Below are 268,265 nucleotides of genomic sequence, written 5' to 3'. Positions count from 1 at the left end.
GCCCTCTAGCTCAATTCTCACCCTGGGTGCTCAAACAAGGTGGGAAGAGTTGGCTTAGTGTCCTTGATCAGCGTTGCCCTCACCCGGAGGGGGGCACTCATTCAGTACAAAGCTACTCTCTGAGGCCAAAAAACTTTGCTTTCGGTAATGCCTTGATTAGGCAATCTACTCATCTGTCGATATGTGATGGAGTCTAACAGCTCCTCTTTGCACCATGTCTCGAATAAAGTGATATCGAATCTCAATGTGCTTGGACTTGTCATGAAACACGGGATTCTCTGCCAAACGGATCCCACTCTTGTTGTCGCAATATATCACTGTAGTGTCTAGGACCTGCTCAAATAGCTCTCCAAAGAGCTTCCTCAACCAAACTGCTTCGTAGCTAGCCATGCTAGTGGCAATGTATTATGCTTCGACGGTGCTCAATGCTACAAACTTTTGTTTCTGCTCATCCAGGATATCATGGCAGATCCAAGACTAAAACAACATCCAGATGTACTCTTCCTATTGATAACATTTCCTACCAGTCAGCATCAGTGTATCCATGAAGTCGAACATCTCCGGCAGAAATATCTCAAACCAAGTGTGATCGACCCATGCAAATATCTCAATATGTGTTTGGCAGCAATCAAATGTGCATGGAGGGCTCGGTCATGAATTGACTCAATGTGTTTACTACATAGCATATGTCTGGAGTCTGGACAAGTGTTCACAAGGAACATCAGACCCCAATCAATTATCTATACTCAAATGGATTGCCAAATAGGGTCTTGCACCTTCTCCAATAACTTCTTGAAGTTCATTTCCATCGATGTAGCCATGGATTTGCACTCAATCATTCCAAATCTTTCCAGCAGCTTCACAACGTATTTTCCTTGTGAAAGGAAAATCTCACCAGCCTTTGCCACACCTCAAGACCTAGAAAGTAGTACATGAGACCAAGGTCCTTCATCTTGAATTCAGAGCCTAGCTCCCTCTTACACTCAATCATCAGAGGCTCACTACCTGTTAAGAATAAATCGTCAACATATAAAACCAAAATCAATGGCATATCTGGGCTACCTTGAAGTAGAGGTTGGGATCGGCATTGCTTCTTGTGAATCCCAATTTCATTAAAAAATTGTCAATGCGTGCTACCAAGCTCGGGGAGCTTGCCTCAAACCATACAATACCTTCTTCAACCTGCAAACATGCGTTCTTCGATCTTCCACTTCAATCCGGTGGTTGGTTGTTCAACAAATACTTCTTCTTGTAACATGCCATGAAGGAATGTGGTCTTTACGTCTATCCGATGAAGAGTCCATCCTTGACTAGCAATAAGGGCAAATATTGAACGAATGTGTATATCGAGCCACGGGAGAAAATATGTCATCATAATCTTCTCCCTCTTTCTGAGAGAATCCTCGAGCAACGAACCTCACTTTGTATTTCTCAATGCTGCCATCAATTCCATGTTTGATCTTGAATAGCCACTTTGAAGTCACGACAGACTTCCCATTCGGTCTTGGCACAACATCCCATACATCATTTTTCACAATTGATTCATATTCCTCAGCCATAGCATCCTTCCAAACTTGATCCTTTACATCTTCTTCAAATGAGGAAGGTTCGGATTGAATCATAGTGCTCATGGATGCAACATATCCCTGATACCTGCATGGTTGCTTTCTTTCTCTAAATGATCTACGAATGGGAACATTTCTTTCATCATTCTCTAGAGTATTGCGAAGCCAAAGTGGTCTCTTCCTAGTAGGAGGATCACTTGGAGGAGGATCTAAAGGATCCATAGGCTCCATGGATCATTAACAATATCAGTCTCAGACTCAAGAACGGAAGGACCATCTAGAATATCCAGTCATCATTATCCTTCTTGGGAGGAAGAGGCGGAGGAAGGTCTCTTGCTTTTCCAAGAGCTGCATCTTCATCAAATGTTACGTCCCTGCTAATTTTGACCTTCCTTTGACTAGGAATATATATTCTATATGCTTTAGAATTTTCACAATAACCCACAAACGTACCTTTTCTTCCTATAGTTTCCAACTTGTTCCTTTTATCCTTCGGCACATGAAAATATACAAGGCATCCAAATACACAAAGATGGCTAATATCGGGTTTGACACCTGTGAATATTTCTTTGAGGGTCTTGTTTTCTAATGATTGATGAGGCACCCTATTTTGAACATATACAACAACATGTGTGGCTTTTCTCCAAAGGAATTTTGGCACCTTTTGATCATGGGGCATGGCACACGCAGCTTCTAATATAGACTTGTGCTTCCTTTTCACTAAACCATTATGTGCAGGAGTATATGGCACAATTGTTTCCCTCTTGATCCCTTCTTTCTTGCAAAATGCTATGAACTCGTTTGACATGTATTTCCCTCCATTGACAGACCTGAATACTTTGATTCTCTTCCCTGTTTGATTTTCGATCAAGGTTTTGAATTCCTTGAACATTTCAAAGGCTTCATCCTTGTGCCTTAAGTAGTATATCCATGTCTTTCTTGAGAAGTTGTTAATGAAGGTGATGTAGTAGAGATAAGCACCAATAGAATGCGCAGGCATTGGACCAGATATATCGAAACAAATGAGATGGAGGATGTCATTTGTCTTGTTCTCACTAGAGGGGAATGGTCCCCTTGTTTTCTTTCCACTTGCACAACCTGGACAAACTCCATCATGATGGGCTTGAACATCGGGAATACATGAGACCAATTTCTTATTATTATGAACCCAAGTCGACTTGTCCTTCCTTGCCACAAAGCACACCTCAATATCAACCCTAATGCATGAAGATAATGACTCTTTTAGGTTCAAGGAAGCAGCACAAGGGCACAATCAATCTCCAAAAGCCAAACCTAATGCTATGGATGGCAGTAAATTTATAGGAGAGGGATGGTAGCTTAGGATTTACCATAATGGGCTTGAGATCCACATATGATGAGAGGATGAGCTCATGGGATAAGAGGTGAAGTCTCGAAGGTAGGATCAAATAAGATTCAAGCTGTTATCCATGGTAAATAGTTAAAACAACCCTTAGAAGCTTTATAATTATTTTTAATTTTCCTGAATTTCTAGAATCAATGCACCTGTAGAAAGGAGCAACTAGCGCTGACTAGTGTTGGTGCAGAAGGGAGCAACCAATGCTGAACGCAGGTGGCTAAAGCGGCAAGGTGCGCAGGGGCTAAAAATATTGATTTTGAGCAATTAATCCCAGAAACTCAAACTTTTTAGAAAGTTCATGCTTAGGGCTTTGTGAGGGGATGATGACAACATGTTCATGAATGTTGATTGATCCAGTTTGTAGGCCTATTGACCAGATGTGACAAAATGGCCTATAACATCTCTTTTGATCAACAATTTTTCTAGTGCCTTCTAGCTGCCTTCCTTGTTCACCTTCACTCTGATACCATGTTAGAAAATGTAAAGCAATAGTTATTAGATCTTATTTTCCTTAACCTTGATAGTTATTTATCTTCTTTAATTCGATCTTTCATCAAACAATATCAAGAACAGTAACAGTAACAAAAGAGGACACAAATATAGGCTCTCATCCAGGGCAAAACCCCTCCAAGGGGAAAATCAAGAAACTCTTCTCTTCTTAGACTCTACTTCAAATGTGTTATTTTTATATAAAAATGGTATGTTCTATGCTTAGAGAAATTTTACTTCAATTTCTTTATTAACCCAATATCAATATCCAGTTTAGCAATCACATCATCATGACAGTAAAATGCAAATAGAACATAAACAATAACAATAAAAGACAAGCCAAGACAAGAGGACACAAGATATGTCACCAGCGAGGGACAAACCCCAATGTGGGGAAACCCTTGATCAATTCTACCTATAATTCTTCAAAAGCTCAGCATAGAGCGAGAGTACAATATACAATATTCACTTGCCCAATCACAGTGAAATCTGATCAATTAAACAGCAGAAACAGAAAGCCCTAACCAGAAAGTCAATGCTGGTCAACAGGGCAAATTTTGACCTCCAAAATAGCTCGGTCAAACTCAGTCAACTTGACCTCCAACAAGAAGTCAAATCAGCCCCCAAAAACAGTTCCAAATTATCCAGTCAAACCTAGTCGATGAAATCAACACAACAGCAAGCCCTAGCACAGTCAAAGTTGGTCTAACAGAGGTCAAACAACCTTGGATTTCGTGCCTAGCACTGCGCCTGCCCAAACAGAAATATCCCACACAAAATCACAGTCAAAGATGGTCAGCATTGGTCAAAACAACTTCTTGCAAACTTTCGGTCAATGCAGGGACAGCAAAAGAACAGTCCCTACTTCACACGTGTGGAGAGAGAGAAGCCTCAGAAAGATCCGTACCCAAACAATGAAGGAGAGATGTGTGAGTGAATGAAGTGCCAAAATGAGGAGGAGGCCCCTTGAATTTATATGTAACGTTGAGGTGCAAATTAGATGACTAGCACACCTTGACAATTTGTCCATAATCAAATAAATTCCTAATTCCATTTGTACATGTCAGAATGGGATGATCTTTAGATCAATCCTATACCTCTCAGAGAGAGGAATCAAATAAATTATCAACTGCCTCAGATGAGTTTTCCAAGGTGAAATTTGGCCCTAGCTACCAAATTTAACACTCCCTCTCAACTAGGGAGAACTTCGCCTGCCAAATTGTCGGACAATCTGTACCATCCCTGTCTCTGCTCTGCTGAACCATGAAGAAAGAAGAAATGATCAAGAATGTATCATACCATTCTCCACTGACCGAAATCAGTCTCCAATAATAGAGAGTGTGTCATACCACTCTTAACCGACCTGAAGTTAGTTTCCATTGTTCCCAGATCAATATCAACACCCTAGCATAGGGAGTAAGGTAGTACACGATGCGTCCATCGGTAGTACTACTATCCCTATCCACATTTCCATACTCAATGACTAGATGAGAGGTACTTCCCATGAGTCTCGAACTGCATGGGTAGGATGTGCCGGCAGGAGTAGGTGAACCACTCATCCTGCTCATATGTCATAGGAGAAGGTGAACCACTCAACCTATGCATATGTCACCATGGGGTATTACAGGCGAAGGTGAACCATTCACCCTGTACATCGTGCACCATTAGGGGAAGGTGAACCACTCAACCTATGGTTTCTCATCGCTCTAAGAAGCATCCCAAGCCCCCCGAAGCTCCCAAAGCTCAACATCCATCTCCTATGGGACCCTCATAAAGGGGTCTCTCCATGACTCCAAGTCATCCACAGAAGGGGCTTCATAAAAATATCGGCGACCTGATCATCAGTCCTAATGTGTTGGAGCCTTATTGCTCCTCGTTGTACCATATCCCGGATAAAGTGGAACCTGGTCAACGAAATTCAACATAGCAGCAAGCCCTAGCACAGTGAATGTTGGTCAAAGAGAGGTCTAACAGCCACGGATTTAATGCCCAAATTTGCGCCCTGCCCAAACAGAAATACCCCACACAAAACTGTAGTCAAAGATGGTCAATGTTGTTCAACGCTAGTCAAAATAGCTTCCTGCAACTTTTGGTCAACACAAGGACAGCAAAAGAACAATCCTTTCTTCGCACGTGTGGAGAGAGAGAAGCCTCAGAAGATCCGTACCCAAACAATGAAGGAGAGATGTGTGAGTGAAGTGACAAATTGAGGAGGAGGCCTCTTGAATTGACATGCAACGTTGAGGTGCAAATTAGATGACTGGCCGACCTTGACAATTTGTCCATAATCAAAATAAATTCATAACTCCATTTGTGCATGTCAAAATGGGATGATCTTTAGATTAATCCTACACCTCTCGAAGAGAGGAATCCAATAAAAATAGCAGTTGCCTCATATGAGCTGTCCAAGGTGAAGTTTGGCCCTAGTTGCCAAATTACAAAATGCGATACAACGACCAAATTCCTTCTCCTAGTACCAAGTCGGCTTTCTCAAGTCCTTTTCTTCTACACCAAAATGCTACACACAACAACTTCGGCCTGTTAGCTACAACATTACTACTCGATCTGCAATTTTGGCCCTACAATTTCAGTCTTGCATCTCTTGAAGAAACCTAGATTAGCCTCCTCAAGGATCCTTCCCATCTGTAGCTATTTCGAACTACAGCTCCAAATCAGTCCACCTCCCTCCTAGAGGTATCTCAGTTGTCATGGTGAACTTCTCCTCCTTGATCTTCGCAGGTGCAACCTTCGGATCATGCTTCTCATCTTTATCCTTCTTCCTAAGAAAACATTGTGTTGCGTAGTGACCCATTTCACCACACCTGAAGCATTTGATTTTCGAGACATCCTTCTTCTTCCTCCATTGCTCCTGCTGCCTTTTGGATGCAAGGGCTACATTCTCATCCTCCTCCTGGGCTTCGACCAATTGCTGCTACTTCCATCAAGCTTACAGTTGACTGTGTCTCTCTCAGCGCCTCTTGCTTAATAGTTGCCCACATCTCATCCCAATTTGGCAAAGTCGACTTGCCCAAGATACTCTAGACAAAGACTTGCCACTCATCTAAGACTGAATTCAGGGTTATTCTAACCAACTCGGACCCTTGAGGCATAGACCCCACAACTATTAACTCGTCCGGGTCTCCTGAAGCTTCGTGAGGAACGGATCTATGCACTCCCCCTTTTGCATTTATGCAGATCTCAGTTTTTGCTCTAAGTACATCTTTCGTTGCTCGGACGATCCTTGATATAGCATTGCCAAGGCATCCTACATCTTCTTAGCAGTCCCTCTGCTAGCGATGTGACAAACTACATGATCCTTTACTCCATCCAGGATCATCCTCTTGGCCTTCACCATTTCTGCTCGGTAATTCTTCAACGAATCCTGATCTGCAGGCACAGCCATCACACTTTTGACATAGGTCTTGAGAGAATGCTCTTCTAGAAGGAATGACATTCTTATCTTCCAGATGACGTAGTGGGATGCCCCATCCAACCTGTCCAGATCTCTCAGCCCACTGATTGCCATCTTTGCCACGAAAATGTTGAACTGCTCCTCTCTACTTCCTACTGTTGCTGCTCAACCAATAAGAAAACGGATTTCTTGGCAGGAAGTCTACTGAGGTCAAAATTCCTTACTGTGCTTCTCTTCTCTCTTCTGGCGTCTTTCTGCCCAGCAAAATAAGAATGCTGGTACATTGCCAACTCCAATCAACAATCAGCTCATGAAGGGTGAACATGTCACAAGTGGAAACTGAAACCGAGAGGGGAGGATAACAACTTTTCCTCTCTACCACTCAACCTAAACCTAGTTGACAAATATTATTTCTATTTATTGCTGAACTATTTACAATCTCTACATGCCATACAAGTTTATGAGCTCCAGAACCAAAAGCATATTGAGTATACATTGTTACACATGTGCAAGGGTTTAAAGATGAAGATAATAGAGTACTTATAATAACTATATGTAGATAGATCCAAATCAATAAATCAAATTAATTGTGTATATGCTTCAAAGAAATGCCAGCTGCAACAGATATATAAATCTGTCTACATTCTCAAAAAACAGTGAAACCAACTCGTAGTCATATTCCCTTCTTAAATTAGTAAATGTCAAGGATCTGAATGATAGATCGAATTGTGCCCTAATGCATCACGTTCTTCAATCAACCCAGCAGAAATTGGATATAGTCACAACATTAAGGAAATCTGAAACCAATATACACAGCAGGATGGGTTTGAGAGCAAGCAAATGCAACTTAAGTAGTAGTATCATCATTATTTTAATAACATCCAGTTTAATGGCTTTATTTTCACTGATGCAGTGGGGCATCTGCCAAATTCATGCTACCATCTATGTTACTGGTGCAATCTCAAATTTTAGGCATATTACATACTGTAAAAATGTTGGCAAATATAACATGTTGCTTTAGTATAACATTAGTGATCATGGCAACTCCACTATTAAAACAAATAAGGTTACTGTTTTCCAGTTAGCTCTTCACACTCAGATAGCTGACAATATGCAAAGTTTTGGATCACTGATGTTTATCCCAGATAGTTATCTAGCAGGGCAGTTATAGTTCCACTACGAAAGCTATATCTTTATTGAATATTCTTTCTCTATATAATGCGAGTGAAAACATTTTAAAAGGAAAAAAGAATACATTATTCATTAGAAAGAAGACCAGTTACCAGGAATGGACTCATATTCAGATTAGAAAACATTCTGCTATTAATGTTATATCTACCTGATAAGCCAGAGTGTGTTGGTTATAGAGTCCCCTTTCTTTCATCTCTTTCATAATCAAACCAACAGAGTCCTCCATATGTGACTTGTATGGATCCCCAGCCTTCTTAACATACGTGACTGGCACTCCATGTGCACTGAAAAATATCATCACCTACCATTCACTTTCACCAGTAAGTCGTCTCAAGTATAGAAAATGTAAAACTCAAAGACCTTTGAGTTTCAAACATTCTTCTTCTATGCGAAGAATTTTAAATTGATGTAAAATGTCAGATGCCTGTGGTACACCATTATCCCAATTCTGGCATTCAATCTCTCATATAGATATATATTTGTTTATTAGCTAACTAAACAGAATTAGCATGCAACCTTCCTACTAGTTTTCTCTTGTCATTGTTGCCTTTAAAATTACGACATGATTTATAGGAAACAATGTTGAAGTCTTAGCTTCACATGCTTGAAAATACATGTAAAAATCCCAACTTGGAGACAGAAAAATTAATCTCTAACAATAAGGGAGAAAACACATCGTATGACAATTTAAAATGCCTTGTACAATTAGAAAGAATAAATGTCTGTATACAGAAGTATTGAAGACTGCATTCCATAAAAAAGACCTACCTTATCTGGGCTTGCAAAGCTCTGCAGCTCTTTTTCTATTAGATTTGCCATAGCTTTAATACATCCTTGTCATTAATACCATGATGATATGATGGAATATGTCATCTTGGCAAGATACCCATCCTGACTAAAACAACAAAGAAAAAACCATAGTTTCATCCAAAGCATTTTCTAGTACTTCTATGGCATTAATTTTTTCATTTGCCTTATCAAAATAAAATCTATCAAACTTTAATGGAAACACTCCAAATTACCAAAATATGTTTTTCAGAAGAAGAATACTTGAATCGCTTGTGGAGATTGAAAATTGAGGATAGAGTGGCAGCACAACAAGCTTGGTGATTCTATCCTCTTTATCTGTACCAAATCAATCAGAAATTAGAAAGGCAAAGTTATATTTACAAAAAGAGATTGGAAAGTTGTTAATTTTCTTCCTGTAGAGAATGGTTTCAAAGTAAGCTAAATCCTTTCTTTACACCCACATTATTTCATTTTTCTATAATTCTTCTTTTTGTTTTGATAGAAGTATAAACTTTATAAATTATATCAAGTGGATTATGCAACTACTTTGTGCAACAATATACAGTTTCTAGTGAGTTAATCAGATATTTATTTGTATTCTTTTTCTTTTTTTATAGAAACAAAGATATTAATTAAGATGTACGAAGCTACAATGCCCTGGCTAAACCATGAGGCTATTTGGGAATCTTGTTTCTTTAGATGTCTAGAACTTTTAACCTTGAAGACTAAATATGGAAAAATTGTACTTACAATGTCTTATATTTACCTCTTCTTTACGCCTGTGTTTTCTTTTTCTCCTCCCTCTTGTTACCCCCTCAAGAACAACTACTTCCAGACCAACCTCTCAGGAATGCATTGATGCTACTCAGATGAGCTTTCTTGCTCATCTCTTCTGGTTCAGACTTGATCTTCTAGTTCTTCCAGCCTTACATTATCCATGACATCTTCAGATGACCCTACCATGGTATACCACCTCATGTTTTCACACACCAGATGATATGTGTTTGCACAGATGCTACTACATTATTATTTCAGTTGATGTGCTATGATTTCATGTGATGGTTTCTTATCTAGAAGTGGTGTGATAGTTTCTAACCTTGTCATGAAAGTGACAAACATTATAACACTTCCTAACAATAATAGTTTCTATTTCGCCTCATGGACCATGGGGGAAGATGTGTCATCACTTAGTACAATTAGTACCACTGATGATCTAGTTGAAGAGCATATAAACATCTTAACCATATCTAAACATTTTCCATCTATTCCCTTTCACTACCATCTTGTCCATACAAGTATATGATCCCCACTTTTGTCAAACTTATCAAAGGTCATGTAGCAAGGCCGAAGTGAAGGAATTTAAGAAAATTGCAAGCCAAAGTAAAAATTAAAGCCAAAAAAGCTAGAGGTGAACAGCATGTAACATTAAGAATGGAGAGAAATAATGAAGCCACCTCATTAAAAAGGCCCAGCCCTGAGGTCCAATTCTAAACATGCATATCTAAAGGAAAAGACTAAGAAAAATCAAAGGAAAAAGCAAAAGGGATAGTAAAATGGTTCCGAGGTGATAAATCTAAGTGGAAGCTCCCTCTTCAAAGGATTACAAGCACAAAAATGAAGATCCCTAGCTCAAAAAGGCTAGTTGGACCAACAAAAGACCTTAAAAATCATTTATAATGACTCTAACAATTGAAACATAAGGTTTCCCTTCCCTCTTCCATCAATAATTCATCAGATTTACATATATCTAACCAACTTATCTAGGAAATAAATCTTTTCTTAACAATTGACACATGTAATGAGAGAGTGAAAGTGTCCCACCATGGTAAACTTAGGCAATTTATAAAATTAACCTATGTTAAGTTGTTGTTAGAGGATATTACTTAATGTTTGTTGCCTAATGACTTGTTTTGAAGCTTGATGCATCATTCTATGTGGGGCACACGCATTGGAATTAGTGTACTTGCCTCGATATCCATATACCTACATTGGGATCCATGTATCTCTATTCAGCTATATCTACTTACCTTGGGTCCTGGGATCCATGCTACCTTTGCTGGGATCAATGTTAGTGCATTGGGATGTTTGTCAACACAATGGACGATGATGAGGATGCCACATCACCACTAAGATGTCCACATTAGCACATTGCACAGTTGTCAACATATGGAGCATTGTATGAGCCACATATGCATGTAATACTTGGCACATGTGGAAATTATTTTAAAGGGGTTAATCTTTGTCTAGGTAGCCAATCATTTCCAGAATTTTGGAGATCTTTTCACTACTAAGTTGTCTCGACACATCAACTGTCCAACTATAGCACAATTCCAGAAGGGCCGCAAAGTCGAGCAAGGTGAGACTAGTAGACGTCAAGTTGAAAGTAGAGTAAACAGGGCGAGGGCCATAGATGTCGACTCGACCAAGTACAAACATCATAGTTGTTGAGTTGAGGAAAGTAAGACGAGGTTCGTAGCCATCACGTTGAGAAAAGTAAGCAATGTATTGGAAATATTGAGGGAAATATCATCGAAGCTATAATCATCAAGTCACACAAAGTAAGGAAGCTTAATTGGTGATTCCAACTAAACATGCTCGAATGTTAGAACTCTCTTGAAACCATCAATACCCGATTGGAAAAATCGACGATAACCACCAAAATAGTAATCAATAACCAAGTCGAAGTGAGTGCAATCATCAACAAGAGCAACAATTTTGGGACAATCGTGGACATTTGCCAAAATGAGTAAGAGTGCAGTCGGTTGTCTAGGAGAGCAAGTCATCAAGGACCCTAGAGTCGTCGTACAATGGATCTTGGATTCATGGAGTGTAGTCATAGAGGGTTCTATAATGCAGTCGTCGAGGGTTTTGTAGTGCAACAATTGAGGGTTCTATAGCACATTCATTGAGGGTTCTATAATTGCTTATCCTGTTATCACTCAAACTAGCAGGGGTCATATGAGGGGATCCTATAGAGAAACTACTAGACCAAGTGGGAACAATGGAGCAATAGCCCATTGTCGCATCAATTAAAGCTCCATGCTCTTTATGGACTTTCTCTGATGGGAGGAGTCTCGATATGAGAAAAATCACTAGGAAAGATAGATCAATGATAGGATGTAAAGTGATTCCAAAGCTTATTCATAAGAGAAGCTCAAATAACAAGCTTACTTGCTTTAGAAGCAAGATGTATGGCTCTCTAAGAAGGGCTAAAAGGATACTTGGATTTGGGGTTGAGAGGTATTTCTTGATAGGAGATTCCCTAGACCAAATAATCCTAGAGTAATAGGGCTTCCAAGCAATCCTTGTGAAATTGGAGTTACAAGGTTGCAGGACCACAAAGAAGCCCTAGTGGACCCGGACAAGGTCAAGAGTTTTTAGGTTGAATGACAAACTAATGGAGTTGACCAAGTTAGGGAGGAGAAGAGGGTCAAAGGAATTAGGTTTCTCTTGAAATCTGAATGCAATGATTCTAATGCAGGCACTAACCAAAGGAACCTAGGGAGAAAAACAGTTTTTGAGCTAGGGCTTGCAATATCTTAATATTCCACGGTCAGATTGGCCTCAAATTTGGAGGACATCTCAAGAAGTCCCCAGCGCAGTCCTTGACCGATTTTCAAGGATTTTTGATGGCTAGAAACAATTTTGCGCAATGACCTAGGAAGCCTACTAGGGTTAGGCCTTGGAAAAGAAGAAGAGGTGAAAAAGAGTTTTCTTTATGATCACTTTGGACTAGACCAGTGCCTAGCCTATTGGGAGAATGGAGTCTAATGAGATCAATGTTTAGAGATGCTTATTCCCAACCAAGGAGTTCCCCAACAACTTCATATGGCCTTAGCAGCAACTAGGTCTTTTAGGGAAATTTATACTTTTTTATGCTGCAATTGATGACTTACCAAGGCAAATCATGAACAATCATGTGCCCCTAGGACCTAGGGAGAAAAACGGTTTTTGAGCTAGGGCTTGCAATATCTTGAGATTCCACCGTCAGATTGGCCTCAAATTTGGAGGACCTCTCAAGAAGACCCCAGCGCAGTTCTTGACCGATTTTCAAGGATTTTTGATGGCTAGAAACAATTTTGTGTGATGCCCTAGGAAGCCTACTAGGGTTAGGCCTTGGAAAAGAAGAAGAGGTGAAAAAGAGTTTTCTTTTATGATCACTTAGGACTAGACCAGTGCCTAGCCTATTGGGAGAATGGAGTCTAATGAGATCAATGTTTAGAGATGCTTATTCCCAACCAAGGAGTTCCCCAGCAACTTCGTATGGCCTTAGCAGCAACTAGGTCACTTAGGGAAATTTATACTTCTTTATGTTGCAATTGATGACTTATCAAGGCAAATCATGAACAATCATGTACCCCTAGGACAATAATTCACCATACTTCACAATAATCATATGAAAAATCCCTCACAAAGACAAGATTAGCAACTTCACATTAGCATTAGGGCAGCTACACCAGCTTCATGAACGAAAATATTTCATAGACCATTACATGAGACAAAGTACAAGATAAAACATGAAAAGAGTACTCACAAGTATAGCGAAATTATTCCAATCATCAAAGTGCAAGAAAATTGAAGCTCCAAGACAAGAATTAAGCTCTTCCAAACATGGAAATGCATTAAGAAACCAATTCGTCCATCAAAAGGCTTAGCGAAAATCCCAGAAGAAACAATGATCCAAATCCAAGTGATGATCAAATGAAATGATCATTACATCAATATATATCCTCCCTAGGGGGTTCGATTTGCCTAATTAGGCCTAATAATGCCCCAACTAATGAAATAATGTGCAAAAATAACATGACTTGGTGACAAGCCTACCAAGATAGCTCCACAATATAACAATAAAACTCTCAAGAGGGAAAAAATGATATACAAAATAGGTCAAAGGCCCATTGAAGAGGCCTAGTGGAATCCAATTTGTGCCAATGTGAATGAATGTGTTCCAAACATAGTGATCAAAGGTTTGGTCCCTTGATATCCAAGCAAACAACTTGTGGTGTCCCCAAGTGGGCTATGGGGGCACAAAATATCCTCATGGGTCTCCAATTGGATCGAACAAGCCTGTATCCCATTTGAAAGGGATAGAAGAAAGATGCAAGCCCTCCCATTGTCTCCCATGATGAGACACATCTTCATCTGGGCCCGCTACCCAGTGTGTGGTGCAAGAGTGGAGTCGGTTGAGCAAGGTGGTCCAGGTACATCATCATCATCTAATAGATGGAACACGAGCAGGTCATGAGTGAAGCTGAAGGATCCCATGGAGTGGCAATCTACTCTCTGCTATGATGGAGACTCGTGGCTCTCAACGCTCACCCTACAAATGCCAATATGACCCTTTAGAGAGTTTGGAACCCGTATAGGGAAACCAAACCCTAGATAAAAACCCACCTGCAATCTTGTATAAGATCCAATGTGTCCCCTCACCTTCTAGTACAACCAATCATTAGTGTAATTGAGTAAAAGAGCTTACAAATCATGGAACCAAGTGGACACTTCATAGTGGCATGCCCTTCCATCATGGGCTTTAAAACGTACAAGTGTCTCCAAGTTCAAAAGGAAGGTTAACCACGGACCTTATTAGGTGGTTTCAGCTTCTAAGGGGGTGACATGTCCATAGTACATCCATCAAGATTCAAATGGCAAGTGGCATGTGATATAATGGAGTGGAGTGGGGTATTAGGGTAAGTCTCCAAGTTACATGCAATAGTACAAGGGTAGTTATAATAAGGGAAGCCCACACTTGGGTATATGAATGTCGGAGGGAGAAATCATGGTACATGAGTCACCTCGACCTTTGCTTTTCCACCCTTCTTCATATGACTTTTTCCTTTTGTAGATTTTTCTTTTGTAACTACTCAGGGCTCCAAGGGATGAGAGCATGATGTGTAGGATATAGCAGTGAATACCCCTTTAAAGTGAGGCAGTTCATCGCCCATCGGGGGTTAGGACAATCATGGGTTCCTCAATGATGTAAGGGGCCAATGTGAGGAATCCTAGGAACCAGGGTGATGGCCATGATGAAAGAGGTAGAGCTCATGTTTGGCTTTTGCCCACGTGCTAAATTTGTATATCCTGACCATCTTTTGCATTTTATGGTACATTTCTTTGAAAGAGGCCAAATTATGCTTTTTATTTTTTTTTAGCTGCATCAACCTCCAGTACATCGTTCCAGGGTCAACCAAAGTGTGGACAAGGGGAAGGGGAGGCTAACTCCTTGTGGACCCAATGGACAAATGTGGACCTGGATGGGAAATATGGTGAATGGGGTTATAATGAGCGGAGGGGAGTGATGTATATGGTGTCGGGAAGCGGGACCACGCAACCAAAATCAGGGTTTCCCATGTAGTGCCCCCTAAAGCTAGTAGCCAATAAAGAAGATCCCACGAGACTAGGATACAAGGTTAACCATCAAATTGGACAGAGGAGACAATAGTACAAACCAAACCCACTCTTTTCGTCGAATCCCCCCACTAATCCATGCCCAAAAGTGTCCATGATAAGTAAACAAAAATACCCAACTACACAATGAAAAGTCATACCTTCGGGGTTGGAAGGTGGGCCTTCAAACATACAATCATAAAAATGGGCGAGGGCCACATGGCTGGCTCAAGTGGCGGAGATAGTGGCACATCAAGCTATCTGGTGGCTGTAAGGGGTTGTTGGTTGTCGGTTGAGGACCATCTAGGAGAAATTTTTTCTCCTATGGATACTACCCACAGGTGGTGGGTAACATCTGGCTCCAACTAGGACATGATCTCTCAAAAGAGTGCACAAACGTACTCGAATGGGGAGGTCATGAGAACACCAACAATCTCTTGGGACCACAGACCTATTACCTGCACATATCAAAGATCAAGCACACGGGGCAACATGTTTTGTGGTGTCTTATGATCACCCATGCTTAATATTAGGCCATAAAATCAACAAGAAATAAACTTCTACTTTAAATGCAATTTAATCTAAATGCAGTTATTCTAGCATGATAATATCATATGATGTTAGTTCTAATGAGAAAAATCAATATGCAATGCATCCTACTCTAATATGCATATTATATTATGCAAGTGCTAAGTGTAATCATAGATCCAATGCAACCAACATGTTAATTGATCAGTATGAGAACACATGCTTCTATGATTATTCACGCAACGGATCCAAAAACACAAATGGGAATAATATGAGGGATTATGAGGGCGGGAGGTGGGAAAATAAGAGACCCGTATGTCATAGAAAGGAGCCTTGGAAGAAGGGAAAGACACCAACTGGGAGGATTGAAATTGTTCTTCTAACCAAAAGATGGAAATGTCAATGATCAAGTACATGAACCTTTGATGAAGAACCATCTCAGGCCTATCATCCTCAGGGTAAGGAGTGAATGACTCAGACACATTTAGGATGATATTATCTTGGTGATTGGGAAAACAAGAGGGGGAACCATCATTGTACCTAGGGAAAAACCATGATTCTCCATTTTCCATAAGGGAAACTGGCTCTTCATCAAAACTAGGGGAATGAACCTCATCACAAACATCCATTTCAGGGTCAAGAACACAACAAGGGGAGGACTACTCAAACATGAAGAAAAACCCTTTATCAGTGGCATGGCTAAAGGAAGCATCTTTCTCAATCCCTTTCGCACAAAGGCTATTGGAATTATCCTCAATGGTGGAAAGATCTTCTTTGACCAAATTATCGTCATCTTGGAACATAAAGAAAAGACCTTTCCAATCATTAGGAAGGGCTTCACATGGACCAATATTGTTAATCAGAAGGGGTGAAGCATTTTCTTCTTCCTTGGGCTCGTTCCTTTGAGATGTTATGGGGTCTTCATTTTTGTAATCATACCCAATTCCCCAATCAATAGCCCAAAAATCACGTATAGATTCCCCATCCATTTGATGATCAGAATCTTCCTGAAAATCATCTCCTTGTTCACTATGTATTGGATGTTGACTAAGTTGCAGATCTATCTCTTACTTATTAGGCAGGGAGGACTCTTCCTCTTTCTTTTTCTTAAGAATATCACTCAAAGTATTTACTACATGATTATGCTAGTACACTTCCAAAAGAAGGTCATCTGTAGGGTTGTTATCATAATCACATCTCATATTATAGAGCCTCTCTGATGCTTCGTATAAGCGGGAGAAAATATCCTCAATGCGACATACTGCCATAAGTTGCTTGCAAGACTCATCGAATTCCATCATCCTTTCTTGCAACACCTGGAGACTTTCAAGATCAAACTCCCCATCTTCATCCCCAAAGGAGATGTTCTGAGGGTCATTATTGTTAGTTTCCAAATTTGCGATCAACAACTCCTCCACATCCTCCTCACTTTCTTGGCCATCTTGGTCATTCAAATCCTCATCGGGTAATGAGCCATATTTTTCATTGATCTTGTGACATAAGGAATTGAATGCACCAGTATAGTAGGCAAGCTCATAGAAGAGATATTTTGTAGGGCTTTCTTCATACTCTTGCTGTATGTTGTGGAGGTTTAACTTGCTTGTTATAGAAATTGAGTATGAAGTCTTCGTTCTCATGCTCTATCAAATGGTCACAAAGCTCAGCCCACAAATCCAATCTTTCCCACAAGCTTTGGATTCTTCGAGGCTAATTTCATAGATACTTTCCTTTTCACAATCAGCCATTTTTCATAACTAGAGATTCCAGGGTGAATCTAAGTGCCTTGATAGATGCTTACTTCACCCTACAAGCATTAACTTTTAAAGCTCAATGAAGAACTAGGGCTTCGTTCTTCCAATGGAGTTGCCAAGAATGATATGTCAATGATATCGTATAGGAACCAGACACACGTCTCGTGTCCCCGGCAACAGCACCAAAAATATTACCGCTCAAACTAGCAAGGGTCCTAGGAGGGGATCCTATAGAGCAACTACTAGATCAAGTGGCAATAATCAAGCAATAACCCACTGTCACCTCGTTTAAACCTCCCTGCTCTTTACACACCTTCACTTATGGGAGGAGTCCCCGTATGAGAAGATTCACTGGTAAAGATAGATCAATGATAGGATGTAAAGTGATTCCAAAGCATTTTCATAAGAGAGGCTCATATGACAAGCTTACATGCTTTAGAAGCAAGATGTATTTCTCTCTAAGGACTAAAAGAACACCTAGATCTGGGGTTGAGAGGTATTTCTTGATAGGAGGTAACCTGGACCAGAGAATCCTAGAGTAATAGGGCTTCCAAGCAATCCTTGTGAAATTGGAGTTACAAGGTTGTAGGACCATAAAGAAGCCCTAGTGGACTCAGACAGAGTCAAGGGTTTTTTCGGTTGAACAACAAACTAATGGACTTGACCAAGTTAGGGAGGAGAAGAGGATCAAAATAATTAGATTTCTCTTGAAATTTGAATGCAATGATCTTAATGAAGGCACTAATCCAAGTAAACCTAGGGAGAAAAACAATTTTTGGGCTAGGGCTTGCAATATCTTAAGATTCCACCGTCAAATTGGCCTCAAATTTAGAGGATCTCTCTAGAAGACCCCCGTGCAGTTCTTGATCGATTTTCAAGGATTTTTTATGGTTGGAAACAATTTCGTGAAGCCTACTAAGATTAGGCCTTGGAAAAGAAGAAGAGGTGAAAAAGAGTTCACTTGGGACTAGACCAGTGTCTAGCCTACTAGGAGCAGTGTTGAAAATACTCGTATCGGAAAAATACCGGTGAGGGTACTGAAAACATCTTATCGGCGAAAATATTGGAAAATATCGGCAAACATAAAAAATGAATTTTTCAATTTTTTAAACATATAAAGCAATAATGATATTTCGTCGATATTTTCAAAATATGGCGATATTTAGCCAATATTTTCAAAATATCGCGATATTTAGACGAAATTTTGAAAATATCGCGATATTTTCAAATCTGAAAATATCGTGATATTTACCTGCCGAAATATCGTTTGCCTAAAAATGTTGCGATATTTCGCGAAATATCGCTGATATTATCAACACTGATTGGGAGAATGGAGTCTAATGAGATCAATGTTTAGAGATGCTTATTCCCAACCAAGGAGTTCCCCAACAACTTCATATGGCCTTAGCAGCAACTAGGTCACTTAGGGAAATTTATACTTCTTTATGCTGCAATTGATGACTTATCAAGGAAAATCATGAACAATCATGTACCCCTAGGACAATAATTCACCATACTTCATAATAATCATATGAAAAATCCCTCACAAAGACAAGATTAGCAACTTCGCATTAACATTAGGGCAGCTACACCAGCTTCATGAATGAAAATATTTCATAGACCATTACATGAGACAAAGTACAAGATAAAACATGAAAAAGAGTACTCACAAGTATAGCGAAATTATTCCAATCATCAAAGTGCAAGAAAATTGAAGCTCCAAGACAAGAATTAAGCTCTTCCAAACATCGAAATGCATTAAGAAACCAATTCGTCCATCAAAAGGCTTAGCGAAAATCCCAAAAGAAACAATGATCCAAATCCAAGTGATGATCAAATGAAATGATCATCACATCAATATATATCCTCCCTAGGGGGTTCGATTTGCCTAATTAGGCCTAATAATGCCCCAACTAATAAAATAATGTGCAAAAATAACATGACTTGGTGACAAGCCCACCAAGATAGCTCCATAATACAACAATAAGCCTCTCAAGAGGGAAAAATGATATACAAAATAGGTCGAAGGCCCATTAAAAATGCCTAGTAGAATCCAATGTGTGCTAAGGTGAATGAAAGAGCTCCAAACATAGTGATCAAGGGCCCCTTGATATCCAAGCAAACAACTTGTGGTGTCCCCAAGTGACTATGGGGGGCACAAAATATCCTCATGGGTCTCCAAATGGATCGATCATCGAACAAGCCTATATCCCATTTCTAAGGATTAGAAGAAAGATGCAAGCCCTCCCATTGTCTCCCATGACGAGACACATCTTCATCTAGGCCCTGGATCAACTGCCAAGTATGTGATGCAAGAGTAGAGTCAGTTGGACGAGGTGGTCCAAGTGCATCATCATTGTCCAATAGGTGGAACACGAGCAGGTCATGAGTGAAGTTGAAGGATCCCATGGAGTGGCAATCTGCTTTGTGTTATGGTGGAGACCCATGGCTCTCAACGCTCACCCTACAAATGCCAATATGACCCTATGGAGGGCTTGGACCCCGTATAGGGAGACCAAACCCCAGATGAAGACCCACCTGCAATCTTGTATAAGATCCAATGCATCCCTTCACCTTCCAGTACAACCAATCATTAGTGCAATTGAGTAAATGAGCTTACAAATCATGGAACCAAGTGGACACTTCATAGTGGCATGCCCTTCCATAGTGGACTTTAGAACATACAAGTGTCTCCAAGTTCAAAAAGAAGGTTAACCAAGCACCCTATTAGGTGGTTTCATCCTCTATGGAGAAGACATGTCCATGGTGCATCCATCAAATGGAAGGTGGCATGTGATCTAATGATGGAATGGAGTGGGGTATCAGGGGAAAGTAACTACAGTACAAGGGTAGCTATAATAAGGGAAGCCCATGAATGTACGAGGGAACAATCATGGTACATGAGTCACCCCGGCCTTTTGTTTTTCCACCCTTCTTCATATGCATTTTGCCTTTCGTAGATTTTTCTTTTGCAATTGCTCAAGGCTCCAAGGAATGTGAGCATGATGTGTAGGATATAGCAATGAATACCCCTTTAAGGTGGGGCAGTTCATCGCCCACCAGGGGTTGGGACAATCATGGGTTCCTTAATGATGTAAGGGGCCAATATGAGGGGCCCTAGGAACCAGGGTGATGGCCATGATGAAATGGGTAGAGCTCATGTTTGGCTTTTGCCCACATGCTAAATTTGTATGTCTCGGCCATCTTTTGCATTTTATGGTACATTTCCTGTCGAGAGTTGACAAATTATGATTTTTCTTTTATGTTACCTGCATCAACCTTCAAGGCATTATTCTAGGCTTGACCCAAAGTGTGGATAAGGGGAAGGGGAGGCTAACTCCTTGTGGACCCAATGGACAAATGTGGACCCAAATGGGAAATATGATGAATGGGGTTATAATGAGCGGAGGGGAGTGATGTATATGGTGTTGGGAAGCAGGACCATGCAACCAAAATCGGGGTTTCCCATGTAGTGCCACCCCTAAATCTAGTAGCCAATAAAGGAGATCCCATAGGACTAGGATACAAGGTTAACCATCAAATTGGACAAAGGAGACAAGAGTACAAACCAAGCCCACTCTTTCCGCCGAATCCCCCCACTAATCCATGCCCAAAAGTGTCCATGATAAGTAAATAAAAGTACCCAACTACACAATGAAAAGTCATACCTTCGGGGTTGGAAGGCCCACCTTCAAACATACGATCATAACGATTGGCGAGGGAACATATGGTTGGCTCAGGTGGTGGAGATAGTGGCACATCGAGCTATCTGGTGGTTGCAAGGGGTTGCTGGCTGCCGACTGAGGACCATCTAGGAGAAAAATTTTCTCCTATGGATACTACCCACGAGTGGTTGGTAACATACCCAACTGCTAAAATGAGTGCAGAAATATCTTTGGTTTTGACCTAGGTTGGGTAGGAAATACAGGAACCCCCATCATTAGTTTATAGACCATTGCCATTTCCATGTAATAGGACTTTTCATACTGGACTTACTGGGTTCATAATTTGCTTCAAATGGTGAAATTTCTTGAAAACGAAAACAAACAGCTTCATGCAAGAAGTAACAAAACCCAAAGCAACTGGTTTCTGAAATGAAAACACAATAAAATTTACACTTACAGAATCTGAGGATTCCCCCATGCTCCAAAAAGAAATTAAAATTTTCAAAAAGAGATGAGATCACAGCAAGGTTTCAAATGCAAGGGTGCTTGACAAGATGAGTCCAATATCCTACAAGCCTCCAAAGGCTCCATCAATCCTCCTAAGCCATGTACTCCATTGGTTCCATTCCCCTGCATAAACATTGTCATGACCCAAGCGTCCCCGAAGCCAACTAAAAGCCTCCATACAAGAATCCAAGCTACCTTATGTTGTCTATGTTGAAATTTGCAACAAGAAATGTTAAAAATAGCATCTAGAAATTCTAATTTAATTTGTAATAGTTAATTAAGTTAAATTGACTTAATTGACATGGGAAATTCGAATTGGAAGTCTATCTAGAGTCATGTAAAGTTATCCCTAAATTTTAGGGGCCCAGGTTGAGTTCTTTTGAGTTGTAATTATATTACTCAGTCTAACTGAGATATAGTCAGTTAAACTAGTTCTAACTGTTGGAGGAACTAGCAAGAGTCTAGTCGTGGGGAAGTGCACCAATGCATCCTCAGTACCACACCAATTAACTGCAGATTCTCTCATAAATAACTCATGCATGTCAGTTCAGAAGAATACCCAGTTGAGATTAGAATTCAGGGACAATGTACTATCAGTCCAATAATTTTCCGAGTTGTACAGATGGTGCATGCAATCAGTTGAGGGCCTATGGATGGATTGCACAATTATGGAGAGTGGATTTCCCAATTAAATATGAGCTAATTCTCTCAGGAATTGCGCAAGGAAGTAGGGGCTTGGCAGGCAGCAGAATTGGCTAAGTGTTGGCTTGAGTTGGTTTGTGAAGCAAAGAGAGATTGTACTTGTGAAGTGATCGTTCAGTTTGAACAAGCATTGTGTTTTCTTCTCAGATCTTCTGGTTAATGCAATATAGATAGTCGGGGTTTGAGAAGTTGCTTTCCCCAGAGAAATATTTTGTTATGTGTGATTGAAATTCTTCCTTTTCTGTTTATTGTTTTCATCGATCAATTTTGGTTTCTGCTAAAGAGTAGAGTAGATTCTTGTCTTGTGTTTTAGCATATCACATAAGTTGTTGAATCTATAGTAAAAATCTACAGTCTAAGGCCTAATGTCCTCCTCCAAGTACGGCATCCTCCAAGCAAGCAACCAAACCCCTGTGGCCATTCATGAAGGACATCAATCAAATTGTAAAGAGATCTGAATACCTAGAAATAATGCCAAGCAAGCACCCAACTAAGGTCAAGCAGCCATTGAGTAAGCCATCTCCAATGAGTAAGTCCATCATGGCCCATTTCACATGTGCAAAGCCATCATGGACCATCCAAGGGCTGAACATACACCATGTACACCAAATCTAATGAAGCACCCCTAAGCATAGTGTAAACTCTTCCAGAGTAACCCAAAAGCTAACAAACTTTTGCAACTAGTATTGCACATAGCTACTTGTCGTGTATATACAATGCGTCTAGAATTGTCCCTATCATAGAATGCAACACCCTTATCCCTACGAGCCCCAATCTCTTGCCGCACACCATCATATAGGCTAAGGATTCGAGGATCATTGATCTACCAAGATCCTAATCACAAATGCTCTATAACTAAATGAAGAAATAGTTAGGACTCAAAAGTGGAAGTACCACAAATGTCTATAGAACATGAAACTAAAGGATGTAGACAAATTTTGAATTGTTATCTTCTCAAAATGACCCTCAAGAAGTGCAAGCTAATTGGTAACCGCCACCCTAATGTCTTCATATATCCTATAACACATGATAATGCATCATGCAAAAACCAAGCGTTTCAAAGAGAAAATAATAGTTAGATCCAAAAGATATAATCCATCATTCATCTTGAAATGTTTAAGAAATTTAAGGATGTATTGTATATGCATGCTAATCTAGGAATCTAGTGTTTGAGAATTATAGCCCTCCTTCATATAAAATGTCAAGGACTTGACTAAGTAGTTGTTAAAGAAGCAATTTGAATCAAATAGTTGTTTCATCCTCGTGCAGCTATTCCTTTATAGTGTAGCATAGAATTAATAATGCACATATATTCCAACAATATAGTAGATCCTGTTAATTGTTCACAGTGTTCTATGCTGATATAATCACTTAAATAAATTTTTCACTTTCATTCACCCCGGTAACAGATAAGCAACTATAGATAGAACAATAAACCAATGTTCCAACAAGGTTCCGGGACGAGGGGACAGGGAGCGAGGGGGCGCACAGGAGTGGCCTATGCAAAAGCTCCCCACCATTTTTTAGGAAACGTGGGGGAGCGTCAGGGTCTTAAAAACTTATAAATATAAAATATAATTTATTAATTGAGTCCACTATGACAATTTGGTTTGAATTGAAAAGCTGCAAAGCATGATCATTGATATGAATATTATTATCTAAATTTCTAATATCATATAAAATAATAAATTTAAAATTCTAATTTATAATCATACATCAATGATCATACAATATAACAAAATACAATACAGCAACACCACCATCTTCAACATTCTGATAATACACAGCAAACCTCAACAATGTCGTTGTAGAGATCACTGTAGATCTATTCTTCCTGCATCTCTATTATCAATAAAAGATCTTAATCTCAGAATCTTAACACTTCTGTCCTCTGCAACTTCAACAATATGTTATCAAGGCAACTTTGTTCAGTTCTAGGCCAAACTGCTATAATCATTGGTGAGTTTTGCCCATCTGTACATAGTATCAATTACAAGGATATACAAAACAACAGTGTTGTGTTATGCTCGTGTGAATTCTATTGTCAATTGTATCCTTGTTGAAGAGTGACTGTTGTGCAGACTCCTGATGGCATAACAAGATGCTAATGCCTCTGTCCACTGATGCACATTTGTGTCTAGAACATTACTCATACTTCTATCATAACTCCAAAAATCTGCAATCTAAACCTGTAGCTTCCATATCTGACAATTTGGCTATATGTATTACAGCGTCTGCTCCTTTACTTTGAAACTCTTGTTTAAATTCAAATTACAATGACCTCAAGGATTACTGTAACTTGATTATACAGATACTTGTAAGACAGCAGTTAGGGTTACTTAGAGAAATCAAAAATACTTCAACGTGATCGGTGTGTCTTTTAGAAAGCAAGCACTGCCACACAAAAGTTAAGTTAATTTGATGTTGAACTTCTTTGCCTTCTAATATTTCTTATCGTCACAAACTGAATTCTTCACAAGAGGGAGCCTCTGATGTTGATCATCCATAATGAATCTTGAAGAGCCGACCTTTGAGAGAAGCAGAGAAGCATTGATGAGTAACCACTTCAAGGATGATCTCCTCACAGAATGTGTAGGGTAATATTGAGCAGCAACCACAGATAAATGAATTTGTTTGGATCAAACTCAGAATTTGTCTAATCAGAGGGCCGATGGTTCATAGTGATAGAAATCCTCAAGATCTGTCTTCAATTCTGTCTAATATTTGCACTCCAGAATTCCTGAAAATAACCAAATCACATTACCAATGTGATAGCCATATCAAGGGTCCATTCTGCAATCTGCAATGTTCCAACAGATGCCATCGAGGTTCCATGCATGGGAGTGATCAGATCTAGTAATAACAACACACACAACGCGTGAAGGCTGTGTGTGTTGTTATGTGTTCACCCTACCATTTTTATAACATGAAACAGCTAAATTCCAAAAGCCTACGCTTAGTTTAACTGTTAATTAAAGATTAGTTTTAGGGTTAAGTTAATTAAAATCGTTTTTTTTTTGCATAAACGTGTGCCACGTCCCCCCACGCCCCCTCTCGTCCCCCCCCACGTCCCCCCACGTCCCCTTTTTCGGAAATGCCCCCTCAGGAAAGGGAAACGACTCCTTAGCACGTCCCCTGAGTTTCCTCATTTTTGGGGGCGTGGGGAAACGTCCCCTACTCGTCCCCAAGTCCTCGGAGCACTGGGGAGTGAGGAAACTAGACCCCTAGGGGGGGTGAGTCCCCGTGGAACACTGCAATAAATAGCAAATGCACAATAGAAGATAGCTAAGCACAATGAGACCCAAATATTTGGTCAAAGACTAGGGAAAATCCCCACAAGGGAGAAAACCCTTAATCAATTATTCTTCTTCTATTAGTCAATCAATGTTCAGCATGAGATACATCAGTCCAATAGTACATCCATAAACCAGTCAAAGTTAAGCCTTTGACTTTCCAAGTCAACCAATCCACAAACAATCAATGATGAAAGAAAGTCAAATTTGGTCTAGAATATCAGTCTGCAATTTTTTGGCCTATGTAGGTACAGTTAACAGCAGTCAACAATCAACATATTCCAGTCAAAGTCAATAGTCAAACTTCCCAGAAAAGTTCGATCAACCTAGCAATGAATTCAACTTTCCTTTCGTAGTCAATAGATCCAAAACTTTAGTCAAGATGCATGTGGTCAAACCCTAAACAAAACCTGTGGTCGACCTCAGTCAACGTCCCAGAAATTCAAAGGTCAAACAGAGTCAAATCATTCTGCAATTTTCGGCCTCCAACCACAGAGAAAATCTCGGCCGAAGAGAAGACGAACAACCCAAGTCGAGAAGAGTTAGCATTGGTCAACGCAATCCCAAAACAAATCATAAAGTCAACTTTAGTCAAACAAAAAAGTCTCCTGCCCCTTCGCACATGTGAACTCAACCTATTATTTCAAAGATGAATGTGTGATGTGATGTGATGCCAAAATGAGCTGCATCGATTGGCTATTTATATGAGGTCTAGGAGGGTCAATTTCCTTCTTGTGGCAAACTTGTCTTCTTTAGGTTGACTTGGTCAAGGGTCAAAAATGTGACCTTTCTTTATTGATTTGGTGATGAAATTTTGACCATAGCTACCCAATTTTCAACAGATCCATCACCATCGCCCTAAACATATATGAAAAGCATCCCATCACAAAATGGATTTCAACCCAACCACAAATTTGTTCCACATCAAAGCTCACATGTGAACCCATGTGATAATCCATATGTTCCACTAAGCCACTTGCATGTGCTTATGTTGTCATAAAAGGTTGACATGTACCAAATATTTTTAACAATGATGTCAAAAGGATGTCAAAATAGTATAAAGATTATACTATTACAAATAGCATATGCTTATGGATTACAAATATTAAACAAAAAAGGAAAAAATACATAAGCAACTTTAAATTATTGCATAGGCTTAATGGCCTTGTAATCGTACAAAGTTTTAAATGAAGGAATGGTCAATGGGGTCTTGCCTAGGAGGGGTGGTTAAAACATAATTTCATAATTTATCCTATTCCCACCCAAATTGTACCTACGTGATAAAAGCCCCATTACCCAATGCACAATCTAACAAGAACTTTTTAGGAAGGTCATCGATTGTCACCTTAACATCCCATCCCCTCACTGTAGGTCGGCTCTCCTCTGACTCAAGGGGGACTTCCCTACTTGGATCACTAAGGCTTAGTCAAAAGAGCACAAGGTGATGTCAAAAGTTGCCTCAATTAAATTTTTTTTAGCGAGATTTTTTATAGGTTTTTGAAAAAGGAAAAAGGTGGTGGAAGGATGTGAAGATTGTGTAAAAATTCCACGAAATTCTGATCTGCTAATATGAGCAATCTGAAATAAAATTTCTTCTCACATGAACACAAAATTTCTCTACTATATGCAGCAGAATAGGAATAGAAATAAATACAATTCACAATTCAAGAGACGGAATTTTTATAGGGTAACCAATTGGGAAAACCCTTTGCTTGTTTGAGAATTTTATTGATAGAGAAATTGCGCAGTTGATCTCTTACAAAATACAAGTGTTTCAATCTGAAATACACACTTGTCTTTCCTACTTGATCTAAGCTTGAAACCTTTGCAATATTGTTGATCTATGCTGACCTCTACCAACCTATGCATAAGCTTCTCTTGCACACTCTTCCTCTCACAAGCTCCATGCACAAACTCGTGCTTCCTATTGCTTGGTCTCACCAACTCATGCTCACCAAAACAATGATTAAACTTGTGCCTTCATTCCTCCTTTTAAAGGCAATTTGAATGGTTAAAATTAGTGAGTTTTCTAATTAAGGAATGATTTTGTGATTGATTGAGTTAGCATGACTTAATTGTTCATGCAACTCACCCTATTCCAAGTCAAATACTTCAAACTCAATCACTAGTGTTTTTCCTCAATCAACTCACACTAGAAAATCAATAACTCGACTTTCAATTTCAACACTTCAGTTAATTGCATCCTAGCTCGTCCCAATTTTTAGGGACTAATTCCTAAATTATAGGAACTTGTCCTAATTTGTAGGGAATCTCCTAATTTTTAGGAACTCAAGTCATGCACAAGAAGGAATTCATTCTGGTTCCTATGATTAAGGCACAAATCAAGGAACCCTTTTCTCGCAAATATTTTCAACAGATTGGTGCCAATATCCCACCAAGGCTATGGAGTCAAGAGGAATCAAGTGGCAAGATAAGATCAAGAAGAAAACCATCTCAGGTCGATTACCCAATGCTTATGGATTAGGGAAAAAGGTTAGAACCTGATAGCTAAATTGAACCCTCAACTAATGAAGAAAAATCAAGAAATCATGGCCCCACTAGAGGGAATTCCTTCGAGGGGAAAACCTTCAACCACAAGATCAACTATGGCATGAAATAGAATCAAAACCCTTACTAAGGAACTTTAGAGTATGGCCTAGCAAGGAGGATTAAACCTTACCCCAAACCAACAAAGGAGAGCATGTGAGAATGGCCTCTAGACATCCTCCCTCCAAGTGACAAAATTTCCCTTCAAATGGATTGACCTTAGTAGCCTTGTGGTAGTCTTGAGTAATCACAATAATGCCTTTAATGATGTAGAAGAAATAACCAAGAAAAAACAACTTCTTCTAAGTCAAAAATAATCACTACATAGATAAAGCCCTTAACACCAAAATTGCTCCAATAAATATATTTCCATTAAGCTCCAAGGAGAGGAGTGCTTTCACAATCCAACCATGAGTACAAATGAGGAAGCTCTCCTCTATTTATAGAGTGAGATCTAAATTTCTTTACAATAAAATATTCTTATTTGATTTAATTCCTTAGATCTAGCTTAAGCAAACTAAATCAAATTAACTCCTAAAATCAAGTAAACTAACACACCATTAAAATAAAGTCATCAAGCCACATGTGCAATGAATCATGAGTGAAACCCTCAAAGAGAGGAGTCGATCCTCCAAAGAAGAGAACAAATGGTCCAATCTGCCAACAACTAGCCTCCAAAGGCTCCTTGAATGGTGCAAGTGGTCAACGATCCACCAATGAAGATGGTGGTTCAATGGTGTCTTCAAGTCAAGTCTTCAACATCCTTCCTTATCTTGTGCAACAACCTCAATAAAAGCTAGTGAAGCAATCCTCAAAGAGGGCGGCACTATGAGAACAGCCCCATAGTATATGCAAAATAACGGTCCAAAACCTACAAATGATGGCCCAAAAGAGGGCCCATAGTTATGTCTTTCGTCAAGGGACTTCCATGAATCATGCAAGTGATTTTTTAAGTCAAAGAATGGGCCACAAAACCCCCAATCAGAAAAATGACGTCCAATAAGGGGGCAATCTCCTTCAAAACAACTCAATAAAGGCCTCTAATGATGCACCAATAACTCCACATAATGCCTCAAAAGAAAGCCCATGGTAATATCTTGGGTCAAGGCACTCCATGAAGCATGGAAGATGCCTCTACAAGCCAAAATTTGGGTGATTAAACCCCCATACAATCAAATCACATCAATATATAATGAAAGTAATCCTCATACCAACTCACTTATTTTTAACTCAAGGCTTCAAGGCAAGTCCATCTCATCAAGATAGTCTCATTGGATTGACAACTCATCATGAGCCACTCATCTACATTATCCAAGAACCCTTTCAAGTAGCCAATACACCCCCACAGCTACCATAGCCTTCATAAGTGTGAATCGACCCTCAAAAGATGACACAATGTTATAAATATAATTTATATAAAAATAAAATAAATAATAACAATCATAATAATAATTAATTATGTAATAATTAGTTATGAAGAAGGACGTCTCTAAGGACATGACCATTCATGAAGGGCACCTGCCTAGGTATATAAGTAGGCCCTCATATGTAATCACCATATCTCATATCAATTCTTATATACTTTTTTCAATATACATTCTTATCCTCAATGGATGTCTTTGTGTACCAAGTGTTTTGAAGATTATTGCATATATGAACTTTGTTTGATACATCGGTATCAAAGTTGTTTGGTCCTCTGGCCACTCAACCGCTACACAGAGCCAGTTTGATCTGGCCCTTGGCCATCAACCCTTCATCAACTTGTTGTCATCACAATTAAAGCGTTTCGCTACCCAGAGTTTGGAGCTTCTCCATTTTTCCATCAAACCTTTGGCCATTCATAAAAGATTAAAAAAAAACCTTCAGTAATTAAATTAATAAAAACAAAACAAAGAAAAAAAAATCAAATACAAAAAAATTAAAAAATTAAATATAGATATATATATATATATATATATATATATATATATATAAAACCGGTATACAAAAATAGTTAAATACCTTTGAAATGTAAAAGGGGTTCAAAAGGAGTATTTTAACTAGTATTTAAGAAACTTCTATAAAGCAAAAGAAAAAGATGTTTTGAAGTACAAACATATATTAAAAGGGTCAGATATCATTGACGTTAAAATATTGTTTGAAGTAAAATTATCGAAAATCAAAAATGGAGTCTAATTAGAAATGAATGAAGGAACAATGGATTCCATAGAAAATTCCACGTTTTGGACCAAATGTCCATTTTGTAGAACAGCATTTGGGTATTCGTCGATTTTTAAAAATCGCAACGCATTTTTTCCAACATGCCGGAAATTGTGTACTCTGGAAGAATACCAGGATAATACACAAACACAAATTAAAATATTAAAGGAAGAACTTGCAAAATATAAAGATCTTGAAGATCGGTTTTACAAGGAATCAACAAAAAGTAACAGAGAAATTTGGCGTCTAAGGGACCATAGTCCAAAATTACTTGCGAAGGTCAAGAAGGCCAAAGCTACAAAGCAAAAATTAGAACAAGAAGAGGAATGTCGCAAGAAGAAATTCAATGAGAATCTATCCGACAAGGAACAAGAAAAATTGTGCTTCAAAAACCTTAATCAGAGGTTATTAAAACAAATCAAAGGTTGAACATCAAAACATTGAAAATAAAGTTGGTGAATCAGATCTGAAGAACTCTTACGACTCAAAAATCATAATCAAAGTCTACTAACTCAAATTAAGAAACTTAAAATGATAAGAAATCATTAAAAAACAAACTAGAAGAACTTATCACGAAAGAAGTATCGAAGTCTTCAAACGTAACAGTCCAAGTTGAAGAAAAAGGAACAAATACCGATCCAGTCAATATCACAACTGAAAAAAAAAAAAAAAAGATAAAAAACTAGTGGTAGTAAAAACATATTCAGATGTTTCAATTCAAAAGACAAAGATTTCAAGTGAAGATCCAATGATTAACCAAGCAACTTATGTACTTGAAGGCTGATAAGAACCTTCAATGGCGCGATGGTGGAGCTCTGTAGGGTTTGAAGGCGGGACTGGGTTACTACGACTTCGTTGCAATGTAAGCTATGGTTACCGACCTTTAGGCTTCTTGCTGCCCGTTGACGGTCTATCTAAACTTGAGGAACTTGGTGGTGAGCTTCTATTTTTGTCTTATCTTCCCGAGGAAGTGGCCGACGGTTCTCTGTGCGGGGACCAGCAAACCCTCCTTAGTTTATTCATTAACTTGTCAGTTTCAAGAAGGGTTTCTTCCTTGTGGTTTTGTTTTGCAATGACGGGGGAAGCGTTTTTATGCTGTTGTCACGAGGGTTAAGCCGGGTGGTTACGGTCCCTGCGAGTTTTCCATCCTTTGTTTTTTCAATAATTTTGCAGTTTCAAGAAGGGCATCATCCTAGTTGTTTCATTTGCAACGGTGGGGGAAACGGTTTTTGGACCCGGAGGTTACGGGCTATTGATGTTGTCACGAGGGTTTAGCCGGGAGGTTACGGTCTCTACGGGTTTGTCTCTTGGCAGAAGGTTTTAATGAGTCGTGTTACCAGTGGTATTTCCCGGGAGGAACATTCCTCACCCTGGTCAACAGGGGTCCTCATTTTTCGTTTTTTCTTGGAACGGTGTCTGGTGTAACCTTGGCAGTTGGCGCTTGGATGGATGAGCAGCTATTAGATTATTCAACTGAATCTCTGAACGCATAAGACATCTGGGTCAACTTCACCCGTCCGGTTCCTGCTGTGACTAAGCCGGTGGCTGCCAGTTTACCAATCACGAGGGTGGAAGAGGTTACTATGCTAATGAACGACATGGACGTTACCATACAGGACTTGGACAACCCGCAACCACTAACGGCTGTGACGGAAGGTATTTTTAGCCCCGGAGAGGGCTCGGAGCCCCCTTTTCTCTCCATTCCTTCACCTTCAGAACTCCGAGTTTGGTCTCAGGCGTATCCGGCGGGCGCAAACCTACAAGGTGGTGTTGGTTCCTCGGCAGAAGGGGTTAGTGGGTTGTGGCCTCTTTCTCAAGGATTGACACCAGAACAGTTGGGGCTACTTGGGTCTGCTTTTACCCGACCTTCCAACCAGTGGGCACTGCCCCGCCCTCGAGCTTCTTCAATGGCATTGTTGGGCTAGAACAAGGCATGGAGGATATCAGATCCTCGGACTCAGAAGACAACAGCCAAGCGGAGGGCGAACAGGCTGCCCATACACCGCCCCGGTGAGCAAAAAAATCTAGGAACTCGAAAACCAAAGAAAGGGACAGGCGCTTGGTTTTTGGGGAGGGCATCACAATGGCCCAAGCTGCCCTAACAGAGAGCATTGTGCTCATTGGCAGGGTTCGGGGTAGGAATTACACGCCTATGAGATTGCGGAAGTGGACTGCTGAGATTTGGGGCAACCTTCTGATGCAGCTCCCTGGCATACTTTCTCTATCCCGTGGTTGGTTTGCCTTGATCTTTTCCCACCCTGATCAGGTAGATTGGGTTCTGACTCGATACTGGCACATCGAGATGACCCTTGTGCTACTAGAAAAGATGGTTGCCGATGTTTGACCCGGAAAAGGAGAATCTTGGCGCTGGTCCGATTTGGGTCCGCCTGCCTGCCCTCTCGTTGCAGTTTTGGGCTGATGAGATCTTCAAGGTGATTGGAGATGACTTAGGAGTTTATTTGGATCATGACAGGACTTATCAAGACATGGGTTGTTTGGCTATGGCTCGCATTCTAGTGTATCTAGACACCAAAGAGGGCCTGGTGGAGAGCTATCTACTCCAAATGGGCGACATTACTCGTCGGCAAATCCTGGACTACGAAGGCATTCCCTTTCGCTGCCGGAAATGTCATGAGGTGGGGCACCTTTACAAAGATTGTCCCAGATTGACCAGGCTGAGCCAAAATCCTCCCAAATCGCTGGTTTCAACTTATACTCAAACTTCGGAGTCAAATTTCCCTCCTCCGGCGGACACTCATGAGTCTTCTATGCCTATTCAGCAAGAGCTACAGCAGCGTGTATCTTTCTCTTATCATCTTTCTCTTTTCCCTGATGATGGATCCCATTTGGGATTCGAAACGTTGGTGTAAACATTCCAATACTGTGGATTCTCCGGTTAAAAATTCAAAAAGCACAAACCACAGATCTCTGAAATCCAATATCTTATCCCTGTACGGAGGGGATACTTGGAGTGAAATCCTTGCACTCGAAAGTATTAGAGTAAGGATAAAAAGAAGAGCTTCAGATTTCATCTGGCTCTTCTTTTTATCATCTTTCTCTTATCATCTTTCTCTTTTCCCTGATGATGGATCCCATTTGGGATTCGAAACGTTGGTGTATAAATTCTACAACTGTGGATTCTTTCAAAAAGCACAAACCACAGATCTCTGAAATCCAATATCTTATCCCTGTACGGAGGGGATACTTGGAGTGAAATCCTTGCACTCGAAAGTATTAGAGTAAGGATAAAAAGAAGAGCTTCAGATTTCATCTGGCTCTTCTTTTTATCATCTTTCTCTTTTCCCTGATGATGGATCCCATTTGGGATTCGAAACGTTGGTGTAAAAATTCCAATACTGTGGATTCTCCGGTTAAAAATTCAAAAAGCACAAACCACAGATCTCTGAAATCCAATATCTTATCCCTGTACGGAGGGGATACTTGGAGTGAAATCCTTGCACTCGAAAGTATTAGAGTAAGGATAAAAAGAAGAGCTTCAGATTTCATCTGGCTCTTCTTTTTATCATCTTTCTCTTATCATCTTTCTCTTTTCCCTGATGATGGATCCCATTTGGGATTCGAAACGTTGGTGTAAAAATTCCAATACTGTGGATTCTCCGGTTTAAAAATTCAAAAAGCGTGTCTCTCATCAGGACATGGTCTCGGAGGCTCCTCCAACCAACTCTCGTATAAGGGATTCGACCTTTGCGGGTGCTCCTCCTTCCTCTTCCACTTAGTTATCTCATGATGTTTTGGGTTCTATCAATTTTTCTTATTCTATGTGTATATCTAGGTAGTTTTCTGAGGTTAGCAAGTTGTGCTCCCCAGTTTGTCCTGTTCCTCCGGCCCCTCCTTCCCTCCCAGCCTCCATCCCCCATACCTCTGCTGAGCGGTCTGTCTCATTTCAGGGAGGCAGCCAGTATTCTAGCGGGTTGCATCGTTACTTCCTTCGTTCTCTCCCTGCTCCCTTCGACGGCCTTCGGTTTGGATAAAGACCCCCCCTCCCATAACCCATAAACCCACCGGGGCCGACAATCTAAAATCTCTAAAGCCATCAAAAGGGCAGGTGTTGAAGTGGCTTCAGGGGTACAATCCCCAATCGACTGGGTTCTTAGAGAAAAGGGAAACCCACACATTGTTCCCCCTTGATTTGTCTCTCTTTCAACTACAGGGGTTTAGCCAACCCAGACAAAAAATTGGCTCTCAAGAGACTTTGTCTTTCTGAAAGATTGGATGCTATTTTTTTGCAAGAAACGTTGGGCGAAGGAAGCCAGGTTAATCGGCTGTTATTAAGTTTTCTCCCAGATTGGGAATTTCACTTTCTGGATATTAGGGGTTGCTTTGGCGACTGTGCCTTGGGTTTCAATAAACGCTCCACTAAAATTCTCAATGTCTGGGGGGGAGGTTTTCTTGGTGCTGATATAGCCTCGATGGAGCTTAACAGGCCACTCAGGCTCATCAATATTTATGGTCCATGTCAGAACAGGGAATCATATTGGAACAGGCTTATGGGGGTTGATTTCATGCACTATGGGAACTTAATCATAGGTGGAGACCTAAATTTCTCCCTTGGGTTGGCTAAATCGTGGGGTTCCCGGGGTCAATGTGACCACCTCACAGCTTTCTTTGAAAATTTGTTGGACTCCCATGATTTACTGAATATTGATCCTGCCAAGATCAAGCCGACCTAGAGGAACCGAAGAACGGGGGCAGAGGCGCTGGCTAGAAGGCTGGACCTTTTTTGATCAAGGCTCCTCTCCTAGCAAGTTTGAATCTGTTTCGTCAATGGGTGGGCTCAGGCGGGATCTCGGATCACTCTCCCATCTTTTTGGAGTTCAGGGATAATAATTTTAAACCGTCGGCGCCCTTCAAATTCAACTCTTCATGGTTCCTGGATGTGAGCTTCCGGAAATTAGTTGCTGACTCTTGGATTCACTGTTCCCCAGATGATCCCTCCCCTCCTGCGGTGGTTTTTGCCAAAAATTTAGCTGGTTTAAAATCGAAAACAATTATCTGGGCTAAGGAGAAACAGAGGAAAGAGGAAGACCTACTTGGGATTTAATTGGCTCTCAAAGAATTTGAAGCCTTGGCACCCAGCAACATGGCATCGGCTGACTTAAGGGCTCAGCTAACTCTTCTTGAATCTGAAAGAATCAAGCTTCTACGTTCGCAAGAAGAGCACTGGAGGCTAAAGAGTAGAGCGCTCTGGTTACAAGCTGGAGATGAAAACTCAAAAAAATTTCAACAATATGCAAGGGGCTGGAAGTCAATCAATACAATCTGGGAACTTCAAGACCATGATGGCAGAAAAGCAAACTCCTTTGAGCAGCTGGCTAACATGGGGGTTAGACATTTCTCTAACATATACAAAGCCCCAACAGGTATAACATTGTCGAGCATCATCCGTACCGTTGAATCTTTGCCCAGGTTTGTAGAACCAAATGAGGTGGAAACTTTAAATTCCCCGGTCACTAGAGGTGAATTAGAAGCGGTGTTGAAGTGCTTTAAAAAGGATAAGAGCCCGGGCCCAGATGGGTGGCCGGCTGAATTCTACAGCTCCTTCTTTGAGCTTATTGGAGATGATCTTCTTCAGACTATAGAGGATTGTAGAAGAACAGGCAGAATGTATGATGCTTTTAATGTGACTTTCCTGGCTCTCATCCCCAAATCAGACAATCCTTCCTCTTTTGATGATTACCGGCCCATCTCCCTCTGTAATAGCATCTACAAAATCATCTCTAAAACTATTGCTCTTCGTATCAAACCTATCCTTTCTCGGATGATCTCCAAGGAACAATTTGCTTTCCTCAGTCAGCGCCAGATCCATGAAGCCATTGGGACAGCCCAGGAAGCCCTCCATTCGATCAAAAAGCTACATAAAAAGTCTATTATTCTTAAAATTGATCTTTCCAAAGCCTTTGATCGTGCTTGTTGGTCATATCTTCGTTTTACTCTCACTCATATCAGCTTTCCCCATGCCTTTATCTCTTGGATTATGTGATGTCTCTCTTCGGTCTCTTACAATATCCTCATCAATGGTGTTGCCTCTGGTTTTTTTCATGTGGAGCGCGGACTTAGACAAGGCTGCCCTCTTTCTCCGCTGCTCTTCCTTCTCATTATGGAAGGGTTTAGCAGGCTGATTAAAAAAGGAAGGGCGGAAGGTGTGTTGGGGGGTGTCCGGATCTCTGATATGTCAACACTAACCCATCTTTTATTTGTAGATGATGTTCTGATTTTTTTAAATGGATCCTTTCGTGACTCATATGCTTTCAAGACCATTCTATCTCTCTTTTGCAAAGCTACAGGAATGGAGCCTAATTTTGATAAGTCCACAATTATCATTGTGACCTGCCAGCTGCATGAATCAAGATTCGCTAGCCAACAATTTGCCTATGTGAGGCAAGATCTGGATGCTGGACTAAAATATTTGGGTTTCAGATTGAAACCAAATGGTTATCGTATAGCTGACTGGGCCTGGCTCATTGCAAAAATTGAAAGCAGAATCAACATCTGGCAGCAACGTTGGCTTTCTAGAGCAGGTCGGCTCACCCTGCTCAAATCGGTATTGGAAGCAATCCCAGTTTATTGGATGTCGTTGGCCTGGATCCCCAAAGGAATTCTAAAAAGGATTCAACAAATCTGTTGTCGTTTCCTCTGGAGAGGCCAGAACACAGGGCGAACATTTGCTTGGGTTCGTTGGGACCGAATTGGAAAACCTAAAAAATTGGGGGGATGGGGTATAAAAAACCTTCAGCTATTTGCAGAGGCACTTGCTGCAAAAATGGGTTGGCACCTCATAAATTCTAGAAGCCTATGGCAGGAGGTTATTTACTATAAATACATCCATCCACTTACTGTCATGGAATGGATCCGCAACCCCACCAATTTGTCAACTGGTGCCTCTATCATATGGAAAGCAATTACTCAGTCCCTCCCCCTCATTAAGAGAGGATTGGCATGGAAAATTAGGAAAGGGGATCAAGTGAGAATTGGCTTGGATGCTTGGAGCGGTTGTGGGAATGCTCATATTCTTCCACGACAACTCTGTAATCATCTCCATGGAACAGGCATTACCCATATTGCGCAGATTACAAACGCAGATCAAGACCGATGGCAGCAACAGCGTTGGTTGGACCACAGGGCGCTCAACATCCCAGCTCGATGGAGCGAGGACTGGCAACGCTTTATTGGGGCACTTGAGGAGGCCAATGTGAGGATCAATGATCAACAAGATGTCCTTATTTGGGCCCCCAACCCCCATGGCAGATACTCCCCAAAAGCCAGTTATGCGACCTCCATGGCTGCCAGGGAAAATGGCAATATATGTTGGTGGTGGCGCCACCTATGGAAATTAAAAGCCCCGCCAAAATCCAAATTATTTATGTGGTGTATTCTTATGGAGAAGGCCCCTACTGAACTTAATCTAATGCACAGGGCATTCCACAGTCCCTCCAGATGTTGCTTATGCAAACAACACGAGGAAGATACAAACCATTTATTTCTCACCTGCCCTGTGACGACTTTCTTCTGGTCAAGGATCACTACTTCCCTGAATTTGCAGACTGCCTGGTCTAGACTAATGTAGGCAAGGCTTGGCTCAGATGGTGGACAGAAGCTCAATCTCATAAAGACAGGAATTTGTTGTTGATCATTTCTTGGGGTATATGGATTAACAGGAACAAAACTATTTTTATGGATGCCACGATAAATTGGGACACCTCCTGTTCAATGTTGCTGGCTATTTTTAACTTGATCCCAGATGATCCTAACAGCAAGCCCCCCCGGGTCATCGTCCCGAAACTGATTGATTCTGCATATCAATAACCTAGTGTCCTACAGAATACAAGTTGGCCTGGGCAGGGGTACCAACAACTATGCTGAACTCAACAGTCTTAAACACCTCCTTCTATTTGCAAGAGAACTAAATTGCCAAAAGATTCAGATTTTTGGGGACTCACAGCTCACTATAAACTGGATAAACGATGTATATCACTGTCACTTGCACACACTCAGAGACACTCTGGCTGATATCATTACTCTAAAGTCTCAATTTGATTCTTTTGCATGCTCACACATATACAGGGAAAGGAATGAGATCGTTGATCATCTTTCCAAAGTGGTCGTGCAACTAAACAAAGGACAATGGCAGATTCAGGAATTCATGGAGGGCACTTTCTACTGTTTTTACCACCGACCGTTCATGGAGATGAACGGGCTCATCACTGAATGATCCCTTTGATCATTCCATTTTTGGATCTTTGGCTCTATGTATATAATTTTACTGTTATGACCTGTTGTTTTTACTTTATGGGACTGAACTCAGTTTTATCTTGTTTTTTGATGGATTATCTGGACTTCTTTGAAGTTTATTATCAGTAACATCATGGATGTATTTTTGTAAAAGTTTAACTATATTACTTGAACTGCTCCTCAGTGGTTGCATCTCATACATGCAGCATTATACAGCATGTAATTTTCTTATTTATTAATGAAAATTACGCCTTTTTCCATGGAAAAAAACTTATGTAACTGAAGGAAATCAAATATTTCAAGTAAATCAAGAAATCAACATAAACATGATACAAGCAAATCAGATCACAAGAACTCCTTATCGACACTCGAATCATAAAAGCAGACATCCCAGTCAGTCTGCAAATCGATATCACTCAGAACAGAAACAACAAACTTATGTTCCGAAGAATATTGATGTTTGCACCATCCAGTCTTACGATAACAATTTATGCCAAATATCAAATAATTGCCAAGTTACGCAGAAGATTGATTTGGGATGGTCGGATCCTTTCTCAATTTGACAATTTTGTTTATCACTCAGAGGATCCTATCATCTTGTATTAATGAAGATGACAACTCCAAGAATTCAAAAGGATGCAAACGGATTACAAGACAAAGAAACAGATGATACGCTTTCTCATCAATAAGTTTTGAGGACAAAGCTTCTCTAAAGGGGAAGGCAATGTCATGAATATAATTTATATAAAAATAAAATAAATAATAACAATCATAATAATAATTAATTATGTAATAATAAGTTATGAAGAAGCATGTCTCTAAGGACATGACCATTCATGAAGGGGCACCTGCCTAGGTATATAAGCAGACCCTCATTTGTAATCATCATATCTCATATCAATTCTTATATACATTATTCAATATATATTCTTATCCTCAATGGACGTCTTCGTGTACCAAGTGTTCTGAAGTTTACTGCATATGCAAACTTTGTTCATTACACACAATCAGCTCCTAAAATGATCAACAAAGACAGTGTTCAAGCAATTTCCACATGGCACATGTACAATGCATCCACATGTCTATAAATAGCTCCAATGCTCCATAATGCCTCGGAGAGTGTGACCAATGCCTTGGAATACATGAAGTGCCTTGCACAATGTGAACTGCCTTGGGAAACATGAAATTGACCAAAAATCAAAATGCAACCAGATCATAAAGGAAGGCTATGCCATGCCACAAACTGCTCTGCTGACCAAAACTTTTACTTTGGATACCCCTGCTAGAAGAAGGGTTAACACATCCCACCAATTCCAGCTTGAGACATGATTTCCGCTCATGCCCAATTTGCCTCCAGAAGGAACTGCCGCATGTAGATGGGGCCAGGTGCGATCCCTAGGTGAATTTGGCTAGATCCCCCTGCCATGGCTTATTAGCCAAGATTTGCTTTCACAAGTCCACAGCTGCAATTCCTGTTGTTGACTGGAAGCAGTTCAAGAAAATTGAAGGAAAGGAAGTTTGGTGGAGGACCCACTTTTCCGTTGAAATATTTATGCATCTCTGAAAAATGGAAGGCGGTGAATGCTTCTAGAATCTATAGAGTCTGAAACCAGCTCTGGACTCGTTTCTTTCAATAAAGGAAATAGTTTTTTTCTTCGTAAACTTGGTATTTGTGATATAATTGTGTATTTAGCCTCACTGTATTGAATCTTCTTTGCGCTTCTTTTAGCAGTGTGAGAGCATGAAGCGTTTTCTTCCCATCTTGCTACTTTTATGAAATCCATAAATTTGATTTCTGGTCTGACAGTGCTATTTACATCCTTCACAAGTTCCTTGTGAAGAAGCTAGATGCTTGACACTATTGTATATGGTTAAATGGTGAAAAAAAGGATGTACGTTACACAAGCAATCACGTAATATTCAGAAAGGACAACTATCAGAAAAGAAAACAATATTTTATATTTAATAAGCCTTCGATCAATCACAAAAATAGCCAATATTTTATATTTACAGTGCTATTTACATCCTTAGCTAGATGCTTGACACTATTGTATATGGTTAAATGGTGAAAAAAAGGATGTACATTACACAATCAGTCACATAATATTCAGAAAGGACAACTATAAGAAAAGAAAACAAATATTTTATATTTAATAAGCCTTTGATCAATCATAAAAATAGGCAATATTTTATATTTAAAAAGCCTTCAAAATATCATAAAAAGAGGAAGATACGTGAAGCATCTAAGTAGGAGATACTTGAGAAATATCATTAATATCTTCTCTCTGGGAAAGTTTGATGGCAATCAAACATTCTTGCCAGCGTGTGAACCTCTCAAAAATTTTAAACTTCTAGATTTCTCGACATATTCTCGAAGATAAAATAGACCAATAACTTATATATATGTATATTTTCCAAGTGTCATTCCAAAAAGAAAAATAGGTAGGCATACACTTTCAACATGGACAGACACATAACCATAAACGTCACTAATCAATAATTAAAGCAAAAGCAGGTATTCAACATCCATACTAAAAACATGTTGCATGAGTTTCCGGAAGTACACTTTGTTGGTGGAATAGTAAATACCTGCTCAATTGCTTCCTCTGTGAATGGATGCCAGTAACGCATTCCAACATAGACTTTTGCCAGGACATTTTTCATTTCCAGTGCCACCCTTAATGCATCAGCCTACATAGAATGTCACAAACTCGGTATTTTATCCCAATACCAAGAAATAAAAAAACAAATAAAAGATTGCAGATAATAAACACAGGTGGATAAACTAACTTTTGTATATCAGTAAATTTCATTAGTTATAAAATTTGGCAAACATCACCTTTCTAGAAGTGCGTTAGTACATACACTATCTACATTGATCAATTGATCTACAAATCAAATTTTAACACTGATTCCTATATCAGTAAATTTCATTAGTTATAAAATTTGGCAAACATCACCTTTCTAGAAGTGCGTTAGTACATACACTATCTACATTGATCAATTGATCTACAAATCAAATTTTAACACTGATTCCTATAATTTGGACTCTTGACAAACGTAATCATATTTTGTGGCTTTCACATCATTGTTATTTACAAGCTAGCCTTAAATGTCATTCTAAAGTGGTTATATTCTACTACACTTGGGAAAATATCATCGGAAGGTGTTTCAACTTCACAAACGAACATTTTTTGAGTTCCCCAATTTTACTCTGCATATGGGACCAAACCTAAAAGCTAATGGTTAGTTACTATTTCTGAACCATGCACCTGTATGAGAATTGTTGCTTGCAATGCATCCACAATTCTTATAATTTAGAAAGAAATTTCACTCCTTAATCTTACAGATGTTTGAAAATAAAGAACAATAACAAAACCTGCTCATAAGTAATTTTTCGCAGAGGCGAGCCACCTCCAATAGCAGCATATCCTTCCCTACTTTTGGGAGCTCTGAATACAGATATGAATTGGGCCAAAGGTCGCTGAAGAAACCGGAACAATCTAGGTAGGCGAATAATGTCCTGCATGTTTCAAAAAATCAGTTACTTATCCAAAAACTCCAAAGGGAATATTATCCAATTGCTTTCACTTCTATGCTACCAACATGTCCACAATAATTTTACACTTTTACTGCTCATACATGACTCACTGATCCAGAGGTCCATTAGTTCTCTAAATGCAACAGAAAATGAAGCTGGACCATTATTAATGAATGTTTAACACAATGCCTCAGGTGTCAATGACATTGTCAAATCTAGAATTGTCAATTTTTTGTATGGAATTCACGACCCCTGCCTGAAAAGAAAACTTTACATTGTGACACATATTAAAGAACACCACTGCTTTCCCTGAAAGAGAAATCAGGATATAACAAATGCAATTTTGGAGATCCTGATCAACCAAAACTATAGACAGGCAGAATCTGAAAAATTTTCATCTTAAAGAAAAAAAGTGACATTTGAATTGTAGCATCTGGAAATAAATGCACACCAAGGCTGCTTGGAAGAGGAAGCGGGAACAGGGAGCAACAATTTTCAGAAGCTTCCAGATCAGGAGCAAATTTTATATCATATATAATTTTATATATTTCGATGCATATATGTAAATTTTATCTCATATATAAAATTTTATCTCATATATAATTTTATATATTTTGATGCATATATGTCAAGAAAAGCATGTAGAATGATGTATTAGTTATAGAAAGCATAAAAACGTGGATGTTCAGCTTCAGGTATCATTTATACTTTATTTTGAAATTATTTTATTTTGTTATTACATAAATAGTTAAAATTGTCCCAAGTTTCTAAGAGAAAACAGTTGCCCAAGTTATCAGCACAGCAGTAGAAATAATTGGTATCTGAGTATTCAATAATACATAGTGTACTTCGACTTGGCTTGTGACTGGACATCTGACATACTACATAGTGGGTATACATGGCATGCTCAGCAATACAAAAAAAAACAGAAAAACAATCATTTTACTGCAGAAAAATTACTGATGAGTATGGTTCCTATTGACTCCAGATACTTGCCATACCCTGGAGTATGGAACTATTGACCAGTTAATACTCGGCAGAAAGGAGTCAAAAGAGTATTGAGCAGAGTAGTCGTCCCAGGGAAAAAATGTTGGTTACTACATTTACCAACAAGCTTTGTGCCTCCAAATCAAGCGATTACAGATAATTCACAGAAATTCAGCACTAACCAGCACTTATCTCTGTCCTAGCCTATTACAGTTATCCACTAATCACCTTAGCTCTCCATAGACTCAACAAGAACTTACCTATATCTTATATTTACGCCGTAAGGCGTTCCCCTCTGAAATCAACCTCCCCAATTGCCTTTCTGTCATAATCTTGACCATTAGATGCGTTGTTAGACGATTAAATGTTTTTCCACCGTTAGATGCTATCATGCAATTAAATCGATTCAGTGGCTCCACTGGGTTTCCAGCAAATTTGTCGCGGTAGTGGATCCAAGCATTTTTCATTGGTAAGATGGATGGATTTTGTGCTCTGTAGGTCGGCCGTCTCCGTCCATGGCTTTTAAAATGTTCAATCAAAGTTCTTCCTCTACGACAATATAATGTGGATTCATATTTGAAGAAGAGGATTTTCTCAATGGTTTATAGCTTTGCTGGAGATTGGCGAGAGGAGGATTCGAACCGGCGTCAAAGGATCCATTTATATCGGCCGCTGTCCAGGTATTTTTGAGAGATTCTGTAAAGTTTTTGAAAGTCAGGTGGCCTGATTTATGTTTTGGAGGAAAATTTAGCTCAAATCTTAGATCCGGCCATTCGATCTTCATTTTCGACATGGAAGCTGTACTCTTGTATTTATAGATGTGCGATGTATAGGAAAATTTTATCTTTTTTATTGGAGATCCGTGTTCTGCTTTTTGATAATGGATTTTGTTGCATTTTTAAAATCTTGCAGAGATTTTGTTTGCTTTAATTTCAAGCGAGGATATTGTCATCTTTCTCATATGTTTTGGATATCTTCTCTGATTTAGCTGTTTAGCTGTTATTTGGGTTAAGTAGGTTTGGATTTTTTTGAAATTTTGCAATTGATATACCTAATTGAGCTGAAACCCCAGCTGTGGAGGATATTCGCGGGTAATTTGTGGCCTTTGACGTCGGCTGCTTTTATAACAGGGTTTTATCCGTGTCTTTGAGGTCCCCGGCATCGCTTCTCGTGGAGAGATTTGGCTGGTGGTGTTCCAGGGCGGTGAAATCGGCAAGTTTGCCGTTAGCCATACATTTTGTCATTATTTGGGGAATTTAGACCGTGAAAAGTGCAGTAGGGAGATTAGGTCCCGTTGGTAGAAATTTGGTTTTTTCAGAGCTTGAATTGCCTTTTTTGAGATCAAACCTTTGTTAAGGTTAATTGTGTTTTTTGAGATTTGCAAATGGCTCCAAGTAAGGTAAGGAAAGCTCTCGGTGCTGTGAAGGACCAGACGAGTATTAGTATAGCAAAGGTTGCAAGCAACAATGCGCCGGATCTGGATGTTGCCATTGTAAAGGCAACAAGTCATGATGAAGTACCTATAGATGAAAAATGTGTATGAAATTTTGCACCTCACCTCTTATTCCAGGGGTTATGTTAGTGCTTGTGTCCACAGTCTGTCCAAGAGGATCAGCAAAACACACAATTGGATAGTGGCAATGAAGGCGCTGATGCTCATTCATAGGCTATTTCAGGACGGTGATCCAAGTTTTGAGCGGGAAGTTCTTCAGGGAATGAGGCGTGGTGCACGCCTGCTCAATCTGTCTGATTTTAGAGATGATTCACACTCAAATGCTTGGGACTATTCCGCATTTGTACGCACATATGCCCTGTATCTCGATGAAAGATCAGTTGATTTGTCAAAATGAACTCGTGTTGTTGCTCATTTCTACACCGCTGTAGTGAGTGCCATGGTTGCTATATGATGTGAACTTGCCGATTATGATAGACTTGCAACCATCTATGCTGCAAAAATGAAGTATATTCTTCATTTCTGAAAACATGTACAGCCTAGATAACTACCACCATGGTCTACATAGAAGGACAAGCTGCTTATTTGGAAGAAATCAACCCTTAATTATAGCAACGCCTTCAATCTGGATAAATTAGGTAGTGCACTTTCAAGAAATCATAAGTAGCATATTGAACACCTAAAACGCCAAGAACCTGGACTGGTGGTCTGCCGAGTAATCCAACTGCTTTATTGTTGGTAGACTTCTTGTATTAAATCACAAGGTGGAACTCCTACAAATAAGCTTTGCACTGCAGATGGACTTGCTGTTAAAGTTTGAACTGAGGGTTCAGGAGCTGGAAAAGTCTGTGATCTGTATGCAAGATTGTTTCGTTTCCAGCAAAATAGCATTGCAGAAGAGGAAGGGATTTGCGATTGAGATACACACCTGATAGCAGAATTGTGGGGTACCCACTCCAAATGATGATGATTACCCACTCTATGGTTGACCCATTTTTCTTGTTTCAGCACTGCAAATTTCTCATTCAGTCAGTCATATCTCAATCGTGAAAGAAATGGCAAAGATGAATAATGAAGGAAAAGGTCCTATATAAGATTCAAATTTAATTTGAGATGCATGGATTATGGGAAAACCCATGGACTTGGATTTTCATATCCTGGAGACTGTTGCTCTATTTGCCACTGTACTAATAACAGCATGTATCTTACAGGTTTGAACTTTGGACTCTGACCCCCTATTGCAATGTTATGATATCCAGAAACTTATTTCATTCATCATTTGTCGTAGGTGATAATAGACAAATCTAGACTCATTAGATTCATCATAACCCCCTGATTTGAAAAGAATCCAAAGGTTAAGATAGCTGTATGTTTATTTTTTGTTATAGCATTTAAATACATGTCCACTCTGCTTTTATTTGTATCATGTAATTGATTTTTGTACAGGATGGAACTTCAAACTACATGAAGCGTTTAGTGCTGCTGCTCTGTTACTTTGTCATTGGATCGTGCTTCTTTCTGTTGCAAACACCGCTCACAAAGGGTAGGGATTTGGTTTGAGGTATTATCAATATCTTAATCAAATGATTTGCAATATGGGTTTCTTCATTTCTAATGCATTTATTTAATACATTGTGTGCAGGACATCGTCATCACCATCATGCTGTAAACACTCCAATCCTGGATAAAAGAGTTGTGACAAAAACAAATCCCATGCCTGCTAAACAGGCAAGTTCTACCAATTAAAATATGTCCTTATCACTTCGAAACCCACTGCTCATTTAAATAAATAGATAATTGCCTAATATGAAATAGAAATCTCATTTCGTCTGTGACATTGAAATTTTTCGCTAATATTATGCAAATGTGCGTTTCACAGTTCTAGAAACGGATAAGGAGACAGGAAATTGGCGTATGGTTCTGGCAAATGGGCATAGTTTTCATACGTGTGGAATGAGAAATCCTCTCCTTCACACTGAGTATTTCAATAAAGCAATCCGAAGTATTCTTTTTATTAAAAAACCGCTGTTGCAAGATTTATAGTTTGTTCTTTGTACAGTCATGGCTCCACAGAACTTTGTAGTTTGTTCTTTGTACCGTCATGGCTCCGACAAACCCATGATGTTCACCTTTTTCGGGAAAAATAAAGATGCTGGCATATTGTTCGTTCTGTTGTTTCTGTTAGGGATCAAAACAACGCCTCATGTCTCAAAAGTGTTTGTCCGTTTGTCAATCAATTATATATATATAAATGAAAGAGGAAAGGCCTCAAAACTATTCAGGATGAGCCCCAACCATAACTTTTATAAATTTTGAAATGCAATTTATATACCGTACTTGAACTTATCCCCATTTCAAATTCCATGGATGGGAAAACTACCTGGTAACTAAACCTACCCATTGAAAATATACATTGGTGTTTAATGTCAATGATAACAATTAAACCCTTATTCGCAAACCAATGTTAATGTGAATAGTCCCACTCGGGTTTCGGTCCTCCCACCACACAATATTAGTGCTAACAGTCCAATTTTCATTACAAATTAACGTTATCAACGAATAAAAAATTGGAAAATCCTATTTCCACCACTATAGGATCATTAATGCGTTCTTACATGCGTGGGAGATAGACGTTTATAACTAGATAATAAAAATAAAAACGGCGCATTATCCCTGCGCGTGTTATAAAAGTCTATCTCCCGCGCATGTAAGAGCGCATTAATGATCCTATAGTGGTGGAAATAGGATTTTCCTAAAAAATTCATGGCGAGTATTAATGCTAACAGTCCAATTTTCATTCCAAATTAAAGTTATCAACGAATCAAAAGTTCATGGCCAGATTTATGGTAGATGGAAATTATAAATGCAATGAGGAAGCCGTATTTAATGATAATGATTATCAATAAATTAAATGCGATCGATATTTGTTTAAAAGTATTTAATTATTAATTTACATGTTTATTTTATTTTATAAGAATAATGTGATATTTTACCGGGAATTATGACAAATGTAGTGAACTATTATTGATTTATTGTATGGTGGTTATTATTTATTTATTTTTACGCCGTAAGGCGTTCCCCTCTGAAATCAACCTCCCCAATTGCCTTTCTGTCATAATCTTGACCATTAGATGCGTTGTTAGACGATTAAATGTTTTTCCACCGTTAGATGCTATCAAGGCAATTAAATCGGTTCAGTGGCTCCACTAGGTGCATCTAACCCTGAGACTGTTCATTACCTGTAACAACTCGATTCTCGGTTCGGTGGCTCCGCTGGGTGCATCTAACCCTAAGCCTTTTCATTAACAGAAATAACTCAGTTGTTCGATGCCAAGCTCTGTGAAAAAGCTCTGCAAAACCCTAACTCATCTAGGGTGTTCGATGCCATGCTCTGTGAAAACGCTCTGCAAAACCCTAACTCAGCTAGGGTTGCCTCTTGGGTGGCAGTTATTGCCTCTTGGCCACGACGTTGCAGTGAACCGGTCTATGTGTCTTGCCTATCCACTGCTACTGCCAACTACTGCTACCGAATACCATCCAGAATCCAGTTTCACAGGGTGCAAGTAAGCTTAATTTTTGTTGATGGGTTAGCCGTCTTGTAGCGATTTACACATTAGGTATCTGAACATTCTTTTGTTTTCTTGTTTTCTTTAATCTGGTAATTCTCTGTTTCTTTTCCTGCCTGCAGGTCCTGGGGTTGTTCTGCAATTCAAGGACTTCCAGCACCGAGGAAAGCACTTCCCATTTCTTCTTTTTCAAATACCTGTCTCTGGAACACCGCCGAGTTGGGTTGCAAACTCACAAGCCCTGCCAATGACAGGGCCTATGCAATCTGCCCATGCTTCAGGGGCATCTTCAAGTAGGAGCTCACCGTCAATCTCAGACTATGAAATAATGCAGAAGAGGATTCCAAAAATCATCAAATTTTATTTTGCATTCCAAAATCCATCAATTTCCAGCAAATTTGTCGCGGTAGTGGATCCAAGTATTTTTCATTGGTAAGATGGATGGATTTTGTGCTCTGTAGGTCGGCCGTCTCTGTCCATGGCTTTTAAAATGTTCAATCAAAGTTCTTCCTCTACGACAATATAATGTGGATTCATATTTGAAGAAGAGGATTTCCTCAATGGTTTATAGCTTTGCTGGAGATTGGCGAGAGGAGGATTCGAACCGGCGTCAAAGGATCCATTTATATCGGCCGTTGTCCAGGTATTTTTGAGAGATTCTGTAAAGTTTTTGAAAGTCAGGTGGCCTGATTTATGTTTTGGAGGAAAATTTTGCTCAAATCTTAGATCCGGCGATTCGATCTTCATTTCAAGATGGAAGCTGTACTCTTGTATTTATAGATGTGCGATGTATAGGATTATTTAGTGAAATTTTATCTTTTTTATTGGAGATCCGTGCTCTGCTTTTTGATAATGGATTTTGTTGCATTTTTAAAATCTTGCAGAGATTTTGTTTGCTTTAATTTCAAGCGAGGATATTGTCATCTTTCTCATATGTTTTGGATATCTTCTCTAATTTAGTTGTTATTTGGGTTACGTAGGTTTGGATTTTTTTGAAATTTTGCAATTGATATACCTAATTGAGCTGAAACCCGAGCTGTGGAGGATATTCGCCGGTAATTTGTGGCCTTTGACGTCGGCTACTTTTATAACAGGGTTTAATCCACGTCTTTGAGGTCCCCGACATCGCTTCTCGTGGAGAGATTTGGCTGGTGGTGTTCCAGGGCGGTGAAATCGGCAAGTTTGCCGTTAGCCATACATTTTGTCATTATTTGGGGAATTTAGACCGTGAAAAGTGCAGTAGGGAGATTAGGTCCCGTTGGTAGAAATTTGGTTTTTTCAGAGCTTGAATTGCCTTTTTTGAGATCAAACCTTTGTTAAGGTTAATTGTGCTTTTTGAGATTTGCGAATGGCTCCAAGTAAGCTAAGGAAAGCTCTCGGTGCTGTGAAGGACCAGACGAGTATTAGTATAGCAAAGGTTGCAAGCAACAATGCACCTGTTAGACCCCTATACTACTAGTGTAACCCCTTATTGTTATTAGTATAACCCACTTATTATATTGATGTACCCATGTAGTGCCCATATTGTTACTATTATGCCACATAGAAGCCCACCATTGTTACTGTTGTGCCCTACAATATTATTGTTATGTAGGCTTTGATTGTATTGGGACCACTTAGACTCCTATATATAGAAAGAAGGTATTTTCATTTGTATCATCCAAGAATTGTTCATTTATGTAATGTAAAGGAGGTTGCCCCCTCGAAGAGGCTGAATTCTAAGGCGTGGATTTCTCTTTTCTATCTTTTTGTGAGCTGGTTTCATAACATTTGGTATCAGAGCTTTGGATTCTAGGGTTTCGCTGCTCCAAACAGGTCATCGTGGAATTTTCGCTATAACTTTTTTTCTCTGACGTTTCAGAAGTCGCAAAAAAAACCCATTTGAGAAGAATTGGCGCTGAACCCTGGGTCTGAATTTCAGATCTTTTCGCCCGATATTTTCGGAGATATGATCTGCGGAAGTTGGTCTTTTTGCAGACTCCTGAATTACACTCAAAACAGGTGACCTGGGGAAAATCGTCATAACTTTCTTTCTGAGCATCGGATTGAAATTTCGTAAGAAGTTACAGAAAGAGGACGGATTGTAGTTTCCTTTTATATATTTTTCAGAGTCAAAGGTTGAAACAGTGACACGTGGCACTTCATACAAGTTCGCTCTACTGAACTAGTCTATAATCAGGTCACTGCGGGAGATTGTGCATAACTTTTTCTTGGAGAATCCAATTTGGATCAGACTTGTGGCATTAGAAAGAGGACACAGAGGGCTACTACAGGTCACAAGATCAGAACTTAAAAATCTGAAAGTACAGAGTTACAGTTGTTTCAAGGTAGAGCTCCTAAAATCAATAAAAAACAAGATGAGGAAGTTTGATGGCAAGGATCCGGTAAATTGGATACTTCAGATGGAGCAATATTTTGATATACATGGTGTGCAACTGTTACAAAAGGTATGTATTGCATCTTCATATTTAGAACCAGATCAATTTTTATGGTACAAAGGGCTTTGTTCTCGTAAAAAACTTGTTACGTGGTCAATTTTCACGGAGGAAATGATAGCACATTATGAGGATATAAAGATCAACACCTTCTTTAGAGCAACACCACAACAATTGGAAAGAGTAAAAGGGCTTTGTGACATAATGGAAAGCAAAATTGTGGAAACCAGGAAGCATACCCCTCACAACTATAAAGATGGAAGTGTTGTTTCTCCCAGCCTTCCACAACCTACAAGGGTTACACCACAACAATTGGAAGAAAAAAGAGAAAAAGGGCTTTGTTACAATTGTGATAGCAAATGCACTAAAGGTCATAGGTGTGCTGAGAAGAAATTATTTTACATAGAATATGAAGAGGAGGAAGAAAAGGATCAAGAAACATCAAAAGAAGAGGATATACGTCAGGACACCACCCCAGAGAAAGAAGAAATGAATCAGACCATATCTTGTAAAGCATTGGCAAGAATTACCACTCCTCAAACTCTTAAGATAGAAGGACATATCAAGAAGAAAAAGGTGCAAGAAGTGAAAGATCACATCGAGAAAGAAGAAATGAATCCAACCATATCTTGTAATTCAATGGATGAAATTACCACTCCTCAAACTATCAAGATAGAAGGACACATCAAGAAGAAAAATGTTCAAGAAGTGAAAGATCACATCGAGCATCAAGAAATGAATCCGACCATATCTTGTAAAGGACTGGAAGAAATTACCACTCCTCAAAAGATAGAAGGACATATCAAGAAGAAAAAGGTTCAAGTAGAGAAAGATCATATCGAGCATCAACAACAAGTTCTCCAACTTTTAAAGGATAACGCCACTTCGGTGCAAAATCAAATGAAACAACAGGTAGATCAACATCGTAGTGAAAAATGTTTTTATGTGAGTGATTGGGTATTTTTACTGCTACATCTCAAGCAAGCTATTTATGAGAAGGAAATGTTGGCAATACTACATGCACTTAAAAAATGGCGACCTTACCGAATGGGAAGACGCTTCAAGGATGAGGATGTGGAAGCATTGTTTTGTGCTATTTATATTATCCAACCAAATTGGATAAACAAAGCAACGGATGAATGGAAGAAGAACGAAGAAGTATGGCCACTTATTCAAAAGTTTCAAAAGATCCCAATTCAAGCAATATTTCCAGAAATTGAAGAGGAAGGAAAAATCATATTGGAACCTGGAGCAGCCACAGAAACAAGAACCCAACAGCTACGAAATCGATCAATTTCAGAGTATCTCATCAAGTGGAAGAACTTACCCGCTAAATATTCCACATGGGAGGACAAGAATTTTATATAGAAGCATCAAGAACTACTCAAGCGTTGAGGACAACGCTTTTTGAAGGAGAGGGGCATGTTAGGCCCCTATACTACTAGTGTAACCCCTTATTGTTATTAGTATAACCCACTTATTATATTGATGTACCCATGTAGTGCCCATATTGTTACTATTATGCCACATAGAAGCCCACCATTGTTACTGTTGTGCCCTACAATATTATTGTTATGTAGGCTTTGATTGTATTGGGACCACTTAGACTCCTATATATAGAAAGGAGGTATTTTCATTTGTATCATCCAAGAATTGTTCATTTATGTAATGTAAAAGAGGTTGCCCCCTCGAAGAGGCTGAATTCTAAGGCGTGGATTTCTCTTTTCTATCTTTTTGTGAGCTGGTTTCATAACAGCGCCGGATCTAGATGTTGCCATTGTAAAGGCAACAAGTCATGATGAAGTACCTATAGATGAAAAATATGTGTATGAAATTTTGCACCTCACCTCTTATTCCAGGGGTTATGTTAGTGCTTGTGTCCACAGTCTATCCAAGAGGATCAACAAAACACACAATTGGATAGTGGCAATGAAGGCACTGATGCTCATTCATAGGCTATTTCAGGACGGTGATCCAAGTTTTGAGCGGGAAGTTCTTCAGGGAATGAGGCGTGGTGCACGCCTGCTCAATCTGTCTGATTTTAGAGATGATTCACACTCAAATGCTTGGGACTATTCCGCATTTGTACGCACATATGCCCTATATCTCGATGAAAGATCAGTTGATTTGTCAAAATGAACTCGTGTTGTTGCTCATTTCTACACTGCTATAGTGAGTGCCATGGTTGCTATATGATGTGAACTTACCGATTATGATAGACTTGCAACCATCTATGCTGCAAAAATGAAGTATATTCTTCATTTATGAAAACATGTACAGCCTACATAACTACCACCATGGTCTACATAGAAGGACAAGCTGCTTATTTGGCAGAAATCAACCCTTAATTATAGCAACGCCTTCAATTTGGATAAATTAGGTAGTGCACTTTCAAGAAATCATAAGTAGCATATTGAACACCTAAAACGCCAAGAACCTGGACTGGTGGTCTGCCGAGAAATCCAACTGCTTTATTGTTGGTAGACTTCTTGTATTAAATCACAAGGTGGAACTCCTACAAATAAGCTTTGCACTGCAGATGGACTTGCTGTTAAAGTTTGAACTGAGGGTTCAGGAGCTGGAAAAGTCTGTGATCTGTATGCAAGATTGTTTCGTTTCTAACAAAATAGCATTGCAAAAGAGGAAGGGATTTGCGATTGAGATACACACCTGATAGCAGAATTGTGGGGTACCCACTCCAAATGATGATGATTACCAACTCTATGGTTGACCCATTTTTCTTGTTTCAGCACTGCAAATTTCTCATTCACTCAGTCATATCTCAATCGTGAAAGAAATGGCAAAGATGAATAATGAAGGAAAAGGTCCTATATAAGATTCAAATTTAATTTGAGATGCATGGAATCTGGTAATTCTCTGTTTCTTTTCCTACCTGCAGGTCCTGGGGTTGTTTTGCAATTCAAGGACTTCCAGCACCGAGGAAAGCGTTTCCTATTTCTTCTTTTTCAAATACCTGTCTCTGGAACACCGCTGAGTTGGGTTGCAAACTCACAAGCCCTGCCGATGACAGGGCCTATGCAATTTGCCCATGCTTCAGGGGCATCTTCAAGTAGGAGCTCACCGTCAATCTCAGACTATGAAATAATGCAGAAGAGGATTCCAAAAATCATCAAATTTTATTTTGCATTCCAAAATCCATCAAATTCCAGCAAATTTGTCGCGGTAGTAGATCCAAGCATTTTTCATTGGTAAGATGGATGGATTTTGTGCTCTGTAGGTCGGCCGTCTCCGTCCATGGCTTTTAAAATGTTCAATCAAAGTTCTTCTTCTACGACAATATAATGTGGATACATATTTGAAGAAGAGGATTTTCTCAATGGTTTAACTGAGGGTTCAGGAGCTGGAAAAGTCTGTGATCTGTATGCAAGATTGTTTCGTTTCCAGCAAAATAGCATTGCAGAAGAGGAAGGGATTTGCGATTGAGATACACACCTGATAGCAGAATTGTGGGGTACCCACTCCAAATGATGATGATTACCCACTCTATGGTTGACCCATTTTTCCTGTTTCAGCACTGCAAATTTCTCATTCACTCAGTCATATCTCAATCGTGAAAGAAATGGCAAAGATGAATAATGAAGGAAAAGGTCCTATATAAGATTCAAATTTAATTTGAGATGCATGGAATCTGGTAATTCTCTGTTTCTTTTCCTGCCTGCAGGTCCTGGGGTTGTTCTGCAATTCAAGGACTTCCAGCACCGAGGAAAGCACTTCCCATTTCTTCTTTTTCAAATACCTGTCTCTGGAACGCCGCCGAGTTGGGTTGCAAACTCACAAGCCCTGCCGATGACAGGGCCTATGCAATCTGCCCATGCTTCAAGGGCATCTTCAAGTAGGAGCTCACCGTCAATCTCAGACTATGAAATAATGCAGAAGAGGATTCCAAAAATCATCAAATTTTATTTTGCATTCCAAAATCCATCAAATTCCAGCAAATTTGTCGCGGTAGTGGATCCAAGCATTTTTCATTGGTAAGATGGATGGATTTTGTGCTCTGTAGGTCGGTCGTCTCCGTCCATGGCTTTTAAAATGTTCAATCAAAGTTCTTCCTCTACGACAATATAACATGGATTCATATTTGAAGAAGAGGATTTTCTCAATGGTTTATAGCTTTGCTGGAGATTGGCGAGAGGAGGATTCGAACCAGCGCCAAAGGATCCATTTATATCGGCCGCTGTCCAGGTATTTTTGAGAGATTCTGTAAAGTTTTTGAAAGACATGTGGCTTGATTTATGTTTTGGAGGAAAATTTTGCTCAAATCTTAGATCCGGCGATTCGATCTTCATTTTCGAGATGGAAGTTGTACTCTTGTATTTATAGATGTGCGATGTATAGGATTATTTAGTGAAATTTTATCTTTTTTATTGGAGATCCGTGTTCTGCTTTTTGATAATGGATTTTGTTTCATTTTTAAAATCTTGCAGAGATTTTGTTTGCTTTAATTTCAAGCGAGGATATTGTCATCTTTCTCATATGTTTTGGATATCTTCTCTAATTTAGTTGTTATTTGGGTTACGTAGGTTTGGATTTTTTTGAAATTTTGCAATTGATATACCTAATTGAGCTGAAACCCCAGCTGTGGAGGATATTCGCCGATAATCTGTGGCCTTTGACGTCGGCTGCTTTTATAACAGGGTTTAATCCGTGTCTTTGAGGTCCCCGACATCGCTTCTCGTGGAGAGATTTGGATGGTGGTGTTCCAGGGCGGTGAAATCGGCAAGTTTGCCGTTAGCCATACATTTTGTCATTATTTGGGGAATTTAGACCGTGAAAAGTGCAGTAGGGAGATTAGGTCCCGTTGGTAGAAATTTGGTTTTTTAAGAGCTTGAATTGCCTTTTTTGAGATCAAACCTTTGTTAAGGTTAATTGTGCTTTTTGAGATTTGCGAATGGCTCCAAGTAAGCTAAGGAAAGCTCTTGGTGCTGTGAAGGACCAGATGAGTATTAGTATAGCAAAGGTTGCAAGCAAAAATGCGCCGGATCTGGATGCTGCCATTGTAATGGCAACAAGTCATGATGAAGTACCTATAGATGAAAAATATGTGTATGAAATTTTTCACCTCACCTCTTTTTCCAGGGGTTATGTTAGTGCTTGTGTCCACAGTCTGTCCAAGAGGATCAACAAAACGCACAATTGGATAGTGGCAATGAAGGCGCTGATGCTCATTCATAGGCTATTTCAGGACGGCGATCCAAGTTTTGAGCGGGAAGTTCTTCAGGGAATGAGGTGTGGTGCACGCCTGCTCAATTTGTCTGATTTTAGAGATGATTCACACTCAAATGCTTGGGACTATTCCGCATTTGTACGCACATATGCCCTGTATCTCGATGAAAGATCAGTTGATTTGTCAAAATGAACTCGTGTTGTTGCTCATTTCTACACTGTTGTAGTGAGTGCCATGGTTGCTATATGATGTGAACTTACCGATTATGATAGAATTGCAACCATCTATGCTGCAAAAATGAAGTATATTCTTCATTTCTGAAAACATGTACAGCCTAGATAACTACCACCATGGTCTACATAGGAGGACAAGCTGCTTATTTGGCAGAAATCAACCCTTAATTATAGCAACGCCTTCAATCTGGATAAATTTAGTAGTGCACTTTCAAGAAATCATAAGTAGCATATTGAACACCTAAAACGCCAAGAACCTGGACTGGTGGTCTGCCGAGAAATCCAACTGCTTTATTGTTGGTAGACTTCTTGTATTAAATCACAAGGTGGAACTCCTACAAATAAGCTTTGCACTGCAGATGGACTTGCTGTTAAAGTTTGAACTGAGGGTTCAGGAGCTGGAAAAGTCTGTGATCTGTATGCAAGATTGTTTCGTTTCTAGAAAAATAGCATTGCAGAAGAGGAAGGGATTTGTGATTGAGATACACACCTGATAGAAGAATTGTGGGGTACCCATTGCAAATCATGATGAATACCCACTCTATGGTTGACCCATTTTTCTTGTTTCAGCACTGCAAATTTCTCATTCACTCAGTCATATCTCAATCGTGAAAGGAATGGCAAAGATGAATAATGAAGGAAAAGGTCCTATATAAGATTCAAATTTAATTTGAGATGCATGGAATTAATTTGCATAAGGGAAGAGAAATGGTAGAGAAGAACAGAGCAAACCCTAAAAAAAAATAAAAAAATAAGAGCAAAGAGTAATGACTAACCCAAGCGAGGAAAAAATATAGTTGACAGAAAAAGAATGTCCAAAGAAGAGTGCAAAATAAGTCTACAATACCAGTTACCATGTGACGGAGAACGCTGATATTAAAGAATTAAAAATTCCATTGACCATATGGACAACTTTGCTTCACCATATTTTTAGAGTTGTTTGCAACAGGTGATGATCAAGATCTAGTATCCTCCTCTATCGCATAAAAACACACATACTCTGACATCCATGTAAACACACCAAAAACTCAAAAGGGAGTAGTTGCGTTGTTTTCCAACCTGTGGCTACTCGCCCATTTCCTCTTTTTCAAATACCTGTCTCTGGAACATCGCTGAGTTGGGTTGCAGACTCACAAGCCCCACCGATGACAGGTCCTATGCAATCTTCCCATGCTTTAAGGGCATCTTCCAGAGGTATTGAAAATTGATTCTTATCTATGTTATGTCGTTTTCTAGACTAACTATCTGAGAGCATTACAGTATGCAAGAAAAATTGTGACATTGTATTCTTTAGTTCAGGATTCTAGTAATTTATTTCAGGATTGTAGTAAAACATGTGGTTCTAATGAATTTTTTTGTCACTTCGTTCTGTTCCCAGATATTATCCCTTTGATAGAGGATGGTTTTTGTCCTTGGAAAACCTTTACAGTTTGCTAGCTGTTGTATGTATATCTACTGTTCAAGTAATAGTATGCAGTTTTTATTATATATTTATATATTTGCTTTATCATTGTTCCAACTACGGGCAGTAACTTAACATTTGTTTGTCATGATGTGGTGATTTGTTAGAGTAGAATTTGGAAAGGATACAACTCTGTGCCACATTATCTTTTGTTGACACATTCTTTTTCCATCTCTGCGGCCTTTGTATGACAGATCAATTGATTTGTCAAAATGAACTTGTGTTGTTGCTCATTTCTATACTGCTGTAGTGAGTGCCATGGTTTCTATATGATATGAACTTACCGAGTATGATAGACTTGCAACCATCTATGTTGCAAAAATGAAGTATATTCTTCTCATGAAAGAAATGGCAAAGATGAATAATGAAGGAAAAGGTCCTATATGAGATTCAAATTTAATTTGAGATGCATGGAATTACTTTGCATAAAGGAAGAGAAATGGCAAAGAAGAACAGAGCAAACCCTCAAAAAAATAAAAAAAAAATCAAAGCAAAGAGAAATGGCTAACCCAAGCCAGGGAAAAATATAGTAGACAGAAAAGAATGTCCAAAGCAGAGCGCGAAATAAGCCTACAATACCAGTTACCATGTGACAAAGAACGTTGATATTAAAAATTCCATTGACCATATTGACAACTTTGCTTCACCATATTTTTAGAGTTGTGATGATCAAGATCTAGTATCCTCCTCAATCGCATAAAAGCACACATTGACATCCATGTGAACACACCAAAAACTCAAAAGGGAGTAGCTGCGTTGTTTTCCAACCTATGGCTACTCACCCATTTCCTCTTTTTCAAATACCTGTCAATCAAACAACGATCTGCCAAAAGGTTGAGATAAACCCCTCCCAGTGCGGATGGGTTGTAGCTAAGTTAATGGCGATCTTTTCTTGCCAGCAACCCTTCTCCCACCCACAATGGAATCACATGGTTGGCATGAATAATTTGGTGTTCTGCAAATGTTGCAACCATGCATAGAAAGAACAATTGCAAATGAATAGTCTCCTTACCTAGTGCATCGTAACTCAAGCTTAGACAAGCATCGAGGCTATGGTCATTTCGCAGTCTCTGAGCGGTCCATTTCCACTGTAGTGGATCAATACACCCTGCCTTTGTCCTCCCTACAACTTTTAGTGCCTAGGGAAGCTCACAATTAATTCATGGGATAAATCTATGCTTTATCTATGCTTTATCTTCTTTTCAATGACCATTTAAATTTATGCCTTACGGCGTTTCCTTTGCAACATCGGATGCAAATGCTAGTAGATACTAAAATCTATATTTATAATTATATACATAAAGGTTGTTTTCAGTAAGTCAGCCCCATGACTAAGCAAGTGCTCATGCATTGCTTGTTTTAATCAAAAAGATAGCTTGTGCTAATAAATTAGAGCTTTAGAACCAACACTATCCAACCCCCATATGCTTGATAGCCTACCAGATAATTGTCATTGGTTGTTTTTGATCAGAAGCTTAACAAAAATTTTGGGTTCCTACCCCTTCCTCAAGTTGATTCTACCCATGGCTCATCTCTCCAAGTCAATCTTCTCCTACCACCTTTGGTTGTCCTTCATCAGAACCCTACTGGTTACCCCCTCATATAGCACGAGGTATTTGATCCCATTGAAGATATTTCCTAGGCAAGATGTGCATGGAATGTTGTGGCCTTTTGCCATATCTTGTTACCAGATGCATAGATATCAATGATTATCAGTTGCCATTTTGTCTACACTAGACATGAATGCAGGATTATTTGATCAAACATTAAGGTTTACTAGGGAGGATTATGGTATGTGCATCATCTTCCCGGTTGGCATTGTCATCTCTTATTCGAAGGATTGGACCAACTGAAGGAGTTGTCCACCTTTATGTAGCCATTGGGGATCATAGAGTCAATTCCAAGCAAATATTGGACCTCTTCTAACCTCCAAATATAATTCCAAGTCAATCCAACCTATTTTAAGGGAGGCATTGCACATCTAAGGCAAATCGTGTTAGGATATTCCGACACATAGGAAATAGTTAAGTCCAACTTGGTCTACTATAGAGTTAGGTATAGAGTTAGGTAAAGTGTGTTTCTTTACCGTTGTACATTTTGTAACTTACAATCCGACGGTCACGATATGTAGTGATCCGACGGTTCACTCTCTACTCGGTATTACCGACAATTGATCTGTGGCTTGACACCCGATTGGTCCATGAGTTCTATTTAAAGCGCATGGAGGGTCATTGTTCAGGTAATCCGTGCATGAGAGAAGCTTATGTAAATTTTCATTCTTTGATTAATAAATTGCATGTAGTAGCCACGTTGGCGCAGGCCGTGGACTGTTTCCCTCTTTGAGGGTTTTAACCACGTCAAAAATACTGGTGTATTGATCTGTGATCTGGTTGTGAGCGGTGTCCTTTTGGTGTTCTTTCTAAGGAACTTACCCTGTAAATTCGTACATGGTATCAGAGCAATTTGAGGGCCGCGTCCGTTGGTGATCCAAATCTGAAGCCAGTAGAACTACATCCGATTGTTGTTTCCTAGATCTGCTGTTTCTGACTGCTTTCGGGCCGAGAGGACTGCTCTGTTGTGTTCGGAGCATCTGTTCCAGTGAGGAACCCCTTTCGTTTCACGCGAAAAGGTTTCCGGTAGCCCTAGCTGCGTCATTTTTAAGATCTGGAGGTATACAGTCTTTATTTGCAGTTTACTGTTATTTTCTCTCTGCTTATTTCGGTTTCGGTTTATTTAGCTTGTTTTTAACCGGATCTATACCTTTCATTTCTGTGTATGCTCTTTGCCCTGCGACTCTGTGCGATCTGGGCAAATCAGAAACAGAAAGGAAGGATTTTTCTCATGCGTATGCTCTTTTCCCTGCACCTTAGTGTGATCTCGGAAAATCAGAAACATTGAGAAAAATATTTAGTTTTTCGGCTAAAGCTAACTTTGAGCCGCAAGGTTCATTTTTGAAAATATCTAGTTTTTTGGTTAAAGCTAACTTCGAGCCATAAGGTTCGTTTTCTTTGCATGTCCGTGTTGGGTTTTGTGTTTTGTGTTTTGTGTTTTGTAGGGAAAAAGAGCTTTCTCAAGGCAAGCACGCAAACCAAGCCCCCCCCCTCTCTCTCTCTCTCAAATTTTTTGTATAGATCAATAGGTTCAAAGCTATTTTAAGAGAGTAGAGGTCTTGGGTTCAAGTCTCCATTTTGTGGAGGCGGATTATTTCATTCCCGCACATTCGCGCACTTGCCGGCAACTTCAACAAATTTTTTTCAAAAATCCATAACTTCTTCATCTGGAAGCCTTTTTCAAAGCCGTTTTTTTTAAAACAGCCTAATTTTTCGAGATCTATTCATTGGAACACTTACTTTCAGCATCTTCAGCTTCAGTTTTTTTTAAAAATGGAAAGTCCATGCCAAGTCATTCTTGACAGCACTAACTACTTCCAATGGATATCCTACATGGAAGATTTACTTAGAAGTAAAGGTCTCTACAGAATAGCCACAGGCCAAGAGAAGAAACCAAAAGATGAAGACAAGGCTGCAAAATGGGAAAATAGACAAGATCAAGCACGTGGTTTGATAGGGATGTCTATTTCTCCTGATCTTAGATTCCATATTGCAGAACTTGAAACTCCTCATGAAGCATTGGAACAAATCACTAAAGTTTTTGGGATTAAAAATGAAATTAGAGCCCATCAACTTGAAAATGAGTTGCTTACATTGGATCCTAATAATTTTTCTTGCATTGAAGATTTCTTGTCCAAATTCAAGACCCTTAGATATCTCTTGGAAGGTGTTAAGGTTAAGAAAGAAGATAGTAACCTTATTTATTCCATCCTTACTAAGTTGGGACCAGCCTACTCTGTATATTTGTTTCCACCCTCCATTCTACAAGGGAAGCTTTCATTTGTCAAGGAAAAGACTACAAGGCCCCTTCCTTTGACTCTTTTTGTGATTCTTTAATAAGAGAACAAGAAAAACTCTTACACCTTGGTCTTCTTAATCTTGGAAACTCTTCCAAGAAAGCATTAGCCGCCCAGCAGCAACCAAATTCAAAGAATCCTAAGAAGTCATATCCTAAAAAGAATGGTCCTAAACCAAACAAGGGTCCTAAGCAAACTCAGCCTCAAAATGAAAGATCATTTCAGCAAAATGATAGGACCAATAAAAACAAATGGAAGAAGACTGATAGACATTGTAACTTTTGTAATCGAGATGGCCACTTAGAATCTAAATGCTTTAAGAAGATGGAAGCCTTGGAAGCCGCAATGAAGAAACATAACATCCATGTGGAGCATTCTTCAACTTCAACTTCAACTTCATCTTCAGGAATGGCACTTTCTGCATGTCGCTGTCAATCATCTCAGTCTGGTTATGCATTAAATGTATCTTCTTCTTCTCATTCTCATGAGTGGCTCATTGATTCTAGAGCCTCTTATCACATGGCCAAAAACCAAGCCATGTTTTCTTCTTTAAATGATTGTAACACCAAAAATATATATGTTGGTGATGATAGATCTCTTAATGTTGTAGGGATTGGAACTGTTCATCTAGACAATGGTCAGTTTAATGATGTATTATGTGTTCCAACCTTATCCTGCAACCTTCTATCTGTATATCAGATAACTCATTCAGGTGAAGGTAAAATTGTTGAATTTTCACCTCATGATGTTGTAATCAAGGATCTGAGAGATCCTAAACAGATTCTAGCTACTGGTATTGCTGATGATTCCACAAGGTTGTATAAGTTTCACAACTTTGGGTCATCAAATCTTCCCTCAGTATTTGTTGCTCATAATGATGAAGTGAGCAAACTTTGGCATGAGCGATTTGGTCACTTAAACTATTGCTCCCTTTAGCATCTATGTAAAGAAAATATGGTGACAGGTCTTCCTATGGTATCTTGCAGAGATGGTGTTTGTTTCGGATGTGTACTCGGAAAACATCATCGGGACAGTTTTGAAAAACGTGCCTCTTGGCACGCCTCAGCTCCTTTACAGCGTGTGCACAGTGATTTATGTGGTCCACTTCCTGTTGCTTCATTCTCTGGCTGCAAGTATTTCTTAACTTTCATTGATGATTTCTCCAGACGCACTTGGGTATACTTCTTAAAACTCAAGAGCGAAGTCTTTAACACATTTTTGCCCTTCAAAGCCTTTGTTGAAAAACAATCTGGACATCAAATTCTTAAGCTAAGAACTGATAATGGTGGAGAATATCTTAAAAACACATTCATCAACTTTTGCACCGAAAATGGAATTCAGATGCAACATACTGTTCCATACACTCCACAACAAAATGGTGTAGCTGAAAGGAAAAATCGCACCTTAAAGGAAATGGCTAATTGTATGTTGCAATCTAAAGGACTCAGTCTTAGTTTTTGGGTCGAAGCAATTAATTGTGCAAATTATATAATCAATCGCACTCCTACTAAGGTTCTAAAGAATATCACTCCAGAAGAAGCTTGGAGTTCCATTAAACCAGATGTAAGTCACTTTCGTGTTTTTGGAAGTGAAGCATGGGCCCATATTCCAGGTGAAAAGCATAAAGCTTTAGAACCTAAGAGTGAGAAATGTACTTTTGTTGGATATTCTGAAGATGTAAAAGGTTATAGACTTATTCCATTTAAGTCCAAAAATGTTATCATTAGAAGAGATGTAAAATTTGATGAAAATAAATCGGCCTGCGAGCCTAGTCCGGCGGATGTGCCACCTCTTCCTATCTCTTCTACTTTTGAAAACATTTCTTCTTCAGATGATGAAAGTGAGGATGACAATCCTCCCCCACCTTCTCAGGATCCTCAACTTCCAAGATGGGTCCGTGCTACTCAGGATGCAGCAAGTGATCTTGCCGGTGATCCTACAGATCAGCGACGTACACGTTCTCAGTTTGAAAGAGCCTCTTCTTTACTGGCTCAAGCTCCAGTAAATCATTATCCTGACACTTTTGCAGAAGCTTCAGGCCATCCACATTGGGAAGCAGCTATGAATGAAGAATATCATTCATTGTTGACAAATGATACATGGGATCTTGTTCCTCTACCAAAGGGACGCAAACTTGTTAGATGTAAATGGGTTTACAGAACCAAGTATGGACCAGATGGGAAAGTTGATAAACATAAAGCTCGTCTTGTTGCTAAGGACTTTTCACAGGTTGAAGGCATTGACTACACTGAAACCTTCTCCCCTGTTGCCAAAATGAACTCTATCCGCCTTGTTCTTTCCCTTCCTGCCTCTTTAAATGGGAAGTCCATCAGATGGATGTTAAATCTGCCTTCTTGCATGGGGACTTGCATGAAGAAATCTATATGGAACAACCCATTGGCTTTATCCAAACAGACTCCAGCCTTGTATGTCGACTTAAGAAATCTCTTTATGGTCTCAAGCAAGCTCCTCGGGCTTGGTATGCCAAAATGGATAGCTTCTTTTAGAATCTGGCTTTTCTAGGTGTTATTCTGATAATACTGTCTACACCAAGAAAGTGGGCAGCTCTCTTATCATCCTTGTTCTTTATGTTGATGATCTTATTCTTACTGGTAGTGATCCCAACCTTATAAACCATGTGAAGTCCAACCTTAAAAACAAATTTGAAATGACAGACTTAGGACACTTACACTATTTTCTCGGTCTTCAAGTCTTGCAATCCAAGGAGGGTATTTCCCTTTCCCAGTCCAAGTATGCTTGTGATATTCTTCGTCATTTTCACATGGAAGACTGTAAGCCAGCCCCTTCTCCCTTTCAGTCTGGATTCAAACTTTCAGTCTCTTGTACTTCTCCTGAAGTTGATGCTACCTTATACCGTCAACTTGTAGGAAAACTCTTGTATTTAACCCATACTCGTCCTGACCTTTCCTTTGTTGTTGGCCTTGTTGCTCGTTTTATGCAAAACCCCTGTGAAAGTCATTGGAAAGCAGCTAAAAGAATACTTCGTTATGTTCGAGGTACAGTACAGTTTGGGATTCATTACAGTGCCAAAGCAGCTCCTCTATTAGTCGGTTTCACTGATTCTGATTGGGCTGGTGACCCTGATGATCGAAAGTCTACTGCCGGTTATGTCTTCACTCTTGGTTCAGGACCTATTACATGGGCTTGTAAGAAACAGGCTGCCATTTCTCTTTCGTCAGCAGAAGCAGAGTATCGTGGTGTCGTGGAAGCTAGTAAGGAAGCCTTGTGGCTTCGTTAGATCCTATCAGAGTTTGGCTTTGAGCAGCAGCATCCGACCACACTTTGGTGTGATAATCAAAGTGCCATTCAGCTATGCAAAGATCCAGTCCAGCATCAGCGCAGCAAACACATTGAACTACACATGCACTTCATCAGAAAGCTCATTCATGGCCATGTTCTTGAAGTGAAATATTGTTCAACAGATGATCAGGTTGCAGACATCTTCACAAAGGCTCTCACAGAGGCGAAGTTCACTAAACTTCGATATATGCTTGGAGTTCAGGAAGTTGTCACTAAGGGGGGATAGGCTCTAGTGCCTCCTTCCTTCTCCTATTGTGTCATATTTGTAAATCCTTCAATCCTATCCCAAGTTGTTCTTAAGGGGGGATGTTAAGATATTCCGACACATAGGAAATAGTTAAGTCCAACTTGGTCTAGTATAGAGTTAGGTATAGAATTAGGTAAAGTGTGTTTCTTTACCGTTGTACATTTTGTAACTTACAATCCGACGGTCACGATATGTAGTGATCCGACGGTTCACTCTCTCCTCGGTATTACCGACACTTGATCCGTGGCTTGACACCCGATTGGTCCATGAGTTCTATTTAAAGCGCATGGAGGGTCATTGTTCGGGTAATCCGTGCATGAGAGAAGCTTATATAAATTTTCATTCTTTGATTAATAAATTGCCTGTAGTAGCCACGTTGGCGCAGGCCGTGGACTGTTTCCCTCTTTAAGGGTTTTAACCACGTCAAAAATACTGGTGTATTGATCTGTGATCTGGTTGTGAGCGGTGTCCTTTTGGTGTTATTTCTGAGGAACTTACCCTGTAAATTCCTACAAATCGGCCTCCCTTAACAAGCAAGTCGAGCCTCTCAGTGCGACGTCAATGTGAACCTCCTTTAGAGGGTTTTTAAGCAATGTAAAGTTAAATTTTTGTAATGACTCAACCTCCAACTTTATTATGAATGAAAATTCAACATCTTTTGAGGTTTCTTAGACAATTTATAAGAAGCAACATGGGGAGAGATGTTGAGAGCCTTTTCTATAAATAGAGAGCTCACTCTCCTCCCAATTTGTTGTGAATTGTTAAGATCATTGTGCGATAATGTAATAATTCAATGAAGCTTTGATATCAAATTTAAATCTTGGCTATTCCAGGTATTTTTAAAGACAACATTGTGTTAATTCAAGACTACTACAAGGCTATCAAGATCAATCCATTGAAGGATAATTATGTCACTTGGAAGGAGATGTCTAGGGATAATTCTCTCACTTCTCTCTCGTTGGTGTGACGTAAGCAATAAATCTCCTTGTTGGGCCATACCCTAGAGGTTCCTCAACAAGGGTTTTGATTTTATTTCATTTCATAGTTGATCTTATGGTCAAGGCTTTAGCCTTGGAGGGAACCCTTCCAGTAGGGCTCAGTTTCATAACTTGTCTTGATTAGACATAAAGGTAATTTAACTTCTATGGTTCTACCTTCTTTCCCTAATCCACAAGCATTGAGTAACCAACTCAAAATGGGCATTCATCCTAACCCTATAAGCCCTAGTTGTTAGAAAATGTAAAGTAGTAGTTATTAGACCTTATTTTCCTTAACCTTGATAGTTCTTGTGAATCTTTAGTTATCTTCTTTATCTTCCTTATTTAGATCTTTCATCAAACAATATCAAGAACAGTAATAGTAGCAAAAGAGAACACAGATATAGGCTCTCAGCAAGGGCAAAACCCCTCCAAGGGGAAAACCCAGAAACTCTTCTCTTCTTAGAATTTGCTTCAAATGAGATACAAAGACCCAATCCCTAGACCAAGTCCTCCTAGTACCAAGTCGACCCTTTCTCAAGTCCTCCTTTTCTTCTGCACCAAACTGCTAAACCTAGCAAATTCGACTTGCCAACTATAGCACTTCTACTCAACCTGCAATTTTGGCCTTGCAGCTCCTGAAGAAACCCTAGATTAGCCTCCTCTTGGGACCTTCCAAGAGCAAGACAGCGCTTCCTAAGGTCAGTGAGGCCTAAACAGAGTCTCCTTCCTCTCAGCTACAAGATGTTGCTTTTCGTCCTACTGCAACTTGGTCCTGCAACTTCAACCTCTTTCTTACCCCGAAAACCCTAGAATTTTGCACGTGTGAGAGAGATAGAACCCAAAAAACAAGAAATTTTGTCCTTGTCCTTGACTTTCTCTCTCCTTGCAGCTACCCAGGTATAGATCGAACTCTTTCTTGTAGATCGAACTTGTGAGATGTGTGTCTTAAATGAAGTCGAACTGCTCCTTTATATAGCCTTCTCAAGGGGTTGAATGCTCTCCTTTAGGACGACTTCATGATCCCAGGGCCGACTTGTACTCTTGGAGATTCCAAGACTTTCTAGACTCGAAAATAACTTTTTTACAATTAAAAATTGCCCAAAAGGGTCTTGTAAACATGATGTTGACTCCTTTGACTCAAGACAATAAATCCTAAGACCTAACGAACCCTAGAAGCACGAAGAACATGCTTTTACCTAGAAGACCATCAATAATGAGAATGAAACCCATGCTTTAATAATAATAATTTTCTTTCTTCTTTTCTTGTTTGTTACATAGGATACATATTACTCTCATATAATATTTTCCATTGAATTGCTCATTCAATAAGCATGAGCAATATTATGCCTTGAAGAGGACTCGAACCTCCACGCTCTTAAGCACGAGATTTTGAGTCTTGCCTTGATGATATGGTCAGGAAATAGATATCTTTGACCTCCATGGCCAAAGGTTGGTCTTGTACCATGAGGTGTTGCTTACTGGGATCACACATCCCGATCAGTGTTTGAAGGAGCCCAACTTGACCCTTCATATTATGTTTCGATAATTTTAAGCAAGCCACTCTCATAGTGCTCTCACTATGGGTGGATGCATAATAACCCTCATATCATCTTCTTAGTGCTCTCTTTCTTTCCACTCAATCATCATTGTTGAATACCTACCATAATAACATGCAAACAAGTTAGTATTTTACCCTCATTTAATACCCATCTGCAAAATGTTTATTGTTGGCCCAAGATTTGAGAATTATATGCTTGATCGCTCCCTAGGAGAACAACACATGGTGGCCATCACCCCTAAACAGAAGCTTACAGGGTGGCCTATATTATTGAATTCACTCCCAGCAATTATGAAGACTGAAACTAGTTACATTTCTCAACACTAGTGGATTTAGGCATTAGCCCTAAATACAACTAAGCACCTTTTTACCAAATTCAAACTACTGTCTTTATATTGATTTATATTATTGAAAACCCATAAAAATATAAAAGTACAAAATACTAAATGTAGGAATTTACAAAGTAAGTTCCTCAGATAGAACACCAAAGGCCACAGCTCACAAACAGATCACAGATCAATACACTAGTATTAATGACGTGATTAAAACCCTCAAAGAGGGAAACAGTCCACGGCCTAAGTCAACGCAGACACTTCAAGCAATTTATTAATAAAAGAAAGAAAATTTACATAAGCTTCTCTCATGAACGGTCACCCTACAAATGACCCTCCATGCTCTTTAAATAGAGATAATGGACCAATCTGGTGTTAAGCCACGGATCAAGTGTCAGCAATATCGAGGAGAGAATGAGCCGTCGGATCACTTCATGTCTAGAACATATCGTGACCATACTTAACTATTTCCTATGTGTCGGAATATCCTAACATCCCCCCTTAAGAACCACTTGGGATAGGATTGAATGATGTACAAATATGACACAATAGGCGAAGGAATGAGGCATTTGAGCCTATCCCCCCTTAGTGACAACTTCCTGAACTCCAACCATAAATCGAAGTAAAGTAAACTTCGCCTCTGTGAGAGCCTTTGTAAAGATGTTTGCAACTTGATCATCGATTGAACAATATTGTACTTCAAGAACATGGTCATGAATGAGGTTTCTGATGAAGTGCATGTGTAGTTCAATGTGTTTGTTGTGCTGATGTTGGACTGGATATTTGCATAGTTGAATGGCACTTTGATTATCACACCAAAGTGTAGTCGGATGTTGTTGCTGAAAGCCAAACTCTGACAGGATCTAACGAAGCCACAAGGCTTCCTTACTAGCTTCTACAGCGCCACGATACTTTGCTTCTGCTAAAGAAAGAGAAATGGCACTTTGTTTCTTGCAAGCCCATGTAATAGGTCCAGAACCAAGAGTGAAGACAACTTGCAGTAGACTTTCGATCATCAGGGTCACCAGCCCAATCGGAATCAGTGAAACCAACCAATAGAGGAGATGCTTCTGCACTGTAATGAATCCCAAACTGAATTGTACCTCGAACATAACAAAGTATTCTTTTAGTTGCTTTCCAATGACTTTCATGTGGGTTTTGCATAAATCTAGCAATAAGGCCAACATGAACCGAGCAATAATGAAGTGCATGTGTAGTTCAATGTGTTTGTTGCGTTGATGTTGGACTGGATCTTTGCATAGTTGAATGGCACCTTGATTATCACACCAAAGTGTAGTCGGATGTTGTTGCTGAAAGCCAAACTCTGACAGGATCTGACGAAGCCACAGGGCTTCCTTACTAGCTTCTACGGCGCCATGGTACTCTGCTTCTACAAAAGAAAGAGAAATGGCACTTTGTTTCTTGCAAGCCCATGTAATAGGTCCAGAACCAAGAGTGAAGACAACATGCAGTAGACTTTCGATCATCAAAATCACCAGCCCAATCAGAATCAGTGAAACCAACCAACAAAGGAGATGCTTCTGCACTGTAATGAATCCCAAATTGAACTGTACCTCGAACATAACGAAGTATTCTTTTAGCTGCTTTCCAATGACTTTCATGTGGGTTTTGCATGAACCGAGCAATAAGGCCAACAACAAAGGAAAGGTCAAGACGGGTATGGGTCGGATACAAAAGTTTTCCTCCAAGCAGACCGTATAAGGTAGCATCAACTTCAGGGGAAGTACAAATGATTGAAAGTTTGGCTCTAGACTGAAAGGGAGAAGATGCCTTACAGTGTTCCATGTGAAAGTGGCGTAGAAGATCGCAGGCATACTTGGATTGGGAAAGGAAAATACCTTCCTTGGATTTCAAGACTTGAAGACCAAGAAAATAATGCAAGTGTCCTAAGTCTGTCATTTCAAACTGCTTTTTAAGGTTGGACTTCACATGGTTTATAAGGTTGGGATCACTACGAGTAAGGATAAGATCATCAACATAAAAAACAAGAACGATAAGAGACTTATCCACTTTCTTGGTGTAGGCAGTATTGTTATAATGACACCTAGAAAAGTCAGTATCTAAAAGAAAGCTATCCATTTTGGCATACCAAGCCTGAGGGGCTTGCTTGATACCATAAAGGGATTTCTTAAGCCAACATACAAGGCTGGAGTCTGTTTGTATAAAGCTAGGAGGTTGTTCCATATAGATTTCTTCATGCAAGTCCCCATGCAAGAAGGCAGATTTAACATCCATCTGATGGACTTCCCATTTGAAAGAGGCAGCAAGGGAAAGAACAAGGTGGATAGAGTTCATTTTGGCAATAGGGGAGAAGGTTTCAGTATAGTCAATGCCTTCAACTTGTGAAAATCCCTTAGCAACAAGATGAGCTTTATGTTTATCAACTTTTCCATCTGGTCCAAATTTGGTTCTATAAACCCATTTACATCTAACAAGTTTTCTTCCCTTTGGAAGAAGAACAAGATCTCATGTATCATTTGCCAATAATGAACGATATTCTTCATTCATAGATGCGTCCCAATCTGGATAGCCTGAATCTTCTGCAAAGGTGTCAGGATCATAATTCGTTGAAGCTTGAGCCAGTAAAGAAGAGACTATATCGAACAAAGAATGTGTACTTCGATGATCTGTAGGATCACCTGCAAGAGAACCTGTTGCATCTCGAGTAGCACGTACCCATTTTGGAAGCTGAGGAACTAAAGGAGGATCCTAAGAAAGTGGGGGAGGATTGTCATCTTCGTTGTCATCATCTGAAGAAGAAATATTTTCAGAAGTAGAAGGGATAGAGAGAGGTGACACATCCGCCGAACTAGGCTCGTACGTCGATATATTTTCAGCAAACTTTACATCTTTTCTAATGATAAAATTTTTGGATTTAGGTGAAAGAAGTCTATATCCTTTGACATCTTCAGAATATCCAACAAAAATACATTTTTCACTCTTAGGTTCTAAAGCTTTGTGTTTCTCATCTGGAATATGGGCCCATGCATCACTTCCAACAACACAAAAGTGATATACATCTAGTTTAATTGAGCTCCATGCTTCTTCGGAGTGATATTCTCTAAAACCTTAGTAGGAGTGTGATTTACCATGTAATTTGCACAGTTAATTGCTTCTGCCCAAAAATTAAGACTAAGTCCTTTAGATTTAAGCATACAATTAGCCATTTCCTTTAAGGTGCGATTCTTCCTTTCAACTACACCATTTTGTTGTGGAGTATATGGAACAGTATGTTGCATTTGAATTCCATGCTCAATGCAAAAGTTGATGAATTTGTTGTTAACATATTCTCCGTTATTATCAGATCTTAGCTTAAGAATTTGATGTCCAGATTGTTTCTCAATAAAGGACTTAAAGGCCAACAAGATGTTAAATACTTCACCCTTGAGTTTTAAGAAGTATATCCAAGTGCGTCTGGAGAAATCGTCAATGAAAGTTAAGAAATACTTGTAGCCAGAGAATGAAACAACTGGAAGTGGACCACATAAATCACTATCCACAAGCTGTAAAGGGGCTGAGGCGTGCCAAGCGACACCTTTTTCAAAACTATCCCGATGATGTTTTCTGAGTACACATTCGGAACAAACACCATCTCTACAAGATACCATAAGAAGACCTATCAACATATTTTCTTTACATAGATTTTGAAGGGAGCAATAGTTTAAGTGACCAAATCACTCATGCCAAAGTTTGCTCACTTCATCATTGTGAGCGACAAATACCAAGGGAAAAGTTGATGACCCAAAGTTGTTAAACTTATACAACCTTGTAGAATCATCAGCAATGTCAGTAGCTAAAATCTGTCTAGGATTTCTTAAGTCCTTAATTACAACATCATGAGGTGAAAATTCAACAATTTTACATTCACCTGAATGAGTTATCTAATATACATATAGAAGGTTGCAGGATAAGGTTGGAACACATAATACATCATTAAATTGACCATTGACTAGATGAATAGTTCCAGTCCCTACAACATTACGAGATCTATCATCACCAACATATATATTTGTGGTGTTACAATCATTTAAAGAAGAAAATATGGTTTTGTTTTGGGCCATGTGATAAGAAGCTCCGGAATCAATGAACCACTCATGAGAATGAGAAGAAGAAGATACATTTAGCGCATAACCAGACCTAGATGCTTGACAACCACATGCAGAAAGTGTTATTCCTGAAGATGAAGTTAAAGTTGAAGAATGCTCCAAATGGATGTTATGCTTCTTCATTGTTGCTTCCAAGGCTTCCATCTTCTTAAAGCATTTGGATTCTAAGTGGCCATCTCCATTACAAAAGTTACAATGTCTATCAGTCTTCTTCCCTTGTTTTTATTTGCCTTATCATTTTGTCGAATTGATTTTTCATTTTGTTGAGATTGAAAGTGCTTAGGACCCTTGTTTGTTTTAGGACCGTTCTTTTTAGAATACTGCTTCTTACGATTCTTTGAGTTTGGTCATTATTGGGCGGCTAAGGCTTTCTTAGAAGAGTTTCCAGGATTAAGAAGACCAAGATGTAAAAAAAATTCTTGTTCTTTTATTAAAGAATCACAAAAGGCATCAAAAGAGGGGGATTGGTAGGCTTGTCCTTGAGAAATAAAGGCTTCTCTAGTAAAATGGAAAGTGGAAACAAACATAGAGTAGGCTGGTCCCAACTTAGTAAGAATGGAATAGATAAGGGTACCATCTTTTTTCTTAACCTTAACACCTTCCAAGAGAAATCTAAGGGTCTTGAACTTGGACAAAAAATCTTCAATGGAAGAAAAATTATTGGGGTCCAACGTAAGCAACTCATTTTCTAGTTGATGGGCTCAAATTTCATTTTTAATTCCAAAATCTTTATTGAGTTGTTTCATTGTGTCATCAGGGGTATCAAGTTCTGCGATATGGAATCTAAGGTCTGGAAACATACACATCCCTATCAACCCACGTGCTTGATCTTTCTTATTTTCCCATTTGACTGCCTTATCTTCATATTTAGGTTTAGACTCTTGGCCTGAGGCTATTCTATAAAGACCTTTGCTTCTAAGTAAATCATCCATGTAGGACACCCATTGGAAGTAGTTGGTGTTGTCAAGAATAACTTGGCATGGACTTTCCGTTCTAACAAAAATTGAAGTTGTAGATGTTGAAACTAAGTGTTCCAATGGAAAGATCTCGAAAACTTAGGCCGATTCAAAAAAAAGCTCTAAAAACGGCTTCTGGATGAAGAAGTTATGGTTTTTTGAAGAAAAGTTGTTAAAAATGCCGAAGAAATGCACAAATGTGCGGAAGTGAATGATAATGTTATATTTAAACCCCCCTTTGCCCCCCTCCCCTTCCAAACTTAATCCAATTAGCTCACTTTAAAAAAAAAAAATATGTGATCCACTTTTATAAATAAGTGAAAGTCACTTTTACAATGGTACTTTATGAGCTACCCACTAAATTGTAACTTAAATAAAAGATAAAGAGACTTTAGAATTATAAGTGACTCACTTTTTATAATGGGTGAGTACATTTTTACATAAAGTAACTTTAAAACATAAGTTACATGTGTTTTTTGAAAAAGTAACTCAACAAAAAGAAAGACTTGAACCCAAGACCTCTATTCTCATAAAATAACTTTGGACCAAGTGAGCTAATTTAAAAGGTTAGTAATTTTTAGAAAAGAGGAAGGGGTCTTGTTTTTTTTTAATCACTCAAGTTTTGGGTTGCGTGCTTACTTGAAAAAACCATTTTTGCCTACAAAACAAATAAACCACACAACCCAACACGGACATGCAAAAAAAAAACCAAACCTTATGGCTTGAACTTAGCTTTCGCCAAAAACTAAATATTTTCCTCTATGTTTCTGATTTTCCGAGATCACGCTAGGGCGCAGCGGAAAAGAGCATACGCATGAGAAAAATCCTTCCTTTCTGTTTTTGATTTGCCCAGATCGCATAGAGTCGCGGGGCAAAGAGCATACGCAGAAATGAAAGGTACAAGTCCTGTAATAAAAAAACAAAGAGCTAAAAAACCAAAATAAACAGAGAGATAAATAACTAAAACTGCAAATAAAGACTATATATCTCCAGATCTTAAAAATGATGTAGCTAGGGCTACCGGAAACCTTTTCGCGTGAAACAAAAGGGGTTCCTCACTGGAACATATGCTCCTAACACAATAGAGTACTCCTCTCGGCCCGAAAGCAGTCAGAAACAGTAGATCTAGGAAATGACAGTCAGATACAGTTCTACCAACTTCAGATTTGGATCACCAATGGATGCAGCCCTCAAATAGCTCTGGTACCATGTAGGAATTTACAGGGTAAGTTCCTCAAAGATAACACCAAAGACATCGCTCACAAATAGATCACAGATCCATATACCAAGATTCTTGACGTGGTTAATGTTAGGATATTCCGACACATAGGAAATAGTTAAGTTCAACTTGGTCTAGTATAGAGTTGGGTATAGAGTTAGGTAAAGTGTGCTTCTTTACCGTTGTACATTTTGTAACTTACAATCCGACGGTCACGATATGTAGTGATCCGACGGTTCACTCTCTCCTCGGTATTACTGACACTTGATCCGTGGCTTGACATCCGATTGGTCCATGAGTTCTATTTAAAGCGCATGGAGGGTCATTGTTCGGGTAATCCGTGCATGAGAGAAGCTTATGTAAATTTTCATTCTTTGATTAATAAATTGCCTGTAGTAGCCACGTTGGCGCAGGCCGTGGACTGTTTCCCTCTTTGAGGGTTTTAACCACGTCAAAAATACTAGTGTATTGATCTGTGATCTGGTTGTGAGCGGTGTCCTTTTGGTGTTCTTTCTGAAGAACTTACCCTGTAAATTCCTACATGGTATCAGAGCTATTTGAGGGCCGCGTCCGTTGGTGATCCAAATCTGAAGCCGGTAGAACTACATCCGACTGTTGTTTCCTAGATCTGCTGTTTCTGACTGCTTTCGGGCCGAGAGGACTGCTCTGTTGTATTCGGAGCATCTGCTCCAGTGAGGAACCCCTTTCGTTTCACGCGAAAAGGTTTCTGGTAGCCCTAGCTGCGATTTTTTTAAGATCTGGAGGTATACAGTGTTTATTTGCAGTTTACTGTTATTTTCTCTCTGCTTATTTCGGTTTCGGTTTATTTAGCTTTTTTTTAACCGGATCTATACCTTTCATTTCTGCGTATGCTCTTTGCCCTGCGACTCTGTGCAATCTGGGAAATCAGAAACAGAAAGGAAGGATTTTTCTCATGCGTATGCTCTTTTCCCTGCACCTTAGTGTGATCTCGGAAAATCTGAAACATTGAGAAAAATATTTAGTTTCTCGGCTAAAGCTAACTTTGAGCCGCAAGGTTCATTTTTGAAAATATCTAGTTTTTTGGCTAAAGCTAACTTCGAGCCATAAGGTTCGTTTTCTTTGCATGTCCGTGTTGGGTTTTGTGTTTTGTGTTTTGTAGGGAAAAAGAGCTTTCTCAAGGCAAGCACGCAAACCAAGGCCCCCCCCTCTCTCTCTATCTCTCTCTCTCTCAAATTTTTTGTATAGATCAATTGGTTCAAAGCTATTTTAAGAGAGTAGAGGTCTTGGGTTCAAGTCTCCATTTTGTGGGAGCGGATTTTTTCATTTCCGCACATTCGCGCACTTTGCCGGCAACTTCAACAACTTTTTTTAAAAAGCCATAACTTCTTCATCCGAAAGCCTTTTTCAGAGCCGTTTTTTTTAAAACCGCCTAATTTTTTGAGATCTATCCATTGGAACACTTACTTTCAGCATCTTCAGCTTCAGTTTTTTTTTAAAATGGAAATTCCATGCCAAGTCATTCTTGACAGCACTAACTACTTCCAATGGATAGCCTACATAGAAGATTTACTTAGAAGTAAAGGTCTCTACAGAATAGCCACAGACCAAGAGAAGAAACCAAAAGATGAAGACAAGACTGCAAAATGGGAAAATAGACAAGATCAAGCACGTGGTTTGATAGGGATGTCTATTTCTCCTGATCATAGATTCCATATTGCAGAACTTGAGACTCCTCATGAAGCATTGGAACAACTCACTAAAGTTTTTGAGATTAAAAATGAAATTAGAGCCCATCAACTTGAAAATGAGTTGCTTAAATTGGATCCTAATAATTTTTCTTGCATTGAAGATTTCTTGTCCAAATTCAAGACCCTTAGATATCTCTTGGAAGGTGTTAAGGTTAAGAAAGAAGATAGTAACCTTATTTATTCCATCCTTACTAAGTTGGGACCAGCCTACTCTGTATTTGTTTCCACTTTCCATTCTACAAGGGAAACTTTCATTTGTCAAGGAAAAGACTACAAGGCCCCTTCCTTTGACTCTTTTTGTGATTCTTTAATAAGAGAACAAGAAAAACTCTTACACCTTGGTCTTCTTAATCTTGGAAACTCTTCCAAGAAAGCGTTAGCCGCCCAGCAGCAACCAAATTCAAAGAATCCTAAGAAGTCATATCCTAAAAAGAATGGTCTTAAACCAAACAAGGGTCCTAAGCAAACTCAGCCTCAAAATGAAAGATCATTTCAGCAAAATGATAGGACCAATAAAAACAAATGGAAGAAGACTGATAGACATTGTAACTTTTGTAATCGAGATGGCCACTTAGAATCTAAATGCTTTAAGAAGATGGAAACCTTGGAAGCCGCAATGAAGAAACATAACATCCATGTGGAGCATTCTTCAACTTCAACTTCAACTTCATCTTCAGGAATGGCACTTTCTGCATGTCGCTGTCAATCATCTCAGTCTGGTTATGCATTAAATGTATCTTCTTCTTCTCATTCTCATGAGTGGCTCATTAATTCTGGAGCCTCTTATCACATGGCCAAAAACCAAGCCATGTTTTCTTCTTTAAATGATTGTAACACCAAAAATATATATGTTGGTGATGATAGATCTCTTAATGTTGTAGGGACTGGAACTGTTCATCTAGACAATGGTCAGTTTAATGATGTATTATGTGTTCCAACCTTATCCTGCAACCTTCTATCTGTATATCAGATAACTCATTCAGGTGAAGGTAAAATTGTTGAATTTTCACCTCATGATGTTGTAATCAAGGATCTGAGAGATCCTAAACAGATTCTAGCTACTGGTATTGCTGATGATTCCACAAGGTTGTATAAGTTTCACAACTTTGGGTCATCAAATCTTCCCTCAGTATTTGTTGCTCATAATGATGAAGTGAGCAAACTTTGGCATGAGCGATTTGGTCACTTAAACTATCGCTCCCTTCAGCATCTATGTAAAGAAAATATGGTGACAGGTCTTCCTATGGTATCTTGCAGAGATGGTGTTTGTTCCGGATGTGTACTCGGAAAACATCATCGGGACAGTTTTGAAAAACGTGCCTCTTGGCACGCCTCAGCCCCTTTACAGCTTGTGCACAGTGATTTATGTGGTCCACTTCTTGTTGCTTCATTCTCTGGCTGCAAGTATTTCTTAACTTTCATTGATGATTTCTCCAGACGCACTTGGGTATACTTCTTAAAACTCAAGAGCGAAGTATTTAACACATTTTTGGCCTTCAAAGCCTTTGTTGAAAAACAATCTGGACATCAAATTCTTAAGTTAAGAACTGATAATGGTGGAGAATATGTTAAAAACACATTCATCAACTTTTGCACCGAAAATGGAATTCAAATGCAACACACTGTTCCATACACTCCTCAACAAAATGGTGTAGCTGAAAGGAAAAATCGCACCTTAAAGGAAATGGCTAATTGTATGTTGCAATCTAAAGGACTCAGTCTTAGCTTTTGGGCCGAAGCAATTAATTGTGCAAATTATATAATCAATCGCACTCCTACTAAGGCTCTAAAGAATATCACTCCAGAAGAAGCTTGGAGTTCCATTAAACCAGATGTAAGTCACTTTCGTGTTTTTGGAAGTGAAGCATGGGCCCATATTCCAGATGAAAAGCATGAAGCTTTAGAACCTAAGAGTGAGAAATGTACTTTCGTTGGATATTCTGAAGATGTAAAAGGTTATAGACTTATTCCATTTAAGTCCAAAAATGTTATCATTAGAAGAGATGTAAAATTTGATGAAAATAAATCGGCCTACGAGCCTAGTCCGGCGGATGTGCCACCTCTTCCTATCTCTTCTACTTTTGAAAACATTTCTTCTTCAGATGATGAAAGTGAGGATGACAATCCTCCCCCACCTTCTCAAGATCCTCAACTTCCAAGATGGGTCCGTGCTACTCGGGATGCAGCAGGTGATCTTGCCGGTGATCCTACAGAACAGCGACGTACACGTTCTCAGTTTGAAAGAGCCTCTTCTTTACTGGCTCAAGCTCCAGTAAATCATGATCCTGACACTTTTGCAGAAGCTTCAGGCCATCCACATTGGGAAGCAGCTATGAATGAAGAATATCATTCATTGTTGGCAAATGATACATGGGATCTTGTTCCTCTACCAAAGGGACGCAAACTTGTTAGATGTAAATGGGTTTACAGAACCAAGTATGGACCAGATGGGAAAGTTGATAAACATAAAGCTCGTCTTGTTGCTAAGGGCTTTTCACAGGTTGAAGGCATTGACTACACTGAAACCTTCTCCCATGTTGCCAAAATGAACTCTATCCGCCTTGTTCTTTCCCTTGCTGCCTCTTTAAAATGGGAAGTCCATCAGATGGATGTTAAATCTGCCTTCTTGCATGGGGACTTGCATGAAGAAATCTATATGGAACAACCCATTAGCTTCATCCAAACAGACTCCAGCCTTGTTTGTCGACTTAAGAAATCTCTTTATGGTCTCAAGCAAGCTCCTCGGGCTTGGTATGCCAAAATGGATAGCTTTCTTTTAGAATCTGGCTTCTCTAGGTGTTATTCTGACAATACTGTCTACACCAAGAAAGTGGGCAACTCTCTTATCATCCTTGTTCTTTATGTTGATGATCTTATTCTTACTGGTAGTGATCCCAACCTTATAAACCATATGAAGTCCAGCCTTAAAAAGAAATTTGAAATGACAGAGTTAGGACACTTACACTATTTTCTCGGTCTTCAAGTCTTGCAATCCAAGGAGGGTATTTCCCTTTCCCAGTCCAAGTATGCTTGTGATATTCTTCGTCATTTTCACATGGAAGACTGTAAACCAGCCCCTTCTCCCTTTCAGTCTGGATTCAAACTTTCGGTCTCTTGTACTTCTCCTGAAGTTGATGCTACCTTATACCGTCAACTTGTAGGAAAACTCTTGTATTTAACCCATACTCGTCCTGACCTTTCCTTTGTTGTTGGCCTTGTTGCTCGTTTTATGCAAAACCCCCGTGAATGTCATTGGAAAGCAGCTAAAAGAATACTTCGTTATGTTCGAGGTACAATACAGTTTGGGATTCATTACAGTGCCAAAGCAGCTCCTCTATTAGTCGGTTTCATTGATTTTGATTGGGCTGGTGACCCTGATGATCGGAAGTCTACTGTCGGTTATGTCTTCACTCTTGGTTCAGGACCTATTACATGGGCTTGTAAGAAACAGGCTGCCATTTCTCTTTCGTCAGCAGAAGCAGAGTATCGTGGTGCCGTGGAAGCTAGTAAGGAAGCCTTGTGGCTTCGTCAGATCCTATCAGAGTTTGGCTTTGAGCAGCACCATCCAACCACACTTTGGTGTGATAATCAAAGTGCCATTCAGCTATGCAAAGATCCAGTCCAACATCAGCGCAGCAAACACATTGAACTACACATGCACTTCATCAGAAAGCTCATTCATGACCATGTTCTTGAAGTGCAATATTGTTCAACAGATGATCAGGTTGCAAGCATCTTCACAAAGGCTCTCACAGAGGCGAAGTTCACTAAACTTCGATATATGCTTGGAGTTCAGGAAGTTGTCACTAAGGGGGGATAGGCTCTAGTCCAACATCAGCGCAGCAAACACATTGAACTACACATGCACTTCATCAAAAAGCTCATTCATGACCATGTTCATGAAGTGCAATATTGTTCAACAGATGATTAGGTTGCAGACATCTTCACAAAGGCTCTCACAGAGGCGAAGTTCACTAAACTTCGATATATGCTTGGAGTTCAGGAAGTTGTCACTAAGGGGGGATAGGCTCTGATACCATGTAGGAATTTACAAGGTAAGTTCCTCAGAAAGAACACCAAAAGGACACCGCTCACAACCAGATCACAGATCAATACACCAGTATTTTTGACGTGGTTAAAACCCTCAAAGAGGGAAACAGTCCACGGCCTGCGCCAACGTGGCTACTACAGGCAATTTATTAATCAAAGAATGAAAATTTACATAAGCTTCTCTCATGCACGAATTACCCGAACAATGACCCTCCATGCGCTTTAAATAGAACTCATGGACCAATCGGGTGTCAAGCCACGGATCAAGTGTCGATAATACCGAGGAGAGAGTGAACCGTCGGATCACTACATATCGTGACCGTCGGATTGTAAGTTACAAAATGTACAACGGTAAAGAAACACACTTTACCTAACTCTATACCCAACTCTATACTAGACCAAGTTGAACTTAACTATTTCCTATGTGTCGGAATATCCTAACAATAACCCTCAAAGAGGGAAACAATCAACGGCCTGATCCAACGTGGCCACTTCAGGCAATTTATTAATAAAAGAAAGAAAATTTACATAAGCTTTTCCCATAAACGGTCACCCTACAAATGACCCTCCATGCTCTTTAAATAGAGATCATGGATCAATCGAGTGTTAAGCCACAGATCAAGTGTCAGCAAAATCGAGGAGAATGAACCGTCGGATCGCTTCATGTCTAGAACATATCGTGACCGTCGGATTGTAAGTTACAAAAGTACATAGTAAAGAAACACATTTTACCTAACTCTACACTAGACCAAGTTATACTTAACTATTTCCTATGTGTCGGATTATCCTAACACTAAAAAAATCTTAAAGACAATACCAAAAGTAGCCTCATTCCAAGGTGGTAGTCCCTGGTTTTGTGCCATTCTAGCAACATCTAATGGCCTTAGACAAATCGGCCTTCTTTTTATGGATTATTTTGCTCTACCATCATTTGTTGAGGCTTTTCCATGGTCTTTTCATATCTGAAATAATATTACAGCCATCTTCTACAAGGATTTGTGAAGCCCAGGCCAAGGGTTTGAAGGAGATAAAGTGAAATCTAACCATATAAATCCTAGTTTTACTTCTGATTGGTTTTAATTGCATGTTTATATTATTTGGAAGTATTTTCAGCCTCCCAATGTGTCAGAAAGTGTTATATTTTGATTGGGTGAAAATCTGGGCTTGATCCTCGGGGAATTAGCCCTTGAATTTATGCAATTGCTATTTCATATTGTTGCACCTTTGTATCTTGTTACATAAATCTACTGTTGGCTTGTTATTTCATCAATATTCCATGGTCATAGCATTGGCACCCATGGACACTTGATCCTAGTTCCACAATTTTTTATCATTTGCAGGTATTCGAAGTGCAGGACAGCAGCAAACTTGTCCTCTTTTAGGTCATACAATCAAGAGGAATCAAAGAGAGATCTTCTCACTTGGTGTATACACCCATACCTCAACTTGTGACATCAAAGGTAGTATTATATGAGGTATTTCACTCTTTCTCAAGTATTGGTTTGTATTTTCTGCGTTATTTACTTATTGGTGAAGCAATCAAGGTATTGGGATACTCCCCATGGCATTATAGGAGTTGGCCTAAAGTGAAAGGAGATTGCATTGAGGTGACAGTGGGCATATCTCTTGTGTGCTTACCACTAAGCAACTTGACCATACCTTGCTAATGGTGCTAATCTGGGAGGTAACAAGTCCAAACCTTAATTTGAATAGACACACCAAAGCTCTGATACCATGTTGAATTTTCAAGTGCAACAGATACAAGCACTAATTTCCGAAATACTGATAATTACTTCAAATGATGTAGATCTTCTTTTAACAATTCCAGTTTATCATTAAGCAATTACACTTCAAAAATTCTACCATAAAACCATAAGGATAATAGAGATCACAATGCACAAAGAGAACATAAGATTTACCCTAGAAAAAACCACTTTGGGGAAAAATCCAGCAACCTTTTCTTTGGAGAAATTCTTCAGTTCAACAAGAGATGCATCTAATGCAGCTAGTCAACTATGAGGACAAACTAACCGACAATGCTTATGGTCAAACTTGGTCAACAACCCTTAAGTCAAGCCTCCAATCTACCTAGCAAATCAACCTGATTTAATCTGCCCTAGGCTGAAATTTGGCCTCCCAAAAACTGTCTAAATTTGGCCTGCCCAAAATATGATGCTCCAAAAACTACCCAAAAACACACACGCAAGCTAGAAGAGAGAGATAGATAAATGTTAATGACGAATTCGTCCTTCTTCTCCTTCCGCTTGGATGCCCAGAAATTATCTTTCTTGTGTGAGGTTGAAAGGTTCCTTTGTGGAGGAGGTTGAATCCCTTTATATAGTGTTATGCCTTTGCAAATGGGTGTTGTTGACCACACTTTGTCAACAGTCAAAGAAACAAAGTACAAAGCAACAGATCAAAATATTTTAAATTAATGTCATCATTCAGCTTCCAATTGTATTGTAAACCCAATTTCTGTGAAAATTATTGTAAATGATGTTAGTATGACCACGACGCCATGTAACAACACCTAGGTAAACCTATGATTTTTGTCAAAGGATTTCATCCTAGGAAGTTTTTTAACCTCCCTGAATTATGTGTTTGTAAACAAGGCTAATCGACAGAGTTTCTTTTCCAATTATAACCCCAAAGCTAGGATATAATTCGTTGACAAATTCTTAAATGAGTCCTAGTGTTTATCGAGTCGGAATATTTTAGTGCATAGTTACTCATAGTTAGACACCATGGTAAACTATTTTATTATAGACACGCTTAGTTTCATACTAGATCATATTGTCACAGAATTGGGTAGTGTCTTGAGGGTTTATGTCTTAATGTGTATTTCCCCTTCTAAGAGTTGAATTAATTTGTAATATCTTGATGTAAAAAATATTTAGTGCATACCATAGCTAAAATATTTGAGGGTGGAAAAAATTAATTAATCCCCTCTAGTCATTTAATTAATTTTTATGGCAAAATTGAATAAAAATCTTCACCCAGAAAATTAATTAATTTTGAGACAAAAAAAAAAATAATTTAAGAGAAATTAAATTCTCTCCAAGTGGAAATTAATCAAAAAATAGTGGGTCAAAAAAGAATTAATTTTTGGAGGACCCCCACCAAGGGAAAAATGGAATTTTTAATAAAATTTGACCCCTTGGACCTTGGTGGTTAAGTCAAAATGAATTTTTTGAGAATATTAGTCCGAAATATTATTTTTTGGATAAATTAAAAGGGGGTTTTAAGAGAAATTCGAATTTTTCCTCAAAAGCAAAAAAAATCAAAGGCACAGATCAAGTTATTTCAAAGGAAGATCAACAAATGAGATTCCTTTGACGAGGATCAAGCCAACTAGTTGTTATTTTCACTTGAAGGGGGGTTTATTCTCTCATTTTCTATATAAGGAAGCTATTGAGCTCCTCATTTCATTTGGGGAGGATGTAATTTGTAACGCATGTACTAAGCCTTGCTCCACTGGAATTATATTTCTCATAATAGAAAGACTTTGGGGTTTCAATTTCATGGTGTTCTTCTAACTATTGATCTATGGTATATCCTAGTGATTTTTATGCTCTATATTATGTGTGCTTCATAAAATTGTTATTTCATTTTTTGCATGACGGAACATTTATTGGTACAAGTATCTTGCCTTAGGTGTTGGGTTTAGATCTACAGGTCTAAATCTCTTATGATCTAACAAATTATCTTTAAGTTTTGAATAGAGATCTGCAGGTATGCTAGCCCTTGGTCTCCAAGTTCACAGACTGTGTGGAAGAATCGACTGCGATTCGATTTTGAGCTTTCATTTTGCAGGGTACTTTGCAGAAGAGTTTTGGCTGGTGATTTATTTACATACATCATTCATATTTTAAAATCTCTGTAAAATTTCAATCTCTTTCTCTTGTGCTATAACGAAATTTACATGTTATTAAGAGCTAATTTATTTTTGTGAATATTGTAAATAAATTTTCTAACCCTTGTATTTTAATTTTTTGTATAGCATTTGGGGTTTGGGGTTTTAAATTTTTTGTATATATTTGGTATTTTGGTTCTCCATTTTTTCATTTGTGCATGCAATAGCTCAAGGGTTTGAAGCAGCAATTAATTTTTGGGCTACTCATTGAAAAGCAAAAGATTGATCTAGGCCATTGAGGGTAAGACCTAGCCCTCCAGCTCCAAGCAACTCAATTTCCAGCTAAAGAGGGAAGTCATCCAGCTCTTAAAGGGAAAATTTTATCATTTTTTGGGGGGGCCGAGTACATTTCTAGCCTCCTAGAGGCTAGTTGCAGCCCTTTCGGGCATTTTTTCCCTAGGGCGCAAGCCGTAGGGGTCTTCTTCACCTAGCTGCAACCCCTTTTTAGGCTCTTTCCCCAAGCAACAGCCCCTTTGAGCCTTGGCCGCAGGCCTTTCCCATCTAGCCGCAGCCCTAGCTAGGTTTGCAGCAGGCATTGGAGGCCTCATCCTCCTTGTCGCAGCCTCTAGAAGCCTGTTTTGGGCAGCCACAGGCTTTAGAGGCCTTGCAGCCCTAGAGCATAGGCCTAGGAGGCCATTTTCCCTTAGCCGCTAACCCTGTTGGGCCCCCTTCTTCTGTCATTGGGCATTTTTGAGCAAGTTGTGGGGTTTGGCATCAAATTTTGGACTAATTTTTGTGATTGCAGGCCTAGGGCATCATTGAAAATTATTTGGGACTGATCTCAATTGTTTTGAACCATAAATTTTTAGTTTATTGGGCTAACAATTTGCTTTGCAAATTCTCTTGGGGAAGGGTTTCAAGGGCCAAAGTTGCCAAATAAGCCACCAACTAGCCCTAAAATCCCTACCTTCAGTCACAAGAGGGTTGAACCACTATTTGCAAGGTTAATATTTGTGTTGCAATTGTTTGGAAAGGATCTAGTGCACTTTGAAAGGTCAACTAGTCATCTAGCTAGGCCACTAGGCCTAAGAGCGTGCTCTCTAACCTTGTCTCTTCCTCACTGTTTTATAAATCAGATCTGATGTGGGTTGTTAACACTGGCATAACCTCTCACGCAACACTCTAAAACGCCCTAAGAACACACTCATATAAACTCATAATTAGTGGACATTTAATCTCAAATAATAAGAAAGACTTGTTTCATGTTTTCCATGGTTTTCTAGTTGATTTTAGAGAGCTGATATACATTTTCCTGAGTCGGATATATTAACTTCTGAATCTGATATAAACGCTACAGCAGTGAAATTCATAGGTTTTGGTGCTAAATTTTTTATCCAAGCAATCCTAATACATTTAAGAAGTCATAATAAGCTTGGTTTGGCAAAGTAGCATAAGTGGCTTTGCTCTAAGTAATCATTGTTTTCTTGTTGGTCACTCTTTGCATTTTGCATCTCAAGATTTACATCCAAGTGTGTTTTAATAGAAATTAACCTCATTTGTGAAGAGAATCTAATTGTACATCTCATTGTGAAGCTTGAATAATTGTTAATGCTCTAAAAGATCATTGCTCATCTTGCTTTGTTAAGTCGCTGTTAGTAATCTCATCTCAAAGAAGATTGTGATCTAATTAAACATTGGCATTGTATTAATCCACTGTGAATGCTATTGATATCACTTGGTTGCATCCTGCTCCTATAAGTAACCTATTGCTTCTAATTGATAAGTGACATAAGGAATTGGTTGCTAATTGGATAAGAGCATTATCTTGTTTCATGGTTTAAGAACATTGTGATCTAAAGTTAATCTTGTGATATCATCTTCTTTGAGTAATATTGTGATCTTAATTGGATAATCCTATTGCTCATTATGTTGAAGGATTCATTGATTCAGGGCTCCTTGCTTCTCATTGGTTAATGTTATCTATTTGAGCATTTGTTACATTGAGATTGTTAATCATTGAATCGATCTTGAAGTCATTTGTATTTGGGCATTTTGTTGATCTTGTTCCATTAGCACATTTCTTGGTTGAGGTTGTTTCCATAATTGCTCTCTTTAAGTACTTACTTGTACTATTAAATTAAACATCATAAATATATAATATGAATTGAAAGTACTTAAGAGGATCATCTAATAATCTCATTTAAGACATTCACTCATATCTTGCACTTCATCTTAGGATTAGTCGTGCATTAATCAATTTACCTCCAAGCATAAACTTGGTTGATAGAAAGATAGGACCACCTTTCTCATCCAACTTGCGGAGTTTAGACCTGTTGATTTAGGGTAGCATCAGATGTGCTCTAGCCACGAAAATTGGTGGAAAGGCTAAAGCACATGAGATCTCCAATACCCAGAAAGGGTTTGGGCAGATTCTAAACAGTTTGGGAGATATTAAAATAATTAATATTCTTAATGGAGTCCCTAAGTCTAAAATAGGAAAAATAAAATATTAATGTGTATTAACATAAAACTATGTTAGAATGGTCCAAAAATCATGGATCAAGCCAGATCTAATCTTAGCCGTTGATTAGGGATTAAATCTCGGCTGCTGATTTGTCAACGAGAAAAGTATAAGAGGAGGCTTGAGGGTCACTTGGAGAACACACTGAGGGAGACCAGTCAGTTCAATTTCTGGAGCGGGGTTAGCTGAGAAACTGAACTAGTGGTCTGGATAGCAGTCAGGAGGCAGCAATTACAAAACAGAGAGATGGGAGATCAGCACAAAGGCAAAAAAGGCAAACGCAGGGCCAGAGGAAGTCACGTAGAGGCTACAGGAGTGACGCAGAAAGCCAGAGAGGCTGCGCAGAGTCTCAATAGGCTAGCGCAGAGGGTTTCAGGTCACGCAGAAGTCAGTAGGGCTGATGTTGGGTTCAAAAGAAGTGCTAGAAAATTTGTCTATCTGTGGGTAAGCCAGTTTGGCACCCTGTTGTACTAGAAAATTGTTGAATAATAAAATCCTCCCTTGTTGCATCGGTTTTCCCACATTGGGTTTTTCCGGGGACATTGTGTCAACGTGTTGATTCTTGTGCATATGTTTGTTTTTGTATTACGGTGTGATATCTGCAGCAGTGTTTATTTTAATGTTTATTGAAGTAATTTCATGAATAACTTATGGTGAAATAAGTAGGAAAAGTAAATCAGTTGCTGCAGTGATAGAATTTTCACATGGTATCAAAGCAAGTAATCAGAGACAAAAAGGGAAAATCAGTTATGGATCGAGACCACGATGCAGAGGCATCCACCTCAAGGGACTTACGCAGATTTTCAGAAGATTGCACAAGAGCAAGAGACTTTGATTTCTCTATGTTGGCTTCCAGGCTGGAAGAAGAAGTGGCGTGCATGACTAGTGTTGCATCAACAAAAGTATGGTATAGACAGTGGAGCCTCGTGGCATATGACGGGAATCATGGAGTGTTTCTTAGAATATCGAGAAGAGAAGATGAACTTTCAGATCACCATGGGGAACAAGGCAAAGTGTACTACAGTAAGAAAGGGTACCATAGCTTTTCAGACAAAATCAGGAGAGCAATTCCGTGCCACAAATGTGCTGCATGTACCAGGATTAGGGATGAACTTACTTTCCGTGTCACGACTACAAGGCAAGGGCTATGACGTCTACTTCATCAAGGAAAAGGTATACGTCAAACACCCGAGCTGGAAAAAGAAAGTGCATATCGGAATCAAAAGTAATTGGTTGTATAGATTACAACTAGAATCACCAATGGCACTAAGAGGCAGTCATGGGGACAAGGACATGAATGAACTCTGGCACAGAAGGATGGGTCACTTGCACCATGGAGCTCTGAGAATTCTCAGGAGCACTGTAACAGGAGTTTCAGATTTGAGTTCGGAACGAAATAATGTAAGCAGGGGATGCACTCTAGGAAAGTATGCCAAGGCGGCATTTCCTAGGAGTAAACGCAGGGCCAAGAGTGTACTAGGATTGATACACTCAGATATCTGCAGACCTATGTCTGTCAAAGCTCTCAGCGGTGCCAAGTATTTCCTTACCTTCATTGATGACCACTCGAGGAAAACTTGGATTTATTTTCTGAAAAACAAGGATGAGGTTTATGTCGATTCAAGAGTTCAAGGCTCTGGTGGAGAATCTGACTGGGAAGAAAATAAAAGTCTTGCGCTCATATAATGGTGGAGAGTATGTCGATAAGGACTTCACTGATTATTGCGCTAAGGAGGGCATCAGAAGAGAGTGGACAGCTCCCTACAATCCGGAGCAGAATGGTGTGGCAGAAAGGAAAAACAGGACTATTGTAGAAGTAGCTAGGGCCATGTTGTATGATCAGCATATGCCAAAATTCCTGTGGGAAGAAGCATGCAACATAGTTGTCTACGTTCAGAACAGGACTCCTCATCGAGCATTGGGCAAGATTACTCCAGAGAAAGTCTTCACTAGGAAGACACCTGAAATCAGTCATTTCAAGATATTTGGGAGTTTAGCATATTGCCGCATACCCAAAGAAAAGAGGAAGAAGCTAGATCAGACTACAAAAAAGGGATATCTGGTGGGATATAGCGAGAACGCTAAGGCATACAAAATCTATCTTCCATGGAGCTGGAAGGTAATAGTACGACGAGATGTAAAGTTCATGGAGGACAGAGCTTTCAGAAGATCTCGCGAAATGCCTTCCGAGGAGCAGTCGAAAGAGGATCCGTTGGTCATGCCTCTTCAACCAACAGAAGTGAAGAATTCTTCCTCAGGTCAGGAAGATTCTCAGGATGAGGAGGAGGAGCGAACAAAAGCACCTGCTGGCAGAGGAAGAACTAGCAGGGAACTTCGTCAGATTCTGCGTGATGCAGAGAACTTCATTGGTGAGCCAAGGAACAGTAAGAGGGAGCGAAAACAGCCAGACAGATATCAGGCGTTAGTAGCTCAGGATGGAGAGCCTGCCAGTTTCAAGGAGGCAGCTCAGCATCAGGTCTGGCTAGATGCGATGGTAGAGGAGTATAACTCCATAATGGTGAACGATGTCTGGGAGGTGGTGTCAAGGCCTCAAGACAGATCTATGGTAGGTTCAAGATGGATCTACAAGATCAAATATGTTGCGGACGGCAATGTTGAGAAATATAAGGCCGGGTTTGTGGCTAAGGGGTATGCTCAAAAGGAAGGGATTGACTATGAGGAAACCTTCGCCCCAGTAGCCAAGTATACATCTATTAGGACCGTGATATCTCTTGCAGCCCAGATGGGATGGGAGATCCATCAGATGGATGTCAAGACGGCATTTTTGAACAGGGTAATAGAAGAAGAGGTATACATTGAACAACCAGAGGGCTTTGAAACTCATGAGAAGAAGTCTCATGTATGCAGACTGAAGAAAGCCTTGTATGGGCTGAAGCAGGCACTCTGAGAGCGTGGTATGGTCGAATAGATGGCTACTTGCAGAAGATGGGGTTTGTCAAGAGTGACACGGATCCGAATCTCTACTGTCTGGTTGTAGAGAATGAGTTGCTTATCTTAGTATTAAATGTGGATGATCTCTTTCTGATAGGATCATCTAGACTCATTGAGGACTGCAAGAAGAATCTAGCCACAGAGTTCGATATGAAGGATCTGGGACGAATGCACTACTTCCTAGGGTTGGAAGTTTGGCAGCAGAAAGGAGAAATCTTCCTTGGGCAAGGGAGGTATGCTACAGAAATTCTAAAAAGGTTCGGGATGGGAAACTGTAGACCTATGGCTACGCCAATGATCACCAACTGGAAGAAGATTGATGCATCAGAAGACAAGGATGTCGATCCCACCCTATACCGGCAGCTCATAGGGTCCTTGATGTATCTGGTCAATACTAGGCCAAATATTTGCTACGCTGTCAACACCCTCAATTAATTCCTGGTGGAACCAAAGAGGGCACACTGGGCAGCAACCAAACACGTTCTCAGGTATTTACAGGGAACAGTTGATTATGGGCTCTTATACACCAAGGGGAAGGATATCAGGTTGAGTGGATTTACAGATGCAGATTGGGCAGGAAGTTCAGTGGATTGGAAAAGTACCTCTAGGTACTGTTTCAACATTGGATTAGGAATGACCTCTTCGTGCAGTAGGAAACAAAAGTCTGTGGCTCTAAGCTCATCTGAGGCAGAATATATGGCAGCAAGCACAGCTTCGTGTGAGGCCATATGGCTTAGAAAACTGTCGGTGAACCTATTCAAAAGAAATATGGAGGCGACTAGGATCATTTTTGATAATCAAAATTGCATCAAACTCTCTGGGAATCCAGTGTTTCATGATAGGTCGAAGCATATTGATATCCAGTGTCACTTTGTCAAAGACTGTATCCAACAAGGAGTTGTACAATTGAGCTACACTCTTACAGGAGAACAGGTGGTAGATATCCTCACCAAGGCCCTTGGAAAGTCAAAATTTGACTACTTCAGGGAAAAGATGGGGATGGTAAAGAACCCCTTTCAGAAGTAGAAATGAGGGTGTTCGCAGCACGAATGAAGAGGGAGTTGCAGTGCAGATGCAATTTTGGGAGAAAGGACCAGAAGCAACACAGACGCAGGGGGAGTTGCAATGCAGACGCAGGGGGAGTTGCAATGCAGACGCAGTGTTGGGAGAAAGGACCAGCAGCGGCACGGATGCAAAGGGAGTTGTACAGATGCAGCAGTGGCAGTAGCAGAGTCATGGGCAGCAGTACAGGATGCAGCAGTGTAAAGGATGTTGGGTAGGGAGGCTTAGCATCAGCACAGGGACCGATGCCAGATGATCAGGGTGATACTCAATGAGGAGTATTACTAGAGCACAGTCCTCGCTAAGAGGGGGTGTTGATTTAGGGTATCATCGGATGTGCTCTAGCCACGAAAATTGGTGGAGAGGCTAAAGCACATGAGATCTCCAATACCCAGAAAGGGTTTGGGCAGATTCTAAATAATTTGGGAGATATTAAAATAATTAATATTTTTAATGGAGTCCCTAAGTCTAAACTTAGGGAAAATAAAATATTAATGTGTATTAATATAAAACTATGTTAGAATGGTCCAAAAGTCATGGATCAAGCCAGATCTAATCTTAGTCATTGATTAGGGACTTAATCTTGGCCATTGATTTGTCAATGAGAAAAGTATAACAGGAGGCTTGAGGGTCACTTGGAGAACACACTGAGGGAGACTAGTCAGTTCAATTTCTGGAGCGGGGTTAGCTGAGAAATTGAACTAGTGGTCTGGAGAACAGTCAGGAGGCAGCAAGTACAAAACAGAGAGACGGGAGATCAACACAAAGGCAGAAAAGGCAGACACATGGCTAGAGGAAGCCACATAGAGGCAGCAGAGACTGCGTAGAGCTAGCAAGGCCTACCTCATCCATGCAGAAGTTGCAGGAGTGACGCAGAAAGCCAGAGAGGTTGCGTAGAGTCTCAACAGGTTGACGCAGAGAGTTTTAGGTTACACAGAGGTCAATAGGGTTGATGCTGGGTTCAAAAGAAGTGCTGGAAAATTTGTCTATCTGTGGGTAAGACAGTTTGGCACCCTGTTGTACTAGAAAATTGTTGAATAATTAAATCCTCCCTTGCTGCACCAGTTTTTCCGGGGACATTAGTGCAAAATAACTATGTCAATGTGTTGATTCTTGTGCATATGTTTGTTTTTGTATTACGGTGTGATATCTGCAGCAGTATTTATTTTAATGTTTATTGAAGTAATTTCATGAATAACTTATGGTGAAATAAGTAGGAAAAGTAAATCAATTGCTGCAGCGATAGAATTTTCACAAGATCCTCACTTGTGGTTAACACAGTGACCTTGCAATCATCAGGGCCACATTCCTTGCAGCGCTTAAGGCATTCAGGTGGTTAGAATGCCAGGGGAGGTATCGTTAATCAAGTCATAGCTTGTTTCCCCTGGGTTTCTCTCCACAACCTACATTTGAGACTAAGTCCAAACAGTTAAGAGAAAGGATTCACTTAGAATAGGCATCTAATCTAAAATTAACTAAGAGTTTGCATTTCACTTAGTACTAGGTGTCACACCTCATATAGGATAGCTTTCATCCTAGCAGCAATTATTCATATGATAACTTGGTATCTTAATTCACATTGCGCAAGTAATTAGACACCTAAGGCACTGAACTCATACTTAAAAATTCTTAAATTTGATCAAGTAATTAGACACCAATCATTTTTAACCAAGTTGCTCGGCCATTCAGTTTTGTCTCCCAAACTCATTGTTTCATCCAAAGAGACTACCCCCCTTAGCCTGTTGTAGGGAGATAGCTTGAACAAAGAGAATTGGGATCAGAGTGACAACCCCTACCCTAAGCGTTGTCACATTCACATGTACAATTTGAGTGACAAGTGTGTCTCTTCACTTGGGTCGACTTGACTTAAGGGAGGGCCAACTTGACTAGTTTAGAGCCAAAAATTCACAATTTAATTTTTTTTCTTTGAAATCTGACATGAAAAACATGTCTTATAATAATTCTTTCAAGGGTTAAATAATCAAAATGACATGAAGAACATGCCTTACAAATTTATTATACATTACAAGGGCTAAAATATAAATTATGAAAACCGACCATAGCTACAAAATTCAACACAAACCTTCTATTTGTACAACGATTTAATGGCATCTTTAACCTTCTATCTATCGACAATTGCAACTATGAGGTTTGTGGTGGGGTAGACAAAAAGGTTTAATTGCTTAGCAAAATTATGTCTACATAATTATGAGCACTACCAGAATATACTAGTATTACTACACTTCTAATTTCTATAATTCCTATGAACTTTAGGGTCTTAGGTTGTAATTTTCCCACTGTGGTTACAAGTGGAACTATAGGTTTGCTTTTCTCTTTTCTTAGGTCTTGTTTCCCTTTAGGAAACTCCCTTATAAGCACACTTGATGTGATTGGTTGTTGCTTTGACGACATTTTTGTTAATTAGCCTAAACATGTTATTCTCCATTCATCAGTTGCATTCATGTGTTCATCTGTTATTCACAATAGTGGTGTATCACTTTCTGCACCTTAGATCTATCATCTCAAATTTGTTAGATGATATCTCATGTTGCGTCAGGTTATTGGCTAGTATGGTTTCATTACGTAAGTTTCTCACCTGGAAATGTTGTTATGGTTTTAACTTCTTGTTTCGATGCTAACATTAGACGGATGTTTTATCACTTTTGACTTAGTAAAGATATTAACTTGTTACTATTTCTAACCATCCCATGACATAATTACTTCTAGATAAGTGTACCTTAAGCTAGACCACTAGGTACTAATTGGAAGTCAGGGTGGGTAGCATGGTCATATACCTTTCATACCTAACATTTTCCATTAAATAATCTTACACTTTCCATCCCATCCATATAAGGAAAAAAACAATGAATTCACTAACATATAAATAATTTACCAAAGATCATCCAAAAAAAGGGTTATGAAGAAAGATAAAGAAAAAATGCAAGCCTCAAAAAAATCAAATCAAGCCAACTAAAAGATTAATGAGATCTATCAAGTCTATGTCTGACCTTGGCCTTGGTGCAATATTTCTCATGATAGCGCTCAGAGCATAGCAATCTCTTTTGACAACATTCACATTTCCTGAGGCAGTTCAAGATTCCCAATTCAAAGTGTTCCCAATGGTCAAAAAGCCAACCTAGTCTCAGATTGTAGAGCATGATGAGAGGATTCCATGCCATGTTGAATTTTTCAAATACGAGCATCCAATGGGTAGTTACAACTTGGTCAAACTTAGTCAACAGGTCAAGACAAGTTTTTAGGAGGCTTAACAGGTGCAAATCTTGACATAAATTGATGTATAAGATGTCAAAATTGGTCTACATAGCGAGAGGAAAAAAACCCATGTCTTGGTTTCTCCAAATTCCCAAGGATATTAGAGCTCCAATAGGGCATGATGTGGCAAGCAGGTCATGATGCGACAATGTTGGACAAGATATGAATATTCTAAGACACGCCCAGCTCAAATCCAAGATGGTTTCAGCATAGCGAGGTTTCAGAACTGTTAAAAAGTTAATGGCATTGTAGAATAAGCTTCCATGTGGCTAAGTTGAATTACTAAAGGGAAAATTCAAGTCAGAAATAGCCATTGGTGAAGCCAACTAGCCATTAGAGGGTCTAACTAGCCATTGGAGACTTGGACCAATTAATTGAGCAATGAACTATGAACAAAGGGAATATTGAACGAAACTGTGGAAATTTGTCCAAGTCGACCCCCTAATGTGTGAATGAAAAATTATGTTGTAATATTTTATGAATTAATTTACTAAGTCTCTAACATGTGGATGAATAGTAAATATTTTATTGAGGAAGAGTCAATTGAGTCATTAGCTAGTCATTATAATTTTTTCTATAAAAGGCTAACCTATCCTCATTGTAATGTGGTTGTTGTTCATTTCAGAAAACTACTATCACAATAAAGAGTTCATTTTATCACAAACCCTTGTGTAATTTTGTGCATTGGTGGAGTGGATATTGTTTCTATTTTTTTCTTGTTATGTGATTTGGGCATTTTAATTCTAATTCCTTTGAATGATAAATAAAATTATCCCAAGAATAACACCACTTACCATTAAGGAATACATGGTTACATGGAGAAGGCCAATTAGGGAAAACCCCACTTGTTCTTTTTGTTTTTCATGTAAATTCAATACAAGCTATTGAACTATTTCATGAGAATGCTTCATTAGTCTTCCGGATTTCGTATTTTACCACACACAAGAGATGAAGGTTGGAGATGTCATTCCAAAGAGAGGTCTCTTCTATCGAGATTTCAAAGTCTTTAAAAGGAATTAAGCGAAATTGAGAGTGAATTTTGAAAGGACCAGACTCATTCCCTTGCTCAAAGTCACCATAGTGATTTGAGAAGATTTACTTCACACTCCGGCAAGAGGTGAGACTCCAAAGGGCATACATAGGTATATCGCAACAACCACTTTAATTTCAAAAATCCAAAATTTGTTTTTATTTTTTGTAGATAGATTAGGAAGTTTATCTTGTTGAAGAATGTAACTAGTGTCGGTCTTCATAATTGTACTTGAGTCATAATGACATGTATTTATCAAAAAGAAAGAAAAAGAAATTTTATTATTAAATAAATTGACTTATTAAACCATGGCTTTCATGCTTGGGTCAATTTTTTTTAGGTCAAAGCCTCCATTGAAGGCTTCTAGGGTTTATGTCAAGTGTCTTGTCCATGTCATATTGTAAAGAACCCTTCTTGGGATTTATTTGTCAAAGAAGAAATTTATTTTATTGTAAAATAGGTCATTTAGTCCTCCTCCATCAATTCAGCCTCAAAGAAGGACAAGTTAGCCTAAACTGGGCAACAGAATCACTATATAAAATCAGAAACTCGACCTCATTTGTCACCCACTCACAACAAGTTCGATCTGCAACTTATAGGCCCAGAAAAGTTGAGAATTTCAAGGAAGAGAGGAAGAAGGATAACGAAGGAGAAGAAGGCCTCTCACAAGCATAAGAAAGTCAAAATTCTCTCTCTTTTTCCCACACGTGTGAAGTTGTGAAGCTGCTAGAGGGGCTGAAATTCAACATTTGTTGGGAAAGCCGAAATTATGAAAATTTTGGTGAAGTTGGGCCGAAATTTCTGGGTTGATGTTGGGTTGAAGTTGTTAAACAATAAGAGACTATTAAAGGTTGTTGTATCGCATTAAAAGCCTGACTTCGTGGAGGAGGAAAGTTTGTTTGTTAAGGTCTTGGTTGTCTAATTGTCATATGAATCTACTGAAGGAAGAGTTTTTTACTGGGTTTTCCCCTATATAGGGGTTTTTCCTTGGTTGTGCGCCTACATTTGGTGTCCTTGATTCTCATGTTTTGGTTTTGGTAATTGCTTGATGAACTAAGATAAAAAGAAGAACATAAGAAAGATATTAATAATTTAAGGAAATCACAAGTAATTATCAATGAGAGAAAATCTTTCTACCTTTTTGAACAAGGAGAATAAGGAGTCTTAAGAAGTTGAACAAGAATCATCAAGAAAAGGTATCATATAAGGGGATAAGCCTCCTATCAACAAGAACTATGTCTAATTCAATCAAGGGAGAAAACAAATTAGAAGGAACCTCCAATAATAGGGCATGGAAAAAGAGGATAGATCTCATCCTTGAGAAGAATAAAGTTTTGGATCTAGTTTGAGGAAATGTAAAGAAGCCTACAGATGAATCAAGTGAAGTAGAGAAAAAAAGTTCAGAGAAACCAAAATATTGGCCATGAACCTAATAGTGGATGGAGTAAAGGGCAACCTCATTCCATATATATCCAACATAAATTATGCTGAAAAAATGTATGAGGCTCATCCAAATTATTCACAATCAAGAACATTGGTCGATTTGCAAGCCTCAAGAATGAATTAAGAACCATAAAGATGACAAAAGACAATACGGTGGCATCCCTCTTTATAAGGATATTTAGAATCAAAGATGAGCTTCAAGCAATAGATGAAATTGTACCAGAAAAGGAGCTCGTGATTACTTCCCTTCTAGGACTACCAACATCTTGGAGTGCCTTTGCATCAGGAATGAACAGTTGAAAGGATACTCCAACATTCGAGCAATATGGATTGCACGTAGTCAAGAAGAACCTGGAATATCATTAGTAAGCAACAAGAAGAAGAATGGAAAGGAGAACATCTAATGCCTATTTCGCTCATCAAAAGAAGAGACCATCAAGAAGTACAAAGGACCAAAGAAGAAGTTTGACCTTGTTACAAAATTGGAAAGGCAGAAAGATTTTCTTTTTGATAATTACTTGTGATATTCTTGTGTTCTTATTAACTTTCTTATGTTCTTCTTTTATCTTAGTTTATCAAGCAATTACCAAAACAATAGCACGAAGATCAAGGACACCAGATGTAGGTGGACAGCCAGGGAAAAACCCCAATCCTAGGGAAAACCCAGTCATCAACTCTTCCTTCAATAGTTTTACTGAGATAATCCAAGACTCTTGACATAGACACAGACTTCCTCCACACCAAGTCAGCCCTTTCCTTTTTTTAGCAGATGATCACTTTCCAGTATTGTCTTCGACCTAAATGCAGCAATAGCAGCAGCATCACTTCGATCCAATACTATCTTCGGCCTAGCAACTTCGATCTTAATGCAACAACTTTGACCTTGATATTGTGAAAATTCCAAACTGGAACCCTATTGCAGCAACTGGAAATTATTCTCCTAATTGTTAATTTAATTTAACAATTTATTCACTGTCTGCTACAGCAAATACTGAATAAATCACACTATAACCTACACAAATAAAATTGCAGAAGAATAAACGGTGGAAGAAATGCTAGCACACACATAAAATAACAATTATTTTTGGACAACGGGCCCCGAAAAAAACCCAACTTGGGAAAACCAGTGTAGCAACTGAGGTTTTATTATTAAGCAGCAGTGAAATAATCTGAGTACAATCTGGATGCCAAATACTAGCAATCCTGTAGAGAAAATATTGGCAAAAATCTAGTGAGGAATTTTCCTCGCCCCATAGGCAAATCCGAGCTTTGACTGCAGCTCCAAGTGAGCCGTCCAAACTGCCTCGACACAACTACTACATCACCCTAGCGCAGTGCTTTCTACACTCAATCTGAAGCAGCCTCTCCTCAAGTTGTCTAGTTTGTTGTTGTATGGGAAAACGTCTCTCCTGGCCTCTGGAACCTCTGTCCAGCTTCTGGCACTGAAACTCGTCTTTCCCCAGCATAATCGAAACTACCTATAAAGGCTATTGCGTTGCCCTGGCTCAGCGTCTCTGCAAATGCACTCACCGGTTCTGGAATTCTTCCTCTGGATTCACTATCTATGCCCCTCTCTCACTGCTTCGATCTCTGGCTCTCTCCGGCAACTAGCTGTTGCTACTTTGGAAATCAATCTACTCAGAAATTGAACCTCTCAAGTGTCTTCTCCATCACCACATCGATCTCCCCTTATAATCCTCTGTTGGAGCACCAACAGCCCAGATTAAAACTTAATCAATGGCTAGGATCATCTCTGGATCAATCCGTCCGAGTTTCTAGATCATTGATGCCTTGACTTAATTAATTCTGATTAATTAATCATATTCCCTAAGTTTAGACTTAGGAAATATTTAAAAACTAGTTAATAATCTAATTAAGTCATTTCTAGGCAGAATTTCCAAAAATGATTTCTGGGTTTTGGAGATCTCATGTATTCTAGCCTCTCCACAAAATTTCAAGGCTAGAACACATCCGATGCTACAAAAACTAACAGATGGTGTACTTCGACCTTGATGTCGTACTTCGACCTTGATGTCTTAGCCCACAAAAACACACATTTGAGAGAGAGATAACCCAAAACCTTTGATCCTGCAATCCTCCTCCTTCCACTGCAACTTCGCACTTTTTCACGGCTTCTTCTAGGAGATCAAACTTATGTGAGTGATTGTCCTCCAAATGAATCGAACTGTGTCAATATATAGGCTTATGGTGAGGTCGAATTACCCTTCTTGAGGCTGACTTGGTGTGGAGGTGACAAAATTCATTTTTTACTCAAAAATATATATTTTTACATGATTCAAAAGCCCAAGTCCTCAATGGGGAATTTGACCTAAAACATGATGACCCAAGCATGAAACTCATGCTTTAATAAGTCATAATAATAATAATAATAATTTCATTCTTTTTCATGAGTACATTACATAATGACTCAAATACATTTATGAAGACCGAACCTGGTTACATTGTTCAACAGAACTATCCAAAGATCGAATGTTATAATTGCCATAAGATGGGTCACTATAAAAGCCATTGTCTTGAGAATCCAAGGAATAAAAGGAGAGGTAGGGATCAAGCAAATATTGTCGATGAAACACCACCTAAGAATAGAAAGACTAAAGAATCACAAGTCAAGGACTTACACTACTAAGTCCTCTCTCTCTTATCCCTCTTAGTCTTCTGTTTAAGTTTTGAATTATTTTTCTTTTATGTTTTAGAATTTGTAGGTCTAACATGCCTTGTTAGAACATTTTTGATAAATTGTAGGTTTCCCTCAAGATTGGATTAAGAGGGAGCCTTCACCATTTTACCAAAGATAAGTATCTTACTCCTTGTATTATCTTTGGTTTCCTCTCTTATCAAGATATGTTTGTATTATATGCTAATAACCTTTCTTTTTATATTTTCCTTGTTTAGGAAAGCTTGTTGAATGCTCAAGGGAGACCTCAAAGGATAAACTTGAAGCATGGTAGAAGTTTTGTTGCAAAGGAAGCTCTTCAAGAATTGATGTCCTACAAGGTTTGTTAAGAAACAACTCAAAGGTATGTCTTAGACCATAAGCTTTGTTCTCTTCATAATAAAGGTATATTCATTCCTTTTTAATTTTTCTTTACATTACTAACATCGTTATGTCTAGGGTTTTGAATCACAAAGATTCTTGTTAGGGTGATTAATCATTAGATTGAATCTACCCTCATTATATTATTATTCTTGTGGAACCCTAAAAAGGTTCACTATAAAACCCTAACCTAAGGGTATGTCAATATTAATTATGAAACCCTAGTCTACTTAGGGTTATTGATGAAATTCCTATTCTTTTGATGTTTTGGTATTATTATGATGGAAACCCTAGTCCTTTAGGGTTTGCTATCTAAAGTTATGTATTGAATCCCTAGATCTTTAGGGTTTGATGAATTAGGGTTTATAAGCAAAACCCTTATAATATCTATAGTAAGATCCTAGGAATGAAGCCCTAGGTGTATGTTCGTCTGTCTGAATGAAACCCTAGCCTAGTCAAAATTGTTGTATGTCTAACTTTAATGTATTGATATTTGTGTCTTGGGTTTACCTAGTAGATATTGTTGTATTATGCTTGTGCATGATTATGACATCCTAGATATGTATATATGCTAACCTAATTGTTGATGCTCATAGTTTATTCTAGGGTTTGTAACAAAACCCTAGTAGAAATTTGATATTCTAGGATATGATTATATTGTTTCCGATATGATCTAGGGTTTGCAACAAAACCTAGCAAAGTCTAAAATGTATAGTAGATATGTTATTTGATTGAATCACTGATATCTAAGGATTTGTATCTCTAAGATGGAATCTAGGGTTTGTAATGGATCACAATAGAATCTGTCATATATCTCTATTGAAGCCCTATATAGAATGAGATTGTTTCTCAATTAAGTTGCTTTATGTTGTAGTCTAGGGTTTGTAACAAAACCCTAGCAAGAAGTTGAAGTTTAAAAGTATGTGTCTCTTGTTGATTATGAACCTAACTAGGTTTAGGTATTTGATGTCTAAAGTCTAATGCTTCCATTATTGTATTAACATGATTTTGATATAGTTAATTTCATGCTTCTATATATGTATTTGGTTGTACTTGCTATTTAAGTTTTGAAGGTACACAATCTTCAAGATAGTGTTCGTATAAGCATGATGATGATGAAGATGACCTTGATGAAGTCGTGAAAGGTTGAAGCTTCTCTGATGTTACAGAAGAAGAAAGTAGTTGATCTCCCTAAGTTAAGGGGGAGCCTGGATAGAAGAAGGGGTATATCTCCCCAATTGAGAGCGATGACACATTGTGATAGTAAATATTTTGAATTAAACAAAAGAATTAAAGATGAATGTTCATGAAAAATACCTGAGAAGTATTGAGAATGTATGTAGTGTTGTTGAAGAAATGAAAGAAGAAGAAGAAAGCTTTCGACAAAATTGTATAAAGATGACTTGATGATACGAACAACATCCGACTGAATAAGGACCCCAAAGGTTTGTGTTTATTTGTAAGTTTATTATTGATTAGGGTTGTGTTTGAACAGGTAAATCTCTCCATAAAGAAGGATGAACACTTGAGAAGCATGCTTGGACAAATGGATATTTCAAGTTTATTAAGGAGATTTGAAGCATCTAATGGTGGATGCTTGGGAGGACATATGGCCAGCCTATGTGTGTTTGATGTCTAGATCTCAAAGAGGGAGGGTGGTGTTGGTCTTAGAGCTCTAACCTTGGATACGCACCTAGGTCCCTGGGTTGATGGTTAAATAGTAAACCTGATGGTACCTAGACTAGCTGAAAGCTTTAGTCCATCTTAGTCCCACCCGGATAGATTACCCTAGTCAGGAATCTAGTCCGTGGCACTGAGTGTGCCAGAACTCTTCGTAGTTCATTTTGGAGATCTTCCATGTACCTCTATAGATATAGGTAATTATGAATACCTCCCTAGTTAAGAGGGAGTGTTGAAGAATGTAACTAGTGTCAGTCTTCATAATTGTACTTGAGTCATAATGAAATGTATTTATCAAAAGAAAGAAAAAGAAATTTTATTATTAAATAAATTGACTTATTAAAGCATGGGTTTCATGTTTGGGTCAATTGTTTTTAGGTCAAAGCCTCCATTGAAGGCTTATAGGGTTTATGTCAAGTGTCCTTGTCCATGTCATATTGTAAAGAACCCTTCTTAGGATTTATTTGTCAAAGAAAAATATTATTTTATTGTAAAATAGGTCATTTAGGCCTCCTCCACCAAGTCGGCCTAAACTAGGGAGCAAAATCACTATATAAAGGCAGCAACTCAACCTCATTTGTCACCACATACAAGAAGTGCTATCTGCAACTTTTGGGGCCAAAAAGAAGTGTGAATTTCAAGGAAGAAGAGGAAGAAGGATAGCAAAGGAGAAGAAGGTCTCTCACAAGCATAAGAAAGTCGAAATGATCTCTCTTTTTCCAACACGTGTTAAGTTGTAAAGCTGTTGGATGGGGCCAAAATTCTGCAGTTGCTGGGGAGGCCGAAATTTTTGGATTGATGTTGGGTTGAAGTTGTTGAACAAGAAGAGACTATTGAACAGTGTAACAGGAATCGGGAAAAAATCGGAATACTCGCGAGTGCAAGTCGGATCGGCGGCAGAACGATCAGTTTCGAATCTGGGCGTGTCAACTCGCGTTGACCGAGTTTAACTCGTGGTCAACGCGAGTTCGACTCGCGATTTATGCGATTTCGTCCGATTTTTACGAGTCCCGCCAAATTCATAAGGGTTTTCGCCTTCCGGTTTGCCGCGTTTGCTTTCCCGCATCGGTGAATTGTTTAACAGTTTAACGGTGCCGCGTTTATAACATTGCCGCGTTTGTCATTGCAGCATTCGAACGACGAAGCCTTCGAACTCGAAGCATATCGGTGCCGCGTTTATAATTATAACATTGCCGCGTTTGTCATTGCAGCATTCGAACGACGAAGCCTTCGAACTCGAAGCATATCCCTGTCGAAGCCTGTCTAAGCGCATTCGAAGTTTCGAACGACGAAGCCGCGGCCCGCATTGGAAGCACAGTCCCTGTCGAGTGAAATTGAAACTCAGGTCACCGTCACAGTTTTTCTCTTCGACAGTTCGACTGTACATTGCTTCAGCCTTCACCGATAGCTTGCATCTATTCGACAGTCGACTGTAGTATGTACATTTGATATACGTTACAGTGTTGACAACAGTAACATAATTCATAATGTCTCACTTTTAACAGTAACATTGTGCACTTGCAGGTCCCTTTAACTTTAAAGCCGGAGAGAATGGAAGCTTGCCGAGACTACAACTGAATCCATACTCTTGGACCTTGGTCAAAGGTATTTTTCAGTGTATATGGATGAAGCTAATAAGTGTACAGCTCCTTTTATTTCTCTGAGTTTACTTCTATTTCTAGTGAGTTTATTACTAGTTGAACCATTCGTTTTTTTTAAATTTGATATATATATAGTTTTAATAGGTGAAAACTTGTAACTGTAATAAATATATGAGATGTAATCCTAACAGGTTATAGGTTCAAGATGAGGGTTACCTTTAGGGAAATAAAACTATAAATTATTTCAAAGAGTGTTGAGATTACTATAAAATTATTTCAAAGAGGGTCTAATCTCAAACTAACTTTATGACTCTGCACTGTATTCATAATTTCATAACACTGTAACAGTAAGTTAGTAACTGTGCCTCAAGGACTGAGCCCTCCAACAAATCTGAGCCACAATTCTGTTCCTAGGTGACTGTTCCAAGTAGCACCTGCCACCAAGTCTGAGCTTGAAGCAGCTACAGATATGAGTGTTTTGTCCATCTGTCTTGACTCTTCATTTACTTTTTTAAATTTCTAGCATATTTTAAATTTTTGGATGATTTTTAAATTTGATTTTTTCTTGTCTTTCACAGGACTCATCTTAACAGAAACCACAAATTAAACACAAGTTCAAAGCAACAACAATGCCGAGAGAGAAGGACTTTGCTTGGGCTTATTGTGACAAGATTCCTGGAAAAGCCTTGCTCCTTTGTAAATTTTGCAAAAAGGAATGCAGTGGAGGCATTTATAGATTCAAGTTCCACCTTGCAAAAATACCTGGCCATGATATAGGTATTTGCACCAAGGTTGACGAGAATGTCCAACACCAAGCAGCCTTGGCCCTTGAAATGTTAGAGCAGCATAATGCCAAGAAAGCAAAGCAAACTGCTGAAATAGGAAATGTTGGAGTTGATACTTTTTCTGTCACTAGCCCCATGTCACCTCAATCTGTTGAATCCTCAATGCCGTTCCCAAGTTTTCCACACATGCCTCCAAGCCATGCCAGTCCTTCAACTCCTTCCTTGAACACTGGAGGTGGAAACATAAACGCCTTTTTTGCTCCCCGCACAAAACCCGGTTCCCAACCTACCTTGGATGGCACTGGTTGGAAAAAAAATATCCATATTCAGGCAAGGAAGGCCATTGCTAACTTTTGGTTCTATTCTGACATACCTTTCCACTGTGCCAGAAGTCCTTATTGGCAAGCTATGATTGATGCAATTGCTAATGCAGGTCCAGGGTTCAAAGCCCCTACATCAGAGAGCCTTAGGACAGATATGTTGTTAGAGAGTGTTGAAGATGTCATGCTTCTGCTAGCTGAGTTTCGTTCATCATGGGTAGAAACAGGGTGCACCATCATGAGTGATGGATGGACAGATCAGAGGAATAGAACTTTAATAAATTTCCTTGTATCTTGTCCCGCAGGCACAATGTTTCTCAAGTCAGTGGATGCTTCAGATAAGGTTAAGAGTGCCCAACTTATCTGTGAAATGATGGAGGAAGTTGTTCAAGAAGTGGGAGAAGAAAATGTTGTACAAATTGTCACTGATAATGCAGCGAATTATATGGCTGCTGGTAGACTTTTTGAGATGAGGCACCCCACTATTTTTTGGACCTCTTGTGCTGCCCATTGCATAGATTTAATGCTTGAGGACATTGGTAAGCTTCATTGGATACATGAGGTTGTGGAGAAGGCAAAATCCATAACCAAATACCTATACAACCACACTATTGTCCTAAACACTATGAGAATATACACTGAAGGTAAAGAAATTGTTCGACCTGCAGTGACTAGATTTGCAACAAATTTCATATCTTTGCAATCTGTGGTTGAGCAAAAGATAAATCTAAAGAGGATGTTCTTGGGACCTGAGTGGATGGGATCTAAACATTCCAAGACCCCTGAAGGCATCGAAATTGCTGCACTTGTGTTTAATGATGGCTTCTGGAAAGATGCTGAAGAGATTATTGCTGTGACGGAGTCCCTTGTTAGAGTTCTCAGGTACTTTTAGTCTTTTAACTTTTTCATTTTTTAAATTTCATTTCAAGCTTCTTTTTATTTACAATGTTTCATATTTCTTTAAATTTGAATGCTTGAACTTTCAAGATGGTTGATGGTGACAAACCCGCTATGGGTTACATTTATGAGGCGATGGATCTCGCAAAGGAGGCCATCAAAAGAAGATATGGGGATGATGAGACAAAGTATATGCCTCTTTGGGACATTATAGATGCACGTTGGGATAGGCAATTGCATTCCCCCTTACATGCTGCTAGGTACTTCTTAAACCCACAATATTTTTATGATAAGAGCAAATTTAATGAGGATGGGGAGGTTGGCAGAGGACTTATGACATGCTTGGAAAGGTGCTTCCCTGATCCAGAACAACAAAGTCGTGTCTTTTCCCAACTACAAGATTATAGGACACCATCTAAATTGTTTGCCTATACCAGTGCTATAAGACAAAGGTCAAAGATGTTGCCAGGTACCCAGCTTGAAGCCTTGAAGGCTTCATCAATTCATTAAATTTGTTTAAACTTTATTTTGTATGTTAAATGTTTTATTAAATTTTATTTTCTTTTTAAGTTTTTACTATTTACTAATTTGGTACTTCTAGTCTTCTACTCACAAACCCTTACCACTTGCTAGGTCTTTGGTGGCAAAACTTTGGTAGTGATACGCCAGATTTGAAGAGATTTGCCATTCGAATCTTAAACCAAGCATGCAGTGCTTCAGGTTGTGAACGCAACTGGAGCATGTTTGAGAAAATACATTCTAAGAAGCGCAACCGATTGACACAAAAGCGCTTGAATGACCTTGTATTTGTCCATTACAATCTACGACTTCGCAACAAACAAATACAAGGTGAGATTCGAGAGCTTGAATTTGAAGGTTTCATAATCTAGTTCGTACTTTAAAAGTTTAAAGTTCAAACTTCAAAGTGAAATTTTAATTCACATTTCAATGTCTCATGATAATGACAGGTATTGATCATTCACCAATTGACCTTGAAGAGTTAGATTTGCAAGCTACAAATGCGGCAGAATGGGTTCAATTAGATGAGCCTCCTCTTTTCAGCCTTCATGACTTGGAGAACTTTGAGAGTCAAGCAAGCGAAGGAGCGAGAGGAATTGCTTCTAGTTCTCACTCTTAAGAGTCTTAGACTCTTAGTTGCTGATTTTTTTCTGATTAGTATGCAGTTTTTTACTTTTTTGTAAACTTTTAGAAGCATATGCTTCTAAGGACTCAAAACTCAGTGCTTTGGATCATGTGTGGACTCATAACATATATGAGATACTTATTTATTCATGATATTTTGGACATGTATTGATATTATGCATTGTTTGGACATACCTTTACCCAATATTAATGAAAAATGGTTTTTTAAATTCAATATATGTGTATATTTTTATTTAATGAATTTGCCGATTTTTTCCCGATCCGATTAAAACTCTTCGCTGTTTTGCCTCGCCGATTTATTGCCGATTCCGAGTCTGGTAACATTGCTATTGAAGGTTGTTGTATCTCATTGAAAGGTTGACTTGGTGGAGGAGGAAAGTCTATTGGTTAAGGTCTTGGTTGTCTTGTCATATGAATCTACTGAAGGAAAAGTTCTTGACTGGGTTTTCCCCTATATAGGGGTTCTGCCCTGGTTTTGTGCCTACATCTGGTGTCCTTGATTCTCATGTTTTGGTTTTGGTAATTGCTTGATGAACTACGATAAAAAGAAGAACATAAGAATGATAATAATAATTTAAGGAAATCACAAGTAATTATTAATAAGAGAGCATATTTTTGCCTTTCCGATTTTCCAACATGTCTATTGGTTTCTACTGTCATATAATTTTAGCAAGCTAAAATATTGAGAATAAGTGCTATGATTGATATATCTAGTTAAGATTTGATGCAAGCTTTTATCACACACCATTTACACTTGTATCTAGCCATCTATGTTGCAGATCTGCAGGTTTACAAGGTTTTACCTCATTGGATCTGCAATTTACAGACATCAACAACAACTTTTGCAACCATACAAGTAAGTTATCTCACCATAGAACTTTGCATAGTACTCTGACTTGTTTTAAAATCAATATTTTCACCTTTTAGAGTAGTTTTATTTAATTTGCAATCAATATTAATTGCACAACATAAATTTGGAATTTTTTGGGTATTTAAATATATTAATCACTCACCCAAAAATCTGAAACCAATTTCCAACTAGTTGGAAATTAAATTTTCAGCCAAGTTTAGGTAGAGGGGAGGCCCCAAAAGCCTCTACATTAACCCTCTAATCTTTCCACCCCCTAGACTAACCCTCTAGAAGTGTCTAGAAACTTATAGGGTGGCTATAACAGTTAGTTCAGATTGTTGTCCCCGCAACTTATATGGTTTTACAGTCTGCTATACAGGATAGCAAGTTGTTCTGAGATGTATCTCTGTAACCAGGCATCCAAACTGAAAGTTAACACTATTTCAAGTTAGGATTTTCAGAGTATGCCAAAATCTATAGGTTGCATGCTATATGTTTATTGAGTTTTAAAATAATTGTTGTTTAGAATTTTGCTAATACAATGACGATTTTATAGATAGGTAGCAGGAATAAAGTGAACATCTCCACCCCAATTGACTCCACATAAGGCACTGGTCTTGTACCAGAGTTGTTAGGGGTTGTTTAAAGACTCTTTCCTTGGTTGTATAAGAGGTGTTGGGCCTAAATAGCAGCGGCTTGGGCCGAGGTGACAATAGGTTCCTGCCTTGTGTGTGCCCATCTCGCAAGGTTGCTTGGACCTTAGCAGCATTGCCAATTTGATCGAAAACGATACTCAGAGAAATTTGATTGCAAGACTCTACAAATTCAATTTCCAGCTTGCTGGGAAATTGCAATTTGTTGCTAGTTAAAGGCTTTGGAGTGATCCTAAAGGGTTAATCTAGTATCTCCTAGCCTCCCCACCCCTAGATATTGGATCTAGAGAACATTGGAACTACTTGGGTGGTTATTTCAAGGGGAATTGATTGTTGTCATCGCGTTTTTTCTGCAGATTTTACAGTCTACAATCACAAGACAACAAACAAAATAACACTAGAACCCCCATAACCAAAGTTCCAATCACAAAAATAACATTAGATTTGGTTAGTATATTTTCTGTATACTCATTTTGACTAGTTACATGATATATCTTGTGTATTTAAATATCTTATCTCATTGGTTGGGGGTTTTTACTGCAGATTTGTACGCATAAACTAGTAGGACAGCAAAGAATAAACTACACCTCATTTTTTGATACCACCTAAGGCACTAGTCTTCACTTGGCTAGTTGAGGTACTCCACAAGAATCCTCCCATCCCTTTTCAGAGGAAAAATTGGGCATAAAGATTGGGATTTGGGCTGAGATGACAGTGGACCCTTATCCTGTGTGTGCGAAACATAGCATGTTGCATGGACTTTGCAACCCTGCTAACTTGATCATTAACAGCCCCGTCTAAGGTGTAGTGGGTTTCGCACTTGAGCTTTTGGACTTTATTTCAAGAAGTGTGATATTTTGATGTAACAGATACCAAATGGAATAAACAGTTCTTGTTTATAATTAAATTTGCAAAGTTAACCTACAAATAGGAAAACTTAGTCAGCTTTCTAAGTATTGATGATTATAGGAAAAATCACAAAGTTGGATCCAAAAACCCGGCTAGGAATTCTTTTTCCAAAATTTTCAGAAGTTTTCCCATGTCTAAGTAACATTGTTTCTCTTCAACTGCACCAACTCATTCCCAAGTTCAAATCTTGTGAGTTTGTTCTAGAACAAATTTGCCAATATCATATAAAGCTACATTATGCGCAATATACACATTTCTAAAGGAAAACGCATATGCAGCCTAATTAATGGTATTATTTTCTTCTTCATCTTCTAATGCTTAATTTCCCCCAAACCTCTATGCCTTCAATCTTAAGAATGCATAGATATTTTCAATATCACATGTAAGAATTAGATATATCTTCCTTTGCAACAAAAACATCCAAATAAACAGAATCTTTGCCAACTGGAATCTACTAACTGTACAGAATAGACTAATCTTGTAGCAAACTGAGCTTCTTTTCCAGAGCATTTTCTTGCAAATCTGGCAGGTATTTTGCTAGAATTTTGGAATTGCAGAAATACAATATTCAGGTGCCCAAACAGAAATGGGGCCATGGAATCCATCTGCAATATTCCTGCGGAATTGGGATTTTTCATTGCCAGATTCTGTTAAGTTGCTAGCTGGAAAGAGTGATTTGGCACAAGAATAGATGGATCCCTCACTATACTAGTGCCACTTTGTAGCTAAAATATTTAACTAGCTGTTTATAATCTTTTGTGACTCCAGTTGCTATGCTAGAAAAGAAGCTTCATAAAGCGTGCTCACGACTTCTATCATGGGCTGATCATAAATGATATGTTATAAAATATTATAAAAGACATGCTTTACAGATAGCATAGCTATACTTTTGAATAAATACAATAAATTTTATGGTAACTATTAGTCTACAAATAAATGGAAATTTTAAAACGATGTTCTTACAACAAAGCCTACTGTCACATATTTCTATATCCTTGTTTGCTCTGAATGGCATACCGGATCAGCAAATAAATTGAATAAGAAAGGCTGCACATCCTGAAGTGTATCTGGTCCTCCAAGATTGAGCAACAACACACCCACTCTTTCCTGGTCAGAAAGAGCTTCACTAGCTACCTCAACATTTCCTTCAAATACAAGAGCACTGGAAGAAGAACGGGTTTGTCCAATAAACCCTGTCTTATTAACTGCTCCATAGAAGAATGGATTCCACTGCAGTTGATTTTTACCAGTCGAACTACATTTGGAAAAATGCTGTTTGCATGAAACTTTCTCTATAATACTTTTGTCAGAAAAGGAACTGCCAGGCAATCTCTTATAATATGATGACACTTGTGTTTGACTACATGGCCTGCATAAAACAATAAGTCGCAAGTTATTGACCACCATCATAAAAGACAAGGAAGGAAGAAATCTCGTACCAGATAAACAAGTTTAGAGTCTAGACTCTAGATTAATTCTCATTAAATAACAATCCGAAAAAACCACGAACAAGTCTAAGAGCAAGCTAATAGTAATGATTTATAAATATGTCACTTTATATCATCCTTTCTGGCTCCAGTCAATGTTTATCTGACCATAGTAGATGATGCCCTTTTTTTGAACCAAAATAAATGCAAAAACAAGAAATGTCTTCAAAATTAATTGAAAGTAGTTTATTCCCAAGCTGGGCTTCACCACTACAGCAAACCTTGTGGAAAATAAACAGTTCGGCTTGTACTGTCAAATGTAACGTGTTCTATTAAGCATTCTCAACTACCAGGCATACACTCATCTGATGTGTTACATGCCTAAGAATTGACAAGGTCATTGATCGTCAAAATAATTATATAATTATAGGGGCTGAAGTTTGAACCCTTTCAAATTTTATCAGGAGTCAAATATATGTAAAATTGTAAATATACTTAATAAAGATATTATGTATTAATCGGTGGACATAATCAATTTTCATTAGACTTAATAATGTTTAGATAGGCCTAAATGGTCCTTGGTTAATGTTCACCCTCTCAATTCAGCCTTAGTATCCTTTAATTAAGAATCTATACTAGGGGAATGTGATAAACTTTCATTAGGCTTGATAATATCTAGATAGGCCAAATGGTCCTGTTACCCCTCATGTCAACAATGGTCCATATATTTTCACATCGCATTTATCACCATTGTAAGCTCATGGTCAGAAGTCAAAAGCCTTGTAAAAACCATGTGAGTTTTTGTAATTAGGTATCCTAGGTCTTGTGATGGTCGACCATGGTGTGTCCTTTTGGGTTAAGTCCCTCGTCTATTTATCCTAGATAGGATTGAGAGAATGTGGATGAATCTCATGGAGACCCATGGTTTAGAAGAGCATTGGTTATGCAGGGGTGATCCCTAGTGTACGGACCAGTTCAGCCAGAATCAAGGTGCGCCTGTCTTGACTCTTACCACATGGTTATGAGTCATAGAATATGTGTATGGCCTTGGCATTGGTGCAGTATTCCTCAGAGTACTCAACATGGCATCCTGATAAAATTAGCATTTTCAATTTCCCAAGACAATTCATGTTTACGGATGCAAGTGGTCCAAGAAGTCAAAAGTCAACTTGGTCCCAAAATGCCCAGCATAATGAGTAGATGACATGCCATGTTGAAATTTTTCCAAATAGTGAAGGCATGATGCAATTACAAGTGGTCAAAGTTGGTCAAATGACACATGGGACTTCCAAGGGGCAAAACAGGGGCAAGAGTTAATAGATTGTTGCATGCATCATGTCAAATTTCTTCTACAAGATGAGAGCAATGTTATCGGAACCAGCCGGTCCAGCCGGTTTGGGCCCAAAACTAGTCCGGTTCGGTTATCGAAATCGGAATAGGCTGATCTGATACTGAACCGGTTGGTTCAAGACTGGTTCCGTGCAATCCGTACACACGCAGGCCAGCTTAAAAAATGTCTTTTTTTTTATTTTTTATCTTTTCATTTGGTTGGCCCACTTCTAATCTTCCCTAGGCCAACCTAATATCCAAGCCTATGGCCCTAGTATTGCTATGCTATTCATGGTAATGCTAAATTCTTGAAGTAAAAGGATGAAAATAAAAGATAAAGGAGAATGTCACTTTTTATTTTCATCCTTTTATTTAATTTTTTAACATTACCATGAAATGAATCATGACGTTTGAGAGTGGTTCCAACATCATTGGATTTTATATGGACAAAGTAGAATTTTAGAGCTCACTCAAAATCCAACAGACTTAACATGTTTTCAGGATTTCAAAAATGGGGGAACTGCAACATGTCCGTGGGATTTTGTCATCTACGAGAGTATGGAACTAGTATTTAATCAAGAGCACCAAGTCCTCTATGTACTTTGATGTTAGTGACATTGGTTGCCGAACTCCTCACTAAAAATGTACCCATCACTCAAACAAAATCTTGACTTCACATGCTACATTTTTTCTATCTTATTTTAATGCTTAGAGGGTTATATTGATGACAAAAATCCCAATATAGGCAATGATTTTGAAGATAGGTAGGTATTTGTTGTAGCATGATTTTTCTTGGATGATAGAGGCTATCTAGGGCCTATTTATTGATGTATTTCCGGTTCAGAGATGGGTTGCACTCAATGCTATTTTGGTTATGTGCACCCTTACGTGCTATATAAATGAGAAGTTTTTCTTATTTGTCTATAAATGGTTTGGATTCATATGGGATGCACATGAATATATATATATATTTTCCTTTAAAATTTGAATATTTTGTGTTTTTGGTCAACCGATTTTTTGGTCCGGTTTTTTTACTGTTTCGACTAGTTCTTGATCCACAAGGTTATTCAGTTCGGGCACTGGTTCAGTTATGATAACACTGGATGTAGGAACAAAACACGTGGCAAATTTTCTAAATTTCTTAGGGCATTAGAGATCTCTAGCTTAGGTGTGATGACATGGCAAATATGATGGTGATGTGGTAGCACAATAATGTTTTCTAGCCAATGGGGCTAGTAGCAAGTGAAATCAAGGAAAAAATCAACTAAACCAACTAAAATCAAGAGAAATGGTACAAGGACATTGGAGAAATGACTAAGGTGGTCAATTCAACCCTTTACTAGTTACTCTGGTCAAGTCAACTAGACATTTTATAGTTGTTGGGCAATAAATGTAGCCATTGAGGTGAATGTTGGGGGTCTAGACTCTAAAGGACCAAAAGTTAGTGTGCAGACACAAAAGTGAATGTTAGTCAAAGCAAGCAAATCAAATTCCTCATGGACCAAATCGAACAACTATGGACTAAGGCGAGCCTCTCTCCTAGCCATTGGTGCAACATTGAGCTTCCAAAGTGGAGCGTTGAGTGTGTTTGGACCATTGTTCCTCATTTCTTCAACTTTTGGGGACATAGCAAAGGGAATGTTGGACTTCTTAGGGACTTGTGAGCCAAGTCGACCCCCTCAACTGTATTAGTTTTTGTAGCACTAGAGGTGTTCTAGTCTCGAAACTTTGTGGAGAGGATAAAACACAAGAGTTCTCCATAACCCAAAAATCGTTTCTGAAAATTCCACCTAGAAATGTCTCAATTAGATTATTAGCCTATTTTTAAATATTTCCTTAGTCTACACTTAGGAAATCTGGTTAATAAATCAGTATTAATTGAGATAAGGTGTGAATCATCTAGAAACTCACACAGATCGACTCTAATGTGACCTTGGCCCTTGATTAAGTTTTAGTCTTGGTTGTTAGAGGTCCAACAAAAAGGTTATAAGGTGAAGTTGATGGGTAGATGGAGAACACACATAGAGATCGATTTCCTTGGAGAGTTCGATTTTCCAGAGAGCAGCAGCAGTTGTCGGAAGAGTTCGAGCTTTCGAAGGGAAGTGGAGACAGAGAGGGGTAAGGACAGTGAAGTCGAAGGAAGATTTTCCACTTGTAGGGGCCTCAAGGATGGGAGGAAGTGAGAGCGGTTCTTCAGCATCACCTTCCACATCCACATGTCCCAACCCCTCAGCTTTCTCAACTTTTTTTATTCCTAGAACCACACCTGGTACACAACCTGGCATCAAATCGGCACTTAAAAAAAAGGAAAAGGCAAAAGCTGTCAGGTTGGTCAGTAAATGTCTTCTATGGAGTGATGTTCCTTTCAACATTGCCAAGACAAACCCATTCTACCAACTTGTGTTTGATGTTGTTGTTGTCGTTGGCCCGGGGTACAAAGCCCCTATCTTTGCAGAATTCAAAAGGCCTTTGCTTCAAGATGAAAATACCGGTTGCACTTCTCGATTGGAGGAGTTTAGGGCACCATGCGAACACACTAGATGCATAGTCATGTCATATGGTTGGATTGACCAGAAGGGTAGGACCCTTCTTAACTTCTTGGTTAGTTGTCCCAAGGGGACAATGTTTATGAAATTTGTTGATGCATCTACACACATTAAAGATACACATTTATTGTGTGAGTTGTTGGACATCTTCATTCAGGAAGTAGGCCCACGAAATGTTGTCCAAGTCATAACGGACAACGCTGCAAATTATGTTGCAGTTGGCAAGTTGCTTATGGAAAGGTATCCTAACTTGTTTTGGACACCTTGTGCTACTCATTGTATTGACTTGATGTTGGAGGATATAGGTAGGATTCCTCTTCTGAGGGATACATCCAGGAGCATAACAAAATTTATATATAATCATGCATTTGTGCTTAGCTTGATGAGAAGATTCACCAACAACAAAGAGTTGGTGCGTCCTGCCATTACACAATTTGCCAATACTTTCATATCTCTTCAGTCTTTGTTGAATTCTATGTGGGATATAAAGAGCATGTTTCATTCACAGGATTGGCGTGCTTTATCTATTAGCCACAAACTAGAGGTAGAGGGCATGTGCAGACTAGTTTCATATGATCAAAGCTTTTGGGCAGGAGTAGAGGAGGTGTGTGCCAGTTCAAAACCTTTGGTAAGGGTTCTTCAGTTGGTTGATGGAGACAAGCCCGCAATGGGCTACTTGTATGAGGCCATGGATAGGGCCAAAGAAGCCATCCGTGCTTATTATGAAGATAAGGGAGACAAGGGGTTAGAGAAACAACAGGTCATATGGAGAGTGGTTGATGAGCGACGGAACAATACCCTCCATCACCCCATTCATGTTGCAAGTATCTACCTCAACCCCGCATTTGCTTACTCCTGTGGTTTCAGATCTGATGCCGAGGTGATGGATGGATTCTTCACTTGTGTTGAGAGGATGGTGGCATCTGAGCAAGAACGTGAAGATATTTCTAAAGGAATGGAGGTATATAGGATGGCAAGTGGCACATTTGGTTTTATATTAATAATAGGATGACCAAAATGCCAGGTAACCTTCAGTTTGTTTCAAACTTTCGAGTTTAGAATTTCAATGTTTTAATTTTTTTATGTTTCTCATTTTCTTTCAACTTGTAGATGCTTGGTGGACAAGCTATGGTGGTAGAGTACCCATCTCCAAAAGCTTGCAATTCGAGTGCTCAGCAAAACATGCAGTTTCCCTGGGTGTAAGAGCAACTAGAGTGTATTTGACAATATTGACAGCAAAAAGCGCAACAAATAAAAAAAATCAAATTAAAATTTTGAATTCATTTGATTATTTTTAATATTTAAATTTTTTAAGTACTAATTTACAATCTATGACCCTAATACAAATTGGAGTCCCAACGCCTCAATGACATGGTCTACGTCTACTACTATCTTCGATTGTGGGTGAGGCAACTTCAGAAAACTCCTTATGTGGAAGCCATCTCATTGGACAATATTGATAGCACTGCTGCATGGAAGGTTGAGACTGAGAGGCCGACCATGGACTCGATCCCTGATTGGTTAGATGTGGATCTAGAGGCACTAGCAATAGAGGAGGTAGCAGTTGCAGGGGAGGGTGAGCCAGAGGTAGAGGAGGAGGAGCAGCCTTAGGGTCAGGAGGGAAAGCGAGAGGAGGATGATGAGGAGGAGGTGACACCATCTAGGATGGGCAACAGCAACATCGGACAAAGGCCACCTCTTTTATTGGCCTATTGGCTTCTAGAGGACAATTGAATCCATTTGTATTACCAAGGATTGGGCCTTCTTCCTCTAGAGGAAAAGGCAAAGCCATTCCCTATTCCCGTAAAAGGGGCAGAGGATCTCAGTGACTGATTACTTTATGACATAGATTACTCATGATATACATTTATTATAGTTTTTGTTGATATTTTGACTCTTGAGAGTTGAGACTGAGACAGGACTCAAGATTCAGGAGTTGATTCACTATATTGATATGTGATCTAGCACTAGAATTCATATACATATTATATATTAGCTTTCTTTACATGTTTATGTGAAAATGCATTTATTTGATGTTGTGGATACTTTAGATGCTAAAAAAAATGAATATTTTTGTATTTTTTTAGTTTTGCCGACTTTTTCAAAATACTCCAGACTTTAGCGAGTTTTTCAATTTTTGGACCCTTGCCAATTTAATCCCAACTTCGACTTTTTCCACATTGATATTAAAAACCTCAGTTGTTGCACCAGTTTTCCCAAGTTGGGTTTTTCCGGGGACATTTGTCCAAAAATTACTGTGTCAAATTTTTATGTGTGTGCTAGTATTTCTCAGTTTCCAATGTTTTTATTTTCCGCAATATTTTTGTGAAGATTGCACTGTGATTATTTCGTTGTTGTCGTAGCAATAAACTGCTTAATTAATCAACAGTTAGAAGAAATAAATCCAGTTGTTGCAATAGGATTTCAGTAGTGAAATTTTCACATGGTATCAGAGCGTGATTGATCAAATGGGTAAGCTTAGCAGCAGAGACAAAAATTTGTTGTTTAGAGAGAGCAGCAAGACGAGTTTCTAGAGGTTGCGCAGAGCCTGATCCAGGCAAATCGAGTTGTTTGTGGAAGTTCGATTTTTCATTGCAGGTTAGCAGAAAAATTCGGCTTGCCAGTTGAGTGATTTCAGTGAACAGATGGAGCAGCAGTAGCTCGGATTTTCGTTGACCAGATTCATTGTTTGCTTATAGAGGGTTTTGCAGCAATTTGCAGAAGCAAAACCAGCGTCGTGTAGAAGAGAGAGAGCGCACACAGAAGGAAAATTTCTCTTAGGGGATTTCAAGTTCTAGAAATTCGATTTTCCTGTTGCAGATTGGTAGGATCTATGGCCAGATTTCCTCACTCTAGAAGGGAGTACGAATCGCAGATCCGGCAACCAAGCAAAGGGAAAGAGAGAGATTTTCGCCCAGATTCAGAGATGGCCACAGCTGCGCTTAGAGATCAAGATAAGTTGGAGGGAGCCTCCAACTTTGTCATCTGGAAAGCAAGGATGACCTTCTTGTTAGATGAATATGGCCTAAAAGCCTATGTGGACAATATGGTAGCAAACCACTAGGCTGCGGATTACCTGGAGGAGTAGATAAAAGAAATAGCAAAAGCGAAACGGATGATCCTGGCTGGAGTTTCGGACCATATTGTTTCACATATCACTGGAAAAGTTACTGCCATGGAGATGTGGGATGCTCTTGTCCAACTATATCAAAGTACTTCCGAGCAACAGAAGATGTTTCTCCAAGAAAAGTTCAGAAGCATCAAGATGCAGAAGGGTGCAGGCATAGATCCCTTCCTCACCAGGATTCAGGAGGTCCATGATCAACTTGCAGTTGTTGGGGAGGCACCTCAACCGACAAAGCTTGTATGGTTGGCACTGAATAGTGTCTCAGAAGATTGGCAGGTTTTCGTTCAAAGTATATTGGGGAGAGACACATTGCCTAGATGGGACAGGATGTGGTCCGACCTACAGCAGGAGGAGTTGAGGCGAGCTTTGTTAAAGAGTTCCATCAACAGAAGCAGCAACAAGGGCGTGAAGAGTGATAAGGAAGAGGAGAATGTGGCCCTAGCATCGAAGGGTCCCAGTCAAGGATAGGTGGAGAAGAAAAAGAAAAAGGACCTATTTAAGGTCAAGTGCTTTAGATGTGTTGAGCTTGGCCACTACAGTACGCAGTGTCCTCTCAAGAAGAAGGATAAGCAGGAGAAGCAGGACCAAGCAGTAGTGTCCGCAGAGATAGACAAGTTGTCCTCCAGGTTGTTTGCAACTATACCTCAGGAGAGAGGTGGGGCGATATGGAGTTATAGTCCCAAAGCAACGCAGACATGGGCAGGATCCTTGAGTTGTCCTTGTTGGGCATGGAATCCCCCCAAGGCATGTTTTGGGGCTTAAAGCCCAAGTTTTGACCGAATCTTGTTGTAAAAGCTTCGCGAATTGCAAGCGCGGAGCGCGAAAGTATAATAAAGTCACAGGGTTGTCCACCCTAGTTTTTGTAATGTAATGTCGGCTAAATAGACCTACCCATGGTCCGCGGACCATGGGATTGTATAAATAGAGCAAGGCTCTGAGTGTAAAAAATAACTAAGAAAAGAAGAGAATAGAAGCATGAGAATTCTAAGTGATTGAGTCGAAATGTAAAGTGTGTCTATGGGTCGTAGAGTAGGAGAAGGCTCTGTAGCTGAGTGTGCAGAGGCCTAGTAGTCCGCAGCTGAGTGCGCGGACCCCTGTAGCTAAATGTGCAGAGCAAGTCGAGTCTGTAACCGTTGGAAGAATCAATTAAGAGAAGTTTTGCTATAATTATGTGTATCTTTTCCTGGTTTAATGCATGATTGGATATAATTTGCAAGTATATTGTTTATTTACTGTGCGAACCTGTATGAATGTTTTATATTGTTAAGTATAACTTAAGGCATTTAAGTAAGCGAAGGTGCTTAATTAGTATTGGAAGATAAATAAGATCTCGGGTAATAACACAAAGCGCAGCATAGCCCTTGGTTAGGGCTTCGCGAAGGCAGGGTATCAGGCCACGAGAAACAAAAGGTGCGCGAAGCCACCTGCGCGCAGGAACAAACAAAGGACCAGTCGAACCTCTCAAACATCTCAAGGGTGCGGAAACCTGGTTCTAGCACCCTCCCATACTACTTCGGGTGAGACCTCAGTCCGCGCCCCACGGGCTATTGCCGAAAGGGCCAGTAGTACAAGGATTTGTTTGGCTAATTAAATACGAACCTAGGTCAGGCCCCAACAAGCCAACAAATGGTTCTGTTGCCAGGGCCGAAATATGCATAGAGATGTCTGATGTCGTATCACTGGAATCCGACAAAGAAAGGAATTGAAGAGTGGTTGGACAGAAAGATTCACGAGTTCGCGACGCAGGAAAACAGGAATTTGCGACTGTCAAAGGAAGAGTGGTTAGATTGCTACTTGTATACGGAGATCCACAAAATTTTCTTTGCATCCTTCCCTACTGAGTTGTACGAGTGGATCGCGAAGCTAGTAGATAGCCAAGGAAGGTGTAAACTCGACAAACCTATTGTGTGGACTCCAGAATTGGTGCGCAGACTAGAAGCATCGAAAGATAGGATCGTGCGCGCTGTCGATCACTGGCTTGATCGAATCATAGGAGGATTCATCACCGAATTCGCGGTAGATACTTCAGTCAACTATAGCGAGGCGGAACGATGTTTCCTCAAGGAACCGCGAGGTAAGTACATTAAATCCTTAAACACTTGGATTAAAATGTTACTGTGTGAAAAATGGGTTATGCAAATAAATTGCTATTTATGTGGAGTGGGAGAATCTACAAAAACGAAGGTAGCACAAAACTAGAAACTAGCCCCTTGATTTCACCTCCGCGAGGGAGCGAAGAAGAGCTCGCGAAGGTTTCGCCAAGAAGTGCAATCAATCTGATAAGGCAAAGAATTCCACGCATACCATCCCCACCCACACCACCACCAGTTTCACCATCTTCACCCCCGACTTCGCCCATACCACCTCCGCCACCACCGTGAAGCAGTATGGCTAGCGCGATAAAGCTACCAGTGTTCAAGGGAGTAGGGAATGAAGATCCGGACTAGTTTTGGTTCGTGATAAAAGCTATATGGGAAGCACAGGGTGTCACGGACGACAATATAAAGAAGGCAACGTTGGTCAGCGCTCTGCAGGATCGCGCGCTGACTTGGTACATTAAGCATTCCAATGACAATCTGAATGCAGGGATAGCGGATATCCAAGCTGCGCTAAACAAAGAATTTAGCAGGCCAAAATCGAAGGCACAATCGATCATTGGATTCAAGGAAATCACAATGCTACCAAGAGAAACCCCATGGGAGTTGGATCCAGTGTTGCGGGGGAGCGCCCCCCCCCCCCTTCGAACCCGCTCCCGAAGCGCGCTCCGGGCGGGAGCGGGTCGGGAGCGCGCTCCCAAAATCGCTCCCGGACGGGAGCGATTTTCGGGAGCGCGCTCCCTTAAAAAAATTTACGCTCCCTGCTCTGATAGGGAGCGTTTCAGGGAGCGATCGCTCCCGAGCTCCCGGAGCGCTTTTTAATGCCCGGGAGCGATCGGGGAGCGATCTCCCTTAAAAAAATTTACGCTCCCTGCTCTGATAGGGAGCGTTTCAGGGAGCGATCGCTCCCGAGCTCCCGGAGCGCTTTTTAATGCCCGGGAGCGATCGGGGAGCGATCGCTCCCGGGCATTAAAAAACGCTCTGGGAGCGATTTTTAAACCGGTCGGGAGCGGTTCGGCGGAAAAAAATTCCGCCGGACCCGAAAAATTAAAAAAATTTAACTAATTTTTTTTTGTTTATAAGCCCAATGGGCCAAAAAAAAATCATTTCAACTTCATTGAGCTTGAGATTCAGAGCTGAGCAAGAGCAAAGGAGCAAGGAGCAAGAGCTGAGGAGCAAGGAGCCAGAGCTGAGGAGCAAGTGCCAAGGAGCGAGGAGCAAGCTTGCAGAGGTAAGTAACTTAATCATTTAGTTAGTTTAGCTGGTTAGGTAGTTAATTTGGTTAGTTTAATTTACCTGTTTGAGTTTAAAGATCATTAATTTAAATTAAATTAATAAATTAAATGAATTAATCCCAATACACTAAATTAATTTGCAGATTCAAGACTCAAACCCTACAAACATCAAACACGATGGACCTGGGGATTTTTATTGGCATTTTCCTCTTCCTGGTCCCCTTTCTGGTTATTATGGTGGTGGAGAGTAGGAAACGGAGGGGGCCTGAAACTGAAGAGGTGGATGAAGAAGCCGGAGGAAGTCAAATGGGTGAAAACACCAGTGAGGAGGATGTGGAGGAGGGTGAACATGAGGGTCAAAAAACTAAACAAGACCAAACTCCATTGTGGAAATATGTTCACAGGGCTGAAACAGGGAGAGGGGGTGGAACCACTAAATTTCATTGCCCCCATTGCAACACTGATTACACAGGCTCATACACCCGTGCTAGAAGACACCTCTGCGGGAAAAGGCCATGGGATGGAGAGAAACAAATAGGAATCAAAACTTGTAACGCGGTGTCAACAGCAGATAGAGCCAAATACATAAAGGAAGAGGAGGACGCCCAATACAGAGCAAAAAGATCAAGGGGTTTCTTTGAACCAAGCTCACAAAGAACTCCTTCAGCATCCTCCCAAGGCAGTGGATATGCACATGGAGGCACAGGGTCATCATCTTTACGCCGTAGAACCATATCAGATTTCCTTGATGAGGGGTGTAGGAATGATGTGGATTCAAAAGTTTACAGGTTCCTCTATGCATGTGGGATACCATTCAATGTTCTACGCTCACCTTATTGGCACGAAATGGTTTCTGCCATAAATGATGCCCCTAAAGGATACAAGAGCCCTGGGTATGACAAGGCAAGAACTGTTGGCCTTGATCATGAAAAAGCAAAAATATCACATTCTTTGAATAAAATGACAAGTTCTTGGACTGACAATGGGGTGTCCATTGTATCTGATGGATGGACAAATGTAGAAGGCAAGCCATTGATAAGTGTTCTTGTTGTGTCCCGAAGTGGTCCCATCTTTCTAGCTGCACATGATTACTCAGACAAGTTCAAGACCGCTATCAACATTGCAGAAGCATTGCTTGAAACAATTGAGCGTATTGGCCCATACAATGTCATCCAAGTCATCACTGATAATGCTCCTAATTGTAAGGCAGCGGGAGCAATTATTGAGGATAAATACCCGAACATATTTTGGTCTGGATGTTTGGTTCACACATTGAACCTTCTGTTGCATGATATTGTCAAAAACAAAAATGAACAATACCAATGGATTGGTGATTTGTACAAGAAAGGAAAAAAAATGATAAAATTTATTACAAATCATAGCAATACCCATGGCCTTTTCCGCAGTCACTCGAGATTGGAGTTGTTGAAGATTGCGAGGACTAGATTTGGTAGCTATTACCTCACCTTCAGGCGCCTTTTGAAGGTAAGAGAGGCATTAGCTAGCATGGTATCAAGTCCACATTGGCAGGTGTTAAAGGAAAGGGCTACAAATGTAGCTGACATTGCAGGTTTTGAAACGGTGGAAGAGGCCGCTCTTGATGGGCAGTTTTGGACAACTGTGAGACAGGTATTGGATTTCACCAAGCCAATTTATAACATGATTCGGTTTGCAGATACAGACAAACCAGTTATTGGCGAGGTGTATGAGCAAATGGATACCATGTTGGGGGAAATAAAAGACATTGTTCATAACAGAGATCCCGACTTGTACAAACCGATTCACGATTGTGTGTGTGAACGATGGAATAGGCTTAACCTTCCACTACATTGCTTGGCGTATATCCTTACGCCAAAATACTACTCAGATTCTTGGTTGGGCAAACCTGCAGCAGGGGGTGGTGTTAGGACCAAACCCCATTTAGATCGAGAGGTAACTAGAGGATATCTGGAAGCATTAGAAAAGTTGGTGCCTGACAGGGAGGAATGTGCAGCTGTGCGCCTTGAAATAGGCAGATACTTCACTGGCAGTGGTTTGTATGGTAACTTCCATGCAATGGACGACAAAGATAAATTTGATTCTCTCACATGGTGGGAAACATATGGCGGCGACGGACATTTGCCAAAATTGGCAAAAAAAGTTCTTGCACAGGTTGTAAATTCTTCTTCTGCAGAGAGGTGTTGGAGCACCTACAGTTATATACATAATGTGAAAAGAAACAGGCTCAACGAAAACCGAGCAGAAAGTTTGGTTTATGTGCACTACAATTTGAGGTTGTTGAGCCATTACTGTGATCGGGCTAATGAAGATCCCACATATAAAATTTGGGACAATCACCCTGAGGACGACAATTTGGAGGATGGCATTGTACATATGGAAGAACTAGAAGAGGAGCTTGTACGGGATGAAGCTGAAGCAGCTGCAGCAGCCATGCCACCTCCACCTCCACCATCCAGTAGCAGTTCTCGGGGCCCGAGTCTTGTTCCATTGCTGTCGCCACCTCCATCGACACCCTCGCGTGGAGGCTCTAGTTCTGGTCGTCAGTCTGGACGGGAGACTCCTAGAAGACCACCACGACCTACTTATACTCCTGGAGACTCTCGTGGCAAGGGCCACTTGTAGATTTACAGTTTACTTGTCTTTTTTAGTTTCTATTAGACTTGTCACTTTAGTTTTCATAACTGTTCAGTGTTGAGTTTTGAGTCCTTGACTCTTGACTCTTGACTCTTTCATATCATTATGACATTATGATATTTTTTGTAAACATTATATCACTGTGACAATGAAAATTTGAAGTTTGAAGTTGGGCCTTGGCAATTATAACTCATTGGTAATGATTGTGAATTATGAATATGATGCTTTGTGAAAGACTAAAGTTGTTTCATTTCATCTCATTATTCATGTTTCATTTTATAAATTTTTAACATTTCATATCATGTTAACAGTTAGAAGTTAGGACTTAGAAATATCTTCGATATTACTTCTTGTAATGGTTAAACTTGGCTTACAAGTACAACTTGTTACTTTGGTGATCAATGATGATAAATGTTATTGAATTTTCAATTCTGAAAGCTTGAAGTTGAAACTTTAATATTGAATTTGATGAATCATGATTTATAAGACTCAATATGTTGCAGTTGTAATATGTATTTTAATTTTACTAAGGTTGATGACGATTATAATTTCTAGATGATTGATGTGATATGGTTCAATGATCAATTTATGTTTTTTTATGTTTTTTATGTCTATTTCATCATTCTACATGTTTTTGTTGACATATATGTATCAAAAATTAAAAAATATAAAAAATATATATATTTTTAAAAAATCGCTTTGGGATTCGCTCCCAAACCGGGAGCTTCTGAAAATGGTCGCTCCCGCTTCCGCTCCCGCTCCCAAGTAACATTGGTTGGATCAAAGGCTGAAGTGCACAATTCATGAAGCAAACATGACATTAACAGATGGGCAACACCGCGAATGGTTTGTAACATCATTAACACTGTATCTACGAAACGCACTGTCGCAATAAAGACTAACCACTTAGACTGAGGCTTTCGAGGTCGCGATGAGATTGCACGAGATTCCGATACAAGATCCTAAACTAGGAGTTCAGCAGATTCATGCGCAGTTGAAAAACTTGTGCCTTGAGATGCAGAGTTTGAAACAAGACAAGACGGCTCGCCCATAAGTGCACAACGAGGTATGGTGCGTAAAATGCAAGGGCCAGGGGCAAGACAAGGACCACTGCCTGGTGTTTGCGAATTACCTTGCGGTTGGAGGGCCAATGGCACTAAGACTAGAGGCACAAGCAGGACCAAGTGCAGCGCCTGCGTTACGGTGCGTGATTTGTCAGATAGGAGGAAAGCATGCTACGGATAACTGCCATCTATTACAGAAATATACGCAGTTGTTCTGTAATTTCTGCAGGTCAGTAGGACATGATGAGCGCACCTGTAGAAGTTATGAACTGATGATGGATCAAACTCCTACCTATAGAGTTCAGGCCAAAACACGGCCCCTCGATCAAAACACAAGAATGGCGTCCGCTAGATTTCAAATGCATGGATGAGGCCAAGGTGGAATGGGACCAGGAAGAGGTCGCGGACAGCTAATATGTTACAATTGCGGAGGGCCAGGACATTATGCCCACGATTGTACAAATCCAACGCGACCATCATGCTTGTACTGTACGTTGTTTGATCATGAGACAGAGGACTGTCCAACACTGATAGCGAGGTTGCGCAATAAAGGAGCACTCCAACCTCCCCCGACTCAGGACCTGCAAATGATGAGGTCTGAGCCGCGTGAGGAAGACCCTAATGTAAATATCGTGCTCCGGAGTGGTATTACGACAGGGGATGACAAAGGCAAGCAGCCTAAAGAAAGTACCTGGGTTCGCAAGGCCCCAACGAAGGAACCAGAATTTGATTTGGAGCGCGCTAAGGAGACCTTCATGGAAGCTAAGAGGAGCTTCGTTGATGCCTCCACTTTAGGAAGTAAAGACAGATTGGAGCCAGAAATGGACCCATCGATGCTCACTATGTTCTTGGAGACATGCATGAAGTTGTTGTGCGACAGCAAGGCTATAAAGGGGCTGCAAGAACTCATAACTAGATGCACTAGGACCGCGCCAGGAGAACCGCGTGTAGTCCAGAAGCTCGGGAAGCACACTACGCGAACAGGAAGAGAGATGAGATTGACCACACAGATTGGGGAATATGAGATGGATCAAGTGATTCTGGACCTAGGATCGGACGCGAACGTCCTACCAAAGCAGACATGGGAACACATGGGCAGACCTGCATTGCAATGGTCTCCTATCCAACTGCAAATGGCGAACCAGCAAAAGATCCTACCAATGGGGAGATTGCAGGAAATCACAGTGGGCGAAGGAGCGAGTGCACTAGCAGATTTCGAAGTGATACAGATTGTTGATAACAGCAATCCCTGCCTCATGCTATTGGGAATAGATTGGGCCACTGACATGAATGGAGTAATAAATCTAAAGAAGCGCAAGATGATCTTTGAGAAAAAGTCACTATGTGTAGTGGTACCTTTAGACCCTGCAGAAGGATCGCGCTACACAGAGCCAGTGCGCGACTACAACAATGACGACAATATGGACTGCATCTACAAGATAACTGCGCGGGAGCAAGATTGGGTAAATCCAACCGCGGATGGCCGAATCTCTTGGGAGCGCGAAATCTCCTGCACATCAAATTCTAACGAGGAGATAAAACGATGGCAGAACCGGTTACACGAGGTAACCACGCTCAACTGTAACATGATGACAAGATCGTTGCGCTGCGTGGCAACAGAGGTAAGATATTTGCCTACGTATGACGGGTTGAGCGAGGTGGATGACTTCCTGAACAAATTTGAAAAAGAAGTATCGGAACAGCAGCGTTTCAACGCTCTAAAATGGGTACTGCGAGCTACACCCGCAAGATGGTGGGGGATGCACCAAAGAAGTTTTGAAGACTGGTGCGAATGCAGAAGGACGATGCTCATGCGGTTTGGGAAGCCTCAAATGCGATTGAAAGACAAGTATGACGGACGAACCGACCCGCACACCCACCTATCCAGGTGGATACAAGTATATGGTGTGAAACCTGCTCAAATGCACACTGTCCTCGCAGTGGGAGACACGATCGGTAAGCAGGTGTGGGTAACGCAATGGCGGGAACGACCTCTCCGGTTGGGACCACGCAGTATGAAAAGACCAAGTGCGCAGAAGAATATCCACGCAGAAGCTTTTAACAAAGGACACGAAGCGCTGAACAAGGTCCACAATATAAAGTGGACTGACTGGGACCTGCGCGTACTAATGGTTTTATGGGCTTATAGGACCGCGTGCAAGAACCTGACTGTGCAGGCGCCGCCAAGGCTAGAGTATGAAGCAACCGTTGTAAGCTCTATAGTACTTGGAGAGCTTAGACCCCGCATGATAGCACTGGTAGATACGACGGTCCGCGAAACCTTGGAAGCAAAAATCCAACAGGGAAATTTTAGACTCCAAGAACTTGAAGAAGAAAGGGTACGATTAAGGAAGAAATGCGCTCTGGTGAACGCGGAAGTGAAGACGTTGGAGGACGAGATAAAGGAAGATTTTCTCGGCAAAAAGACCAAGGTGATAAGGCAAGATATGTACGATCACGATGACAGATTTAAGACCTATCGCCGCGATTTGATCAATCTGATACCTTGGCTTGGACCGCACATTACTAAGCAAATTGACCAATGTAGCGCGTTGCAAATGGTAAAGTGTGTGATGCCGACCGTAACAATAAAAGGTGAGTAATCTCCAGGAAACATGATGGATGATAGGATGAAACTTTTCACAGGTGTTACGACCACCTGACTAGCTGAAGGAAGAACAATCTTAGCACTCTAGGCAGTTGAAAGGGAGCGCGGGACTATAAACAATTCTGCCCGGGAGCTGCACGATGTTTGATTTGTGCGCAGAAGCAAAGAATCACAAGGTCCATGACCGCGCACGGGGAGCTGCGCTGCTGCGCAGGTTGACCAGAAAGTGACCGTTGAAATCACTATTCATGATGGGATGCTCGACTTGAGACCAAATGGAGTGGGCGGCAGGCATTTAACACGCGATTTATGGGCAAGATCTGGGAAAATTTGCTGACAAGGGAGCATTAATGAACCGGATTTTTGGGGAGCAGTCGAATTCAAATTCAAAAAGCACTATAAATTACAAAGGGTTGCCCAGCAAAGAACACTTGGTCATTTGCAAATTGAGTTATTGAGCAGAGCCCTGATTGTTGTGTGCCAAGCGTTAATTAAACCCCTCAGTTCACGAGTGCTAGATTTCTCGACAGATACGACGGCAACAGCTAAGCATGTTATGGAGATAACCGAAATGACCGCCGAGGAGGCAGCACAGGCCCTGACTGTGCGGGATGCTCCGATAGGAGCCAGTATTGTGGCAAAAATCTTGAAATCACCGCGCATGCCAAGACCCAAGAAGGACAAACAAGCGATGATTCTCGTACGTGTGTCCCCGCAGAACTCGCTGCGCACCAAGCTATCAATGGAGGAGAAGGGGAAAGTCATCACCATAGAGACCGATGAAGAAGAGGAAGACCTAGAGGACCGAATCATCACAGAAGACGAGGATGAAGGCATGGAGGAGGAAATTCAGCATGCGCACTCCCCGACAAAGTTGCCCGCCTATGTCCCCCCGCGAAGAGGGAAGGCTAAAGTGCCCAAGGACCTGGAAGAGACCAAGAGCTCACTCCAGACCCCTCTCCTCCCAGACAACATTATCTTTGAAGGCACATACCTAGGACAGGTGCCGACCCTAAAATTCGAAGATTGGGACCTTGCTGACCACGAGAAGTTCCCTCACCTTGAGACCAGGCACCTCATGAAGCCCAAGCAAAACACTGTGGCAGAGGTTACAGAACTAGAGCCACGAAAGTGGTTGCGCGGAGTGGAAAAGGCTGGGCTACTGAACTTGCTCTGGGTGCCGCACTTCCACCACACACCAATAACCATTTTCGTCATCAGGCAGTTGCTCTGCCTGGTGCATGATGGGTGTTTGTGGCTGGAGGAGCCCATCCCCATCACGACAGACTTGATTCACCACATTTCCCGACTTCCTTGCAAAGGAGAAGACCCCACAGTCATATCGGAAGGGAAGAGCAGTGACTTGGCCGTCACGGAGGCCATGAAGAAAAAGTACAAGCTGGCAACCCAAATAAGCAGTACATGTGGCGACCCAAACCCTGGCAGGAAAGGTTATGCGCAAGTGTCACGCGGATGAAGTACCCGCGCCAGTGGTAGCACTGGCTGAGCAGTGCACGGAGGGGGTCCAGTTTAACTGGTCTGAGTTCCTCTACAAGAAGTTTTTAGAGAATTTCCGCGAAGCTCAGGAACAAGGCAAAACATTCCACTATGCATGGCTTCTACTGTCCATAGTGCTCGTGGCAGGGAATTATCAGAGGATAGTCAATTCCCCATAATTGACAGGGACCTGCCAGAGGTCACGAAGTACACTTCACTCTGGGCCACAAAGGATGCCAAGAGGATCCGCGACAGTAAAATATTCTGGGTGTTCATGGAGATGAACCTTAGAATGGGGATCAACCGTAAGCCGCAGTTGTCGCCCACTGTCTACAACAGCCTACAGAGTTTTGTGGAATTCAAAGCGGATATCCACAACATTTATATCAAAGCGCGCAAGGACCCGACCAAACAATGGATAAAGCTACCCTTCGTAGCCACAGACGACGTCATTTTTAACATACTGGAGGCATGGCCGCCAGAGTGGCGCGCCCCAGACATCACGGAGATCGAGAAGTCGGCGGCACAAAGAAAGAAAGATGAGGCCAAGCTGCGCATCGCACAGTTGGCCGAAAAGCGAAGGAAGGAAGTAGCAGCAGCAGAAATGCGGGCAGCGCGGGATGCTACACAGCAAGCAACTGAGAAGGAAAAGGTCGCAGCAGCAGCACAGGAGGCAGCCGCGAAGGCGGGCAAGGACCAAACGACCTTCGCATTGGCAGGAAGAAAAAGAAGCAAAGACAGAAGAGGGAGGCGCGGACCCACAAACCGCATCAACACAGTTGAAGAGCCAGCACCCAACCGAGCGGACAGGGTCGCGTAAAAAGGTCAAGGCATCAATGTTGTCCATTGACCCGATCACCCTAACCGAGGGTGATCTGCACGACATCGATGAAACAGTGTGCGATGTCACCTCTGAGGCTCTCCAATTTCATGCAGGAGAACCAAATTGTGTTGGGGGCCCTCAAAGCGCAATTGCAGGAATTACAGGCGCGCCCTCCTCAAGCTAGTACCCTCTCGACCAGCCTCGCAATTAGAACAACAACAGCAGAACAGATGTTGCAAGTGTAGATGACGAATACCATAATGCTATCGGAAGGGGCACTAATGACAACAATTGAGGCTGACAGGCCTACGGTTAGCACATTGAAGAGCCTTGGTATCAGTATGGTTGCACTCCCGTGAGAGACCTTATATGTGTTGCAGGATGGGATAACTGCAGAGTTGCGAGCTAGGGAGAGCCGCGCACTGCAAGTCCTCAGCGAGTAGAAAATCAATATGGAACAATTGAGCTTGCAGCGTGATGAATTGGTGTCGCAGAATCAACAGCTAGTACAGGTAATAGACGACGCTTGCCAAAGCGTCCCGGAGCTGGCCATCCCAGCAGACATACCAGCAGAGGCGCGCATCCACAGGTTAGCAAGAGGGGTGCGCGAGGCGCAGGAGGAAATGACAAAGGTTCGCAGAATCAACAGCTGGTACAGGTAATAGACGACGCTTGCCAAAGCGTCCCGGAGCTGGCCATCCCAGCAGACATACCAGCAGAGGCGCGCATCCACAGGTTAGCAGCAGGGGTGCGCGAGGCGCAGGAGGAAATGACAAAGGTTCAGCTGGAGCTGAACCTTCAAATCGCCGAGTTGCGGTTAAAGGCGCAGCCGTCCACCCCTCCGGAAGTCAGAGAACAACACGCTAGCACTATCACAACGGGATTGGACGAAATTGGCAGTGCAGTGCGAGACTGCACCGGCATGTTGAAAGAATCACTTGAGGTCCTCACAAATCTGCAGGAGGACCCCAACATCCAGCGCTTAGAGACAGAGGCACGAGAACTCCAACAGCAGTATGACAACATCCAAGGAACGGCGTAGACGGTGGTCCTCACTCAGAGGCTCGCGCGGATGCAATAGGCAAAAGCGCTGAAAGAACAAGTGGATGCAGCACGGCACAAGGAAACAGTCCTGAAGGCGGATGTTCAGCCTTGGATCGACAAGGCCTTCACCATCACAGCAGAAATTTAAGGTAAGCTCGCACACATGTAGCGGGTGCACACCTTAATGCAGAGAAGCACTTCCGACACAGAGGTTTCGGAACAACGTATGCAGCAAATCCAGCAAGTAGCAGCTCAGTGTGCTGCTGACCTTGCCGCAGTTCAAGTTCAGTTGGAGGGGTTCTGCGCAAAGATCTCTGCGCCAACAGAATGACTCGATGGCGAGTCACAATGTTTGTGTTGGGGGCCTATTGGGCATGGAATCCCCCCAAGGCATGTTTTGGGGCTTAAAGCCGAAGTTTTGACCGAATCTTGTTGTAAAAGCCACTGTTGATAATATCGGCGATATATCGCCGAATATCGGAAATATCGCGATATTTTCGGCGAGCCGATATATCGCCCCGAAAATATCACGCGATTTCCGAAATATCGGCGATATTTTCGAAAATATCGCGCGACAATCTAAAATATCGTCGGGCGTGTTTTTCCGCAGCTATAAAAAACGAAAATTGGTTTTTTTTTTCTTCATTTCTGTTTCTGAGTGTTGGAGAAGAAAGGGAAAGAGTTTTGTGGTGCTTGTCAAGGAGATTTTGAAGATCAAACGGCGATTATCACCACCAATTAAGATTTTTTTGTGGATCAAAGATTGAATAATAGTGAGACAAACTTCATTTCTTCCATTAGCAGGTATGTTCTTAAAAACCCCTATGTTAATGATTTTTTCATAGATTTAGGGTTATGCTTGCTTGCCTCTTTGCCTACCAACATTTTGTTTCTTTGTTTTTTTCCATTTGCTATGATTTTCATGCCCATGAACCAATGCAAGGGTTTTCTCCATATTTGGACAGCAAGCTTCATTTTTTTTTTCAACTTTCTTATGCACCCTCTTATTGCCATTTTTCATTCACATTGCAAAATGCAAAAAATGTAGTAATTTTTTTTGAATGAGGTTGTTATTACTTATTATTTTTTCATTTTGTGTTGGGGGGTTTAATGCCAATTTTTTGTTTTTTTTGTGCCCTAGGTTTGAATTAGTTCACTACAAATGTCAAATATGCCAAAAGCCTTGGACCCATTTTGGGAGTATGGGGAGGCTGTTGGTGGGGCAAATCAGGCATATATATCATGCAACTTGTGTGGGACCAAGATGTCAGGAGGGATTACACGATTGAAATACCATCTGGCTAAACTCTCTGCATATGATGCAGATGTGATGCCTTGTATGGTTTCTAGTGCAGAGGTTATACAAAAAGCTCGTGAAGCAATTGCTGAACAAGACAGAAAGAAAGTTGCTAGGGAGAGGCCAATGGTCTCAGATAGATAGCTGCTAGTTTTATTTGTTTTGCAACTTTTGCTACATATAAGTTTATAACTCATTATGATGAAATACTTTTAAAGTTTTATATATGTGATGTTCTTTTGTTTGAGTCCTTGATTGAATAATTATCACTATCAGGGATCAGCATGATATGTGATGTTATTTTGTTTGAGTCCTTGATTGGACAATTATCAATTTATCACTATCATGGGTCAGTAAGATATGTGATGTTATTTTGTTTGAGTCCTTGATTGGACAATTATCAGAGATCAGCAGGATTTGGTATCGCCTTTGAAGTTTGATGTATCATTTCTATTTGACATCATATATATCAATGCCTTCTTCATATTTATGTGCCAATGTGTTTATTTCATGTTGTTATTGTTTTATATGTTTAGAAATCTGAAAAAAATGAATATATTATGCATTTTTTATGCTTGCCGATATTTTCCGATATTTTCGCCGATGTTGTCGATAAGATATTTTCCGGACCCTCGCCGATATTTTCCCGATACCGATATTATCAACACTGGTAAAAGCTCCGCGAGTTGCAGGCGCGGGGCGCGAAAGTATAATAAAGTCACAGAGTTGTCCACCCTAGTTTTTGTAATGTAATGTCAGCTAGATAGACCTGCCCATGGTCCGTGGACCATGGGATTGTATAAATAGATCAAGGCTCTAAGTGTAAAAGATAACTAAGAAAAGAAGAGAATAGAAGCATGAGAAGTCTAAGTGATTGAGTTGAAGTGTAAAGTGTGTCTGTGGGTCATAGAGTAGGAGAAGGCTCTACAGCTGAGTGCGCAGAGGCCTAGTAATCCGCAGCTGAGTGTGCAGGGTGGGTCGAGTCTGTAACCGTTGGAAAAGTTTTGCTATAATTTTGTGTATCTTTTCCTGGTTTAATGCATGATTGGATATAATTTGCAAGTATATTATTTATTTATTGCGCGAACCTGTATGAATGTTTTATATTGTTAATTATAACTTAAGACATTTAAGTAAGCGGAGGTGCTTAATTAGTACTGGAAAATAAATAAGATCTCGGGTAATAACACAAAGCGCGGCACAGCCCTTGGTTAGGGTTGCGCGAAGGCAAGGTATCAAGCCATGAAGAACCGAAGGTGCGTGAAGCCACCCATGCGCAGGAACAAAGGAAGGACCAGTGGAACCTCTCAAACATCTCAAGGGTGCGGAAAACTGGTTCTAGCACCCTCCCATACTACTTCGGGTGGGACCTCAGTCCGCGCCCCGTGGACTGTTGCCAAAAGGGCCAGTAGTACAAAGATTTGTTTGATTAATTAACTCTGAACCTGGGTCAGACCCCAACAAGCCAACAATCCTATTCATGGATCATCACCTTTCTACAGGGACCCACAGTATTCAATAGCAAGATGAATCAATGTCAATTGATGTAGTCAAATTCCAGAGTGACAATTGTAGACTAGTTACAATCAGGTGTTGAGGAGCGAGTGCAATGTTGACAGCAGAGAAGGTGGCTCAGTGTAAAGTTAGCAGCAGCGCAGTTTTCTCTGTGGACAGTGCAAGGGCTAGTAACAGTCAGGACTCAGAAGACAGATGCAACAGACGAAGTTGATTCAGTATTTTGGATGCTTCTTAGTTGCAGTTTTTGCAATTGCAGCAGCAACAGATGAGAGGGAGATGCAGTGCAGATGCAGAGTTGGCAATAGTACAGCAGTGTCAGCAACAGCACGGATGCAGCATCAGAGTTGCACAATGGTTGGTGGGCAGTGCCAATCAGTCATAGTGGCCAAACATCAACAACGTGATAGAGAGTGATACAGAGACAGGGTGTTGTAGTAGTGGTGCAGCACTAGAACACCTTCCTTGATAAGAGGGAGTGTTAGTTTTTGTAGCATCGGAGGTGTTCTAGTCTTGAAACTTTGTGGAGAGGCTAAAACACATGAATTTTCCATAACCTAGAAATCATTTTTGGAAATTCCACCTAAAAGTGTCTCAATTAGATTATTAGCTTATTTTTAAATATTTATTAAGTATAAACTTAGGAAATCTAGTTAATTAATCACTATTAATTGAGATAAGGTATGAATCATCTAGAAACTCACACGGATCGACTCCGATATGATCTTGGCCCTTGATTAAGGTTTAATCTTGGTCGTTGGAGGTCCAACAAAAGATTATAAGAAGTCGGTGGGTAGATGGAGAAGACACACAGAGATCAATTTCCTTAGAGAATTCGATTTTCCAAAGAGCAGCAGCAATTGTTGGAAGAGTTCGAGTTTTAGATGGGAAGCAAAAACAGAGGGGCAAGGACAGTGAAGCCGAAGGAAGATTTTCCAAATCCAGTGAGTACTTTGTAGAGAGGCCGAAATTTCTCTAGGAGGCTACATAAAGGCAGCACAGAAGCTTCAGAGGGCAGTTCGATTTGCTGAAGGAAGAAGACGTTTTCAGTTCCACAGGGCCAGAGAAGCGTTTTCCCAATCAGCGACAGACAAGACGGATTGATTTGCAAAAGTTCTGAGTTGAAGCGTTTGAGGCACTGTGCAAAGGTGACAGAAGGCCTGTGTAGAGCTAGGTGGACGGCTTGCTTTTCAGAGGCAGTCAAGTGTCAGGATTGCCTGGGGTGAGGGTAATTTCCCTCTAAAAATTTTTGCCAATATTTTCTCTACGGGATTGCTAGTTTCCGGCATCCAAATTGTATTCAGATTATTTCACTATTGCATAATAATAAAAACCTTCAGCTGCTACATTGGTTTTCCCAAGTTGAGTTTTTCTAGGGACATTTTTCCAAAAATAATTATGTCAAATTTTTATGTGTGTGCTAGTATTTCTCAATTTCCAACACTTTTATTTTCTGCAGTATTTTTGTGAAGTGCGGTGTGATTATTTCGTTGTTGCCATAGCAATACACTGCTTAATTAATTAACAGTTAGAAGAAATATTCTAGTTGTTGCAATAAGATTTCAGTAGTGAAATTTTCACAAAGTGGGTGGAAAAATCAGCATAGTTGTAATATTTTATGAAAAATCTTACATTGTCTCCAGCATGTGAATGACAAGTAAATTATTTTCCTAGAGAGAGATCAAACTAGTTGTTATCTAGCCAATAAAGAAAAATTATAAAAGGCTAGCCCTCCTCTAGATGAAGTTGTTGATTTGTGAGATCATTTGATATCATGATTAAAGAACTCATTTTTTGCAAACATTTTGCGTGGGTTGATTATTCCTACTTTGTCCTCTCTTGATTTTTGTTCTAATAGGGCTTATAATAAAACAATCTCATAATAACTCTGATGACACAAAGATTGGAGGGATGATCCATTCAAGGGCTACATAGCCTTGCAGAAAAGGTGGACTAGGCGCCAGTCTACTTCATTTTTCTTGTTGTAGGTGGAGAACTTGGAGCAAAGGGTTGGACCAATCCTTTTAAGGGATAGCTTCAACCAAGTAAAGAGGATTCCATCACATAGTCGACCCAAACGTTGGAGACTTCTCACTAGGGTCCACTTCTAGTTGGATCGGAAAGTTGTGAGAGGTTTTAGACATAGGTGGAGGTGATGCTCTTTCTTTGAGACAAAGCCCATCTCATTGTCTAAAGTACATTGTCAACTTGAGGACAATTGTGGTTCACAACCCAGCAATTTTGAGGCAAGTTACTATGGCAAACGGTAACTTCTTTCTTAGCAACCATCTCATTTAAAAATCAAAATTTTTGTTTTTTGTTTTAGATTAGTTTATTCACTAGCTTGTTTTTAAAAGTTTTATCATTAAATAGATAGTTTTACCCTGAGATTTTGAACAATAAAGACATATCTAGACCAAGGATCAATATCATTGTTTGTTAAGCTTTATTTCCAAATGATTTTCATAAGTTTACTGAGATTTGTGTCGCACGTCTGCATTAAGACCTTGCTCTGGCAAACCTATCTTGCTGATTTTTCAAGGTTCAGGGCACATTTCATGTAACTATCTCTACTAGAACCTTGTACTTAGATTCTAAATTAATTATATTCAAATATATCTTTCATTTATAAGTCTAAAAACAATATTTTCAGTCTACATAGTAAAACAGTGTGACAGCAATAATTAACTCCTCTATTCCACCCCAAGACCCCATAGAAATGCAATAATCTTTATTGGTTGGATGAAATATTCAAAGGGAGTCATACCATAGCCTTTAGGAAAAAGTTGGGCTTAAAGAGTGGGGATTTGGACCAACGACAGTGGGCTCTCATCTTGTGTGTGCCAATTATAGCAGGTTGCACAGACCTTGGCAACCCTGCTAGTTTGATCAGTAAGAGGTCCTTGGTTAGTATTCACTCCCTCAATTTAGCCTTACTATTATTTCATTAAGAGTCTGATACTCTTTGGATAGACTCAAAGGGTATGTTTAGCTTTAATACACATGCTTTTGAGAAAATAATACGCGTATTATAGGGAAAATAAATATGTACAGATAAAGTATCGCAATAAATTATTTGCGAATGTTAGAATTATGGGTGTAGTCTTCACATGCAGCCGTAACACACTCATTGTAGCATTAATGTATTTCTGTAATCATTGCTAAGGGCACCCTTCAATCATTTATTATAATTTATCCTAATATTCAGGACTGCCTAAGGCCAAGTTAGTCAAATTGGAATTGTGTATAAATACACAACTCTCATTTGTACATCATCTTGTGATCTTCACCTCTCTAATAAACTGTTTTATGCCTAAGGCCACCTACACCTTTGACGTTCTCCTGTCATTTCTTTTCTACAAGGAGGAACGAAAAGACTTCTGATATCCTAATGTTCTTCCTCTTTCTTATATTTACAAACCAAGATACAGATGGTGCAATGCTTCAATTTCAAAGACCATCATTACAGCAGGCAAAAACTTTGGGGGTGTGAAAGCTTGAAATGAATACAGAGTGGGATAGAAGTGGAATAGGACCCTATTAAGATTGCCACTGCCCCGGGAGATAACTAGACTGTCCCTCCATTTCTTGATCTATATGCTAAATTTCTGTTCTTGATCTTCATGATGCTGGGCTTGTAGTCCCTTTAATAAATGTTATGCACAATAGAGGATTAGACTTTTCTGACTTGAATTCATTAGTGGAATGGCCTGTATAGTGGCCAGAAACATTTTTATGCAAGACAATGGCAGTTAAACCAATTTCCATCCAATACAGGGGTGGATAGAACATTGCACTAGTAGTCCTTCAAAATTTAAAAATGTTTTAAATTGTTTCAATGGTACAACCAAATAATCATTGATCAGTGAAAATATTTCAGCTAAGACACCTCTAACATAGATCACCTGCTGGCTGAGGCTACACGAACAGAAAAGCTGGAAACTTTGCGCTCTGGAATTCCAACTTCAAGTGCTCCTTGAGTGCTGGCCTGAAATGATGAAGATAGCCTTTCACCTGTGATGGGCCAACCAACCAGACAATTAATAAGCAACTAATCCTTTATATTGTTTGACCAAGAAATAACAAATGTTGCTTGCAGAAGATGCAAACAACAAGAAAATAAAGTGTTGCCCTAAAATAAAGCAAAAAGCTAACTATGAAATCTAAATCATGATAATTCTTCACAAAGCTCAAGATATCTTAAATGATTCTTCAACATCACCCAACTTTCTGTAATGGCAAGGTTATTTCTATTACTCTTTTTTACCCTTAAAAGTGTATTTACTTTCTTTTCTGAATCAAAGGCCAAGTTGCAAGGAAGGAAGCCATACAAAAGTAGCTGTTAAGCATCTTTGAGTTGTGCATACTTTCAAGAAATTCAGACTCATAATCCAAGTAAACATAAATTCCAAACAGAGAATTTTACCCCAATAAGAATGCCAGTTGAATTTACGTGTTCAGTTGATTAAGTCCATTCATTCAAATTGAAATTTTAAACATAACTGTTTTTCAGAACACTATTTTCTAGAAACATGCATAAACCAAAAAAGGAACATGTAAGTCCATCCTCTCACTTTTCCTTCTCATATCATAGACGACAAATAAGTTAACTGTTATTCAATCCATCATCTACCTCATCCCTTTTTGTTTGTTGTTTCATCTTGATTCTTTATGCTTAATCAGCACGTAGTATTAGTTTTTGTAGCACCGGATGTGTTCTAGCCTTGAATTTTTGTGGAGAGGCTAAAATGCATGAAATCTCCAAAACCCAAAAATTGTTTCTGGAAAATCCACCTAGAAATTACTTAATTAGATTATTAGCCAGTTTTTTAATATGTCTTAAGTCTAAACTTAGAGAATATGACTAATTAATCAGAATTAATTAAGTTAAGGTGTGAATGTTCTAGAAACTCACACGGATCGACTTCAAGTTAATCCTAGCCAACGATTAAGATCGGATCTTGGTCACTGAAGTCTCAACAAGGGATTATAAGAAGTCGATGGGGCTTGGAGAAATAACTTGAGCAATTCGATTTCATGAGCAGACCAATTTCCAGAATAGCAACAATGAGTTGCCAGAGAGAGAGAGACAGTGAGATCGAAGCAATGAGAGAGGGGCAGGGACAGTGAAGCCAAAGGAAGGATTCCAGTTCCGGTGAGTGCATTTGCAGAGAGGCAAGTGAACCACAGTGAGGTTGACACAGAGTAGCGCAGTAGCCTCAAGAGGCAATTTCAAATTTTCTAGGGAAAGCTGAGTTTCAGTGCCAAAAGCTAGGCAGAGGTTTCGAAGGCGAGGAGAGACATTTTTCCAAACAGCAGCAGACCACACGGCTTGAGGAGAAGCCAGTTCAAGCTGAGTGAAGAAGTGACTGTGCTAGGGTGATGCAGTAACTACGCATAACTAGTTTGGACAGCTCAATTTGAGTTGAGGTCAGAGCCCAAATTTGCCTATGGAGTGAGGAAATTCCTCACTAGATTTTTCTTGCCACTTTTTCTCTGTAGGAATGCCAGTTTCGGCATCCAATTGTACTAAGATTATTTCACCGCTGCATAATAATAAAACCCTCAGTTGCTGCATCGGTTTTCCCAAGTTGGGTTTTTCCAAGGACATTGGTCCAAAAATAACTGTCATTTTATGTGTGTGTGCTAGTATTTCTTCCAGCGTTTATTTCTTCCACAGTTTATTTGTGTAGGTTGTAGTGTGATTGATTCAGTATTTGTTGTAGAAAACAGTAAATAAATTGTTAAAAATTAATTTAACAATTAGGAGAATTATTTCCAGTTGCTGCAATAGGATTCGGGTTTCCAAATTTTCACATGGTATCAAAGCGCAGATGATCAGCCGAAGAGCTCAGTAGTGAAGGAAGAGGGAGTTTCATTTGTTCAATGTGGGGAGTAGATTGAAACCCTAGAGGCAACACAATCATCTTGGCCAAGAGACCGAACATCTTTAGGAGATTCGATTTTTCTGAGTGTGAGGCAAAAAAATTCGATCTCTCCAGATCGAGGGATTCCAAAGGTAGAGGGAGCAGCCAGTATTTTTTCGCAGAGCAGATCTCTAGTTGGACGCAATAGTTTTGCAACAATTTGTTAGAGCAGAACTAGCGTCGGGTGGAAGAAGAGCACACACTGAGGGAAAATTTTCCTCAGGGAACTTCTAGTCTCAAGAAGTTCGATTTCCCTTGCAGATCAGCAGTCGTTGTGAGCAGAGTTTCTCACTCCAAAAGGGAGTGTGAATAGCCTAGCAGCAGCTGAGCAGAAGGGAAGAGGAGATTTTCGACATTGTTTGAGATGGCCACTGTTGGGCTTCGAGATCAGGACAGGTTGGATGGTGCTTCCTGTTGACCACTACGTGTCAACTACCCATAGCAGTACACCCCGTTTTTCGACAAAAGGGATAGCACTTGATCGACGTATCCATGCCATTCGACTATCATCATCAACCCGATCATGTTATGTTCTAAACCCAGTCTGCATGTGTAAATTGTAAATAATCTTGGCAGATCTGAGTCATGTATGTAGATTTCCTAGGCAAACCTAATTTTCTAGTGATAATCTACGTTCCGGAAGGGTTTTTGTCTCATCGATCCATAATCGGTAGAGTTTTCCTTCAGCCTAACCCCAAAGCCGAAATGGATTTTGTCATTAGAATCTTAGGGGAATCCTAGTGTGCTTCGAGTCTATGTAAAAGTAATTTGGAAATAATTCTAACTATTTGGTTAAGTTATTACAAATTTCTTGATCTGCTAGATTATATTTGTGTCGCAGAACTGAGTGGTGTATGAGGGTCTATGTCAAATGGGTTTTCCCCCTTGAGATGTAAAATTGTAAAAGTCATGATGTAAAGTGTCTTGAGGGTTAGAAAATGTTTTGTCCCCTCATAAGTCCTAGGTCCTAGGTGTTTTTTCCCAAGGCTAAGTTCGAGGGTCCAGTAAAAATAATAAAAGATATAAATAATAAAAAATCAAAAAATTAAAAAAATAACTAAAAAATAAAAATAAATTAAAAAAGATAAATAAAAATTTGAAAAATAAAATAAAATAATAATAAGTCAAAGTTTTGAGAAAATAAATGCAAGATTTTAATTTTTTAATATATTAAAATGCATTTAAAATTTCGACGGATGAGATTAAAAGAGATTTTAATCCTCATCGACGGTCGAGATCACTTTGACATGGATCACTCGAACTAGCCGTTGGGAAATTTTCCTTTAAATAGGGTGTCAGGCGTCATTTGAGATCATTCAATCTTAGAGTCGTGTGCTAAAGAAAGCTCTCTTGTAGTCATTTTTTGTGCAATAAAGAAAGACTTTGGGGTTGAAATCTTGTTGGTGTTATTCTTCTGGAAGTGTTGTAAGATGTTTTATTTTTCTGCATAATTTTATTTTCAGCCATTGATGATAGCTTTATGAAGAGTTATTTTAAACACAGGTATCTTGTTTGGTCGCTAGGGTTTGAATGGTAGTTAAATTTCTAAATATGATGGTAGGCATTTCCATTACATTTGGATTTTAGTATCGTTTTCTCCTGCTTCTTTAATGGTTGAATTAAGCTGTGCAGGAAATCCTTTTTTTGAAGATTACCAGGCGTTTGGGGAAGTTCTCGGCTGAACCAGCCAACTCCCGGATTGCATTTTCTAAAGAACCCAGCCAGTTTTGATCCTGGGCTTATCATTTGAAATTTTCTGGTGAATGCATGAAGGGTTTTTTGAAGCATCTCATAGTAAATCTAAAATTCTGAAAATATTTATGTGGCATACTTACAAATCTGACTATTTAGAGCCTTTAAACTGTGAATGCTGTAATTATTTAGCTGGTTTTAGGGTTTTTAGTTTTGTTTCTTGCACATATTATTTCTGGGTGTTTGGTTTTTTGTTATTGCAGGTTGCAGGTTAGAAGAAAACTTTTTGTCTGAAGCCAGATCTAGGCCCTAGAGGGTAAGATCTGGCCTCAGCATCATTTTTGCAGGGATACTCTTCAAAGGAGTTTCAAATTTTCTTAAGAAATTCGAGGGTTTTTTCAGGCTATCTATTTGCTGCCTGGGATTTCATTTTGACAGAAAAATTTTTTTATGTTGTGGCATCCTGGGGTTTCATTTGTGGTACAGGAAAATTTTCAAGGAGGTTGTGCAATTGCTGTTCACCATTCTCTCCACGCAGTCATTTTTCTGCTTCCTCAGCAATCTACCATGCCCCTCATCTGCATTTGTTCGTTGCTCCTCCAAACCAACTGTTGTTGCTATCATCGACGTTTTCTCTTCCCATCCAACTGCAGCTCCTCTCTTTTCCACGCTGTTGTCTGCTGGCTCTCACATACCTACGCAGCTACCCACGTCCATCCTCACCGCAGCAAATCATATATCCCATCGCAGTTCTTTCTCCACCTATCCTGGCCCGCATCTGATTTGCATTTTCTCATCTTCACACATCAAGCCTCCCAACGCTGCCATCACACGTTGCGTCCTTCATTCATCCTATCACGCTGCACGCAGCTCATTTCCCTCCGCCCATTCCACTTGCATTGCTCCCCTCAACCCCATCCACGCAAACCTGCAAAAGGAAAACGCATTCTTCAAAGTGCTGCCCAGCATTCCCACGCAACCTCCATTGAACCAGCATTCTCCACACTCACCAAACCCTCACTCCATCCGCATCGTAGCTCCATCCTTTCTGCCTCACGACATCTCCAGATCTACGCAGCCACACACGTGCAAAACGCATCAAACTCATTCACCTTTCCACGTCGTCAAACTCTTCACGCTCGATTACCTCTACAAACACCAAACGCCAAGCAAAGCCACACTTCTTTTTCTTTTTATTTATGTACATATGTGTAGGCAGTAAAATAAAAAAGGAAAATTCGATTTTTTTTTAGGTTTTGAATTGTATGAAGTTAGCGTTGGATTTATTTAGATTTAAGTTTTAGTCTAGTGCATAGCTTAGGTTTTACTTTCTTTTTTATTTTTCATTTAGCCTTTTTCTATTTTTGATTTTGATTTTAAATTTTATTTAGTTTTGATTTAAAATCATTGTGATATATGCATATATGTGTTGTGAATTAGATTTTTTAAATTTTAGATTTCATTTTATTTGTATATATTTATTGTTTATTTTAAGTTTCATTTAGTTTAGAATTTAGACATTTTTTGTTCAGTTTTGTTTCATTTAAAAATATAAAAAAGGCATTAAAAAGTTCCTTTTAGATTAGATTTTAATTCTATTTAGGATTTTAGTCTTGTTTTATTTTGATTTTAAACTTATAATTTTATAAAAAAATATATAAAAAAAATTAAAATTTTTTGAAAAAGATGAACTAAGAATCGAAAATTCATTTTGGTGTCTTTTGTGGTATCTATGTTCCACTTCTCTATAGTTAAATGCGGTTAAATGTTTATTTAAAGATCAACTACTGAAAAGTGGTGATTCATTTTGTGAGCTGGTTAGCATTTAAAATTTCGTGGTTTCTTGATGTATTTGATCTTTTGAAATTTATTTGCTAGAACATTGCACATCTATTCAATATTTTGCATCTGGTGAAATTAATCGTTGCTTGGATGATATAATGCTCGTGACATGTTTGATATTTTGTAAATTTTTTCAAGCAATCATTAAATTACTTCATAAGCAGCAGCAGTTAATTAACTACTTGGTTTTCATTAACTCCATAAGGCACTGGTCTTAATCATTTAAAAATCTAATCAAACTCTAACATCGATCAAGTGCTTGTTTCCCCCTGTTGTGTCTCCCAAGCCAACTGGTTCCCAGTTGGTCTTCCTTTTTCCCATAGGGTCTACCCCCCTTAGCCTGCTATTGGGAGACGGCTTAAATGGAGAGATCGGGAATCAGGGTAACAGCCCCCGGTCTCAGCATTGTCGCGCTGCCTGGACAATTTGTACGACAACACTTCCAACTATGTCATCTGGAAGGTAAGGATGTCCTTCCTTCTAGATGAATATGGTCTGAAGACATTTCCAGATACAGTGATAGTTATCACCACAGATGCAGATTAGCTGAAGGAGTACAGAAAGGAGATGGCGCGGGCGAAGAGGTTGATCCTCGATGGTGTTTAGGATCACATTTTTTCACACATAGCTAGCAAAGGGACTGCTAGAGAAATGTGGGAGACTCTCACCACGTTGTATCGGGGCACTTCTGAGCAGCGGAAGATGTACTTAGAGGAGAAGTTGAGATGCGCCAAGATGCAAAAGGGGGAAGGTATAGACCCCTTCCTCACCAGGATTCAGGATATCCGGGACCAGCTTGCAACTATTGGGGTAGCGCCCAATGTTTTCAAAACTTCGACTCCGGTTCGGAAACAGTCAAGGGTTGGCTCCGACTCCGACTCGGTATCGACTCGGCCAGTTTGATTTCAGTTTGAGATGCACCAGGATGCAAAAGGGGGAAGGTATAGACCCCTTCCTCACCAGGATTCAGGATATCCGGGACCAGCTTGCAACTATTGGGGTAGCGCCCAATGTTTTCAAAACTCCGACTCCGGTTCGGAAACAGTCAAGGGTTGGCTCCGACTCCGACTCAGTATCGACTCGGCCAGTTTGATTTCAATGGCTCGATCATTGTAAAAAATACATTAAATATTTTTTTTTATAAAAACATAATTTTAAAGATTTTCATTCATGTTTCCAAACACAAAGCTTTAGAATATAGAGAGAAGACAACATATGATCAAAGTAGGCTCATTAATATATCCATTATATCAAAATGGCACCCAGTGCACTGTCCAATAGTTCATACTTAGCCACCAATGCCAAGATTCTTTTCTGCCTAAGCCTAAGGAAAATCACTAGACTACAACAACAATAACACCAATTCTCTGCCCCTAATGAAGTCTCAAAACCCTTGATTTAATTCTGGTCAAGCTCCAAAACAATCAGAGGTAAATATGTATTTATTAGTCTGTTGCCAGAACGTTTGCCTTTTTAATAACATTGTATGGCTCAACACATTGTTTCAGTTTTCTAATTCATGCCACTAGGATAACCATACTTTGGCCTTGTAATTTTCAAAACTTGCTCACAGTGATAGATTAATTTAGGGCTATAAATATGCAATAAGCAGCAACCCAACCATTGATATGTAGGAGGCGGAACAACTTTTGACAGATGTGCTTCAAGATTTTTGTCAAAGATCCGAGTTGGCCGAGTTGTTACCAAGTCGGCCGAGTCATTACCGAGGCGGTCAAGTTGTTACCAAGTCGACCGAGTCAATGACTGGCTCGATAACAACCCGACCAGTCGTTCTGTTTCGGCCACCGAGCCGACCCGGCCAAGCATTGGTTCGGTCTGACTCGACCGAGTCGAAGTCGACTCGGTCGTTTTTTAAAACAATGGCAACGCCTCAACCCACAGAGCTAGTGCGATTAGCACTAAACAGTGTCTCTGAGGAATGGAAAGTATTCGTCAAAAGTATTTTGGGCAGAGATACCTTGCCAAGGTCGAACAGGATGTGGGCCGATTTGCAGCAGGAGGAATTGAGACGAGAGCTAGTGAAGAGCTCCCCACCAGTGGCAGCAACAGTGGATCGAAGCAGGCGAAGGAGGAGGAGAATGTGGCACTCACATCGAAGGGTCCCAGTCATGGACAAGCGGAGCAGCAAAAGAAGAAGGACATGTCAAAGGTCAAGTGCTTCAAGTGTGGTGAGCTTGTTCACTACAGCACCCAGTGTCCTCTCAGGAAGAAGGACAAAGAGGAGAAGCAGGACTAGCAGGCAGCATCAGCAAAGATTGATAGGTTGTCCTCCAGGCTGGAGGAAGACTTCACCAAGTTTGCTAACATACCCCCAAGAATAAAGTGGGGTGATTTGGTGTTGTAGCCCCAAAGTGCTACAGATGGTCAGGATTCTTGAGGAGGTCCACTTCTTGAATCAGTACCTTGCTACGGGTGCACACATATTCAGTAGCAGGATGGATCAGTGGTAGTGGATGCAGTCAGAGGTCGAGTGACAAATGCAGAGTCTACTTGCAATCAGATGTTGAGGAGTGCAGTGCAAAGTTGGCAGCAGTGCAGAGTCAGCAGCGTAGATTCTTGAGTCCCAGCGCAGATACTAGCAGCAGTGAAAGACTCAGGAGACAAATGCATCATACTGATCATAGTTGATTCAATATTTAGGATGCTTCTTAGTTGCGGTTGTTGCAGTTGCAGCAGCAACAGATGAAAGGGAGTTGCAGTGCAGATGCAGTATTGGCAACAGTTCAGCAGGGTCAGCAGCAACACAGAGACAACGTATATCAGTGTTGCGCAGTGGTTGGTGGGCAATATGGCCAGACATCAGCAACGTGACAAGAAATGATGCAAAGACAGGGTGTTGCTACAGGGGGCAGCAACACTAGAACACATTCCTCGCTAAGGAGGAGTGTTAGTTTTCGTAACATCGAATGTGTTCTAGCCTTGAAATTTTGTGAAGAGGCTAGAATGCATGAGATCTCCAAAACCTAGAAATCGTTTCTGGAAATTCCACCTATAAATGACTTAATTAGATTATTAGTCAGTTTTTAAATATTTCATAAGTCTAAACTTAGGGAATATGACTAATTAATCAGAATTAATTAAGTTGAGGTGTGAATGTTCTAGAAACTCACACGGTTCGACTTCAAGTTAATCCTAGCCATCGATTAAGATCTAATCTTGGTCGTTGAAGTCACAATAGAGGATTATAAGAAGAAGTCGATGGGGCTTGGAGAAATAACTTTAGCACTTCGCTTTCGTGAGCAGATCAATTTCCAAAATAGCAGCAGCCAATTGCCGAAGAGAGAGCCAATGAGATCAAAGCAGTGAGAGAGGGGCAGGGATGGTGACGCCGGAGGAAGGATTCCAATTCCGGTGAGTGCATTTGCAGAGAGGTAAGTGAGCCACAGTGAGGTTGACGCAAAGCAACGCAGTAGCCTCTAGAGGCAATTTCGAATCTACAAAGGAAAGTTGAGTTTTAGTGCCAGAAGCTGGGCAGAGGTTCTGGAGGCCAAGAGAGACAATTTCCCAAACAGCTGTAGACCAAACGACTTGAGCAGAAGCTGGTTCAAGTTGAGTGTAGAAGTGATAGTGCTAAAGTGATGCAGTAGTTGCTGAGAGCCAATTTGGAAGGCTCAATTTGAGCTGAGGTCAAAACCCGGATTTGCTTGTCGAGTGAGGAAATTCCTCACTAGTTTTTTCTTGCCAATTTTTCTTTGTAGGATTGCCAATTTCGGCATCCAGTTGTACTCAGATTATTTCACTGCTGCATAATAATAAAACCCTCAGTTGTTGCACCGTTTTCCCAAGTTGGGTTTTTCTGGGGGACATTGGTCCAAAAACAATTGTGTCATTTTATGTGTGTGTGCTACTATTTCTTCCAGCGTTTATCTCTTCCGCAATTTATTTGTGTAGGTTAAGGTGTGATTGATTAAATATTTGTTGTAGCAAACAATAAATAAATTGTTAAAAATTAATTTAACAATTAGGAGAATTATTTCCAATTGCTACAATAGGATTCGGGTTTCCAAATTTTCACACATAGTATCACTTCAATATAAACATGCATCGAGAAAAGTACAAACCTATAGACTTAAATTATATGAAAAAGAAAGATGGAAATCAGTAACACCCAGATATGACAAGCAAAAGAATAAGTCAAGGGAAGCAAAAGAGTGTAAACTAAGAAAAAAAGGAGTAATCTTGATAACATTCCAAATGCAAAAGTTACATTTGGTCTGGTTGTCATAAGATAAATCAATCCTCCAACAAGTTGACAATCAAGCAACTCACTCACTACTTCAAAACTTAATCATCTTTCGAAAGTTTTAAATTTACCTCCATTGGAGTTTTGCTTGGATTACAATCTTGCATTCTGAATTTTCCAACAATTCTAAAGCATACTTTATCTGTGAAATAAAAATCCTGTGGTTGTTGCCTATTGCCGCAAAATCTAGCAAACCTTGGAAAGGGAGTTTAGTTTGTGTAGCTCGGACAATTGTTCTGGTCTCGAGAGGTGTCATTGAGGCGAAAAGAACAAGAGGATTAATTATCTAATTTATTTAATAAATGGAAAATGAGTTAATTAGTCAGTATTAATTAAGACAAGTCTATTTCTCTCTAGTGACTTTTAGAAAAGTGACTTGATGAAGTCAAAATGATCTTAGCCATCGATCGTGATTAGATTGTGGTCGTTGATTCGTCAATAAGAGATGATAAGAGGAAATTGATGGTGCTATTGAAGATCACTATTCAGGTTGAAGTGATGTGTAGTGATAGCATGGGAGACACCAGCAACAAGGTTTCAACAGGAGAAATTGAGGAGAGATTTGCCAAAGGAAATTCATCACAGTGATTCCAGTATTTTGAGAGACCGAAGGACGCCAAATTATTTTGAAAGGGGGAGGTCGAATTAGCCAATGCGAGTTGCCAATTTACCGGTGCGATTTGTCGAAGGATCAATTTGTGTTGTCAGAGTGATTTACTTAACGCAATGTGAGTAGGTTCAGCGAATTATTGGAGGCAAAAAAACTTGCAGGATCAATTTTCCAGAGGCAAAGCAAGTTGTTGGAAAGGCCAGTGCAATTCTAGAAGGAAGTGTAAATTACTAGTTGGAGGCCGATTTGATTTGCAGAGGTTAATAAGTTGGAAAATTAATAAGATTATAGCTAAGTTCATTTGGGCAGGAACTGGGAAATATTACAAATTTCACCTCACCAAGATGGAAGAGGTCACCAGGCCAAAGTGTCTAGGGGGCTAGGGTATGCTGAATATAAAACTATTTCGTTGGGCCCTTCTGATTAAATTTTTATGGCGAGGATTATTTGGTAAATGTCTATGGGGTGAGATCATCAGATCTAAATATCTCAAAGGAATAAAGATCATTCATTGGATTAGAGAGGGACTTGTTGGAAAAACAAATGGTTCCACCATTTGGGCCAGCTTCAATAAGGTCAAATACTGGTCTTTTAAATGGGCGTGTTGGATATTTGGTATGGGGAAGGAGATTATTATTCGCTGGGATCGCATTCTTGGAACTGGGATTGACATGTATTACTTTGATGATCTCACACGCAGCCTAAACTCTAGAGGATACTTTTACTTTGATCAGGCAATCAAAACATGGTTAGGCATCATCCTAGTATGGAAGAGGGCAGAGGATATTGGATTAACATGGGCAGTGGTTGGGGCCTGAAAGAAAATTCTTGATGTATTGCGCAATTTTAGAATTTTCAAAGCTGAACACGGAGATCAGATTGGGTGGGATGGGAAATTGAAAAGAGGATCTATCTCAATCTCTAATACCTATCTCTAAATTTGCAGCTATGTACATAACACTCAGAACATTTGTTGGTTTACAAAATTCTAGAAGATACAGATCCCAATCAAGATAATTTTATACACCTAGCTTGTATGGAAGAACAAGACTCTAACTTGGGATAATCTGAGGAAGAGGGGCATGCATGGACCAGGTTTATGTGTTTTTTGCAGGGAAGAGGAGAGCAATCCACACATTTTATTAACATGTCCGGTTGTTGTTCAAGTTTGGAATAAGATCTTTGTTTTACTCTCTCTCACTCATTTTGATCATGTTTCTATTGAAACTTGTTTGATATGGTGGAGTAGACAGGTCAAATATTGGAGGGCCATTCCCCCAGTGACATTTTGGGAAATTTGGAAAGCAAGAAATTTTATCATTTTTTAGGGCAAAACCCTCAATGTGGACCAGATCATCAATAACAATCTAACATGGACAAGACCACTATTGTTGTCCTATTCTGGGCCACATTCAATTTCACATAGAACAAATGGCCCGGATATATCCTTCCCAGCGGGCTTCTTTGACGATGCTGAGCAGAGGGGTAGATGTGGATGCAGGGTATGGATTTGCATTGAACAAAACCAGCAATATATGATCCATTGGGGTGGTGGCAGAGGGACTAACATGAAAGCTAAAGCAATTGCACTTTGGGGGTTACTATGGTTTGCTAGTTTCCTGAATATACAATAATTGAAAATCTATGGGGACTCCCAAGCCATTAAATTTCCACTATTTCACACCCACACCTACAGGGTTGGCTCTGAAACATCACTCATCTCGAGGGCACACTTCAAGAGGTCTCCATTCAGCACATTCACAGGGAACACAATACTATAGCAGATGACATGTCAAAGTTGCGTATTACAGCATCAAATGAAGATATGCATATTGCTCTAGAGGTGGATGGCGTTTCCATTGATGTTGGATAATTGCCACTCCCCTTAAGATGGACTTTTGTCGGCTTCACCATTTCAACTTATATTTCATTATCCCATTGCCAGGCCATTGGACTCCTTTCACTTATTTTGGATACGTTCTTTCCTTTTCTGCTTATGGATTTATGATGGACTATCAGTTGTCTTCTAGTTTCGGTTCTGGGTTTTTGGACTTATATTTTGGGGTACATGTGCGGGCCTGAGGCCATGATGGGCTCTCTCTGTGGATGTTATTGATTTTTGGTTATGGTTGCATCTCTTACATGTGTTTCTTATATGATGAACTTGATGACGCTTCCTAATGGGATAGATATATTGGTTTTCACATATTTAATAAAACCAACATTTTTTTCTTGCTGAAAAAAAGTGTGCAAATATCATTTGTATTCAAAAATTGGGCGTTTGGGGAAGTCCTTGGTTGGACCATCTGACTCCTGGGGCATAAGATCTGAAGAGCCTTCCTGATTGAAATCCTAAGACTTATCTGACGAATTTCCTCTTGCGGGGTTTTCTTCTCTAGTACCTCAAAAAAAATATCGTTTATCTTTCATAAATTGTATTCAAAAGATAGATCTAACTAGAAAGAACTCATATCTATAGATCTGAGAGCAAATATCTGAGAGTGGAGTTGGACTCATCTCCTCAGATCTGATAGATTTGTATTTAATTGTATATATCTGAAGCAATTTTGTTTTTATTTCTAACTTTGGGATTTAGGATTTATTTTTTCTTTTTTTCAAAATTTGTATATAAATTGGGTCTTGGTTTTTCTTTTGTTTCTCATTTGTGCAAGTGTAGATTTGAGAGTATTCAAGGAGATATTTTTTAAATTTGAGACAGATATAGGCCCTGGAGGGCAAGATCTAGTCTCAAATCGCAGGGATAAACGACAAGATCATTAAGTGAAAATTTAGATTTGGAGTTTCATAAAAAATTTGAGATCGGTTGAAGGCAAAATTTAAATTTTGGGTAGAGGTTTCTAAGGTTAAAATTTAATTTTTTTTAGGGCCAGAGACAGCCACAAACCCTCTCGGCTCCTCTCCCGCAGCCCTGTGGCAGCTCCTTCTTTGTTGCCACTACCCCGTCTCCTTTCCCTGCCTACGCTTACTCCGTTTATCCTGCCACAAAACCCCAACGCAGCCCCTTTATCCCTGCAACTCCTCTCCAAACCCTCCTCTTCTCCCTTGCCGCTGCCTCTTCTCACTCTCCCGCAGCAGCCTTTTCCTCACGACCTCAGCCCTTCCCTCTCCTCTGCATGGCCCTTTTTCCTTGTTGTTGCCCCCTCCTTCCTCCGCAAAACTCCCTTATCCCTCCACCTCACCTCCGCTGCTCCTTCCCTCACAGCAGCTCCCTATCCTAAGTTGGCCGCAGGCCCCCACCTTGTTGCCTCTCCTCCGCTCAGTCCTAGCTCCTTTTCTCTTCTCCCTAGCACTCATGCCTAAGCTTCCTCCCTCCCTAGGTCGAACACAACCATTAAACTTGACTTTCTTGGCTTATAAGCTTTCAGTGTTAATTCTCCATTTTTACAGCGGTCCTTTCAGCCTTCAAACTGCTCCTAGACATCAACATAGGCCCATCATTGGCCTTCTCTCCTTGTTATCCGTGTTTCATCCAAAATTGATTTCACCACTGTGGAGAATAATCAATTTTCTAGGTCGGTGCATTATCAAATTTTGAAGAGAAGTGTGGACAGAGAATTTTGTTTTTAGGTTGCTCATCACTGAAGATTTTGGCAAAGACTTCTAGGCCTAGGGCCTCAGGTTTCGTTCTCTAAACCTCTATTTCTATCATTGTCTAATACATTAAGCTAATAAATTTAAAACAGTGAGGTTAAATAAACACATTGGTTACTTGGTAAGACAATCTCTGGCATGAAAATTACAATTCAAGAGACTGTCTTTTCCTTCTGAGGTCTGATCATAAAACTGAGCTGCAACTTTCTTTGAAAAACACATTTGAGAAGCTAGTAGATTCAGAACTGTTGGACATATTTGATGCTGATTTAAATTCCTCACCACTATCATAGACATAATCTCTGAAAAATAAGTGTCTTTAGTTCGTTATTTTGAAGGTGACTGCTTGTAGTTTTCTATCTCAACAAGTTTTGGTATGGTTTTGGGTATTGCAAATTAAACTTTAAACGCTCATTATTTTCTGAGTTCTAAATTTGAATTGCACGCACATAAGCTCATTGTTTCAAGAAAGTTCATTAATCTCAAGCATTTGTTTTAGCAGTTAGATCTAAGGAATTGATGGTATTTGTCTTTTTTCTAAAAACATTCTCGTTCCTTGATTGGTGGATAGTAGATGTGCTGAGACCTAATTCTCTTGGAGCTAAGTAGCATTTGAAGGAATTTATTACAAGTTCCATTTGATTTAGATCTAAATGAATATTTGATCTATCTGAAAACCTCTTGGCTAATTGGTTTTGAGTTTCAAGTATTTGTCATTAGCAATTTCATTGAGATTTCTATTGTAGATTGGTGGAAAGTTGTGCATCTCAGATATCTATTTTACTTTGTTGGAACTTTCCGAAATTGGCATTTATCTTTGTGGTTGGAATTGTCTATTGGATCTCCTAAATAAGTACTTAGTGCACAACTTAGATCAAATCGTAATTTAAGTACTTATGAGGATCTAAAAATCTCGCTTCACTAATCATTCTCTAACTTCACCTTGCATTTGCATCCTAAGATAGTCGTGCATATTAAAATTTACCTCCAAGCATAAGCTTGGTTGATAGAGAGATAGGAACACCTATGCATCTTCATCTAAAACGGTGACCTTGCAATCATTAGAGCCACAACCTCTGTAGCGCCGAAGGGACCGAATAGGTTAGATTCAAAGAGAGGGATCATTAATCACACCCTCGAGTGCTTCACCTTGACTTTTCTCTGCCATTTTCTATAAAGTTTAGACTCGATACAGACAAAGATCAAAGGACAAACTTAGACTAGGCATTTAAGTAAAATCAACCAAGATTCCTGCATTTCACTTAAGTCATAGGAATTGCATTTTCATATAAGATATTACTCATCAAAGCAGCAGTTGTCCATCCTGTACTTGGTCTTAAAATTTGTAAAGCAAGAGTAGTGACTCCATAAGGCACTGGTTTCAAATCTTATAAATCTAATCGAATCCTTAATACCTTGCTAAATCTAAACAAATACTTGGCCACTCAATTGTCTCCTGGACTAGTTGGTTCTCAACTTGTCCTTCATTCCATTTCCATAGGGTCTACCCCCCATAGTCTGTTGTTGGGAGACAGCTTAAACGGAGAGGTTGGGGATCAGGGTGACAGCGCCCGACCTGGTTTTTTGTCGCAGTGCCTATACATTTTGAGTGACAATAAGCTCCATCTTCATCTACAATGAAATAATAATGTCTGCTACCAAAACCCTAGATCTATCCTAGGGAAAAGTAAAGAAGCACTATCCTCCAACTACCAAGTCAAAAATGCATAAGATAGTGGTGATCAAGCCACATGTACAAGTCTCCAACAAAAAATGCTACATGAAGATTGGACGTCTCCATCAAAGAGGGTATGAGACCATGCAATAGCTCCAACATCTAGCCTCCAAGTGTGGCACTTCCATAACCAACATTCTCAAAATATGGAACGAAACCTTATATTTAGGATTTGGAACCTCCCTCCCAAATCTCCTCCAATGTGAAGCATCCTCCTTAATGGCATAGAAAAGAGTGCAAGCAACCACATTCTCGAGGTGGATGTCTCCTCAAAACAGGGCATGAATCATACTTGTTACCCGCCAAAAAGTCGGTGACCCATAGGAGAAAACTTTTTCTCCTCCCTAAATAGCCAACCAACCAACAACCTTATTTGATCAACAGATACATGATGCTAGGATCCTCCACTGCTTGCTCTGATCAAATTTATCTCTCCCATCTCGTGTTCCTTTATGAAGGAAGATGGGTCATCCATCAACAAGTACTTTAACCATTTTGCAATCATGTGCTTTCACTTAATGTTATGGGCATACTAATATGGATCAAGGGGAAAACTGGATGATTGACCGATCTTGATTGTATTCTTATTCCCTCACTTCACCTGAGAGGTTAGTCTTTGACTCTAGTCCAATGGGGCCTCCTCTATGAACTTAGGGTTTTAGGAAGGGAAACACTGGGGAGGTTCTAATTGAAGTAGTGTGTCCATTCCATACCACTTTCCATCTTTCCCATTGTTTCATCACCATTTTTCTGCTCATGTTCATTGGTCATGGGGATTGGCAACCTTTCATCCTTATCCTTGAGTATGGGTCAGAAATTGTGCCCTAGAGGTTGATGCAACTAAAAGAAAGGTAAAAGCATAAGAAAGCCACAACGAGAGAAAAAGATAAAATGCAAAAGATAGCTAGGACATTTAATGAGTGTGTGGGCAAAAGCTGTAGAAATTTGAGTCTAGATTGTATCCCAACCCAGTTTTACGTTTGCATGGTTTAATTGCCCAAACCCATCATGAAACAGAAATACAAGGGTGACAATTGCATTTACATAAAACATTAGGACTATTCTACCATTTAATTAGCACAGCTAATACAAAAGACAAATTACATGCACACAGGCAATTAGACAGAATGATTTTTGGTCAAATTGACCCTGGAAAAACCCCACAGCTTCTTGGGGAAAACCAGTCTTCAGTGGGAGGATTTTATTTGCTTCTAAAGGAAATTAGTACAACAAAGGAAAGATTAACTTATCTCTTCCCTTTAAGAATGCCTCTGAAGTCCTCTTTTCACTCAATGCTGGACTGATATTTCTTCTCACACAGTCAGCTCTCCTCAATCAATACATTTGGGCTTTATATCAGATCTTAATGCACAGGAAATAGGGTCACAGAACAATCAATACTCTGCCTAGAGACATGTTTTTCTGAGCTGAAGAGTACACCCTCAACACTGACCCAAAACACCTTAAATACAATGTTGATAGGGCCTTGAAGAACTTGCTGGAAACCTGGTGTTTTCTGGGCCTGCTCACCCAGAATTTTCAGCCTAATCTCAGCCTTGAAATCACCACAAAACTCAGCCTAACTCAGTCAGATAACCAGCACAAACTTCAGCCTAGATTCAGCCTGAAAAACTCTGCTAACTCAGCATTCGCTTCTCCTTAATTTCTGCCTCCTAAATTTTCTGGCTCCCCTCCTAGATTTCTGCTCCAGAAATTTTTGGGCTGCCCTCCTAGATTTTCACTCCCAAAATTTTCAGGCTGCTGCTCCTAAATTTTTTGTGCTTGGCCTCTCTATTAGCAAACACAGGTCTGGAGGTGGCTTTCCTTTGTTGTGAGATAACTTGCTCCTTCTGAAAATCTCTGCTCTCATTCCCAAGCTCTCCTCTCAAATGCACATGAGATAACAAGCTTTCATTCTCTCCTTTTCCTCTTGTCTCCCTAAAGTGAGGAGAACCCTAACCCTTAGATCTAATGATTGAGATTAAATCTCAGCTCAATAGATCAAGCGTGGAGGTCATTTCCTCTTGACACCTTTTTTAATGTGGTCCCCCTTCTTTTAAAAAGACTTCCTAGTACTTTTTAATGTTTTAGCTTACCCAGGACTTATAGGATGATGTGGCATCACCTACACCATCATTTGAACCCTTATAGATGGTCAACGGGCATCTTCGACTCATTCAAAGACCCATGAGGTTATTATTGTGCCCCCACACCCACTGGGAGTACCACTAGTTTATTGTTTGGAGAACAAGTGGCCACCCCCTTGTCCATCACTTTTGGGGTCCTTTTCTTCATTGTGGCACATATGGACTTCATCAGGCCTCTTGGAGGTCCCTACAACATGTATTGTTTATCATTTGACCTCTTGAGAGGCTTATTATTTCATTTATGAGCTAGTTTGGTGGGCTTGTCACCAAAAGTTAGGTTATTAGCACATTATTTTATTTTTGGGGCTTATGTAGGCCTAAGAGACTAATTCGAACTCCTAATTAGTGTATAAATACAAGTGAGATGAGTTCATTTTCTCATCATCACTTTAGATTGGATCTCTTTTCTCTTTAGAGAATTTCACACTTTTTTTGCGATGAAGAATTGGAGCATGCATGAATTTTGATGTTTGGATTGAAGTATTTTATCTTGGAGCTTTTTTATTGTCAAATTGTTGATGGTTGGATATGTTCTATTACATGTAAGTACACACTTTTAATGTTATTCTTGTTTTAATTTTGTCATATGCATTGAATGGGATTTTCGATATAATAGGGCTAATTGTTGCATTATATAATTGCAAATTTGCAGAATTATTGTTTCTATATAGCATCTCTCAATGTTTGGGCCATGTATGTGAATGAAATCTCCTAGGGATAATTGCACTGGGGAATTTATCTTGATAAGCCATCTCTTTTGCCAAGCGAAGTATAAAAGATTTAAGGTCTTTTCCTCTTGCCCTAAAGGCTAAGCGAAGTAGTACTTAAGGCCTCCTTGACCAAAATACAAGTTCCTTTCTCAGTATTCTCCTAGACTCCATTCTCCCCAAGGGATTAAGGCATTGGTCCTCTAATAGGTGATCACTGAAAGAATACTTTTCTTCACCTTTCCCTCTCTCTTCTAGGTCTAACCAAGTTGCGTCACCTAGGGCATCATTTTCCCGACAAAATAGCCCAAGAAAAAGTTTGATCTCCTAGCCTCTACTGCGCTAGTGTGTCCTCAAGGCCTCCTCCAATTTTGAAGCCATTTTGAAGGTAGAATTGTGATATAACCTAAGCCCTAGCTCCAAGATCAAACTTTGCCCTGGTGTTCCCTAGGCTAGTGCCTCATAGGATCAATTTGACACCTTTAAGTGGAAATTCTTGCTTTGATCCTTTCCCCTTCCTTGTCTTGGTTAAAAACATCACTAGTTGCTAGATTCTTCCCCCTTAACCTAGGCTAGGTCCACTCAGTCCCATGTGGTCCCACACTTTTGAAAAGTCAAACCTTCAAGAACCATTTGGGAAGTCAAGTCCAATAAGGATTTTAGGATTGGGAAACTCCTTTACTAAACATATTCCTCTAACCTAACCCTCAAATCCTCACCTCCTTATCCTAGAAACCTTTGTACCTTGCTTAACAAGCAAGTAAGCTCTATTCTTAATCCCCTTCTAGTTAAAGGATCATTAAGGTCACTTCACATCCATTGGTTGATTCATCCTTCACAAGTGACTTTCTATATACCGGCTATCCTCTCATCGGTGAAAGTTCATAAAGAGTAGGGAGTCTTAGCTGAGGTGACAGCGGGCTAAGCCTCCATCATTGCCCTTTGATCTAGCAGTTGTCACTTTGGGAGTCCATTTTATGCCCCTTGCTAGTTTGAGCAATAACATTTCGGCGTCGTTGTCAGGGACACGAAACATGTGTTTTCTTCCCCATACGACATATTGACATATTCTTATTGGCGATTCCATTGGAAAAATGAAGCCCTAGTTCTTCATTCAACTTCAAAGTCAATGCTTGTAGGGTGAAGAAAGCATCTATTAAGGCACCTACATTCACCCCGGCGACTCCATTTTCAATTTTAATGTGTAAAAATCCTGAGAAATGGACCATTTCGAGCTCCCTCCTCCCTATGATGACCTTAGTCCTGAAGAAGCTCTAGAGCACCCTGAAATCAAGAAATGGATGAGAGGTTGGATGCCTAAATTCAAAGGAAGTCCTAATCAAGATCCCAATGTCCATCTTGATGAATTCTCTTGGGCTTTAGCCCTAACAGGGATTGAAAATGAGGACACAATCATGAGATTGTTGGCCTTATCATTTGTAGGCCAAGCTAAAGATTGGTATGATAGCCTCCCCCATGAGATTGCCACTGAATATGAATATTTTGAAGATGTCTTCTTAGAAAGATGGGGTGGCACCCCTCATGAAGAATGGATGGCTCGTAGATACCCCTCTGAGGCAAAGCTACGTGATGAAAGGAATAATCTTGAAAAGAGTCTTGGTAAAGGTGTGGAAGTCATCTTAGGTCCCCCTTTAGTGTTTGAAGAGAACCCTCCTCCCGTTACATGTGACAAGACCTTGGAAAGGGGGGTTGGTGAAAGCTTTGGTAATCTAGGTGATGATCAATCTTCGTCAGGTCCACATGACGAACCGAATGACTTTGAGAACATGTGTGTTGAGAAAAATGAGTCTATGGAAAGTGAAGTTGAGACTAACCTTACCTTTCTCAAGGATAGTACTCCCAATGATTCTCCTTTTGAGAACCTTGAGGAAGGTGGCCCCATTTGCCCCTTAGAGGATGACATTGAAGATTATTTCCATATAAAAAAAGACAAATGGGAAATTGTTGGTCCTCAATTTCACTGTGCTCCTATTTATGACACCGACAAGTAGGATGAGGTTGAGATCGGTCCTCCCTTTCTCTTGGGAATTATTTATGAGGACATATCCATCGATACCTTCGGAAAGGAGGATTACCACTTCCCCTTGCATGAAAGGAGCAATTGGGGATGATTGATTCTCTTTTTGGGAAATCCCTATCTTTGGTACCAGCAATGATAGGATTGATAAGGCCTTTGCTCATACCTACCTTCCTTATGATTCCGAGAGTATATTCAAATCACTTGAGCCTATAGATTTGGATTTTCAGGAAAAGGATCCCGTTGAGACTTCACTTTCCCCTTTGCCCTTTTCTATTGTTCATCATTTTGAGTCTTCATCAAGTGATCCCCTCACCCCTTGTCATATGATCTCAAGTAACCATGAGCCCAAGTATAGTGTCAAGGAAGAGCCCCTCATTGATTATACTTTACCTCCTCAGACACACCCTCAAGGTTTTGATCACTCCATGACCTCCCCTCTCCAATGTGACCATCACCTTGAGAAACCCATTTGTTGCACTCCTTCTTTGCTAACCCTTTGTTCCCCTCTCATCACAACCTTGTGGCATCTACAAAGCATAACATTATAGACAATGATTGTGATAAGGAATTCTTGAGAGTGATCATTCATTCCACCATTGTGTACCTAGAAGGAAAGCCTGACACCTCTAGATTGACCTATTTTCTTTCTCCTAGGACTTCCCTTTATCATGGATGGAGACCAGATTTTCCCACCTCCCACGCACTTCATCCGCCATGTGACTATATCCATATTCGATTTGGGAGTTGTTACATGAGTAATCATACTGGCAGGGATATGTATATTGATGTGATGATATGTTGGTTGCATTGGCTTTCTGATTACACTTAGTATTAACCTTATTATATGCATGTTAGGATAGGACGCATCGCAGGCTCATTTTCTCATTAGAACTAACATCATATGATATTTCTCAGTTTAGAGTAGGTGCATCTAAATTAAAATTTGCATATTTTATTTTTTTGTTGATTTTATTTTTAAGCATGTGCGATAATGAGATGTCATGAAAGCATGTTGCCCGGTGTTCTTCATCTATTATATGTGCAGGTAACAGGTCTACGGTGACCAAGAGATTGTTGGAGTTCTCGTGACCTCCGTTAGAGTAGCTTTGTCCACTTCTTTGAAAGATCACGTCCCAGTTGGAGCCAGATGTTATCCACCATTTTGTGGGTGATATCCCTAGCAGAATTTTTTTTCTCCAAGATGGTCCTCAACCGGCAGCCAGCAGCCACCAAGTAGCTCATTGTGCCATTTCTCCACCACCTAAGCTAGTCGTGTGGTCCCTCACCCATTTGCCATCATCGTATGTTTAAAGGTGGGCCTCCCGAACCTAAAGGTATGCCTTGTCATTTGGTAATTGAGTATTGTAGTTTGTTTATCATGGACACTTCTAGGCATGGATTAATGGGGGGATTCGACGGAAAGAGTGGGCTAGGTCTATGCTCTTGTCCCCTAGACCCATTTTGAATATTAACCTTGGATTCTAGTCCCGTGGGATCTCTTTTACTGACCATGTGGCCTTAAGGATGGTATTTCACGGGAAACCATGATTTTGGTTGCGTGGTCCTGCTCCCTCATCCATATATATTACCCCCTTTCCACTTATTTAGTACCCCATTCGTCATTTCTCCCACCTGAGTCCACATTCCTCGACTGAGTCCACATAAGGCTAGTGCTCACCTTCCCCTTGCCCACACCTTGGGTTAGGTTTGGAATGATGCCTCGGAGGTTGATGCAACTAAAAAGAATAGTAAAAGCATAATTGGCCACATTCAACAGGAAAATGTACCACAAAATGCAAAAGATGGTCGAGACAAACACATTTAACATGTGGGCAAAAGCAAATACATGAACTCTACCCCATCATCATGGCCATCACCCTGGTTCCTACAGGTTCTATGAACCTCCTTCATCATATAGGAACCCATGATTGTCCCAACCCTTGGTGGGCAATGAACTTCTCTACCTTAAAACGGGGTATCCATTGTTATATCTCACACATCATGCTCTTACCCCTTGAGCCCTGAGCAATTAATTAAAGAAAAATCATAAAAAGGCAAAAGGCATATAAAGAAGAGTGGAAAAATCAAGGGTCGAGGCACCTCATGTACCATGATTGCTCGCTCCTATACATTATATACCCAAGTTTGGGCTTCCCTTTTATTAGCTACCCTTGTACCCCGGAATGTTGCCCAGGGTTGCCCCTTCTCATCCCCTACTCCATTCACCTCTTTATCACATACCACCACCTTTTAAAGGATGCACCTTTGACATATTATCCCCTTTAGAAGTAGAAACCACCTAATAGGATACTTGGTTAACCCCATTTGGAGTTTGGCGACACTAGCACATGCCAAAGCCCATTTTGAAAGGGCAAGCCATTATGAAGTCCCCACCTGTGGTCCATGGTTTGTAAGCTCTTTTACTCGATTTCTTTGATGACTTGTTGTATTGAAAGGCTAGGAGACGCATTCGATCGTATGCAGGATTGCAGGTTGTCTCCATCTTGGGTTTGGTCTCCCTATACAGGATGCTAACCCTCCAGAGGGCTACATTAGCACAAGTAGGGTGTGTGTTGACGGGCATGGACCTCCACAGCAGTAGACAGCGCTCCATGGATCCCAGAGATGTTCAGAGATTGGCTTGAGATCCATCTATTGGACGAGAAAGATGCACCTGGTTCACCTTTGCCCAGCCAGCCCCGCAGATGTACCATGCACATGGCAGCTGACCTAAGACTTATAGGATGATGTGGCATCACCTACACCATCATCTGAGCCCTTACAAATGGTCGACGGGAATCTTCAACTCATTCAGAGACCCATGAGATTATTATTGTACCCCCACACCCACTGGGAGTACCACTGGTTTATTCTTTGGAGAACAAGGGTACACCTCCTTGTCCATCACTTTTGGGGTCCTATTCTTCATTATGGCACATATGGACCTCATTGAGCCTCTTGGAGGACCCTACGACATGTATTGTTTATCATTTGACCTCCTGAAAGGCTTTTTATTTCATTTATGAGCTAGCTTGGTGGGCTTGTCACCAAAAGTTAGGTTATTAGCACATTATTTTATTTTTGGGGCTTATGTAGGACTAAGAGACTAATTCGAACTCCTAATTAGTGTATAAATACAAGTGAGACGAGTTTATTTTCTCATCATCACTTTAGATTGGATCTCTCTTCTCTTTATAGAATTTTGCACTTTTTCTGGGATGAAGAATTGGAGCATGGATAAATTTTGATGTTTGGATTAGAGTATTTTATCTTGGAGCTTCCTTATTGTGAAATTGTTGATGGTTGAATATGTTCTATACATGTAAGTACACAGTTTTAATGTTATTCTTGTTTTACTCTTGTCATATGCATTGAATGGGTATTTTGCTATAATAGGGCTAATTGTTGCATTGCATAATTGCAAATTTGTGGAATTATTATTTTAATATAGCATCTCTCAATGTTTGGGCCATGTATGTGAATGAAATCTCCTAGGGATAATTCCACCGGAAAATTTATCTTGATAAGCCATCTCTTTTGCCAAGCAAAATATAAAAGCTTTGAGGTCTCTTCCTCTTGCCTAAACTCTAAGCAGAGTAGTCGTTAAGGCCTCCTTGACCGAAATACAAGTTCCTTTCTCATTATTCTCCTAGACTCCATTCTCCCCAAGGGATTAAGGCACTAGTCCTCCAATAGGTGATCACTCAAAGAATACTTTTCTTCACCTTTCCCTCTCTCTTCTAGGTCTAGCCAAGTTGGGTCACCTAGGGCATCATTTTCCCGACAAAATAGCCCAAGAAAAAGTTTGATCTCCTAGCCTCTACTACGTTGGTGTGTCCTCAAGGCCTCCTCCAATTTTGAAGCCATTCCGACAATGGAGTTGTGAGATAACCCAAGCCCTAGCTCCAAGATCAAACTTTGCCCTGGTGTTCCCTAGGCTAGTGCCTCATAGGATCAATTTGACACCTTTAAGTGGAAATTCTTGCTTTGATCCTTTCCCCTTCCTTGTCTGGGTTAAGAACATCATTGGTTGCTAGATTCTCCCCCCTTAACCTAGGTTGGGTCCACTTGGTCCCGTGTGGTCCCACACTTTTGAAAAGTCAAATCTTCAAGAACCATTCAGGAAGTCAAGTCCAATAAGGATTTTAGGGTTGGGAAACTCCTTTATGAAGCATATTCCTCTAACCTAACCCTCAAACCATCACCGCCTTATCCTAGAAATCTTTGTACCTTGCTTAACAAGCAAGTAAGCTCTATTATTAATCCCCTTCTAGGAAAAGGATCATTATGGTCACTTCACATCCATTGATTGATTCATCCTTCACAAGTGATTTTCTATATATTGGGTATCCTCCCATCGGTGAAAGTCTATAAAGAGTAGGGAGTCTTAGCTGAGGTGACAGTGGGCTAAGCCTCCATTGTTTCCCTTTGATATAGCAGTTGTCCCTTTAGGAATCCCTTTTATGCCCCCTACTAGTTTGAGCAGTAACAAGTCCTATATCGGTTATATAAAATTTTGAAGCAAGATCTCTCTTGCAGTGCTGGATGAGTTTGTCCTCTCCTGTAATAAACAAATCTTCCTCATACAAAACTTGAATTAGTGGATCGTCACCCACCATGATGAGGTATAGGTTCGATCTGCATCGCTCTTTTGGAAACCCATCTGCTACAAGTAGGAATCTATCCTCTCTTACCATTCCCTCGACGCCTGCTTCAGTCCATACACTGCTTTTGTAAGCGTGCACACATGAGACTCCCTCCCATGCACCTCAAAGCCCTGTGGTTGCTCATGTACACCTCCTCTTATATAACATCATTGAGAAAGGTGGTCTTTACATCCCATCTGGTGAATCCTCCAACCCATCTCAGTTGCTATAGATATGACTGCTCTAATGGAAGTATAATGAGCAACCGATGCGAAGGTGGAGTGAAGGTCTCCTCATAGTCAACTCCCTCTACCTGTGAGAACCCCCGTGCCACAAAACGAGCTTTGAACTTCTCCACATTGCCATCTGCAGCATGTTTGATCTTGTAGAGCCACCTGGAAGTCACCACTGACTTCCCCTCAGGTCACAGCACTACCTCCCAAACATCATTCTTCATGATGGAGGCATACTCCACCATGGCATCCCTCCAGATCTACTAACAGGCGACCTCCTCAAAACTAGCTGGCTTTGTCTCTACAACATCTGCCACAAAGCCACCCAACCTCACTAGTTATTTTCTCTCCGTCACTGACCACTTAGGTTTGCCCACAGCCTCCTGAGCTTCCTTTAGGGTCTCGTGAAGCCATCTTGGCTTCCTATTCCCTGTGGTAGCCTCTTTTGGTGGTATGGGAAAATCCTCAACTGCAACCTCACCTCCCAACGAGGAAGGCTCTGTTATGATCAATGGAGATCCTGAAATCTGAGATCCCGCAACTGATGATCCTGCACTCGGTGATACTGGAGTCTGAAACCCTATCACTACTGAAGTAGATGACCCTCATGATCCAGATGTACCACCTAATGCTCCTAAAACCTGTGGTGTGGCCCCCTGCTGAGGAGCCAACTGCTCTACCTGATCAACCTCCCAAGAGCTCCTCAAGGCCCTCTCGTCCTCGAATTTCACATCCCGCCTCTAGACAACCTTCCTTTGGAATGTATATACAATAGGCCTTGTTGGTCTCGCAATAACCCACTAGGATACCCTTCTCTACAGTGGGTTCCAACTTCATCATTTTCTCCTCAAGGACATGTGAATATGTTATGCACCCAAAAATCTTAATGTGCCCAACTTTCGGCTTCTTGTCGATAAACACCTCCTCAGAAGTATTGCTCCCCAAGCCTCTATGTCGACTCTTGTTCTGCAAATATACTGCAGTGTTACATGCCTCGGCCCATAAGAAGAAAGGTAATCTTTGGTCATGCAACATAGCTCTAACTGCTCCTACTATGGCCCTATTCTTCCTCTCTGCCACCCCATTTTGTTGGGGGTTATAAGGCACAATGTACTCCCTCTTGATGCCCGCACTCCTACAGAACTCCTTCATCTCCGTGGAGGTATACTCACCCCCATTATCTGATCTCAACACCTTGATCTTCTTCCCCATCTGGTTCTCCACAAGAGCCTTAAACTCTTGGAACCTCTTGAAGACCTCATCCTTGGTCTTTAGAAAGAAAATCCAGGTCTTCCTGGAGTGGTCATCAATGAAAGTCACATAGTACTCACATCCACTCAATGACACATGAGACATAGGACCACATACATCAGAGTGTACCAAGTCAAGGATACCTGCAGCTCTGTTGTCACTGCTAGGGAAAGGCATCTTGGTGTACTTTCCCCAAGCACACACCATGATGATCAATGTTGAACTTCGGTAATCCTGTAGCCATCTCCCTCAGCATCTTGAAAGCTCCATGGTGCAAGTGGGTCATCCTCCTGTGCCATACTCACACAACTCATTGTTGTTGATCTGTGCTACCAAGGCTCTAATAGGCTGAAACATAAACTTGTATAGCCTACCATTTCGGGCTCCAATAGGTCTAGCATGCTTAACACTAGATCCCTTGGGATATATCAACACTTGTCCTTTTCGAAACAACACCTCATACCCCCTGTCCTCCAAGCTAGAGACTGATATCAAGCTCTTCTTCAGCCCTGGAACATAAAGAACATTTGCCACCTTCAGAGGAGGTAAAGACTCCCTTTGAAAAGATATTGTCCCCACTCCTATTGCTTTGACCTTAGAGTTATCTCCAAGCACAACCTCCAAGTCAATGTCATGCTTTGCAGGCTCAAACTGCAATCTTTGCAGTTAGTATCCCTGCCATCCTCACGAGTCCATGTTCAGTCAGAAGTTGACCACTACGTGTCAATTACCCATAGCAGTACACCCCCTTTTTTCGCAAAAGGATAGTGCTTAATCGACATGTCTGTGCCATTCGACAATGATCGTCGACCCGATCATGTCATTTTGTAAACCCAGTCTGCATGTGTAAATTGTAAATAATTTTAGCAGATCTAAGTCATGTATGTAGATTGCCTAGGCAAACCTAATTTTCTAGTAATAATCTACATTCCGGAAGGTTTTTTGTTTCACCGATCCATGATCGACAGAGTTTTCCTTCAACCTAACCCCAAAGCCAGAATGAATTTTGTCATTAGAATCTTAGGGGAATCCTAGTGTATTTCAAGTCTATGTAAAAGTAATTTGGAAATAATCCTAACTATTTGGTTAGGTTATTACAAGTTGCTTGATCTGCTAGATTATGTTTGTGTCGCAGAACTGGGCGGTTTATAAGGGTCTTGTCAAATGGGTTTTCCCCCTTGATGTAAAATTGTAAAAGTCATGATGTAAAGTGTCTTGAGGGTTAGAAAATGTTTTATCCCCTCACAAGTCCTAAGTCCTAGGTCTTAGGTGATTTTTCCAAAGGCTAAGTTCGAAGGTCCAGTAAAAATAAAATTAAATAAAAAAATAAAATTTTAAAAATAATTAAAAATTTTGAAAAATAAAATAAAATAATAATAAGTCAAAAATTTTGAGAAAATAAATGCAAAGTTTTAATTTTTTAATATATTAAAATGCATTTAAAATTTCAACGGATGAGATTAAAAAGGATTTTGATCCTCGTCGATGGTCGAGATCATTTTCACATGGATCACTCGAACTAGCCGTTGGGAATTTTTATTTTAAATAGGGTGTTAGGGGTCATTTGAGATCAGATTTGGATCCTAGAGTCATGTGCTAAAGAAAGCTCTCTTGTAGTCATTTTTTGAGCAATAAAAAAAGACTTTGGGATTAAAAATCTTGCTGGTGTTACTCTTCTTGAAATGCTGTAAGATGTTTTATTTTTCTGCATAATTTTATTTTCAGCCATTGATAATAGCTTGATGAAGATTGATTTAGGCACAATTATCTTGTCTAATCTCTAGGGTTTGAATGATAGTTTAATTTCTGAAATATAATGGCAGGTATCTCCATTTGATCTGAATTTCATTGTTGTTTTCTCCCTCTATTTTAATGGTTGATTTAAGTTGTGCCAGGATATTCTTAATTTTAAGTTTACCGGGCATTAGGGGAAGTTCTCAGCTGAACCAGCCAACTCCCGGATTGTGTTTCTGAAAGAGTCCAGCCAGTTTTGATCCCGGGTTTATCATTAGAATTTGTGTTGCAGATGCATGAAGGGGTTTTCTGAAGCACCTCACATTAAGTTTAAAATTCTGAAAATATTTCTGTGGCATAACGAGAAATCTGGCTATTTAGAGCCTTCAATTTGTAATCACTGTAATTATTTAGCTGATTCTTAGGGTTTTTAGGGTTTCATTTATTTTTTGCATTTTTCAGGTTCTGGCTGTTTGTTTTCAGGAACAGGTTGCAGATTACAGGTCTGAGGAGAAATTTTTGTTTGAAGCCAGATCTAGGCCCTGGAGGGTAAGATCTGGCCTCAGGATCAGTTCTTGCAGGTTTTTTGCTGAAGAAATTCGAGACTCTCCAAGCTATCTGTCTGCTAGGGTTTCATTTAAAATTGCTTTCCAGGAATATCAACCAGCAATCTTGCAGTCCAAGGGTTTTAAAATCATTCATTTTCAAATCTAAAATTTTTAATGAGGGTTTCAAGAAATCTTAAGGAGAGCGAATTAAAAATTTTATTAAGATTTTTGGGAAATATTTAGAGGTTCTAGTGGAAGTTTTCCTGTCTACTTCCTGGGTTTTCTGTCTTTCTGTTGCTTGAGGTCATTTTTCTAGCAGAAAATTCTGATTTGTGTATGTTATCCTAGGGTTTCCTGGAATTTTCAACTCCTCTCACCCTGCTGCAAATCAAATCCCCTTCTCCCTCGCTGCTGTCAAAAGCCAAATTCATAGCCAGCTCCTTCTCTGCCTTTTTCTTTTCTCCTCACCTACAACAGGAAATACCCACACCCATTTTTCATCACTTCTCCACGCTTTCCCTCTTTCCACTGCCCACAGATCTGTGTACTTGTCGCTGCCATATCTGCACGTTGCAGCAAGCAAAGAAACGCTCTTCAAAAAATTCAGAAAATCCATTGCAAACGTTTTTCTGATAGCAGCAGTTTTCCTCACGCAGTCTTTGTTGTCCATCGAAACCCTTACACTCCATCTGCTTTGTCCTCATTCTCATCTACCCTTAGCTATCACCGCTACTTGCTCATTGCCTCTCCGTTATTCATCACAGTCACCTTCAGCATCCCATCTTGCTGCTTGTACGTTGCCACACACCTGCAAAGCAAATCCACGTAGTCTTCTTTGCCTACATCCGCCTCATGTGACCCCTTATTGCGCGTATCTATACCTCATACCCTTCCACAGCCTCCTTCGACGCCTTTCGACCTGCATATTGACAACGACAAGCAAAAGGGGATTGATTTTTTTATGCGCGGTTTAGTTTAGGGTTACATTTAGTCTTGTTATATGCGTTGGATGTATGTATATTTTTATAGTCAGGACTTAAGGTTAGCATAGTTAGTTTTACAATTAGATTTTGTCAAGTTTTAGTTTTAGATATATTTGATTTTACTTTTGTTTATTTTAATATAAAGAATAATAAAAAAAACGTTTAAAAAAATTAAAAGGTTCCTTTTCATTTTTTTAGAATTTTAGTTTAGAATAGATTTAGGCTTTATTCTGATTTTTTAATTTTAAAATATAAAAAAATATAAAAATTTCCTTTATGGTTTTAGATTAGATTTTAAATTAGGATTTTAATTTTGTTCTATTTTGATTTTTTAGGCTTAGAATTATATTAAGAAAAATGTATGAAAATTAAAAAATTTTGAAAAGCTTAGCTAAAAATTGAAAAATCATTTTGGTGTCATTTTGTGGTATTTATGTTCCATTTTTCTATAGCTAAATGCTCTTAAATATTTATTTACAAGTTAGCTATATAAAAGTGGTAATTGATTAGCATTTAACTTGTATGGGTGTTTAAAGCATTCAATCTTTAGAAATTTAATTGTTGGATCATTATTAAGGCATTGTACGTTTGTTGAATATCTTGCATTTTGCTTGGGTTATTTGATGATAAATGATTGTTAATGGTGGAATTATAAATTTCATATTCTCGCAGCGTTTGATAAACAATTATTTAATCAGTAAATCCATAAGGCACTGGTATATTAACTCCTAAAATCAATCAAGTACTGGTATTGCCTTGTTGTGTCTCCCAACCCAACTGGTCCACAGTTGGTCTTCCTTTGTCCCATAGGGTCTACCCCCCTTAGCCTCGGGAGACGGCTTAAATGGAGAGATCGGGGATCAGGGTGATAGCCCCCGGTCTGAGCATTGTCATGACGATCTGTGCGACAACATTTTTTGGCACCGTTGCCAAGGATAGAGTTTTTCTATCCCTGGCATTTCAACGACATTCATCTTCTCATTTCTCATCATTCTTTCATCTTTCTCATCTCTCATTTGAGCTGGCAGATTCAACATTTTTTGGCATCATTTGGATCTTTTCATCACCTTATCTTTCATCATATCAGCAACTTCTCTTCAGTTCGTTTCTTGTTTGGGTGGCGACTCCATTTTATTTCTTTTATTTTTCCCAGACAAGAAGCCTCCCTCATATCTGCTTGTTGGTTGCTTTTTGGATCCTAGAATTAGATTCATTGTTCAAGTGGCGACTCCACTTCTTTCATCTCTTGATTTTCTTAAGCAAAGATCTCTTTCTATCATCCATTTGGTCCCTCGTTATTCATCATGGATTATTCGTTTAAACCATGTCATTTTACTGATGATCTCCATGATGTTCCGGAAGTGGCCATTTCTAAATTACCTTTGTTCTCGGGTGGTGATTCAGTCGTTGTTAAAAAGCATCTAGGCAGGTTTACTTGTATAATGATCATATATTGTAGACCCCCTCAGTATAATCATGAAGATGTCAAAATGCATCTTTTTGTCCTTTCTTTAGAGGGTGACAACCCCCAGTCTGAGCGTTATCGTGACAATCTGTGCGACAACAGCTGAAAAAGCCAGAAAAGCCGAAACTGCCGGAAAAGTCGAAACTGTCGGAAAAGCCGAGAATGCCGGAAAAGCTGGAAATACTGGAAAAGCCAGAAAAGCTAGAACAACTGAAATTGCCAAAAAAGCCAGAAAAGACGAAAAAGCCAAAAAAGCTGGAACTGTCGGAACTGCCAGAAAAGTCGAAACTGTCAAAAAAGCTGGAAATGCCAGAAAAGCTGGAAATACCAAAAAAGTGAGAAAAGCCAGAAAAGTCGGAAATGCCGGAACTGTCGAAACTGCCGGAAAAGTCGGAACTATCGAGAACTGCCAAAACAGCGGGAGCATCTGCCTCCGAAGGAAGGCAGCATGATGTATGAGATCATGGGCAGCATAATAAGCAACATGATGATATGAGCATGGGAAGCATAATGATGCATGATGATATGAGCATGGGCAACGTAATGATGAATGCAATCATGAGCATGGGCAACTTGATGATGAATAAGACCATGGAAGATGCAGCATGATGAGCATGAAGATGAGAGCAACTCAGTCATCAAGGTTCAACACATGTGACAGTACAGCAAGGTGTCACACGGTAATGTGCAGCAAATAGACGAGATGCAACACTATGATAGGTGAACGAGTCACCTTAAAGAATCAGTTGAAGCAATATGTCTTCAACTGATCTCATGTCGATATCAAAAGTCAAAGCGATTGACTTCTATTGTAAATGTACTATCTCTCTCACTTTCTTTGCTCAACTTTGAAGAACATAAAAGAAGAATTGATCAAGGGTTTCCCCACATTGGGGTTTGTCCCTGGCTAGTGCCACATCTTGTGTCCTCTTGTCTTGGCTTGTCTTCTGCGATTTATATTTATGTTCTATCTGCAGTTTACTTTATGCTGATGTGGTTGCTAATGTCGAAAATAAATTGAAATAAATTAGTCTAGCATAAAACATACCTAAAATTAACATGGTATCAGAGTTGAGGTGAAGACAATGCCCAAGCAAGAGTGAAAGAGCAATCACCAAAGACAATAGGGACAAGACAAAAGGATCAATGGGTTCCACATCTCTCTTCTAAGTTCACAAAGGGTGAAGTCGAAGCAGAACATATTATCAGAATGGCGTAGCGGAAGTTTCTGATGGCCCATCTAAAAATCACTTCATTGGGAAGTTTGGATCTAAGGGTGGAAGGAAAGGCGAATGCCTTGGTTGCAATAAGTTCGGCCATTATGCGAAGGAGTGTCCGAAAGTAATGCAGGTCATCAAGGAAATGGTCGACTCTTCAAAGAAAGCAAGGAACCCCGAATCACTTTTATGTACCTGATCGCAAGAAGAACCTGATGTCCATCTCGGAAATGGAAGTCAAAGGCTTCAAGGTGGCACTCATCGATGGAAAGGTACATGTTTGGAAATAGAATTTTCAAAGATGTTTTTGAGTTCAGGGTTGTATCAAATTGCAGTAAGTCCACTTAGGACCATGTCCATTGTCACGTAGAATCGAAGGTCTGTGAGTCAGATGGTGACAGGGATGCCTAAATTCAAAAGGAGCGTGAAAGTACATGTCTAAGATGTACCGAAGGAAAATCTTACAAGGGGACCATTCCCCTCATGTAGCAGGTCCACAGGTCTAGAACAACCCAAGGGGTCTGAGATTGATAATTAGGAATCTCACATATGCAAGTGGAAGAAAGCCCTTTGTGGCTTGAAGCAAAACACCCCAGGCATAGTATGAGAGGATCGATAGCTGTCTGATAAAGCTGAGATTCACTAGGAGTGAAACAGATCCAAACCATCTGAAGGTTGTGGATGATAGACCTCTCATACCAGCACCTTATGAGGACGACCTACTTCTAACAGGTGCAGACCCTCTCATTTGCAGAAGTAAGAGGGAGTTGGATTCCAGATGTGGAATGGTGAATTGCAAGCCTGTGACTACCTCGAGGATCTTAACTTTCAGAAGTTATATGGTAGTGATGTCGGACCAGATTTGGGAAATGCCTTTGAATCTCTTAAAGGCATTCGCGTTGATGTTCTTGGTGAACTTTTGTCCAGACATATGTTTTGCAGTTAGCATGGTGAGCTCATATTTGGTTGAACCTCACTGGATTGGTGCCAAGAATCTTTTGATATTTCTTCAGGCACAATCTCTCATGGATTGAGATACATTGCCGGAAATATGAAATTGCATGATTATTTGAATGTTGATTGGGCAAGCAGTGTGGAGGATCACTAGAGCACTTCTTAGTGTTGTTTCTCTTCGGATTCTGCTTCGATATCATGGATGAGCAGGAAGCAAAAGTCTGTTGTTATAAGCACCGCTGAGACCGGATACATATCTACGAGTATGATCTCGTATGAAGCTGCTTGGTTGGGTAAGCTCTTCAAGTGAGCTATTTGTACCACTGTGATTCTCTGTGACAACCAGAGGTGGGATTCGATTATTGAGGAATCCTGTATTCGACGATTGCTCCAGCAGATAAACATCAGATACTACCTTATCTGGGATATGGTAAGTCTATGAGCAAAGAAGCTCCATCGCTATGAGATGATGTATAGGTCGCTACACTTTGTCTAAGCCCCGGACAAAAGATCAAATCTGTGATTTTCCCGAACGACTAGGAGTCGTCGAGAGACCCTTGTACAAGGGTCCTGCATGTTGTATACATTGAGCTCTGGGAGCTCTAGGGGCTTGTGGTTCTTACTGGAGCAACATACGACCATAGGGTGACTCACCCTCCCCTGGTGGTGTGCACTGGGACAAGATGATTCGCTCTCCTGTGGTCAGGATGATTCGCTATCCTGTGGACAAGACGATTCGCTCTCTTGTGGGACAAGATGATTCGCTCTCTTGTGGGACAGGATGATTCGCTCTCCTATGGACAGGATGATTCGCTCTCTTGTAGGACAAGATGATTCGCTCTCTTGTGGGACAGGATGATTCGCTCTCCTGTGTAGTAGGATAATTGTACAAGGTGATATCTCTAGGCTCAACAATGTCTTTAATCTACCCCAACATGCTATCCATTTGCACATACACCTCCCCAATTATTGATCAATCTGAATTTCCAAACTTGATCATGTAATAAATTGGTTTGGTGAATTGCAAAACATATTTAACCTGTGACCAAAAGTACATGTCAAGAATAGTGTCCTTGGTTGCATTAGCTCCATCTCTATCAGTGTTAATTTCACCCCATGTTTCAGCACACACCATATTAGTTAAAGCTTGTCTCACCTTCACTAACCGCCTAAAGGTGAGGTAATAACTGGCAAATCTTGTCTTTGCAAATTTAAGCAACTGCAACTTGGAGTAAATAATGCCTTGTGATGAATTTAATGAGTTGCTTCCCTCTCCTGTAAAGCTCATTAATCCACCCACATTCTTTATGCTTCACAATATCATGCATCAAAAGGTTCAATGTGTTAAACAGGCACCCAGACCAAAAGATGTGTGGATGAGTACGCTCAATAATTTTTCCTGTTGCCTTACAATTTGCTGCATTACCTGTGATCACTTGAACCACATTATTCGGACTTGTTGACCACTACCGGTCAACTACCCATAGCAGTACACCCCCTTTTCTTTGCAAAAAAGGTAGCGCTTGATCGACATGTCTGTGCCATTCGACAGTCATCGACAGCTTGATCAATTTATGTTGTAAACCCAGTCTACATGTATAAATTGTAAATAATCTTAGCAGATATGAGTCATGTATGTAAATTGCCTATGTGGACCTAATTTTCTAAGTGATAATCTACGTTCCGGAAGGTTTTTCGTCTCACCGATCCATGATCGGTAGAGTTTTCCTTCAGCCTAACCCCAAAGCCGCAATGGATTTTGTCATTAGAATCTTAGGAGAATCCTAGTGTGTTAATCTGCTAGATTATAGTTGTGTCGCAGAACTGGGTGGTTTATGAGGGTCTATGTCAAATGGGTTTTCCCCCTTGGGATGTAAAGTGGTAAAAGTCATGATGTAAAGTGTCTTGAGGGTTAAGAAATGTTTTAATCCCCTCATAAGTTCTAAGTCCTAGGTCTTAGGTGATTTTTCCAAAAGCTAAGTTCGAGGATCCATTTAAAAAATAAAAAATAAAATAAAAAACCTAAAAGTAATAAAATAATAATATTTTGAGTAAATAAATGCAGAATTTCAATTTTTTAATACATTAAAAATTCGACGGATGAGATTAAGAGATATCTTGATCCTCATCGACGATCGAGATCATTTTGACGTGGATCACTCGAATTAGCTGTTGGGAATTTTTCCTTTAAATAAGGTTCTAGGGGTCATTTGAGATCATTGGATCTTGGAGTCTTGTGCTGAAAAGCTTTCTTGTAAACTTTTTCTGGTGCTAATAAAGAAAGACTTTGGGGTTAAAATCTTGCTGGTGTTACTCTCTGGAAGTGCTGTGAGCTATTTTATTTTCTGCATATTTTGATTTTCAGCCGTTAGTAACAGCTTATTATAGAGTATTGTTGAGCACAGGTATCTTGTTCACTTGCTAGGGTTTGAATGGTATTAGGTTTTCTGAAGTAATGGCAGGTATCTCCATTGCTTTTTGAGATCCAGTATTATTTTTCCTCTCTTTATTGATGGTTGAAGTGAGTTGTGCAGGAAACCTTTATTGAAGAAGATCAGCGGGCGTTTGGGGAAGTTCTCGGCTGAACCAGCCAACTCCCACAAGCATTTTCTTGCAGAGCCCAGCGAGTTTTGATCCTGGGTTACAGGTACTTTTGGAGCCAGGAAAATCAAATATAAATTTTTGTGGAGCTTCAGTGGTTTCTTTGGGCAATCTGGGTAATCCTTTTCATCTCCATAACTGCCAAATCCACAATCTGTCACGCAGTTCCTTCTGGCATTTTCAGCTGCCCAACCTGCAAATCCATTTTCACTCAATCTCCACCGGCCCTCAAACGCTGCATAGCTGCCATCAGACCTGCGTTTTCATTCATAAAAAACTCCACTCATCCCTGTGGCTCCCTCGCTGCTGTCCAAAAACTACACCTGCGTGTTACTCACTCATTGCAATTATACCCACGCCCATCTCCAGCAAGCAATCCCATCCGCCGTCAAAGGAAATTGTTGAACGAGTTGTAAGGGAGCACGTCCGATTTTTTTTTGAGCCAGGTGATACGTACGGGCCAGGGAAAGCAACTCTGGTGGTATTACGGCTGAGCCGTTTCCTGTTTGCCTGCACGGAGAAAGGAAAAAAAAAACGTATTCATCGTTGCCTGCTATCTCCGCCATTCTCCGCTGACTGTTGTTTGGTTTCCAAACCCCTGCAATCTGCAAAATGAATTGGCTGCCGACAATTTTTCTCCATCACCTGCGCAGTAGAGCAGTAAGCAAGACTTCGAATTTTTTTTTTTAGGTGACCGCCGTAAGGTATTTGCGTTTCAGGTTTTGACGTAAGTTAAACTGTAAGTAAGTATATTACGCAGCAAGTGTGGTGATCGTTTTCTTTTCCTAAGTGTTTTAGGCATAAGTTACGTTTTCATTTTTTTTAAGGTATAGTTTAGTCTAGGATCAGTTTAGTTTAGGTTTAGATTTCTTCTAAATTAAAAAATATATATAAAAAAGAGGATTCCATTTTCTTTTGAGTTAGATTTAACGTTGATTTTATTTTTATTTTATATAGTTTTGAACTTTATAAGTTTTGTTGAAAGATCCGTTTCATTTAAATTAGATTAGATTACCTTTTTTAAACTTAGGCTTTAGTTTTAGTTTAGATTTAAATTTTAGTCTTGTTTGATTTAAAAATAAATAAAAAAATAAAAAATATGTATATATTTTTATTTTTGTTTAGTTCATGAATTTAAATTAGGGTGTAGTTCTAGATTTAGAATTAGGTTTCATTTTGTATTATTTTAAGTCAAACCAAAAACTTTAAAAAAAAAGGGAATAAATAAAAATATTAAAAAAAAATAATAAAAGGGTTTAATCTTTAGTTTTTATTTAGTCTTAGATTAGATTTTAATTTCGGCTTTTGTTTTAGTTTTAGTTTTAGATTATATTTTAAGTTTTTCTTGTTTAAAAAAAAAAAAATTAAATTATAAAACTTTAAAAAGCATAAAAAAAAATCATTTTCTTAGATTTTAACATCATTTAGATTTTTTGTTTAAAAGTTTCATTTAGCTTTAGCTTTTTGCTGTATTTGAAAAACATAAAATTTTTGGAAATTTTTTCGGTCTTGGCTCAGGGGTCTATCACGCTTTATTATCTTTGCTAAGGCTAAAATTTTTGATGTGGAATGAATGATTATCATTTTATGTGAGTTGGCATGCATGAATGATCATTTTGAAGATTAGCTACATGAATATGATATCTGGTTAATGTTCATAATTGCGTGGTTGTGTATCAAGCATTTATCTTTTCGAAATTTTTAATCGCTGGATATCGTTATTGAGCTTTAATCATTATAAGAACATTGTGGTTTTACTGGATATCTTGCATCGTTCAAGTTATTTGATGATAAATGATTGTTGTACATGGTTTACATCTCTGCAACATCTAGTAAATAATCGTTTAAACATCAAACCCACAAGGCACTGGTCTTTTAACTTAACAAAATCAATTTAGTGCTTGTTTCTTCGTGTCTCCCAACCCAACTGGTCGACAGTTGGTCTTCATCACCTCATAGGGTCTACCCCCCTTAGCCGCGGGAGACAGGCTTAAACGGAGAGATCGGGGATCAGAGTGACAACCCCCGGTTTGAGCGTTGTCGTGTCAATCTGTGCGACAACAGGACCAACATCTTTGATTGATTGCAATAGGAGATCTGCAATGTTTCATGAAGATGCACTGAAGGAGGAGGAGTCATGACATGTAATAAATACTGCACCACTAGCAGAGACACCAAGAACATTTATCAAATGTTGGTTTCTAATATTTGTCCACCCATCTGATACAATGGATACCCCACAATCTACCCACTCATTTGTAAAACGTGTCAAAGCTCTTTGAACCTTTGCTTTTTCTCTTTCTAATAACATTGTTCTAACTTTCTCATAGTTGGGGGACTTGTATCCTTTTGGGGCTTCATTGATGGCCTTTACCATTTCATGCCAATAGGGAGAGTGAAGCACATTTAATGGTACACCGCAAGCACAAAGAAATCGGACTATCTTTCCATCCACATCATCCCTCCCAGCAACATTAAGGAAATCCCCTATTGTTCTTTTACGTCCAGAGCTTCCAAAAGTACCATGAGGAGATGAGCTACCAAATCTAGAGGTTGCACTTGATTCAAAATGAGTTTTTTGTTTCTTGCTTTTTTGTTGTGCAACCTCCTCTATTTGGATGTATTTTCTTCCATGTTCAGATGAAATGTTTGGGCAAATTTGTATCCCCACAACACCCTTTTTATCATCATTGTCCATCACCCCACAAAGATGCCTCCTGACACGGGTATATGAACCACTAAATGGTTTTCCTCCATGACAACCATGAGGGCACAAAAATTTGTAGCTTCCACCACCCTTTCCCCCTTCGAGTTTGGTCACATAGTTCCACAAGGGTGTTAATGCAGCTTTCCCCTCTAGTGTGTCAGTTTCCTCTTCAGGTTCAACTTCATCCCCTTCCTCTTCAAACCCTTCCTCCTCATCATACATTGGATCACATATTGGGACCATTGTTCTCTTGTGCTTCTTCCCTTCTATTCCTACTCCCCCTTGCCATCATTAAAACCAAAAGTGGAATGATACATAGAAGCCAAAAGAACACCATCTTGGAATATGGATATAGGTGGTGGACAACCTACAAGTAAATGAGCAAGTAGAAACAATGGGAAAGAGTAGGAGAGGGAGGAGAAAAATACAAAAAAAATGTCAAAAAAATAAGGGAGTTTGGAGTTTGCACTTACCTCTTTAGCTCTTGTAGATGAAGTCCTCCAAGCTCCTCCTCCTTCTCCTAGCTCCTCCTCCTTCACTCCTCCAAGCTCTCCTCTCTTCTCTTCTCCTCTCCTCTCTTCTCTTCTCCAACTCTCATAAACTCAAAGTGAGTAAATGAGGGATGAATGGGGGCTTTAATCCCTTCATTCCTCACCCTAACCCAAGGTGGACCCACCCCCAACAAGCCAACTCACACAAAAATAAAAATTAAAAATTAAAAAAACAGTGATTTTTTGGCCGCGCGACAGAAAAAGAGGAAGCATGTACGGAATCATACGCGATCCGTACGATTCGCCCTCCGAAGCGCGACGCTTCGTACGGCCGAAGCATCGTACGAAACGCGCTTTGGACACACGCTTCCAGAATTTCCAGGAAGCGTGTTTCAGTTTTTTCCGAAACGTGTTTCGGACGACGCTTCCCCCACGCATCCGTATGGATCGCGTTTCGGGGTTTAGATCCGGGGGGGGGGGGGGGACGTTCCTGCAACACTGGGCAAGATGTAATCTTGATTGGTTCAACTTTATTGTGGATATGATTTTTGCATGGAGACATTATTCAGGGATTGAAAGAAGTGCCCTTTGTGGAGAATTATGTAAGTTTAACATCTTACAATTGATATTTTGCATGTTGAATGTTTTAAAGTAGGGTTTTTATTGTGCCATGACAAAATGCTTAATGATTGTTGGAATCTTGCTACATTATTGCATGTAAAATTTCTCTCTTAACGACTAATAGGAAAACTCTTAATGCGCAACCCTATATTTCATTTCTCCCCTCGCAAGAATAATAGTTAGGGTTTTAAAAGTGGATTCCCTAGCCATCCCCCCTTATTCCATCAAGGTCCTTGCCTTTAAGTTTAACTCTAAAAGACTCCATTAAACCCTAGCAGGATAGGGAACTAATTGTTAGTGTGTTGATCATCCATAAATTTTTCTAAATCCCATATTATTTTCCTTTCTCCTAGACATCTAGGGAAGCTGCTAAGGATTCTAAGGTTGATTTATGCATTAAAGTGAATTTTGTGTGGATGAATGTGGCTCATAAATCAAGATTTGCATCTATAAATTGTTTAAAAGAAAAATCTAGCATAGTGCATGGTTGTACCCTCATAATTAGGGTTGACCTTCTTTTTGTCAATTATGCATACCTAACAGCCATAGAAACAATTTCCCTAGCCAATTCCCAATCTCTGTTGGAGGATCTTTGATCCTTTGTTGTTGAATATCATTTTTTTAAGATATTTTTTAGGGTTGCTATACAACATTGAATACCCTTTCCATTACAAACAATCCAAACCCTAACTTATAGCAACCTTATTCTCGGTCTAGGCATAGAGTATTTGAACCCTAGTATTGAAAATCCCAAGTCATCTTAGGCCATGTCGATACTCTATCCAATATTATATACCTTTACTCATCACCTTCAGCCATAGCATTAGAACATCCTTTGGGTGATTTAGGGAAGCCTCGCATGTGATTTAATTCCACTAGAGAGTAGGAGAAAGGTTGTTGAGGTTACAATGGCAACCCTTTCTCTTGTTGCCATAAGGTCTGGCCCCACCCAGTGAGACTTTGCACCGAGGCTACCAGATTTTGCAGCAACAATACCAATCATCCAAAAATAGAAAGCGTGAGATCTCCAAGTTAAAGTTCCAATCAATAGATCATGCAAGAGTGTGTAATCAACCTCCATAAGTAGATGCCCTCACTAAAAAATTGCATGGAAATGTGTGCAAACTAACCTCCTCAAGTGGACATCCTCCTCAAACAATGAATAAGAGTGCAACAAAGCCTCAAGTGATGGATGTCCTCCTCAAATCAAGCGCCAAGCAAGTGGATCCATGAAACAAGGAATCAAATCTATGAAGAAAACATGTGGAATGTCATCAATGCTCAACTAACTCCATGAAGAAACAAGGTGGCACCTAATCAACCAATAAAATAAGACTATGACGAAACATGTATGCAATATAGTCCTCCAAAAATGGCACATGTGACGCTTCAAACAAGGAAGCTCATCCAGCAAGTCATAGAGAGAGAGAGAGAGGGCACTATATTAAATAAGTGGGGATTGACCATGAATAAAACAATATATAAGTGCCAAACTCAAACTCTATGAAACTTCACTCAAATCACCTCAAAAAGTGTGCAGTGCTATATCCATGGAGGAAAGAGTCAAACAAACCATTATCACCAGCAAGCATGTGTCAAATCATCCAAGTGCCAATTCATGAAGAAGTGGGAGCAACCTCAACATTCAAGACATAAAATGATGTCAAATGTGTATATGCCTCCACATATGTGCCAACAAATGGGAGTGCTCCTCATAGAACCATGATACACCTCATCACAGAGCAATTTTAGTGATAAACCAGGCCACATGAACTGAGGCGTTCTTATACCAAGGCTCCATTCATGGTAAACCAAGTCAAATCACCCCAGGGCCCAAATGTATATGAAATCAGGTGAACACACAAGTAGGACATATCAAGCATTCTATACCACCATAAATCCAACCAAATGAAGATGCCAATACAATGTTGACTTAACCCAAAAGTGCCAGCGCCTTCTACTAGGCTCATGTATCAACAATGCCTGTATCCTCATGATCAAAAAGGGACTTCACAACAAGGCAACCAAAGCATTATCAAGATATCCATGACTATTACATCATCAACTATCAAGCAAGGCATTAAAATCATCAAGTGAACTCAAACCCCTAGGCCATCCAAACCTCGATTAACCTATGAACTTGTGTGATTATCAAAATCACAAGTGAAGCCTTATGCAAAATGAGGGATAAGAACAAGCATGGATCTAGTCCAATCTTTACACTTCTTGGGCATCACACTCACTAACCTCTCACACGAACTCATGCCTATCACAAGGCTGAATCTACTCCACATACTCCACTCTATAGAGCTTCCTAGGCATCCCACCTGCTGAAATCCTCTGATAAAAGCTCCCTCTCACAAGCAGCAAACTCCTTCATGTGCTAGATGGAAAATTTCGTGTACAAACCAAAGTATCATGGGAATCACACCCACCAACCTCTCTAAAGACTTGGCACCTGTCTCAAGCATGGATCAGCTTTAATCATGAAGCTAGGGCATCAAACCCACAAAAAATATTCTGACAGCTCCCTCTCACAAGCAGCAACCCACTCCCTACATGGATACTGGAAGATAGATAACATGCTTTGATATCATGTTATGTCTTACTACATAGTACGCAGATCTACACTTACGGAATCAATTCCTACAGCTAACCACTGAAGATTGGGAAGCACCTCACAAAACAGTTAATCTGCTTGAACAAATCACTGTAAAGAAAAATATAGTGCAGACACTACATATCATGAGTTTGGATCAACTTAGCGGAAAACTAAAGGTCAGATCTACATAAAGAGCAATAAGAAATAAGAATCAACATCCCAGAAATAAGAATCAACAATCATAATCCTTGCTATTATTTATGGAAAAGAGAAATTACATAACTTGGTATCACACACAAGCTTCTCACTCAAAAACCATACTATCACATATTAGCATAATCACTCTACTACCCTAGCTCACTCTCTAGCAGAAACCCTCAACTAAATGAAATGAACTACAACAATAACTCATCTAACACAAAGCCTGCCCACACAAAAGCAAAAATCCACACTCAACTCTGCTAAAACACGTCAAAAGGAACAGCTACAGCACATCAATCCTTGCTGCTGAACTTGTTGCAAATCACCGTGCACACTAGCATATTTTCTCTTCCCTATCAAACTAGTGTGCCCTCCTCTCTTTTATATAAGATGAGGAAGGGGAGGTTATAACTGGGAAAACAAGCTAAGAATAGACTCAAGAGTGGTGCACCTCAAATGCATGGAAAGCATGTGCCATGCATGATGTGCAACTCCAAAAATAAATATGCCATGCATGCTGTGTAACTCCCAGAGTAACTACACGTTCCGTGCAGGAACCTCTCCCAGATAGTGCACCACATGCAAAAGGGAACTCACCCAAAATAGCACGCCACATGCAAGAGGGAACTCACCCAGAATAGCGCACCACGTGCAAGAGGGAACTTTCCTAGAATAGACTGCCATGCATGTGGGAATCTCTCCAAGAAAAGTTGCACCTTGCATGCCAAAATCTGCCAAGGTTTGCATGCATTTGGAATCCGCACCCTCCTAGAATAGAACATACATGAATGTGTCTTGCTCATATTGTAATGTGCCCTCTCCTGCATTATGTATTGACTCTTCATAAGCAACTTACCATCCTTGCAGATTGATCACAAGTAATTTTTTATAAGGTGGGGAACGACCATGTCGACAGCTCGAATACCGTCCATAGTTTCTCCCTGCATTGCTCTGAAACCCCAAGCCTTCTCCAGTACAGGCAAGCTTCCGCGGGTTTATGCGAAGCCTGGATGGCCCAGAAAGGATACAGTGGGCTTGAACCTCAGACGTTTGGAATTCAGTTCGGCGAAATTGACATGTTCACCATTGACAGTGTCTGCAATCGCATCGGCTTCAGATCTTGTGAAGGAGAGCATTGATACAAAATCAGACCTGCCAGATCTGTTGAATACGGTGCTGCATCAGGCGGAGAAGACCTCTATCAATGGCACCGAGATCACGCTCTATGAAATCGCTGTCTCTAGCAAACGCGGAGCCCTCAGGACGGAAAATAGTCGATCCTGCCACAGGTATGAAGGAATAATCCTGTTTTTTGCATATCAAAGCGCAGATCTGTATTATATTGTTGCGTTTCTTGACACCCATAGGCTCAAACATCCGCCATTGAGCCCCGATCGGGCAATATACCCACAGATCCGTGGCAATGAGCATAGATCGAGCCTCGGGCTCGTAGATCCAGACCTGCAATTGGAAGAACGACCCTATATATGGTCAGATCCGGAAGCTCGCTCACAGCCAGAGCACACGGAACTGATCCCTAAGGCAGATCGACAGCAGAAGGGATACATGCGTGATACCGGTTTAGGCGGATCAGGTTCACAGCCAGAACACAGGGAACAGGTAACATCACCTTGTTTTCAGATTTTTATAAAACCCCATGTGGGGAAAACCAGTCTAGTATGGGTACATGCAGAAAGCACCATTATGCAGTTGAAACAGCAAATATGGGCACTGATGGGATACCCTGTTCAGATCCAACATTTGGTCAAGGGTAGGTGGTCCCTTCAGGACAACAGAACCCTGAGAAACTATGATATTACCCCAAAAACAACCATTGCTTTAAACCTTAGGCTGAGAGGAGGTGCTCTGCCCCAGGGTCCAAGCTCCTCAGGAGGAGACAAGGGGAAAAAGACAGCAGCTCAGCATCAGCCAAAGGGAGGCTCCTCCTACAAAAACATCTTACAGGGTAACAGAGATCCAGGGCCCCCTCCAGATCAAGGTGGATATACACCTAGGCCATACATAGTAGATCAGCTAGGGCAAACCCCAGCCCTAAACTTTGATTCTACAAGACTTGAAGATTTCGTCAAGTCATATGAAACACAAGCCCTAATCTGCCGATTTAACAGTTTTTGGCCAAAGCCAATGGATCTATTTCACTGGATCTTCACCAATTGGACCATGGAATGTGATATACATCTATGCTCCAAGGGGTTTTTCATTGTAAAATTTGCATCCACGGAAGTCAGAGATACAGGCCTTGGTTTTGGGGAACTTCGGGTCTTTTTATGACCCCATGGTTTCCAGATTTTGATCCAAACAAAATGACTGTCTCCAAAATGCCGGTCTGGGTCCGCCTATATAACCTTCCTCTTCACTTTTGGAGTGAACGAGTTTTGGAAGGAATTGGGAACAGTATAGGGAAATACATCAAAACAGATCTGGAAAGGACTGATGAGAGGATCTACACTTTTGCACGCATTTGTGTGGAAGTAGATCTAAGTAAAGGACTGCCGGAAAGCATAAGGCTGGTATACAAGCAACAAAACTGGCTGCAAGGACTAGACTACGAAAACACTGCTTTCAGATGCAGGAACTGTAGGCTGACAGGACACTTGCAAAGCACATGCCCAGAAGCCAAAAAAGCAAACAATTCAAAGAAGCAAAAAGGGAAGCAGAGGAAAGGGTGGCAATTCCCCCCTCCTGATTCAGAGGACGAGGAATCAGAAGCAGAGGAGGAAGTTACCCCCACAGAGAATACTGAGCATACCCAAGGAAAGGAGACTCAAAAGGAAAACATATCAGTCAATAAGGTTTCACAACTCCATTCAAATCAGGTAGATAAGACAAGCGAGGATCTGAGTATGGGAGGGATCAAACGGCATCACCCCTCAGACACTTCAGACTCAGACAAGGATACAGCTCCACAGGAAGCAGAAACACAGTTAGTCCTAGCTTCGATCGAGGCCACCCAAGGTGAGTGGCGCAAGGTCGAAAAGAAGAAGGGGAGAAAAACATGAGGTGTGAGTCCTCTACTCACCCCCGGGAACCAGTTTTTCTGTCCCTTCCTCCTCTCTTTTTTTCTTTTCTCTCATTCTTTCTAAATGCATGGTAGCCTCGCTACGCTGCATTGTGTGCGAAAGCACAAGAGCCCAATGGGAAACTTCTGGAAATGCTTCAATGCATATGCTTTGTGTAACTTTTCATTTTTTAAATAAAAGGTTACCGCTTTTTCCTGTGGAAAAAAACTTACCATCCTTGCATGAAAATCTTCTTCATGCATTCCCTTCCTCCAAAAAAAGCCAGGCAAACAGCAGCTCAAATTCCTGAAGGTGAAAGGTAATGGAGAGCATGGTTAGAGCAACCAGGTAAACTAAAACACATACCAAGCATCATCTTTGGCTTCTGCTGCTAACAGGGATGTCAAGAAAATGCATCTGCTCCCCTTTTCTTGTCTCATTCTTTGGCTTCTGCCGCTAACAGGGATGTAAAGAAAGTGATTCTGCTCTCCTCTTTTTTGCCTCATTCTTTTCAACAAACTATCAAGCAATGTTTTTTCTTCCCTTGCGCGCACTTCCACTTACAGCAATCACATGCAATGTGACCTTGCAGTAATAACAAATCACATCCTTGCCTGTTGATTACTCCTCAGATTTATCAGCCTTATGCTTCTTATGTGCTCCTTTTTCCATTGCTTTGCGATGAAAGCTTTCTCAATCTTTCTACTTAGCATGTGCTATGCATGTTCTTCTGTCACCAACATTTCTCCACACTCCAGGCTTGTTGAGCATCAATGTAAGTGCTTGATGCGTCACATTGAAAATGATGACAAAAGGATGAAACACATTTGTCAATTTATTGACTGTCAACTCAACAAGATCTATCTCATCAACCTTGTGTCCTAAAACAATGTTCGATCTCAATCGTCCAGAATGTCTGTCAGGAACTCTGCAAGTGTTTTGCCGTAATCTTTAGTGCATATAGCTGATTCTAGAGGGAAAAGTATCTTGCTATGGTATATTCTTTCATATAAATTCTGCAATATAGCCCAAATTGTGTTTGTTGAGACTAAACTCCTTATTTGTGGTATAATGGGATTCACAATCAAAGAATACAGAATATATCTTGTGACTCTAGCCTTTCACTTTTTCCATTTTGAACCTTCAGTGTTATTTAATCACCCTCAACCAACTAGACTAACCTTTGATGCATCAGCAGATTCAGGATTTTAAAATTCCTAATCCTATAGTTCTTTCCATCTAATTTTATTTTACAAAGAGGCTTGCTCATCCCTGTAGATAGTGCTGGTGCAGCACAAAATGATACTACAGTAAATATCTTTACTTGCTACTCCCTGTCCAAACTGTTGCGCTTCAATAACTTTTTCAAATCTCCAGAACAGATCCACTTTCTTCTACCCCAACTTCAACTTCTAAGATCAGCAACTCTAACACCTAGTGCCCCTACTGATGTGCAGGATCAAAAAAGCCGGATGGCTATGCTCCATGTTGAAAATATTTGGGTTAATAGTGCAGCAGAGAATTTTGCTTTGCTTTATTACAATCCAGTTCAAAACATCAAGCATATAACCAATCAGCACTCTACACCATGCTGATCAGCACCACAAATGTGAACCAGGAGACCATTGCGCTACCCCTAATCATGCCAAACAACACTGATACCACTGCTATAATGAACAACAGAGCAATACTTACATGTTATTATTTACCAAAACTGTTATTGACTTTGCCCGATTTGTTTTCTATGTTGTTGATTACTTGACCACTCTTCCGCTGATGAACTGCTAGAGCAAATAATCCTCTGTTATGATGCAGAACCATTCCAACTCGAAGGTTCTCTATTTGGAGCTATATTTTTTGTGGAACAACAGTTGACATTGATGTGAAATTAATTAACTCTTCACTTAGCTAGAGGAGTTTACTGCAAGAAATGCATATTAACATCCACCTAATATTGTTCAACAGATTTGCAGAAAGCTAAAGACTACTATTAGCTGAGAAAAGGCAAATACAATATATATGCTATAAGGTTGTATGCTTTGTGTATAGCCTAGGGCTCACTCATTAATCATGCACAACTCAATGTCTCACTTCAACCCTCTGCTGAATGCTTCCAGTTCTGGTGGCCCACACATACAGTCATGCAGGACTACGACAGACACACTCTTCAAGCTCTCTGTCTCCATATGCAATAGGTGAAGACAGATTTTATGTATTGATTATGGCAATTGATTAATGTAATACAAGTTTTGTGCCTTCACATTTATACATTCAAATAGATTAGTGATCAACTTTGACTTGATCTTCATGTAGCCCCTAACCACTTCAAGTTGATGCACTTCAATTGGTCGTCAACTTTGGCTGTGTCAATTTGCCGATTCATTTGCACCGCATCAGCAATGGATTGTTGGCGGATCAGTCCATCCTGATCACACGCATCCAAGTGTCACAGATTTCTACTGCTGATTGCTTGCATAAGATTGCACTCTGTTGCAAGGAATTTTTCATTTTTTCCGACAGTCAATTCATGCAAGTCTCGAAATGAGGAAACTTTTAGTGTATTGCAACTCTGCTATCAGCCAAATTTATGTTGCACGTTGAATAAATAAAAATAGCAAACTTCAGGAACTATTAGAGGTAAGCAGGGAGTTGGTTAGCTCTATCCCAGAAATCAAATTCATGCATAATAGAGAATAAATGAGTGAACAAGTTGGTGAATGGAAGGGTCAATATAGGATTGGTGAAGTTGGACTTCCGACATGAGACAAAGAATCAAGACATTCAAATATTAGGAGTGTAAAAATGTAAGAAAAGTGTATAGATGGCATTAAGAGTGCCATATCCGATAATTATGGTCCAGCTTCATATCGATATGATCAGAGAGAAAGAATGATAGGACATAAACTAGTTGAAAGAATGCTTCTGAATGTGGTATGTGCAAATAGCCCACAGTATTTACAGCAAATTTGTTAGCTCGTTCTGCAAGAAAAAAAGCATTGAAGAATGTCGGTAGCTTAACTGCAATGTTTGAGAAGCAGGCCTAAAGTGGCCAAGGGGCAAAGCTATCTTATGGAGACAATAGAAGTGAATCGCATAAGGGTGTCAGGTAAGGAGAAAAGGTTTCTAGAAGCTGAAGTAGGCAGAGGCTACCCATGGCACTTGCGTGGATTAAGCAGAATATTTTCACATTGACGAAAGAAAAAAGAGATGATGACCAGGAACTGGGAAAGCAATTCTATAATAGTACAGAGACCCAGTGAACCAATTAGAGAACAAAATGCAGATAGAGTTAGATTTGCACAATATGGGATCTAAAGGAGATGGCCACCAGGAATCAAGACTAGCTGAAGAGGCAAAGCATTGAGATTGGCAGAGTGATGGCAAATTGGAAGATATAGAAGTGAGATTGATTGCATTATTAACCATATCAAAGTTATTCGAGACTAGCATAGATGCATTTTAACTATGAATCTATTAAGGACTGAGAGGGCATCAAAAGACTTGTGGCACAAACTTCAACAATTTGTGGTCTCACTTCATGTGTAATAAATCCAGGGTAAAGATGAATCTATTCTAGTTTATTTAAAGTTGTTTAAACATATCACTGTAAGCAAGAAGGTAAGGGAATGTCGTAACACCAATGCCAAGACACCGAAAAATAGACCTACGTGATTTTTCTTATCATTCACAAACAGGCCACATGAAAAGAGAGGGAAGTGGTAGGTCAAGCAAGCATGCATTATCACCCTGCAACCAATCAACCAGAATGATAGTAGGTGGGCCACAACCTCTGTGGATGCCCCGTTGGCATAAGAATCATCATATATTGGGGCTCACCCATTCTTTTTATCAGCTCATTTAACATATTATAAACGTTATGGGATGTTCGCTCTTGTCTTTCATTTATTTGGCATTGCGCACACATGTGCAGAAAGTGACCCGGGCTAGAGCACCTTCCTCCTCTTGGCACCCGATCAGCAAGCTATGGATCAGGAATCCCTCATGCTGGCAAAGATCTGACGGCTGGGTGGCAATAAGGGCTAACAACCTTTGTTTCTAGGGTTAGGGATCTCTGGGGACAGATTTTCTTCTAGGAGGTTTAAGGCCTACCTGGGGAACAAATTCTGGAGGAATACTGAATCTGATGGTTTATATATAATGTATACAAAGAATTCTTGTTACTAGTCCTGCCTGGTGTAGATTCCTGAATTTTGAAATAAAATCTCATTTTCCAAAATTATAACAGCACGATGTCAAGGAACTTCATAGGCGGAAAATTACCCTAATTGGCTTACATAGATGCCATTACCCCACAGGTCAAAGATAAACAGTTTGGATAGAAATGTATTGTGGTGGAAATCAAACAGTAAGTTTCTCTTCAATTACAAACATTATGTTGGGTTCTCTGCAATCGACTAAAATTAAATCAACTTACGTTGCACAGCAGGGGGAAGGACTGATGAGAACGCCAACGCTTCAATACCCATTGTCTCTTTTTCAATCACTTTGTTCAATCCACGAAATTCCAAGTCTCTGCTACGAATCAAAACGAGAGAGCGAGTTTTTCGAAACAGAGGAAGAGGAAGAAAGAAGGAACAAAACAAGGGCTATATGCCCGCCTGCTGGGCGGCGGGTCGAATTGACCAGCCAAAGGAAAACGTAGGCGGGAGTCAAATTGCCTGACCTCTTACTGGGACTCAATTGCCTGACCTCTTACTGTAGTTGAAAGTGTCAAACTGGGATTAAAATATACAAATTAAAGAATGTCAAAATGTCTGATGCTCGTATGTGATGTCACTCAAATTGAAAGTGATTCGAAATGTAGTCGGTTCTAAATTTTGGATAATCTTAAAATTTAGAAATTCAATGTGTATAATCTGAATTACAAGTTAGTTATAACAGTTTTGGGAAGGTTTTAGGGATTAAAAATTTGAAAATTGAATTTAAATTTTTTCAACTCGATGAGCTGTCCAGTTCCAATAAAAATGGAGCAATCATTTACTCTCAAAAATGAGCCTGGTGTAAATTTCCGTCATGTCGTGTATTTTATTAATTAAAGTCAAAAGATAATATATTATTATAAATGGAAAATAGTCTGATACTTTCTTTATTTCACGTATTTTATTAAATTAAGTCAAAAGATAATACTTTATGATCTTTTTATTCCATGTATTTTATTAAATTAAGTCAAAAGATAAGAGATAATATATGTAATTTTCTTTATGTTATTTAGATGCTTTAAGAGAGAAATAGTTTAAATTTTTATTATATTATATAAGGTAATTTTTTAAAATTAAAATATATTTTTAAATAGGAATTGTTTTTAGTGTGATTTTTGGATTTTTGGTTTTTGAATCTGGTGGAAAAATTTGAGGCCAAATTTTGATTTGTGTTATTTACACTAGTTTTTTTTACTCTATATATGGATCACTTGGATTGTGCAGGGTTTACCCGTCAAACTTGTGATTTCAATAAATTCCGATAGGATTTTAGAGAAATTAGACTGGAAAAACCCATGAGAAAAAGCTTCCAAAAAGTCGCATAAAGACAAGTCTTTTTAAATAAATAAATAGATTTAGTCTATGTGGTGTAGTGTAGATAATGATAGAGTATTATGTGGTGAATAGGTTATTGGTTGGATACTCCATGGGAAAAAATCTATGTTAAGGACAGGTGTGGCCGAGATTGCGATCCCCAACTGGGATTTTGACGACTTAGATGCCCCTAAATAGTTGCTACTCAAGCTATAAATTAAGACGTGTCACTGTGTCACTGAGCTCAAAACTCAAATAACCTACCAGCAAAATATATATATATATAGTGTGTGTGTGAGAGAGAAAAATATTTAAAACATTTAGATTAATCCTAACAATGTGATATCTACATTATGAATCACAAAAGTCTTAGATCTAATACTTAGATTATTTAAACCTAACAATTCAAATCTATAAGTTCAATCACTTCTTGCTAAATTTTAAATAAAAATAATAAAATGTTCTATCCAAAAAAAATATAAAATATTTAAGTTATACTAAAAAAGTTATTACAAATTCAAAAAATAAATTATTATAAATTCATATAATATTTCATGGTGATTAAGTCTCAAGTTTCAAGTGAACAAATCGCCCATCCTCGGGGACAAACAGGTAGATTTTCTATAATTAAGTACATGATGATGAAGCTTTCGGAGCATTGTGTGAACTTATTGAGATGTCTGACTTTTAGGGTGAAGAGCCTTGGACCAAGTATATATGGAGAAAAGAAATCATAAAATGAATATGACCATTAGAGATCAATATAAAGGTTGATGAAAATAATGGTTACTAATGAGTGAAAAAAAGGAAATAATTAGAATAAATCAATTTAGAAAAGGAAATGAATGAAATTGATGGGTAATTGATAGGTTAAATTACTAATTGGTCCAATTAGTTTAAATTATTACTAAAAAAATAAAATAAAAACATTATTAATAAATAAGATTAAAATATTTGAATAAAATTCAAGTATTATATTATTAAATTAGAATTAATATAAGATTAAGTAAATTTAAAATTGTTAATAATAAAATATGGGGAAATTAGGAAATAATTAGAATGTGTCAAACAAGAAAAGGAAATGAAACAAATTGTTGTGTCAAATTACTAATTGGTCAAATTGAGAAAAATGTTATCATTAAATATTAGACAATGTTATTAATAAAAATAAAATATTAAAAATTAGAGTAGAATTAATGAATGGATGAATATTAAAAATTAATTCAAATAATAAGTAATAAAAATCTGGGTTCGGGAGCTGCGAGGATGAGCGCTAGGGTTTGCGCTAGCGGACGAGACTGACAGGGTTTCGGTCGAGTCTTGCCTGGAGGCTGAGGGCGCAGACCTGCCAGGGCAGCGTCTCTCAGGTTGCTGGCACGGGTCAGGTCAGGTCACAAGGAAAAAAGCAGTAAGGGGGACCTTTGTGACAACGCCCTGAACGGAATGGGAGAGTCACGGGGGGGGAGAGACCCCCTCCTTCAGAAATGTGGTCATGGGAGAAACAAGCATGGAAGGAGAGCAACATACGGAACGGGAAAACCAAATCCCAGTAATGGGTAACTTATGGCAGAAGCGAATGAGAGGAAAATGCCTACCGAGGGCCCAAAAACAGCCCAGGTATGTTGTTCCCCATAATAAATTGGAGGAATACAACTCCTATATGAAGGACCATGCTTTAATCTGCCGTTTTGTTGGGTATTGGCCGTCTGAGCGAGAACTATATAGATGGATTGCTCAGCGCTGGAGACCTAAGGGACAGATAGATCTCAAACTTGGTGCCCAAGGTTTCTTCACAGCAATATTTTCGAATTTAGAAGACAAGAACAGAATCTTCGAAGAGGGCCCCTATTTCCTGAACAACGCGGGGTTATTCATGAAGTTTTGGGAGGAGAGATACAATCCTGAAAAGGAGAAAATGCTTGATGCACCAGTCTGGGTCAGGTTATTCGGGCTTCCTGATGAATTTTGGGAGCCGGGGATCTTGGAAGGAATAGGCAATACGATTGGCAGTTTTGTCAAAATTGCAGAGGCCACGAAAAGAGGTAAATATAATGCCTATGCGAGAATCTGCGTTTACATCAACTTGGCTAACCCCCTCCCGGAAAATGTTGAGGTTGAATACCATGACGAAGTCTGGAAACAGCCAATTGATTACGAACATATTCCTTTCCGATGCCGAATATGTCACGAGTATGGTCATTTATTTCGGCAATGTCCCCTTAATAAAGAGGAAGAAAGCAGAAAAAGTCAGGTGAATCAATCGAGAACCACCGGGAGAGCGGAGAACTCAGAGAAAGGATTTCAACAAGTGGTCAGGAAAAGAAGATCGAATAAAGAAGGTCCAAAAACCCAGTCCCAAAAGCAACCCAGTCAAGCAAAAACTCAGAACAAATATCAAGTACTGCAGAGCGAAGATGAAGAGTATGAAGTAAATCTAGAAGATGATGAGGATCCAGAAAATAGCCCAATGGAAATCTCGGGAGAGGAGAAGGGGAAAGGAACAACTATCAGTAAAGTTAACAAAGAAAAAACAGAGGAAGTGGCAACAGAAGCAGATGTAGAGGCCCCGATGGAAGTGGAAGACCAGCCTGAAGCTGAAATAGAAGAAGAAAAAATCATGAAAAGGCTGATCCAGGAGTGGAAGTATTTAGACAGCAGATTCATACCAGAAGATCAAAGGCAGTTATACAAGGAAGTATTCCAGAAATATAAAGCGAAAAAGGGAGAACCCCCGGATGCTCCAGCAAGGGTAGAGAATGAGCAAGGGACTGAAGATAAAGGAACAGGCATCTTGGGCAAAAACAGCAGGAAGAGAGGCCGGAAACCAATGAACGAAACGATCCAGGCGGTGGGAGAGATCTTGATAAATTCAGGTAAGGTGATACCTCTGTCGGAGGTATTCTTCCCTTCCTATAAAAAATTTTAAATGATAGTTGTCAGTTGGAATATTAGGGGTTTGAATAGCAGAGGAAAGCAACGGTACATGAAGGATAAGCTACAAAAAGAAAAACCCAGTATTCTGATTTTACAAGAAACAAAGATTTTGATTCACCAACTGGAAGATATCATAGAAAAAAGTAGGTTACCTTATCAGGTGATGGGGCAAGATGCAACGGGTTTTGCAGGAGGACTCGCTATCCTGTGGAACCCAAATGAGATTTCTATAAATAATTGGGTGAGCATGAGAGGAATCCTTTCTGGGTTGGGAAGGGTTGTGGGAACTAAACATCAGGTGGTTATTTCAGGAGTTTATGGCCCCCCGACCCCTGGAGATAAGGAACAGTTTATCAACGGTGTTAAAGCAATCCGTAACCTATACCCTGAAGCTGCTTGGATTATTGGTGGGGATTTCAATCTGATCAGATCCATGGAAGAGAAAAAAGGAGGGATCAGAAGAAGGGATCACTATATGGACAGATTTAATGAGATGATAGAAGACCTCCGGCTAGTGGATATCCCAACCATAAACGGGATATACACTTGGAACAATAGAAGGGGGGGCAACAAGCAGATTGCCTCCAGGTTAGATAGATTTCTAGTGTCTGAAACCATAATGAATAAAGATATTTTCGTGGAAGCCAAGATCATCCCAGCGCTGGGTTCTGACCATTGGCCAATCCGTCTAGAGATTGACATTAAAAAGATTCAGGGAAAAAGGCCTTTCCGATTCGAAGCCTTCTGGCTAAGGGACCCAGAGTTCATCAAGAAAATTGAGAAATGGTGGAAACAAAGCACTAGTCAGGGCAGATGCAGAATGCAAACGTTCCAGCTAAAATTGAGGGAGTTGAAAGGCAAAATCAAGAAATGGAACAAAGAGGAATTTGGCAACATTCTGGAGGAAAAACAGAAGCTAGAAGGGGAAATGACTGATCTTCAACAACAGATAATTCTAGAAGGACGAACGGAAGAAAGCGCTCTCAAGGAAGGGGTAATCCTTGGTAGATTGGAAGAGAGGAGGAAGCAAGAAGAGATCCTATGGCGCCAAAAATCTAGGATAAAATGGCTGAGGGAGGGGGAACGAAACACAAAATTCTTTCATCAGGCCATGGTCAAACACAGGCAGGGAAATAGAATACTATCAATCAAGGACAGGGATGGAGAAAGAGTGGTTGAACAGAATAAAATTGAACAAGTTCTAACTGATCATCATAAGGAAATTTTAACCGAGCCTCCTGGTGATAGAACGAGAGCCATCCAAGAGATCTGCTCGGCTATCCCTAGATTGGTCACTGAGGACCAGAACAAAGCGCTCATGAGGGCTGTGACCCTAGAGGAGCTGAACGAAGTTGTGAAGGCAATGAAGAAAGGGACAGCCCCTGGACCGGACGGCTTCACGGTGGACTTTTACCAGGCTGGCTGGCACTTCTTGGGACAAGAAATTCTGGAGATAGTCGAAGAATCAAGAATAAATCAAAAGGTATGGCCAGCCCTCAACTCTACCTTTTATGCTCTTATTCCTAAGGGAGATAACCTAGAGGAAGCTAGTGGATTTAGACCTATAGCTCTGTGCAATGTCATTTACAAAATAATCACATCCCTGATTGCCAAACGTTTAAAACCTCTTTTAGACAACTTAATCTCTCCTGAACAAACGGGCTTTGTGGAGGGCAGGCAAATCCTGGATGGTCTAGTTGTAACCCAGGAGGTGATTCATTCCTTGAAAACCACCAAACAAAAAGGTATGATGGTAAAATTAGATTTATCCAAAGCCTACGATAGACTTAACTGGAATTACCTCGACACTGTCCTGGAAAGATTTGGTTTTCATCAAAGATGGATTGCATGGATTCACAATCTGATCTCCACTCCTCATTTCTCTATCCTGGTTAATGGAAGCCCTTCCAAAACTTTCAATGCCTCCAGAGGGATTCGTCAAGGTGATCCATTGTCCCCTTTTTTATTTATCCTAGCTGCTGAAGGATTAGGGAGATTCATCAAACAAGAAAGAGTAGCTAATAGAATTAAAGGTCTGCAAATTTGGGGAAATAATCTGCCCCTAACCCATCAACAATTTGTTGATGACATTATGCTATTCGGGGAACCAACGGTAAGAGAAATCAAAAATTTAAAGAGGATCCTTGATCTGTTTACAGCTGCCTCGGGACTAGAAATCAATAAAGAGAAATCCTGTGTTTTCATCTTCAACACTATAGATCAAGTCAAATCTCACCTTATCAGAATTCTGGGATTCAAAAGGGGGGAATTACCTACCAAATACTTGGGTAATATTCTTGACCTCACATCTAAAAAGTTGAAAAACTGGCAGGGAGTGCTGGACAAACTTAACAACAAGATTGCCAATTGGACGTTCAGAGTTCTGAATATTGCGGGAAGAGTTACCCTTGCCAAGTCGGTTCTTCAGGCTATACCTATCTATCCGCTCTCGATTATGGCTGCCCCTACTGGGGTTTGTGCAAAAATCAGAGAAATTATCCGTAAGTTCATATGGAGTGGAGCTGATAAAAAGAAAAAGTGGGCTTTAGTCTCATGGAATCAACTCACCGAAAGAAAAGAACAAGGAGGGTTAGGATTAAGAGACCCAGAAATTCTAAACAAGGTCCTGGGAGCCAAGCTATGGTGGAGATGGCTTAGCGGAGGAAGTGATCTATGGAAAACTATTTGGAGGACTAAATACAGGATGCCCAACTCTCCGGCTGATATCTTAAAAATACAAGAAATGCCCCGAGGCTCCAATATATGGGAACTAGCCTCTCAAAACAGAGATTTGATTGGCAAGCACACCTTCTGGGAAATCAGAGGAGGGTCAGAGGCAAACTTCTGGGAGGATAGCTGGCAACAACGAGAAAGGCTAAACAACATTCAAGTCCTTCTCCAAGTCCGTGACAAAACTGCAAGGAATAGACAGAAAGTAAAGGATTACTGGAAAGAAAATGATACTCTGGAAGGTTGGAGAGTCTGGGAGGAACTGACAAGATGGGATCAGGGTTTTTCCCCTGATATTCAAGATGCTTACCGAAAAGAAATGGGTTCAAGGAAACTCAGAGTTAGACAGGGGCAAGATATACTTCGGTGGGGAAATTCAATGAAGGGGACTTTCTCTACCAAAGAGGCCTATTTTCTAATGGGGTCTCAGAATAGAGAAGCCAGAAATTTGGAATGGAAGACCATATGGGAATCCAAATGGTGGCCTAAGGTGTCTATTTTTGTCTGGCTAGCCACAAAGAATAAAATTTTGACATGGGATCGCATTCGCAAGAAGGGGTTCATTGGTCCCTCACAATGCCATCTATGCAACAATGACGAGGAGGATAGAGATCATCTGCTGATTCGGTGTCCATATACTGAACGACTATGGATATCAACTAAGCAATTGTTCAACAAACCAGGGTTTAACATAAGAGAATTTAAGGACACAATCTTTCAATGGAATAAGGAAACGTTCCACTGCCGGGTTGTCCAGAGGGCTTGGAACCTGATATCTACTTTCATTCTCTGGACGGTTTGGAAAGAACGGAATAGGAGGATATTTCAGAATGGGGCTAAACCTTCAGAAGTTGTTTGGACACAGGTGGTGGAGTATACAAGAGAGACCATTCTTGTTGAAAAATGGGAAACGGATGACTGGAAGACGACTCTGGCAGAACAAGATATTCTGAACAAACTCAATTTAAAACTGGAAATGGTCCATTACAAAGGCGCGGTCAGCAATGGTATGAGAACCCAGAGCCCAGAGAAATTCTCGTACCCGAGGGAGCAATTTATGAAGCTTAATTTTGACGGGGCCTCGAAGGGCAACCCGGGAGATGCTGGATTTGGAGGGATCTTCAGGGACAGTAACCACCAAGTCAGGTGGATCTATGCTGAATGGGGGGGACAAATGACTAATAATGAGGCTGAGCTTTGGGCCCTGCACCAAGGTCTACGAATTGCCATTCGGAATGGCTACACCAAACTAGAAATTACAGGGGATTCGCAGTTGGCTGTGGACATGATAAGGAGACTCAACTACGGACAGGGATGGGAGAAAGTAACCAAAAGTTGGAGGACCGCAGGCATCGTCCAGGAAATAGCCAGCTTGATTAAACGCATTGATTACAGCATCATCAGTCATGTGCGGCGAAAAGGGAATCAGGCTGCAGACTGGTTGGCGAATCGAGGCTGCAATGGTCGCGGTAGTTCAATTGATAGTCAGTGGAGAGCCATTGAAAATAATCAAGAGTGGAAGGAGCTGGCAGACCTCATCAAGATGGATCATGCTCATGCCACGGAGGATAATGCTCGGTCCAGCGGATCGGACTAATAGGGATTCGTGGAGAGTCAGAGGAATGATTATGATAAAATCAGGTTTTATCAAAACCATCATGCCAGATAGCAGGACGCAGGATTTAGCCCGGGGTGACAGGACTACGGTGGCAGGTGATACGGTTGGGAATCAGTTCACCCAACGCGAGATTATCATAGCGTGCTCGATGACTGGAGGTGGAGACGGCTCTTCAGAATTCACACCAGAAGAAATGAGTAATGACAAGACGGCAAGGAGTAGTGGCTCTCCGGGGAGTGACCGGCGGTATTTGTTAACCGGTATCCCTTGCGCCCCCGCGTCAAATGAACCTCTTTATAATCGAAACGGGGTGATGGTGAAAGATTTACGAGAGGTCTCTACTCTGGCAAGAGGGGCGGATTACATTGAGAAACATAAAACTGCAGAGAATAGTCCGGGAGACCAGGGATTGAAGAGTGACGATTCCCTGGGAATCATGGAGACCAGGCAGAGACAGCGTCAGGCGATGGAGCAACAGGGCGGTGGGGAGGATACCAGTGACAGAAAGGGCAAGAATCTCATGCCGGAGGAGCCTTCCTTCTCTGTTTGGGAGGTTCAGGACGATTCGGATGAAGACATTATCCCGGATAGGATGATGGAAAATGGACGTCAGCATGAACACCTGGTTGAGGAAGAAACGGAGCCGGAGAATGCGAAACCAGCGGGCGCCGAGGAAATGACGTTTAGACGGTATGGGCTGAGGAAACGCGGACAGGGTGATGACAAAGGGGAGGACAGGGCCAGCAAGAGAGCCCGCGGTCGTAAGGGCCAGGGAAAGGAGGTTGGGGAAACTTCCAAGCGGGGCTCGGGAAGAAGCAGGAAGATGAAGGAGACGGTGACGGACCGGGTGCGCAAAGCCGAACAGGCCTTCCTTCGTTATTCAAACCAAGCGGTTCGTAAGGTTATGCAGAAGCTTGAGGATGAAGCCACTCAAGACCAGTCTGATGAGGAAGTTGAAGACTGGACTTTCCTGTTGCACGACCCGGGTCAAACCAGAGGCCGAATGTCTCTTTACAAACAGTCCCTTCATCTCTACTGGGTGATGAAGGGAATCCTGGCCAAAGCGCTGCTTCAGGTGGCGAAGGAGATGGTGAACTTATCCAAAGGAAGCCCTGACATCCGCTTGGAGCTAAGTTTTCTGAGAGTGGCCATGCTGAAACAAGAGGAAGCTATGATGAGGATGGAGGAGAACCTGCACATCATCCAGAACATGCTAATCAGGGACCAGCCGGATCAAGCGGAAGAGGCGCTGCAGCAACCTGCAAAGGACCATGTCTAAATCAAGATATGTTTGGAAATAGTTATAATTTTTGTAGTTTTAGCTCTGTTTCTGTCAAAAATAGGAGAATGCATACCCATCATGACAGTAGCTTTTGTAATAGTCGTGGCAAGATGCAGGATTGCATCGTTTATTTAGCAAACTCCATTAGACTTTGGACTTATTTTTTTTGGGCTGCCATCAAGTATTACAGATGGCATTATGACCTGGTTTCCCCTAGAGGGCAGGCATTTACTGTTTTCTGAACTGTTGTAATGTCTTTTTGATCGAAGTAATAGAATGAGCACCACCTTAGCCTACAAAAAAAAAATGAATGGATGAATATTAAAATTATTAAATTAGAATTAATTTAGGGTTAAAATAGACTTAAAAATTATTAATAAAAATCATTAATAAATATAGATCAGTGTAATTTATAGTGAAATGACTTTTATGATGAGAATTTGTATTACAATTTCAAGCAAGATTGTAAGTTTTTCTTATTTAAATTACATTTTTGAATGCATAAATGGATTCAACACCTTAAAAAACCTTTGGAGCATTATAATTCTACATATTAAACAACTTAAACTCATGTTTTTTAAAATCTCTATTAGATTTTTGGTTAAAATCAACCAAAAAAATGTCTTGAAAAATGTCATTTCATCTATTACTTAGACTATATATGTATATGTATATGTATGTTGATCACTTTAAATTATTTTATTTGATATATTAAGTTTAGATTAAATTATTAAGATAGTGTTAAAAGAGAATACATTTAAAGTATTAGATTATTAATTATGATATAAATAGTATTAAAGAAGAGTAAAAATAGAATTAAAGATTGGATTATCAAAATGTTGTACAAAAAAAATTTAAGTTTAATAATGAAAAAAAAGGGTGGAAGGGGAAGGAAAAAGAAAGGATTATTTTAGCATAGGTGTTTTCACAGTCAATAAATTGATATTGATGTAGATTTATGGAGAACTGTGTTGTGATCAATGGTTTGCCCAATGTTTCGGGTGTGCCCTTCACCCGTCTTCAGGGACTTGAAACTTAATTGATGATGTGAAGAGTGTTATACCCTTATAAATAGTGGATGGTGTTAAATTATAATTGTTAGAGGAGAATGGGGTTTAAAAAAAAAAAAAAAATTAACAAGAAATGAAGGTAAGAATGGTGAAATACATTTTAGGACAATAGAAAAAGGAGCGAAATAAATTATTAAAGAAATGAATAAAAATTGACTAAAATATTAAAATAGAAGAAAAGAAAAAAATTTAAATTATATTTGAAAAATTTTGTATTCAAGCTTTTGTGATCCACAATGAATTAAGCAAAGTCTTTTGGTAGAAATCGCATAAGAGAAATTTTTGGCCGACGCATTTCGAAAAACTTTGCTTATATTTGAAAATGTTAATTCAATTAAAAGGGGTAATTAAATATTGGACATTAGAAATAAATTTTATTTTAAATTATATTAAAGGGAAAAATCAGGAAAGAAATTTGATGGTCAAATTTAATTATAAAAACTGAATTTATAATCATTAAAAGATAAATTGGGTCAAATAAGATTAATAAATAGTTAATCATTTTAATGATTAGTAGAATTTTGGATTAAAAATAATCATCAAATAGATAAGAAAGGTTATATCCATCATCTCGATTAAAGTTGTTAGGGTGTTTTTCAATTCCTAAGGCTTCCCTAATGACTTGGTTGGCATGCTAGGGCGCAAAGTGTAAGATTTTGGTTTTATCAAAACTAATAAGATGCTTGGTATTATGGGAGTGTTCGACGATGGCAGATTTAGCAATGTTGTTATGATAGGTGTCAGCCAAATGCTCTTTGAGTAGTGTTAAAGGATCTACCGGTTTTCCCTATGTAAGACATTCCATAGGAGCAAGGTATTTCATAGACTTTGGGGCCTAACATAGGGTCATTCTTGTCCTTAGTTGATCTAAGGAGTTGGTTGAGGGTTTTTTGAGTTTTGAAAAAGGTCTTGATGTTCTTTTTAGAGAGAATTTTGGATAAATGATTAGTAACTCCTTGAATGTATGGTAAGGTTACCTTGGCTAAGGGAGGGTTATTGGAAGGGATTTTAGGATGGCGCTGGAGAGCGGAATGAAAGGCATTGTTAATATGGGATGTGGAGTAACCATTGGATTTAAGGGTTTTGGTAAGATGAGATTTTTCTTTAGGAAAGGAATGAGAAGAGGAGACCTGAATGGCTCTAGAAACAAGGGTCTTAAGCATGTCAGACTTTTGAGATGGATGATGGCGGGAGTTGGCATGAAAGTACCTATAGGTATGAGTCTTCTTTCGATATACTTGATGAGAGAGGGAGCCATCAGGGAGGCAAGAGACAAGGACTTCAAGAAAGGGAAGGGAATGGTTCTCTCCAAGTTCCATCGTGAACTGGATGTGAGGGGAAATGTGATTAATATGGGAAAGGAAGGCATTAAGCTTAGGAATACCATGGGACCAAAAAACTGCTTCCAGAAGAAAGGATTATACTAGAATATATAGGAGATGGAATAAGATGGGATTAAAAAGATGGGGGGCTCAAGGGAGGGGGATAGAGGGGAGATTAGCAAAAGGTGAAGGAGAAGGGGCACTAGGATAGGTTAGTACTGACATCAAAATTAGGAGAATTAGATTCAGAGGAAAATAAATGGATAGTAGGTTTCTAAGCAAGGCTCGACTTTCTGTCACTGAGAATAGATGATATGTTCACCCGAAACATCAAACACCTTAACAACTTCACACAGTGCTTGAGAAGCTTCATCATCATGTACTTAATTGTGAAAAGTCTACTTACTAAAATTCATTTAATACTTTTATTCTTACTTTAAATTTCATATTAATTTATTAGAAGATATAAATTAAAATAAATATATGCTAATTAAATAAATAATAACTTTATGAATCAACTAAAATATTCATAAATGAAATTATTGGTAAAAAATATTTAAATCATAAATTCACATTAAAAAAATAAAATAAATAAATAATTATTTGAAAATAAAATAAATTCAAATCTAATGAAAATCTTTAAATTATTCGAAAAGGAAAAATACTTTAAATCATACATTTAAATCCAATAAAAACTTATTCTAAATATATTATAAAATTTCCTTTAATTTGAACACAACAAACATCTTGTAAAAATACAAAAATACAACAAACATCTTGCAAAAATACAAAAATATAATAGGTAAGTTTTGTATATTTTTAAATAAATAAATTAATTATATATATAAGGGTAATAAAATGTATTTGCGAAAACTTAATAATAACAAGAACAATGGTCATTTATAAAGATGCAGTTTAATTTTTTATTGCATGTACAAAATTACATTATTTAAAATTAATTTTTAATAATTAACAAAGTAAAGAAAATTATTTATGTGTGGTGTAGAATAGATGGTGATGTGTGTAATGTTAAGTCACTCTGTGATGTGAAGGTCACTAATTTGAAACAGAGTTGTTTTCAATGTGCTTTTTTGGGCTTTCCGGTGACAGAATCCGACAGAAGAAATCTTGATTTGTGTTATTTAAATTGGTTTTTTGACTATATATATGGATTCAACACCTTGAAAAACCCTATGGCACTTCAATTGTGCAGGGTTACCCATCAAGCTTGTGATTTCAATAAATTTCTGCTGAATTTTAGAGAAATTAGACGGGAAAAACCCATTGGAAAAGCTTCTAAAAAGTCTCACTAAAGACAACTCGGTTCAAAACTCTGTGGGCAAAAATTCACCATGTTAAGGGCTGGTGTGGCCCAGGTCGGGTGCGATCCCCAGATGATTTTGACGGCTTAGATGCCCCTAGGTTGCAGTTTCTCAAGCCAAAGGTCAAACCTGTAGTAAGTAGCAAATATATGTTTTTATCTTTATATATATCGGCATAGATCCATCTTAACTACAGATCTACCAAGTGTCCAGAGGGATCAAATCTCTTTTAGAGTGAAAATAGATTTGATCTCTCTCGACACTTGTAGATCGATGCTAGTTTAATTCCCCCTTTAAATAGACTATATTCCACATGAATACTAAGGGTCAAAACCATGGGTTCTCGTAAATTTGTAACTCAAAAACTACTAGTAACTTGACCAAGTCAAGCTTTCCTTAACTACTCAATTAAAATTATTAAAAAATAATAACGTAATTTTTTTTGTTATTTTAGTTTGAAATCATTTTTATTTTAATATAAGATTTGTTTTACTAATTTGAAATATTTACAAGACATTACATTACAACATCTCTACCATAATGAGTTGGAGAATGCCTCTCAACACAAAAATTAAATATTATATATTACTCAAATTTTACCTCATACACACTTCATTATATATATATATATATATTCCAAAGATCTTGGACTTGGTGGAACGCTGGCTCGAGAATGGAATACTTTCACAAATGAGATGAACCTCAACGAGGTGAGACTAAATAATATCAAATATAAGCTTATATGGAGTTGGGATACCACTCCCGGAAAGGTAAGTAGTCACCTTGCATATGATGTGATCACCCATTATGAAGCTTTGTAGATTTCTAGATGGTGGAACAAATTCATATGGAAGTGGCACATTCCCAATAAAGTAAAGTGTTTTGTTTGGTTGATTCTTCATAACGAAATTTTAACCTCGGATAATTTGAAAAAAAAGAGGCTTCATAGGGCCAAGTGAATGTTGCCTCTGCAAATAGAATGAAGAAACCACAAACTATCTCTTTGTGAATTGTAACATTGCCAAGGAAATTTGGAAATTTGTCCTTCAAGTCATGGACATCAAAGATAATCTAATTCGCAACACCTTTGATGATTTGCTCCACGATTGGGTGAAGAAATACCATTATATACGCACCCTGCCTATTGTTGTTGCATGGGGCATTTGGTTGGTTAGAAACAAAATTATCTTCAAAAACGTTAATATTGTCATCTTTCCACAAGTCTCCAAAATTATATCTCTCTTCAGGGAATATATGTCACTCCAAAATATCACAAATAAGAGAAGTGCACCATTCCTAGATATTCCGCTAGATATGCCTGTGGGTTTCTTTGATGGCGTTGCACAAGGAAACTCTTGTGGCGGAGGGGGATTAATAAAACGATTTGGATCCAAATCTCTTTGCTTCAGGATTGGGATCCATCCGGGACCAATACAAAACCTAAATTGATCACTAATTGGGGCCTCCTAACCCTAGCAAATCAAAAGAATATCAAAAGCATCCGAAGTCATGGTGACTCTCAGGTCATGCACGTTTGGATGTTCTAAATCTATAGCATGGAAGAGCAGAATAGTGGAAACAAAAGCGAAATTTCAGGACATCATATTTCACCATATGTATAGGGAATACAACAAGGAAGTTGATAGACTTTCAAAGAGCGCCTTATCACTAGAACCAAGGTTCATTATATTTGAAGATCTTAACGGTTACTCTATTGAGGAATCACACTCCTTGTCCATAGCTTCAATAAACTATTTTTTTTCCGTAGCAAAATGACACCATAGAGCCACGAACCAAATTGCTAATCTTTTGGACCAATAAATCAATTTTTTTCTAGATAATCTCATTCCCAAAAAACTTGTCTGCATAAAGACGGGATTAAGTATTCTAACTACAATTTTGTTGGAACATATTGCAAATTTACTAGTAAAATTGTTTTGTAATCTTTTGAGACACATATATAAAAATTCGAATTTGAAAAGTCCAAGTAAAAGTGCAATTTTGTCTTTTATAATCGCTAGTCACTTTAAATCTTCATATTCAATAGGGAAAATTTCTAGAAACTAAAGTTCACCGATATCAACAAGATAATATTGTTTTATTACATTAAATATAATAATAATAATAATAACTTTTAAAATTAAATATATATATATATAGTTGTACGTGCATATGACTTTAATACAGGATTTGAAAATGCCACATTGATTGCAATACGTAAACAACACGTCGCATTATAAAGTTCAACTACTCAAATGAGAAGCGTGTCATCCGCACTGCCTTCTGTTTTTGTGGCTTGGAATCCAACGCGGTGCTTCAAAGGCCACCGACAAATAATAAGGTTTGGTTGGAGGTTGAAAATTAAAACCTTTTAAGATGTCACATCCTCTAACCCTTTCCCAATTAAGTGGTGGCTCGTTAAACGGTTGAAAATTTAATTATTCTTAATTTTAAGTTGTTGAAGGTTGATAGCCCACCTTCGAAGATCTTCTAGATGTTTGGATAAAGCTTAAGATTAATAAATTCATTTAGAATAATGTGTCACCATAATGTTAAGGATGATTTGAATGTTTTAAATTCTAAACCTGTGTGATTTCATGATTTCAATGCTTCCTAATTCTTGTGATGTTTAACATGGTTAGGTTTCTTCATGATTTCAATGCTTCCTAATTCATGATTTCAATGCTTCCTAATTCTTGTTAGGTTTAATGTGGTTTATTTATTAGGATGAATTTGTGGGAAATTATAATTTAAATAAGTATTTAGATTATTACTTGTTATTACTAATTAAGGTAAATATAAATATTGATGAGTATGGATAGATATTTAAAGTAATTAGTGAGTTAAAAAGTCTTTACCATTTGTTTTTTCCGTTGTGCAAATAAATTTTAGTTGTGGTTGTTTAATTTAGTTTTTTTGTTATTTGGTTTTTGTTTTTACCATTTACATACTTAACATTAGTTGGTTCTATCTCATTTGTTTAGAAGGCTTGTGTTGTTTTATTCTAGGTTTGCTCTCTACTCTGGTTTGTTTGGCCTTAGTTTTCTCCTCTTCTCATGTCTATTAAGGGTAATTTCGCTATCCTCATTTGGGAAAGCATTGGGCTTCGAGGGGAGAGAGGTAAGGACAATGAGAAAAATTTAGCTCTCATTACCTAAAGCAAGGTTAGGGAGATTCACAAGTTTGTATAATGCACCCAAAAGTGTAGTGTTCCTCTAGCTTTTGAAGGGATGGTGACAATGTTCTAGATTTTGACGAGATGATGACAATGATGAAAATACAAAGGATGATGTATTTGAAAAGGGCATTTTGAAATTCTTTAAAGCCCACAAAAAGTAGATGCATTCCACTTTTAAGCCCACTTGTTCCAAAGTAACTTGTAGTGAGGTTGCTACGATGGATGAAGATGCTTGGCTTGTAATTAAAAACAAGTGAATAAAATACCCCTCCTCTTTTATTTTCCCAGGAAAGACCCCATGAATGCCTACAAAAAATGCACCATCTTCATAAATATTGTTGATATAATGTAATATATCATATCATTTTAGTCTCTACCCTATATACACCAAAACAATTTAAAAAACCAATTATTAATATGGTGTCTTACTTAGAAAGGATACTCCCCCCTTCTCTAAGAAGCCACTTTATTAAAGTATTACCTTACCTATAAAAGACCGTCACTCCCCTTTCTATGTAGTGGTTCAAGTAAAACAAAAGGGATGACAACAATGATCTAGATTTTGAAGAGATGATGAAAATGATGAAATATAAAGGATGATGTCTTTGAGAAGGGCATTTTGACATTCTTTGAAGATCACAAAAATTAGATGCATTCCACCTTTAAGCCCACTTGTTCCAAAGCAACTTGTAGTGAGGTTGCTACAATGGATGAAGATGCTTGGCTTGTAATTAAAAACAAGTGAATAAAAGACCCCTCCTCTGTTATTTCCCTATGAAAGACCCCCATGAACACCTACAACAAATGCACCCTCTTCATAAATATTGTTGATATAATGTAGTATATCATATCATTTTAGTCTCTACCCTATATACACCAAAAGAATTTAAAAACCGAATTATTAATATGGTGTCTTACTTAGAAAGGATCCCCCTCCCTTCTCTAAGAAGCCACTTTATTAATCTATTGTCTTACATATAAATGACTCTCACTCCCCTTTCTATGTAGCGGATCAAGAAAAACACAAAGGGATGACAACAATGATCTAGATTTTGAAGAGATAATGACAATGATGAAAATATAGAGGATGATGTCTTTGAGAAGGGCATTTTGACATTCTTTGAAACCACAAAAAGTAGATGCATTCCACCTTTAAGCCCACTTGTTCCAAAACAACTTGTAGTGAGATTGCTACAATGGATGAAGATGTTTGGCTTGTAACTACAAACAAGTGAATAAAAGACCCTTCCTCTTTTATTTTAGGAGAGACCCCATGAACGCCTATAACAAATGCACCCTCTTCATAAATATTGTCGATATAATGTAGTATATCATATCATTGTTATCTCTACCCTATATACACCAAAACAATTTTAAAAACCAATTATTTATATGTTGTCTTACTTAGAAAGGATCTTCCCTCCCTTCTCTAAGAAGCCACTCTATTAGTCTATTATCTTACCTATAAAAGACCCTCACCCGCCTTTCTATGTAGTGGTTCAAGCAAAACACGAAGCTCTATTGACTCAATTATAACATGATATGAAACGTACAATCAATGTAGGAAAAATGATAGTTAAAGAAAACTAGGGCAATGCATTCACACCTTGTTAATGTTAGATAAGAATTTATAAACTTGTATTTTGGGTTTGTACTTCTTTTGTACTATACACCTATTTTATATATTCCTTATTTTATTCGGTGAAATATCTAATTGTATCTCAATTAGGCATCTTTGTAACCAAAACTATGGTTTCATGAACATTTTCTCATTTTTCCTTTTATTTATACGTAATATAATATAATGTATTATGTATATTATATTATATGTTGCACATTTAAAATATATAAAAGGTTAAAAAATTATATTTAAAATATTAAAGTTAATTAATTGATATATTGTATTTTTATTTTATTATTTTTGTATATATTATTGATTTTAGTAAGCCACTCTATTAATTTATTGTTTTACCTATAAAAGACCCTAAGTCCCCTTTCTATGCGGCGGTTCAAGCAAAACACAAAGCTTTCTTGACTCAACTATTACATAATAAGAAAGGTACTCAATGTAAGCAAAAAGATAGCTAAAGGACACTATAGCAATGCATTTTCACCTTTTTAATGTTAGATAGTAATTTATAAACTTGTATTTGGGGTTTATACTTATTTTGCATCATATATCTAATTTATATATTTCTTACTTTATTTGTGTGATATCTAATTATGTTCAATTGAGCATTCTTGGAACCAAGGCAATAGTTTCATGAGCATTTTTCGTTTTTGCTTTTATTTATATATTATATTATATTAAGTTTCACATTTTAAAATATTGTTATGTTTATTTAATTAATTTTATATTTTTCATTTTAAGAAGCCACCTTATTAATCTATTATCTTAGATATAAAAGACTTTCTCTCCCTTTCTATGTATAGTAATTTATAAATTTGTATTTGGAGTTTACACTTTTTTTCAGTGTATATCTATTGTATATACTTCTTACTTTTTTATGTGTGATATCTAATTGTGTTTCAATTAGGCATCTTTGTAACGAAAGCTATGGCTTTATGAGCATTTTCTCATGTTTCTTTTTATTTCCTTTTATTTATATATCATATAATATCATATATTATATTATATGTTTTACATTTTAAAATATATAAAGTTATATTTAAAATATTAAAATTAATTAATAGATATATGTTATTTTTATTTAATTAATTTTGTATATATTATTAATGTTAATTTCTTAATTTATTATATAAAAATTTATATTATTTATTTTATATAATTAAACTGTAAAATGCATTTGTTTTTTTCTTTCAATGAAGTAATATGATTGATTAGAATAAATATTTTACACGGAAAGGTTAAGGATATTGAAAGTTATGTTGAAATTTTTAAATTGAATGGTCTATTTTCATTTTTTACATATACAAGGTCTTCAATTTAGGAATGAAGTTGGGGAAGCTCGATGCAAACTCTCACTATACTTATTTTCAAAAGAGGGATAAAAGCATTTCTTCCAATTATAAGAGTATTATGATTAACCTCATTTTAGTTAAGCTATACAGAAATATTTTGGAAAAGAAGATTATCCTCTAGCTAGAAAGCAAAAAAAAAAGCTAAAGGCCAAGCTAGGTTTTTGAGATATCATTCTAATGTGGATTGCCTTGTTACTCTTGGGATCATTGCAAAAGAATTCCTCAATAACAATATTGATATCCTATGTTTTTTGGTTCAATTTAGGAAATTTTTCAATGCAATTTTCAAGACAAACCTTTGGAATAGTCTAGAAGAATTAAAGATTCCATTTGAGATGAGGGTTGTTGTGGCAAGGTTGTATGAGAATGTTATTCCCAAGTTTAACAATGCTAAGGGTTGGTTAAAAGAAATTAACTACAATATTAGAGTCAAGCAAGGTTGCTCCTTATCACTTACCCTTTTGGCATTTACATTAATAAGTTAAAGGATTGTTTGAAAGCAGGGAGCTATGTTGGCCCAACTCTTGTTGGTATAGTCATCACTCTTCTTCTATATGTTGATGATATTTTTCTTATGCCAAGGAGCCTGTGTGATCTGTAATAACCCTGGTTAAAAATCCATGTAAAATATATATAAGACCACGGTTGATGGGACACGTATTCCAAGTTGAATGGTCAGCAAAACATCTTAGTGGGAGTTCACTTCGGTTATTATGGCTAAAGGAAATTAGTAAAGGCAATGGCTAAGGATTTGGAAAGGCATGAGGCATTTATTGGTAGTTTTTTATGAAAATAAAGAAAATTAGGAGAAAAGGAAGGTGAAAGGTCACAGGTTGCATGTGAGGAGGAAATTGAAGGAAAATAATGGAAAATGAAGAAAATAGAGGCCTCATTAATAAAAAGTCTTCTGAGGATCAGTGGGCAAGGCTTGGTCAGTGTAACCTTTTGTCAGTTCAGTTTTGGAGCTCTCTCATTACTCTCTCTCTCTCTCTCTCTCTCTCTCTCTCTCTCTCATATTCTTGGAGGCTTGGAGTTTTCTTGGAGCACTCTTGGAGGGTGTGGCATACTTGGATTTTGGAGCAAGAAGGCAAAGGAAGAGCAAGAAAGCGCAAGAGGACATTGGGATCAACAGCTACAACAGGATTTGCTTGCAAGTACCGAGTTGCATGTATGTTTTCCTCACTAGTTTTGGCATGCATGGCATATGCATGTGGTTTGTTGGTTGTGATATGTCATTGGCATGGAGGATGGTCGGGATTGACAATGGATTGCCTAGCCTTGCCATTTCCTAGATAGCCATGGAGATTGTGGGTTTATTTTCATTGTTTTGTTTTGGTTGGTTCTCATGTTTCCTTAGCTTGGGTTGAGTTACTAGTCCTGAAGCCATGGTTGGACAAACACTCTGGAGCCCCGTAACAACTTGTGTTGAGTTACTAGTCCCGTAGCCTTCGTTGGACAAACACTCTAGAGCCCTTGGTGGGTTGAGTTACTAGTCCTCGAGCCTTGGTTGGACAAACACTCTCGAGCTCAGTAAAAGTTGTGGGTTGAGTTACTAGTCATGGAGCCTTGGTTGGACAAATGCTTGGAGCCCTGGAAGGCTTGGATAGAGACCAATCTCGTGATGGTTTTATGATGTCCAACCGTGAGGTGAAATCAGTGCTTGATGGATTGAGGTGGATGGCCTCTGGAAGCCTTAGATGCTTTTGGATTGATGTGTTTCATGAGATCCCACATTCATGCTTAGAATATGGCACGGGGGTGAATGGCTAAAGAGAGATTTGGCTCAGCCATTCTACAGTCAGGCGGAACGTGGAAGTCCCATCCTGGGTTTGGATTTTGCATCATTAATAGGAGGTTATTTCTCCTTGTTATATCATGAGTATTATGTTGGTTTATATGTGGATTATACAACGATTGTATCCCTGGTATTTTTGTTGTTATTATGTTAGTTATGAATATGTGTTATGACAGTGGATATGTACAATTCCCATCATCTTTTTACTTGTATATGAATGAACAATGTATATATGGCCTAATGGATGAAACTGTAGCTAAAGTGACAAGGAAACAATGCCTCGTAGCGAATCTTAGATAAGTATGAGACCCTTATGCTCAGATCCGTTATCTACACCTGTGGATTACATATTCATGATATGTTTGACTAAATGATTGTCATGGCTATTAAGGGTCTAGTCAAGGTCTCATTCAAGTGATTGCAATTATACGGTAATTCCCTTGTTATTTATTGTTCTTAATATGTGATTCAATTCTGGGCAATGACCTGGGCTTTGGGCCTAAAAATGTGGCTCAAATCTCAGGGACACTGGCACAACATTAACAAAAAGAGTCCCTGGATGCTAGCTTGGAGGCCTGTGAGAACATCCATAGATCTCTGGACGCTAGCATGCCCATAGCATGAGAGTGTCCAGAGGTCAAGTAGTTTAAAAATGTCAGTGGGACCCAGAGGTTGGTTGGCAGAAAGGTTGGGTTGGTTCATGAGGGTCCTAATGCTGATGTTGGATATATGTATGGTGTGTTTTTGTTCGTTCCACTTCCTTAACATGACTTAGGAGGTCGAATCATATCATAGTGGCCTCTTGTTTCATGTTTACCCCGGCTAGCCGATTGCTTAGGTAGATGTGGGAGGAGGGTGTTACACCAAGAAAGAAGGGAGCTATGTTAGCCCAACTCTTGTTGGAATAATAATTACTCTTCTTCTATATGTTGATGATATTGTTCTTATGCCAAGGAACTTGTGTGATCTTGGAAAACAACTAAAAGACATGCAAGACTTATGATTGAACATGTATATGACTATTAATATGACAAAATGAAAGTAGTGATAATTACATCCAAGAATATCAATGATGATACTTTTGTTTGTGATAATAACAACTCAGAGGAAGTGCTTTCATATAAATATCTTAGACTCGATATTCATCACAAGCTCAACTAGAATTATAGCATTAAGAAAAGGATAAATAGAGGGTGGAAAGTTTATTATGGGCTTGAAAACTTTTGTAAAAGAATGGATCTTTATTTTTTTTAAATAATAATAATAAAGAAAAAATATCTCCTCTTTAATACTCTAATTACTCGTGTTATTTTATATGGATGTGAAGTTTGGGGATGAAGTATCTCTAGAGAGTCATGGAGGAAGATAAGGTATGTATAAAAGCATTTTATAACATATACTCTCAAAATCAAAGGAAATACACCCACATCGAAGCAAGCTTATCCCCTATTGAGAGCACAACTATCCCATATACCTAATGTATATAAACAAAGTTAAACAACATGGAAGACAAGGGACTTCCTAAAATTTCTTCAAACACCATCCAAAGACACCTTCAACTCAAGCGAGGATGACATAAGGATGCCCAATCTTAGCTAAACCATTTGGGCATACAGGAAGAGCTCGTTTTGTAGAATAAAGGTAACATTAAAAATATTATTACTTCAAACTTTAGGGAGAAATTATGGTGTGATAAAATGTTAGAGGAAAGGAAGAAATTAATATATTATAAGGATGTGATCAACCTAATCTAGAAGATCAAAAGTGTCTCTCTATCTTTACTAGTGTAAAGAAGAAAATAAGCATTGCTAAGAACATAGTTGATTCTCATTAGCCCCATAGTAAAATTCGGAGTTGGTCAATTCCCAAAGCACCATGGGATGAAATAGTTGATCGCCTTCTTGAAAGTAGGAGGGTTGAAGATGAAAATCACATTTTCTTATATTGTCTAGGTTATACCCAACTTAGATGTCAATTTCAAAAGATTTGTCATGCTACCAATCTTCCTAACCTTTTAACTTAGAAAAACTGTGACAATCTTGAGATGCTTTTCTTAATGCCTTTTTAACACAATTTTTTTTTAATGAATTCAAAGTGATCTCTTACCTTATTAAGGTTCGTTAAACCAATTTTGGCCTCAGTCAATGTTAAATCACTACCATCGTCATCATCACCATCAATTTAGTTGGTCAATACTCTATTTACCAACACAAATCCATCTTAACTTGGGATCTACCAATTGTTGAGAGGGATAAAATCTCTCGAGATGCAAACCTCTTTTCAAGTACAAAACTTGATGAAAGGTTTGCACATTAAGAGGTTTGATTCCTCTTGATGCTTGGTAAATCTAAAGTTAAGATGGATAATGTTGATTCTTAATAATCTTGTTTATATTTATAAAAAATTGACATCTCTATATATAGAAATATTATTATTTTTAATTTTATTAAAGTCTTACTAATATCTATAGTTACATATATATGTGCTTGGTATTTTTCTTTGATATGTTTTATAATTTTTTAAATGTGATATGCATAACTTTGATTGTATATAAAGTGAGAGAATTTATTATATATAGAGAGTGTGTGTGTCTGTGTGTATTAAGTTTTTATATGATTGTTGTGAAATTTCCTTAAATTGCAGCAGTTGGAGTTTATTCTTCTAACTAATTTTGCAGTTTATTTGTTTTATGGCAAATAACAAATAAATCACACTGCAATTATTCACAATAAAAATATGTTATAGAAGTAAAATAAGAACAGAGAAATAGATGCACATACATAAAAATCGACACGATATTTTGGACTGAAAAGTCCCCGGAAAGACCCCGAAGGGAAAACTGGTGCAACAAATGAAGGTTTATTTTAATATTTTGCAACAAATTTTGAGAGTACAATAATATGGATGCCTAAATGGAAATCCTCTAGCAAATATACTAGAAAAATATTTAGAGATCAAGGATCTCCTCAACAAATCAATTCGACCCATTCTGGCATGGTCGTACCCCTCTCTAGCTACTCATATTGCTAGTTGGAATGCTCATTGTTGGCTCTATGCAAATCGTACAACCCTGGATTTACCTCTAACTAGGTTGTCTAGCCTCCCTCTACCTCTGGATAAAAACTTTCTTTGCCTTCCGAACTTAGATCTGACCTCCGACAAATTAAAATGAACTCTTTTAGGCAATTCGTTTTGTTGGACTGGCTAACTTGCACTACTTGGATGACTCACTCTACAGAATAATTCAACCTCCCTTTTCTTGCTTCTTGGGCACTAGAAAACTGCTAGAAAGTTCTCTAGAATCCTCCTCCCAAATTATCTGCTACTCCCTCTTTCTGATGCTCTCCCTTTGGCTCGAATTGCACCCTCACTGAAGTTGTCAATTGGGTAACTCGAATTGCCAAGATAACTTATGCTCACACAATTGTGTCTCACTCCATCCCTTCGAGATGCTCTTATAATCTCTCGTTGAGACTTCAACGACCACGATTAAATCTCCATCAATGGCTAAGATCAATTAGAATTTATCAACAAAAGTCTTTAGAGAAATCTCGAACATCCTTAATTAATTAACTTTAATTAACCAAGTTTCCTATGTTATACTTAGGAAATAATTTAACTATTGACTAATTAATTTAATTAAGGTGTTTTGGATCCATATCTCGCGAAACCATTTTTGGGTATTGGATGTCATGTGTTCTTTAGCCTCTTAGCACCATTTGAGCTAGAACACCTATACGATGCTACCACCATAATCAAGATCTAACACTCCCTCTTGGTGAGGAAGGTGTTCTCTCCCATCATCTCTCTCCTCTACAACCTGTTGCTGGACTGATCACACTACTGATATCTCACATGAGTTAGACCTCATTTTTTCACATCTCACTCTTATCTGACTCCCTGTAACTGGAAATAACTGTGAAGAAGTCAATTTGGCGAACATTGTCCATCAACAACTGTGCATACTTTGATCTACCTCACACTACTACTGCTACTATTATGTAGCTAATCCCGCAATGTTGCTGCAACTACTGCAAAAGTGAGTTTGATCTCACTTGATATCCCTCTGAAAGAGAACTGGGAAATTTATCCTTGATGGAAATTCCTGCATGGAATCTCAATATGGCTGGAACTGCACCTGAAACCTGCAACTGGGCAATTCGCAATACCTCCTCCAATCACCCAAATTTCTTGCAATTGCAACTAGGAAATTCGCAGTGCCTCTTCTAATCACACAAATTTCTTGCAACTGTAACTAAAAAATCGATCTCTATAGATCTATTGTGTCCTTGCAACTGCCCCTTAAGTCTCTGACTACAACTAGCTATGTTATGTCTACTGAGCATCTGACTATGGCCAACTGTCTTTGTGCCTCTCTAGTATCTGACTACAACTAGCTTTGCACTGTCCCTCAAGATTTGATTGCCCCTTGTCAACACTAATCTTGCTACTTTGTATTGTGGGGTCTTGTAGCAAAGGAAATGACCCATGTGAAGAATAATATTCTTCCCATTGATCTTGGCCAATCCCATAACTTCGAAGCATCATGCTTCTTCTCCATCTAGAGGTATATTTGCTATCAATGCGAACTCCTCCAACCTGGAGGTCAACTCATCTATCTATGTTGAATCTATCGTATGCTCTTGCCCCTTCTTATCCTTATTCCTCTTTAAACATTGGGTGACATAGTGACCAAACTCACCACTTCTAAATCATTTGACATTCGATAGGTCCTTTTTCTTCTTCTCTCCTCCCTTTGTGTTTTGTCCCTAACTGGGACCCATCTTTGCCTTCCCTTTACTTGCAAGGGCTATGTTCTCCTATTCCTCCTCCACTTTCGGTCCTTTGTTGTTGTTGTTGCTAATGCCAATACCTTCTGCGAAGCTAAGTCTCATATCCTCCTCAGTGAAGTCACTCCATAGGCAATCCAATCCTGGAAGTGTGTCTCATCTAGAGATAACTTGGAATAATGTACGCCACTCCTTGAAAAGCCTATTTATAGATGTATGCACCATCTCATCCTCAAATGGTTTCCCCCAATGATTGTAACCTCATCTTTGACATTGTAAATTCTAGTGAGACAAGAAGCAACAACTTCACACTTCTGCATCCTAGTGGCCCTCAACTTCTCCTTGAGAATCATTTTGTGATTCTCTGATGGATTCTCATACAATTTATGACGACATCACACATATCCTTGGCTATATTTTTATCTATAACATGCGGGATGACATGATCCCGAATACCATCCAGGACCCTTCTCTTAGCTTTCAACATCTCTTTCTTGAAGGTATCCAACTGTTGTGGATCTATCGACTCTGCCAGGACATTGGTCACAGACTAGATCACAGAGAAGGATGGGTAAATAATGGAAGAATGGGACCAAGAATTCCAGCCCCATGGATTTACTCACAATGAGTTAAGCAACCATGTGCAAATTCACAGAAGAAAACGTTTTAGGGAAAGGGGGTTACAAGGAAAATGAGTGTTATACAATATTTTGTCACACTCCCCATCTCATATCTTGAAGTGTTAGTGTATTCACCATGAAACATGTTCAAAAGCATCCCTGAAGAAAAGAAGAAAACTTGCCTTGAAAGAATTCTGAAGAAACTTGTAAAAAAAACCTTGTTTTCAGAGTTAACGTGTTTTGCATCACTAGTGACCTACGCTGGTAACTTGTTGCACTATATTGTCCTAGCACTTCCAGCGCAACTTTTATCAGGAAAACCCACGCTGAACCTCTTCAAGCAGTTTTTCCTAAAGTGGAGGAGAAGCTTCTCTTACTAGAAGTCTCGAGAACGACGAGCTGGTTATAGGTGAATGAGGATTGAAATGAGACCTCCCATTCTTGGTACTTGATCCCAATTTCATGGATCTTTCCCTTGAGATGTGGAACTTCTCCCTCCTTTTATGGATCCTCAACTCCCTCTCCTTCCTTATAAATGAGATCCCTACTATCCACAACTGGTTGGCTATTGATTGGTTGCCTTCCTAGTGTTGAACTATGCCCAAATGTTGCCCATTTTGCTAAGGAGAAAGGAGTGCTTGAAGGTTAAGGCTAGGACTTGTAAACTCACCTAAAGGAGGCTTCCAACATCAAGGCTTAATTGTTTGCAATGCTCCCTTTACCACTATTAATAATACTATTTTAGCAAATTAATTACCTATCATTTAATTGTCAACCTAGGGGTTTCGTAAACTTGCGAAGCATGCGTGCACTATATATGCTAGAAATTAACTTCCAATTTAGATCAATCTAACTACGAAACCAAATGAGGACAAACCAAATTCACTTATTCTAATTCAACAATCAATTCAAAATAGATTATAGTACAATGTGTGGAATTTAAATCTTAATTTATCACACTTGAAGGAATTGAAAAGCACACCACTCTTTCAGAAATGAAATTGCATGAAATGAAATCTACTCTAAGGGATCATGTGTACATTATCAAATTAGGATCCTATGAAATGAATAATCAAAACCACATGAGATAAAATGAAAGAAAAAACAAACATTCTTAACCTCTAGATATGAAAGCAAATAAAAACAATCACTCTTAACCTCTGACACAGGAAAAGATATGAAAGAAATAAACCTTAATCTATGAAAAACAATAAATATTAATCTATGAAAAACATTAAATCTCACACATTATAGGTAGCCAATCCAAAAGCATGAGGGATGGAAAGTTGAGAGGCTCCAAATGTAAGCATAACAAAATCAAAGTGAACATCACTCATGATCATGGTGCCAAATCCAAATTCTATATTCAAAACATGAGCATTTCCAAACTTTACACGTGCCTTTGAAAGGAGGAGGCTCTCCTATTTATACAAAAGCATAAGAAGCTACCTCATTAATGGAGGTCCATTATTCTCTCCCTAGATCCCTGGAAAATCTCTTAGAGTTACAGCTTAAGCAGGTAACGATGAGACACATATCCTCTTTGATCTTTATCCAAATCTTCTTCCATATATTGAAGAGAATTCGAATTTGAGCATTGGAGGCCACATAAGGGTGCCTTGGAAGCTTCCAAATGACCTACACATGTCATGAAACTCAAGCCACTTTTAAGTATTAGCAAGTATATGCCATTTTTCTAAGTTTTAACCATTTAATTCACTTATAATACTATAAATCATTAATTTTTGGAAAACACAAATGGAACCCATATAATTATGAAAATGGAGGCTAATGAAAGGTTATATGGTCATGGAGTTGCGACATGTGAGTGAAATGGTGGCGATAAAGGTGAAAGTGGATGATATTTTGAATACATTTTGGAGACTCTACAAATACATTATGTGTTTGCCTTCCATAAATGTGTCAATTATTGCTCATTTAGTGTAATACTCCTTGATTTGTTACATGGTTTATATTGGAGTGAATTTTGCTATGTATGCATTTATTGTCTCCATGTGATCTTCCTTGTAGGTATTCATCCATAACAATGAAGAGGAGATTGAACTTGGAAGCAAAAGAATCAAGGACGACACCAACGGATGTTAACATCCGAGTGAGGTAGGTCATCTATCCTTCTTTGTGTTTTCTAGTATAAACTAGGAAAGTTTGAACATATTTGTATTCATTTGCTGCTAGATCCTCCCATAGGACTATAGGGATCATTTCTTTCCGTAGAAAGGATTGTCTGCACAACAAAATGGCGACTCCACTGGGGAGCTTATAACCCTTCTAACCTCCTTTTTATGTTTGGTGAACCTCCTAATGATCTAATTTAAGTTCATTATGGGTCTGCATTCTGAGTATTATGTCCTTTAGAGTGTCAAGTTTGAATATCTCTTTGAGTTTCTTTTTATTTTCCTAAGTCTTTCTCACCCAACGTGATTTTTGCCACTAAAGTCGCGATGAAGCCCTGTCAGATGGGATTTTGACCATTAAAGTAGAATTGATCCAAAAAATGAGAATTTTTAGGGTTTCTACCAGGAAGGTCTAGTGTGTCCTTGATCTATTAAGTGTCCTCTTGCTCTGGGTCATTAAATATTTCATTATTTTTGTTGATTTCTTATTGGTTTGCAAAAGTCCATCCCATTGTTTGAAGTAGCGGAAGGGAATTTTGGTTGGGTCTTTAGTTCTTTGGGTCAATTGAAGTTATTGTTTGCTTCTTATATGTGTGGAAGGAATATTGATTTGTTGTTGGTTAAAGCATTATTAGTTCTTTTGGAAAAAATAAAAGAAACAACATTTGCATTTTCTTAGCTTTCATCTCAAAGTTTACTTTTCGAAATTGCATTAGATTACAATTCTTTGAAAAGTCGATTTTGGGATATGATCGAGCATATATTACATTGCTTACTATTGAAAGCTGAAAAGTGTATTCTCATTCATTGAAAAGAAAAAGTGAAAAAAATCACGTAGGTGCATTTTAGTGAATTTAAATTCATTTTAATTTTGGTGGGTGCATTGGAATAGTGAAAGTGAAGGATCTAGCTGGGAAGCTTTGTTTGTTGCATACTTGGTTGTTGTATCAATATTTGAAACTGATTCCCTATGCTAGATAGCCTTCATTGAAATGGAAAGAATCAATTTTTCATATTATTTACATCGCAGGTGTGTTCAGGTGACATCAATATTTTGAGCCTTGAAACCAAAACTTAATCTAAGATCAAATTAAAAATTTACCTCAATTAACCTAAGGAGCATTTGGAACATTAACGAAAACATAGAGAGGTCTAGGTTAGAGACATGTTCGACGTCGTTAAAAGTAGGAGCTTTCGTTGTTTGCCAGTGTTGCATTCCGAGGGTGAAATCCTGTTCCATGTACGAAAGTGTATATGACCATTCTCCAGTACTTTCGAGTATATCGGAGGCGCTCCATGCATGGTAAGTATATGGGAACGCTCTTATCGAATGGTTACGCATTAGACAACACTACTATGGATTGCACTCCCACGTATCATCATGTATATTTTGGGAGTAACCAATAGGTTGCTATCCATCCATAGGTAACCGAGTTTGTCGCCTTGTATACTGTGATACACTGAACACAACATTTGGGGAGATTGGTTATCGTACATTAATTCCTTGGTGTGCCAAGGTGTATATTGCAGTTCACTGTTGCTTGATAAACCTCTATGCATAGTTACCCATTTTTTATTTATTTTTGGTTAAGTTCTAAAATTAATTGAATGTGAAACAACATTCTTGTTGTGGAAATACCCTTTAGTAGATCTTAGGTTGAGACTAATGGTAACAGTTCCTGAGTCCACCAATCAAGGAAACCCCTCTGATGGGAATCTTGGTACTTTTCCTTCTTTTGGAAATGTTGGTGCTCCTTATATGGAAACGTTGTCCCAACCCATATTTACCATTGTTTTGCCAGTTTGGTTATTTTCGACCCCTATGGTTCTGAAGGTCCAAACTACTTCTCAACCGGGTTCTCCTCCACTTGAACAACATCAACCTCATGTTGATCCTAAAGTTTACCATTTCCCTTCTTCACCTATTGTTTCTTCATCCCTTTCTTCCTCCTTATTGGTTAAAGTCTTGATACTAGTAACGGTCAAAAAACTAAGAAGAAGAAGAAGAGGAAGAAGAAGAAGAAGCAAAATAAGCAAGGGGCCAACTAGGCAACCATTGCTATAGATACAACTAATGTGGAGAAATCTTCCAATCAGCCTCGCAAAGTTAAATTCCCTTGCATGCTTTGTAAGGGTGACAACCTTCTTAGAGATTGTCCTAGTATACCCAAGGTATTCGAAGTGTGGTCTACAGGCTCACATAGGCCTCTGGAGATCATGTTGGTGACAAACCCTCAAATAGTCATAGTAATGTCCGTGGGAGAAAGGGTAAAGTCAAATTTCCTTGTAGGTTATGTGAAGGGAATCATCCTATTCACCTTTGTCCTTATATGGATGAAGCCTCAAAAGTGTTGGACAACCTTACAACTTCTCAGCCTTGTCTTTCGACTGGTTATCGAAAGCTTTCCCCTAATCCTCCACTAGTTGATCAAGTGATTGATCAAAATTCATCTCTAGTCAATCCCACTCTCTCTGAAAGTGAATCCCATGAGCCCATTCTCGACCAACCATTGGTTGAGAAAATGGTTGACTCGATTCCACCTTCAGTTAATCATACCTTTCCCGTAGAGAGTGAACTTCATACCACTCAGGTTCTTCTTGTTTCTTCAGATTCCAATGAATTTGGGGGTAATCCTCCCATTCCCACAGTACAGGGGGGCGATCCTCCTATTCCCATAATGCAAGGGGGCAGTTCTCCCATTCCCATGACACCCCCTCCAAGTAGTATGGTCGCTTCCTTTGATTGGAGTCGACTGGCAGGATATCGTCTTCCTTCTTACGTGCCCTTTCAGATCACAACATAAGCTTATAATATACCCGTACCTAGCACAATAATAGATGAAGGCACATCTGTCAGTATTCTATCCTCAACTACTTGGCAAGCTTTAGGTTCTCCGTAGCTTGTGCGTGCTACCCATAATATTTTGGCTTTTAACAGAGGAACTAGCCAACCATTAGGGATCCTTCCTAAGTTTCCTATTACTTCGATAGAAAAGATCATCTATATCGATGTGATGATTGTCCAAGGCCCTTTGTATTTTAATTTACTCCTCATTCGTGACTATGTTTATGTCATAGGAGCTCTTGTCTCTTCTCTCTTTCAAGTAATGTATTTCCCACATGAAGGAAGAATTATGACCATTGATAAAATTTCGTTCGTTGGTCCTAATTTGACTCCCAATCAACTATCTTCCCTAAATGTTCCTTGTATGCAAGTGGTATCACCCCCGCCATAGGTTAATTATGTGGCCACTTGTTCCATGCCCGCGTCTATTGATGATCTAGTCAGTGATATAGTGCATCATGTAGTGGGGGAATTGGAGCCTGATCTTTCCATTATATCCCTTGATAGGTATCCCTTCCAAATCTTTGTTCTCCCATCTGATGAGAACCTCTTGGAAGCCATGGCCTCTTATGATCCATGATCAAGGTTGTCAGAGCAGAGTTCCTTGTCTTGTGTCAAGCTCCTTAAAAAATGAATTAAGGTTCCCGTAGAAGAGTTCCTTTACTTGTGTCAAGCTCATTAAAAAATGAAACAAGGTGTCATGGAGCACAATTCCTTTTCTTGTGTCAAGCTCCTTAAAAAATGAATCAAGGTTCCTAGAGCAGAGTTCCTTTACTTGTGTCAAGCTCATTAAAAAATGAAACAAGGTGTCACGAAGCATAGTTCCTTTTCTTGTGTCAAGCTCCTTAAAAAATGAATCAAGGTTCTCAGAGCAGAGTTCTTTGTCTTGTGTCAAGCTCCTTAAAAAATGAATCAAGGTTGTCGAAGTAGAGTTCCTTTACTTGTGTCAAGCTCGTTAAAAAATGAAACAAGGTGTCATGAGCATGGTTCTTTTCCCATGTCAAGCTCGTTAAAAAATGAAACAAATCCCCTTCTATTTCGAGTCTTTAATTATATCTCGCAAATTCCCAGTCAAGTCTTTCACTTGATCTCATAAGTGAACCTTCATTCCATCCACATGTTAGTAACCAGTAGTCTAGTTGGGTGAATGAAATGAAGCTTGGGGGGCATGTACCCCAGATTGAGTCATTATGCTAGAGGCATGCAATCTTATCTCAAGCATAAATTTTCTTTGTTTCAATCTTGTGTAAAAATGAAACCAATCTCAAGCATAGTTTGTATGTGGTTCAAGCTTGTGTAAAAATGAAACCATTCCCATTTTAGCTCTCGTGATTGCCATTTTTATCATCATGTTTTTGCTAGATGAGCCTTTCTTTTTTCATTCAACTGTCACCATCTCTTTGGCCAACCATACACTTTCACTTGGTTGTTTTACCTTTTCCTGGGGAACATCTGTGATGAGTGGTATTATTAGCCAACCTCTTGATCTTTACATGTCTTGAGCAGTTCCATCATGACCAGAACCAGTTGTTATCCTTTTATACCACTCATTCCTCCAGGAGGAGTCCTCTTTTGACTCTTTTCATACTCTCAAAATATGAAAAGATTGTCGAGCACGTGCCTTTTCAAACTCATAAAAGTAAATGAAAAGACATCTACTTAGTATAAGTTTAACCCTTTTTTCGAACTAAGATAGACTAGCTACAAAAAAGGAATACCTTTGTCGAACATGGATACAAGGTTATCTTGAGTATTGTTTTCTACCTTTTCTGACTTAAGAGACTATCTATGAAAAGGGATACCTGGAGTTTTATTTTTCTGCCTCTTCTTAAAACTTTTTAAACATGAAAAAGATGTCGAGTTACCCCTCTGTTAGACTCATAAAACTAAAATGACGAAGGACTTCTCACCATTACGAGACTGAGCTACTCCTTCCTAGGGCTCGCTAAAAATACTAGGATGGATTCATCCTGAGGATGAACTTATACGACAATCATATTGTAGGTTTTAACCCAGTACATAAATTACCTGCATACGAATTCAAAAAACATAAAATAAACAATGGCGAGAGCATAACAAATAAAACAAATATACACAAAGGTTTTCCGCTGGATCCAAAAACCTGGATAACGAGATTGATTTTTCATTATGTTCTTTTCAATGTTACAATACATATATATACATGATTAAGCATCCACAAACCCCAATCCATTAACCCTGGATTAGAACATAACCATAGTTCCCTTGAACAGATCTATAAAATACCATGGACCGAAAACCATCGTGCCCAAAACCATGTGCGAAATCCATGCACAAAACCATAGGTAGGTCTGCCCACCTAATATAGGGTCCAAAAAATATTTCCACGGGGCATTGTCTCGGACCCCATAGAGGACGCCTCGATAGGGGGGCTACCACCCTCCCTCTAACCCCTCGACGGGGGGCTTCCGCCCCCCCTCTAACCCATCGATTTAACTAGAGTGGTCAGTCGTGAAAAGATTATAACACAATCCAACACATATGGTATCCTCTTCAAGCTTGAGATTAAAAATAAAGAGGTACTCACTATAAATAGTGGGGGGAAATGGAAAGAAACATATAACTTGTATTTTGCATGAAAGGCAGTATGTTTCTCTTGAACATGACACTTATCTGTATCTCATGTCGAGTTTGGTACATCCTCACTTTGTCACTTGTCTTACTGGGTTTGGGAAATCCATTTGCCTCTCATTTAATTATATATTGTCACCATGACCTCTAATCCTATTTTGAGTCAAATGCTACCAAATTATGGAGTCATGTCACCGATTGGTTCAAGAGAAGTCCCATCTGCAATTCAAACCACATATACCCTGTTTGACTTTTTTGCAACAATCTTGAATCCCTCTTGCCAACTCTGAAAAATCCTATGTTTCGTGTCGATGATGTGGGAAACATTATGGCCCTCTTTCGACGGATCACTTCCTGTCGACTCCAACTCATTACCCAGGAAGATGATCTAGAAACTCCCTTTCAGTACCTTGGAGCTTGCATGCCTCAATGAATGTTCTTTGCATTCGACGATAGGTTCACATCATTGGCCTTTAATCAGATGATTCTGAGAGTTTTTTACTTCAACTTCATTGTTCACACTCGTGGGTTATGTTGTTTTACCTTGAGAGCCACCTTCATTATTGGTGGTTTCTCTCATGCATGTTAACAATTTACATCATTGACCAATAATCAGGCGGTTTCTACCATGTTCGAATCCGACACATCTATTCACATGGTGGGGTTCGTACTTTGGTTGAATCGAGACAGAGATGAAGCCCTTGGGTTACGTCTAATAAATCTAGTTCGCATAGAGTTATTAGATATTCATGATTGTACACATGATCCCTTCTATTCGGATGGATGCATCCATGTCGTGGATCCATACACATGATCCTTTCTATTCGGATGGTTGCGTCCATGCTGTGGATTCATGTATTGTTAGATGCCTACTCAGAGATGTATTATTAGGAATACTTACATCAGAGATGTCAAATATCTTGTATCGTGTTTGATTTTCAGGTCTCCTGACAATGTTTCTCTGAGTCCTTGCCTTGACTTGTAAAGCATTTCAACCATCACTTCCCATTATACCTTCATGCTTTAGGGGGCATATGTTATATAGTATTTTGTCACACTCACCATCTCGTATCTAATGTCAAAATGAAGAAAGATGTCAGTGTGTTCACCATGAAAAATATTCAGGAACATCCTTGAAGAAAAGAAGAAAACTTGCCTTGAAATAATTTTGAAGAAACTTGTCAAAAAAACCTTGTTTTCAGGATTAACGAGTTTTGCATCACCGGCGACCCGTGCTGGTAACTTGTTACACTATATTGTCCTAGCACTGCTAGCATGAATTTTATCAGGAAAATCCACACTGAACCTCTTCAGGCAATTTTTCCTAAAGTGGAGGAGAAGCTTCTCTTACTAGAAGTCTCGAGAATGACGAGCTGGTTACAGGTGAATGAGGATTGGAATGAGACCTACCATTCCTGGTCCTTGATCCTACTTTCATGGATCTTTCCCTTGAGATGTGGAAATTCTCCCTTCTTTTATGGATCCTCAACTCCCTCTCCTTCCCTATAAATGAGATCCCTACTATCCACAACTAGTTGGCTATTGATTGGTTGCCTTCCTAGTGCTGAACTATGCCCAAATTTTTCCCATTTTGCTAAGGAGAAATGAGTACTTGAAGGTTAAGTCTAAGACTTGTAAACTCACCTAAATGAGGCTTCCAACATCAAGGCTTAAGTGGTTATAATGCTTCCTTTACCATCTATTAATAATACATTATGTGTTTGCCTTCCATAAATGTGTAAATTATTGCTCATTTAGTGTACTAATAGTCCTTGATTTGTTACATGGTTTATATTAGAATGATTTTTTCTATGTATGCATTTATTGTCTCCATGTGATCTTCCTTGTAGGTATTCATCCATAACGGCGAAGAGGATATCGAAATTGGAAGCGAAAGAATCAAGGAAAACACCAACATATGTTAACATCAAAGAGAGGTAGGTCATTTATCCTCCTTTGTGTTTTCTAGTATAAACTAGGAAAGTTTGCGCATATTTGTCTTCATTTGTTACTAGATCCTCCCACAGGACTAGAGGGATCATTTTTGTTCGCAGAAAGGATTGCCTGCACAACAATGAGCCCTTGATCTGGTGACATGCCTCATTAAGACCACATATTTCCTCTATGAGAAGTAGCCTCCCTCTGAATCTCGGTGGTATTTCAATTTTCAAGATTCTAGCTAGTTTGCAACTTAGGGTTTGAGTGGCCCTGTAGTTTGAAAACTGCTTTTGTTTCTGCTAGCAGTTTCATATTTTGCAAAAGATCAATCTTTGGAGAATGCCTACATTGGCCAACTTTGGAACGATCACTTGAAGGGTTGTTTGGAAGGAAGCAATATTCCAGTGTTTATGGTTTCTTTGAAGCTAGAGGATGGTAGTCAACATTTCTACTGCGATGATTTTTGCTACAAATCCATGGAGACTAATTCCATGGTCTCAGAGATGCAGGGTGAGAAACTTACCTCTCTTTAACTTGAAAAATTGGCTTGGATTTGGTTTTATGGTAATCGAATGCGTGACTTGTGGTTGGATTGTGTAGAGGACTCTATGTAGAAATTTTTATTTTTGTTTGTGTGATTTTGGGGTTCTCATTTACCATTTTGAATTTGGTTGGAGTTTAAAGATAAAGGTTAAGAGGCGCGTGTTTCTTTACTTGAAGAAGTAGCTGGATTTGGATAGTGTTTCTTTATTTATATCAGTTGTCATTTAAGTCCCTAAATTTACTACAATTTTCCCTCTCTTCATATGGATAAAGTACTTAGGATTTCAATTTGATCTTAATATTTGTTAATTTCCTTTTAAGGTTTCTTCATGCTTATGGTTTGAAAGGCTTTGAAATATTTTATATTTATGGTTATCTTTCCACTTCTTTGAGGTTTTAAGATGTTTCAAGATATGCACTCTTGGAAAGGTGGATCCTTGAATTTTCCATTTCATCCACTCTTTGAATGATGTAGAGCATGAAAATCTAAGAATCTGCATAAGCTCCAACAATAAAAACGAACGCCAACATTGCGGAAGAGGTATGATCGCATGTCCTAAATTTGTTCATAAAATGTCTGGATTTTCCTCTTCCAAAATAATATGGGTGCTGAAAATCAAAGTTTCTTTATTCCTTTGGTAGCCTCTGACATCTATGCATTCATTGTGTAAACTTTCCTTTCGATTTTAATAGATGATGGAGTATTTTCCCTTGTTTGGCCACTACTATGTGTCTCCTTTTTGCCACTTTTGTGATCGTTGATGCTCCCATGATGTGGGTTTGTTTTTGTTTTTTTTTGTTTTTTGTTTTTTTTTTAATATCTCGATGAATGACGTTTATTATTATTATTATTATTATTATAACAAATGCAATGTGTGGGGTGATTTTGATTTTGAGCTCGCAAAGCTCACTGTTCAATGCTCTTAATGGTTTGGTATCTTAAGACCACGCGCATCAAGCAATTATTTCATTGTTAAGATGAAACCCAAGGATTGTTTCAAATATTTGTGGATTTTTTCCTCCTCCAAGTTCATGGACAAATGAACTCATGATAAATAGGTTTTTCTTTTATTATTTCCATATGAAAGGTTCAAATATTTAAGAGGTATTTTTTGGGGGTTTGTTAACCTAAGGCTCAAATGTAACTTCTTTGTGGGTTTGTTGGCCCAGGGCTCATAACGTCTTCATTCTTGTAACTCATTTTGGTTAGACGTTTGAAATTCTTGCGAGTGCATCTTACAGTTATTAGGATGAAACCTAAGGAGTCCTTCAAAGTTTTGTACGCTCTGCTCTCTCTTGTAAAATCTTGTACAACCAATTCAACTCATGAGATGTAGGGAAATTTATTGAATATGAAAGTTTTATATATTTTACTAAAGTATTCTCTAGGGATCATTCTTCTGCTAAATCACTCGTTACCTTCTTAGACTAAATATCAATTTGATTGTTCACTCTAGATGTGGTTCTTTTCAAAAAAAAATTGAGGATTTTATACAAAATAATATAATTAAGTGTTATGGTAATGTGTCTGTGGGCTTCTTTGTATGTATATCATGGCTTTATAACTTCCACCATTGGTTTGTATTCAAAATTTCTAACCGTCTACATTACTAATAGTCTTCTCAATGTTATTTTGTTGTCATATGTTTATGTGTTTGATAAAGTAATCTATTTTTTATGTATTCGAGCACATGGGCTAGAGGGGAGTCCATCCGATGCCATTTATTCTATAACATCACTAGGAGATTCTACCAGTAAAAAGGGCAGTAAGTTGGAGCTAGAAAAAATGGTGGAAAATGGGTTATATTATCCACCAAATAATTACTATGGTTTCTATCACCCAGGTCAACATTTTTGAGATTAAATAGTAGTGGTGGTTTGGAATTCACTTATACCATTTGGCCTTTATTTTGGTATATTTGATATTGCATGATATATTGTCTAACCATTTTTCCTTAGCAGGTTATGAAATTGTAGGGAATGAATGGGATGAGCATGGTGCTTATCTTTGAATGGATGGCTTGGAGATTCCTTATACAATAAATCTTATTGCCTCTAAATATTAGTTTCTTTTTAATATGTAAAGGTTATAGATTATGCAACTTCCATCCCTTTTTGTGCTTGTTTGATATTTCACTATTATCAAAATGCACTTTGTCTCATTGGCATTATGTATGCTTGCAGGGAATCCAAGCTGAAAATGGACCCTTGTTATACTATATGCCAGGTTATGGTTACCCTCAACCTGCTTATAATCCTTATAATGCATACTTTCTTGGTGCTATGCTTGGGGTTGATGGTCTTCTTGCTCATCAGCCATATTATCCTAGTCCTATCTATCAACAACCCCTCACTTCTCCAGCATATTTTCATCCTCTGTAGCATATGGATCGAAAGTTACACCAACTTTTTCGTGGGAGTCGGGACTTGTAGTTGCAAACTGGGAAAATGGAAATACATTGAATGTAAGTGCAACAAGTGGGCGAATAACAAACCATTCAGCAATAGTTGTTCTCTCAGGTGCCATATTCGAATGTTATATAACCAACAAGGAAACAAAATGTTGCTTTGAATTCAAAAGGATCAAATCAACCATCTGAGGGACTACAATCATCACATTCAATCATGTAGGTCAACCTAATATTCACTTTACAGGATTCAAAGCCAAAGTTTGAGGCCTATGAATAAGGTGTGTATCGTTGTTTTGTTTGGATCTTGTCCTAAGTTGTATCTGGATATTTGTTGTTCACTATCTCATATATGTGTTTTATTTTCAGATCCCATCACATGGTTCTACTGGTAAAACTACAAATTTACCAAAAGGCTATGTTCCGTTAGGAAAAGTTGCAGGTTATTCAAAACAAGGCAAGGCCAAGATGCTATATCCTAATAATGTTGCAGATTTCAAACCCAATGGGCATGCATACCTTGTTGGTGATAGATTAAAGACACGAGCACATGTAAATGGAAATGGGAATTTGGATGTCTTCAATGAACAAAACAGAGGTCCTCAAATCAACACGATGAGGAACCCCTAGCTATCATCAGTAGATGTGAATATTGGGGCTCACAAACTGGTGGAAAATACTAAAAATTGTGGTCCTTAGGTAAATAGGGACCAATTTAAACTGGCATATTTTCCCACCAAATATGATAATGTGTTGTTTTTTGTGATAAAATCTTATAGTGAGGATGATGTGCATAAGAGTATGAATACAATTTTATGCAAGCACTCCAAATGGAAATAAGAGACTAGTTGCGACATATCAAGTTGCACTCCAAATATCATGGGCCAGTTAAATCCTACCTTCAGGATTTTGTGTGTTGTTGCCTTCGAACTGTAGTTTCCTCCACAGACTCCCCTTGGAAATACTTAATTACTTCATGGGTTTCTTCTTCAACCAAACACAACAGTAATACCCCCACTGGGCCCTTCTAGTAGAGCAATCCATTGGAGATAATGTATTGTTGTGCTTGTAATCTTAGACTCTGATATTTTGATCTATCTAGTCCCAACGAGCATCTTAGAAATAAGAGGTAATGAACAATGTTCTTATACTTGGGTGACCCCTCATACTTGGCATAGATCTTCTGCAGAACTGTTTTAATTCTGCTCTATTATCCTCTGGACTGCCCTCCTCTATGATCAGGGTTATCCCTAGAGCTTGGCAATTGGATTCAGACAAAATCTTGGCCAACCCCTGGCCTTTGATGAGCTTGGTAGGCTTCATTTCTAGCTCATATTCTATATTTTGGCTATCCATCTGCTCCTCTTTCCTTCACTGTCTCCCTGCACCAGAATGTATCTAACTGTAATCGTTGGGACAAACGCCGTGATTTCGGATTGTGTTCAAGTTGCTCCCATGTAGTGATGGAGTCATTAGGCAGGGATTTGAACCATTTTCTAGCCTCTCCATAGAGGGATTGTAAAAACAGTCACATAACCACATCCAATTGTTCCACATTTATGTTCTCGACAAAATCATTGAAGGTTTCAATGTGACTTTGTGCCGTGTTGTCATCTTCCCCATTTAACCTATGTAGATGCTTTAGTTAGTTTTGGAGCGTTGTACTCAGAGGTCAAGGAAGGTTAAGAGGTGCATATTTATTGAGTAAAAAGCCTGGGAGAGCCACCTAGACTAGTGGAGGGAGATTCAAATTTGCTTGAGGGAGTGGGGTTAAGACCACAGGGGTTGTAGGGGAAGGAGGGTATGTGAGGGCCTTAGGAGTAAGTCCTGAACATTGAGTAACAGCAGGCTGAGAACTGGAAGAGGGAACTAGGCTGGTGAGATGGTATCACATTCTAAGGGAGTTTTCTCTTTCCATACTTTCTTAAAAATCAAATTTTTAGGGTCAAATATAAATGGAGCTTTTTGTTGGGATGTATCTGAGTGAGTATGAGGACTTTTAAAGGCCATGGTTATGAATGATAATGAGAGGGGTGTGGAATCACCAAGGTGATGTGGATGCAATCATAACAGACTTTGATCACCTATTCAAAGAGTGTTTCGGCTTGTCGTATCCGAGGGGAAAGAATCCTTCAATAAGCTCCCCGACAATGGTGCCAAAAGATGTTGTATCTCCTAGAGACAACCTTGGATTGCTTCAACACCAGTGCTTGGGCACATGTAAAATGGTGTGTCTCTAATGATTCACAGGATACTGGAGATAACACTTATGATCTATAGATACATATGTACATAGGAAATGGATTGGTTCATTAATCCAAAGAAATAAAACATGGATTTCTGGTACTTCTTCACACGTTAAGATCTCAGAAATAATCATAAAAATAACGGAGGAAGAGAGCTTCAAGGTCTTACATCTAATAATCTTTTGCAGAGTGTATAACAGAGGAAACGAGGAAATAATAACTCATCACATACAACATAAGGCCTCAAGACTTCTATATTTAACACACAGAGCTTGAGACATTAAGGATTTCTATGCTTATTTGGGCTACAAGCAGGAATAATAAATGAAGGGGAAGCCGAGAGCTATGATTCATGTGATACGGATTTAAAGATCTAATCTCAATATTCGTCATAGGCATATACATAAACAATGTTTAGACAAATGAATATGTGAAACAGTTACAGGAATTTCCATTAACATATAGATACTAATGAATCTGTGAAGGAGCTTGTAACACATTTAGCAACAATAATTACATGAATTTAGGGAAGAAGCATGGACATAAAAATGAGTTAAACAAAGGGGAACACATAATGTAATCCTTTGAAGAGGGAATAGCCAATGTTTCCTTGATATTCTAAAAAGATTTGTATTACAAAGGAGATATGGTTTGAATAAATAACATGCAGTGTTTTCTCTAGAATTTCTGAACCTGAACTAAGTCTTGCTTTCCCCTATTTATCTGGAGAGGGGAGAAAGAAGCTACATTACAACAAAAATATCTATCTCTCGACCCAGCTGTCAGGTAGACTAGCTGTATTAGTCATGAATGGCTCCGTGGCCCAAAAAGATATTATAGAAATAAATGCCCCATTTGAAGGAAGGCATGTTACAGGAAAAAACTAAGTAAATAATTGGACATAATAGTAAATGAAAGTCCCTATGCCCATCCTGTGATTGCATTGGCCTCAGGCTGTAATTTATTCATAGTATGGCCCCTTGTGTTGCTCGATTGACTCCCATCACTTCTGATTTTACTGCGAGGGTGCCTTGTTATGTGAAATTGGGGGTTGGGTCACCTGTAAGTGCTTGCTCTTGCAGTCCTATGCTGTGTAGAGGTATGAGGCTCCATACTAAGCCATTAACCTTCTTGAGTCCAGGGTACCTCTCTATTGCTTTTCCATGCTCCATTTAAGTTCTTAGCTTCTGTCTCATCTGCCCATTAAAACTCTGTACTGCTCTATCAGTGCATTGATGTGGTAGGTGAGAGGCATTCCTTGGAAACAACACAGTCACGTAGGTGCGGGCTTTTTTCTTTAAAACAGGTGAAAACAAGCATTTTTTGGATTTCCCCTTTAGCCCCCCTTATCATAGCCCTTTGTGTACTTTTCCTCATATGACTGAGAGCTGGGACCAGGGGCTAAGCCCTCAGGCTCTAAGGACCTCAACCCGTGTTTGGAGGCCTTTTCCTTTGTTATTGATTTCTCCCGCATATTAGCGTTGAATGCACTTTTTGTTAAGATTTCCTTGTGGACAATTACGATCGCTAATATGCAGGATTGGGTCCCACCAAAAGATATTAAAATTGAAACCATGGAGGGGGGGGGGGGGGGGGGGGCCTTCTTTGCCTTTTGCTTTGGAGTGGGCCGATAGTCCAGACGCAAGATCTTTATAAACCTTGTCGTAATAATTTATCGCATTGGAGAGGAGTCCCGCACATCACAATTGCATTATTCCAATGTCTTAAGCCTTTTATTTCTCCATAGCGTGGGCTGATAGTCCAAACGTGAGATCCTTATAGACCACAATATAATACTTTATCGTGTTCCCGAGGGGGGGGGGTTCCTGCATATCGCTATCACTAGCTCCATCGTCTTTAGCTTTTCCCCTCAACTGTTGCGATCGTCGATCTACAGGGTGACGTCATTGTTGCGACATGTCACTGTGTGAGTGGTGACGCGTGGCACCAAGAAGTGGTCCCATGTCACCCTGGAAAACACTGAAATCAGGTGACACGTGTCCTCTGCCATGTCACTGCTGACGTCAGCTGCCCTGTCAACTCTCAAGACCAATCACATGCCTCCATGTCGCTCCCTGGGGAAGAGAGAAAAAGACCTGCTTGACCTTGTTTTGCAGTCCATTCCTTTGTTAATGAATTTCGGCCTTCCCTGATGATACAACACTTTATTGCATATCGGCCCCTGCATGGTCTTTGGAGGTCAGAACATTGCTAATTGGCCAATCGTCGATAACGTCGTACTGTCGTACTGCCATGTGGAGGAGAGAGAAGGGGAGCGACCTGATCCTATTTTTCTCTGCTTTCCTTTGTATTTGGTTTTCTCGGCCCCCGACGATGCACCACTTTATCACATTGTCGGCGGTTTGTAGGTCTTTTTAAATTGCAACCTCACCGAATCACTAATCGTCGATGCCACGTGGAGGAGAGAGAAGGAGGGCGATTTTCCTTGGTTTTGCAAGCATTCCTTCATTAAAATGTTTTAGTCCTCCCTCAATGATACACCATTATATCGCAGATCGACCCCCGCAAAATCTTGTGAACCGCAGATAATCCTTAAGCATGTGCCCTGGGATCCTGCCAATAAAAGTTGTGCCTTGACCCACTGACACTCTGATATGTGATATCGATGATCGACGGATCACTGTTTCACACTCCTTCAATGCTCCATACCCATCTGGATGCCTATATACGATATGCGATGAGCCTCCTGAGTCCTGATTGCGATTTTTCTCCATACTTAGCCATTTTCCTTGTTTTCTGAGTTTTTCAAAGGAATTCTTCAATGTGGTCTAACTTTTGATCTAGGAACCCTTTTTTGGACTTTTATATACCACTGGAAATATTATTCCAAGCATTACACAATGGAGAGGGTACCCTCAAACTCTGATAGCTTCTGTGGCTTAGAATATGGCATCAAACATCACTGCTATTTGGCTCTTAAAACATCTAGTGACTAAAAAAGCAGTGGGTGACAACACATCCCTTCTCACTCAAAGAATCAGTGGTGATGATCATTAAATGGAAAACAAGTGACATCAAGGAGTCTCTTTACTTTACCTTTTTCATTCACTATCTTGTTATTTGTTTTTCAAAGTTTATTTTGGAAACAAGATATTTGCAACAAACTGACATTTTGATGCGAGTTTTAAAATATCCTTTTCAATTTAAGCCTAATCAAGTATAGCTTTGTGAGACATAATTCATCATCAAGGTCTCAACTTAAGAAAAACAAACATGCTTTTCTCATAGTCACTCTTTTGTTGAGACATATTTTCATATCATGTCTTGTTGACGTTTTCTTTCAATCATGGATTTTCATTTACCTTTTCTTTCGGGTTTTCATTTTTCTTTCTACATTTGCAAACTTTGGAGTGTGTTGATTTTATTTTTACTTTGGATTGGATTTTGTGATATTTTCGAACTCTATATGGGATTTTCTTTCCTACCCAACACCAGTTGGTCTACATGGGGAAATATTTACTCTATTTATTTAATAGGATTTCATTTATCTAAAGGTCATGCATACAAATTTTTCACTTTCTCTTATAGCCACCATAATCTACGGGGAACATTTAGATTTGATTCAAGTATTATAAGTTCATTTTTATAAAGGAATGAATTGTCTACAGTCTTTGCTTTGAATCCCTCTCATACCCCTCTACATTTAAAATCCTCTACTTCAGTCGATGAAGAGGAAACTTGTGGGATCAAAATTAACTAGCGTTGCATCTATTTCTTCAAGTAGAAAGTCTCACTTCCCCCAGTTTCTATAAGCAATTCTTAAAATAAGTTAATCACAAGAGTGACACATTTAAGAGGGTTGAAAGTGCATATGTGTGGGAAGTGTATGCAAACTCGTCAGGGTACTAAACAGGCTTGCTGGTAGTGGGTCAATGCATACATGGTATCAAGACATCTTAGTTAAGGTACTAAAAAGGCTTGTTGACAATAAAGCAATGTTGGGAAAAAAATCCTTATATTTAAATAGATGCATATTAATCCTTAAAAATTCCTAGCTATCTTCGCTGTCAAATTGTGAATGAAGAATTTAAAAAATAATAATTAATCCTTATATTTGGATTCACTAACTTAGAACTGGGCAAGTACTTTCATCTTTAAGAGTTTATTTTACTTTGTTTCATCTTATATGTCATCCTTATAAATGCCATAATATATGAGGAATTTTTGAAAGATTTTATTTGGATCTTTGTAAATTTAAGCCTATTATTATAAACCAAAGATAATTGCTTTGTCCCAATGTGCCATTGATTATTGTGGCCACAACGCCCCAAATAATTTTTGAAACTTATTATGAGGACCCTCCATGTAGATTTTGGTCAAATAAATTCTTTAATGCTTTAATTTTGTTAATTTTGCAAGGTTTTCACTTTTCTTATTTTTGTTTTGATTACTCCATTGCGTAAATTTTGTCACCAACTTTCCAAAAATTCAAGTTTCATTTAATTTAAATTTATGCTTTGGAAATCATGCTTGGTTAAAGTTTGGTCAATTTCACTGCCTAGACATAAATATTGTTTTAACTTCTATTTTATAATTTGTATAAATTTAATTAATTCAAAATATGTTAATATAACTTATTTTTTAATTTATTTATTTAATTAAGATTAATTAATTTAATTAATTAATTAATTTAGACTATTTTTCAAGTTAATTAATTTGTTAATATTATTTTTTTTTTAATTATTTAATTAAATTAATTATTAATTTACTATTTATTAAAAACTACGTGATTGAAAAATATATATATATATATATATATATATAAATTATACATTATTTATATATTATAAATATATAAATAATTAATAAAACAAAATATTAAATATAATAAAAAAATAAATAATAAAAAATAGTAGGAGAATATTCTTTCCCAGTTCCCCGACTCCCCAAATGTTTTACAATTGAACTCTTTCGAGATCACAACATGACATTTATGTTCATTCACAACACTTGTCATTCAATCATGTGCATTACCCTCCACATCATTTTGTATCTAGTCACCCCGACAATCTTCTTAGTGCACACTCTTTGTTCCTTCAAGGCTTTAGTTCTCGGGTTGATGTAAACAACTACAACAACTGTTGACTCTCTGCTTGATTCAAATTAAAACTTGCCACTTTTCACCCTTACAAAGTTATAATATTTACCTCGCAAATTGGTAAGCATGCTCATAAAGTTTTCAGAAACTTTATCATCAGGGTGACATGCTCTTTCACTACAATTTTTATGTGGATTATCTCCATTCACACATTGCCATGCCATTTTGCAGTCCCATATCCATCAACATTGATGTAGTAATATAGTTGGGTGTCAATTTATGGAACTCTCATGTGATATATATATATATATATATAAGTTCATTTTAACGCTGAGTCCTCTCCACACACACACTACTAAATAGGTTGGGACTTTGGCCTAATTCCATGGGATTTGAATAAAACTTTGGGGCTGATATAAAATCATAATTCTTTCATTTAGCCTTCTCATACAAAGAATATGATTGAAATTGAAAGAGGCAAAGAGGATATCACTATTGCAATACAAAGTGAAGCACATTTTGACATATTTTCATTGTTATCATTCTTATTTATGATGATATTTATTTATTCCCTATTTGTTGAACACGAAATATTCCTTTATAGATTAATGCTCGCTCTATTTTAGATTCAATAAATTCAATGATCATGGGCATATGAACTTTGATAAAGTTGCAAGCTTCTTTCTGCTATTTGATTTTAATAAAAAAATGAAGTTTCTTCTTGAAAAATGAATTTGGAGGAAGTTGTAGGTTTTTACCCCGTACAAAAATTACTTGCATACGAATTATAAAATGAAGGAAGTAAATAATGCGAGAGCATAACACATAAAACACATATACACAGATTTTCCCCTGGATCCCAAAACTGGGACTACCAGATTGATTTTTCATTATGTTCCTTTCAATGTTACAGTTCATATTTATACATACCAAAGCATCAAATACCATGGACCGAAAACCATCACGTCCAAAACCATGGATCGAAAACCATCGCATCCAAAACCATGGACCAAAAACCATCACGTCCAAAACCATGTGCCAAACCATAGGTAGGTTTGCCCAACCCAATATAGGGTCCAATTTTTTTTTCCCCGGGCGTTGTCCCAGACCCCATAGAGGGGGGCTACCCTTCCCCCTTAAACCCCCCGGACAGGGGGGGATACCACCCCTGTGTGACCCCCCCGCTGCGCAGTCGGTGCAATGAAGGAGGCGCTCCGCCCCCTCTTTAACCCCCCGATTGACTACGTAGGCTAGTCGTGGAAAGAATATAACACAACCCAACATTATCCCACTTGTTGTTTTCTTTCCACAGGGGGCCCATTGTTTCTCTACACCAAGAGAACTTCTCAGAGCTCACTGATTTTTTTAACGCATCTGCAGTATTCTTCAAAGTGTCCACCTTTACCAACAACACCTTTTCGTCTTCTATCATATCCCTCACAAAGTGATACTGAACATCAATGTGTTTTGTCTTTGAATGATAAGCAGGGTTCTTTGCCAAGAAAATTGCACTTTGGCTGTCACAGTCTATCCTTATAGCTCCCTGTACTAACCCCATACTTGAACACAATCTCTGCAACCAAAATGCTTCCTTGCTTGCATGAGTGGCTGCCATGTATTCTGCCTCTGTAGTTGATAGTGTCACTACAAATTGTTTCTTACTCATCCAACTGACTGCACCTCCAAATAGGTTAAACACATACCCACTTGTAGATCTTCTTTGATCCAAATCTCTAGCCCAGTCTGCATCAACAAAGCCACAAATATCCAACACTCTGTCTAATCCTGGTCTTATTTGGTAGCACAAACCATAATCACTAGTGCCACATAAATACCTGAAAACCCACTTCACTGCTGTCCAGTGCTCCTTCCCTAGTTTTGACATAAACTTGCTAAATACTCCCACTGCATGTGCAATGTTTGGTCTAGTACAGACCATTGAATACATCAGACTACCAAATGCACTTTCATATGGAACACAGGTCATGTCCTCTTCCTCTTCTTGTGTCTTGGGACACTGTTCGGCAGATAAATTTACACCTACATGAATAGGAACCTTCACCGGTTTACTATCCTTCATATTAAACCTCTGCAATATTGTCTCGAAATGCTTCCTTTGGTTTAACTAGATCTTCCTCTTTGCTCGATCTCTTTTAATTTCCATGCCCAAAATATAGTTTGCAGCACCAAGATATTTCATGTCGAATTTGGAGGGCAATTGGGTCTTCAAATCCTGGATAATTTCTTTGTCATTTCCAACCAGCAATATATCCTCCACATATAAGACCACATAAATAACATGGTCACCAATTAATTTAAAATACACACAGTGATATGCTTTGCTTTTGGTGAAGCCAAGTCCCCCTATAAATGTATCAAATTTCTGATACCACATCCTTGGTGACTGTTTTAACCCATACAAAGACTTCTTTAACTTGCATACCAATTCTTTCTTACCCTTCACCGTAAAGCCTTCAGGTTGCTTCATGTAGATCTCCTCTTCCAGATCCCCATGAACAAATTATGTCTTCACATCCATCTGTTCTACCTCAAAATCAAAAGTAGCAGCAATAGATAAAAGTAATCTAATAGAAGCTACCTTGGCAACAGGAGAAAAAATATCACCAAAATCAACTCTCGGCACCTGGGAATAACCTTTTGCTACCAACCGAGATTTGTATTTCTCCACCTTTCCTTCTGCATTTGTCTTCTTCTTGAACACCCATTTGCTGCCAATGGGTTTCCTTCTAGCCGACAACTCCACCAGATCCCATGCCTCATTTTTGTGCAAAGATGCCATTTCATTAACCATGACCTCTTTCTAGAATTTTGCATCCTCTGAATCTACTGCTTCCTTCACCATTCTGAGATCATCATCAGTAATTGATAAAGCAAAATTTGAATAGAAAGAAGATGGACTGTACCTTTCTAGCTGCCTTCTTTCTCGAACTGATCTTGTCACACCTGGAGTTTGTGGCTCTTCATCTTCTGATTCATCTTCTATTGTAGAGTCCGAATCTTCCTCCTTTAGCTCAAACTCTATCTTCTCAGGTTCCTTTGGTTGAACTTCATGTTTAATAACATCTTTCACCTCTCTGAACACCACATCTCGGCTGTACACAACCTTCCTTGTTACTGTGTTCCAAAGCTTATAAGCCTTTAAACCATCCTTATACCCAATAAAGATGAAATTTTCAAATTTACTATCCAACTAGGTTCTTTTCTCCTTTGGAACATGTACATATGCATCACATCCAACTACCCTCAAATGTGAAAGAGAGGGTTTCTTACCAATCCATACCTCTTGTGGAGTCTTATCCTCCAACGCTGATGAAGGTGATATGTTGACCAGGTAACATGCTGTCTCCACCGCCTCTGCCCAGAATTCTTGTCCTAACCCGACACCACTGAGCATGCTTCTTGCCCTTTCCATCAACATCTTGTTCATTCTTTCTGCAACTCCATTTTTCTCAGGTGTGTATGGAGTAGTCTTTTGCCGTGCTATACCACACTTCTTACAGAATTCTTCAAATTCCTTACTGCAAAACTCTCCACCGTTATCTGACCTCAACACCTTTATCTTCTTCTCTGTCTGGTTTTCCACCAGAGCCTTAAATTCTTTAAACCTGTCAAAGACTTTAGATTTCTTCTTAAGGAAATATATCCATGTATTCCTTGAGAAGTCATCTATAAATGATACATAGTACACAGACTTACCCAGTGCAGGAACCTTCACAGGTCCAAACACATCACTGTGCACAAACTCTAATATATGTTTCGCCCTCTTACCACCAGATGGGAAACTCACCCGATTCTGCTTCCCATATACACAATTTTCACATAAATTAAAATTTAGAGAGCTATTAATCATGCCTTCTACCATACCTTTACCATGAGGTATTCGAAGGCCCTTCTCTCCAATATGTCCAAGCCTTTGATGCCACACCATGGTCTTCTCTCCAGAGACCACTAGATTTTCTACTCCACTTTCAGGAACCATAGAACTATTGCACCCATCAACAACAGTGCTACCTTGCAGCTTGTACAAACTTCCAATCCGAACTCCTCGCATCAATACTGGTGCTCCCTGAACCATCTTACAGGTATCCTTCTCGAACACTATTTTTACACCTGCATCTTTCAACTTGCTTACAGAAATTAGATTTCTCGCCAATGCAGGAATATGCGGAACACCCGAAAGTGTTCTAACCCTTCCACCTTGCAACTTCAACTTTACTTTTCTATGACCAACGATTCTAGCCTTCCTATCATCCCCTAAGAAGACATCACCACCATCGTATTTCTCATACTCGCAGAACCACTCTCTATGGGGAGTGAAGTGAAAGGATGCACCTGAGTCAATCAACCATGCCTCATGATCTACATGTGTACTTGAAGAAGCCAAGTACACATCCCCACCTTCATCTGAGGTGGTTTTCACTTCTACAGAAGGAGCATCATCAGATCCCTTTCCTTTGTCAGAGATTTAGATTTACAGTCCCTTTTGTAGTGCCTTCCTTTCCACATTTCCAGCAAACTACCTTTACAGGTTTTCCTGGAGATTTAGATCTCCCTCTAGATTTAGATCTCCCACTCAATGACTTACCAGAGACTTAGATTGGTACAAAGTCCTTAACTTGTCCCACAAAGCCTTAGCCATAGCTTCCCCTGATACATTCAACAATACTGAATCTGAGACACACAATCGTATTGTGCTCTTTGCCTTCCGATCCAACTTCTTCCATTCTTCATCGGAAACTCCTATTGGTTTAGCACCTGTATCTACTGCGATCCACTGATCTTTATCCACCAACATATCCTCCATCTTGAGTTTCCACAACCCAAAACTCTGACCATTAAATTTATTGATATCTATCTTTCCACTACTCGCCATCTTCTTTCACCACCAGAATCGATCTCCTAGATATTCCACTGAAGAGGGTCTTCCACAAGCCCGAGTGAAACCCCTTAGCAACAAAGGCATCCCCTTGAAGCCAAAACAACTCTAATACCAAATGTAGGTTTTAACCCCGTACAAAAATTACCTGCATACGAATTCTAAAACAAAAAAATAAACAATGCGAGAGCATAACATATAAAACACATATACACAAAGATTTTCCCTTGGATCCCAAAACTGGGACTACCAGATTGATTTTTCATTATGCTCCTTTCAATGTTACAATACATATTTATACATGCCAAAGCATCCAAAACCATGGACCGAAAACTATCGCGTCCAAAACCATGGACTGAAAACCATCACGTCCAAAACCATGTGCAAAACCATAGGTAGGTCTGCCCAACCTAATATAGGGTCCATTTTTTTTTTCCCGGGGCACTGCCCTGGACCCATAGAGGGGAGCTACCCAGCCCCCTCAAACCCCCTGGACAGGGGGGGCTACACCCCCCCCCTGTGACCCCCTCGCTGCGCAATCGGTGCAATGAAGGGGGAGGGGGCTCCACCCCCCCTCTAACCCCCCGATTAACTACATAGGCTAGTCGTGGAAAGAATATAACACAACCCAACATAAGTTGAGATCTCTAAGGTAAATCTTAACAAAAATCCTTCAACGTAAATTTTTATGCTTATTGTTATCCTTTATTATTTTCATTTTTATTTTGGTTTCAATTTTGTTTTAATATTTTCTAATTTTAGCTCCGTTTTTTACATGTCACCACTAGTCACACTTAAGGTTTGATGTTGTTGGCAAGATTTATTAACAAATCCTTTAGTTTACTTTGCATACTGTTGTATCTCCTAGGGACAGCCTTGGATTGCTTTAAGACCAGTGCCTCGACACATCTAAAATGGTATGTCTCAATTGATTTACAGGATACTGGAGACAACACTTATGATCTATAGATACATATGTACACAAGAAATGGATTGGTTCATTAATCCAAATAAATAAAACCTGGATTTCTAGTACTTCTTCACACATTTAGATCTCAGAAATAAGCATAAAAATAACAGAGGTCGAGAGCTTCAAGGTCTTAAACTACTAATATTTTGCAGAGTGTGTGAGAGAGGAAAAGGGGGAAAATTAACTTATCACATAGAACATAAGGCTTCAAGACTTCTATATTTAACAGACAAATCTTGAGACATTAAGGATTTCTATGCTTATTTGGGCTACAAGTAGAAATAATGAATGAAGGGGAAGCTGAGAGCTATGATTCATGTGCTGCGGATTTAAAGATCTAATCTCAATATTCCTCATAGGCATATACATAAACAATGTTAAGACAAATGAATTTGTGAAATAGTTACAAGCATTTGCATTAACATATAGATACTAGTGAATCTGTGAAGGGGCTTGAAACACATCTAGCAACAATAATTACATGAATTTAGGGAAGAAGCATGGACATAAAAATGAGTTAAACAAAGGGGAACACATACTGTAATCCTTTGAAGAGGGAATCGCCATTGTTTCCTTGATATTCTGAAAATATCTGCATTACAAAGGAGATACGGTTTGAAAATATAACAATATGCAATGTTTTCTCTAAAATTTCTGAACCTGAACTAAGTCTTTCTTTCCCTTCTTTATCTGGAGAGGAGAGAAAGAAGCTACATTACAACAAAAATATATATATCTCAACCCAAATGTCAAGTAGACTAGCTGTATTAGTCGTGAATGGTTCAGTGGCCCAACAATATATTACATAATTAAATGCCCCATTTGAAGGAAGGCATATTACAGGACAAAACTAAGTAAATAATTGGACATAATAGTAAATGAAAGTCCTTGTGCCCATCCTATGATCGCATCGACCTCGAGCTGTAATTGATTTGTAGTATGGCCCCTTGTGTTGCTCGGTTGGCTCCCATCACTTCTGCTTTTACTGTGAGGGTGCCTTGTTCTATGAAATGGGGGTTTGGGTCACCTATAAGTGCTCGTTGTTGTATTCCTACGCTGTGTAGAGAGATGAGGCTCCATACTAAGCCATTAACCTTCCTGAGTCCTGGGTACCTCTCTATTGCTTCACCATGCTCCATTAAAGTTCTTAGCTGCTGGTTCATCTGCCCATTAAAACTCTATACTGTGCTATCAGTGCATTGATGTGGTAGGTGATAGGAATTCCCTAGAAACAACACATTCATTTAGGCATGCACTTTTTTCTTTAAAATAGGCGAAAACATGCATTTTTTGGATTTCCCCTTTAGCCCCCCTTATCGTAGCCTTTCGTGTGATTTTCCTCATATGACCGAGAGCTAGGACCGGGGCCAAGCCCTCAGACTCTAAGGCCCTCGGACCCATGTCTGGAGGTGTTTTCCTTTGTTATCAATTTCTCCTACATATCAACGCTGAATGCACTTTTTGTTAAGCTTCCACCTAGACAACTACGATCGCTGATACACGGGATTGGTCCCACCAAAATATATCGCAATTAGAACCACAAAGATGGGGGGGACTCTTTGCCTTTTTCTTTGGAGTGGGCTGAGAGTCCGAACATGAGCTCTTTATTGACCTTACTGTAATAATTTATCGCATACGGAGAGGAGTCCCGCACATTGCAATCGCACTGTGCCAATGTCTTAACCTTATACTTTCTCCATAGCATGGGCTGATAGTCCGAACAAGAGATCCTTATAGACCACGATGTAATAATTTATCACATTCTGCGGGTTCCCGCATATCGCTATCATTGGCTCCATTTTCTTTATCTTTTCCCCTCAACTGCTGCGATTGCTGATCTATGGGGTGACGTCTTTGTTGCCATGTGTCACCCTGTGAGTGGTGACATGTGGCACCTAGAAGTGGTCCCATGTCACCCCCGAAAACACTGACACTGGGTGACACGTGTCATCTACCACATCATCAACCATAATCCCATGTCACTGCTGACGTCAGCTACCCTTTCAGCTTTGAAAACCAATCACATGCCCCCACGTGGCCCCCTAGAGGAGAGAGAAAAAGGCATGCTCGACCCTGATATGCAAGCCATTCCTTTGTTAATGAATTTCGGCCTTCCCCGACGATACAACAATTATCGTAAAACAACCTTTGCATGGTCTTTGGGCTTCAGAACACCGCCAATCCATCGATCGACGAACGCTGATACCGCCGTACTATCATAATGCGTGCTCTTGTTTTGCTCCACTTTCCTTTGTATTTGGTTTTCTCGGCCTCCCAACGATGCAACAATTTATTGCACTATCAACGGTTTGCAATTCTTTTTAAATTGAAACCCTGCCAACCCACTCATCGTTGATGCCACATGGAGGAGAGAGAAGGAGGGCGATGCACCTTGGTTTTGTGGGCATTTCCTTCGTTAAAGTGTTTTAGCCCTCCCCAAGCGATACACCGTTATATCGCAGATCAGCGCCCGCAAAATCTTGTGAACCATAGATGATCGTTAAGCATGTTCCTTGGGACCCTGCCAATAGCCAATCATCAATAAAAGCTGTGCCCATACTCGCTGACTGTCAATATGCGATATCGGGTCCCGATTGCGATTTTTCCCCATACTTAGCTATTTTCCTTGTTTTCTAAGTTTTTCAAAGGAATTCTTCAATAGGGTCTAACTTTTGCTCCAAGAACCCTTTTTTGGACTTTTATATACCATTGAAAACCATATTCTGAGCACTACAAAATGGGGAGGGTACCCTTAAGCTCTGATAGCTTTTGTGGCCCAGAATTTGGCATCAAACATCACTGCTATTTGCCTCTTGAAGCATCTAGCAACTAAAAAAGCAGTGGGTGACAACATTTGCGCCTACTGGGGATAGTGCCTTGCTGGCAAGGTGCTGAGATCCTACCGACCAATAGTCTTTCCTTCCATTGGGCATGGAGTTATTCTTAAACAAAATATAATTTTGTGAAAAAGGACTTTCTGATAATAAACTGAAAAATCCAAATAACAATTTCAACACACACCGGATATTTACAATGAGAAAGATACATATATCTCTAATTTTGAAAATAAAATTTTAGGAACTGACCATTTATAGGTAGTTCCAACAATTCACCATCCAAGTTTTTAAGCATGTAACTATTGTTTCCCCTCTCTTTTGCAATCTTGAAGGGGACCAACCATAGTGGATCAAATTTCCCATGCTTGCCTTTGTACTCTCGCTTGGAATCCCATCTAAGCACTAAATCTCCTTGTTGAAGAGGTAGGTCCTTAGCCTTCTTGTCAAACTGAGATTTCATCCTTTGTTGATTGTTTGACATTTTGGTCCCCACTTGCTCTTTGTTCTCGTGAAGCTCTACCAGGTGATTTATTCTTCTGGTCAAGGCGCTTGGTTCTTCCTCGGCTTCTTGTAGAAAATTAACTACTTGCATTGCTAATTGGATAGGGAAGACAATAGCCTTTCCATATACTAGCTCAAAGGGTGATTTCCCAGTGGATCTTGTGGGTGTGACATAGCTAGCCCACATAGAAAACTTTAGTTGGGAGTCCCACTTCCTTTGATTTTCAAAAATGGTCTTCTTTAAAACTCTCACCACAATGTTATTAGAAGACTCAGGCAAGCCATTCCCTTGAGGGTAGTATGTACTGGAGTGTCCAATAATGATGTTGAATTTGTGGCAGAAGTTGGCGAACTTGGCAGATTTGAAAACCTGTGCATTATCAGTGATTATTTTAAAAGGACACCCGAAACGAGACAATGTGTTCTCCTTCATGAATTTTATCACCACTAAATCAATATCATTCCTAACTGGGATAACCTCTACCCACTTGGTGAAATAGTTAGTGGTCGTTAAAATCCATTTGTTTTGGATGCTAGAATGCGAGTTTATTTCTCCAGTGAAGTCTAATCCCAACTCTCTAAAAGGATTCTCTAAGTGCACAAGAATCAGAGGGAGAGGAGCGAACTTCTGTCTTTCAACAAACAATTGGCATTTTTGGCCTTACCTGACCTGAGAATAAACATCTACAAACAACGTGGGCCAGTAAAATCTTGCCTTGAGGATTTTCTGTGCTGTTTCCTTCCAACTGTAGTGTCTTCCATAGACTCCCCCATGGAAATCTTTAATCACTTCATGGGTTTCTCCTTCAACCAAACACATCAGTAATACCCCCATCGGGTCCTTCCAATAGAGCAGTCCATTGGAGATAATGTATTTATGTGCCTGCAATCTCAGATCCGGTATTTTAATCTATCTAGTCCCAATGGGAATCTTAGAAATAAGAGGTAAAGAACAATGTTCTTATACCTGGGTGATCCCTCATACTTGGCATAGATCTTCTGCACAACTTTTTTAATTCTGCTCTTCATCCTCTAGACTGCCCTCCTCTATGATCAAGTTTATCCCTAGAGCTTGGCAGTTGGACTCATACAAAATCTTGGCCAACCCTTGGCCTTTGATGAATTTGGTAGGCTTGATTTCTAGCTTATATTCCTATATGTTGGCTATCCATATGCTCCTCTTTCCTTCGTTGTCTCCTTGCACTAGAATGTCTTTGACTGCAATCGTTGGGACAAACGCTGTGATTTCAGATTGTTTTCAAGTTGCTCCCATGTAGTGATGGATGCATTAGGTAGAGATTTTAATCATTTTCTAGCCTCTCCATGGAGAGATTGTACAAATAATCTCATAACCACATCCAATTGTTCCACATTTATGCTCTCGAAAAAAGCATTGAAGGTTTCAATGTGACTTTGTGCCGTGTTATCATCTTCCCCATTGAACCTAAGTAGATGCTTTAGGTAGTCTTGGAGCATTGCACTCAGAGGTCGAGGAAGGTCAAGAGGTGCATATTTATTGAGAAAAAATCCTGGGAGAGCCATCTGGACTAGTGGAGGGAGATTCAAATTTGCTTGAGGGAGTGGGGTTAAGACCACAGGGGTTGTAGGGGAAGGAGGGTATGTCAGGGCCTTAGGAGTAAGTCCTGAACACTGAGCAACAATAGGTTGAGAATTGGAAGAGGGAACTTCAAAGGCTAGTGAGATGGTAGCATAGTCTAGGGGAGTTTTCTCTTTCCAAACTTTCTTAAAATTCAAATTTTCAAGGTCAGATACAAAAGGAGCTTTCTGTTGGTATGTATCTGAGTGAGTATGAGGCCTTTTAAAAGCCAAGGTTATGAAAGATAATGAGAGGGGCGTGGAGTTGCTAAGGTGATATCGACACAATGATAACAGACTTTGATCACCTATTCAAAGAGTGTTTCAGCTTGTCGTATCCTGGGGAAATAATCCTTCAATAAGCTCCCTGACAATGGTGCCAAAAGATGTTGTATCTACCAGAGAAAACCTTGGATTGCTTCAAGACCAGTGCCTGGGCACATCTAAAATGGCGTGTCTCAAATGATTTACTGATACTGTAGACAACACTTATGATCTAAAGATACATATGTACATAGGAAATGGATTGGTTCATTAATCCAAAGAAATAAAACATGGATTTCTGGTACTTCTTCACATGTTCAGATCTCAGAAATAAGCATAAAAATAGCGGAGGTAGAGAGATTCAAGATCTTACAACTAATAATATTTTGTAGAGTGTATGAGAGAGGAAACGAGGGAAGAGTAACTCATCACATACAACATAAGGTTTCAAGACTTTTATATTTAACACACAGAGCTTGAGACATTAAGGATTTCTATGCTTATTTGGGCTACAAGCAGAAATAATGAATGAAGGGGAAGCCGGGAGCCATGATTCATGTACTGCGCATTTAAAAATCTAATCTCAATATTCCTCATAGGCATATACATAAACAATGTTCAGACAAATGAATCTGTGAAACAATTACATGCATTTGCATTAACATATAGATACTAATGAATCTGTGAAGGAGCTTGAAACACATCTAGCAACAATAATTACATGAATTCAGGGAAGAAGCATGGACATAAAAATGAGTTAAACAAAGGGGAACACATACTGTAATCCTTTGAAGAGGGAATCACCACTATTTCCTTGATATTATGAAAAGATCTATATTACAAAGGAGATACAGTCTGAAAATATAACATGCAGTGTTTTCTCTAGAATTTCTGAACCTGAACTAAGTCTTGCTTTCCCCTATTTATTTGGAGAGGGGAGAAAGAAGCTACATTATAGCAAAAATATCTATCTCTCGACCCAACTATCAAGTAGACTAGCTTTATTAGTTGTGAATAGCTCTGTGGCCCATGAAGATATTACAGAAATAAATGCCCCATTTGAAGGAAGGCATGTTACAGGAAAAAACTGAGTAAATAATTGGACATAATAGTAAATGAAAGTCCCTGTGATCATATCGACCTAAGGCTATAATTTATTCGTAGTATGTCCCCTTGTGCTGCTCGACCAACTCCCATCACTTCTGATTTTATTGCGAGGGTGCCTTGTTCTATGAAATTGGGGGTTAGGTCACCTGTAAGTGCTTGCTGTTGCAGTCCCATACTGTGTAGAGGGACGAGGCTCCATACTGAGCCATTAACCTTCCTGAGTCCTGGGTACCTCTCTATTGCTTTGCCATGCTCCATTAAAGTTCTTAGATATCAGCTCATCTACCCATTAAAACTCTGTACTGTGCTATTAGTGCATTGATGTGGTAGTTGAGAGGAATTCCCTGGAAACAACACAGTCATGTAGGCACGAGATTTTTTCTTTAAAATAGGTGAAAACAAGCGTTTTTTGGATTTCCCCTTTAGCCCCCATTATCATAGCCTTTCCTGTGCTTTTCCTCATATGACCAGGAGCTGAGCCCTCAAGCTCTAAGGACCTCAGACCCGTGTCTAGAGGCCTTTTCCTTTGTTATTGATTTCTCCCGCATATTGGCGCTGAATGCACTTTTTGTTAAGAATTCCCCCTAGACAATTGCAATTGCCGATACGTGGGATTGGGCCCACCAAAAGATATCACAATCGCAACCATTGGGGGGGGGGGGGGGCTCTTTGCCTCTTCCTTTGGAGCGGGTTGACAGTCTGGACGCGAGATCTTTATAGACCTTGTCGTAATAATTTATGGCATCTGGAGAGGAGTCCCGCACATCGCAATCGCAATGTGCCAATGTCTTAAGATTTTTGTTTCTCCATAGTGTGGGCCGATAGTCTGAACGTGAGATCCTTATAGGCCATGATGTAATACTTTATCGCGTCCGGGGGGTTCATGCATATTACTGCTGTTGGCTCCATTGTCTTTAGCTTTTCCCCTCAACTGCTGCGATCACCAATCTGTGAGGTGACATCATTGTTGCCACGTGTCACCCTACGATTGGTGACATGTGGCACCTAAAAATGGTCCCATGTCACCCCCGAAAACACTGAAACCAAGTGACACATGTCCTCTGCCACATCACTGCTGACATCAGCTGTCGTGTTAGCTCTCAAGACCAATCACATGCCACCACGTGCCACCCTGGAGGTGAGAGAAAAATGCCTACTTGGCCCTATTTTGCAAGGCATTCCTTTATTAATGAATTTCGGCCTTCCCCGATGATACAACACTTTATCGTAAATTGGCCCCCACACGGTCTTTGGAGTTCAGAACACCGCCAATTAGCTGATCGCTGATACTGTCGTACTGCCACGTGGAGGAGAGAGAATGGGGTAGCCTAATCCTATTTTTCTTTGCTTTCCTTTGTATTTGCTTTTCTGGCCCCCCCAAGCGATGCACCACTTTATTTTTCACTATCGGCGGTTCGTAGGTATTTTTAAATTGAAACCCCACCGACTCGCTGATCGTTGATGCCTCGGGGAGGAGAGAGAAGGAGGGTGATCCGCCTTGGTTTTGTAGACATTTCCTTCATTAAAGTGTTTATCCCTCCCAGGATGATACACCGTTATATCACATATCGACCCCCACAAAATCTTGTGAATAGCAGATAATCCTTAAGCATGTGCCCTGGGACCCTGCTGATAGCCGATCGCCGATAAACGTTGTGCCCTGACCCACTGACCTCCAATATGCGACATTGGAAATTGATGGATCACTGTTTCACGCTCCATCAATGCTCCATACCCCTCTAAATGTTGATATACGATATGTGATGAGCCTCCCATGTCCCTATTGCGATTTTTCTCCATACTTAGCCATTTTCCTTTGTTTTCTGAGTTTTCCAAAGGAATTCTTCAATATGGTCTAACTTTTGATCCAGGAACCCTTTTTTGGAATTTTATATATCACCAGAAAGCTTTTTCTGAGCATTACACAATGGAGAGGGTACCCTTAAGCTATAATAGCTTATGTGGCTTAGAATAAGGCATCAAACATCACTGCTCTTTGGCTCTACTGAAAAAGCAGTGGGTGACAACACATCCCTTCTCGATCAAAGAATCAGTTGTGATGATCATTAAATGGAAAACAAGTGACATCAAGGAGTCTATTTACTTTACCTTTTTCATTCACTATCTTTTTCTTTGTTTTTCAAAGTTTATTTTGGAAACAAGATAATTGCAACAAACTGACATTTTGATGCGAATTTACTTTTATTCATAACTGCTTCCTAGTTTTAAAATCTCTTTTTCAATTTAAGCCTAATCAAGTATAACTTTGCGAGACACAATTCATCAAGGTCTCAACTTAAGAAAAACAAACATGCTTTTCTCATAGTCACTCTGTTGTTGAGACATATTTTCATATCATCTCTTGTTGACGTTTTCTTTCAATCATGGATTTTCATTTACCTTTTCTTTTGGGTTTTCATTTTTTTTTCTACATTTGCAAACTTTGGAGTGTGCTGATTTTATTTTTACTTTGGATTGGATCTTGTGATATTTCCGAAATCTATATGGGAATTTTTTCCTACCCAACACCAGTTGGTCTACATGGCGAAATGTTTACTTCATTTCTTTAATAGGTGTGAAACACACACATGGCATCAACAGTAGATGAATGATAAGCGAGAGAGTACATCTATTAGTAGCAAATGATATACATTTATAGTACATGGTGTGACCCTGAATTCATATTCCAAGTGGTCTCTTGGACTCCCTTTGGCTGTTAAGCTTCCAAATCTGGCAAGAAGTTGACGTCTTCTGCTAGAGGAAGTGCTCCTGACGTTTTGAAGAGGGAAACCTTCAACCATGAAGGGAGGTCTCACCCCGCATAAAAGGGAGAACCTCAACCTGAAAAGTGAGGTCTCAGCCTGTGATGGTTTAAGGATTACCACCAACTCCGGTATGCTTAATGCAATTCTTGGAGGTCTTCTAAAATTGGCAAGAAGATGAAGTCTTCTACTAGAGGAAGTGTCCCCAATTCTTTGAAGAGGTATCACCGACTGAAGGCATGCTCAGGAACATATTTGTATCTGGCTACAACTCTGAATATGGTGCGGCAGGTTGTGGCTTAGGCTTGCTTGATGTGGCTTTAAGCTTGTAGATGACCATCATTTCCCCCTTGTCAGATACAAGGTGAGATGATGTGGAAAACTCAACCGCAAGACTTTTCAATACTCTAGAACAAGTTTTGACATATGAATGGAAAATCTTCTTGGTTGTTGATGCCCATTGCCAAGAAGCGATCCATCCAAGATGAATCTTTGTTGCTGCAAGAGGTTTGTTTCTGAAGCATCTGTTTGAAGAATGACTAGTTTTATGATAGTGCTTACATGGACGAAGAGCAAAACAATGATATTTTAGATGGCCAACTCGGTCACAGTGTTGGCATTTCACAATCTGTTGCTGTGGAAGAGGGGCAGAATCTGGAATAGCTGAAGGTGAACTGTCATGAAGGAATCCAACACTCTGAAACCGAATGGGATTTAAGTAGTTTGGAATGTGAAAGGACATATCCTTGCCATATCCAAGACCAATTCTATGTTTGTTGTGTACAAGCTCTTCCCAAGGTCTAATGACCGACTTGGGAAGTGCAGACTGAATTTCTTCATCTACATGTACAACTTCTTCTTCACTGGGTACTAGATCTGATTCATCCTCAATCTTACTAATTTCATCACTTGCTGTTGTTGATGGGTGTTTGTTTTAACCTTGAACAACATATTGTTTTCAGCAGAAAACAATTTAAAATGACAAATTTGCTGAAGCCCATCTTGCTGGAACGGACATTCTAGTTGCAAAAAATCAATCTTTTCCTGTGCATTATGTAGGCATGTTTGAATGTCACAGAGAGTGTCTTTGCTGACATTTACCATCCCACCAATAGTGGAATGTATTAGTGTATTTAGTAACTCTAATGCATCATCAAATCTAGCCATTTTCTCCAACTATACTATTAATACCTTAGGCTATAATTTACACAAAACTGGTTGATTAAATGAGAATTTGCAAGTTTGCAAACCAAATGGACTATAACTGCAATCACTATAACCTTTTTTTTTTTAATACGACTACTCAAACACTGCAATGAATCTTAATGAACAATCAACATGAATATGCCTCAACTAGCATTAAGATTTGCTTACATTGATTTGGAACTTCATGTTGGATATAACGACCTAATAAATCAAATTTTGCATATGAATCGAATGCAGGTCACATGAAACTCTCTAACTCCAATCTTCAGACCAATATGATAGTTACTATCCATCTATTCTCTGCGCTCTCTCGCTTAACACTATGCTGCAAACTCCACTGTGCACCTAGGCGTTCTCAGGCTATTATTACCATCTTCTGCTTCAACGCGATGCAAAGATGAGCCATTGATGATTGCCAGGAATTATTGCAGCGAACTTTGGACCTTGTTACAGAATGCTTGTGGAAGATGAAAAGCTATACAGGAAAGTATTTGAAACAGAGCCAGATGGTCTATATGCAGACTTGGGTTAGCGCAACTCTCACTAATCAAGATACCTATCTGGAAAGCCTAAAGGAGGAAATCCTAAGCCTCAAGAATTTCTCGTTGGCCAAAATTGTTTCAAATACCTGGTGGTCTGTCAGTAAATCATTGCGTTTATTGAGGAAAATTCCTCTAAGCGATGGTAATAATCCTCAAAAGCGTATTGTCCATGACAATCGTCTTCTGGAAGAGCGCCATGTTCATTTTGAGGATGATTTTAGTTCACATTATGGACCAATAGAGAATGGTTTCCCTTCATGGATGTCAAATTCTAATCGAAGAAGGCTTCTACAAACCAACCCTAATGATGGTGGAATTTCAGTAGATGGTATCGTGACTGTGGCTTAGAATGGTAGTGGTAATTACACGACTGTCACTGATGCTATTAATGCTTCTCCATCCCCAACGCTTCGATTTCCAGTAATCACAATGGTGTTTATGCCATCGCCAATCAACATGATATTTGTCTTATATTTGGTTATCGCTATGTTTTCCTGATAAACACCCTCTGGAATGAGAGCTTTTATACCATGGTTTTTCTCAATGGAGCTGACAACGCATAGGCCGAGGATGCCTGTCGTTGGTTCACACAAACCCCATTCTTGAACAACACCTCTAGGCAGCGACTTGATGTTCAAGTTGGAGTTATGGTCGATGTGTCAACCCAAACATTCAATATAATGCATAGAGAATAAAATTCTCAGTCAAATTTGAATGGACTGACCTTCAATCGACGATTCCGTCAAAATATTCACCTTTTTTTAGAGATCTAGTTCTCAAAGGCATGAGGGGAATACACTGTGTACAGTAATTTGGATGCACAACGTATGTGGCACCTTGGAGGGCAGAATGCAGTAAAAATTCGCTTCAATTTGGCATTGAAGGGTTCCTTCAAACCCTAGACGATACTTGTATCTAGGCGTTTTTCATCATTCACACAACATCGTCGAACCTTTGTTCTGTCACCGCTAAAACTTCTGCAAAGAGCTAGAAGGTCGGAGACTCTCCAGCGAGGTTAGGGAGCATTATATTCATGCACAGGGAATCACCAACGTTCAGATTCAATATGTCGGTCGATCTCTTCTATGCATCTGTCTCATAGTAGTGAGGTAAAGAGTGCAGGCTTGAGCACAAGAATAAACATCTGACAAGATAGGAACATCAAAGATGTGAGCAGGTTTGAGTAGAAAGGGGCGTTAACTTCAAGTTTCCAGAAGTCACAGAATGAACGAACCCTCTTAAAATAACCAAGTAATTAAACCATATCAGCAGGCCATAAAACTAGTGGCTCATAATATATAGGCAGAGTAGGAATACACCTGCAACTCTGATACCATGTTAAACACACACATGGAAGCAACAACAGATGAACGATTCATATTCCAAGTCGTCTCTTGGACTCCCTTTCGCTGTTAAGCTTCCACACCAACCCTTAGAGGATTAGGTGTCCAACAATAGGATTTCATTTATCTAAAGGTCACGCATACAAATTTTTCACTTTCTCTTATATCCACCATAATCTACGAGGAACATTTAGATTTGATTCAAGTATTATATGTTCATTTTTATAAAGGATTGAATTGTCTACAATATTTGCTTTGAATCCCTCCCATACCCCTCTACATTTAAAATCCTCTACTTCAGTTGATGAAGAGGAAACTTGTGGGATCAAACTTAACTAGCATTGCATCTATTTCTTCAAGTAGAAAGTCTCACTTCCCCCAATTTCTATAAGCAATTCTCAAAATAAGTTAATCTCAAGGGTGACACATTTAAGAGGGTTAAAAGCACATATGTGTGGGAAGTGTATGCAAACCCGTCGGGGTACTAAACAAGCTCACTGGCAGTGGGTCAAATACATGTTATCGAGATATCTTCGTTAAGGTACTAAAAAGTTCCGTTGACAATGAAGCAATGTTGGGGAAAAATGTAATCTTATATTTAAATAGATGCATTTTAATCGTTAAAACCTCCTAGCTATCTTCGTTGTCAAATTGTAAATGAAGAATTAAAAAAATAATAATTAATCCCTATGTTTGGATTCACTGACTTAGAACTGGGCAAGTACTTTCATCTTTAAGAACTGATTTTACTTTGTTTCATCTTATATGTCATCCTTATAAATGTCATAATATGTGAGAAATTTTTGAAAGATTTTATTTGGATCTTTGGTAAATTTAAGCCTATTATTATAAACCAAAGATAATTGCTTTGTCCCCGCATGCCACTGATTATTTTGGCCACAATGCCCCCCATCATTTTTGAAACTTATTATGAGGACCCTCCATGTAGATTTTGGTCAAATAAATTCTTTAATGCTTTAATTTTGTTAATTTTGCAAGATTTTCACTTTTCTTATTTTCGTTTTGATTACTCCATTACATGCATTTTATCACCAACTTTCCAAAAATTCAAGTTTAAGTTAATTTAGATTTATGATTTGGAAATCATGCTTAATTAAAGTTTGGTCAATTTCACTACCTAGGCATAAATATGCATTTAACTTTTATTTTATAATTTATATAAATTTAAAATATGTTAATATAACTTATTTTGTTAATTTATTTAATTAATTTGTAAATATTATTATTTTTAAAATTAATTATTAATTTACGATTTATCAAAAACTACTCAATTAATTAATTAATTAATTTATATATATATATATATATAAAATAAAAATTCTACGTTATAAAATATATAGATAATTAATAAAACAAATAATTAAATATAATAAAAAATAGGAGGAAAATATTCTTTCCTGTTCCCGCGCTCCCAAAAGTTTTACATTTGAATTCTTTCGAAATCACGAGGGAGCCAAGCCCAGAGTTATACGCATATTATATGAGATAGGCATAAAGTTCGTATTATATGTAGGAAGGTAAAGAACTATTGAGGTTTGAGGGGACCAATCTCCACATGGCCCCTCATCTTAACATCTCTCCACATGGCCCCTTCAGCCATACATATCACATTACCATAAAGTTCTTTTTTCAAGTTATTATTTAATATTATTTAATTATTTTGTTTTATATAATAATTTATTTTTTTCCTATTTATAATTTTATTTATTTTATTTTTTAAATACATTTCAAGTTGTAAAAAAAACAAAATTTTAATAAAATGCCTAAGCTATGTAATTTCCAAAATGCAATTTGTTTTAGAATCTAGACTTTGAAGGTTTATATCTTGAGTTTTACTCAGCTAAATGAAACAAATAAAGGTTTGTTGGAAAAATAATTCTGTGGAGAAGGATATGGAAGTGGATGTATGACCATATTTGGCCATTTACTATGCAAAAAAATTATCAAACACTACAACTACGAAATTGCAACCAAAAGTTAATTTCTGAATTTGTTTTTGAGAATTTTGGTTGGTCCAAAGTGGCTTGTTGTTGCAAATTCATTTTAGACTTCCAATTTATGCCAAAAAATATCCACGATAAACCAAGGGGAACCTTAGATATAGTTTTATGAATTTACCAAATTAGATTGGAATTCTTTAAGTTATTTTTCATAATTTTGGAAATCTTAGTTTTTCTCTTGAATTTTGATTAGTTTTAATTTTTTTTGTTTTGTTATTTTACAAAGTTTTTGTTGGAAAGGAGGATGCCCAAAAATCTTCGAGAAATGGAATTGCACCAACAAGAAGAAAAACATGATTTTTCTAGCTCTAAGAGAATAGATCAAAACTACCTTCAACAACTCTCCATTTTGGAGATTCCTTTTTGTAATTATGAATAACAATTTGGAGAGTCGCGAAAAGGTTACTCTTTTTTGAAAATAATAGACTCTTAGCACTTTTATGAGGAATAATTTTAGCTATAGATTGAGAGTAATACTCATATCTGTTTTTTAAGGCTTTTCTTTTCAAGACTCAATCTCTGTCTTTGAAGCAAATCTTGCATTATTGCAATTATTTTTTCGAGTGCAGAGCTGAAAGTCTTGGGAGGATCACTAAAGAGACATTTTGAAACAAAGGAATAGATTCATGTTTTTATTTGTATTCAAATCCTATTATTTTTCAATACAAATCTTATTCTTTTAATGGTATATCTGTGCCAATTATTCCATGCTTTTCACCTTTATTTAATATGTGAATTCTTATCTACTAGATCAACTATATAATCTAATAGTTTTATAGATATTCTATTTATTCTCAATTTTCTCTTTTATTTGAACACATTTCTAAGTAACTTTTTACTTAGAAATTTACCTTCATAAACGATTTAATTGTCGTTGAAATTGTGTGAACTTTTTCCAAGCTTTAATGACTCATCTTTCATTGTTTTAATTCTCCAGACAGAGCATGTCTTGTAGTAACAATATTAGATATTAGAACTTCTTCAACAATTTGATTTTCATCATTAAAAGCATGTTAAATCCCCATTATATTTAATCTTTTCACTTGGTATTCAAGATTTATTTCCTTGGTATCAAGTTAGAGTAGTTTTCTTTGTTTTTCTGCATTAGCAAGTAGGCTTGCATTTAAATTTAAATTTATATTTAATTATCAATTTAAGAAGTCCCCTTACGCAAGAACAACCTCATTGGTGGCTTGGCCGAGCCTTTGTGTCAGCTTAAGGACTGTTTTTTTGTATGTGCATTACAAGAGGGTAAGTCTGATTTACTCTTATTGTTGATGAGTAATTAGAGACATCACAAGTCAATAGGGAGAGTGGGGGTAATTGGACCCATTTGAACTAGTCAAAATCACCATCCCAAACGAATAAGGGCTTAGTTGGGGCCCTGACCAAGTGATCTCCCTATTGTTTATTTTGGTAATTTTTGGCAATCAACAAGGCCCATTGGCCATGAACATGACCTCAAACCATTACATAGGAGATTTAGAGACAATCTTTATCCTTTGAGTGGAATATGGGTACTTTAATGAGGTATTTCTTATTAGGTATTTGTCTTAAGTCATTTACCATGTTCAAGAAAAGAAAATAAGTCCTTTGGCCCTAGATAAGCCTTTAGGGGTCAACGGCCATAAACAACACCATAAATCATAGGACATGTCCACTATAGGGGATCATTGTACCTTGAGTAAGATATGGGTGCATTATGATATTTTGAGCATTAGGGATGGGCCTCGAGGCATTAACCATGGTTGTGGGAATATGGGTACCGTAAATAGGTATTTCCTATTATAAATTAAATGAATATTCTTTGGATAATGTGTATAAATCATGCCTTGGACTACAACATGGACTCTCAAAAAGGGATGTTTTCCATATGAGGTAGATATAGGTGTCTTTCAGAGCTTTTGTGTAATAGGGATGGGTCTCAAGCCCTTGACCATTAGTTTGGGAGTAAAATAAGGTCCTTAATCTGCAAATTAATATTATTGGTGTTACGAGACATAAAATATTCCTTAAACCACCACAAATTCCCTGTAAAAGTGCTTTTGTCCTTGAGTAGGATATTGGTACCATGAGGAGCATTTGAACATAAGAAGAGTGTCTCAGGACTTTGGACCAAAATGAACCTTCTATGGCTCTAGTCCTTAAACTAGGCATCAAACCACCACATAAACCTAGATAATTGGTATTTTGGTGGGATACGAACATCATTGAAATACTTCGTATACTAGGCATGAATCTTGGGGCCTTGAACATGGCCCATGAAGGAAAACAAAGGTAATAGAATATAAATCAATCGTCTAAGGGAGATAGTGCATTAATGATATGTTGAACCACACCTAAACCCTCTAAATCCAATGCTTGACATCCAATTGACAGATGGGAGATACTAAATTGTTTTTGACACAATGGATGGGTCTTAAAGTATTAACCATGGTCATGGGAAAAATTAAAGGGTCGTAAGGTCTAAATGAATATTTTAAGGCTCAAGAGACTCGAATGAGTCCTTTAATCACTCTAAAGAGGGTATTTTTATCCTTTGATTATGATATAGGTTCTATTAGGGGGTTTTGTGCATTAAGGATGGGTCTTGGGGTCTTGATCATGGCAATGGGAGGTCAAAAATAGCCTTAAGTATTATATAATATTTTAAGGACCTAGTCCATTAAGTTGGCTTCCAAACACCACATAGGCCTTTTAAAAGGGACATTTGACCTCTCAATGGGATATGGGTGCATATTGGAGGATTTTTGCACTATAGATGGATTTTAGGATGATGATTATAATCGAGCATGGAAAAAGGAGGGAATGTGACCTAAATGAAGCTTTTAGAGCTCAATGGTCAAAATGAGGTCTTGAACCACTACACACACCATTTATATGGGAAGTTTAACCACCACTTGGATACATAAACCATTAAGAATTTTTATTCAATAAGGATGGATTTCAAGGACTTGACCATGGTCAGATGGGAAACATTATGAGGTTTTCATAATAAATGGTTCACAATACACACCTCATGGTTCAAGGAAAAACACTAATGTTTTAAGTACTAAAAAATGTTTTTGTGGTTCATGGACTATGTATAGGGTCCATAACCACCACACAAGTCCTATAAATGGAATCTTTACCCCACAAGTATAGTATGGATGCCATTAAGAGGTTTATCATTCTAGGGATTGGAAAAGAGGACATTACCACGGTCCAACGACAACCAATAGGGCCTTAAATATATTTTTAGGGCTCATGGTCATATGTCCTACCTCTATATTTCATGATATCATTCCAAGTGATGAAAATGTTGTAAATATCTAAGCTAATTAGAATATGAATGGCCTATTTTTAGGTATATTCACCTTCTCCTTACATATTACATAGATATCAAGAGATTAAGGCTTTAGTTTCTAATTGTAGATGCATCCTATTGTGGCATAGTTTAATCCTTTGATCATATATTATAATAATGTATTAGAAAAATGTTATGTGGTTGTACTTAAAACAATAATGGTTTTCCTTGGACCATAGTTAGGACCCTAATACCAATCCATAATGTGTCAAACATCATAGTGGGATCCATATTATACATGTGGGTTAAAAATTCCATTTATAATGTTTATGTGGTGGCTTAAGATCTTATGCATTATCCATGAACCACATAAGCCTATTTTAGTACATAAGACATTGCTTTTCCTCCCTAGACCAAGGGCTCTATATCCATAATATATAGTGTGGAAAACTAATAATGGGTTCCCATATAGCCAGGGTCAAGGCCTTGAGACCTATGCTTGGTGATAAAATCTACTCGAAGAATCTCTTTTTCTAATCCCTAAGTTTTGTAATGTAATTAAAGGATGGTAATGTTGGAGAGACAACATGGATATATTTCCAAAACCATTTGATGTAAATATTTTGATTTAATTATAACTTACTAAATTTTAAGAAGAAGGAAAAGCATAAATGGATCTCAATGTTTGGAAATAATACTTTCTTAGGAAGTTGCAAGGTAGATTGGGAAGTTTCATATCTTCCTTGAATTTAATATTTTGACCCTTGATGTTCTCGTTGAACTAGAAACTTCCCAAGAAATTATGGGAGGATGGGGGAGGAGGTACTGGAGCTTCCGAACAACAAGCTACATACCTCACAAAAAAGTCCTAGTTCACTCTGCAACTTAAGAAGGGGACCACATGCCTCTCTTGCGTGAAGCAATTCTCATGGGGAAAAGGATGCGAGTTTGGAGTTATTCATTTAGAGTAGAGTTTTGAGGATTGTAGCGACTGGAGGAAATATATAAAAGAGACCCAAGTTGTGTGTGTGAACATATAACCCTTGTGAACTTGTGAACCTGAGATGCGTGTCCCTGTTGTTAAAAATGCAACAATAAATTGTTAATTTAATTTTCCCTTAATTAAATTAGGAGAAATGCAAATTTCAATTTCAACATAATACTTGGAGGTTGATAATTGAGGTGACATGGCTCTTGTCACTCAGTTAACTCAATAAATTTGAGTTGGATACACTTGAGTTCAGTTCTACATGTTTGATTTCTAATTTTTAGCAATCTATTTAAGTTAATTTGAGTTATTTTCAGTGTAATTAGTTCTCATTGTTAATAGAACTAGTGGAGGTCTAGTTAAGGGTGTGTAAATTTTTTCACACTGAGTGACAAGGGTGTGTAACTTTTTTCACATTGAGTGATCATCCAGTTAACTGATCAATCAACCTAAATTAACTCATGCATGCAGAGAATTTGAGTTACCCAATTGAGATTGGAGTTCAAGGGCAGTGTACTATCAGTTGTAAACTAGTTCAAGTTGTATAGATGGTGCATGCAATCAAAGAACATCCTAAAGAATTGTAAAATTCTCAATGAAAAATTTCCCAAATTAATAGGGGCTAATTCCTCATCAACCAATGCAAGGAAATAGGAGCTTGGGAAGGCTTGAAATTGGCTAAGCATTTTCCAATGTCAGTTAGTCAGGCAGAGGTAGAAGATACAGGTGTAGGTTTTGCTCAAACTTGAGTAGAGCATATTGTATTCATCCAGATTCCTTGATTAATGAAATAGAAATAGTAAGGGGTTTTGAGCAGTTGCTTTCCCCGAGATCAATCTTTTGTATGTGTGTTAAATATTGATGCATGTTAATGATTTTTTTTTTTGGATCATGAATTTACTTCCGTAGATCAGTAGAGTAGCTTCAAGTCTTGTGATTTAGAAAATTTCATGAGCAATTTTGAATTTACATATTAATTTCTACATCTATGAAATTATAAACTGATGATTGGAAATTGGACTGAGAGTACATACTTGAAGTGTGTGTTAGCTAAGGAAATCAGAGAGAAACCCCTCTACTTGACTCAGGTATACCAAGAAGGAATATGCTATTTTGGTTGTGTTTGTGCATATGAATCTCTAGAAAGAGGGAGGATCATTAGGGAACCACATGAAGTGTCCCTTCGTGCTCTCCCAACCCTCAGTGGTCATATTTTGTTGTGTATTCAACCCAGACTCAGTGCTTGAGAAATGCCATCCATGTTTCCTATCTAATGAAGGATATTGGTCTTCATTCTTTATCCCTAAAATTAAACCTTTGGTGTAGTACCATAAGTGAAGCATCATTCAGAAATTGGATCTAGGTTAGGGGTGGTTAGCTACGAGAAATTTGTAGCATAATTGTGCCTATGGTTGGGTGGAGAGTAGCATTCCCTTCTTTAGTTTCTAACATAATTAAGTGGAAGAAATAACTGTATTACTATCTTGTAATTAAATGAAATGCAATGTTGTTTAATTCTTCATATCTATATACTATGTTGGAATTTACTATATGTATGCATCAGCAGGCTGAAAGTTGTTTGTATAGTCATGTTGAATGTTAAATTGAATAAGAATTGAATGATATTTAGTCGAGTATTAACATAACTTGCTTGGATTTTAGTCCATATTTTGTTATAGATAAGAATGCTACATTCAATAGAAGCCTTTCACTTATGCTAAGTGAGAATTTCTATGTACTTTAAGTTCATAAATGGAAATGATAGCTTAGGTTGTAATGGCTCAACATAGATATACATGTATTTCATGTTTATGAATTCCACCATGTTGAACCACTACTTATACTATAACTATGAAGTAAAACTAGTATGTTGGTGGGTCTTCAAGGCTCCATAGGCTACTGGTGTTTAGTTAACATATGAAATCATGATTGCATAAGGGATGGAGATGAGTAAGTGGGAGGTCATCCTAGAAGTAAATATTTTATTTAGCCTTGGAAGAGGATGAAAAGCTCAAAAATTGATTGGGGAAGAAATCCTTGAGTCTTTCCTAGAATTTGGAGTTTGGGGGCCTTGAACTTAGTCCTTTGTCACATGGATCGGTGAGAGATGGGGCTAGGAGTAAGTAAGAAAGAACTTACTAGAAATAGGCCTTGGAGGTTTCAATGTGAACCATATGGGAAAAGTCTCAATATAATGTAGCTTTGGTAGATGGTTGTTAGCTAACAACAATTATTATATTGACCATGCATGTTTGAAGATGGCATCAAAATATCAGAAACATCTAAATACTGGAGTTCTAGGAGGGTGACGTCATGATGATGTGATAATGCAAAATGTCACCAAGATTGGGAATTTTTGGTATGCCAACTATAAAATATGAGTAAGACATGACACATGCTAGCATCCACCATGTCCAATTGGTGATTGGCTATCCACGTTGACATGACATGATGAGCTGTCATATCAAGGCATATTGGGAGTTTAGGAGCACCGCATCTTGGAAATCATTGATATCCCAATATATCGATATATATGTCAAACATACCACATATTAAACATGCTAGTGATCACAACATGGTGATATATGATTGGATGTCAGAGTTATTATATGGCAAGCTAAGTTGGCCACCAACCTATTGGCTTGTTAGTGTTTTGCAATGAATTTTAGTTATAAGGAAATCACTAACAACTAGGTTATCCGTGCAGGTATATTGGCATATCGATGGACCAAAGGTCTGTGGATATATCATAATATCATTCATATTGGCCATATCGACAACTGGCTATATCGACATATCTGCATGACAACCCTTATCGACATATAAGATATTGGAACCCTAGAAATTTTGGAACAAGGCACATATAAGGAAAATTGTTGATATGGTGAGGTCCCATATGACTAGTGGGCTCAAGAATTGGAACCACGTGGGGAGGAAACATAGTTAAGAGTTATGTGAGCGACAACCACATGAATGTATGGATAAGGAAGTGTCCCTTTAAAAGGTAACACTTCAAATAGGCATGAATTTGTGCTTGGAGTTCAAATTGAGATGAAATTTATATGTTCGCAAAAATGTTGACTAGAAGAAAAAGATGGCAGTTTTAAAATTGTGATTTGAGGAGATGGAGGAAAGAGGATATTTTACAACCCCATATTAATTATAATAAACCTTGAAGGTTGGGGCTTATTGCACCCATTTTTTCAACATTCCAAGGAAGCAATATCCAGAGACTTGAAGAATTTTTTTCAAAGATCAAATCATCAACCAACAAATTTTCGTGTCATTGTAAACCCATTCTACAAATATGTAATGTAAATGATGCTAGTATGACTGTTAATTATGTAACAACCTAGGTAAGCCTATGATTTTAGCGACGAATTTCATCCTAGGAGGTTTTTTGTCTCATTGGTTATCTGTGTTTCTAAACACGACTGACTGACATAGTCTTTTCCCTCCAGCCTCAACCCCGAAGCTAGGGTGGGATTTATTGTCAAAGTCTTAGGTGAGTTCTAGTGTTCTTTGTTGAGTCCATTGTAAAAGTGATTTGGGAATAATTTAAGCTAATTTCCTAAATTTTTTTATTACAAATCACTTGGTCTACTAGATCACATTGTGTCACATAATTGGGTAAATATTATGAGGGTCTATAACAAACATATATTCCCCTTTGAGAGTTGAATTTATAAAATATTATGTAATTTTTTTAGTGCATGGTCCCTCATACTTAGACACCATGGCTAAAATATTTGAGGGTGGAAAAATAATAAATACCCTCATGAGTCAACTAATTATTTTTTCTAGAATTTTTATTTTTTATTTTTGTAAGCTTGGTAAGACCTTTCATTCATTCATTAAAAAAAAATCCAGGTTACATCCATGAAAGATGTTCTATGGCCTCAACTTTCCGATTGGAAACCAGGTCTGTTGGCCATCAAAATGCATTGTATGCCATCCAAAATATTAGAATCTTAAGTCTGTCACATAAAGGCTTATAGGACTGAATGTCTATAAACCAGTTTACACCTAACATACTAACATAAGTAGTTCTAATCGACATATACATCAGCAAAATAACCAAAAAAAGATGCTTCTAGCTACTACTCATTAGAGGATTCCATCGGGGTTGGGTCCTTATCACTAGAACCCAGTAATTCCGATTGAGGAAGGCACGAAATGTGCTTCTCAATGACTAAGATGAACATTTTGTTGTGGAATATGAAATTGGCCAAGTTGAAAATCTTTCTAAATTTCCTGGAAACAGAGATCAGACTAAATAAAAGCTATAGAATTCATAATATCTCAGTCCACAATACTCATCATCATCTAGTAAAGGTGATCCATTTGTTTATATTGTGTGAGCTGACCTCAGGTATGGCCGGGCTCTGGAACCAAGAGACGTCAATCCTTAATTTGTACTTCATTCTCAGCACGTTGGTTGAGTTCCGCCTCCCATGACGAAATCAATTGTTTTAACTTGGGGGAGTACCGATGTTATATGCTTGGGTCGCAAAATTAATAAGCTGAGCATCTGACTTTATGTCACTTCTCCTTGGTGGCTGCATAGAGGAGGAACCCCGTCCACCTCTATTCCCAACCTTATGACTGCACCCCGACCCCTAGTTCCCGATGGAAAAACACTCGGAGAAGATTGATCCATATATATAAACCACCAATCCAACATAGTATGCCCTTCTACCCAAATCGACCGAGCCTTATTTCGTGAACAGACCGATTGCGTGCAGGCTGAGTTAAAATCCAAATTAAAATAACTTGACACAAATGCAAAAGAAAAGAGCAAGAAGCAAACTTAATTAGGTCCGAGCCATGTGTAAACATAGCAGGTCGAGAAGGCCAACCACCAACACCATTCGTGGAAAATGACCAACACCTAGTGCTCAGATGGTTTAATTAACATATAGAAGCCAAGGATAATATGTCACCTCAGAAGGGAGGTTCCACAAACTAGCTCCTCGAGCCAACTACCATGGAGAAACACAACATAACCATAAAAAAATAGAGACGAAGAATTACAGGAGATTTTCTCATTCCATTTCAACAAATCATGAAGAGAACCATTACCATTGGGCGGACAATCCTTTGACAAAAGACAACTGAACCAAATTTTTCCATACATTCCCATTCGAAGCAATAGAATACCATATAAGACAAACACTGTCATAGAAACAATAGAATCAACATTAAAAGTAATCACATAAACTTGCTCTCCTGTGAAGAAATCCAATCCAGTTCGATCAATAAGCAATTTGCTGGAGGGGTTAACAAACTTCTAAGCGACATTTAGAAATACAATAGGCCGGTTATGTCTCGAGAGTAGAACCTCCCAACTGAGCTTACCAATTGAGGAAATGTAACCAAGAACCTCACTTACCACCTAAAACCAGGCTCCAACATAAAACAAATGCATGAATGGGGCTACAAGCCCTCACCACGTAGAGATTATGAACCCTGTTATGGATCGCTCCAGCATTAAACTCACCCATGTGATCTGCCACCCCACCATCCTTCTCTCGCATGCAAGGCCCTGGGTTAAGCCACCCTTTCGCGTTGTCACCCATAATCTCACTGATGGCTAGAGTCCCAAGAGGGATGATGAACCTCTCACCTTGATTGGCGACTGGAAAAAATAAAAATAATCTGAAGCCAAAAAATTAATTTATTTAGAGTAATTCGTGGGTCCAAGTGGAAAAATTCATGGGTCCAAAAGAAGTTAATTTTTGGAGGTCCCCCACCAAGGGAATATTGGAAATTTCAAGAAAATTTGGACCCTTGGACCTCGATGGTTAAGTCAAAGTCAAATTTTGAGGAAATTAGTTCAAAAGAATAATTTTTGAACTAATAAAAAGTGGATTATATGAGAAGTTCGAAAATTCCTCAAAAATAAGTATTTTCGATAGAAGGGATTAAAAGTTGATCAAATATTTATTAACGATCGAGATTATTTTGATGGGATCAAGCCAACTAACAATTATTTTCCACTTGGAGGGATTTCTCTATAAACAGAAGGCATTTTACTTCTATTGAATAACTTGATATTTGGTCATATGTAATTTTGTAAACACTGGTGTGAAGCCACTATTCTACTAGGAACATTTGAATTTCATAATAAAATACTTTGGGGTATAGTTCATGGTGTCTGTCTCATTGATTTGTGGTATGTGCTAGGTATGTGTTTTCCTATATTGTGCTTCAATGTTATATGAATTGTTATTTTATTTGTAGATGATAGGAAAAATTCTATTGATAAGTTTTGGGCTTATCCCAGGTGATTTGATTTATTGTACGATGTAACATTTTTCTTAATATAGAGTTTGCAAGTTCCTTGGCCCTTGGGCTCCAAGTTCACAAACTTTGGGCACACGCTAGCCTTGTTTGGACTTTGAATATTTTATGTTATTTTCTTACTTTGCTAAGGTCGTGGTGTAATATCTATCTTTCGAAATACATCTAGCCATTGTCAAAATTTACGAAAATATTATTTCTCAAAAATCTTTCAAACATTGTATATTTATATTATTTGTAAATTAATTTTGTAAATATAGTTTTGTAAATATAATTTTGTAAATATATTTTTTTGTAGAATAATTTTTCTAACCCTTGTTTTGTAGCTAGGGTTTGAGGTTTTAATTTTTTTATATATTTGTGTCTTGGGTATTTGTAATTTCATTTATGGAGGTGATAGTCAAGAAGGTTTGTTGGCTTAGAGATAGATCTAGGCCCTTGAGGGTAAGATATAGTCTCTAGAATTTTTGTAAGTCCAAGATTTGTGAATTTTGGGCAAAATATTGAAGATATAAAGTTAATTTAAAATTTTGGCGAGGGTTTCAAGATTTTTGAGGCCTCTAGGCCTAGCATCCTCCTTCATCCTAGTCGACTAACCCTCCCTTTCCTAGGATGTAGACTTATTTTGGCCTTTGTTGCCTTAGCATGGCCCTTTTAGGGGCTATCATCACCCTTTCCAGGCCTTCCAAGCCTACCTGTAGGCCCTAAGGGCCTCAACATGCCTTCCTATCCCCTATTGTGGGTGTTTTTGGCCTTTGAAGGCTTGGTTGTAAGGCCTAAACCCCTCATCCTCCCTCCCTCAGCCCCGTCCTCCTTCTCCCCTCTCAGCCTACCCTCCTTCCTCTCGGCTGCCCTTTTCTTAGCCTCCTAACCCCTCCGCTAGCCCTCCTCTCCTCCCTAAGATCCAACCTTCATTGGCTTGCGATAGCCTCTCAAGACTTGTCATGAAGCTTTTTGGGCCTCTAGGCCTTAGTCGTAGACCTATATAAGCTTTTTCTCCTTGCATTTTGCCTCCCCCTCCCCTCATTTCACCTCTATGGTAAGAATTTCATTTTTGGATTGAATCTTGGTGTGTTTTGAAGAGGTATTTAGCACAATTTTTTGGTGTTTGCAGGCGTTCCAGTCATTGGAAAAATTTGGGCAAGGTGGGCAAGGTGGGAAATATTATTCTAAGCCTAGGGCCATTAGTTTGTTATCTCTAAATCCTTTAGTCATCTCTATTTTTATACAGCTAGTAAAATAATTCATAACAGTGGTGAAAAATTCATTCAAGGTGCCCTAAAATCAATTCATAAGTTGCTTGACACATCAAGGAATAAATTGCATAAGTTGGGCAATCATAATTTGGCATGAATCTATGAGTTTTGGTCACTATTATCTGTGCATAAGAAGTATGATATAACAATGGTATTTGCATCATAAAAGGGCTAATCAACTCATAATTTCATATTAGCAAACTTGGTTTAACACTTAGGTTCATATTTCTCATATTTGGCAAGCATATGCATCTTGCATTTTGCATCTAGGAGGCTCTAAAGTGGTTCATATCTCTATTGTTATAACAATCAATTATGGCTCATTGAATATCTAGCATAAGTCATCTATTTTTCATTGTTCTAATAGCTAAGTGTCGAAAAGGTTTATTTCATGGTTTATGTGCTATTGTGAAGAACATTGAGCTAACATTGTGTTTTCCTTGTGAGTTCATAAAATTCATAATTCACATCTAATAATCTCACTCTCTAAAAACAATTCAAATCCAAAGAGGTATCTTGTTGAATGGTTTGCGTCATACCAATTATCCTTCTAAAATTAATTTTCCTTTTAGCAAATTGATATTGACGTAACTTGTTCTAATTGTGTGTCATTGAGTAAATTGTGATCTTGAGCATTTGAGAATCTAATTGGTTATGATCTAATTGCAATATCTTGTCATCTAAATGTTCTTTATTTGAAGGCTTTTAATCTAATTGAAAATCTCTTGGACAATTGGTTGGAAGATTTTTGTTTGTCTCTTTGAGTAATCATCATTGGCTAATTTATCAAAGTGGATAAGTGTTCTATTGTCATTATTGCTTGATGGTTAATATATTTCATGGATGATATCTTTATCTTAGGCATATTGGTGATCTTTGATTCAAGTAATTGTTAAGAAATTGTATCATGGATATCTCTTGTTGGCACTTATTAACTCGAAACATACTCTTGTAATTAAGATTGTCTCTTCCATTGATAAGTACTTATTGTCATAATTTAAGATCACTTATCAATTATAAATCTTAAAGATCAATTATAAATTACTTAAATATAAATTACTTAAAGATCAATTATAAATTACTTAAATATCAAGTACTTAAAGACCAATTATCAATATTAACTCAATAAACACTCATTCACCTTGCCTCTCATTCTAATGTTAGCCTTGCATTAATAACTTACCTCCAAGAATAAGCTTGGATGATATAAAATAGGATCACCTTTATCACCTAGCTTGGGGAGCCTAACACCTCTTTAGTGTCTAACACGGTGACCTTGCAGTCGTCAGAGCCACTGTCTCTATAGCCCCACAGGCACCGGGTGGTTAGTACTTGAGGGGAGGTATCCTTAATAAGCTTCAAATTGCTTCCCCTTGGCCTCTTTCTCACAACCTATTCTAGAGAAGAGATTCAAAATAGTAAAGAGGAAGGATACACCTAGAATAAGCATATAAGTAAAATAAACCAAGATCTTGCATCTCACCTAAGTCATAGGGATTGCATCTCATCTAGGATAGATAATAATTCATTAAGCAATGATTGTTCATATGGTTACATAGTCTTTAATCAATATAAAGCAAGAAATTAACTCCATAAGGCACTGGTCTCACATCTAAATCTAATATAATATAAAAATATTGTTAAATCAACTAAGTGCCATTCAATCGTGTCCCCTAGACTTGTTGGTTGCCAACGAGTCTTGGATTCTCACGTTTCATAGGGAAAACCTCCATTAGCATCTTGTTGGGAGACAAATAGAACAAAGAGGTCGGGGATCAGAGTGACAACCCCCTGCTTGAGTCGTTGTTGTAGTGCCTGTACAATATGAGCGAAAACAAGTAAAATTATACCCCATAACTCTAATAAAATATTAGGGGGTTCGATGTGTCTTAGAGTGGTATCAAATCAATGTTTAAACACTGGATCTAGATGGGTTGTATCTAGGACAAGAAAGTCAATAGATATCCAAGCTAAGGTTCAACACTCAAACTAAATGGAATCAAGAGAAGTAGAATTATCAAAAAAGAAATAAGAGCTTAAGGTTTAGCTGTTGGATTGAAAAGGATTGGAGTACAAAGAGTTAAATTGAATGTTTATTGTGATAACCTTGTTGAATTTAAACCTTGTTAATTTATCTAACTTATTAAGAAAAATTATCTTATTATCTTATCTTCTTGCTAAATATTTAGCCCAAAAGCTTAAGCCCCTTATTGGCCATACAAAATCCTTCGTCAAGGACTCTACATCGTTTGTCAATGAGTTAAAGAGTTTCAAGCTTGATCTGGATGACAAACTTGTGAGCTTCGATGTGGTCTCCCTCTACACTAATATCCCTATCAACGAGGCCATCGAAGTCACCAAGCACATTACGGATCCTGATACGACTAATTTAGTTGGTATTTGTCTTACTTCTACTTTCTTTTCATTCGATGGGGAATTCTATTAGGAAAATTGAGGTGTCACCGTGGGGTTCCCCACTCTCCCTTATGGTAGCTAATTTATTCATGGAGGATTTTGAATCAAAGGCCTTAGCTTCTTCTCATATTTTGCCTAAGATGTGGAAGAGGTTTGTGGATGACACTTGTGTCATCTGGTCCCATGGTAAGGAAGAGTTGGAACTGTCTTTCCTCCATATTAGAAATCAATATAGTTCCATAAAGTTCACCATGGAATTTGATGGTAGTATTCCCTTCCTTGACATCCTCCTCTCAAGGAGTGACGATGGCTCTTTTTCTCATCATCTATTTCTTAAGAAAACTCATACAGAACAATATCTTCATGCTAATTCTCATCATTTCCCAGCTCAAAAGCTTGGTGTTCTCAACACCTTAACGACTAGAGCTTTAAGAGTTTTTGGTGATAACCATCTCAATGAAGAGAAAGCACATCTCCTAAGTGTTTTCTTTAATAGTGGGTATAGTAGACACTAATTTACTAAGGCTTTCCTAAGAGTTGAAAAAGGTCATAGGGCTAAGAAAGATACCAACGATCGATTTTATGGTGTTCATCTTCCTTTTATCCAAGGCATCACTTACAAGATTGCGAAGATCCTAAGGAAGCATAAGGTGGCTTCAACCTTTAGGCCTAAATACCATCCGGAGCTCCCTTAGATCTATAAAAGACCCAGTGGACCCCAAGAATATGAAGGGTGTTTACGTTATTTGATGCTGTTGCGGGACTCCCTACATTGGTGAGAACAATTGCTTGATTAATCAAAACATTCGAGAGCATGCCACTGACATCAAGCATGGTAGGATCCTCTCCTCTGCTTTGGCAGAGCATGCAGATAAATATAAGCATCACATCTGCATTGAGGAGGCCCAAGTCATTGCTAGGGTTAGTCAT

At 39.0% G+C, this 268,265-nt stretch overlaps 3 protein-coding genes, 1 long non-coding RNA gene and 2 pseudogenes across 5 annotated transcripts; 4 read left to right on the top strand and 2 right to left on the bottom strand.

The window, feature by feature from the left end:
• Positions 1 to 6,996: 6,996 nt before the first annotated feature.
• On the bottom strand, positions 6,997 to 8,912 carry LOC149162052 (ferrochelatase-2, chloroplastic pseudogene; annotated as a pseudogene). The gene is made up of 3 exons (XR_016261453.1): positions 8,804 to 8,912; positions 8,184 to 8,336; positions 6,997 to 7,119 (listed from the first exon to the last, which is right to left on the bottom strand). The product of XR_016261453.1 is annotated as a ferrochelatase-2, chloroplastic pseudogene (transcript).
• A 32,231-nt stretch (positions 8,913 to 41,143) lies between these two features.
• LOC149162048 (ferrochelatase-2, chloroplastic-like) lies at positions 41,144 to 186,789 on the bottom strand. The gene is made up of 5 exons (XM_089435082.1): positions 186,516 to 186,789; positions 136,135 to 136,243; positions 109,005 to 109,356; positions 42,030 to 42,173; positions 41,144 to 41,341 (listed from the first exon to the last, which is right to left on the bottom strand). The coding sequence occupies exons 1-5, from the start codon at positions 186,565 to 186,567 to the stop codon at positions 41,144 to 41,146; spliced, it is 855 nt and encodes a 284-aa protein (XP_089291208.1). The 5' UTR covers positions 186,568 to 186,789.
• On the top strand, positions 43,454 to 44,495 carry LOC149162051 (uncharacterized). Its single transcript, XR_016261901.1, has 2 exons — positions 43,454 to 43,858; positions 44,195 to 44,495. It is a non-coding gene; the product is annotated as an uncharacterized LOC149162051 (long non-coding RNA).
• On the top strand, positions 45,102 to 46,801 carry LOC149162050 (vacuolar cation/proton exchanger 1a-like). The gene is made up of 4 exons (XM_089437121.1): positions 45,102 to 45,842; positions 46,078 to 46,174; positions 46,274 to 46,359; positions 46,511 to 46,801. The coding sequence occupies exons 1-4, from the start codon at positions 45,756 to 45,758 to the stop codon at positions 46,514 to 46,516; spliced, it is 276 nt and encodes a 91-aa protein (XP_089293247.1). The 5' UTR covers positions 45,102 to 45,755; the 3' UTR covers positions 46,517 to 46,801.
• Positions 104,298 to 105,674, top strand: LOC149162049 (uncharacterized). The gene is made up of 3 exons (XM_089435621.1): positions 104,298 to 104,880; positions 105,045 to 105,260; positions 105,380 to 105,674. Exons 1-3 carry the CDS (start codon positions 104,502 to 104,504, stop codon positions 105,547 to 105,549), a joined length of 765 nt encoding a protein of 254 aa, XP_089291747.1. The 5' UTR covers positions 104,298 to 104,501; the 3' UTR covers positions 105,550 to 105,674.
• A 38,061-nt stretch (positions 186,790 to 224,850) lies between the features above and the next one.
• On the top strand, positions 224,851 to 226,628 carry LOC149162047 (YTH domain-containing protein ECT2-like; annotated as a pseudogene).
• Positions 226,629 to 268,265: the final 41,637 nt, after the last annotated feature.

This window comes from Pinus tabuliformis, chromosome 5_2 (genome assembly GCF_031772625.1).
Source record: "Pinus tabuliformis cultivar Carrire ecotype Pingquan chromosome 5_2, CPIR1, whole genome shotgun sequence".
Lineage (NCBI taxonomy): Eukaryota > Viridiplantae > Streptophyta > Pinopsida > Pinales > Pinaceae > Pinus > Pinus tabuliformis.
Note: the sequence above shows the minus strand (reverse complement) of the source record. Positions and strands in the feature narration are given on the sequence as shown.

Bases quoted from the DNA above. Each gene is read 5' to 3' on its own strand.
- LOC149162050 (XM_089437121.1), top strand. From the start codon at position 45,756: ATGGGAAAACCCATGGACTTGGATTTTCATATCCTGGAGACTGTTGCT. The intron at 45,843-46,077 runs GTTTGAACTTTG...ATTTTTGTACAG, and splicing joins TAACAGCATGTATCTTACAG to GATGGAACTTCAAACTACAT. The intron at 46,175-46,273 runs GTAGGGATTTGG...CATTGTGTGCAG, and splicing joins GCAAACACCGCTCACAAAGG to GACATCGTCATCACCATCAT.
- LOC149162049 (XM_089435621.1), top strand. From the start codon at position 104,502: ATGGTTGATGGTGACAAACCCGCTATGGGTTACATTTATGAGGCGATG. The intron at 104,881-105,044 runs GTACCCAGCTTG...ACCACTTGCTAG, and splicing joins AAGGTCAAAGATGTTGCCAG to GTCTTTGGTGGCAAAACTTT. The intron at 105,261-105,379 runs GTGAGATTCGAG...TGATAATGACAG, and splicing joins TCGCAACAAACAAATACAAG to GTATTGATCATTCACCAATT.
- LOC149162048 (XM_089435082.1), bottom strand. From the start codon at position 186,567: ATGGGTATTGAAGCGTTGGCGTTCTCATCAGTCCTTCCCCCTGCTGTG. The intron at 136,244-186,515 runs GTAAGTTGATTT...GGCCCATCACAG, and splicing joins CCTTCCCCCTGCTGTGCAAC to GTGAAAGGCTATCTTCATCA. The intron at 109,357-136,134 runs GTGATCTATGTT...TGTTTTATGCAG, and splicing joins CGTGTAGCCTCAGCCAGCAG to GCCATGTAGTCAAACACAAG.